General features: G+C 42.6%; 2 protein-coding genes and 1 pseudogene across 2 annotated transcripts; 1 reads left to right on the top strand and 2 right to left on the bottom strand.

Annotated features, from left to right (window-relative positions):
• The first annotated feature begins 27,730 nt into the window (after positions 1 to 27,730).
• On the top strand, positions 27,731 to 62,495 carry LOC115647547 (solute carrier family 22 member 2-like). Its single transcript, XM_030554263.1, has 11 exons — positions 27,731 to 28,159; positions 39,728 to 39,831; positions 41,974 to 42,128; positions 43,672 to 43,840; positions 47,376 to 47,490; positions 48,045 to 48,151; positions 48,330 to 48,544; positions 49,532 to 49,640; positions 51,799 to 51,911; positions 53,704 to 53,803; positions 61,923 to 62,495. The coding sequence occupies exons 1-11, from the start codon at positions 27,743 to 27,745 to the stop codon at positions 61,987 to 61,989; spliced, it is 1,671 nt and encodes a 556-aa protein (XP_030410123.1). The 5' UTR covers positions 27,731 to 27,742; the 3' UTR covers positions 61,990 to 62,495.
• A 14,989-nt stretch (positions 62,496 to 77,484) lies between these two features.
• LOC115648700 lies at positions 77,485 to 114,382 on the bottom strand (annotated as a pseudogene).
• A 1,560-nt stretch (positions 114,383 to 115,942) lies between these two features.
• Positions 115,943 to 211,370, bottom strand: IGF2R (insulin like growth factor 2 receptor). The gene is given in 54 exon segments (XM_030556692.1): positions 115,943 to 117,593; positions 117,596 to 117,633; positions 117,635 to 117,695; positions 117,698 to 117,950; positions 118,475 to 118,544; positions 125,644 to 125,731; positions 125,734 to 125,789; positions 126,906 to 126,916; positions 127,056 to 127,127; positions 127,129 to 127,241; positions 128,302 to 128,486; positions 130,206 to 130,352; positions 132,721 to 132,835; positions 133,817 to 133,953; positions 135,118 to 135,352; positions 135,926 to 136,072; positions 136,570 to 136,777; positions 137,457 to 137,618; positions 141,055 to 141,198; positions 142,294 to 142,503; positions 144,201 to 144,463; positions 147,567 to 147,692; positions 147,931 to 148,057; positions 148,837 to 149,027; positions 149,823 to 149,959; positions 151,147 to 151,244; positions 152,749 to 152,879; positions 153,801 to 154,010; positions 155,567 to 155,654; positions 156,108 to 156,286; positions 157,542 to 157,685; positions 159,154 to 159,321; positions 161,062 to 161,239; positions 161,845 to 161,946; positions 162,869 to 162,970; positions 164,184 to 164,363; positions 167,137 to 167,299; positions 167,970 to 168,085; positions 168,834 to 169,011; positions 169,807 to 169,957; positions 170,535 to 170,669; positions 171,894 to 172,037; positions 172,478 to 172,615; positions 172,970 to 173,134; positions 173,632 to 173,735; positions 175,050 to 175,230; positions 175,467 to 175,629; positions 178,399 to 178,513; positions 180,859 to 180,979; positions 182,068 to 182,194; positions 182,787 to 182,885; positions 185,041 to 185,165; positions 197,653 to 197,786; positions 211,207 to 211,370. Coding segments are annotated over 54 exon segments (7,443 nt in total). The 5' UTR covers positions 211,356 to 211,370; the 3' UTR covers positions 115,943 to 117,534.
• Between the last annotated feature and the right edge of the window lie 10,437 nt (positions 211,371 to 221,807).

The following is a 221,807-nucleotide window of genomic DNA, read 5'->3' as shown; positions in this document are numbered from 1 at the left end:
TTCATTTGGAAAATATCAAAACAAAACATTTCCATTTTGGGATTTTTGTAAGTGACATTGACATTAATTTGTAATATGCTTTGATGTCTCTGAATCTAAAACTTCTCTGGGAAAAAGTTTCAGCTGAAAAATTTCACCCAGCCCTACACTAGACCCACCAATAAAGGGAGTTTGCCTCACTCCTGTACAGAGGGATGACCAGCAGTGTATTTTCTAAAATGAGGCTTTGTGCTGTGAAATTTAGTAGCCATTTTGTCTCAGCTCATAATAACCAAGAATAATGGGAACAATGGGAATAGCAGCACCAATGGGTCAAATTATTATATGAGACAAATAGGCTTAATTTATATTACAATAATACTGCAGATAAAGGGGACACCTGGAAATTAGCCATATTGGGGCAGATCTTCAGCTGGTGAAAATCACTGGAATTAGGAACATAAGACCAAAAGAATTGCCATACTGGATCAGACCAACAGTCCATCTAGTCCAGTGACCTGTCTCTGACAATGGGCAGCACCAGACACTTCAGAGGAGGGTGTAAGCACCTCACGGTAGTTAGATGTGGGGTTATTTCCTGAAGACATTATATTTCCTTCTGATCTTTGTTAGAGATTGGCTTATGGCCTGAAGCATGAGGTTTAATATCCCTTCTGTAGTATACAGGAATAGGGTAACATCCCTTTAAATAGTTTGTGAGCCAAGTAGTGGCCCTCACCATCCCCAATATTCCACCAGAACTCTGCCAGAGCAGCAGCATGTGTGTGTAGCCAGGTGGTACAGGTTATATATGATTAGTAAACATGGCTATTTGGACCTCACCTTGCCCACATGGTTCCTTTATATTGCATATGTTGTATAGAGAGCACAACGCACATCACCTTCTAAAACCTTTGTTCCCATCAACTATAACAGCTGACTATTCTTGTTAACCTTATCCCTTTTTGATTCTTGCTACGTTTTTGACTTTGACGACTTCAAGTTGCAATGAGTTTGGGGCTCTAGTCTAATCATGTATTATCTGAAAAAATATTTCCTTTGATCAGTTTTAATTTGCCATCTTTTAATTGGTCAGTGGAGATAGCTGAGGATCCAGCCCATTAACTCAAAAAACCTTCTTGAATTGGAGCTATGTGGTGAGAGCAAAGGGAGAAAATGCAGTCTAGTGGTTGGGGTACAGGCCTGGGAGTCAAAACTCATGGGTCTGTCCTATTAATCACTCATTATGGTCTTGTTTATACTAGAGAAATTTACCATGCAAGTGACATTTGTTTCCCCTCGAACAATTGTGAAACATCTCTCTTCTGCAAATGAAAGTGCTCCAAATTGGAACATCAGGTCTTCCAGCCTTCAACATTTTAGTGCCCTAGTGCAATCTCCCAGAATGCACTTCCATGAACTGTTGGATAAGAACCTGGAGGACACTGTGGCTGAAAAGGTTTAGTGGTAGCGTGGACACAGGACAAACCTGCAGGTGTTCTTAACATGTTTCAGTGAGAATGCACTGAACCATTTGTTCTTTACCTGGTTAAATATAGCCAGTTCAATACTCTAGTGTAGATGAGGCCCAAGAGATCACAATTCCTTAATCTCTCTCTAGACTTCCATTTAGCCATATAAAAATGACATATTAATACTTGCTTACACCACTGATTGAGTGTTGATAAAGGAATTTAAAATAATCAAATTACAGATGCAGGCAGTGTGCATTAGTATTATTCTAGAACAAGTGATTCTTAGATTAACCTCAGGTTTTCCTGGAACTCCAACGTTAGTTTGTATAGCAAAGCTTCAAATTGACATTTGATTTCTGGGAGATTGTTTTGGAAGAATTTATTGTCTAGTAATGCTGGTGTTGAGGAGTGCATTTGCTGCTGGAACAGTCATCACTGTATGAAGTACAAAGCGGATCTAACTGGTCCAGAGAAAGAGGGAAATGCTCGCTGTGCCAAGTAAAGGAAGGGAACAGGGATGCAGCCAGAGGGGAAAATAAGGCCACTTGAACTAGCTTCATATAGTAATGGAGATGCATGTAGTCAAAGAGCCCCTCTCCAAAGACACAGCCAATGGGTAAATATGAGGTCTGGGTCCCTCTGTCAGTGGTTTAAAGACAGGACTGGGAATCAGGATCACTGGATTTTATTCCTAGCTCTGCCACTGATTGACTAATTCAAACGGCTCAATCCAGGTGTGCCATGATTTCCTTTCCCATCAAATAAAGCCGAGAGATGTTCAGCTGCAAAGTTCACACCTAGATGCAAAGTTTGGGAGGTGTACGGATCCACGGTTTTGGTTGGACCATTTTCTAAAACCAGGGATAATAATCCTTCCCCTCAGCTGGTGCTCAGAACTTCTAAAAAAGGGGTGAAGAAACAAAGCTCTGAAATATCATTTACAGCTCTGAAGAGCTCCGATTTAAAACCAGAAACATATATGTTATTTTTGTTTAGGTGAAAGTGGGGGAAGAAAAGCACTGGCTAGAATGAATCAAAGGCTACAGCTACATTTGGAGCTAGGGGCCCGAGTCCCAGCTTTCATGGATATACTCACACTAGTGCACTAAAAACAATAACACAGCAGCGGTGGCACAGGCAGGGTCAGCAGCTAACTGCCCCATGTATGTGCCCACGGGCTTCAGGCAGGTTGTACTGGGGGCAGCTACTCCATGCTGCCGCCATAGCTACACACTACTATTTTTAGTGTGCTAGCTCACATGCATATGTCTACATGAACTGGACATTGTCCCCCTGCCCCCAGGGTAGACATAGCCATAGCAATGGCAGGCACTGGGCAAGCTCCCTGGCACAACTCTGCTTTTCCAGTTCAACACTGAACCTGCCCATTCTAATTCAGGCCTGGAATGCTCCTGTGTTTTTATAATTATAATGGAGATATACCTATCTTCTAGAACTGGAAGGGACCTTGAAAGATCATTGAGCCCAGCCCCCTGCCTTCACTAGCAGGACCAAGTACTGATTTTTGCCCAGATCCCTAAGTGGCCCCCTCAAGGACTGAGCTCACAACCCTGGGTTTAGCAGGCCAATGCTCAAACCACTGAGGTATCCCTCTCCCCTAGTGTTGTGCTTGTGAGACCTCAAAACTCATTTTAAGTTGAGATTTGTTAGAGGTTTTGAACTGTATTCAGAACTATAAGACTAATTCATGCCATATCTGGTGTCCCTGGAAAACTTATTTGCCTAATATGTATGAACAGAACACTTCCCAGAACCAGAAAATCATGGCCATTTATAGTTACCATATATTTTCCAGCTCTCTGAAATTGTCTTATGGCCAGTGCCAGTCCTGAGTCAAACCAGTATTTCAGGAAATTAATCGCATGCACACAGCACAAACTGATGCTCTTTGAGGTCCGGAAGGACATAGAGGAGGTGAGAGATGAGAGAGAGATGGACAGATAAAAAATGGGCTGAGGTGTAAACAAAGTGAGAGAATAACTAAATACGTGGGTAAGGGAAACTAAAGGGTGAGGGGAAGCAGTAGTATGGCAGCAGTAGGAGGGGAGGAACAGTGACAGCAGCAGTGATGGAAGGGGGTATATTCAGAATTACAGATTAATTCATTACAAACATGAGTATTGCCGGGTTTGGAACTCTCTTTAGGAACCCAAATGTCACAGTCAGTTAAGAGGCAGGATGAAAACTATATTGTTCCAGCAAACTGTCTGTGGGAGCAATTCATGCAAAGATCAAATACATTGTGCCATCTCATGCCACCATGCAGTTGATTACACAAACAATCAGTTTAGATTTACAACCATTCTTCTTGTATCCTGGACTTTTTTGCAGCCCCATTGTTACATCCCAGCAAGATTATAATGGTCTGTACAGTCCAGACTAGCACAGGAATGAGGGAGGGTTGCACTGTTCAGTTCCCAGAAGCCTATGGGCATCACCAAATCTGTATAATCATTTATATTGTGAAACTGTCTGGCCGGAATAAATACAATTATCATTTAGATTGTAAATTCCTCCTGACCAAAACTGTGGGCCTGAGGCTCCGTTGCTCTGTACTCTGGGTTGCTATTTACACCTCTGCCGAGATCTACTACTAATGTAACAAATGGAGAATTCTGACTTGCCAGCACTTTGCACGTTTAAATGATAAGACAAGTTTCAGGCCCCTTGTTTCCTATAGGCCTGTTAAGCACTGAACTCACTTTCAATACTATATAAACAATAAATAATAATATAATATTAGTCCACATTTTCTGCATTAAATGTGTTGCGTTAAAATATCATTTATGATTATTTGGTTCTCCTTTCAGTTTCTCTGCTGCCACCAAAATATTTAAAAACCAGGAACATGACTGCAGCTCACCTTGACATGTTGCACTCATCTTGATGCTGGTCCTAGGGACTCTAGACATTTACAAAGCGTTTACCAATGAGGGTATGTGAAGTTATGATTGTTAATGCCAACAAAACAGTTTTGAAGAGATATAAAACCTCATGCATCAGTGTTAAACCAGTATCTTATTATTAGGGGTGAGGATGAGGTGTATGGATCCAGATTATCCCACATCTGTCTATTGCAGGATTTCTTACACCTTCCCCTGAAGCACCTGGTCTGGCCAGTCTCAGAGACAGGATAATGGCCTTGAAGGGTCTCTGTCTAACCCAGTTTGGCAAGTATCATGTTCTCTTTCTGCTTTCCTCTACTTTTTTGTTCATTTTTCTTCCTTCCATCTTCCACTTTCAGTTTTTCCTTTATCTCTTTTCATTTTTCTTCCTGCCTTTTTCTCTCCTTTCCAAAAGGTGGCAATACCACTCAATGAAATCGCACATTTCCCATGCCTCAGGGTCAATCTAACAAATTGTAGCTAACTCTGAGACATGGGAAATGTTCCTTTCCATCCCCAGGGTTTCCACCTTTTGGCCACAAGAAAACCCACCACACTGCACTATATTTTCCTCTATAACTTTTCCATAGTCATTAGGCTATTTTTATCTCCCTGTTTCCAAGTACAGACATAAATAAATGTGAATACTAGGAACCTCTGAGTCCAAGGATTGAGGGGGTGAGATCTGTGCTTGTTGCTAAGACAGCGGCTGAAAACAGGAGTGGAGCAGCAGAGAAGAAAAAGGAAAAGAAAAACAGAAGGGAGTAAAGAAGCAGAACCTAGAGGAGGGAAAAAGAAGAGAACAGTAACCATGCCCTATAGGATGAAATTTGCTTCCCATGCATAAAACCCTATAACCTAGGCTTGATGCAAGTGAAATGCATGAGGTATGGAGTGGAATCCATCTTCCATCTCAGGGCTAGGGTTGAGATACAGCTAGACTCCATCCCCAGGGCTGCTCCTCCAGCTAATTTACTGCCCGTTCCCAGTGGGTGGTCATAGACACAGACTGTCAGTGCCACTTCCCTCTCACTGTCATTTTACTTAACTCAGTTGGTGCAGAACTTTGTTTATCCCAGAGTCTTAGGGACACCTGAAAGCTATAGGTAATCAGGGTTTCGGTTAAACATGGGAGTCAGTTAGTTGACACAGGAACAGGAATTGCCTGAGCTTGCTAGATTCCCAAGGCCAGTGACTGAAGAGGACCAGGAAGGGGAGAAGAGGACCTGTATTTTGACCTCCTCTCTTAACTCTCCCCTTTAACTTACCAGCTTTGAAGAAACCAAATGAGAGGCAGCCCTGCTCCCAACCTTCCTCTTCAGACAGCTGAGCAGCAAACCGAAGGCACATGATCTGAGGTTGGCTAAGCAGGAGTTTTGGTCATCTGGAGTTGGGATAATCACGATTCAACCGTATATTCTAGAACATTGCTCATAATGGCATGACTAGGGTTGTTTCTAGGAAGAGGTGAACCAGTTTCCATAAAACAAGAATGGCAACTTCCTCAGTCAGATGTGAATCAACACCCCCCCACCCCCCAAGAGGCTTGAAAAGTTTGGTTAGCATTTTCGTTCATTGATTTTTCTATTTCTGCGCTTGTACTTGCATGCCTCATTTCCACTGGATTGGAAGCAAAAGTGACAAAGTACCATGAGAGAGGGTGTGGGTGAAAGATTCCAGCCCAATGTTGCAATCACAAAACATATGTACAATAAAGGAATATCTAAACCATACCAGAGTGGAAACTTTTGAAGCTTACTCATATGTAGTTGTTTGTTTCCCTAACTATTTAGAGCTTTACATATTGTAAACATGTTTGCGGAAAGTCTAGTATGTCTTTTCTATTTAATACTGTACCATTTTATTGCTTATGTAGTGCCTATTGAGTTATTTAGTATTTCCATCAAGCCTCCTTTATGGGCTCTCTCTAGAGTATTTCCTGATTTCTAGTTTTGAGACATCTTGAAATTTCTGGAGATTACAATAATTAATGGAACAAAAATGACAAAATCACAGGATTTCATACGTCAGTCACACACATATAACAATGTGATTCACTCGTATCACCACTGTCCTACTAACATCAAATAGCTTCCTTCTTTGCTAAAGATCTAAGCTAAAAGAAGGAAAGAAGATGTTTCAATAAATAAAATTTGATGTCTAAAATAGCCTCAGGAATCCAGATGTAATGAGACCTAGTCAATCAATTTCAAACCAGGGGAAACGCCACACTGTATATTTGGCCTCCACAAAGTCCTGTTTCTGGTAACTGGAAAAGAATAAAGAAATGGCTATACATAACCTGGCATAGAGACAGAGAGCTGGAACAATCTTAGTATAACAGCAGAAGCCTGAAGGATTTTTTAGTGCAACAGCAAAAGTCCAGATCATACTGGATGGATGGGAACTAGTCAGTCAGTCTTTATCTCCATACTCTAGTTTTGGAAGCTCTATTTACAGCAAACCTTGTTTTTGTCTTTTCTCTCTGTCATTACATTGTGTTCTTTGCTCCAATCACATTGTACTAATCTAGAGATTTTTTTAACCTCTCAGTTACTCACTCCTTTCTTGACTAGCATGACTTATTAATAGATGTGGAGGCCTATTCACTTCTACCAGGTCATTCTGCTAGCTGTCCATGTTATCTGTTCATGAATCAAGCATCTAATCTGCTTTGTTTCTCATCAACCTGTTTAATTGGGTGGAGATTTTTTCCTTTAAAAATATTACTGATTTTACAAAAAAATTCAAAGATCTAAGTCTGTGCACATGGATTAAACATGAAAAGGTGGTGGAGATGGGGGCCAGAAGAATTATCCATCTATAAATATTTGGATTTTGGAGCATGTAAAATCCAAGGAGGGAAAAGAACTGTTTAAATTGGTGCAAGAGAGTGAGATTATGAACAATTGGATGAACTTGAACAAAGGACAATGTATGCTGAATATTTATTTAAATAGCCTACCATTCAAGTCTAATGTATTATGAAATAATCACACTAGTGAATACATGGAAATCCTAATGTTATTTGAAACTGACCGGGCCAAAATAAATATACCACAGGGGACAATCCTATATTGTTAGTGCATTTTCAGTGTTTTTGTTCTTTAGCATCTACAGGCTAGATCTCCCCTTGACAGAGAAGCTAATGGAAGGAGAGCATAGAAACCAGAACCCTCTGTGAAGTGAAGTGAAGTGAAGTGGTTGGCTTCCTGGCATTTGCCATGTGAGGTGTAAGAGGTTAGGAGAGGCTCAACGAAGGGATGGAGTGCAGCTTCCTAACTTGGTAGATCCTGATAATCAGTGGAGAAGGAAACCCATAGATGCCTGGAATCAAAAAGCACCAGGTCAAGGGACTGCCCTTCCATGCACTGTTAGTCAGGCACCAACTTCCCCTGGGACCAGTAGGAGTTGTGGAATCACTGGCTAAGTCTTTGCAGCTGTGCAGTAGCATCCATGGCAGAGACTCTCTGGGAATTAATGCTGCCTGATCCATGTGGATTATGGGGTCAGATAGGGATTGGTGTCATGGAGAATGGCTGATCCCACAAATCTCCATGGAGCCCAATCTCTGAAATGTCAAGGCATTTCTGCAAGGTCATGGGAAGCTTGGGACAATGCCTCAGAGATGTCACTTCACTTTCTGTGCCCTTCCCACCGGTCCACCAACTTTTCATCCCATCCACCCCCCTGGAAGGGAAGAACTGGTTCCATGTGTCTTTTGTTTTAAGGTCGTATATTTAAATCCCCAATCTTGGATTTAAAAATGGAGTGGACCACTTTCTGAGAACAAGTAGACACTAGACTCACAGTCAGCCTCCTGGAAGAATGAGCCATCTCCCTGTCTCAAAGAAGAGGACTATTAAAGGGGCATTTGAGGGATTAGTTCATGCTTTATTTTAATTAAAGGATGATTGAAGAAAAGAAAAATGCATTCATTTTGGCATATTTAATAATATATAGTTATTGTATAACTTCTGCATGAGCACTAGCACTACACATTAATGTTGGCACCAGTGTAACCCTTCAAATAACTATCCCCACAGCTTTTCCTATTGTGGGCTGGATTGTCACTGGTCTCAAGTACACAAAAAGGTAGATGGAACAAAGAATTTCCCCTTCTTTGTGCCCTCGCACCAGGACTAGGCACAATCAACACCCCTGTGCTCTGCATATTAAAGGCCTGCTGGAGTCCAGGGCTGCTGGCCTTGCACACTTCTCAAAGGGGTTTGTGGTCAAGGCTATGCTGGCCTGCCTAGCCCAACAATGGGGATGCACAGGTGTCAGAGCCCTTGGTGTGTGCTCCCAAGTTCCCCCCCAGAAGAATTCTGTCTGTCACACTCCCATTGCTGCACAGCTGTTGCTCACCATTTCATGCTAATCCTCTCCCCAACATAGGTCATAGCTTAAGGATACAACGTAGCCCTGTAAATCTAATACCTCTTTACAGATTTTTATTTCATTTAATTTATCTATTTATTGAAAATATAACTTGGAAAATATTGCTGGTAACCCACATTCTGATGAGTCAGGGAAGGAACAGCCCACAACAAATGTGAATGGTGCACAGGATAGAATCGTTCTTTCTTTAAACTCGAATGTTAAAATGAGCAATTTGTTCCAAAACAGTCACTACACTACATTACCTTTTCTTTGGTGGAAGCCACCAAAACACTATGCCTTTGCATTGTGACACTCGGTTATTAATATTTAATCCATTAAATATTTAGTTTAATCTTCTTAAAGCCTGTACACTTCCCAGTTGACCCTCTTGTCTATACTTCCATATCAGAGGAGATTTTTTCCTTGGTTTCCCCCACCCCATAAGGCCCATCACACCATGACACATTCTCAGTTTACCCTAATCTGCCCCAATTTATCTCCTCTTAGGACAACCCTTTCAATCTACTTTCTGCTGTAAAAATCCACACTTTTAAAAAATATTATGCACAATATTGAGAAATTCTTCGTCTATTACTCCCCTAGTCCAAAAAGCCATCAATCCAGCCATGTTGACCTTGTGATCTACATAATGAGGGGTAGGAATGAATAGGCAGCAGGTTTAAAACAAACAAAAGAAAGTATTTTTTCCACACAACACACAGTCAACCCGTGGAACTCCTTGCCAGAGGATGTTGTGAAGGCCAAGACTATAACAGGGTTCAAAAAAGAACTAGGTAAGTTCATGGAGGATAGGTCCAACAATGGCTATTAGCCAAGATGGGCAGGGATGGTGTTTCTAGCCTTTGTTTGCCAGAAGCTGGGAATGAGCAACAGAGGATGAATCAGCTGATATTTACCTGTTCTGTTCATTCCCTCTGAAGCACCTGGTACTGGCCACTGTTGGAAGACAGGATACTGGGCTAGATGAATCTTTGGTCTGACCCAATATGGCCATTCTTACGTTAGAAGCTTGCAGTCAGACTGCTGTAGCTGAGAGTCGTGATAGCCTACAGTGCCAAGATCTGAAGAAAAGTTTAGAAAGAATCTACAGTATTGTGTTCTCTCTTCAATTGTTTGTTTTCTGGCATGTCGAACCATTGTCCAGGTAAATTATCAATATTACTTCACAAAGAATAAGGTTAGTTTTTAAAGCAAGGCTGGATGGCTCAGGAATTTGGAATCGTTCACCTATAAATCACTAGGTTAAACTGATGATTGGTAGTGACCACATCTGATGGTTGTTTAGTGATCTCAATCCAGTCCTAGTAAGCAGGTGTCCACTATACCCAAACCACCACCAAAACTGTCACTAGTTGCCAGATCTATCAAGAGAGGATGAGCAAGCATGTACATACTGCAGTCTGTGCTATAGGTATTCTGTAGAGAAAGAGAGAGGCCCTCAGTCATCACCAGTCTCAATTTGGCACCATTCACAAGTGCTAAATTCTAGAACTGATTGAAAGATGGGCACTTTTTTTTTTATAATTTTCAGTCTTTTTTTAATCCAACTTTGAAATGCTGTTGAAATTTTTTTATTGTGAAATCAAAATTTGGAAAATTTCAACCAGCTCTACTAAATACATAGAAATGAAAAAGGATATTTCAAAAAGTCTCAGTTAGCAACGAAAAGAACATGGGACAAAAGAGTGTTGAGTTAATCTGAAAGGGGGGAATTCATATTAAGGAAGTATGTGCATGTTCAACAGTTTTTTTTTTTCCATGTATTACACTGCTCTACAGCCAAAGTGCTACTGAAATAAATGTAGTCCAACTTTACTAATTCTGGGTCACTGAGAACGAAAATGATGCTTAAAATTGTTGATTGGCTCTAGTTTTCAAGATATGCTATTGAGTCAGTATATACGACCCTTGACTTGGGAATGTCGGAGGATAAGTGAGTTATAAAGGGAAGGGATCTCAACTTAAACCAGAAATGACTAAAATACATCTTCGACTGGATCTATGAATAAATCTATGACTGGGTTTGGACAGTACTTGCTTTTTAGGCAAAACAATGAATGATGCAATCTGAAGCTGGTATTGCATCATACATGATATGAATTGCATCATGTTATTCCTAGAAGTCACGGATGATGTAATCATAACGAAACTTACATCACTCTGCTGAACAAATTGCCCTATATCAGCTCTAGAAATCATACAGTGTCGTGCTCTCTTATTTGTCAGTGTCTGATTTTGCAAAGGGACACATTTCTGTTTAGCCAAAGTGAGCAGAGATGCCTCGTACTTGTGTGAACAGTGCAGATAACTTCTGCTATGTTTGTGGTGAAGTGACTTTTGCATCACAAAAGCGCAGTATAACCACTATGGTTAACAAAGCCTATCACCTTTATTTTGGCTGCAAAATTGGAGATCAGGACAAGAGGTGGGGCCCCACACATATGCTGCAACACTTGTGCAACAAATCTTCGCCAGTAGTTGAACAGGAAAAGGAAATCTATGCCTTTTGCAGTGCCAATGATTTGGAGAGAGCCAACAGATCATACCAGCAATTGTTACTTCTGCATGGTGCCTCCAGTTGGGAAACGGGTGTCAAAGAAGAAAAAGTGGACTGTACATTATCCAAACGTTCCATCAGCTGTACGCCCAGTACCCCACGGAGAAGGACTGATGGTTCCTGATGCACCAGAATCATTCTCACTTGAGTCAGACAAGGAAGAGGAAGAGGATGAAACTTCTGGTCCTGAACCATCAATGTCACAGGACCCACATTTTCTCCCATCCTCCTCCTCTCAACCACACCTCATAACACAAGGTGAACTGAATGACCTTGTCAGGGATTTGGAACTACCCAAGAATAAGACAGAGCTGTTGGGCTCCAGACTACAGCAGTGGAATCTCCTGGCAGGCTATTAGGGCAAATGGAGCCCATCAATGCTTGCAGACTATTGCTGGACAGTGATAAGAGATGCTCCATTTAATGAATACAAGAGACAAGCCAAGAAGCGCCGAGTAGACACTGAATAGGACTAAACTATGTACATAATAGTTTTTGCCTTTTGTTTCATAATAAATGTTATTTATATAACTCTTTATGTAACACTTTAAAAATCAGCAAAATAGGACAGGTGGAATATTATCATGTAAAGCAACCATAAACACATGAAAAGACCTAGGTTTACAATTTATGATGAAAACTCTACTATCTACACAATATACATAGACATAAAATGTAAAAACTTAAATATCTTAGAAACAGTAGCCAATCAGTTGTTTTAATTGTCATATTTGAATTCAGCACATCAAAATACATAATAAATATCACATTTTATCTCTGAAGCAGACGACTTCTCAAAAATTGTAGACCAGTGTTATCTCTTATATTCCAGTTGGAGTTCATGCCCCTAATGTCCTGGAATAATACAATCCTAAAGGCTTGCTTTTAAACCTGCCTACTCTAGAGACTCGAGGTTTGTTTACTCATTCAGGCATGGCCGGTGCAAGGATGTTTCGCGCCCTAGGAGAAACTTCCACATTGCGCCCCCTGTGGCAGCTCCCCCCCTCCACCCTGAGGCACCCCCCCTTGTGGCAGCTTTCCACCTCCCACCCTCTGCCCTGAGGCACCCCCCCGCCCCAGCTCACCGCTGCTCCACGCACGAGCACTAGCACCATGAGCACACCGTGGCTGCTTCACTTCTCCTGCCTCCCAGGCTTGCGGCACCAATCAGCTTAGGCTGACAACCCAGAGGTTGCTGTAGAGAAGCCACTGCTGGAGTGAGCACCTGACGGAGCAGTGCCAATGGTGGAGCGAGCAGATAGACAAGTGGCAGCTGAGGCATTGCTTGGTGATTTTCTTCCCTCCCACCCCCAAAGTGGATTGTGAACTCACGTGAAAGCACCTCTGAATTCTGGGTCTTTGCTGACCAAGGACAGCAACTGTGAGTGGAGTGCAGTGGAGGAAGAGGGGAGGAAATAACTTTTATAAGAAGGAACTTATTGGTTGGACTTTCTAATCACAAGTTGAGAACTTGAGGCAAAGGACATTACCCAACATGCTTGGGGTGGGGGGTGTTTTGCTCATGATCGTATGCTTCTGAATTATGCTTGTGGTATTTTCCCAAATTAATGTTGGGATACTTCCCCCTTTTTACTAAGTTTTTTTTCTACACAGACTCTGTGCTTGCGAGAGGGCAAGTATTGCCTCTTGGAGATGCCTGGGGAGTAGTGTGTAATTTTCCTAGGTCACTGGGTGGGGGCTTGAACCAGTTCTGTGTTGTATTGTTAAAAAGAAATCCTAGTTATTGAACCCTGCCCTCATCACTGCTGTGTCCACCTGGCAGAAGGGTTACATCTTTATAAGGCCGAAACCAAAACCCTGGATCTTGAATGCCTTGGGTTTGTAAACTGAGTTTCAACTGGATTCTACCCAAAAAGCATAAATCCTTCCTTGCACCCAAACCACAGCCCTGGGCCAAGTTTCTGGTTGATAACAAAATGCAACACCAGGCAATTTTAATTTGTTGCAAAAGACACATATTCTGCATATAACTGAGTTATGGAATATATGGGCCTGAAGGTGCTAATATAACTCTGTCACTGTTCAACATTATATGGTTCGGGGTTTGGTATACAGAGACTTCAGCCTGCTTAGTACCATGACAAACACATCATTCAAATCTTTTTATCCTTTCATTAAAGATACAGAAAAACAGTTAAAACTTTTGAAATATAAAGTAGTAAGGAAGTCTCTCTTTTTAACAACAGCCTTGTTCCCTTTCCCTTTAACTAGAGGAAGATTTTAGAAGGACCCTCCACCTCATCTGACAGTCTTTTAGATGGTATTACAGATGGTCATTACTGCCCTTTTGGGGGCAAAGAGAAGAATTGCTGAGCTAGGCTGGAACTGTCATTGTTGCTCCCGTTAAAGTCTGGACCCATTTCCTAAGAGAAAAAACAAGACAAACATATGCAAGAGGGGAAAGAAGAGACCAAAGATAGAAAATGCAGCTTCTGTCTCTGAGAAGACAAGATCCTCCGCTGCAGGGTGAGTTGCTCTGCAACAGTCTCTCCTGTCTCTGCTCCCCATCCCTGGGGTCAGCATCTTTCCTGCTTTAGCTACTGGGACTGTTGGGAGATATACTGTTGGAGAAACAAACACAAAAACGGCCATACTGGATCAGTCCAAAAGTCCATCTAGCCCAGTATCCTGTCTTCCGACAGTGGCCAGTGCCAAGTGCCCCAGAGGGAATGACCAGAACAGGTAATTATCAAGTGATCCATTCCCTGTCATCCATTCCCAGCTTCTGGCAAACAGAGGCTAAGGACACCATTAATGGACCTATCCTTCATAAATATATCTAGTTATTTTTTGAACCCTGTTATAGTCTTGGCTTTCACAATATCCTCTGGCAAAGATTTCCACAGGTTGACTGTGTGTATTAATCTCTCCTCATAAGGCAGCCGTTCCATACCCCTAATCATTTTTGTTGCCCTTTCTAAACCTTTTCCAAGACCAATATATCTTTTTTGAGATTGGACAACCACATCTGCATGCAGTATTCAAGATGTCGGCATACCATGGATTTACATAGAGCCAATATGATACTTTCTGTCTTATTATCTATCCCCGTCTTAATGATTCCCAACATTTTGTTTGCTTTTTTGACTGCCGCTGCACATTGAGTGGATGCAGCAAAGAGTCCTGTGGCACCTTATAGAGTAACAGACATATTGGAGCATGAGTTTTCGTGGGTGAATACCCACTTGGTCGGATGCCTGGATGTTTGAGTGGATGTTTTCAGAGAACAATCCACAATGACTCCAAGATCTCATTCTTGAATGGTAACAGCTAATTTAGACCCCATCATTTTATATGTATAGTTGGGATTTTTTTCCAATGTGTATTACTTTGCATTTATTGACACTGAATTTCATCTGCCATTTTGTTGTCTAGCTTTGAAAGCTTTTGCAACTCTTCGCTGTCTGCCTGGGACTTAACTATCTTGAGTAGTTTTGTATCATCTGCAAATTTTGCCATCTCACAGTTTACCCCTTTTTCCCGATCATGTTTGAACATGTTGAATAGGACTGGGCCCAGTACCAGCTCTTGGGGGAACACCACTATTTATTTCTCTCCATTCTGAAAACTCACCATTTATTCCTACCCTTTGTTTGCTATCTTTAACCAGTTACCAATCCATGAGAGAACCTTCCCTCTTATCCCATGACAGCTTATTTTGCTTAAGAGCCTCTGGTGAGGGACCTTTTGGTTTTCGTTTCTGATTCTCTGCTACACCTTCCGACTGCGACTCCAGTTAATCCTCTGGCTCTGGTTTCTGACACCTGGCTACAATCCTTGGCTTAACTCCTGGACCTCCCTGTCTGAATTCAGCTCTAACTTGTAGGCTGGACTCTTGCTCCAGCCTCTGGGTCAGGTTGCCCATGACTCAGTTGCTGAGAGAGACAAAGTTAAGGCATTCACAAATTGGCCATCACATTCATGTACAGATTATGGGATGCTATGAATTAGCACTGATACCTGTTTACTAGAGCAGAGGGCAATATAGTAGTTTTAAAGTTACTGACTGGTCAGACTTGAACAGGAATCATCTGGCATTTTAATTGTCTAGATATCCTCATTTCCCCTTCCAGCTTCTCATTCAGATCAGTTCCCAAACTGTACATTTAGCTTCCAGAGTTACTGCCTAGTGCCCACAGAGCCTTCTATTGCAGTCCAACATGGTTAACAGTAATCTCTCAACATTTAGTTCAATAGGGACCTTTCTCAGCAATACAAGCCATGTAGCTAATGGAATTTGTGTGTTTCCAGAAGAGTTACAGAGACTAACAGAAGGCCTGGTACAGGAAATTTTCTGTCTTCTACAACCTTTTTACACAGCCTTCTACTTCAACATCTGTGAGCATGTTTGTTTTGCTATGTGGCTGGTTTATTGGGTAGATCTGGGGTCATTATTTTCCCTTTTAATTTTAAACATCATTTCCCTCTCTTCTCTGAAGGAAATAGCCGATCAGATCGTTCTTTGCTGTACCTGAAATCCAAAAGCCAACGCAAATCAAAGAAAAAAGAGGGAAGTTTAGAAGAAGTTTTATTTTATTAAGTTTATCATCTGACAAGATTTCTTTGCACTTTATATCGGCTCCTAAGAATGGCCCAGTCAAATTTATCTTAATTTTTATCCCTTGAAATTATCTGGGAACACACACAATTGTTACTTTACATGCTTGCTAAGATCAGAGTCCTGGGAAAGAATAATATTTTCTCTGCATTGTGAGTGACAGATTTGTTTAGATTTGCACACAGCATTATCGTCAGATTTTTCAGCTGGACTGCACACTCCGTTATCTGAAACATAATAGAGTAGATCTGACTAGATAATGGTGCAGGGAGAAAACCCTGGCTAGACTCTAACATGAATCTCGCTGTCTCGACCCTGTCTAAACTCAGTGCAACAGATGTTTTCTCCCACTTGATATCCCTCTTACCAGATGTTTCCTCTCTTTGTTATTCCTCCTATGTGTCTAGGTTCCAATAAAGTTTGGTTCTCATGAAACCAGGCTTAAAATATAGTTATTGTAGAAAAAACAACAGGCCTTATACAAATACTTGTTATAACAAACCTCGTAGGTTATAAACACAAAAATACATTAAAATAGCATTAAGGTTATGACTCAAATCAACAAGTCAAGAGATTCAAAATTATGGCATGAGAAATTATAAAGATGCATGGACAAACACATTCCAGGCAGCACACTCAGCAGAGAAACTGCATATAGAAGACGTATTATCAGGATTAGAGCTCATGATTTTGTACTCTAAAATATAAGCCTTTGCTGTCTGAGAACCTCCATCAGCTACCAGTAGCTGTAAATGTTAGAGAAGAAGCCATTAGAATTTCAGTATTTGCCGACTAGATATCTCCGATTCTAAGCCTGGGGGGAAATATTCTCATAATGTCTGGTAAGTATTGACAAATACTGAGTTGTTAATGATGATCGGTCTCAGTATTCCTGTTGCCACCTCCTTCCCTATTGTGAAAGCCCCTGAGCCCAGCTAAAGTATTCAAAGATGCTGGTCCACTCCCATCATGAAAATAATTTCCTCACTATTGGTATCATACCAGTACAAAGCACAAAGGCCTTGTTCCTCCCACCCATGCTCTCACAATCAGCCAGGCTTACCTCTTACTCTTCCATTTCAAAAACTCAGACTTCAAAGAGACTAGTTCAAAGAGTTAAAAAAAAGCTGTACATCCAGACACTGAGGACACTACCCTCTTTCCTTTTGTACTTCATGGAATGTCTTCTCAACAGTTCTGAAATAAAATAGGTCACAATGGTTCATATAACAACAGAGGATGTCCCAGACAGAACATGTTTGCCATTATCTTTTGGATCATATGCCACCCCTCATATATCTGTCTTTTGCGCGGCAGAAACTGATTGAGAAGTTTTCATGCTTGCCCATCCACAGGCTTTTGCAAGGGAAAAATCATTGACCCACAATGCCTTTTTAAAATGGGATGGGGAGGGAATGTACAAATGTATCAGAACAAAATCTAATCTACTCACTTTATCCACATTCTCAGAATTGTTTTCCTTGGCTTTGAAAATTAAAGGCAGAATCCTGAAAACTGTTACTCACCTGAGTAGTCCCATTGAAGTCAATGGGATTAAACGGAGAAAGGACTACATGTGTGAGTAAGGGGTTTGCAGGATGTGGTCCAAAATTACCACGGCAATAGTATTTTTGTTTAAAAATGTAAAGCCCATCTTTTCCCTCTTGTTTCATCATTCCCTGAACTATCATGCTGTAACTATACCAGCCATCAAAAATTAAGGTACTGCTCGCTTGATATTTAAGTTCCCGCGGCATCTCTTTTAAGAGCTGGGGTGTTAACCCCAAGGTCCTTGCTGAGATTACATCCTCAATATCCCTCTCCCTTTGCAGGTTCAGTTGGCTTTATGGCATAATCTGTCAGTGGTGACAGACATGAATACAGGATTATGGCCCCAGGCCTGCAAGCCCTATCCCAGATGAGTATTCCTTATTCACCCAAGTAGCTCCATAAGGGTCAATGGATACTTCTCATAGGAATACAGGTTTGTAGGCTCAGACTCTGGTTTCTCTATAGGTTGTGAAGAAAGCCCTCCTTGCGGCACAGCTATCTGATATAGTAATAGTAAAGAGAATGTTGAAAAACACTGACAAAATACAGCTCTTTTTTATTTCAAAGTCACTCCAATATACAAGTCCCCCTTTAAATGTCACTCAGATGGTTATGCAGAGTAAATATGTAATTTTTAAGCATCACTAAAATGTATTTTATTAACATAAACCCTCACACTTTGGCATTACACTTCTTGTATTGGCAGGGCTACCCACACAAGCTGCTGAGGGTAAATAAAGGTTGGAAGACAGTTGATGAGTGGGAAAAACACAGAACAAATCACTGAAAAGAAAAGATAATGCTACAGAGGAGCAAACAAAAACAAGTTCCGAGAGATGTTCAAAGGTAGCATTGAAAGTTTGTTCTTTCTCATCCGCCTGATATTTATTACCTTTTCAAAGCAAACCCTCAACTGAAAGCAAAAAATTTGGCCTGCTGCTAGCTTTCCAATTAAGCTAATTGCAGAAGGAAATTCTAATTGGATTTAGGTACCAGCAAGCAATTCATCTTGGCAAATGTATACAGAATCTGTGCTGCAAGGGCAAAACTACACAGAGTTCACAGATGGTTTTGCTTAGTGTGTTGCAAGGGGTTTGATCATACTACCTTTGAAGTTACTGGAAAAACTCCTGTTGACTTCAACAGGAATCAGAGCAGGCCTTAAGGCCCAGCAGACAGCTGTGTACTTCACTGAGTGTCAAGGACCAAGGACAAAGTTACTGTGACAACAAAAAGAAATCTTGGCTGACCCAAATCCCTTTGAAATCCATGCAAGTCTTCCCTGGACTTTAATGAGAGTTGAACCAGGAGTATAAAAGGCAGTTCCATCATGAGAGCTCAGGTCCCCCTTAGCCCTTCACAGACCGTTTTTGCCAAAAATCCTTGAATGTCAATTTACTGAAGGTGGGTCATCTGATTGCTTCTCTGCTGCAGCATTGCAGTGCAATGACCCTTTGTAACGAGAGCCCGAGTCACGGTCAAACAAAAGCCGGTATCCTCACAGGTGCACTATTGCTACTAACTTGCCCAACAATAAAAATGAATGGACCATACTGAATCGGTTTCTTCAAATTCTTTTGAGTCCTGAAAAATCATACCAGAAACTTGGAGGGAGGACAGATTTTTTCTGAATTTTCCACAGGGATTCATTACTAGTTACTACTCACAAGGCCAGATTTTACCTGCTTCACAATGTCTTTTATTTAGGGAAAAAAATGATGGGCTACTGCTTCTCAGACGCGTAAACAAAGCTATCTCTGCCTGCCAAATAAAAACAATTTAAGATTTATGAAAAAATAAAAAGAGTTGGGTACTTTACTACTTCTACAGTAGTGCAAAAATGATTCTTACCCTAGAAGCCAAAAGAACTTGTCCGAATCGTCTGAGTAAAGACATTCAACGTGAATTCTCTCTCATTATCGTCAAATGCCATAATGTTAAATAACCTTTTATGAGACTCTGGGAAATCTGTGCTTGCCCCTAACATCTCTGACAGAGACCCTGATTCACTAAGCCATCCTTATTTAGCAAAGTGCTTAAACATGTGATTAACTTTAAGCATGTGATTAAATACCACCAACTTTAATATAGTTTATGCACATGCTCAATGTTCAGTATGTTGTGACAGAATATAGCCTTGTGTTCACTCCCTGCCCACTAATGTAATAATGTTTGTACAGGATATGCCTTATGAAGTACCATTTAAAAACTCATAATTTGTTGATCAATAATGGCATGGCAAAATGCACATAACAGCATTATATGTGAAGTTATAAACATAATGAGATCATGACTAAAAGTATGTTTTCCAGATAAACCTGGGGACTGGCCAAACCAGCTCCTCAGAGACAAAGGGCAAGCTGATACCTCAGCCAGGTGTAAACACAGCTGATGGACCATTACCTGCTAAATGGCCATTCCTTGGCAGGAAAGGGGGCCGGGGCAAAAATCTACATCAGGTGGAGTTCCCTTCCACACAGACTGCTTGTGCCTTGGTCCCAGCTGGAAATGCTTCTAAAAGGTGGGACAGGACTATAAAAAGAAGGGGCAGACACCCCAAAGCATCCTCCTCTCTCTCCCTGCCCATTGCATTCCCTGTGCTGGAAAAGCTAAAGGATGTAGCTATTGGACTTTGGGGCCGGGGACCTGACATAAAGAGTTTGGTCAGTATGATTGCTGAAAGCATACGGTGAGAAAACTTTGCTCTGAACCTAATACAGTTCATTAAATTAGGCACAAATACTGTTTTATGTTTTTTTTCCTTGTGATCATTTCTGACTTTTATGCCTCACCAATTATACTCAGTTAAAACCTCTTTGTAGCTAATAAAGTTGTTTTACTGTTTTATCTAATCCACTGTATTTAAATTGGAATGTCTGGATTCTCTGTTTAAAATAATAAAATGGCATATTATTCCCTTAAAGGAATAATGGATTTAAAATATTTATATTGTCCAGGAAAAGGCTGGGCAGTACAGAACATACATTTCTGAGGGATGATCTTGGACTGGAGGTGTGTTGGGGTCACCCTGCAGTATAACCCAGGCTGGCAAAAGCCAAGGTGCAACTGTCTGGCTGAAGCACACACAGACATAGCTGAGAGTGACTCACATGCTGGAGGCTGTTTGTGAGCAGTCCAGGTTGCTAGAGCAGCAAGGCATTGTAAAGGACACCCCCATCTTACAGGTCAGGGGTGACAGCCCCCACTAATCTGGCTTTTGCCCGTGGCACGTCACAGTGTGCTTACCAGTGTTGCTGAAAAGGGATGGACTTAGGTAGCACTTAGACTCAGACTCATAGACTTTAAGGTCAGAAGGGACCATTATGATCATTTAGTCTGACCTCCTGCACAGCGCAGGCCACACAATCCCACCCTTCCACTTCTATAACAAATCCCTAACCTATGTCTGAGTCATTGAAATCCTCAAATTGTGGTTTGAAGACCTCAAGCTGCAGAGAATCCTCCAGCAAGTGACCCGTGCACCACGCTGCAGAGGAAGGCGAAAAACCTCCAGGGCCTTTGCCAATCTGCCCTGGAGGAAAATTCCCTCTCGATCCCAAATATGGCGATCAGTTAAACCCTGAGCATGTGGACAAGACTCACCAGCCAGCACCCACGAAAGAATTCTCTGTAGTAACTCAGATCCCATCCCATCACAGACCAGTGGGAATACTTACCTGCTGATGATCAAAGATCAATTGCCAAATTAATTGCCAAAATTAGGCTATCCCATCATACCATCCCCCCATAAATTTATCAAGCTTAGTCTTAAAGTCAGATATGTTTTTTGCCCCCACTACTCCCCTTGAAAGGCTGTTCCAGAACTTCACTCCTCTAATGGTTAGAAACCTTCGTCTAATATCAAGTCTAAACTTCCTAGTGTCCAGTTTATATCCATTTGTTCTTGTGTCCACATTGGTACTGAGCTTAAATAATTCCTCTCCCTCCCTAATATTAATCCCTCTGATATATTTATAAAGAGCAATCATATCCCCTCTCAACCTTCTTTTGGTTAAGCTAAACAAGCCAAGCTCTTTGAGTCTCCTTTCATATGACAGGTTTTTCATTCCTCGGATCATCCCAGCAGCCCGTCTCTGAACCTGTTCCAGCTTGAATTCATCCTTCTTAAACATGGGAGACCAGAAATGCACACAGTATTCCAGATGAGGTCTCACCAGTGTCTTGTATAACAGTACTAACACCTCCTTATCTTTGCTGGAAATACCTCGCCTGATGCATCCCAAAACTGCATTAGCTTTTTTAACTGCCACATCACATTGGTGGCTCATAGTCATCCTGTAATCAACCAACACTCTGAGGTCCTTTTTCTCCTCCTGTTACTTCCAACTGATGTGTCCCCAATTTATAACTAAAATTCTTGTTATTAATCCCTAAATGCTGAATCAGGGCCAGAGTGTCTTTTTGCATTCCCCTCACCAGTCCTCTGTGCTGTACCAGTTATGTCAGCCTTTATATCCCTTGTGGCTTTTCTTCTCATTAACATTTCTGTGCCTTCTTCCATGTGGTCTCTTGTTTTTAGTCTGCCAGTAATCTGTTTAACAATCCTCTACCCTCTTCTCTTTCAAAACATACATAAATGCCCTGCATCTGCAGCATCATCTATGCAAGAAGAGCATCTTTACCCTTATGTCAAAAATAAATACATACATTTGAACCATCAAGGTGTAGCTGTGCCTAAACTGAGGACCCATGTAACATAGCTTCACCCCATTGCCTACCTTGCCCCTCAATGTCCTGCTATTCATTATATTCTCACTTGCCTATCAAATCAAACTTCTCAGTCCCAGGCCTGTAACTACTCCTGGGTGGGTGACCTGCTCCCCCCCGCAGATTGCCATTGACGTTAATGGACTTTGGAACAGGTATAGTAGTTTGCCCATGCACATGAAGTTGCAGGATTGGCCTGGGACATATCTTCTGTGAAGCACCTAGGACACTGTTGACACTATAAAATAACAGTTGATTATAGCTGATCTCTTTTTCTATCTTCTTCCCACAACAATTAATCATCAACACTCCTTGACAATAACTGATATGCAAACACTTGGATGTTACCAATCCTACTTCAGGACAGATCCAATTTCCCTTTCTTCTAATATCCCATATTGTTTTTTTCCCTTACAATATCACACAGTAATTACAGTACATATTCATAAATATACAGCTAAAGGTACACAGAAACGTTTATTGGTCAATCATAAGAGCTATATTTTTGTAAAGTCCCAATTATTCTCTCTTCTGGGCTTCCCAGTATATTCCAGTCACCTATACATCTCATGTTTTAACTGTAAGATCTTCACAGCAGGGACAGTGTATTGTGACTTTTATAGTACTGGAGAACTTGTTATACTTATGCATTACAATTTTTGCATTACACAAAGCCATAGTGTGTTTATTATTTAATACCAAGATGAGCTCAAGCTGCACAGATCCAGGGATTTTGGTTCCAGTTCATCTTCAGTTTAAGATAACTATTTTATTTTTATTTTGCAGGGAGTGAAAAAATCTCCTGCAGAGTTACTGTTTATTCTCTTAGATCACATTCTATTAATTAATTTTCATAACTGCAAAATTTACTTTCTTCTGCTATAAAATGCTGTAAATAAATATTGAGTGGACAGTAAAAGAACAAATTGATAAAAAGGCAACTTCTGAGCCTGAACAATTTGTTCAGAGATTGGCAAATGGAAAACTCTGCATAGTGTCATTCTTTGAAAGCAGTGTTCACCTTCAGGCATGCTAAAAGATCCAATGGGGTTTTAAGTGGCATTGTATGAGTGAGATGAGGTCTTAACCAACCACCCTGTGCCCAGAACTCTGTTATTGATAGCAACAGCAGCGTTATTCTTGCAAGCATGAAGATAAAGTAGGGTTTCTGCATATGGAACAAAAAGAACAGGAGTACTTGTGGCACCTTAAAGACTAACAAATTTGAGTATAAACTTTTGTGGATTACAGCTCACTTCATCAGCTGCATAGAATGGAACATACAGTGAAAAGATATATATACACATACAGAGAACCTGAAAAGGTGGAAGTTGCCCAACCAACTCTAAGAGGCTAATTAATTAAGATGAGCTATTATCAGCAGGAGGAAAAAAAGTTTTGTAGTGATAATCAAGATGACCCATTTCAGACAATTGACAAAAAGGTGTGAGGATGCTTTAACACAGGGAAATAGATTCAGTTTGTGTAATGACTCAGGCACTCCCAGTCTCTATTCAAGCCAAAGTTAAATGGTATCTAGTTTGCATAAGCAGCAAAGAGTCCTGTGGCACCTTATAGACTAACAGACGTTTTGGAGCATGAGCTTTCATGGGTGAATACCCTCTTCGTCAGATGCATGTAGCGGAAATTTCCAGGGGCAGGTGTATATGCGCAAGCAAGCTAGTGATAACAAGGTTAGTTCAATCACGGAGGATGAGGCAGGGCAGCTCATGCTCCAAAACATCTGTTAGTCTATAAGGTGCCACAGGACTCTTTGCTCCTTTTACAGATCCAGACTAACATGTCTACCCCTCTGATACTAGTTTGCATATTAATTCGAGTTCAGCAGTTTCTTGTTGGAGTCTGTTTTTGAAGCTTTTCTGTTGCAAAATTGCCACCTTCAAGTCTTTTGGAACCAGGGGACTGGCCCCTGGGTCTCCCATAGGAGTGTGCTAACCACCAGGCTGCAGTGCCAGTCTCGTGCTCGCTTGCTGTCTGGCCCAATGACTTTCAATTAGTCACAGTGGAACAGTTTTGACTGAAGAGACTCAGAGAGCACCCAGATCGGAATTTGCCATAGCCCAGTGGTTAGTGCACTCATGTGAGAGATCCTTGTTCAGATCCCTTTCCTCTCCCTCCCCCTAGGTGGAATGGGGACTTGAACAAGAGATCTCCCACATCCCAGGTGAGTGCCCTAATAACCACTGGCCTAAAAGTTATAAGGGAGATCCCTCTCCCCACCTTGCCTGGCCTTTTTATATCAGTTTGTTTAGAGGGCCTCAATTCAGTAGGTAAGCTCTCAGCATGCTGACCAGATCAGGCCCCCTAAGCACATTAGGCAGAGGAATGGCTATCTGCCCCCGATTCATGTCTTGTCCTGGGACGGTTAGGTGGGTAAGTCCTTTGGTGAATCTAGCCCCTGGGGTTTCTATTCCCATCTGAGACACTTTGGGCAAGTCACTTAAGCTCTTTTTTATTCAGATTCCCTATCCTGGAAAATGAGGAGCACTATACTCACCCACTTTTAGAAAACACTCTGAGATTTATGGATAAAAAGTGCCGCTGTTTAAGCACAAAACATTATTGGCTTGGATCTGTATTGTGAACTACAATCAATTTTCTAGAGCAAGTTGTTAGTTTTAACTTTAAGTATTAAATGAAGAGCCCTTAAAAAGACTATAAACATATATCAGAGGCTCCAGGAGTTCAGCGTACAGGAACGCTTAACTCAGCTTTTGAAGTGTTGACATACTTCATAGCAGGCGTGATAATACATAACTTTCTACAAACTAAAGAGATTACTGATTATACACAGTAAAAGTGTCTCAATAGACAACTGCTTTAATTAACCTACTGCAGTAGGGCAATATAGTCTTCTGGTAAGAGAGATAGTGACTTTCCATTCAAATGGGTGTTGCTGATTCTTTCACCTTCTCCTTATATCCCCTCAGTAAGCATCAGCGGGAACACAGACCTTGGATCTGCACTGGGGGGAGGACAGGCTAGAGTTATGGGTCAGTGATGGAACTGAAAAAACCCAGCTGAAGTACAAGTTACACCACAAGGAGACAGAACTGACCTGGCAGATGGGAGCCTGATCAGACTGGGCCAGAACACACAGGGGGCACAGCCAGACCAGACCCACAGAAGGGCTTTGTAACAGACTAGTCCCAGGTGTGGATGGGAACCATGGCTTACAGGAGAACTAAGCAAGGGCTAATGCAATGCAGCTTCACAATGATTAAAGTGACAGCATTTTCCTTCTCTAACACATGCTTTTGAGTCTATGGCTAGATGGTCAACAAATAGCTGACTTTCACATGACTCCAAATCTGCCTGTTTAATCTTTTAAGCCCAGATTCTGGGCTTCCCTGTGGGCCAGTCTGCCAGCAGACAGGGACCACAAATCCTGCTGATCTATCCCTAGGGGATACACCTGGCACAGGGACGGGGCAGTGGAACAGTCTTATATTGCTCCCCCACTTGCAGTTCCCGGCATGCAAGGTGACCAGACAGCTAGTGTGAAAAATCGGGACTGAGGGTAGGGGGGTAATAGGAGCCTATATAAGAAAAGGCCCCAAATATTGGGACTGTCCCTATAAATCAGGGCATCTTGTCACCCTACCGGCATGGGGTCATGCTGGGACATACCCAGAGGAGAAAAGGAGGACAGAGTGTATTTCCAAGATGCATTTATGCACCTGCCCTTATATTTATTTTGGTTTGCTTCAGTATTGGCTTTAAATATAAATAAGTGTGTAACAGGTGTAAACTTAAAAGGAGGTTTTCTGGTGGACACAGTTACTGAAAAGTGCATGCATATAGCACTTAAGGTCATCTCTCACTCTTACAAGTGGCATCACTCATCTCTTGACTTTGAGATGCAATAGTCTGGGCTATAAATAGTTTAAAAGCTCCTCGTGAATAGGAAAAAATCTCATCTTTTATTATGCCATGTAGAAATTGTTAATTTCAAAATAGTGCCCATATTTGTGACTTGTCAGGTAGTGTCCATGGATGGCGAATGGTTATAGGATTAGAAAACATGTTTTATAGTGATAGTCTCAAGAAGCTCAATCTACTTACCTTAACAAAAGGGAAGATTAAGGGCTGACTTGATTGCAATTATAAGTATCTACTTGGGAAACAAATATTTAATAGACTCTTCAATCTATCGGAGAATGGTATAAGGTGACCCAATGGGTGGAATCTGAACCTAAACAAATTTGGACTTGAAATAAGGGATACATTTTTAACAATGAGAGTAATTAACGAATGGAACAATTTACCAAAGGGTCATGGTGGATTCTCCATCACTGACAATTTTTAAACCAAGACTGGATGGTTTTCTAAAAGACCGGCACTAGGAATTATTTGGGAGAAGTTCAACAGCCTGTGTTATTCAGGAGATTAGACTAGATCACCACAATGGTCCCTTCTGGCCTTAGAATCTCAGCATAGAACAGGAGCACAACATGAATGATCTCAAAAGACAGAAGAGACTGAAGGGAACATTGAGATTTCTTTATAGCTTTAGCATAAGCCCGAATGTTAGCATTGTTAGGTTAGGTTCCATGACAAACAGAATGTATACACAAGAGTAGAACATGGTTTAGGGCTAATCTCTGAGCTAAGCCTCCCAGAAGGTGCAGGAAACAAAGCACAGCGCAGGAGGAAGGAGAGGAAAAGGAGGTTAAGGCCAACATTGCATGCCCCAAATTCTGTTCGCTCTGGAGATTAGTACAGCCCCCAGCATATGTTAGAACAGCCAGAGGTGTTGCTCTAATTTATGGACCTTTGGCCCCTATGGGCTGCTCTGCAGTCCAGAGTAGCTACTTTATTCTGTGGCCATTTCTCTGCCATCTCTCCCACCATCAGCACACCCTGTACTGGAGGCTTGAGGAAGTTTCCCTGGTGCCGTTGGGCCAGATTTGTGAAGATATTTAGCCACCTAAAGATGCAGATAGGTGCCTAGTGGGATTTTCCAAAGCACCTAGGCACAACACTCCCAGTGGTCGGGTACCTAGGTGCTTTGGAAAACCCCACTAGGCATCTATATGCATCTTTAGCTGGCTAAATACCTTTAAAAATCTGGAAATGTGTCTGTATACACTGCCAGCGCAGCACATACGGGCTAGAATCTGTTATACTTGAGGCTATAAAATCTCAGGCCCCTATGAACAATGAAGAACACAATGTGCACTTATAATGCTTATGGACTCAGATAACAGAGGAAAAATTGTCTAGCCTATATCATATACTAACAAAGCAACAGATGCTATGTAAAACACCAAGCGTAATCCTCCAAGCCCATCACACACAAAACAAGCTAACAACCAACAGCAGAGTTTGCGTCACGCAAGAATCAAAGCTTGATTTGAAACAACGCTTGAGAAATAAAGGTTGCAACGCATGGTTTGTCAATTTACAAGGTGAATTAACTATTTGACTTTTGGTCAAGTATCCTGCAGTTATTTAAACAGCTCTGCTTCCAGCTACATGCAGAGCAATGCTGTGAAGAGCAGCCCAGTTACTTATTTTAAGCGAGTTGCTATATGCAAAAATGCCAACCTTGGATGACATTCTAGAGCATATTGGGGAATTTGACTTGTTCCAGAAGCGAGCCTTCTTTGTCTTATGCCTGCTATCTGCCTCCTTCACCCCTATTTACGTGGGTGTTGTCTTCCTGGGGTTCACTCCTGAACACCGCTGTCTCAGTCCTGGAGTTGCTGAGTTGAGCAGCCGATGTGGATGGAGTCTAGAAGAGGAGCTGAATTACACCGTTCCAGAGCAGGGTAGACATGGGGAGTCTCTCTCTAGTCAGTGCAGGAGATATGACGTGGACTGGAACACAACTGGCCTCAGCTGCACAAACCCCTTAGAAAACTTCACCGGTTATGGCAACAGGAGCAATATCCTGCTCACCCCCTGTCAAGGTGGCTGGGTTTATGATTCTTCAGGATCATCCATCGTGACTGAGGTAAGACAAACTTAAACAAGGAGCAACGGCCGATGATTACCCAGGTATTTGTAAACTGAAAAAATCCCAAATAGTAATTTTCTGAAGGAGGAAACATGTATGCCAGCTAATAGTCTCACCTCAGCATGTACATAGACTGAGTAGAATTCCCAGTAACAATGCTAACACTAGATCTGGTTGAAGAGTACAAAAAGTGATCTATGAATATATTTGTGAGGAAAAATAGTAAGTACACTGTGCTATTATTTGCAGAGTCATGTTACTAGTTTTTCAGGAATAGTCAGAAGACTGGAAGTTTATTCATAAAAATGTTCACAAATCCTCAAAGTTTCATTCATTTCCATACAAATGATTATGCACATTTCCATCATTTGCTATTCTCTTGTTTAAATGTTTCAGTCATCCATGTACGGGCCTGCTTTACAGATAGTGTGAAAAGTTAGCAGCATTTAAAGCAAATACAAGTTAGTGAACTGCTTTTCATGCTAAAATAGATTAAAACAAAAAGCTGTGTCTGACTACATTTCAGAACAAAATGGGTTTTTAAAGTTTTTTTTTTAATAAACGGGGAAAGAGATATTTAACCACAATATTTACTCAGAAAACTGCAAAGCTAGTTTTTTGCACCAATTTTACCCATTTTTTTCAACACTAATAAATTCCCAGGACATTTTAAGCAAAATAAAAGCTGAAAATGAATGGCTTTACATGTGACCTAGCTGACTGATCTTGCACATGAATAATAAACAACGTCAAAAGACACAATGAAGAAAAAATTGGAAATTTGGTCAAATTGGAAAATATTTGCATATAACAAACACAGTAATAGATAATGGGGACAAGGTAAAAAAGATCTGCAAACAGAGAAAAAGGCTACATTTGTCACATAACTAATTTGCAATGGGTAATTTAACTGGCTCTAGTTAACATAGATGCTTCCCCTGCTCCATTCTTCAAGATGAGAATCCAGCCTGTAAGTGAGCATGTGTGGTGAGCAGTTTCCAAAGTGAGCAAGTTGTAAGGGGGAAGGAGCTGTGAAGACCTTTTAAGGTGAACCCAGGGGTATCCTCCTCCAGGAAAAATTTTTAACCTACAGTACTGTCCATTTGCTGCAATCTAGTATATTTCAAAGGCAACAAAAATGTTCTTCAGAAGATTCTACAAACCAGAGATAAAAGTAATCACTGGAAAAGATGGTTTAGCAGTATCCAGAGAGAGGCAAGGAATGTTCATCAAATGCAAGGAAACCCCTTCACCAACCATGCTGTCTGTGACGGGTTGGATCCCCCTTTCCAGAGTGCCACCTGATGTGCTGAGGTCCCACTGAGCCCACCTGTCCCACTAGCCTGGGTCTCCCACACATACCTTGTGCTCCTGTGTCAGGCTCTCAAGCCCCCTTCCAGCACACACACACACACAGGGAAACACCTAGCTGTAGAATCTCACAGAGTCTGTGACCAGCTCTCTGTGGGAGATCCAGCTAGGGGATTGCCCAGTGCTCCTGTGGATACATCCTCTAGAGTGTAAACTCAATGACCTTGCACTGTACAGAGATCTATATAGAATTAAGCTCATGAAAATCACCCCCTCCGTCAATGTGGAGGAAGATATGCACAGCTTTTGCCCACCCCTGCCCCCCCAGTTATAAATTACATAAACAGAGTTTTGAATAAACAAGAAACAAGTTTATTAACCACACCAGGGTAAATTATAAGTGTTTATAAAGGAACAGCAAACAGATCAAAGCAGATTATTGAGCAAATAAAACAAAACACCCAACTAAGCTTAATACACTAAGGAATACTGGCCACAAATAATAATTTAATCACTCTATATGTTGTTTCAAGCAGGTTACAGAGTTTCTTGATGGTAAACGGCACTGCTTGCAGCTTAAATCTTCTGGGATTCCTTTTACAGGCTGTCCTTTCTTGCCTGGACTCAGCCCCCGTCTCCCCCAGCTTAGTTCCTTTGTTTCTTCAGGTGTTTTCAGCAGTCTTCCTTCTTGAGTGGGGAAGGAGTGAAGAAGAGCCCTGATTACCTCACTCCCCAGCCTTAAATATGTTTTACATATGGCAGGAATCTTTTGTTTCCTATCCCATCCCCTTCCAGTGGAAAAATACCAACTCAAGGTGGAACGCTGTACCAGGTAACTTGATCACATGACATTGTAGCGTCAAAGCAGCATCCCAGGAAGCTTCTCAGGAAGGTGGAAGATTAGAACTTTGAAGATACTATTGTCCTTCTTAATGACCCATCCAGGCTAATTGCTTACTGTCTGGTGAGCGTTCCCCTAAGCACACGCACAGTAGTAATTGTTACATAGTCAATATTCCTAGAAATAAAAGTGAAACCGATGGAAAGGAATGCAAAAATAAACCAATAGCATGAGTGTCGAAAAGTAAATTGAATATTTTTAAATGCTTTGTGAGGTGTTAGCAACATAAGAAAGGAATTTGGTTTAAATATTATTTTACCTGATTGTCCTGTTAGCCTTGTTTATACACAGTGCTGGATTGTGATGAGTTGAAATTGCTCTACAATATGATGTAGGCATTAGTGTATTAGAAGGCAGTATTTCCCAGTGGGTAGAACGCTGGACTGGGAACAGTAGATCTGGGTTCTATTCCCAGCTCAGCCACTGGCCTGGCGTGTGACAGTGGACAAGTCACTTTCCCCTCACAGTGCATCAGTTTCCCCAGCTGTAAGCTGGAGGATATACTTTATCTCCTGTGTAAAACATTTCGAGATCTAATGATGAAAAATGCTACATAAGAGCTTGCTATTGTCACTATCAATGCAGACAAATACGTTGAAGGTATATGCTGAGAGTTGAATTTGTGCTGTGAACTCCAGAAAGCCAATAAGACAGCAAGTAGTATAAAGAAGGAGACTAACAATAGTCCACACACTATTATAATACCAGCTTGATCTGCATTGATGCTGCGTTCCCTTTAGGTAATCCTGCCTTGAAAGAGGCAAAGATCCAGAGAAATGATTCGGAGCATGTGGGGAGGGTGTATATCACAGGGGGAGAGGCTAAAGAGATTACAATGGATAATTTGGATGGCAGATGAGAAAAAGCAGATGTGATGGATGCTATAAAGCAATGGGAAATGGTAAGAAGTCTTAGTGCATGCTTTTCCCCTTCTCTTAAATGAGAATGAGAAAATACTATTGAATTAAACACCGACACATAGAAACAAAAGGAAATGAGTTAAACATTGGATAAAGTGGAATCTGTGGAACTCATGGTCATAGGATGTTATTGAGGCAAAGAGCCTAAGAACTTAAGAAAAGGTTAGACATGGGCAAGAAAGTTATATGGACTAAGTGTTCTAAGGTGGGGAGCAGAAAATAAGGACATCCCCCACCTAATACCTGGTCCTTTTTCTGTTTTGTCATTGACTTGAATGAGAGTAAAATTGTGCCTGTAATACAGTATTAAACATTCAGTATTCAATATTAAATGCTTTCCAGAGAGACCACTGATGGGAGACCAGTCTTGGCCACAACTTAAAAGCTCGGTCTACATACAGCGATTTTTGGGGCACTAGCACGAGTCCCGCTGTCCAGGTGTGGGATGCTGTGGGCTGTGTAGACATACCCTATGTTTCTGTTGCTCAGTGAGTCACAGCGAAGTTACAGAGTACGTGTTTGCTGTGAATAAAAGTGAAGTAAACTCTGCTGCTGGGCTTTGTGCCAGCGCTAATTAGAAGCTGGAGAGCAGATTGCTCTGCTTCGCTCTGGCAGGGCCCATTGTATCACACCTAAAGACTCTATTAAGCAGCAAATATGAACCCATAGCCAGTGGCTCATGGATGCCCCCACAGACATTACTCTCTTCACAGCTGCCGGGTTAAAGCTCAGTTCAGGAGCTCAGAGTTTGAAAATATCTTTACCTGCTGCTGAAAGCTGCATTGGGCAATCCTCCTAGCATCCAGCAGCCATGCAAACCCCCATGGTGCTGCCAAGCCCTATAAGCCAATCTAAAGCTAATGAAAGGCATCCGGGTGATACCACAGATTATATGGCTGCAGCCAGAAAATGTAATGCACTCCTACATCAAAGCCATAAATGCCTAACTTCAAGCCAGAACTAATGGACACTTCCTCCACGCAGAGTCACTACATATAGACAAGAATGAATCCGAGTAACATCTCTGCAGCATCACAGAGTTTCAGTTGCTAGATAAATTGCGGTGAACAAACCACAAAGTCTAGAGGTTTGGCAAGATAAACTGATAAAGATTCAAGCGTTTTTCCAAATTTATCCAAAATTACAGGCAGATTAATTTTTTTAAGATTCCCTCCTCTTTCCCCCTACACCCTCACCCCGGGAAGCAATTATGTGATATTCAGAGATATAATAGAAATCACAGAAATTTCGGGCTGAAAGGGACCTTGAGAAGTCATCAAGTCCAGCCCACTGTGGTAAGGCAAGACCAAGTGAACCTAGGCCACCCCTGAGAAATGTTTGTCTAATCTGTTCTTAAAAACCTACAATGATGGGAATGCCACAATCTCCTTTGAAAGCCTATTCCAGAGCTTAACTATCCATATAGTTTGAAAGTTTTTCCTAATATCTAACCTAAATCTCCCTTGCTGCAGATTAAGCTCATTACCTCCTGTCCTACCTTCAGTGGATACAGAAAACAAATTGAGACAGTCTTCTTTATAACCGCCAGTAACAAATTTGAAGACTTATGTCCTTCTGCCTCTGTTTTCTTTTCTCAAAACTAAACATGATCAATTTCTTTAACCTTTTCCCCTTAGGTCAGGTTTTCTAAACCTTTTATCATTTGTGTAGCTCTCCTCTGGACTCTCTCTAATTTATCCATATCTTTCCTCTCCCCCTCTTTCCCAGAACTGGACACAGGACTCCAGCTTAGGCCTCACCAGTGCCAAGTAGAGCAGGACAGTTACCTCTGGAGTCTCACATGAAACACTCCTCTTAATACACCCTCAAAACATATTAGCCTTTTTCACATTGTTGACTCATTCAATTTGTGATCCATTATAACTCACAGATCCTTTTCTGCAGTATTACCCCTTAGCTAGTTATTCCCTATTTTGTACTTGTGCACTCGAGTTTTCCTTCATAAGTGAAGTACATTGCATTTTCTTTATTGAATTTCATCTTGTTGATTTCTGATCAATTCTATAATTTGCCAAGGTTGTTTTGAATTCTAATCCTGTCCTCCAAAGTACTTGATACCCCTCCCAGCTTGATGTCATCTGCAAATTTTATAAGTGTACGTTTCCATTATCTAAGTCATTAATGAAAATATTGAATAGTACATGACCCAGGACTGATTCCCTATGCTGGACCCAACTAGATACACCTTCCCAGTTTGACAGCAAACCATTGACAACTATTCTTTAAATATGGTCTTTCAACCAGTTGTGCACTGACCTTACCATAATTCCATCTAGACCACATTTCCCTAGTTTGCATATAGAATGTCATGTGTGGCTGTCAAAAGCCTTACTAAAATCAAGATATAGCACATGTACTGCTTCCCCCCATCCACTAAGCCAGTAACCCTATCAAGGAAAGAAATTAGGTTGTTTTTACATGATTTGTTCTTAACAAACCCATTCTGACTATTCCTTATAACCCTATTATCATAGACTCAGACTCATAGGTCAGAAGGGACCAATCTGATCATCTAGTCTGACCTCCTGCACAAGGCAGGCCACAGAACCCCACCCATCCAATTTTATAACAACCCCTATCCCAGGACCGAGTTATTGAAATCCTCAAAATTGGTTTGAAGACCTCAAGCTGCAGAGAAACCACCAGCAAGCGACCCGTGCCCCACGCTGCAGGGGAAGGCGAAAAACCTCCAGGGCCCCTGCCAATCCGCCCTGGAGGAAAATTCCTTCCCGACCCCAAATATGGCGATCAGCAAAACCCTGAGCATGTGGGCAAGAGTCACCAGCCAGCACCCAAGAAGGAATTCTCTGCAGTAACTCAGTTCCCATTCCATCCAACATCTCCCCGCAGACCATTGAGCAGACCTATCTGGTGGTAATCCAAGATCAATTGCCCAAATTAACGATCCTATCATAACATCCCCTCCATATACTTATCAAGCTTTGTCTTAAAGCCAGGAAAGTCTTTTGCCCCCACTACTTCCCTCGGAAGGCTGTTCCAGAACTTCACTCCCCTAATGGTTAGAAACCTTCGTCTAATTTCAAGTCTAAACTTCCTAATATCCAGTTTATACCCATTTGTCCTCATGCCTACATTAGTACTAAACTTAAATAATTCCTCTCCCTCCCTAACATTAACCCCCTTGATATATTTATATAGAGCAAGCATATCCCCCCGCAGCCTTCTTTTGGCCAGGCTAAACAAGCCAAGCTCTTTGAGTCTCCTTTCATAAGGCAGTTTTTCCATTCCTCGGATCATCCTTGTAGCCCGTCTCTGAACCTGTTCCAGTTTGAATTCATCCTTCTTGAACATGGGACACCAGAACTGCACACAGTATTCCAGATGGGGTCTCACCAACGCCTTGTATAACGGTACTAACACCTCCTTATCCTTGCAGGAAATACCCCGCCTGATGCATCCCAAAATCGCATTTGCTTTTTTAACAGCCGTATCACATTGGCGACTCATAGTCATCCTGCTATCAACCAGTACCCCAAGGTCCTTCTCCTCCTCCGTCGCTTCCAACTGATGCGCCCCCAACGTATATCCAAAATTCTTATTATTAATTCCTAAATGCATAACCTTGCACTTTTCACTATTGTATTTCATCCTATTTCTATTACTCCAGTTTACAAGGTGGTTCAGATCTTCCTGAATAGTATCCCTGTCCTTCTCCGTGTTAGCAATACCCCCCAGCTTCGTGTCATCCGCAAACTTTATTAGCACATTCCCGCTCTTTGTGCCAAGGTCAGTAATAAAAAGGTTAAATAAGATCGGTCCCAAAACCGATCCTTGAGGGACTCCACTAGTGACCTCCTTCCAGCCTGACAGTTCACCTTTCAATACGACCCTCTGGAGTCTCCCCTTTAACCAGTTCCTTATCCACCTTACAACTTTCATATTCATTCCCATCTTTTCCAATTTGACTAACAGTTCCCCGTGCGGAACCGTGTCGAACGCCTTACTGAAATCTAGGTAAATTATATCTACCGCATTTCCTGTATCTAAGTAATCCGTCACCTTCTCAAAGAAGGAGATCAGATTGGTTTGACACGATCTACCTTTACTAAATCCGTGTTGCCATTCGTCCCAATTACCATTGACCTCTATGTCCTTAACTACTCTCTCCCTTAAAATTTTTTCCAAGACCTTACATACTACAGACGTCAAGCTAACAGGCCTATAATTACCCGGATCACTTTTATTCCCTTTCTTAAAAATAGGAACTACGTTAGCAATCCTCCAGTCATACGGCACAACCCCCGAGTTTATCGATTGCTTAAAAATTCTCGCTAACTGGCTCGCAATTTCACGCGCCAGTTCCTTTAATATCCTCGGATGGAGATTGTCCGGGCCCTCCGACTTCGTCCCATCGAGCTGTTCAAGTACGGCCTCTACCTCAGTTGCGGTAATATCCACTTCCATATCCACATTCCCGTTTATCATCCCTCCATCATCGCAAGGTTCCTCACTAGTCTTATTAAAAACTGAGGCAAAGTACTTGTTTAGATGTTGGGCCATGCCTAGGTTATCCTTAACCTCCATTCCATCCTCAGTGTATAGCGGCCCCACTTCTTCTTTCTTTGTTTTCTTCTTATTTATGTGGCTGTAGAACCTTTTACTATTGGTTTTGATTCCCTTTGCAAGGTCCAGTTCAATGCGGCTTTTAGCCTTCCTCACTTTATCCCTACATGTTCTGACCTCACCAAGGTAGCTTTCATTACTGATCCTGCCTTTCTTCCACTCCCTGTAAGCTTTCTGCTTTTGTCTAATCCCTCTCTGAGTTGCTTGCTCATCCAGTTTGGCCTACAACTCCTGCCCATGGTTTTTTTCCCCTTTCTTGGGATGCAGGCTTCTGACAGTCTCTGCAGCTGCGACTTAAAGTTACTCCAGGCCTCCTCCGCATTTAAATCCACTAATTCCTCCGTCCAATCCACTTCCCTAACTAATTTCCTTAACTCTTTAAAATTAGCCCTCGATAAGTCAAAAACCCTAATCCCAGATCTACATTTGTTTATCCTTCCATCTAGTTTGAACTGAATCAGCTCATGATCACTCGAACCAAGGTTGTCCCCTACCACCATTTCTTCTACGAGGTCCTCACTGCTCACCAACACCAAATCTAAAATGGCATCTCCTCTCGTAGGTACTTCAACTACTTGATGAAGAAATCCATCCGCTATCACATCCAGAAAAATCTGACCCCTATTATTCTTGCAAGTACTCGTCCTCGTCTATATCCGGGAAGTTGAAATCCCCCATAATCACACATTTCCCCTTTGTGTTTACTTCATTAAAGACATTAAAGAGGTCTCTATCCATATCCCAATCAGATCCCGGCGGTCTGTAGCACACGCCAAGCACTATCTCAGGGGAAGCTCTAGTTGCTTTTTTACCCAGCGTGATTTTTACCCAGACAGACTCTGTCTTATCCATTCCATCGCTTCTTATTTCGCTACAGTTAATTTCATCATTGATGTACAAGGCTACTCCACCACCTTTGCCTTTCTTCCTGTCTTTTCTAAACAGCACATAGCCTTCAATACCCGTGCTCCAGTCATGAGTACTATCCCACCAGGTTTCAGTTATCCCTATAATAATAATATAATTGATTGTTTAATAATTGTTCTGGTATCTTTCTAGATACCCAAATTCGGATGACTGGTTGTCAAGGTTCCTTTCCCACTCTGAACTTTAGGGTACAGATGTGGGGACCTGCATGGACATTTTAAGCTTAATTACCAGCTTAGATCTGGTATCGCTGCCACCATCCAGATCCTCCATCTGGAACACGCCCTTTCCTCCCAAAACCTTCCCCTTCCAGGGTAGCCTTGAGAGACTTTTTCACCAAGTTCCTGGTGAACACCGATCCAACCCCTTGGATCTTAAAAAAAGGAGAATAACCATCCCCCCTCCTTTCCCCCACCAATTCCTGGTGAGTCCAGATCCAATCCCCTTGGATCTAAAAAACAAGGAAAAATCACTCAAGTATTAAGAAAAAGGCTTCTAATTAAAGAAAAGAAAGGTAAAAGAAAATCCTCTGGGAGAGATTAGCGTACCAGCTACTCTCACAGACAACAGATTCAAAACACAGAGGAGGTTCCCCGGGCACAAATTTAGTTACACAAAAAATACCCAAATACCCAATTTTAATAATTCCCTTAATGGTACCAAGACAAGTTACAAAGAAAATAAACATAAACCTGTTTATCCCTTTCTAAAACTTACTACTCTGATAAGAGGCTGGTTCCTTGACCTTTTTCACTCCGTCTGAAACTGAAAACTAACAAAGGAAAAACTTCCCTTCTTCCTTTTGAAACATCTTGTTCCCCCATTGGTTCCTCTGGTCAGGTGTCAGCTAGGCTAGGTGAACTTCTTAGCCCTTTACAGGTAAAAGAGGCATTAAACCTTAACTATCTGTTTATGACACTGGTCTACAATTCCTCAGGTCCCCTTTGTTCCCTTTTTTGAAGATAGGTACAATGTTTGTCCTTCTCCATCCTCCTGGAGTTCTCAAAGAAAATTGCCAACGGTTCTGATATTGCTTCAGCTAGTTCCGGAAATACCCTAGGATGAATTTGCATCAGACCGTGCTGACTTGAATATATCTAACTTATCTAAATACTCCTTAACCTGTTCTTTCCCTATTTTGGCTTGCACTCCTTCCTCACATAATTAATATTAATTGTGCTGAGTATCTGGTCACCATTAGTGAAGACTGAAGTAAAATAGGCATTGAACACCTCAGCTTTCTTGATGTCATCAGTTATTAGCTCTCCTTTCCCACTAAGTAGAGCATCTACACTGTCCTTTGCCTTTGTCTTACTCATAGTATATTTAAAGAACCTTTCTTATTGCCTTTTATGTCCCTTGCTAGACTTAACTCATTTTTTGCTTTAGCCTTTTCTGACTTTGTCCCAACACATTTGTGCTGTTCTTTTGTATTTCTTCTTAGAAATTCATCCGTTTCCACTTTTTGTAAGATTCCTTTTTGATTTTCAGGTCACTAAAGAGCTCCTGTAGAAGCGATATTAGCCTCTTACTGTTATGCCAATCTTTCCTTTGCATCAGGATAGATCACACTGAAGTTGTGCCTTTGATATTGTCTCCTTGAGAAACTGCCAGCTCTCCTGAATGACTTTATCCCTTAGATTTTCTTTCTATGGGACCTTACCTACCAGTTTTCTGAGTTTGTTAGACTCTGCTGCTCTCACTCCTTCCTTTCTTAGAATACTGAAATCTATAATTTCACAGTCACCTTCCACCTTCAGATTTCCACCAATTCCTCCCAGTTAGTCAGAATCAAATCTAAAATGGCTGTCCCACTGGTTACATCCTCAGCTTTCTGAAACAGAATGTTGTCTCCAATACATTTCAAGAACTTATTAGAAATTTTGCATTTTGCAAGATTACTTTTCCAACAGATATCTGCGTAGTTAAAGTCCCTGATTACTACCAGATCTTCTGGTTTGGATTTTTCTGTTTGTTCTAGAAAATACCTCATCCACCTCCTTTTCCTGATTCAGTGGTCTCTAGTAGACTCCTACCATGACATCACCCCTCTTTTTTCTCTTTTTATCCTTACCCAGAGATTTTCAACTGGTCTGGCTGTCACTTCCTTCTGGACCTCAGAGCAAGTGTATATATTCTTGATGTATAATGCAACAGCTTCTCCCTTTTCTCCTACCAGAACTTCCAGAACAAGCTATATCACTCTACAAGACCAATATTCCAGTCACAAGGTTTATCCCACCAAGCCTCTGTGATGCTAGTTGTCATTATTTAGCAAATGTACGAATATTTCCAGTTTGTCCTATGTATTCCCCATGTTCCTTGCATTTGTGTATAGATATGTAAGATGTTGAGCAGATTTTCCCCACTGATTTCTCTTGTTGCTCTTACGACCCAATACTAACTTTGTCCTCCCAAACCACTAGCCCTCTGTTAAGATCACTTTTTTTATATACTTACCTGTAGGCCTTTGTCATCTCTCCCCTTTAAACCTAGATTAAAGCTCTCCTCACTAGGTTGGTGAGATAGTTTGCAAAGATGCTCTTCCTCTTCTTAGTGAGGTGGAGTCCGTCTCTCCCCAGCAGACCTCCTCCTTGGAACAGCCTCCCAAGGGTGCAGGATGCCAAGCCCTCCTGTTGACACTGTCTGCACAGCCATGCATTCATCTCCAGTATGCACGTGTCCCTGCTTGGACCCTCACCCTTCACTAGGGTAGTATTTTTCTGGAAATTGAGTCAAATTGGGCAAAATGTATTTCAGTGATGTTGGTCAAAAGAATTAGGTCATTTCATTTCTGGAAAATTTTCAGTGTGTGTTTCATCATATCTCAAAACAGTTGGGCCATGCCTAATGTTGTGGAGTGTCTGTTCTCCCTGTTCTAACACTGATGTGCCTCTGCAGTTTAACCTGGTTTGTGAGGACTCCTGGAAGCTGGATCTCTTTCAGTCTTGTGTGAACATTGGATTTTTTATTGGCTCCATAAGCATTGGCTACATAGCAGACAGGTATGTGAGGGATGAAACATTCACTTTGGGTATTTAACATTCATATTTTTAAACACCACATATGATTGAAGGGTAAATGTACACACTGAAAAACTAATTCAAAAGATCACTCAGTCACTTAAAATGGAGTAGTTCCTGGTGGCTGAAATATCTTATTTCCTAAAATATATGGTTCTGATCAGTGGCTCTGTAAAAATGTCATATCCCAGAAGCCAGGACTGGAAGAGCAGGTGGATCACTGCAACTGCCATTTAGAAGCTTCGGTTAGTGCAAAATAAGACTTCTTAGAGGTGTTAGTTCGAAGGAGTATATTAGACCTATTCATAGACTCAGCTGGTTTCTGGGCAAAATCCAAGGTGCTCATTTTGATCTGTAAAGTCTTATGTGTTTTGTACCCTGGCTACCATAAAGACCACCTCCCCTCTTATGCAATGTTTGAGATCAGCTATAGTACTCCTAGTTTGCCCCTGCAGTTTAGATCTGGAACTGCTGAAGGCCACTAGGGCATTCTTAGAAGATGGACCTTCAGTCTGGAATTTTCTGTTGGCTTTGCAACGCCCTTTGGCTGACCCTTAGGACATAATTCAAAATGGCCTGTTTATGTGGGATATGATGGAAGGGGGTATCTGAGTGACTTGAGCTGCTGCTGTTATTGAGCGGAAAGAAGAAATTGACTTTGGCTGTCATTTGTCACTCTGCTATTTTTGTTAGTGTACATTCATTGTACTGGGTTGCAGAGTTTTGACTGGTGGTGCATTTTTATAAATCAAATAACTAAATAAATGGTTCTCCATTAAACCAAACCAAAATGTCTTTCCAGCATTGTAATAAGCCTGTTTCTTTTGGAAACATTTGCTTTTGAATATCAGTGGAGCCACTATACCACCAATGGAAAGACAACTGCGGATCCAATATGAAATTTCTGAGCACTATAGCTGGGGAAGAATGACTGGAATGAGGCAAAAATTAGGGTCACTGCATAGGTCAATGGAGAAACTACTGTAGCATAGAAGAAGAACTACAGATCAATGTAGCGCAAGTCAGACAGCCACCACAGGATGTTTCCAGAGCACATTAACCAGGTCAGTAATTGTTCGTGCTAAGAAAATGTGCAAACACATAGGTGAAAGGAGTTTGTAAGAACTCACCACTGTCACTGTAAATGGAAAATCTTGGTGGAGGAAATCACAAAGCAATTCCTGTCTTCATTAAAAGCGGGGGGGAAAATCATATGAGAAAAGGAGATATAAGGACAGAGACTCTATGCCTGCTGGGAATCCCCAGCAGGCCTAGAGTTGGAATAGCTGGCTCCTCTGTGAAACTCCCCTGGCTGCAGCTCTCAGTTTTGAGGGCAAGTTGTGGGTGAGGGGAAGCATGGACGGAGCATTCTGTGCTCTGGCTATGCCAATTGACAGCTGGACCACTGAAGGCCATAGCCAGCCAGTGTAAACTAGAACAGCACCCGGCCCCAGCAGACAAACCAGCCCCAGGATTAGGATGTCACATCTGGCTGCTTGGCATTTTCTCATCCAGCTGAGACCAGCTGTGAAGGCAGCGGAGTTAAACAATGACTGCAGCACGTACTTTCCTCCTTTTAAAATCCAAGTCAACATGTACCCCAGAAAAGAGCCATCACTTCTCCAAAATTCTTGCTTCTTCTGTGCAACCCAGGGAACTACAGCTGCTGTCCACTATACATCACATGACTTGGACTTTGAGAATATCTAAAAATGCACAGCAGTGGCTTGACTTTCTCCCCTCTTGATTATTATGCACATATATGGGCACAGGAGGGGGTACCCCTATAAAATGAGTGGGAAATTAATCAAAATGCTGTAGGTGGTACAGGAACAATCCAGAAGCATTTCTCAGTATTCTTTCCCTAGCAAAATAGATGGTTCTATCAGCAATTCTCTCTTTAGAGGAGGACTACAGGTGTTACAGTACAAGGTTAGACTGTATGTACATGAGAAACTGCTCTGAACAAAACTTGGGAGAAGAAAACAGATCTTTCAATAAAATGAATTCAAAAAGTATTGCTTTGCAACCAGCATGACTCAGCCACATGAAAATGTGCTCTTCAGTTATGTTTTGCACAATGTAATGCATGTCATGATCACAGATACATTTGTTTCTCTGCAGGTTTGGTCGTAAATTATGCCTGTTAATTACAATCCTTGTCAATTCCATTTCTGGAGTTCTCATGGCCTTTGCACCAAGCTACACATGGATGCTGATCTATCGTTTCATACAAGGACTGGTCAGCAAGGGGGGCTGGTTAACAGGCTACATATTGAGTAAGACAGATTGCAATTACCACTCGGGGTGAATAAAGCCCCGGGTGTAGAAGTAGGGCTGAACAGATTTGTTCCAATACAGCTGAATGTAAGGAATTATTAGCTCACTGGGTAACACACAGAAAAATGAAGCTCATTTCAGTCATTGAAAAACTGCATTCTACACTCAAAACCAAGATTTATGTCAAAATCACATTTTCTTTTCAGATGAGACAGTATCAGGGTTTTTATATCCAAGTCTTTGAGAAGTTACACATGTTGGAAGAAGATAATTTGGGAAAATACTGTGCCTTCCCACATTAACAAGCATATGTTCAAATAAACACCCATATAAGGACATGGATTAATTGGAAAAGCTGTCAAAGGCAGGTTAAATTTTAAGGGTATGCCTACAGCCGGGAGTGAGCCCAGGAAGATCCAGGGCTAGTCACCATAGTATGGACTGCAGGAGTTGGGTGGGCTTCTATTTAGGTGCCTCACCTGCGTCACTGGCCATGTCATAACGTCCACACTACTATTTTTAGAACGCTAGCTCAAGCACGTCTGTCTACCCGGGCTGGGAGGCACGCTCCCAGCTGCAGTGAACACACAGAGAACAGAGTGAGTGGGGCTGGCCTCGAAGGGTAGTGAGTAATGTCATATCCAAATTGAAGTTTTTGTTCCCCAGACTTTTTGTGGTTCCATGACTTGAGACCTTATAAAAAAACCTTACTTCCAGACAAGGTAAGGTTACCGCATGACAATATTAGACTTCCTTTTTACATTTAGAAAACCAAAGCACTTAAATGCAGGAACCAAATAGGTAAACACATCCCCTGTCCTCATAATATGTTAATGGGTGAAATCCTGGCCCTACTGATGTCAATGGCAAAACTCCCCTTCACTTCAGTGAAGTACACCAAGTACAAAGAAATGCATATTTCATCACAACTCAACGCCCTTAACTCTGACACAATAAATACTCTTCTTTCATATGAAATCTCAAATTGAGAACATACCACTAAGCCCTTTCTGAAAAAAAGAAATCTAAAAATTAAATATGCATACAGTAATGATACTGAACAGCTTCTAACAGAAGTCCACATAAACATACATCAACAATGTTTTATAATTTATTAAACTACATACACAACATTCTCAAGAAACATTATAAGTTCTCTACCTCCTCCCCTGTCCTCTCCCCACCAGATCTAGTGCCATTTTCCACTTAGCGGTATTCATGTAAAAAAATAAATATTTAGATACCAAAATCACTGTTAGAAATTTACTGTGGCTTAGTAACATCCAAATTTTTCAAAAAGTCTACGCATTTCTGTTCATGAAACATGACAAATTTGAAGAATTTGGTTTTTAAATAGTTACTCTACATCACTGAAGAGAACTCAGTTTAAAGGCTTCTAGATAGGACAGAAGTTTTACAAGATCATAAATTCTAGAATCTATAAAAAAAATTATGGTTTTAAATTAGGGGATCTAGGTTCTCCAATGTCTAAATTGATTTATCACTGATTATTTTCTACCTTGATTTGTGTTATCTTTTTAGTCACAGAATTTGTTGGCTTAAGCTATAGAAGGACAGTAGGAATTGTTTACCAAGTAGCCTTTACTGTTGGACTCCTCGTACTCTCTGCTATTGCTTATATGATTCCTCACTGGAGATGGCTGCAGCTCACTGTTACTCTGCCAAACTTTTTCTTCTTGCTCTATTACTGGTAAGCAAATTTATATTTCACCTAAGAACAAAAATACAAAATGGAGATTTTAGTTCACAGTTTGAGCTCCTTTTGACAATGTTAGTTTACTGTTAGGGCTAGTCAAAAGGTTTCAGCTGCAACATTTAACCATTAAAAATGGTGTTTCACCAGAACTGAAAATTTTCCACAGGAAAGGATCAATTTCTGCAGAACTTTCCATTAGAAAAACCTAAATGAAACCTTCTATTTCATGTCAGGTCAACATTAACTTCTGTGTCTACCAAAGCCACTGCGCTGATTCATGGGATTTGTAGTTTAAGGCCTTTCATGCCCTGGTCCTCCAACTGGACTATATCTCCCTTGGTGCATGGCATGCTTTCTCTGCTGCTGAGCCATTGCAGTATGTCATGGGAGTCCCATAAGAATCAATCACAGGAAAAGACCACCTTGCATCATAGCTGATGTAGTTCAACCAGGGTGCATGGCCTATAGGAGATAATGGGGCAGTAAGGACCCAGAACAACTCACATAAGGTATTCCAGTGTCTGAAGCAGACATACACACTAATGTCAACCTGATCCAAAACAGAATGTGTCGACTTTTCTGGATTTAAATTTTTTTGGAACTTGTTCTGCAAAAAGTTTTGATATTTTGACTTTTCTTCCTGATTCAGGATGAAAAGAAATGTTGAGATATTGGAGTTCCCAGGGGATGGAAATTCCATTTTTCCATTAGCTCTACTTTGCACTCGATTACACAGCTAACCTGAAATTTTAGAATATTCCGCACAAAAAATCTACCACATCTTGAATGCAGTGTTATGGTCAATCTAGCACTCAGTGTTGTTAATGAGTGAAGAGGTTGTTACCTAACAATGTAAGATGCTCTATTCCATTCTATCATCCATAGCAAGGGTGCTGCATCTCCAGCACCTCCTCTGTACATTTAGCCCCAGAATGGCAATAACAAAACATTAGACACTAGGTCACTATTCTAGCCTTATTTAGTGATGGGGTTGGGATTCAAATCCAGGTCTGAATTTTGCATTTCATCTCACTTCTTCCAGGCTTGTCTTTTTTTTTTAATCTGGAGGCTTCAGTTTGATCCATTAGAGAGCTAGGGGCCAGCTGTAAAATTCAATAGTACATCTGGGCTTGAACTCCCCACCACCCACTATTACCCCATGCACAGAGTTCCAGGGGCTGTCTCTAGACCCATCTCTAGCAGTGAGATTTAACATTTGAAACGTGGGTGTCTTTAAGCAGTGGGAAAGATGAGGACAGTGATTTGTAACTTTTTAAAAGTTACTCATTTAATTTAAGAGCATATTTATTAGTACTATTCAATATTTTAATTAACAACTTGGATAATGGAGTGGAGAGTATACTTATAAAATTGGAAGATGACATCAAGCTGGGGGAGGAGGGGTGCTATTAATTTGAAGGACAGGATTAGAACTGAAGACAACCTTAATAAATTGGAGAATTTGTCTGAAATCAACAAGATGAAATTCAGTAAAGACAAGTGCAAAGTACTCCACTCAGGAGGGGAAAATCAAATGCACAACTACAAAATGGGGAATCCCTGGCTATGCAGTAGTAGTACTGAAAAGGATCTGGGGGTTATAGTGGATCACAAATTGAATATATGTCAACAATGTGATGCAGATGAGAAAAAGGCGAATACAATTTGGCGGAGTTATTAACAGGAATGTCATATATAAGACACGAGAGGTCATTGTTCCACTCTGTGCAGCACTGTTGAGGCCTCAGTGGAGTACTGTGTCCAGTTTGGGGCGGAACTTTAGGAAAGATGTGGACAAACTCAGGAAAGTACAGAGTAGAGCTACATAAATGAGAAAAGGTTTAGAAAACCTAACCTATGAGAAAAGACTAAAAAACTGGTCATGTTTAGTCTTGAGAAAAGAAGAGTGACAGGGATGGGTAATCTGATAGCTTCCTTCAAAGCGAATCATAGAAATGTAGGGCTGGAAGGGATCTCTAGAGGTCATCAAGTCCAGCCCCTTTTGCTGGAGTAAGATCAAGTAAACCTAGAGCAGCGGCTCTCAAACTTTTGTGCTGGGGACCCCTTTCACATAGCAAACCTCTGAGTGTGACTCCCCCTTATAAATTAAAAATATATAAAAATGTTTTTAACACCATTATAAATGCTGGAGGAAAAGCGGGATTTGGGGTGGCGGTTGACAGCTCGTGACCCCCCCATGTAATAACCTCACGGCCCCCTGAGGGGTCCCGACCCCCAGTTTAAGAACCCCTGACCTAGACCATCCCTGCCATGTGTTTGTCCAACCAGTTCTTAAACAAATATAAGTAGGACGATGATCAGTTCTTGTCCATGTCCACTGAAGGTAGGGCAAGAAGTCATGGGTTTAATCTGCAGCAAGGGAGATTTAGATCAGATTTAGGAAAAACTTTCTAACTATAAGGGTAGTTAAGCACTGGAATAGCCTTCCAAGGGAGGTTGTTGAATCCTCATCACTGAAGGTTTTTAAGAACAGATTAGATATACACCTGTCTAAGATGGAGTAGGTACACTTGGTCCTGTCTCAGTTCAGGGTTTCATTAGATGACCTGCCGAGGTCCCTTCCAGCCCAACATTTTTATGATTCTATTGGTTTAAAATGGCAAACAAAGATAACAAATCTGTAAACATTTTGTCAGAATTTCAGCAAAAAGTTTCATCACAATTTCACAATCTAGAAAAATGTCAACCCCTTCTCATATTTTATGGACAGAATTTTTTTACATTTCAAAATATACCAAACTGGGTTTTTTCCCTAAAAGCCAAATGATGTCATCATAAACAGAAGACTTAAGTAAGAATAGAAAGTTTATTTTACCTCCATATTTGGCACTGGCCTGACCACTGATGGAATATGTGTCTAGTTCTGATGTCCACAAACTGCAAGGATGTTGATAAATTGGAGAGGGTTCAGAGAAGAGCCATGGGAAAGGTTTAGAAAACCTGCTTTATACTGATTGAGCTCCTTGAGTGTCTCTGTTTAGCTTAGCCTTCTCTTTGTTAAAGAGTGACTAGCACAGTTTATAAGTACCTATGTGGGGAACAAATATTTAACAATAGGCTCTTCAATCTACACAGATCCAATGGCAGGAAGTTAAAACTAGAAAAATTCAGACTGGAAAAGAAATGAAATTTTTTTTTAAACAGTGAGATAATTAATCACAGGAACAATTTACCAAGGGTTGTGAGGGATTCTCCATCACTAGTAATTTTTAAATCAAGATTGAACATTTTTCTAAAAGATATGCTCTCGGAATTATTTTGGAGGAGTTCTCTGGCTTGTGTTATACAAGAGGATAGAGTAGATGATCACAATGATCTCTTGTGGCCTTGGAAATGATGAACCTGAGAGTAGCTAAGCATCCTCACCCCCCCATGACTTCAGCTGGAGTTATGGGTGTCCTGTACCCCTTAATGTCCTATCAACAGAAACTCAATTTAGTTTGAATACACAGTGTTACAGTGACATATTTTGTTTCCACATACCTGTGCCTGGTTGCTTGTGTTGCAGGTGTCTGCCAGAGTCACCAAGGTGGCTGATAGCTCAACAGAAAAATGACAAAGCCATGAAAATTATTAACCGTATTGCCAAGGGAAATGGGAAAAAGGTGCCTCCCTCTTTACAGGTGATCATGTATTTTTTCCTGGGTGTGTAATTACAAGCAAACAATGCTATATATTTAGGATTGCTCTGAATCCAGAACAGGGAGCAAACTGACAAGCCAAAGTGCTGCAAATCTGCAAAGTGGAGTTGAGTGGTTTTCTTCTGTGAAAGCCTTGGATATTAAAACACACTCATATGAATGAAGACTCCTATAAATATTCCGATAGCCAAAATGAGTTCTTCCTCTTATGAAGTATCAAGCAGTATTCAACCAACCAGATCACATCTGACTGAAAATTCCAAAGTATCTTTTATTTATTTATTGCTTTTAAAAAGAAATGTTGCTTCATTTAATGAGGTGGCTTTGGTACAGACAGACAGCTGGGGGAAAGGGTGGGCTGTTTAAGTGTCCACACTTCCCCTCAGTTTTTGATAACTTTACAGACAACTCTTAATTGGTAAATGAAAAATTCCAGAAATGATGCTTATGTTGATCCAATGAAAATAAACAAGGCCAAACTCCCCAGACTCTCACCCCCTAACCTCTTCCTTAATGTCCCTCTGGTTCTTTCCTAGAGTCTCAACCCTGAAGAGGAAGATGGGGAAAAGCTGAGCCCTTCATTTCTAGACTTGGTCAGAACACCTCAGATAAGGAAACATACACTCATTTTGATGTACACTTGGTAAGGGAGGGTAACGTGGTTTTCATTTCAAAGCATTAAACCACCCCCCATCATCCCCCACATAGTTACTTTTGCTCTGTTTTCCTCAAATGGCCCTTGACTGGCAGTGATTCTTAATTCTTTGAATAATCTATCCCTTTGCAAACTTGGCTTGAATTGGGCTCTGCTCTCTGCCTAGGTTCACAAGCTCTGTTCTGTACCAGGGGCTCATCATGCACATGGGGATTGCTGGTGGGAACATTTATCTGGATTTCTTCTATTCTGCACTGGTTGAATTTCCAGCCGCCCTCATACTCATACTCACAATTGATCGCATTGGCCGTCGCTATCCCTGGGCTACAGCAAATCTGGTGGCAGGGGCTGCTTGCCTTATTACAGCTTTCATCCCAGACGGTGAGTTACTCAAGCTTTTGTTAGTCTGTGTCACCGTTACCCCTGAGAGAGTGTGAGTGTTCTGGAGAACTGAAAAGACCACTTTTGCTATTATAGTCCACATCAGTGTTGCAATTCAATGGGAACAAATTATAGGTATTTTTCCACAAGCATTGGTGAAGATAAAAATTACCAATCATTTCCCCCCTCTCTAAGAGCTTTTTATAAAGCAAGTGCTGAAAAAAGGGGCACATAATGGGCTAAATTTCCCAAATGGCTTCAACTCAGCCTGCAAATTTACACATGCAAGTTCACAAGCACACCGTTTTGGCCAGACATGTCTTTGTACATCCCAAATTTTGTATTTGCACACACACAAAACTGGTACAAACCTAACCTGATGGACAATCCCAGTGACAGACCCCAGGATCTTACTAATTTTAATATGCTCTTTTACATGTATAGTCTCAGGTGCACCAGTCACTTAAGATTTAATACATAATATATCTTCCCCAAACTTTTACATACAGCCCAAAAACTGAGCTCAGCTGACAGAACAAACTCATTTTAAAACAGTGATCGGACACTTCCTGGTTTATACAAGGAGGTGATGTACTCTAATCAATTAGATTTGTGGCTAGAGCTAGGAAATCCTGAGTTCTAATCTTAGTTCTGTGTGTATGTGGCCCTTGGGCAAGTGACTTTGTCTTTGTTGCTTTCATTTTACAAATAGGGAAACGAAGAGATCACTGCTTACCCTATCACCCACGAGAGTTGTGGGGGTCAGTTACTTTATGACTGTACAGCACACTGACAAATCTAAAATGCTTAAAAAACTCTGAAGTATTAGTATTGCAAACTGATATGGGGTGAAAGGAGAACCCATTCGTAGCTCCCCCGTGGGATTCCTGTGCTGTATGGTATTTACTAAATGCAATCTTTCACACTCTTATGACATGATCAGAAGAAACCAGCCACCTTTGTAACTAACATGTGACTTCCTTCCAGATATCTATTGGTTAAAAATTACTGCAGCTTGCTTAGGCAGAATGGGAATTACCATGTGCTATGAAATGGTTTGCCTAGTGAATGCAGAATTGTACCCAACATTTCTCAGGTGGGTGCACCGTCTTCTGTTAATCCAGTATAAAATGTAATGGATAAGAGTGCAGAGTGTCTCTATTTACTGATTCAAGGGTATCACAGAAACATGTTAGAGCCACACACTGCACATCAGAAAAAACACAACAGCATGTCTATCAAATGACAGAAGTTTGTTTAAAAACTAAACAGCACAGTGGGCCACCTGTAACCTATCCAAATACATTGCCTGGCCCAATGGAGCAGAACTTGATGCAGAACATTCACTGCAAAAGTTATTTCAGATACCACAAAACACAGGACTGGATTTGACAATCATCACTCTATAGGTGGATATTTAGCATCTCGGCCAGGGACAGCCAGGGCCGGCTCTGGCTTTTTTGCCACCCCAAGCAAAAATAAGGGGGGGGCAGGTCCACTGGATCAGCAAAGCAGGGGGAATAAAAGGAACGGCTGGTGCGGCAAAGCTGGTAGGGAGGGGAACAACACAAAAATGGTGGGGCTGGAGCAGGTAAGTGGGTGGGCGGGGGAGAAACAACGACACGACCGGCTAAGCAGGGGAAAAATAAAACAAAAAATCCCTACAGGGCGACTGGAGCCAGGGGTCTCCTTGTGCTGCAGTGTGCGCGCCTGATCTAATGGGGGGGGAAGGGTGGAGAGAGAGAAGGACAGTGGCCAGTGCTTCAGCGGGGCGCTCGCCACATGGCCCCGACTGCAGCGCCGCCTGCTGGGAGGGCTCCACTCCGGTTGGCAGAGAGGGAAGGACGTGGGCTGCCCTGCCCAGTTTGCTGCAGGGCGCTCCCCTGCTCCGCACTGCCGCCCCCTACAGGGCAGCCACAGCAACAAACAAAAAAAAAAAGAAAGAAAGAAAAAAGCTGCAGTGCCGCCCTAGGATTGGGTGGAATGCCGCCCCTGAGACTCTGCCACCCCAAGCATGAGCTTGCACAGCTGGTGCCTGGAGCCGGCCCTAGGGACAGTGAAACACACTTGGTGCTGGCTGATTTTAAGACTGATTCAGGCTTGTAGCTGTGGTGATACTGAAAGGCTTCCCCCAGAAGCTGATGAAAAAGGAGCCAATAAAGAATGAAAAAGCTGCAGCAACAGAGATCTAGTGGAAGCAAGCCAGGAGAAAGTGATTAGGGCCTGGGGATTGCCAATGGAGGCTGGCTGGAGACTGTTGCTACAGTAGGGGAAGCTGTTGGCCATGTAGTGCCTGAACAAAGTGCTTTTGTATTTACAAAATACACCTAAAAACAAATTTCAAGCAATGTGAACAGCAGCCCAGATAACCTGCACCTGGCATGTCATGGTGCCATAAGAGACCCAGGCTCTGTTCTCTGCTCTCGCCTCTTTCTCTCTCAGCTTACACTACAATGGACGACAGAGCCACAGACTAACCATAGCAGGTTGCTGAAGCGTATGTTACAAATCATTTAAATGCCTCCTCTGGCCTCATCCTTTTCCCCTTCCCTCCAAAAAAAAAAAACCTGACTAAATGAAAGTATTATACAATGAAGAAAGAAAACCTACAGGACATTTTTGTCCATCTCTTTACCAACACAGGATTATTCCTTATAGTGCTTTTTCTAGTGCTTTATCCAGTCTAGATTTATATCTCCAAAACAATGGGGCTTCCATTGCACCACCAAAGGAACACTTGCATTTCTAGTACATCTCACTGGAAGATATGCCTGACATTTCACCCGTTTTTTTTAATCAAATGCCTCCTATTATTCTTGGTGGTTATTAGCCCAGTCAGAAGTGGATTTTTTAAAGTTCCTTTTTATTGTTTTTATTTCCTCACCAATGTTTGCAACTTTTCCCAATTTATATTATCTGTGAATTTCATTAACAAGATATTTATCCCCTCTTCCCAGATCATTAATGAAGATGTTAAATAAGACCATGTTTCAGACCAATGCCTAGTGCACAGACCAATTCCTAGGTTCTTCTGGACATCTCTGTAGTACCTACTGTTGTTCTCATTATAGCCCAGTTGGGACATTTCCATCGCAATATGCAACAGATTAGACACATCCCTCCTAGCATTGTTAATAGGAATGGTTTGCCTATTCTTCTGTATGCATTGCTAAAAATGTTTAAGTGAATAACTGCAGAATTCTTTTTAAACAAATTAATAATGGGGGAACATTTCACATACATGTATTTTCTAGGAACCTGGGAGTACTTGTCTGTTCTTCCATGTGTGATATTGGTGGGATCATAACTCCATTTGTTGTCTACAGACTGGCAGAGATCTGGCATGAACTGCCACTTGTAGTTTTTGGTAAGAGTTCTGTATTGTAGAGTGACTGTATTTACTATATGCAGGGTTGTTGTAGTCACATTGGTCCCACCATATTAAAGAGACAAGGTAGGTGAGATATCTTTTATTGGACCAACTTCTGTTGGTGAGAAAGACAAGCTTTCAAGCTTACACAGAGCTCTTCTTCAGGTCTGAGAAATGTATTCAGTTACAGATGCACAATCTGTTCAACCTTTTACATAACAGTGACAGCTCTGTGTAAGCTCAAAAGTTTCTCTCTCACCCACAGAAGCTGTCTAACAAACAATATTACCTCACCCACCTTGTTTCTGTATTTACCATGTCCTAGATAAATTGTTCCCATGGTTAATTGCCCTCAACCTAATATTTTTTAATCTTATTCCTAGTCTGAATTTTTCTAGCTTCAGCTTCCATCCACTGGATCATGGCATGCTTTTGACTGATAAAGAGCACACTACCATCAGAAATCTCTTCTCCATATAGGTACTTGGAGACCATGAACTAATGAGTCATCTCTTAACCTTTTCCATTAGACTAAAAGGAGCTGAGTTTATTCAGTGTAGCTCAGAGGACAGATGTTTCCAGACCTCAAATAATGCTCGCAGCCCTTTTTAGAACCCACTCCAATTTAACAACATCCTTTTAGAAGTGTGGACAGAAAGGGACACTTCCCCAAGTGATTTATGCAAGGTAGAAAGTCTGTGGCAGAGTAAGGAATTGAATCTTGGTCTCCTGCATCCCAGGTTAGCATCCTAACCATTCAACCATGCTTCCTTACCTCTTGGCTTACTGGGCTGTCCATGAATACTGGCCAGTTGCTTCCATGAGTCCTTGGATGAGGGAAACAGCCAACTCACCACAGCCTACTCCCCACAGAAGCCAGTGATGATTCTCTAAAGGACTCCAACTCCTTGATACAGCTATGGAAAATGCTATATTTCCCTAGTACCCAAGCAACAATGTAGGAGGTTTATCCAGCTCATGGAACATTTAACACATAGTGTCTGCAGCAACAGATGAGACTCTGCAATATTTCACGGAAAGTGGATGGTTTGAAGGATTTAGGATGCGTGGTTGTGGGACGGAGGGAACAGATTGCCCAGGCAAAGGGATAGAGTTGGAGTGAAATCTCCTCATTCACTAATTTTGTAAGAGAACTATCCTAGTAGACAATACTGTGCACTAGGAGATACACCATATTTTTCCCTGTTGTTCTCATGACAGAAAGATTCATTAAAATGTCATGGCTTAGAAATGACCTGTATTACTTAATATTCTTTCACTGTGGACTCAGTGTTGGAATTTTGTTTGAGATGACAGCAATATGTTAGATACACCAGCTAAATTAGGTTAGGCCTTCACCACAGGCATATGGTCCCAAAGCGGTCAGGCCCCAGTGGAGGACTGATGTAGCAGAGTGCCATCCCTTCCCTTTCCAAGTTCACATCCTCTGCCAACAAGTGGGGAAGAGGCAGCCAGTAGCACAGGAGCTTCACCAGGGGAAGTCTCAGTTGGCATGTTGGAGCCAGAATCTAGCTCCTTTGTGCCCTCTGAGTGGTGCAAGGGCTAAGCCACACCTGAGAGATGTGTAGCCCAGCCTTTCTCGTCTCATCTCAAAAGGGCCTCAGTAATAAGAGCAGAGCCTACTGAAAAAATGGAACAACTTATTCATTCAGCAGAGGCAGCTTTGCCCCAAATTCATAATCATTGCTGCAAATGAATATTAAACCATGTCATGCTCACTATGTATTTTGTATCAAATTTAACCCTTTTGCGTGATCTTTGTTCCAAGCTGTTGTTGGTTTAATTGATGGTGGACTGGTTCTGCTCCTACCTGAGACCAAAGGGAAAACTTTGCCTGAGACCATAGAAGATGCTGAAAACATGCACAGGTACAGTACCATGCAGCCTAAGAGAAATTTGTGTCAAACCTTATTAACAAAATCTCCCTCAGAATCCCATTTTATTGTACATCCCTGGAAGGATCTGTTATTAGTCTACTTTGCAGGCACAGAAATGCAGAACACTAAAGTCACGGTGTAATACCTGAAAAGACTATGCACAGTTTTTCTACAGTGGTGGCAAGATAGCAGATTATAAATTATACCATTTTATTTAATCCAGGCTCTAAATGTCATTGCTATTCTTGGACTTGTTTTAACAAAATGTGAAGAGGGTGGAATCCTTATTCCTAAGTATTCCAGTAAATTCGTAGTGGTTTGGCTGGTTTGTGTGTTAAATGTAACATGTCATACTAAACCCACATCAGGAGTCACAATGATACAGTATTTCACAACTACAAAATAATGGCATCTGTTTTTGTTTTCCCCAACAGTCCAATTTATGGTTCAGATCATTTTGCATTGCCATCCCCTTCTCTCTACCAAGCATCGTATTAGTTTCAGAATGTTTGTTGGTGCAGTCGCAAAGCACTACCATACTTCCTGCCTACCAGGAATCCAAGAACAAATAACAGAGGTCGTGAGCTGGCCTTTGGATAGCAGTATCACGGCTATACTGCATGAGCTAATCAAGCTGTACACAAGTATATAGCTGAAAGGAAGTTTGTTTTACATGGAATTTGAAAAGCTGCGACCTTGATGTTGGCTGTTCAATACAGGCCCGTGCATTACATACTGAGAGGCAGCAAACTTTCATCTGTAGGTATGTGGAATGAAGTCTTCACTGTGACAGCAATAGCAGCTGTCATGAATAAAAGGGAACAGCAAAGAACTAAAGGTGACTTTTGAACCCACGGCTTAATTCAGTGCAGGGTCTTTGTAGTAGGAAAGAGCCTTGGCAGTGAGTTTTGGCAGCTGATTCACCTTTTCTCCCAATAGGAAAAAAAGTTACATAAAAGATGCAAAGGCAGCATTCCTAGGAAAAAAAATCTAGGCTATTGTAAAATAGATTGGCTGGGTTCAGAGTTTACATCTCATTTTGTTCAGTGACAGGGAAACTACCCTCAAGCTGAGGTAATAGCTGTGCAAGGTAAAGTCAGGTTCTAGTTTGGCTTATTTAATTGCCCTCATGCAAGGCAAGGAGTTTTGGGAAAACTGTCCCTAATTATATTGGATACAGCTTAGACACTGCTTGACATATCCTTTCCAGTCAGAATACCAATAGATACCAACTTAAAATGTGTCATCAGTGTAGTAGAGAAGGTTTACAATGTGTTTTCCACTTTTTAGATGCTTTTGTGCAAATAAAATAGTTGCTCAAATGCTCACGGACAGCTCCCATTAAAAAAAGAACAAGCAGACCTGAAGCCAAAGTGAGCAAATAAATACAGTGTGGTATTCACCCAGCACATGTGCATGCGCTCTCTCTTTTTAAATCCCTACGGGCCAGCTTCTTAGCTGCTGTAAACTGGCATAGCTCTATTGACATCAGCTGAGAATGTGGTGTGATACACTTCAGTTTAGGCACAGCTGTGGCTGATGGGGAAAGAGAAGAGAATAAGGAGAAAGAACAAGGGGACAGTGGTGAATTTGACCCTCCAAGAAGCCATTCATGCACCATGATGATTAAATGGCAACATCAGCACATCTCTGAAGTAGGAAACTGGGATGGTTAGGGCTGACTATTATTGGGGTTTCCAGACTCTAGTTTTAGTTGTTTTTAACTTGGCCAAATTTTAACAGTGCAGACTTTAATTTTCCATGCCTCAGGCTAAACTTTGGGGAGAAATGGTTCAGCCATTTCCAAGAATGAAGCTGGGGGAAACATTATTTTGCCCCAATCAAAAATTCTTGTGCCCTCTCTTTAAAAAGCTCTATCATCCCCATGCTTTGGAGCAAGGAATTGGGTAGTGGCCTTTGTGTCAGGGACAGACCGTGTGCTATTCCTAGGCAAATCTACCCAAATTTGCCCAATTTATAAGTCTGAAGAACTGCAGTTTGCACATGCTCTCTTGAGACTCTCAAGTAAATGCCCCAAAGATTCGGATTTCACTGGGCATGCTCCAGCCTAGGGCTGAGCAGGACTTTCCCTGCACTTGCAGCTCTGAGCTGCTGTGGGCTGCACCAAGCCCAAGCACCTGAACTGAGAGTAAGGAGCCTGACTTTCCTGTGCTCTCAGTGACCCACTGCTCAAGGTGGTGTCTGATTCAAATGCAGAGGGGAGAAAAGCCAGATAAAAACAGATTGACGGGATAGAAGCAGGAGCTGTAGATTAGGACAAGGAACCTTGGCAGGGGAGACTGGCTGCGCAAGGAGACAGGCTGGAAGTGGAGTCTAGAGGGACTGGGAGCCAGTAAATGGGTGGAAGAGACTGGCTGGGCAGGGTGACTGAGACTGAGAAACAGCAGGGGTGAAGAGAAGGTGGTCAGGAGAGAGATCTGATGAGGAGTCAGAGGAAACCTGGGCCTGGCTGGGCAAAGAGACTGGGACAAGGAATCAGGGGCAGGACACGAGATTAGACAAGGAGCCCAAGAGTAGGGAAATAGGGAGTGGGAGTCAGTGTGGATGGAGAATATGTGGAGGGCTATTGGAGCCAGTATGGGGTAGAGAGGCATATTGGTTTAGAAGTTGGGTGGGGAGACTGGGATTGGCTGGGCAAGGGGGGGCAGGTCAGGAGAGGTGAAACTAGGATGTACTGGACACACAGACTGAAACTTGAATGAGAAGCCTAAAGAACGTAAACTCAGATTAGCTAGGTGAGGAGAATGGAACTGGAGCAAGAAGTCAAGGGTGGGAAACATGGGACTGGCATGGGGCAGGCTAGAGCATAGAAGGCTGAAGGGATCACATGGGAAGGGAGGGGGGAATTGGCAGAAAAGTCTGTGCCTTCCGGAGGCTGGAATGGAACCCAAGATTCACAAGTCTCACCATTCCTTCGCTACCAGCAAATATCTGTAAAACCAGCTGGCAAAGCGTGAGACTCATCACTTTCTAGTGATTGTCCACATAAAGGATAACAACATCTCTAAACAAATTAGTATGTGATCATGTAATTAAAGAATCTCATAATGCATAGGCACAAGAGACCAAATTAAGGTTCCACAGGCAAATTTAAGCCTAGCATTTCCTAAATTTTGAGTGGTTAACTTTGCAACCTGAATGCTCTTTTACCTCATATGTGTGTGTGTATTTGTGTGTGTGTATATATATATATAAAATCAGAAAGAGAGAGTGCATGCACTCTCTATATATACATATTATGGTAAATTGCCGGCACTATTATGATGGGTCTTGCGCTTTCTCTTCTTTGGGGGGGGAGTTCAAGGTGCCATTTCTTGCCCCTAAATTGGAGTATTAATTGCCCCATTAGTGTCCTAGAGGAGGGAAGTGGAGAGGGAGGGACCTGGGCCTGCCCTCTACTCCAGGTCCCAGCCCAGGGGCCCTGAGGATAGTGGTGAACCACTTGAACTGACGGTTCCTTCCCCTGGGCTATTTCCCTCTCTTGCCCTTCAGCTTGTGAGGGGCTTCCTGCCCTCCCTCTGCACAAGCCAGGTGCCCATTACCTAGCGTCTAGGACTTCTTAGCCCATCGCAGCACTTCTCCAAACTGTTCTCTGCTCCAACACCAATCCTTTCTGCTCCTACTCCAACACTGTCTGAAGCATGGGTTTTTATCATGTGACTGCAGGTGCTCTAGTTAATCTATAGCTAACTTTCTTCCCCTTACAGGGAATAAGGCTCCCTTCTAACCCTCTCCTGCTGCCCTCTGGCCATGCTGTATCACAGTACAGAGAGAGAGAGAGCGCGCACACGCTATATATGTGAAAACAAAGTTAGCAGTTTCTCAGTAGCTGGAGCCAGGGCCGTCCTTAGGCATAGGCAGAATAGGCAACGGCGTAGGGCCTCACTCTCCCTGGGGGCACCACTCTGCAGGCAGCCCAGACAGTGTAGAAGCAGGGCTGCTGGGTCCTAGAGAGAGCCGAATGCAGCACAGTCTGAGGGACGGGATTGGCTGCTGGGGTCTCTGGGAAGGGGAGGGGGTGGGGGTTGGGAAAGGAGCTCACCTGTGAGTGTGACTCTTTCCCCCCGGCTGAGGTCAGGTGAGGCTGTGGCTCTGGAACCAGTATCCTTTGTTGTCTCCCATAACATCCATTCTTCTCCCCCCTGCCTCAGGGAGCACCCCCTCCTTTCTCCCTCCTCCCCAGGAGCACCCCTCTCTCTCTTCTCCCTCCCCTCCATCAGGGCTGGGTTGGGTGAGGTGCTGGGGGTAGGTGGGGGGAGGGGAGGCTGGCTGCCTGCTGAGGAATGAAAGTGAAAGTAACTCACTTCCTGGGCAGGCAGCCAGAAATGGAATGTCACACAGGGTTTGGATGGGGTTAGCCAGATGTGTGACAAATCGGGATTGGGGTAGAGTGAGCAGATATCCCTATTTTATAGGGACAGTCCCAATTTTGGGGTCTTTTTCTTATATAGGCTCCTTTTACCCCACCCCCCCATCCCTGTCCTGATTTTACACACTTTCTGTCTGGTCACTCTAGGTGGGGGTAATTGGTGCCTATATAAGACAAAGCCCCAAATATCGGGACTGGCCCTATAAAATCAGGACATCTGGATCTGGCCACCCTAGCTGGGGAGCGCCTCTCCCCTGGGCTGGCAGCTGCCAGCTATCCATCTCATCCGGGGGGAGCTGCATAGGGCAGGATGAGCTGCTGTGGCTCCATGAGTGCCCTGTCCCTGAGATCAGATGCTGTGCTAACTTCACCATGGTCCATAAGGCTGGTGGTGGTGCCCATTGGCGTGTGATTAGACCTGAGGGTTTGCTGCTGCTGTTGCCACTCTGCACCCCAAGAGGTGGATTTTGGGGTCCTGCAGTTTTCCACCTATCTCCTCCTCTACTGCAGCTATTGGACCAGCGGGCTGGGGGGTGAGCCAAGCATGAAAGCAGTACTGTGTTGCCATTTAGATTGTCATTTAACAACTTTGTTTGCCAAAGATTCTTGCTAACAATCCTGAATCCAATTTCAATATTTAAAAAAAAAATCAATATCTTAGACAAAAACAGAAAATTAAGTTGTTGACAATTATTAGTGACAGGTTTGGTTTGAGGCAGGGAGTGGGCCAGTTTTCATCAGAGAAACAAAAAACATTGACTGACTTTCCTATAGCCTGTTACTCCTGATAAGAGCCCTCCAACAACTGTAATATGCTCATCTCCTTACTAGTGTATAAAGCAGGGGTCGGCAACCTACGGCACATGTGTCAAAAGGTGGCAGGTGAGTTGATTTTTGATGGTATGCAGCAGCAGGCTGAGTGGCTCAGCCCATCACTGCTCTGGGGTTCCAGCTGCTGCCCTATTGCCAGCTGGGATACCAGCCATCGGCCCCATTCAGCACCTGCTGCTGGCCTGGGGACTCCCAAGGAACCCCAGGCTGGCAGTGGGCTGAGCAGGCCAGCTGAACCACTCAACCTGCTGTCAGCCTGGGGTTCCATTCACTCAGCCGGCAGTGGGCTGAGTGGGCTGGTGGCGGGCTGAGCAGGGCCGATGGGGGGTTGAGTGGCTCAGTCTGCTGCCAGTCTGGGGTACCAGCAGCACTCAGCCTACTGCTACTCCAGGGTTCTGGCTGCCGGCCCCTTGCCAGTCAGGAGCTCAGCCGCCAGCCCCACTCTGCCTCCTGCCAGCCTGGGTGAGCAGAATCCCAGGCTGGTAGTGGGCTGAGGGGGGGGATTGGCGGCCGGGATCCTGGCTGGCAGGAGTTGGTGGTCAGAACCCCAGACCAGCAGCAGGCTGAGCAGGGCCTGGGATCCTTGTCTAGGGTTCCAGCCAGCAGCCCGCTGCCGGTTTGGGGTTTCATTTACTCAGCTAGCAGTGGCCTGAGCAGGACCGGTGGCCAAGACCTCAGATAATAACAATAGTTTATTTATATAATATAGACAGAGAGAAAACTTCTACAAACATTAAAATGTATTACTGGCACGAGAAACCTTAAATTACAGTGAACTTGGCACACCACGTCTGAAAGGTTCCCGATCCGACCCCTGGTATAGAGTGACCATATGTTGTACTAAGATTCTTCTGCTTTTTTTTTTCCCCTGTGAGTCAGTATAACTTTTGCCAGCCCAGAAGTTGGGCAGCCAATGTTTTATGTTTTCACAATGTTTTCTCCAACTTTCATAAAGTAAATACATAATTAATATGAGTTAAAAAGGCCAGGGACACTTCTTTGTGAAGAATCTGTACAGCAGATCATGCCCATAGACGATCCAGAAAAGAAATTTGAGGTTGAATTTTTTAATGTTGTGATGGATAAAGCAGTATCTGTTGTTGATGAAAGGTTTAATACCTTGCAAGTACACCATGAACAGTTTGGATTTTTGTATGACATAACTAAATTCAACGAAATAGGAAAACAAGAGCAACTAATGACAAAGTGCAAGAACCTAGAGAGCCTCCTGAAGCACAGTGATAGTTTTGATTTAAATGGACTTGAACTGTACAAAGAATTGAGTACACTGTCATCAATGTTGCCACATGCAAAATCGGTGATGGACATTGTACAGTTTATTCATACCCGCAAACTTGTTGACATATATCCTAATGTGTACATTGCCACTCGTATTCTACTGACAATTCCTCTAACAGCAGCGTCAGGAGAACGGAGTTTCTCAAAACTAAAGCTCATTAAAAACTATCTCCGCTCTACGAGTCAGGAACGCTTAACTGGTCTTGCTATTCTTGCAATCGAACAAGACACGACTTTGTCTTTGTCATATGATGACATTATTACTGATTTTGCAGCCAAAAAAGCCAGAAAGATTGCTTTTAATTAAAAACAAATCTTTGTTTCAATACCTCTTCATATAAATTTCCAATAAAATTTTGATAAATTAAAAAAAAAATTGCATCATTCTGTCATCAGAATTTTTTCTATAGTGCTGCTTCTTTAGTGCTAGTCCATCAGCATTACAGTGTGCTTAATTAAGTTAAACTGGTTTTAATAACGTGAATGTGGCAATTTTTCCAATACTGTAAGCTTATGTTTGTGTTGCTAAGAGCAGATCAGGCACAGGGGCACCAGTTTAATAATCTCGCCTAGGGCACCATAAATCCTAAGGCTGGCCCTGGCTGGAGCTACTTTTTATCATGATTTTTCATAAATTTCACGACAAGACAGGACCATTAGATCATTAAGTCTGAGGCCCTGTGTATCAGAGGCCATGGAATTTCATCCAATTACTTCTCTATTGAGCCCAGTAACTTGTGTTTGGCTAAAGCAGATCTTCCAGAAAAGGCATCTAGTCTTGACGGCCTCAAGAGATGAAGACTCCACTACAACCTTTGTCTGCTTGTTCCAATGTTAAATCACCCTGTTAAAAAAAACTTTGTGCCATATAACAGACAAAACAAAAAATCTGTTCTACTTGCATATATTTTTGCTCAGACAGAACTCTAGATAAAAATCTATGCTTTATAAAAATGTCCTAGGGAATTATTTTTCTCAAACACAAAATACTGCTTAAAATAAATAAAAGTTTGGTGGTAACACCAGCAAAATGGAGGAAAACCAGAAAGTAAAGGCCAACACGCTATTGATAACTCTGGCATTTATGCTGCATGTCAGTCCTCAGTTGGCATTTCCTGCATTTTGTTGTCTTGTATCACAAATCACTGTTAAAACACTTTTCTCCACCAATCCATATTTAATTGCATACAATATGTACTCCAAAGCAGTCACAGCAGAGCTTGGAAAAAGATGTACTAGCATAGCTGGGTAGTTTGAACACATTCTTTACAACTTGGTGCAAACTTACAGTCCTTTAAATGACTAGCCCTTGGTTGTTTCTTATAAAAACAGATCAGTATTTTGCTATGAAATAGAGAATGCAATGGGGCCTTAGAGCAACCTGATTCCTTTGCAGGTTAGTTCTTCTGTTTGGAAAAGAATTCAAAGATTCATTTTTTTAAATTTGCCAGCCACAAACTAGTTTTTCATTTAATCTAATCAGAGTAGAAGATACGCATCTTTTTAGCTGGTTATTCTTTTTGTTCCTTGGGGTAGCACCTGTTCTTTTCCTTATTCCTCCCAATTGCCTTTTCTGTTTTGTTTCCACAGACAAAGAAAGCACAAAAAAGAAGTGATTTACCTGCATGTTTTAACAACAGAAGTTGCACCAAATTAAGTTAAAGAGCTGCTTCTCCCATGGCCTGCTTTTGATGGTGCATTAATAGACTGAGGACAGAACATTTATATGATATAAACCATCTACTGTCATCATTTCTTTATTCTGCTTTAATACTTGCTACACGTCCTTAGGACAACAGACCACTGGTTATCATTCTCAGAGCTGCATCTGTGACACATCTGCCTTCCACCACTGATCATTACTACTAGCTCTAGCTCAATCCAGGACACTTAGACCGTGGCTTCACTACCACTTACACTGGCAATATCTATGTCGTTCAGGGGTGTGAAAAAAATACAGCCCTCCCCCGAGTGACATACATTTCACCAGCATAAGCGGCAGCATGCAATCTCCTGCTGCCACGGCTACTGCTGCTCATAGAGGTGGTTGTATTACAGCGGCAGGAGAGCTCTCTCCCCTCGGCATAGAGCGGCTATGTGATGAACTAGAAATGTTCTTAATGTTTTCTATGAATACTAGGTTGGTGCCTCAGTGTCCCCTAGGCAGTTCTTAAGTATCTGGCAGAGCAAAGGGCCAGTGCACCTAAATACCTGGCACTCTGTCTCCTAGCAACTAATGGCCTGGGCCCCTCCCCTGCAAAGGTGCCAACTGAAGGTGTTGGAGACAAAGTGATCAGGTGACCTTGTGGCCCAGGAAAGGAGCTAAGCAGACAGGAGGGACTGGAGGGGGTTGTTAGTCTGGAGCTGGCTGAGGGCAGATGTGGGGGTCTGGTTCACTGCCCCCAGAATGGACCCAGCTGAGGGGTCCGGTTTGCTGTATCTACAAGCTCTGTTTTAGACCCTGTTCCTGTCATCGAATAAACCTCTGTTTTACTGGCTGGCTGAGAGTCATGTCTGACTGCAAAGTGGGGGTGCAGGACCCTGTGGCTTCCCCAGGACCCCGCCTGGGTGGGCCCGCTGTGAGAAGCGCACTTAGGGGCAGAGGATGCTGAATGCTCCAAGGAGAGACCCAGGAGGTGAAGACGTGTGAGCTTCTTGCCCTGAACAAGTCTGCTCCAAGGGAGAGGAGGCTCCCCAAAGTCCTGACTGGCTTTGTGGGGAGCTGTTCCAGAGCATCGCCCGGGGACTCCGTGACAGGCTACAGGAGTGATCTTACAGCAGTGCAGCTGCACCAGTACTGCGGTAAGCTCCCTAGTGTAGACATGGCCTTAGAGTTTCCAGAGGCTATTTGTAGGCCAACTATTACAAAAATAAACAGCTCTCCAATCCTGCATGGTATCCTCAAGCCTTTATTGCCTAGAAATCCCACCAGGATCAACTATGCAGAGAACACAAAAATTGGAGGACAAACAGGAATACACAGAGCCAAAGTGTAAAGTGGAGAGAACAGAGCAGAGAAGAGGCTGCAGGAAAACTGGCGAGTCATTACTGACCAATGTAAAGGCATCCGGTTGAGGAGAGGAGACAGACACCAGATGGAGATGGGTTTACGGTACCAAGAAGCTGTTCCCATTGCATTAAAGAAAGTTCATGCTCATCTAACCTCATTATTTTCCTAATATTACTGTTGCACATAATCCTGCATTATAGGTACCACAGGAGAGCTGTGAGATCAGGACTACGAGAGAGATGGGCCACAAAAGATCTCTAGTTGGAAAATCATGGCACTAGGGCTTCTGAGTCTGAAGGATCCCCCATACACCCTGGTACTGTAAACCCAAGCATTGCTCTCCTTCTGTACATGATTCTGATCACATCCATCATCTCACATGGGTGTTTCCCTTCTGATCACTCCCAACTCTGAGCCACAATTTAGGCCCGACGGGATGTGTGACTCAGACCAAAAAAACAAACAACCAAACAAAAAAACCAGCATTGTTCTTCATTCACACTGTGTGCGAGAACTTACTGTTCTTCAGGAAAAGGGCTATTCAAGAAATCCCTCTTCATCAAAAAAAAGTTTGAGCAAATGAGGCCCCCACCCAGCACATCCATGTTAAAAGGATTTAAAACATCCCCTGTAGACAACAAGTAGAAAGTTTAAACAAAAGGCAAAGAGAGTCTTTAGAAGCCATCTAATGTTTGCACTGGTACCTGCCCTAGGACTGGAGTATACATGCTGCTAGTGTTCACTTAGGGTATGGCTACACTTACAGCTGTACAGCACCGGGAATTACAGCTGTCTTCGTACAGCCGTGTAGAGAAAGCGCTGCAGTGTGGCCACACTGACGGCTACCAGCGCTGTTGGGAGTGGTGCATTATGGGCAGCTATCCCACAGAGCACTTGTCCCATTTTGGCACCGTGGGTTGTGGGAAGGGTACGGAAGGGTGCAGGTCATTCCGCTTCCAGTTCCAACGCCCCATGATGCATCGCTTCACATCCCAGCAGTCAGTTTTTTTCCATCCACGTTTGGCGCCATTGTGAGTCTCCCAACGGTTTCTGTGCAGCGCGATTTCTGTGGGAAATGGAGCCCGAGCTGCTGAGGACTTTGCTGATGAGTGTCGCCAGCACATCACGTTTGGCAGTTGAACTATTTCTTCAGCTCCAAAGTGACAGTGAGGAGTCCGACGACGATATAGAGTCGCCTGACGCGTCTGACACTAAATTGCTTGTGGCATTCACCGAAATGCTCAGCACCGTGGAACGCCTCTTTTGGGCTCGGGAAACAAGCACTGAGTGGTGAGATCACATCGTTATGGAAGTCTGGGATGACAATCAGTGGCTGCAGAACTTTCGGATGAGAAAAGCCACTTTCATGAGACTGTGTGCTGAGCTCGCCCCCACCCTGCGGCGAAAGGACACGAGATTGAGAGCTGCCCTGCCAGTGGAGAAGTGGGTGGCTATTGCAATCTGGAAGCTGGCAACTCCAGACAGCTACCAATCGGTCGCGAACCAGTTTGGAGTGGGAAAGTCGACCGTTGGAATCATGTTGATGCAAGTTTGCAGGGCCATTAATCGCATCCTGCTAAGAAGAACCGTGACTCTGGGGAACGTGCAGGACATTGTGGATGGCTTTGCACAAATGGGTTTCCCTAACTGTGGAGGAGCGATAAATGGGACGCATATTCCTATTCTGGCACCACCCCACCTAGCATCCGAGTACGTTAATCGGAAGGGGTATTTCTCTATGGTTCTCCAGGAACTTGTGGATTACTGTGGGCGTTTCATTGACATTAACACAGGCTGGCCTGGAAAGGTGCATGATGCACGCATCTTTTGGAACAGTGGCCTGTTCAGGAAGATGCAGGCTGGAACTTTTTTCCCCCAGACCGGAAAATCACAGTAGGGGATGTTGAAATGCCCATTGTGATCCTTGGAGACCCCGCTTACCCCTTAATGCCATGGCTCATGAAACCGTATACAGGGAAGCTTGACAGGAGCAAGGACCGGTTCAACTACAGGCTGAGCCGGTGCTGAATGACTGTGGAATGTGCTTTTGGCCATTTAAAAGGGTGCTGGCCATCTCTGTATGGGAAGCTAGACTTGGGGGAAAGCAGCATCCCTGCGGTTATATCTGCGTGCTGTACCCTCCATAATATTTGTGAAGGGAAGGGTGAAACATTCAGTCAGGAATGTATCTCCAAGGTTCAATGCCTGGAGGCTGAATTTGCACAGCCAGAGAGCAGGGCTACCAGAGAGGCCCAGCACAGGGCTTCAAGGATTAGGGATGCCTTGAGGGAGGAATTTGAGGCTGAAAACCAACAGTAATGTTTGGTGCCTTGCACGGGAGTGAAGTGCAGTGGTTACAATGTTAGTAGGAATCTGTTTTTCCTAAAATGATTTGCAGTGCCTGTTTCTTTCCTGGGCTAAGGTATCTTTCACTTTCTGCAATAATAAAGACTGTTTTCAAAGCCAAGAATTCATTTATTGAAAAGAAAATAACTTTGACAGACACAACATTTTGGGAACCTAAAATAGCAGGGGAGTGGGATGGTGAACTGTACAGTCACAGGTTTGAATATGTCCTGTCTGGAGTGCTGTGCAATGACTGCTGCACTTCAGGATGAAAATACTGCATGGTGATGGGGGTTGAGTGCAGAGGGTAAGGATTGTAGTTCTCAGGGCTGGTTGGTGAACGTACAGGTGTTGGGGGCAGCTGGTGGTGGTAAGAACCTGGATGCTGGGGAAGGGGGTTTGGAGCTGACATTGGGGCACAAGGGAAAGAGCTTTGGGACGGTGGGGGGCCTGCACTGTAGTGCTCTGCCTGCATGGCTACGAGTGACTGGATAGAGTCCACTTGGTGCGCCAGGATGCTTATCAGCTGTTTTGTGCTTTTCTTCTTAGCCACTGAGTTTCTCTGGCAGAGCCTGCTTTCCCTTTCCCTCCAGTCCTGCAGTTTTTTACTCTCTCTGGCAGAGTGATCCATAACTGCTTTCAGCATGTCTGCTTTGCTTTTTCGAGGCTTCTTCCTGAGGTTTTGTAGCCTCTGAGCAGTGGATGATATGGGCAGTCGAGTAGTCAAGGACACTTTTCAAAAGGCAAAAATAGCAACAGTTAACAGAGGCTGCATTGTTTATAATCTCACCCAGACAGTTATTCCCACACAGTAAAGGAGTTTACAGTCTTCACTTTAGCATATTTTTCCCATACCAAAGAGTGCACATAACCCACAGGAGCCCCGAAATGGTGAGTAAGGGGGACTGATTGCCTCAGGGATGTGTAAGGGTTTCTGTGCGTTGGGGAAAGCAAACTGCTGCAGGGGGCATCTACACTGAACAGCCTCCCAACTGCGGGAAGGAAACAGACGCAGACAGCTTGTGTGTTCAGGAGAGAGCGCCGCCGTGAGGCGTGGCAACCTTTTTATTCTTTCAGTTACAGCGTCATGCATAGCTTACAGCCTTGTTTACTTGTTTCGCATTGGTGGAGGACTCTTTCTTCCCCCTTTCCCCTCACCCGCTGCATGTGGGCAGAGCGTGCTGTACTTTCCTAATCTTGTGATAATATGGAGTCAGCATTCTGAGGCAAATCAGCATTCTGTGGCAAAAGGGGGTTTTGCAGGAAGCGGTTTCTGGTGGCCTGCCAGCCAGGACCGATCCCTACATCTCCCCCTTTTCTTTAAAAGGAGAGGGCAGACGTTTGTTTGGACCATGGGCACCCTTGGGTGCATAACGAAATTAAGGAGGGGATGCACTGAATGCCACAGCAGGCGAGTACGAGGAATAAAAGGCAGAGTCCTCCATAGGTTATTAACTGATGTAACCAACCCCATCCTGGCAGCCAGCTAGATAGCCAGTCCCACCAGGAGGAAAATGGGTCACTGTTAATTTGAATTTGAGCAGTAAGATTCTTAATAATGGCTAATTGATTTTCAATAGCATGAGAATGATCAGAAATATTAAAACAGCACATATCATTAACTTTTTCACAACCATAATGATGCAGAAGCAAAAGATAATCAATAGCAGCTCTATTTTGCAAAATGCCATGGCGTAATTGCGTTTGTTCCTCATTAAGCAATGCCACTGCAATGGACGTGGCATTAACAGCTTTAGCTGCTGAACAGGCTAACCGATTAAGATTTTTACTATTCATAATTGTTAAGCCAGGTATACCAACCAAGGAGGCAGCCAGGGCCACATATTCGGTTTTGGACAGGAGATCGACTTTGGAGTCGCAATCAGCTGACAACTGAGTGTACGAGCGCTTTGCTCGTGGTCTATGTTCAGACCGGGGAAGAAGAATAAGGGACAGGCGGCTGATGCAGCAATAGGTGCCATCAGTAAGATTAGCTGGGATGTAATTAAAGGTTCGGTCAGTGCATGTCCAGAACCACCCAGGGGGCAATTTTATGTGCTTGTAGAGATAAGAAATATTATATGGCCTGGAACAATTAAGGGGGGTGGCAGGGAGAGTGACACAGGTGTGTGCTGTGCAATTGGTCATACGTGCACAGCTAGCATTTAAATCAGCAACATAAGGGGTAAGCAACTGAACAGCCCCATCTGGAAGGCGTTGGGACTGGGGTCCCCAATTATGATAGGCTGAGAAGCTCAAATTCTTAATTGTGGTGTTGCTTTCTAAGCTGGAGTAAAACCAGGTACTATTTTCTATTTCATTGGCATCATGGCAAACTGGGATAAGGCATGTACCAAGTAATTGTCCTACTGCTGTTTGCTGGGAAAGGCAAAAATCAGTACGATTAATAGAAAGAGCCAGAACCTCCCATACATTGGTAGCTGGGGAATAGGGGGGATGCATTGCTGCCTCAGACCCCAAGGGCAGACAAACAACAAATATTATGCTCAGTAAGACACAAGAATTAGCATGCAAACAAGTAATAAGGGCAAGCAACAAATTTTCTGGGGACTTCTCCTTATCTTGTTGTTCTAGCAGGTGTTCAGCTTGCCGGGAGAGAGACTTTATTTGCCCCCACGTCACTGGAGCATTGGGTGGACCACGGCGTCGCTCGTGAGACAGAGTCACTGTTGTGGTCACTAACGAATTAAAGTTGGGAATAGGGTTGTTAAGGCCCTGGTGCCACGCCATGCTGTGGGTCGCTGGTGGGGTCCTCCTTCCACGGACGTATGTAACGAGCTGGGACCCACACCGGTCCTTGTGGTGTGCTGACAGCCGCGTATCCCCGCCCCCAGGTTATCAGCGGAACTGGGGCACTCCACGTAGTGCCGGGGAGTTGCCGATACGTCACTTTCGGGGCGGGGAGTTCCTCCTTGCACCTAAAATGCTTTTGTAAGCGGGAAACATAATGGGTACCATCAAAAACAAGATTTAAATGATTGATTGTGTATAAAACGTGTGCTAACCACTCCTCCTTGTCTGGCAAGGTGGGCGGAATTCCCTCTTTTGTTTTTTGTTGGAGGAGGGCTGTTTTTAAGGTGCGGTTAGCACGCTCTACAATGGCCTGGCCCTGTGAATTGTAGGGGATGCCAAAGGTGTGCACAACGCCCCAACGGGAGCAAAATGCAGCGAATTGTTGAGAACAATATGCAGGCCCATTATCTGTTTTGAGCTTGGCTGGGATGCCCATAACAGAAAAGCAACGAACAAAATGGTTGATAACGTGTCGAACACGTTCTCCTTTGTGGGGTGTGGCCCAAAGGTAACCTGAGTAAGTGTCAACAGTAACATGAAGAAAATTCCAAGGGGAAAAAGGGGGAAAACGGGTGACATCCATTTGCCAGAGCTGATTGGCGCCGAGGCCGCGGGGATTAACGCCAGTGGGAGGGTAGGAATGAAGGGAGGAACACTGCGGGCATTGTTGGACAACAGCCTTAGCTTCATCCAATGGAATGGAAAATTGTTGCGCAAGCGCTTTAGCATTTTGATGATGAAAGGCGTGGCTGGAGGTAGGGGAGTGAACCCAGGAAATGCGCACTTGTGCATCAGCATAAGCGTTGCCTTCAGATAACGTTCCGGGGAGGGGAAGGTGGCTACGGATATGTGCAATGAAGAATGGATGGGTCCGGGCACGTAACAATTGCTGGAGGGTAAGGAAAAGGGCAAGGAGTGACCGCTCCATGAGTGGAGTAACATAACTTCCGGCTATAGCAGTACCAACATTTGCAACATAAAGACTGTCTGTAATAACATTGAGTGGAATATTGGGGAACTGAGAAAAGGCTAAGCAGAGAGCAGCAAGTTCCGCTCGCTGAGGGCTGGTTTGGGGAGTAGTAAATTTTGAATGCCATTGTGCGTCAGAACGCCAGGAAACCACACCACGGGTGGGGCAGCCATCAGTAAAAACTGTAAGTGCGTTAGTTATAGGGGTATGTTGGCAAAGGTTACGAAACACAGTGGGAAGGTGACGAATGGCATGTAAGCGGGGGTCCTTGCTAGTGTGATAGGAAAGAGAACCCACAAAACCTGCTAAAGCCAGTTGGAGGGCATCAGAAAAAGCAAGGGCTGATTCAGTGCTGCGCAATGGGAGAGGAAGGACAATTTCCACAGGATCTAATGCAAAAAGGGCACGACAACGGTGTCGGCCTTTGGTAATGAGCTGAGCAATCATGAGCTCCAAGGGGGACAAGGTATTAGGAGGAGAATGTGGGAGGTAGAGCCATTCAAGAATATGTAGCGGGGCAGCAGCAGGCTCCTGAGCCACAATGGCGCAGGGCTGCAGGGTGTCACAGAGACAGATTAACTTTGGTGGCACATTCTCGCAGGCACGATCCACCCAGCGTTGGGCTAAAAGCTGATTTAATGCAGTTAAAACAGCCAATTGTTCAGTAGAAAGGGTAATAAGATCTGAGGGATGTTTACCTTGAGTGAGGGCCATAAAGAGGGGACGCAGTGTTTGAGTGGTAATTTGATAATAGGGGCGGAGCCAATTAATAGCTCCCAAAAGTTGTTGTAAAACCACATAAGTGACAGGGTTGGGAAGGTGAAGAGAAGGAAGGATTGGTACGGAGTAGGTGGCATGAAGCTTATGGCCCAAATATTGAAAGGGTTCATGAAGCTGAACCTTTTCAGGGGCAATCTGTAGCCCATAACTTTGCAGAGAAGAGGTTAATTGACTAAGCCACTCCTTTGGGAGGACAGGGGCGGCGACCAAGATGTCATCCATATAATGGTAAACAAGGAGAGAGGGGAACTTTTGCCGAAAGGGGGTTAGGGCAGTGTTTACATAATGCTGGCACAAGGTGGGGCTATTAAGCATGCCTTGAGGGAGAACAGTCCACTGATAACGTTGGGTTGGGCAAGAATTATTAAGGACAGGAACTGTAAAAGCAAAATACTTTTTATCTTGGTCTTGGAGCGGGATGGAGAAGAAGCAATCCTTTAAATCGATTACAGCCAATTGGAAACCTTGGGGGATAAGATTTGGATTTGGGGAGCCGCATTGCAGGGGGCCCATGGGCTCTAGGATTTTATTAATGGCTCGCAAATCATGTAATAGCCGCCATTTTCCTGATTTCTTTTTTATTACGAAAACAGGAGTATTATAGGGACTGGTGGTGGGTTCAAGGTGTCGGGCTGTACATTGTTCCTGAACTAAGGCATTGAGTGCAGCCAGCTTTTCGGCGGGAAGGGGCCACTGTTCCACCCAAACAGGGGAATGAGGTTTCCATGAGAGGGCTAAGGCGGTGGAAGCAGCTGCCATATGAAGGCAGAGAAAATTACCTTAACTAAAGGGGTGGATAGAAAAAGAATTCACGATAAAGGTGGTCCAACTGTTCCCAGTCGGGAGGTAGGGCACTTAAGGCTAGGCACCAGTCACGGTCCTCGCCATACTCCTCCTCATAAAACGCCGCAGGCGGCTGGCTGGGGTTGGTGAGTATAAAATATACTTCAAAGTGGCCTCCTATTTGTCGAATATACAGAAATGGGCGAAGGGCCGCAGGGCAGGAAGTTTGTGAATAAGAGCGTCGGACAAACAACCGGTTACGGTAAGAGGGGTCACATATTACTCTATAGGCATTTTGTGCAGCTGGATTGGAGTTGTCGCAGTGTATGCCAGTGTTGAGGAGGGGGCTAACAAGAGCCGTATAAATGTCGGTTGGAGGCCAGCTTTCGTTGTAATAATGATTGTGATACGGGTGCATAAGTTTAAGGAAGTACAAGCGTAGCTCCTAACTGAGAAAGGAGATCTCGGCCCCACAGGTTAAACCCAATGGGAAGGATACAGGGTTTAATTTGAGCCACTGTTAGTTGTGTGGCAGGGTCCACCACTGGTAGCCAGTTGCTACTTCGTTTGGAGGCTTGGCTACCTCCAACACCCCACACCGAAGGGGCCACTTCGGAGGGCCAGGAAGGGTCCCACTCCTTGTCTGCTATCACTGAGACGTCAGCCCCAGTGTCTAAGAGCCCCGTCAAAACCTTACCGTGGATCTGATAAGAACAGGTAGGCTTACGACTGTGTATGTGCTGGAGCACGGCGGCGACCTGAGGGTGGTAAATTGGGTCAGGTGTTACCTTTCCGTCGGTGGTGGGTTGCAGGGGGTCAGCGCGTGTGGAGCCAAATCCCCCTGTACGTTCCTGTAGGGAAACTGCGGGACAATGGTAAGGAAGCAACAACAATTGGGACCAGGACTCCCCTTTCTTAAGGGACAGCGGAAGCTGCCCCCAATATTGGGCATAGATGGTGCCAGTATAATCAGCATCAATGACCCCTGGGACAGTCATAATGTCTTTATAGTGAGCGGAAGAACGGGGGAGCACAAGCCCCACCGTTCCAGGAGGGAGGGGGCCCCGAAGTTGAGTGGGCATTAGGAGTACCTCCCCGGGGAGCTGAGAATTCATGTCTTGTGCGTTTTCCAGATCGATACCCGCACTGCCAGAGGTGGCAGGGGGAGGGAAACCGCTCTCTCCCTCGGTTAGACCGGGGCCCGAGGGGAGCCCGACTGGGAGTTTCCCGAGGGGGTAGAGCGGCACTGATTAGCCCAATGGAAGCCTTTGTTACACTTGGGGCATTTTTTGTTCGGGCGGGTTCCACCCCCTCCTCCTGGTGGTTGTCCCCGCTCGCGGCTAGCTCCTCCCCCCGGCGCCCGGCACTCCCGGCGAAAATGGCCCAGCTTGTTGCAATTAAAACAATTGCCCAGAGGTTTGCTGCTGGCGCGCAAGGCTCCGGCAAGCAACGCCATGGCGTGGGTCTGTGTCCCCACCTCGGCACAAGCCTGGATCATGTCCGCCAAAGAGTACTGCGCGCGGTGAATGACTGCTTGGAGAATGCGGCGACAATCGGCATTAGCTTGCTCTGCCGACAGCCGACGAATGAGTTCTTCTTGGGCTTCTGGGTTATCAATTTGTCGGGCAATGGCTTCTTTTAATCTATCTACAAACTGATGGAATGGCTCAGAAGACCCTTGTCTAATACTGGTAAATGACGACAAGGGCTTGCCAGTCGCGGGAACGCGACGAAACGCTCGCATGACGGAGAGTGCGGTGCGTTTGAAGGATTCTGTCGGGAGCTGCAGTTGCGCATCCACCTCCGCGAACTGTCCTGACCCATAAATTTGGTCAGGAATGTTTTCCGCAGAGGAGCAGGCCAATGCTGCAGCCTGAAACTCACTGTCCCACACACAATACTGGGCGGGAGATAAAATCATTCGGAACAGGTGTTTCCAGTCTGTCGGTATCATAGTATAAATTGTGCCTAGCGCCTCAACGAGACCCTCCACATAAGTGGACTTAAGGCCGGATTGGCGAATCCCGTTATTCAGTTCGCTAATAACCTTGAACGGCAATGGGCTATGTGCAGCAAGTGTTTCTCCGGCCGCGTTCAAGCTATATTTAACTGGATAAAGGGCTGGGAATTCTCCCTCCCACTCCTCCAACAAGGGGGAAGCTTCTGTCGCTATCGCCTGCTGGAAAGCGGCTTGCACCGCGCTCTGAGTCGGCGAGGGCGAAGGGGAAGGAGAAAGAGGCGACGGTAATGGGGGATTAAAAAGGGTAGGACTGGGAGCCGTCGCCCTAAGGGGAGGATAAGGGGATGTAGGTTCCGTGACCTGGGATGAAGTTGGGGTAGGGGTGGGAGAGGCAAGCGGGGGCGCCTCCTTCCACAAGTGCCCGATTGCCTCTGCGCAGCGTTGCCACAGCAAGATGTGTTGGATGGGCGCTCATGGCTCTTTTCGAAGCCGTTCGCCTATCTTTTGCCAGTCAGAAACCTCGAGAGACCCTCTCTCGGGGTACCAAGGGCACTTAACCTCTATAACATGGAGTAAATCCTCCACATGTTGCTGTGCTGCTGTTATGCGACCAGTTACCTTGAGTAACTTAACCAGCTCTTTCGCATGAGCCTTCTGTTGCACGGACAAGTCCCCCCCCATACTCACGAGGGAGTGCGCAAAGACGCACTGTGGTGCACCACGGCTCGACCGGCCGGTGGGTACGGAGGGCTGGAATCACGTCGGGGTCACCAGATGCGGGAAGGAAACAGACGCAGACAGCTTGTGTGTTCAGGAGAGAGCGCCGCCGTGAGGCGTGGCAACCTTTTTATTCTTTCAGTTACAGCGTCATGCATAGCTTACAGCCTTGTTTACTTGTTTCGCATTGGTGGAGGACTCTTTCTTCCCCCTTTCCCCTCACCCGCTGCATGTGGGCAGAGCGTGCTGTACTTTCCTAATCTTGTGATAATATGGAGTCAGCATTCTGAGGCAAATCAGCATTCTGTGGCAAAAGGGGGTTTTGCAGGAAGCGGTTTCTGGTGGCCTGCCAGCCAGGACCGATCCCTACACCCAACATTTTCCACAGGAGTTAATCCTAGAAGATCTCGCTGCTGTGGGTCACCTGGGAAGAGCGGGAGGGTCTTCTACAGCAATGTGGATTCCGCCCTGGTCCCTATGCAGCTTGCCTGTGTGCAGCAATGGTCCCCCCACCCCTCACGGCACAGTGGCGTGGACGCGTTAGCCTGACTGGGACAAGGACCACAGTGGCTTTCCCTATAAACTTGTGCAAGGGCATTGCCCATGCTCTGGCTGAAACTTTTGAAGAGATTACCGAGGCCGATTACCGCAATGTGATAGACCACACCAATGGGCTATTTCACATCTAGGCATGCATGCATGCAGCCCTAACGCTCCCTCCTCTCCTGAAACATTTCCATCCTGAAAATAAAAGCCGCTTACCGGGAACCCGCTCCTCTGCTTGTCCTTCACCAAGTACCAGCTGCTGTGACTGGCTACCTTCCTCCTGGCTTGAGAAGAGCTCCAGGTTGCATGCCTCCTGGGACTCCGGGGTGTCTACCCCCACCCCAGTACCCTCACTCTGTTTCCTCCCCTTCCTGCTCCCCCTCCCCTCCTGCTCTGAAGTGTCCATCGTGGTCGTCGGATCGGCAGTGGAGTCACCCCCAAGTATCGAGTCCAGCTCCTTGTAAAAACCGCAAGTTGTGGGGGCAGCACCGGAGCAGCAGTTTCCCTCAAGGGCTTCGCAATAGGCACTCCGCAGCTCTTTCACTTTAACCCTGCACTGCACTGTGTCCCGGTCATGGCCCCTTTCCGGCATGGCCCTTGAGATCTGCCCATAGGTATCGTAATTCCTACGGCTGGAGCGCAGCTGTGACTGCACAGCTTCCTCACCCCAAACACTGATGAGGTCCAGCAACTCGCCATTGCTCCATGCTGGGGCTCATTTGGCACGTGGCGGCATGGTCACCTGGAAAGATTCTGATTGCACTCCACACCTGGCTGAGCAAAACAGGAAGGGGATTTTTAAAATTCCCACGGCATTTAAAGGGTGGGTCACCTTAGGCCAAGGCAGTAGAGTGCGAACTGATGAGCAGAGTGGCTGATCAGGCATTCTGGGATACTTCCAAATACTCTGGAGGCCAATTACAGCGCTTTTGGTGGCCACACTGGCGGAGCAGCGCTGCATCACCAGCGCTGCAATCGTTATTCCCCAGGCAGGAGTACAGCCAGCGCTGCAACCAGGGAGATGCAGCGCTGTATGTGCCTTGCAAGTGTGGACAGTGAATAAGTTGCAGCGCTGTAAACCCACCACCAGCACTGCAACTCTCCAGTGTAGCCATACCCTTAGTAACATAACTGCTGCTAGACCTGAAGATTCCCCATATTGTAACAGAGCGTCCCTGTCTGCATGGGAGATAACTGTTTTTAAGCCTATCATCCATGCCACACCCGTCAATCAAACCCTGCTTCTCCTGACAGTGAGTTCATATCCACATACATCACTAGACAAATGTCTCCAGCCTTTAGTTCCAGGATAATCACCAGCTCTCTGCAGAGGTAGAGTACTTGGGCTCTTTGCAGGGGCTGGCCCACAGGTGCAATCACACAGCCTTACAGCGATTCTGCATTACACCAGGATTGCACAATCAGGTTTATTTTGTTTCCAGGATTTCCCTACAATACAGCTCAGGTGCAGCAATGTGACACACAGGTGGGCAAGGTTTGCTTGCCTTCCCTTATGGGTAAGTGTGATGAAACGGTCCATTATCTTGGAGTTGGGGGTCCCATCAAGAGAATTCCAACTCCCAAGCCTGCAGTGAATTGAGTCTGAACTTCCCCCTTGCATTAGGTCAAGAGAGGGAATCCAGAGGAGTCTGGAACTAGCTTATTCCCTGCTTCTAGAAGAGACCCAGGGAAGGTTTCTAGCACTTCTTCATTCTCCACAGTACCCAGAGGGCAACATGAAAACCTAGACAGAAAAATTGTTCTGCCGCCTTCTTTAGAAGGGGAACTGAAGAAGCCTGGCCTCTGCTGCCACCTAGTGCTAGGAGACCAGAGAAGACTTCACACCAGAGCCAGCAGCTGGGGAGGAGATTACAGAGATTCGAACATCCTCCTCCTTGTTCTTGCACCCAGTTTTCCCAAATCCTGGGACTGGCAATGATAAAAGTGCAGGATTCGGATACTGGGGGCAGAGGGGAATACCTGGATTTTAGCCATTGCCTTCCTAGTACAGCTGAAGGGCTGCTTCAACTCACAATATGCAGCATGAAGAAATTTACCAGTATAGATTCAAATGCTTCCTGAGCGTATCTAGTTTTCAGTTAGTTTAGCTGAACAACAACAAAAAAATGGGCTTGTAACTGGAGGTAGGAAGAGCTGAATGAGGCAGCACACATTTATTCTGCTCTCTTCTTTGCCCATCTCCATGCCTCTGACCTTCTGCCATTTCCACTTTCCTCCAGGTCTGCCCACATTCACTGTTCACTCCAATATTCTCCTACTCCACATTACTTTCTTCTGCAGTTTAGGGCTTTTGATTACCCCTGTTCCTTCTCACATTCCAGGTCTATCTCCAGCCCTTTGAACATACTCCTTTCAAAATATTATAAACATGTTGGAGGCGAGGGGCTTTAAAAGGATTATTAAACTCTTATATTTAGCAAAACAGTCTGACCAAGTGCAATTAGAAGAGCAGTTATTAAACACTGTTAAACTCCCCCTCTACAAATGGAATCTCTCATCCATAAAGGGTCATTAAAATTCCTTTTCCTGGCTGAAAAACACCAGACACCTTGTAATGTATATGAACTAAGGGGCATGAAATAGTCACTCCAGGTTTTAAACTACTTATATAGACAGGAATTGCCAGACTGGATCAGGTGGTGATCCATCTTGTCCAATAGCCTCTCTCTGACATTGGCTGGCACCAGATGTTGCAAAGGGAAGTGGAAGGAACCATGCAGTAGCAGTTATGGAATAACTGGCCTACAGAAGCAGTTTCTTCCTAACTCCCATTTATTAGAGGCTGCTTATGCCCGGAAACATGAGGACTTTTATCTCCCTCTCCCTGCTATCCTTATGTAGTGTCTGAGAAGGAGATAAAGGTCTTTATGTAGTAGTCCTTACGTAGTGGTTTTGACTGGATAGGGGGTTATGAAAAGTCTCTTTTCATTTCCATTAACTGCTGATAACATGAAGACACCAGTAATTACAAGATGTCTTCCTGTTGACTTTAGCCAATGGATTGGTTGTGATACCATGACATGGAAAGATAAGGTGAGTGAGGTAATATCTTTGATTGGACCAACTTCCGTTGGTGAGAGAGACAAGCTTTCAAGCTTACACAGAGCTCTTCTTTGGGTCTCTCAGAACTTTGTGTGGTTCGAAAGCTTGTCTCTCTCACCACAGAAGCTGGTCCAATCAAAGATATTATCTCAATCACCTTGTGTCTTTAATATCATGGGACCAACATGGCTACGACTACACTATATATCCTGACATACACACTTCATAGTTCTGCACACTGATGGCCCAGTTCTGCTCAAAGTACCAATGCAATCAGCATATCTGCAACAGGATCCTAGTTCCAAGTATAACTAAAAAAGAAGGTGTTGAATTCATTGTTCACTTAAAGGGGAAATTCATATGGTTTAAGTCACATTCCAAAACGCCACAAAAGAAAACCTCTGAATTCTTAGTGAGAACTGTCATTTTGTCACAATCCAGCCTGGACCGGAAAGGCTTGCTGGATACCAGGAAAGCAATGCTGCAGATAAAGCCACTTGTAACTGGGACAGGTTTTGTATTGCATACAATTATAGATATTGACTTTCCACATTCCAAGGGGAGATATATTATTTGAGTGGGTGCAAGCACAGAACTACAGAAAATGCTTTTGCCTTCACACTCATGAAATTGTGACTGGAAGTAAATATTCTTAGAACTGCTAGGTGACCCCCAAGAAGTTACATATGCTGAACCTGTACTATGCAGTTTTTATTACAATACAGCTGTATTTATAGACATTCAAATCCAAGAAGGAATTTTTACATTTGGTCTTCGCACTCTGATTTATTCCTCTCAGACTCAACTGTTCTCATTGCATGTCTTTCATTTTATTTGCCACACATAGCTTTTCTACGTGTGCTCATTAGATAAATTAATAAACTAGAAAACTTCTAGGTTACCAGGTTTGTTAGGTTGGTGGCATGATTTCTCCTACATGGACTCATAACACATCTCAAAATTAATTGCAGTCCAGTCAAATCTAAACCAAGAACAAGCTCATTGTACTTCATCAATTGCCAACTCCTCTGGGACGAGGTTACACTACAAATTCCACCAGGCCCAGAAGGAGTTTAGCAGGAATCTTCAGGCTCAACTGCAACCTCTTCTCACCTGGCTTGTTGTTATTAACTGTTTAGTGCCAGCAGTGTGCTTGGCTCACTACAAGACTCAGAATGAAAACCACCCCTGCCCCAAAGTGCTTGGAATCTAAGACAGACACTGATGATGGGGCACTCTGGAGAGGTGTCTGAACCGTTCACTTCTAGCGACTCTCAGTCTTATGGAGAAGGTGGTTGCTGTGCAGATGGAATGAGCAGGACACTCAGTAAGGAGTAACCAACAGGGAGACTAGAATGGGAAAAGGAAATGAATGGGGCTTCCAAAGGGATGTACTGAGAGTTGAGACCAGAAATGTAAACTGGACTGGGATTGGGGGTGGGAGTCTTAGATAACGGTTAGTCAATGGCCTCAGTGCAGTTAGGAACCTCCATTCTCTCAAAGCCAGCAATTACCTCAGGATTATATTTAGTTTCCGCCACCTTGGGGCAAACCACACACCTGACTGGTGATGGTGGTTCCTGAGGCACTTTACTCACAGTCATCTTTCCAACACCAAACTGGTTGGCAACAGATCTGTAGCAGTCTGGGGTAGCCAGCTTCCAGATGGTTATAGCAACCTGTTTCTGGACCAGCAAGGGTGCCGTCATCTACACTGGAGGGTAGGAGCAAGCCAGATCCACTGCTGGCCATTCCAGGTCTGCATAACGATGTGATCCCACCAGGCTATGCCAGAAGCACCAGTGTACATAGGGAGCATCAACAAATATGCCGATTATACTAAGGAGCATTTGCCACTGCAGGTCTGCCAAGACAGGGTACTCTTCTTCCTCTGCCGCCTCTTGCTCCATCACGAAATCCATCATCCATCAGGTACCTTTGGTGAGTCAGAAAACACCACTGAAATATCCACCAGCACTTCATGAAAGCTCTGCCCCTTTCCTGACACAGGAGCGAAGGCAAAAGGAGAAGCTCGTCAAAAGGCACCTCCTCCATCTTGCTGGCTCCAGTAGCTGGGAGCTCAAAGATCAAAATGACTGCTCGGCAGGTTGCATTGGTGAGCTGTTCAAACTTTCAGTAGCATACAGAGTGGTCAATAAAGTTTGCCCACAGTGCACCACAGTCAAAGGGCTAGAGTGGCCACATTTCAGGAGGACAGTAGGGACTTTGGGATATGGTTGGTTTGACTTGGGTCAGTGTGCTGCAGTGTGGATGCCAGGGCCCAGGTTCAACCCCAGAAAAATCTTAATGTAGGATTACTAATCAACCAGTGTAGACTTTCAAGTCCAGAGTTCTCTAACATGGGTCAGCTGACTCAAGTTCTACTAACCCTGGGATTTCATTGCAGTGTAGACATACAGAGATTACTTTACTTTAGGGTATTAATAAGTACTCAGATACTACAGAGATGATGGCAATGCAATTATCTGAATAGATGCGTGTGTTGTCTACGTGACTGGCAACCAAAAGTTTCAAAACTACTGTCCTAAAATGTAAATACATTATAAAACGGTAAGAGGGAAGAAGGTACTTGGTAGCTTGCTGTGCCTTTTGGACAATGAAGTAGAAAAAAAAACCTTAAGTATGTGGAACCAGGGATCAGAGGTGCATGAAAGGAATTAAGGTTCTACGGTGCGTGTTATTTAAAAACTCTTTGTATTATTGTGCCAAAGACAGATCACATTTGGAGTGTGCAATTTCTTGCGTTTGCACGTGGAGGTAGATAATTTTCCCCCTAGGATTTTCTTGCCTGCAAAGATGAAGCAAAAGCAAAAAGGGAATCAGGACAATGATGAAGTGAGAAAAGAGCATGCAATACCCAGGAACATAGAACACGAGTGATCAGCTAAATAAAATGGCAACATTTTCAGAAGTGTTTTAGTCTCATTTTCAGAAAGTGATTTAGGCAGTTTGGAGTAAGAGACTAATTGGAATTTGGCTCTTAAGTGCTTAAGTCACTTTTGAAAATGGTCTTATGCTCCTAAATCACTTAGACACTTGAACTAGCATATTTGCTGTTGGGTAAAATTTTCAACTTCAGCATCACTGTTTGTAATTCACTTGAGATGAATATCCTGCAGTTTTTTTGTTCTCGTTGGATGATCAAGCACATACTACCAACTGTTGACTTAATGCTTTATCTAAGGTACACAAGCATAAGCCAAACTTTTAGCCTGTGTGTAGCCCCGTCGATTGCAATGGGACCACTCATGTACTTAGGTACTTTGCCTAGATGAAGGGACACATTCAGCAATAGCATAGTACATTGCATAGCTTACAGGCTAAACTGCACATATTAGTTTTACCACATACTGTTTGCTACTTCATATAGGTGCCTTGTATAGTAAATTTAATTTGATTCTTAAGATGTCACCATGGGTTCAATGGTCATCTAACCTCATATGCACTTCTGGTCACTGACTTCTGATGTTGTGAAAATGAGCTGTCTATTCCTCTTGACATTTGCTACCCCTCTCAACAAACATTGCTGCCTGACATCACTGCACTCAGTGGCTGATAACAAGGACTCATCTTTTTCTATTCTATAGGGTGGGGAAAAAGCCTCCCCCGACCTGCCCAAACAGCATTTGTTCAGTCAAGTCATGCAATGAGTTTGAGAGACTGATGTTACTATCCAAAGTCCAACCAATGGCCCATGTTTGCTGTTCTCAGATTCCTGGCAAGTAGAGTTTTCCCAGTGCAACAAACCGAAGTCGAAGGTTCCTAAATTAACACGCTGTGCTCTGGAGATGGAGCAGATAGTCAGCCAACCCCAAAATAGCTCCGGGCGGGAAAAGGTTTTAAGTAAGATGATCAGTGTTACAACCTGCCTACCCTCTTCCCCAACTATACTTTGTGCCAGACCCATACCTGGCACAAAATCCTTCCCCTGGCATGCCAGCAGAACTACACCCGTCAGCAAATTCGAGGGCTAGAGCCCTGGCTCCTACTCCCTAACTCCATCCTGTCCCCTTACACCAGGTTGGGATGCAACAGCCCCATGGAGATTGCTCTCCTTCCTGTGCTGCTACCCATGATCAGCGTAGCCATTGCAAGGGAGTGAGAGGGTACATAATGCAAATTCCAGGTCACAATCTTGCCATCAGTCATATGTAAATAGATCACACTATTTTAATATTTACAGTATTTATAAACATTAAATATGGGTAAAACTATTTGTTATAAGCTTTAATAAGGAATTACTAGAAGCAGCATGGTGTTTTGTTTTGTTTTAAGAACACGATGTCCATCTACCTGTTTTTCTCCCCAGTCCTAGGAAGAATCACCATTGGAATAAAAGCGCAAAAAAAAAATTTTTTTTCACATGATTTTGTGGTGTGTTGGGACGAGGGACAGGATGGATGCACCTGCTGGAGATGTCAAAATTGAACATTTTTCATAAGGCCATTAAACACCAGGAATACAGTGGTCACCATTATACACTACAGTTACCTTCTGAATGCAAAATGAGCTTTGCCACCATCTACACAGCATTCGTATACCTAGAACTCAGAAGTATACTGCAGTAACTACACCACCAATGCCATGATAATTTCAATGACAGCCACTGGATGTACATTTACACTGTAGCTTTTTCTTTTAGTCTTTTGAAAAAGAAAAATGAACAGCTTGAACAATCTGAATGTGCCGCCTGACTCACCTATGCAAGTTTTCTACATCTTCAATAGTCTCAGGCAATGTTTTCCCTTTGGTTTCAGGCAGCAGCAACACCAAACCACCAGCAATGAAACCAACCACAGCTGCAAATTAAACACAGGCGAAGACCAAGTTAGAACCCAACACACATCATCATGTGAGATATTTGATGCCATCTGGCTGCAATAATAATTGCTGAATTTAATTAAAACAACAAAGTTTGTAGAAGAGACAAAGGGCCAAAATTTGGTCTATATAATAGATACAGAATTTTTGCACACACGGTAGGTTCACAGCTTTTCAGGGGTCTCATTGCAGCATTGCTGAGATAATTATAGGTAGTAACATTTAATTATAAGCTACAGACTATAATGGTATCTATCAGGTTGGAAAGGCATATTTGACAAATGGCAGTCGGTATATCTGTATGAGATGAAATGTACTGGATTTATCGTCACCATGAGAACAAGATATTCAAAATTACAGTTCCTCTTTCACTCATTAAGTTCCTGGTTACCAACTTCATAAGCCCCAGTCTAAAATGTATGTATTATGAAGTCCCTTGTAAATAATATAAATATGCTCTTTATTTTTAATAATGTATTGCCTTCAAAGATAGTCTTCTAGCAATAATGCACTAGCCCAAAGACTGGAATTTTGCAGTATCTGGCCTAAAGTTTAGATTGACTAATCTCCAGGAAGTTTCAGCCTGTTTTGAAGAAGGCTGCTTACTAGTCTATAGCCTTTTTAAAAGATGATTACATGGTTGTCTGGCCAAAAAAGAGAATAATTGACAAGACTGAACTCTGCAACATCCTTAATAATCCATAAAATATACCTGACGGGCACTGTCTGAAGTTACAATATCTTGTCTCAAGACAGAGACCAAACCACATAAGAAAGAAAATGACTCGCATGAATCTTGTCAACAAACTGAAATGTGATCTGAATTTTGGTAAATTTCACAATCCTCTTAAATTTGTCAAAGCAACATTTGCTAGTTTGCAGCTTTTTTTAAAAAAGCACATAAACCATAAATATAATATGGAAGCAGACTGACTACATACACAACTCAGAAGTGAACTACTGGTTTGTTGTGAGTTGAAGGTTTTGTGAAGGGAAAAATATTTTCTCTCCTAGATTTGAAATCAGTTTCTCAGATTTGTTTGTCATGATAATTGAGGCATGGTTAATACACCTGAGGAACACTCCACAAGAAGGTAAGAAAATACTTACCAAAAACTATAAGTGGCAGCTCATGCCAGATCTCTGCCAGCCTGTAGACAATGAACGGGGCTAGTATCCCACCAACATCACACAAGGAAGAGCAGACCATTACACCAAGGTTCCTGATTTAACAGCAAAACAATTATAGCATTATATTGATCTGAGAAAGTTCTGTAGCTGGAGCAGAGTTGATCAAAATATTGAGCTGGTACAGAATACATCCTGCCATAAAATTGTGATGATTAACTATTTGCATTACTGCAGTGCCTCAAAGCCCAGGCATGAACCTGGACTCCATTGCACTAGACACTGTATAAACAGAACAAACATCCCTGCCCGAAAGAGTTTACATTCTAAGCATGAGACACGAGACAACAGATGGGGGGAGTACAAGGAAACAATGAGACTATTGGTCAGCACAATAGGCTGCGGTCTCAGCAGTCTAACCATAATAAAATACCAGAATAGAATCACAAGTCCTGAGTCTCTCCTGCCTTGCTCCTCATGAAGTCATTCACACCTGTGTAGCATGAGACTATAACCCTACCAAGAGCCAAGGGAAGGTTTACTCCTAATTTGCATAAGTGTGAGTATGTGATTCCCTGAGATTCAGAGAACTTTCTACAGTTTCGTGTGGGCTCTCTGCCTTGTGCTGATTGGCTGTCTACACCAACCCTCCCCATCCCTCACTGTCTGTCTCAGTTTCACTTAGCACCTGCCCCTCCTTACTTTCCTCTCATCTGTGCTGCCCTCCCTCCCCCACTTCCCTTCCCATTTAGCTGACTCCCCCTCAACATAAAAATATCATGAAATTACCCCTCTCACCCACTGTTTCTATCCTCTCTGTTTAGATCATAAACTTTTCAGGACAGGGACCATCTACTACTCCATGTTTGTAGAGTGCCTAGCACACTGGGGCTCTACTCTTGATTGGCCCTTAAGCACTACTGTAATAAACCTCAATGTAGCAGAGAATCAGGCTCAGAGTGTCCAATTAGAAGCTCCCATCAGATACAACAGAACTTTGAAAATATTAGCTTCATTATTTTAAATAACTGTCCATGCAGGGAAATGTTCAAAGGTCCGCCTAATGTATATGCCCATAAAAAACAAAACAAACAAACAAGCCTTCAGTAGCTTCCTAAGTAGAGCTTATAGGCAGAATGATCTTCATACAGGTTTCAAATGAGTGTATGGGAATCTAGCAGTTTCTAGATAATATGGGCTAAATTTAGATTCTTTCAGGGTCTTATTTTATTTTTTAAGTGATGAATGCATGCACCTAAAATCCTCTTATAAAACTGCTAGACAAAGCCAGCGTTTAGGCGTAGATTAATAGTTTCATAGATTTTAAGACAAGACCATTAGATCATCTACTTTGTATATCACTAACTCTTACATTTCATCCAGTTACCGCTGTGTTGAGCCCAGTAACTTGTGTTTGGCTAAAGAATATCTCCAGAAATGCATCCAGTCTTGATTTGAAGACTTCAAGGGACGGAGAATTCATCACTTGCCTTTAATACCAAAAGGTGCCCCAATCCACCAACACATTGGGGCTTCCAAAATTTCAACCAGCCCAGATACTTCCCAGTCCTCCTCAATACTGCTCCCCTCCTCAAACACACTTATGCTACTCCTATCTTCCTGCTCTCCCAGACACCCGACAGACTCTCCATTTCTCACTGATTCACTATTGTCTCTAGCCCCTTTTGACCTCTGGATTTGAAGAACAAGAATCTTGCTTTAATCCAGCTCTGCACATTCCATTTGCAGTATAATGTAAAAGGAGAAGTTGTAAAGGAATGGTCTGTTCCTGTATTAACTTGTCTTTTATTCAATTTTCTAAGTAATCCATTTGCATAATGTTCTTTTGATATCAATAGGTCTATAATTCTGGAGCATTTCTGTACTAATCGTTAAGTCAATATAAAATGCAACATATCTATCAGTTTCAACAGCTGCCTTTCACTTCGTGCTAGCCCCAGACAACGCACTCACCTCAAAAATGTTGGATACAGTTCAGTGTTTACAAAGCAAACCATTTCGAAAGACATTGTAATTCCCATTCTCCCAATGCAACCTACAGTCACTTTTAGCCAGTGGATATCTGCAGAGGAAACCGTAATTTCACTTACAATGTTTTCTGGAGGTTTTTGGGGCCAGTGGTGATTGGGTGGGCTGGGGTTATCTAATGAAACAATGTTATTTTTAGTAGAATCCAATAATCCTGTAGTACTTGAATTGTATTAGTTCGAAGGAACTGCTATTGTTTAATTGCACAAAACAGCAGATTAAAACAAATCAGCAACACGTGGGTTATTGTTAAATGTGATTCGCAAAGTTACGTTCAGTACCCTATTTCCCCAAGATATTTCCTATTAATTCTGATGTCTGCAAAAATGTAGACTTTCATTTACTCCATCTCACTTTTGAGAGCGGGAGCCAGGAGTTCAAGGAAAATCTCCAGCACCTGTCAGGGTCACAGGCTGCAATCACAGATGTGCTTTTGCAAACGTTCAAACCTAGACTATAGCGAGAGATTAATGGAGGTCCCCAGGAGGAAACACTGAGAAGAAAACTACTGAAACCTCTCACAACTCACCCTCAGGGATTAAAGCCATAATGAGACAGGCAGCCCCTGCCACCAGAGTTGCCACAGCCCAAGGATAGCGACGGCCAATGCGATTGATTGTGAGAAGGATAATGAAGGCAGCTGGAAATTCAACAAGGGCAGAATAGAAGAAATCCAGATACATGTTCCCACCAGCCATTGCCATATGCATGATGAGCCCCTGGTACAGAAGAGAGCTGGCCAACCTAGGCAGAGAACAGAGCCCATTCTTCTTAAGAAATTTGGTCAAAGAACAGAGCCCCATTTCCTCTTGGAACGCATATAAACAAACCTTCTGAACCACAATTAGGTCAATGAAATCAACTTCAGCTCTAATTTACTCAACAGTGTAGATGAAAGCCTGAGAGAAGAACAGTAGCAATTAATGCTAGCAAGCAGAAACTAGAGATAGAGTGTACAGCCCATAAAATAATGTGGTAGTTCAGGAACTAAGTGTTGAATATAAATCGGGTAGGCAATATTAATGGTATCATACACTAAGGCTAAAAAAGCTTTCGGCCTACTCATACTTCTAGCTCTGAGTTAGAATTATGGGCTTATGATCACTGAAGGAATAGTCCTTTGGCAAGAGCCCATTCTGCCCTCTGCATCCTCACCATCAGACATAATGGAGACTCAGATGGGCAGTTGGATGAGCAATTAGTTTTCTAAATAACTCCTCTTAACAGCTTGTATGGTTGAAAAGAGTTCAGTTGAGAATAAATTGACCATGCATCTGGGGAGTGAGTTCAGAAGGTAGGCAAATTCTCTTGGTCAAATGCCTGTATTACCATTCTCATCTTGCCTCAAAAGATAAATTTACCAACAACTGTTTCACATAAGGAAGATGTTAAGAGCTTGTCCGCATGGCAAGTTACTGTGTGGAGACCCAGGGTGTGAATCTACAACACTTCAGCTTACCATGCAGTAACATCCCACGGGGAACTACTACAGTGCGCTGAAAGGCCAGGAGCTTGGCATAGTGCAAGTCTTTCACTGCACTGCAGCAGTGTCCATGTGGCGAGTTACTGCATGGAGAGCTGGTGCACCGTACTGTCACACTCTGGCTTGCTGCACAGTAGCACACCACATAAACAAGCTCTAAGACTAGGAAATTCTGTCATGGCAACATGGATTTGTCTGTGTTGGGGGTCAGCACCAGCAGATCTACAGAGATTCCTAGAAGCTGATTGGTGACTAAGGGCTGCAGACAAAGCCAATGGAGTAACTTTGGCTTTGTCTATACCACTTTGGCTTTACATCAATAGTTCCGCCACCAGGGACAGCTCAGTGGTTTGAGCATTGGCCTGCTTAAGCCAAGGTTGGGAGTTCAATCCTTGAGAGGGCCACTTAGGCAGGGGAAGCTCTAGGTATTCTGCCACCCCAAGCACGGCAGGCAGGCTGCCTTCAGCAGCTTGCCTGTGGGAGGTCCCCGGTCCCGCGAATTCAGTGGCATGCCTGCTGGAGGTCTGCTGAAGCCACGGGACCAGCGGATCCTCTGCAGGCATGCCACTGAAGGCAATCTGCCTGCTGCCTTTGCAGCGACGGGCAGAGCGTTCCCCCGTGGCTTGCTGCCGCAGGCACGCGCTTGGCATGCTGATGCCTGGAGCCGCCCCTGCACTTAGGGATCTCGGGCAAAATCAGTACTTGGTCCTGCTAGTGAAAGCAGGGGGCTGGACTCGATGACCCTTCGGAGTCCCTTTCAGTTCTAGGAGATAAGTATATCTCTATTATAAAAAAAAAACTGAATGTGTCCACACCACGGCTGCTTTACATTGATTCAGGTGAGATGGTTCCTTCAGCCAGTGAACCTCAGTCCTCAGATGAGGGACCCCTCCCTCACGGTATTCCTTAGTTACCTCCCACTTCACAGCAACTCCCTCCACCACACTTTCCCCAATAGCTCCCCATCCCCTGGGGCTAAAGTCAGGCCTGGGATAGAGAGACATTTCTGGGTATGGCAGATACCATGGGGGGAGGGGTGTCACACTGGGGACATAGGGTGCAACTATCAGACCTGACATTGAGCCAGTCGAGCCAGTGCATTGCAGTCAACCGTTACCCTGATTGAGCCTGCACCAATTTAGGCCACCCTAGTTCTTACCCCTATCCAATTTGGGGGTAATTGATACCAGTTTTTGTCTCTTTACAGTTGACTGAAGCACTTGTCTATATATACATAATGTGCTCTTAAACTGATGGAGTGGGGACCAAGTGTAACATCTCTGTGTGTAGAGAAGTCCTCTTGTGGCCCCATAATTCATCCAGTGGTGACCAGACACATGAGGTCATCATGGCAATGGAGCTAAACTAAAACCACAGTTAAGAATGCTAGCTTGTACTGTTCCAGTGATCTCCCCTGACAGGACTGAGAGTAACCGAGAAATTTTCCCCAGCAGTACAGGAAGACAAAGGAGGAAGAAAGAAAGTCTGCAGCATGAAAAAACTGAGTTCTGAGTGCAGAAAATGGGGTAAGACAAAACTGGAACTTTAATGCTTTGTAATAAAAAAATTAAAGTTGTCTTTAAGACTTACCAGTTATACATCAAAATGAACGTGTGTTTCCGCATCTGAGGTGTCCTGACAAGGTCCATGAATGAAGGACTCAGATTTTCCCCATCTTCCTCTTCAAGGTTAATATTCTACAGAAGAACCAGTGCATTGTTAATTAAGGGCTAAACTGGGTGATAGAAATTGATTATGTTAAAGCAAACAGGAAGGGAGGGGCTTGTGTAAATCATATTAGATATGTTACTTAATACAATACATAAAAGCTTCCTTGGAAATGCACATTGCATTGTGATTCTTCCATGGGATAAGGAGGAGAAGGATCACAATGATAATGAGGGAATTCTTTAACTTCACTTCAACAGTTTTAGCTGTTCCTTAACTATTTGATTTGGTGTTTCCTAAGCAATTTCTCCAGGATTCTAAATACATTTCCTTTTTCTTTAGTCTTAGCTGAACAGGTCATGAATCAGCAGCATTGCAGTGCAAAATGTTTCAGCTCTGGAATACACAAAAACCTTGGCACAGTACTGACACCTGGGGTATATTCCTAGCCTTGTTTCAAACCTCCTGCATGACATGGGGCAAGCGTCTGAATCTCTCCTTGCACCAGCTTCCTTATATGTGCAATGAGGAATAATAGTTATCCAGCTGGGACTGAGAGGTTAACTTTGATATTTACCAGCATGTAGAACTCCTCAGGTGGAAAGCATCATAGAAAAAACCTCTATAATGTTCACCTACAAGCATAAAACCTCAAGCACACCTGAAAACGGGCAGGCAGCTTTTTCCCATTCTTTTTGGCAATATAGTCCACAATCTTCATGGCCTTGTCATTTTGCTTCTGAGATATCAGCCACCTTGGGGACTCAGGCAGACACCTGTAATTCAAGCAAGCAGATGCTGCCAAACAGAAAACAAAATGGTGCATCCACAATGAACCCAAGCTATGGAGACAGTACTTCTGTTGAACAGTGACACTATTTTCAGCTTTTCAAGAAAAGAACAGTTTGCCGTGCTGCAAGATGAAGTTGGAGGAGCAGCCTTGACAGGAGCTCAGTTTTACTGGAGATGAACACACTCATGATAAAACAATAAATAATATGAAAACTTTGCTATAAGAACCACTCATACCACTCGGTCAACCAATTTACCCATCTGATGACTCCTCTTGAGGAGCCATTTTCCAACTATACCATCACCAGATGAGAGAGAGAGAGAGAGAGAGACACACACACACACACACACACACTCTAAAAGCACTGGAACTCTCATTCTATCTACTCATGTCAAATAAAACTCACACAAATAGATATAGGAAGAAAACAAAACTATTCCCCATAATCCCCACTCTGGGCAGACGACTCTTCACGACCCAAGTGCTCATAAAAAGAAAAGGGTGAAAGTGAAATGACACAAGTTAATTCTTTTAAACAATACATCAAAATGATCTACTAAAGAGCAACCTATTACTTTTGGTTGTGCTGCAAAATAGTGTAATTTTTTAAAAATTCTGTGCAACAAACCACTTTAAATAAAAATACTTAGCCATTGGACAATGACCACTAATTAACCACCATTTCAAGGTGATGTCAGTCAAATTATGGCCTTAAATTTTTTAATAAATTTCCCTTTAAACAAATGTTCAGTTGATGCATATATAAAATTCAATTTCTTCTGTCAAATTATTTTACATCCAATTTTCTTTAAAATAATCCACTAACAGCATAAGATAACAGAAGTTTGATTCCTAAGAATACATTAGACAAGATGTGCATGCTATAATACAACCAAGGACTGAACATTAAAGGAGACTATTCCCACTCTTTGTTGGTGTAGATCTGCTGTTTGCATTAACCAGAGTAATGTGCACGCAATCAGTATATGACATTCTCCCACAGCTCTTGATCCTCTCTCTTAGCTGAAGGGAAATACCACTGTAAATCTTCTGTTGAGGTAAATGAAAGTGCTTACCAGTAATAGAGCAAGAAGAGGAAGCATGGTAGAGTAACAGTAAGCTGCAACCATCTCCAGTGAGGAATAGCATAAGCAACACCATCGAGCAGAAGTAGTCCAACTGAAAAGGCCGCTTGATAGAGAATTCCCACTGTCTTCCTATGACTTGGGCCAACAATTTCTGTGACTGAAATGTATATAATATAAGTGACAGTTCAAAACAAGAAGGAAAACTGATGGAAGAACCAAGAAACCCTATTCCAGAAACAAGGAGTTTCAAGCATTTCAGGAGATATAGATTCTTTTCAGGGAGTCTGGAGGCAAACACTAATTCCCTGAAGAACATTGCTTAAAAATTCTAGATTGGGGTAGGCAACCTATGGCCCGTGTGCTGAAGGCGGCATGCAAGCTGATTTTCAGTGGCATTCACACTGCCCGGGTCCTGGTCATTGGTCAGGGGCTCTGCATTTTAATTTAATTTTAAATGAAGCTTCTTAAACACTTTTAAAAAGTCTTTTTTACTTTATATACAACAATAGTTTAGTTATATATTACAGACTTATATAAAGACACCTTCTAAAAAACATTTAAAAGTATTACTGGCATGCAAAAACCTAAATTAGAGTGAATAAATGAAGACTCAGCACACCACTGCTAAAACGTTGCCAAACCCTGTTCTAGATTTTTGCATAAAGTCTTAATACAAATCCTTTGATATTTGTAGACCAAGCTTAATTTGCTTAAGAAATTTTATTTTTATTAGATCATTGAGGTCAGTAATTATGTTCTTCCTGACTGTACTGTGATTAAATCTTATTTTCTGTTATAGCATTCCATGCTTAAGTGAAACACGATCACCAAAATTTACATGGGATATTTTACTGTACAGTACAACACTATCCTAAATAAAGTTCCCATAATGTATAACTGAAGGATCATATTGTGCAAGGAGGTAATAATCCTTCATTGTATGACTTATGTGAAGTGGGGGGGAGCTGTTCCACTCATGGATTTAATACTCAAATCACTAGAATGATTTTTTTTTTTTAATATATACATATACACACACACACACACACACAGGACTGGTTGATACATCAAGTTTTCTTCATCTCAAACTTCTGGATAACTGCATTAGCTCGATGTTTCTGCTACAATGTTTAGCGTATAATAGTTTAAAAGGTTGGCATTTCAGTTTGTCACCCTCAGAGTTAACACTCCACTGATGTGAACGAGGCAGTTCACACCACTCAGAGCTATTGTTTAAGAACTGTCCATTTTACAGATTCAGGAAGACAGAATGCTTAAGCCATGTAGCATTTGAAAGATTTTCCTTGCAACTGGAAAGGAGAAAAGTTGATATTTTAAAAAGAAAACCTAAATTCTGCAACACCTAAGGGATCCCTAATGGCACCTTTAGCACCTTGGGCAACAGCGAACTATATTTAACAGACCATATAAAACCAGTGGTCCCCAACCTTTTTGTGGCCAGTAGCATATTCATGTTTTCAGAAGAGTGTGGTGGGCGCCAACAATTTTTCAAGGCTTATTTTGTATTTGTACATTAGATAATACAAAAATCATCATATTTACTATTACATAATATATGAATTCATAAGCTAAAAGGGTAATTTTACATGCAAAAGGTATTAAATTATTCAGCAATTGCTCTTTTTTATCTACCTGTAAGAAAAATTAAGGAGTTTTTACAAAATAAATATCAAAACAGTTTTCATCTTATTTATTTTTAATAAAGTAAAACATTGTTGAACTGCTGATCCAAATATATTTATTATTCTTACTTTAACATAGAATGAAGCCTGCAGCCCTGGAGTTCTCTGTCCCCAGCAGGCATGGAGCCGTGGCTTCTCTCAGCTTAAGCCGCGGCCCCGTGCCTGCCATGGACCGAGAACACTGGCACCTGCAGCCCCGGAGTTTGCTGTCCCCAGCAGGGGCAGGGCCGCAGCTTTGCGCTGGAGAGAAGCCATGGCCTGGCACCTGCTGGGGACAGAACACCGGCACCTGCAGCCCCGGAGAAGTAAAAAAGAAACCGCAACCCTGCGCCTGCCAGGGACAGAGAACACCGGCGCCCGCAGTCTGCAGCCCCGGAGTTCTCTGTCCCTGGCAGGCGCGGGGCTGCAGCTTCTCTCCCCTGCTGGGCACTAGGTGGGCGCACAAATTCCCCGGCAGGTGCCATGGCGCCCATGGGCACTGCACTGGGGGCCACTGATATAAACAAGCAAACAAAAAAACAAACTAATACTGGATCAGTGTAGAGTGATATAATCAGAGTGACACCATCACTATTTGAGCAGGGCTGGATTAACACATAGGCAAATGAGGCATATGCCCAGAACCCAAACTTGGGGAGGAGGTGGTGATGAGGTTTTTTTTTTTTTTTAAAAACCAATGCAGATTTTTGCACAAATGGAAAAAAATTCATTGGGCAAGTCTACACTACCTCTAAAGTCAATCTAATTTACGTCACTCAGGAGTGTGTGAAAGATTCTCCCGCCCCCCCCGGAGCAATGCAAGTTAGATCGACCTAAGCACTGTGTGCACTGGCGCTATGTTGGCAGGAGACACTCTCCCACTGACAGCTTCCACCTCTCACAGAAGTGGAGTAATTATGCTGCCAGGAGAATGCTCTCCTGTCGGAATATAGTGTCTTCCCTAGATGCGCTACTGCTGCACTGATGCAGCTGCGCCAATGTAGCTCTTCTAATGTAGACCTGCCCACTGATTTGAGTGGGTGGCATTGCAACCTGATGCATGGGGTTGCAGCACTGCTCAGATTTGGCCCATCCATCCCCGTACTGGTGAGTAGTGCCACAAGCAGCAGCAGGACAAGCAGCCGGTCCAGCAGATCCACAGCTTGGCCATGGTGAGTGTACCTTACGACTGTTTGCTGTGATTCACGTTAGAAGTTGGGGCCCAGAAGTGTGTGTTTGCCTAGGACCCAGCGATGGGTTAATCTGGCTCTGCATGTGACCTCTATTACCTTCCCATCCTCGGATACATTTTCCATTCAAATGAGCATGCACTATCAAAGAGCACCAAAACAACTTCTGCCTTTTTCTTGGTAGGTATCTACTGTACTTGAGTTATTGTTTAAGATGTAAAGCCTGGGTTTGCCATTTATACAGAAAGGAGCAGTAAAGATTCCTCAAAGTTATTTGTTTCCTCACAGTCCTCCTTTACCACTCCCTCCTTTCACTCTGTTTAGAGAGCACTGGAGCCTGAATAGGGATGTCACACCAAGCTGCTGCACCCTTCCCTCTCTTGCTACTGGGGACTGGGAACTGCATCTCAGGTAACAGCCTCATTTGACATCACTATTCTGATCTGCCAAAGATGTTAGGATCTGAGGAGAGAAAGAAACGGATCTCTCTAATGTAAGCTAATAAGTAGGGGGAAAAATCTCTGAGCAAGTCATATATACTTTCAAAAAGCAGCAAAGGGCCCTTTGCTGCTTTCCAGTTCACATTTAGTCCAATGAATTGCCAGGTTTTCCCTTCATCTACCATCACCAATATTACTCCAGGGAAAGCACTAGTCTTACTCAGGATGTAGCCTGCTGCCCAGCTGCCCTTGCTGACCAGTCCTTGTACGAAGCGAAAGATCACCATCCAAAGGTAGCTTGGTGCGAAAGCCACAAGAACTCCAGAGGTGGCATTTACAAGGATTGTCACTATAAGGCAAAGTTTACGGCCAAACCTGAATGGGAAAAGAATTACAAGTACAAGATCAAAATACAGACAGACACACACCAAAGTAAACTGTTAAAAGCTCCATGGAGCATTTAGAAAATCCAATCATTTGTCTATTAGAAGAAATCGACCCACATTAATATTACAGAAATACATTTATATGGTGTTAATGGGGGCCTAGTCCTCACCTACCATTTGGGTTAACTTCTCCATTGCTTTGTAATTCCATAAATGCTTTTGAGCAGTTTGGTTGAAACCAAGTATCCCAAATGATAGGTGAGCAATAGGCCCACATTAATACGTATAGCTGATAAAGGTATCCCTTCTTGTCTATTTTTGGAATTAGAGTCTGTGTTATTAAATATGAAGGAAAGATACCTGCAGATGAATATAATTACACTGCAGTTTCTTTTGAAGTGCCTATGTAGTGAGAGGATTAGGAGTAACTAATTTACATACAAAGGGCCCGATCCTGCAAACCATGAATGTTCAAATCTTCCATTGACATGAATTGAAGTTTCACATGTAGAGAACTCACATGATGAGGCCAGCAGAGCTTGCAATGCAAAGCAATTTGGAGGGGGAGCGGAGGCATAGGTGGAGGGGAATACATTGTTAGGAATGTGGGCACATCTTTTTCCGGTGACTGGAAAAATGGTTCTAATGGTTTATAACACGACGTGCCCTTCCTGTACCCAGAGCCAGTGATATATCCTTAATCTCAATGGGAGTCTACAATGACTTCATACCCTAGTTCTGAACACAGTGCTGTGGTTATGAAAATCACTCATGTCTCGTATTTGCATTGATATTGTATCTATTTGGCAATCTCCGGCTATTATTTCTTGATAAGCAAACCTTTAACAAAAGGAAACAGGATGTTTTCATATCAAAATTGCAATTCATACCACAGAAAGACAAAATGACAACTCCAGCTCAGAGTTTCCTGGATTTTGTTAACAATCAATATGTTTATAAACTGTGTCTGGGTTTTTTGCACGTTATCACTGTGAAATATACTGAAGAGCACATGAGCACTGCAGGGAGGAAGCTTGAGGGATCAGGAAAGATCCGCAGCTACAAAAACCCATAGAAATCTCAGAGTCTTTGATATGTTTTTTTAAGACTGCGAGACTTAGGAGTGGTTTGTTCATTGAAAAGCACATGAGCATGCTGTTACTCAGATGGATTTGCCACTACATTTGTTTATTTTTAACTGCTAAACATTGATTAGGAATATCAGCTATGTTTTAATATCCCACACATACCTGTCTGCTATGTAGCCAACGTATACCGAGCCCAAAAGAAAGCCAGCATTCACGCAGGACTGAAAGAGATCCACCTTCCAGGAGTCCTCACACACCAGGTTAAACTGAAAAGGCACATCACAGTTAGACGGGAAACTAAGTGAATATATCCACTCCTTAAAACTAGAAACTGGTTGATACCAACAATCACTTTAGCCTTATTAAAACAACATTCTATTCCAGGGTTGATCCTGCATTTTAAGCATCCCAGAGTCCCCGAAGTGGTTAGAGACATAGGCATGCAAGACCAGGCCCCTGGATAATTCTACTGATATCACCTGTATTTCCCATGCATCTAATCTTGTATGACTAGAGAGATATGGATGGGGGGGCGGGGGAGAACCACACCTGTTGCTCAGTATTAGAATATCACCCAAAATCCCCAACCAAGATTAGGACTCTCTTGTGCTAGGCATTGTATAACCATAGTTAATCACTATGTACTTGAACATCCTTGGACATAGACATGCAGACAATTCTGGTCCCTTTGGCAGCTTCCACTAGGGGCTGGCAGCTATGGTCCCAGCCACGATTCAGCTACTCTTACAGGGTGTAGAATTTTCTTTGCAATGAAGATTCTAGATGCCTATAAAAAGCAGCAAACACCACGTGACCTCTGCTGGGCCACAGTTTGAGAGCAACTGCCTTAAAATACTATGCACTCTGAGCAGGAACAGTTGGAATTTGCTGTAAGAAGCTGTGACATTGCGGTTCTGGAGGGACCCAACTGAGAGTGCCAATTCAGGACCAATTGCTCAAACAGGGCAGTCACAGCCCAAGGCTGGGGTTTTTCCACCTCTAAGGCAAACCAAACCAGCCAGACAAAAAGGACTTCGGTTTTACCCCACTGGCTAACCACAAGTCACACAAGCAATTTCCTTAGACACACCAGTCTCCCAGTATCACCACCAGTGCCACCCGTCCTGGGATGAATGGTTATGAAAACCAACACCCCAGTAAAAGAAAAAGGTTCTCTCGATCCCAAAGGACCAACCCCCAGACCCAGGTCAATATACACATTAGATCTTACCCACAAATCACACTGTTGCCAATCCTTTAGAATCTAAAATCTAAAGGTTTATTCATAAAGGGAAAAAGATAGAGATGAGAGCTAGAATTGGTTAAATGGAATCAATTACATACAGTAATGGCAAAGTTCTTAGTTCAGGCTTGTAGCAGTGATGGAGTAAACTGCAGGTTTAAATCAAGTCTCTGGAGAACATCCCCCACTGGGATGGGTCATTCAGTCCTTTGTGCAGAGCTTCAGTTTGTAGCAAAGTCCCTCCAGAGATAAGAAGCAGGATTGAAGACAAAATGGAGATGAGGCCTCCGCCTTATATAGGCTTTTCCAGGTGTAAGAACACTCCTCTGTTCCTGCTGTGGAAAGTTACAGCAAAATGGAGTTTGCACTCACATGGGCCAGTTTCTGTACACCCTGCTGAGTCACAGGGCGTAACTGCCTTCTCTCGATGGGACAATTGTGTAGGTGATGGTCCTTAATGGACCATCAAGCAGGCTAAACAGAGCTGACACCAACTTGTCTGGGACCTTTCCCAGTAACACAACACAAGTTTGAAATACGGACAGCATACAGCCAATATTCATAACTTCAACTACCAAAATGATACAGACATATAGACAGCATAAGCATAACCAGCAACCCATAACCTGGTCTTAGACACCTTATATGACCCCCTTTACATACAATTCGGTGCCACTACAGGACCTTGGTTGCAACCCATGTTCTATACGGTCCCAGTTTATATCAATAATGTCACAGAAGCACAAGAAGAAAGGTCCCCAGTGCTTGCTAAGCCTGAACACAGTCTTCAAGACACTGGGGGGCTTTGGAAATCCAAAGCAGGATTGTCCCTATCTGAGTGCTATGCAGAATCAACCCTGTTAGATATTGGTTACTCATTCTTGGGTTTTGAGCATAGTTTTAGATAATGTTTCATAAAGAAATATTGGTTAAGTTGGGGGGGAGGGGCACGTACAGTTAAAGGATGTATATCTGGCTGTATATCCCTTTCCTTCCTGCTGGGGTTAGGTTAGTTAAAGCTATGTATTTTTAATTCACGCACCAAGATGTGTTTACTCCTGTGCTACTGTATTTCTGGTTATAGGGATTAGCATAGGACAAAGCGTGGTGCTGCTCCTGTGTTACCTGTGACCTTTTTCCAGATCCATTGCTGGACAGCCAAGCGAGGGCTGAAAGGAAGGAGCTAGGACCCTTGTTGCAACCACGCTGGAAGTTGTGGACAGCAATGGGGATCCTTATGCAAACCCTCTAAAAAACTTCAGACTGAGGTGCCCATTCTGACTCCAAAGCAGGGAGGCTCTCCCAGTCTGATTGGCAGCAGGACAGTTGCTGAGAATCTACTGTTCTTTTCAAAGATATTTAAATACAAGAAATGTTTAAGGTGAAGAAAGTTACTATTGGCAGGTTTTTAAACAAAAAATTTGTCTGTTTCTCCTTCTATGAAGAAGTGTTGGACTCAGCGCTGCAGGAGGCAATTAATCTAGTTCTTGCCAGTAGAGGCTATTCCAAAGGAAAAAAGCAAATATTGACAGCGCACCTTCACCGGGACCTCACTTCGCTTTAAAATTGACAGAACTCCTATGTGATGATGCAAGAGAGCTGACTCTCCAATAAAACTGAGGCACCTGACTGCTCCAAATGCCAAACAGATACATAAGTAATCTGGAAGCAAAGTCTAACAGACCTATAATAATGATTGACAAGGAGTACAGGATTTTTAACTGAATTTTTGTTTACTTTAAAAAAAAAGTCTAAAAGTAAGGACTATAGTTCTATCTGTAGAAATCTTTTATAATGCAAATTTACACTGTTATAGAAATGTTTTGACAGGCTCTGAAAAGCTATTCAATGTAAGATCTTTAACAAATTTAATGCAAGTAGAAAAAAGTGTTCCTACTTTGGTCAAGATTTCCAAAAGTGATTGATCGTGACGTCTCAGTTTTTGAGTCCCAACTTGAGATGCCTCAGAAGACCCCAATTTTCAAACAGTTGTGAGCACCTACTTTGACCTGTAAAGGGGTCATTGAGACACCCAGGATCACAGTCACTTTTAGAAACCTTGGCTCACTGGACCTACGTTTTTCCTTTGTCCTTCAGCTGATGCTATAGAGACAACACAAATAATTACAAGTTAACAAAAAGTCTGTTGCAGATGATAATAAATATGAAGGTAAAATGCTCAGAAATTATTATTCATAAGGGAAAGTGAGGCAACAGAGAGAACCTGTCTGTGTGTACAGAGCTCTTCAACACAAGGTACATTTGGGGCAAAATGTTCAGAATTGACTGTTGAACTTTACACACCCAAATCCACATTTAGACACTTAAAGTGGCTTGATTTTCAGAAAAGCCAAACACCTGCAATGCCTGTTGACTTCACACTAGTCATGCTAAGAGGCTTAACATGGGTCATTCCCTCACCAACATTACCTCCTGTCATTTGGATACTTGCATCCATCTCAATAGAAAGATTTATCCTTAGACACACTTTTTAAAATAAAATAATGGAAAACTTTTAGTTTAGATGCTTTTAAAAAAAACACAAGATGTTTTGGGCTAAATTTAATCTGATAAGGTCCCTTAAGACAATTTTCTTATTCACTAAACATTAGTACAACTGTTATCACTTAGCATATACCTATGAATGGGTATTTCCACAAAGCACATAATATTGCCCAATATGCACCTGTTATTTCTAAGCCTGTCAAGTGATTAAAAATTAATCGCATTGTTAAACAAGAGAATACCACCATTTATTTAAATATTTTGGATGTTTTCCACATTTTCAAATATATTGATTTCAATTACAACACAGAATAAAGTGTACACTGCTCACTTTATATTTATTTTCATTACAAGTATTTGCACCATAAAAAAAAAAGAAATAGCATTTTTCAATTCACCTAATACCAGTACTGTAGTGCAATCTCTATCATGGAAGTTGAACTTACAAATGTAGAATTCTGTATCAAGAAAGCCTGCATTCAAAAATAAAACAATGTAAAATTTTACAGCCAAATCCACTCAGTTCTACTTCTTGTTCAGCCAATCACTCAGACACACAAATTTGTTTACATTTGCAGGAGATAATGCTGCCTGCTTCTTTTTTTTACAATGTCACCTGAAAGTGAGAACAGGCATTCACATGGCACTGTTGTAGCTGGCATCGCAAGATATTTAAGTACCAGATGCCTTAAAGATTCGTATGTCCCTTCATGCTTCAACCACCATTCCAGGGGACATATGTCCATGCTGAAGATGGGTTCTGCTCAATAACAATCCAAACAGTGCAGACCAACGCATGTTCCTTTTCATCATCTGAGTCAATAGTCACCAGCAGAAGGTTGGTTTTCTTTTTTGGTGGTTTGAGTGCTGTAATTTCTGCATCAGAGTGTTGCTCTTTTAAGACAGCCAAAAGCATGTTCCACACCTCGTCCCTCTCTGATTTTGGATGGCACTTCTGTTATAACCTTAGTCCCAGATTTGGACCTTAGCGTCCAAAATATGGGGGTTAGCATGAAAACCTCCAAGCTTAGTTACCAGCTTGGACCTGGTACTTGCTGCCACCACCCAAAAAATTAGAGTGTTTTGGGGCACTCTGGTCCCCCTGAAAAAACCTTCCCTGGGGACCCCAAGACCCAAATCCCTTGAGTCTCACAACAAAGGGAAATAATCCTTTTTCCCTTCCCCCCTCCAGGTGCTCCTGGAGAGATACACAGACACAAGCTCTGTGAATCCAAACAGAGTGACTCCCCCTCTCCGTTCCCGGTCCTGGAACAAAAAGGACTTTCCTATTCCCCCAGAGGGAATGCAAAATCAGGCTAGCCAATTCAACACACACACACAGATCTCCCCGATCTCTTCCTCCCACCAATTCCCTGGTGAGTACAGACTCAATTTCCCTGAAGTAAAGAAAAACTCCAACAGGTCTTAAAAGAAAGCTTTATATAAAAAAGAAAGAAAAATACAAATGTTCTCTCTGTATAAAGATGACACAATACAGGGCAATTTCTTAAAGAATATTGAATAAACAGCCTTATTCAAAAAGAATACAATTTAAAGCACTCCAGCACTTATATTCATGCAAATACCCAAAGAAAAGAAACCATATAACTTACTATCTGATCTCTTTGTCCTTACACTTAGAAACAGAAGACTAGAAAGTAGAAACTACTTCTCCAAAGCTCAGAGACAGCAGGCAGACAGAAAACAAAGACCCCAGACACACAATTCCCTCCACCCAAAGTTGAAAAAATCCGGTTTCCTGATTGGTTCTCTGGTCAGGAGTTTCAGATGAAAGAGACATTAACCCTTAGCTATCTGTTTATGACACGCCCCCCAAATTGCAGACAGGGGGAATCTCACTGGCGGCAATTTCCTTCTAGAACTTGAAAATAAACAGATTAATACAACACATGCACCTTTACATATACTACTAAGTATATAACTAACAGACTTTTACATTTTAAGAACACTTTTTAACTACTGGATTCTGGGAAACTCTCATGGGAGAGTGCATCAGCAACTTTGTTAGAAGCTCCTGTGATGTGCTGAATTTCAAAATCAAAATGTTGGAGAGCTAAACTCCAACGAAGAAGTTTCTTGTTGCTCCCCTTGGCAGTATGAAGCCACTTTAGTGCAGCATGGTCAGTTTGTAGTTTGAACCGCCGTTCCCAAACATATGGGCATAGCTTTTCCAGGGCGTACACAATGGCATAGCATTTCTTTTCACTGACTGACCAGTGACTTTCCCTCTCAGAGAGTTTCTTGCTGAGAAACACTACAGGATGGAAGTTGTGATCTGTTGCTTCCTGCATGAGCACTGCTCCTATACCACGCTCAGATGCATCTGTGGTTACTAGGAATGGCTTGTCAAAGTCCGGGGCCCTGAGCACAGGGTCAGACATGAGCATCGCCTTAAGCTGGGTAAAGGCCTTTTGACACTCATCAGTCCACTTAACGGCATTTGGCTGGGTCTTTTTGGTCAGGTCGGTCAATGGGGCAGCGATTAGGCTGTAGTGTGGTACAAATCGCCTGTAGTATCCGGCCAAGCCTAAGAAGGATTGGACCTGTTTCTTTGACCTTGGGACAGGCCACTTTTGGATAGCATCCACCTTGGCCTGTAGGGGGTTTATGGTTCCTCGACCCACCTGGTGCCCCAGGTAAGTCACTCTGTTTTGGCCTATTTGACACTTTTTGGCCTTAACAGTTAGTCCTGCCTGCCTGATGCGCTCAAAGACCTTTTGCAGGTGTAGTAGGTGTTCGGGCCAGGAGTCTGAAAAAATGGTCACATCATCGAGGTAGGCAACTGCAAATTCTCCCAGTCCAGCTAGTAGACCATCCACCAGCCTCTGGAAGGTGGCGGGTGCATTTCGAAGGCCGAAAGGAAGGACATTGAATTCATACACCCCCACATGGGTGACGAATGCTGACCTCTCCTTGGCAGGTTCATCTAGCGGTACTTGCCAGTACCCCTTGGTTAAGTCTATTGTAGAGATGAACTGGGCACGTCCCAACTTCTCCAATAGCTCATCAGTGCGTGGCATTGGATAGTTGTCCGGACGAGTTACCGCATTTAGCTTACGGTAGTCCACGCAAAAGCGTATTTCCCCATCTGGTTTGGGTACCAGAACCACTGGAGATGCCCATGCACTGGTAGATGAGCGGATTATACCCATCTGTAGCATGCTCTGGATCTCCCGTTTTATAGCAGCTTGGGCATGAGGAGACACCCGGTAGGGTGGGGTTCTGATTGGGTGAGCATTACCTGTATCAATGGAGTGGTATGCCCATTCAGTCCGTCCTGGGGTGGCTGAGAACAATGGGGCGAAGCTAGTGCACAGCTCCTTGATTTGTTGCCACTGCAGACGTTCCAGGGTGGTTGAGAGGTTCACCTCTTCCACGCCACCGTCTTTTTTTCCGTCGTAGTAGACACCGTCAGGCCACTCAGCATCATCTCCCTGAACTGTAAACTGACAAACCTGTAAGTCTCTGGAATAGAAAGGCTTGAGAGAATTAACATGGTACACTTTAGGCTTTAGTGAGGAATTGGGAAATGCTATTAGGTAGTTTACAGCTCCCAGGCGCTCTTGGACCGTGAATGGCCCTTCCCATGATGCTTCCATCTTATGGGCCTGTTGCGCCTTCAAGACCATAACCTGGTATCCTACCTTGAAGGAACGTTCTCTGGCATGTCTGTCATACCAGGCCTTTTGCTCTTCTTGAGCATCCTTTAGGTTCTCTTTAGCAAGGGCTAAAGAGTGTCGGAGGGTGCTTTGTAGGTTGCTTACAAAGTCCAGAATGTTAGTTCCTGGAGAAGGCGTAAACCCCTCCCATTGCTGCTTCACTAACTGTAATGGCCCCTTAACCTCGTGACCATACACAAGTTCAAATGGTGAAAACCCTAAACTGGGATGTGGTACAGCCCTGTAGGCAAACAGCAACTGCTGCAACACTAGGTCCCAATTATTGGAGAATTCGTTGATGAATTTTCGTATCATGGCCCCCAAAATTCCATTGAACCTTTCCACCAGGCCATTGGTTTGATGGTGGTACGGGGTGGCAACCAAGTGATTCACCCCATGAGTTTCCCACAGTTTTTCCATGGTCCCTGCCAGGAAATTAGACCCTGAATCTGTAAGGATGTCAGAGGGCCAACCTACCCTGGCAAAGATGTCTGTTAGGGCCAGGCACACAGTGTTAGCCCTGGTGTTGCCTAGAGCTACTGCTTCTGGCCATCGGGTAGCAAAGTCCACTAAAGTCAGTACGTACTGCTTTCCTCTGGGCGTCTTTTTTGGGAAAGGGCCCAGAATATCCACAGCTACTCGCTGAAATGGGACCTCAATTATGGGGAGTGGCTGGAGAGGGGCCTTGACCTGGTCTTGAGGCTTTCCCACTCTTTGGCATACCTCACAAGACCGGACATACTTGGCAACATCCTTGCCCATCCCCTCCCAGTGGAAGGACTTCCCCAACCGGTCCTTGGTTCTGTTCACCCCAGCATGCCCACTGGGATGATCATGGGCTAAGCTTAAGAGCTTGCCCCGGTACTTAGTTGGAACCACCAACTGTTTTTGCGGCTGCCATTCTTCCCGGTGTCCACCAGAAAGAATTTCCTTGTATAAAAGTCCTTGGTCTATAACAAACCGGGATCGATTAGAAGAGCTGAGAGGCGGTGGGGTGCTCTGTGCCGCCGCCCACGCTTTCTGAAGGCTGTCATCTGCTTCCTGCTCAGTCTGGAACTGTTCCCTTGAGGCTGGGGTCACCAGTTCTTCCTCAGACTGTGGACTTGGGCTTGGTCCCTCTGGAAGCGATGTAGGTGATGGGGTTGTTTCCGTTGCTGGTGAACCGCTCTCCGCTGGTGCACCTGAGGGTATTTCAGGCTCTGGCTGAGCCTTTTGGGTATGGCTGTCTTTTGCTTCTGCCAGTTCTGGCTCGCTGGCGCCCTCTGGCGTTGAGTTTGAAGATGTGGTTGCACTTGCTGGTTGCTGTTCCAGTTCTGGGCCTGGGACTGGAGATGCTGTGGCTGTTTCAGTGGTTGGCATGGAATCTGGATCCACTACCTCTGTCTGGGTCTCTGGTAACACAGACGGGGCGTCTGTGGACGGCTCAGGAACAGGAATGGGTCTGGAAGCTTGCCTGGTTTGGCTACGGGTAACCATTCCCACTCTCTTGGCCCGCCTCACCTGGTTGGCCAAGTCTTCCCCCAGTAGCATGGGGATAGGATAATTGTCATAGACTGCAAAAGTCCACATTCCTGACCAGCCTTTGTACTGGACAGGCAGTTGAGCTGTAGGCAAGTCTACAGCTTGTGACATGAAGGGGTAAATTGTAACTTTGGCCTTTGGGTTGATGAATTTGGGGTCAACGAAGGATTGGTGGATAGCTGACACTTGTGCCCCCGTGTCTCTCCACGCAGTAACCTTCTTTCCGCCCACTCTCAAATTTTCCCTTCGCTCCAAGGGTATTTGAGAGGCATCCGGGCCTGGGGATCTTTGGTGTGATGGTGGTGTAATGAATTGCACTCGCATGGTGTTCTTGGGACAGTTGGCCTTGATATGTCCCAGTTCATTACACTTAAAGCATCTTCCATCTGATGGGTCACTGGGCCGAGGTGAGTTACTGGAGACTGGTGAGGTTGAAGGGTAGGGTATCTGTGGCTTTACTTGGGTGGTATGTAGGGTCTTTGGCTGTCCTCGGTTGTAGGGTTTATGGTCTGTGTGCCCCCTGTGGTAATCGTTCCCCTTGACAGTAGCTTTTTTGCTTTCTGCCAGTTCCATCCATTTGGCTCCAATCTCCCCCGCCTCAGCGATATCTTTGGGTTTTCCATCTTGTATGTACCATGTGATGTCTTCAGGAACACCATCCAAGAACTGCTCCATTTGTATGAGGAGGTTCAGTTCTTCCAAGGTTTGAATGTTGTTTCCTGTTAGCCAGGCCTCATAGTTTTTTGCAATGTAGTAGGCGTGTTTGGGAAATGACACCTCTGGTTTCCACTTTTGGGTTCTGAAGCGCTGACGGGCATGATCTGGGGTTATCCCCATCCTGTATCTGGCCTTGGTTTGAAAAAGTTTATAGTCATTCATTTGCTGCTTAGGCATTTCAGCTGCCACCTCTGCTAAAAGGTCCACTGAGGTGTGGCCTTAATTCTACCATGTACTGGTCTTCGGGGATGCTGTACCCAAGACAGGCTCTTTCAGAAGGCCTCGGTGTCATCACCTGCCTTGTAGGTGGGAAATTTCCTGTGCTGTGGAGCAATAGTTGGCGCCGGGTTGTTAGGGTTGGCTGGCACATGCAGCCCAGCTTTTGCCAAGTCCAGTTCATGTTTTCTCTGTTTTTCCTTCTCTTCAGTTTCTTTTTGTTGTTTTTCCATGTCTCGGCGGTGGGCCGCCTCTTCTTCTTCGTGCTTCCTTCTGTGGGCCAACTCTTCTTCTGCTTGTTTCCTTCGGTAGGCCACCTCTTCTTCTTCTAGTTTTCTTTTGTGTGCTGCCTCTTGGGCTGCCTGTTCTCTTTGGAAGGCTGCCAGTTGATGTTTTCTTCCTTTTCTTTCATCTCCATCTCTTTTTGTTTTATTTCTAGTTCCTGTTTGTGTTTTTCCATCTCTCGCCTGTGTTCAGCTTCTCTGAATTGGTCTTCGGCCTCAATTTTTGCCTTGGTAGACATGGTTCCTGTTTTCTTGTGTTGGGGTGCTCTCCGGTGTTTCTCTTCTGAACTGCAGGCTCTCTGTTGCCTCCTGAAGTCTGCCTAGCAACAGTGCCTTTAGCTAATCTTTAATGTTAAATAAACCTGAAAAACCACTTTATTTGCATTCATATAGTGCTGGTATGACTCTCAATGGGAGTGCTATTGTGTGACAAAAGACTGTTAATAGTCTTTAACGACTTCTTGCTTAACATGCAAGCCACAAACTGCCAGAGAGAGCAGAAAAAAAAAAATCTCTCTGGTTCCCTTTTAAAACCAACTGTTTCTCTCTGCTAAAAAGCCCTTAGCAGAGAAAAGAAAAATATAATATTCCTACTGGCTTCTGGATTCTGTCTATATCCCACCGGCTGCCACCATGTTATAACCTTAGTCCCAGATTTGGACCTTAGCGTCCAAAATATGGGGGTTAGCATGAAAACCTCCAAGCTTAGTTACCAGCTTGGACCTGGTATTTGCTGCCACCACCCAAAAAATTAGAGTGTTTTGGGGCACTCTGGTCCCCCTGAAAAAACCTTCCCTGGGGACTCCAAGACCCAAATCCCTTGAGTCTCACAACAAAGGGAAATAATCCTTTTTCCCTTCCCCCCTCCAGGTGCTCCTGGAGAGATACACAGACACAAGCTCTGTGAATCCAAACAGAGTGACTCCCCCTCTCCGTTCCCGGTCCTGGAACAAAAAGGACTTTCCTATTCCCCCAGAGGGAATGCAAAATCAGGCTAGCCAATTCAACACACACACACAGATCTCCCCGATCTCTTCCTCCCACCAATTCCCTGGTGAGTACAGACTCAATTTCCCTGAAGTAAAGAAAAACTCCAACAGGTCTTAAAAGAAAGCTTTATATAAAAAAGAAAGAAAAATACAAATGTTCTCTCTGTATAAGATGACACAATACAGGGCAATTTCTTAAAAGAATATTGAATAAACAGCCTTATTCAAAAAGAATACAATTTAAAGCACTCCAGCACTTATATTCATGCAAATACCCAAAGAAAAGAAACCATATAACTTACTATCTGATCTCTTTGTCCTTACACTTAGAAACAGAAGACTAGAAAGTAGAAACCACTTCTCCAAAGCTCAGAGACAGCAGGCAGACAGAAAACAAAGACCCCAGACACAATTCCCTCTACCCAAAGTTGAAAAAATCCGGTTTCCTGATTGGTTCTCTGGTCAGGTGTTTCAGGTGAAAGAGACATTAACCCTTAGCTATCTGTTTATGACAACTTCAGATTCTGAAACTTTGGGTCAAGTGCTGTAGCTATTTTTAGAAATCCCATATTGGTAACTTTTGTGTTTTGTGAAATCTGCAGTGAACATGTTCTTAAAATGAAGAACATGTGCTGGGTCATCTTCCGAGACGACTGCTATAACATGAAATATATGCAGGGGCGGCTCCAGGCACCAGCAAAGCAAGCACGTGGGGGCGGCGTGGCAGTCACCGTGAGGGCGGGAGTCAGGTGGCCTTCAGCGGCATTTCTGCAGGAGGTCCACCTCTGCTTCGGCGGCAATTCGGTGGAAGGTGCTGAAGGAGTGGGACCATCATATCATCCACAGAAAGTCTGCCGAATCTGCGTGCCGCCAAAGACTGCCTGACTGACGTGCTTGGGGCAGCAAAAAACAGAGCTGCCTCTGAATATATTGCAGAATGTGGGTAAAATAGAGTAAGGGACATAACTCCTTGGGGGAGAATTGTCAGTCACAAATTTAATTAACACATTTTAAATACATAAATACCTTGTAATGCCGGCTACAAAAGTGCCATGCAAATGCCTGCTCTCACTTTCTGGTGACATTGTAAACAAGAAGAGGGCAGCAGTATCTCCTATAAATGTAAACCAACTTGTTTCTCTTAGCGACTGGCTGAACAAGAAATAAGTCTGAGTGTACTTTTAGGCTCTGAAGTTTTACGTTGTTTTGGTTTTGAGTGCAGTTATGTAACAAAAAAATCTACATTTGTAAGTTGCACTTTAATGACAAAGATTGCACTACAATACTTGTATGAGGTGAATTGAAAAATATTATTTTTTATAATTTTTACAGTGCAAATATTTGTAATAAAAATATAAACTGATTTCAATTATAACAGAGAATACAGTATATATGAAAATGTAGAAAAACATCCAAAATAAATTTCAATTGGTATTCTATTGTTTAACAGTGCAATTAAAACCACAAATCCCAATTAACTTTTACAAATCACGATTAATTTTTTTTTTAGTTAATCACGTCAGTTCACTGCAATTAATCGACAGCCATAGTTATTTCAGATACACTGGACTTCAGCAGTTTAGCCCCCACACATTTTATAACTGAACTGTTATAGGGCATTAAGTACCCATTTCCCATTTTAGACTTTGTCAACACAACTTTTAACACGCGTATAACCTGTTAGCGTAACATGGTGTATGTCTACACAGTGTTGTGAACATTGTTAGAAACTGTGGCAGTTGCCCTGTTTCGCCCTTGAGATAGGTCTAGACTGGCACGTGATTGTCTTCCTATTATTTTGCTATGGAGATAGCACCCTCATGGCCATGCGCGTGTAACTGCTTTAGCTGGCCCTCTTTCTTTCCAGCTCTCTGTGGGTATGTCTACTCTGCAGTTAGATGCCTGTGGCAGGCCTGTGCCAGCTGACTCAGGCTCCTGGCGCTTGGGCTGCAAAGCTGTTTAACTGCAGTGTAGACTTCTGGGCTCAGCCTGGAGCCTGGGCTTTCGAACCCTGCAAAGTGGGAAGTCCCAGAGCTCAGGCTGCAATCCAAGCACAGAGGTCTACACTGCAATTAAACAGCCTCGCAGCCTGAGCCCCGGGAGCCTGAGTCAGCTGGGATGGGACAGCTGCAGGTTTTTATTTGCAGTGTAGACATACCCTGTGTGGTTGGTCAGACCAGTCCCTACATCTATAGGTTCTCTAGGTGCTCAATCTCCTGCAGAGATGCTATGGGAAAGCCAGGTTTTCCCAGAATGCACCAATGTGAACACAGTTAGACAGTGTGGATACGCTACCCTTGTCTGGCATGTGGTTATGTTGTGCCAAGACTTTGTGTGGATACAACTCAGCCATGTTTGTTGTTGGATGAGAATGGCACAAACTGGTTACTAAACACGGTTGCATCTGTGTGTGCAGAGCCTTAAATAAAGGATCCCCTTTAGGAATGGTTTCTATATGGGCCCTTGAGTTTGCTACCAGGAACAGGAATGTGGGGAACTACCAGGGCAGTGTGGCTTGACGTGGGTCCCTGGGCCTGGCACCCAGTCAATGGGAATGTACAACAGCACTATCGCTCACTAAAATCATCATCAGCAATTGGGCTGGTTGGTGCCTGCTCCAGAGGAGGAGCGTACAGATGGTCACTTCTGAGGGAAGCATCATGGAAAAAGCATGAGGAGCCCTGTGCAGCACTAGCCACACAAACCCTGAACCTGGAAATGAGGGGAGCAGCAAAAGCAGGAGGAGGAGAGAAAGGGGGATGGAAAGAAAACAGGACAGCACCAGGATGCTAATGAGAAAGACAAGGGAAGGAGAAGGTCAGAGACTACGAGAAGTGCTGGATTGTGGGTGAAATGTTAAGATGAGATTGATTCTGCCTGTCCTCAGTGCAAGGGGTGGAATGTTTCATAGGAAACAGCCATCTGGATCAAGTTGCTAGTTTTTGTCAAATTAAAAGCAGTTCCAATGTCCAAGCTGAACTGACATATTGTACAGCAGTTAAAGTTTGTCTTGGCTGTAATAAGTGACTAGAGTTGTTTTTTACTGGCAACTGCCACAAACCAAAACCTTCAATGAACAAGGTTTCAGAACAATTTTACAAGTAGAAAATGGAAACAATGTTTTTCGTCAGTAGATTTACAAAAATTGTCGTCAATTTGCTGGAATCTGAAGAATACACACACTTGCGTAGTGTTCATATGAAGAGAATTCCTTTAAGCACGGGAAAATTAGTGTCAGAAATTCAAAAAGTCTCCACAGTTAAGATGTGGAGATTTTCTGAATATCTAAAGGGAAGGAAGTTTCCAATTTTAAAAAACACACACACACACACACACACACACACACACACACACACACACAACCCTTTGTTTCCCCTCTTATGGTTTCATATGTTGTTTTGTTGCTACAAAAAAATTGTATTTTTAAAACATTTTATCCCACTAAATCCAATTCTCTTCAAGTAGCTCAATCATTAGTCTAATCCAGGCAGTAAATCCTTCTATTTCTTTTAGTTCGTTCATTCTTATCAACTGCACTTCAACAGGTGACATTTGTCTTTGTAGCAATGTGCCCTCATCCCACCATCTGATCCCTGCACAGAGTCCCACTGCAGTCAGAGGCATGGAAGCCCACTCATATAGATTCAGTTTGTCCTGCAGTTACAAGGATTCTAAAGTACAACCTCTTCAATTTCAGCAAAGTAGGACATTTCCCTAATGGCAGTGATTACATCTTCACCTGCCTTCCTGACGTAATGGGAATAGATGGCACAGCATTACAATAGCTTCAATTATTCCCCTCCAGCACAGCTCAGAGAGTGATGATGGGTAACTATTTCTCTTCCTCAAGAGCTCTCCTCCTGGGACCCCACAATTCCAGCTTCTACATGAGACCACTTAGAGAGATGGCCATGGAGCCCTAACAATATGCCGATAACTCTCCACTGTCTTTCTACTGACATGAACAATACCACACTACCAAGAGGTCAAAATGCCTATGAGGACAGTTGCCTCAAACTCAGCCTGGACAAGACCCAAGTGTTGCTACTTGGAATGATGAAATGCCCAGAAGAACCAAGGCCTTGATTCTGACCCACTCAGTGGTCAAAGCAGCAAAGAATCCTGTGGCACCTTATAGACTAATAGACGTTTTGGAGCATGAGCTTTTGTGGGTAAATACTAGAGTATTGCATGCATGCATCTGACGAAGTGGGTATTCACCCACGAAAGCTCATGCTCCAAAACGTTAGTCTATAAGGTGCCACAGGATTCTTTGCTGCTTTTACAGATCCAGACTAACACGGCTACCTCTCTGATCAATGATCAAAGTGGCACAAAGCCTTGGGGTTCCATCTGACTTATTGTGTGGCTATGACCAGATAGCATCAGTGACAAAAGCAGCCTTCTTCCACTTCCAGTTCACAAGGACACTCCCACCCTCTTTCTCCTGGACAAGGACCTGGCCACAATGATCCAACCATTTGTCGCCTATAAATGTCATCACTGTATATGATGTTGAACAGGGAAACAATGCACAGGCCAAATTCAGCTGCCTGCCTCCTCCGCAGCTTAATGTGCTCATAGTACCTAAACATGTGCTCCAGTCCCTCCACTGACTCTGTCAAGGCTGATTCCCCACTCTAGCACTTCGAATGCAGAAGGTGGGGGCCCACATGGATTCTAAAAATTAATACTGGCCACTCCAAGCTTGTATTAATCTTAAGATTACAGCTTTTCTCTGACCTTGATGTGTAGATGCTGCCACCACCCAAGTGCAAAAACCCCCTTTGAGAGACCAGGAAGGCACACTTGGGAATTCCTTCCTGTGGGGTACCCTCAAGCCCTCTCCCCCCCACCCGGGAAGAGCTGAGAAAGAACAAGGAAATTAGCTGGTGGCAACAGCTGATTAAACATGTGCACAAAACTGTTAGGACACAAAATCCAATCCTGTTCTTAAAAAAGGTAAATTTATTACAACAAAAAAGAAAGAAAATACATTTAAAAGCTGAAATTGCTAGATTTAAAAAACCCTCTTATAAAAATTAAACATCAAGAATAACTTTCTTGAAGTCCATCTTAAAGATTACAAGAAAAACAAAAGCATTTGGGGTTAGCACAGAAGTTCACAAGCCATAACGAAATAAACAAAGATAAACCTAATAGCGTCTTCAGACACTTCCCAATCTACTTACCGTACATATCAGGGGTTTTAAATGAGTAGTTTCTAGGTGTGATTTGATTTGATGATTTTTCATACTTGGTCCAAGCTTTTACAGCATAGCTACTTTGTCCCTCTCTCCTGGACAACCGCTAGAGACTATGGGCAAGTTTTTTCCCCAATTTTAAAAAGCTCAAGCCTTTCCATTGGCTTTTTGGCCAGGTGCCCACTCAGAGTCACAGACTTTAAGGTCACAAGGGGCCATTATGATAGTCTAGTCTGACCTCCTTGGAAGTAGTGGTTATTTTATATACATGCTTACATTTTCTGTGATTTACTTCCAATTTGGTTGACTAATAAATGGCGTCTTTTAGAGGGATTGTGCATTATCTTTTTCCTATACGTAGCCATTTAATCTCATCATCTTTGATCCAATCTAATGAACTTAAAAGGTGTTTTCACATTGTCAAGGATAGATCTTAAATTTTTTTCCTCTCAGAAACTATAAGATTTAGGCCCCGATCCTACAGTGAGCACTGTGTGGTTGTAGGAATCCACTTGTGTGGAACTCATTGCACACATGACATCTTATGTGGTACTCTTGGTTTCCATTTCAAGTTTGAGAAGCATGTATGCACTCTTCCATGGGAGTGCTCATGCAATTAAAAGCTTTGCATAAGATTGAGCTCAACTTACATAAGGATCCATTTACCTCTTTGTGAAGTGTGGGTAGCTCCCTGGTTGAACACAAGAGCCTATCAACAGCACAAAATTCTATACAGCACTTCAGAACAAAACACGAAATACAGGTTATGCAATCAAACAGACTGGAGTAGTCAATATATTCATTATGAGGAGTCTCCTCTTTAATAAATCACTCCTCTTGAATTTAAACCTTTGTCTGCCCTCAACTAGTTGGTAACCTGGTGAATGGGAAGAAAGAGGAAAATATTCATTTTTACCTCAGTCACGATGGATGATCCTGAAGAATCGTAAACCCAGCCATCCTGACAGCGGGTAAGAGGATACTACTCCTGTTGCCATAACCGGGAAGTTTTCTAAGGGGTTTATGCAGCTGAGGCCAGTTGTGGTTCCAGTCCACGTCGTATCTCCTGCACTGACTAGAGAGAGACTCCCCATGTCTCCCCTGCTCTGGAACGGTGTAATTCAGCTCCTCTTCTAGACTCCAGCCACATTGGCTGCTCAACTCAGCAACTCCAGGACTGAGACAGCGGTGTTCGGAGTGAACCCCAGGAAGACAACACCTACGTAAATAGGCTGAAGGCAGCAGACACCAAGCATAAGACAAAAAAGACTTGTTTCTGGAACAAGTCAAAATCCCCAATATGCTCTAGAATGTCATCCAAGGTGGCATTTTTGCCTATGGCAACTCACTTTAGTAACTAACCTGGTTTCTCTTCCCAACACTGCTATGTATTTTGCTGGCAGCAAAGCTGCTTAAGCAGCAATAAAACATTTGACCAAAAGTCAAAGAGTTACTTTATAAATTATTAAGCTGTGTATTGCAAGCTTTATTTTTAAGTTAAATTTGAAATCAAGCCTAGGCTCACCCGTGAAGCATGGGGAATTGCTATTTGACCCCCACCAGATCCCCCTAAACTAGATTCTTCTTGGGGTGGACAGCAAGTGCGGTAGGAGGGACAAGTTGTTTGCTCACAAAAAAATTAACAGGGCTAATAAAAAAAGTCATTTGTCATTAATTACCCAGATCCTTATTAAGATAATTTGAAAGGTATCCTTCCCTTGCTTGTGCCTTATTACCTTGATTTAGGTGGGGTACTCAACAATATTTTTAAACTTAATACTTTTATTAGCATGGGTGTGAAAATGAAAATTTAAAGGTTGCCATTGCTAGGCAGCAGACTCCTGAATAGTGCCTGTCAGGAACAGGCTTTGCAAGGAATATTTAAAATGTGGTTCAATAGAGAAAAAGGAAAAAACAGCTCCACCTCTAAAGCTGAGCTTTGTAGTGGGCTCTAAAAAGGCTTGTAGGCGGATGCCTGTTTTTTATATTTACCTCGTCAGGGGTTTCCCATTATTTTCTCACCACTTCCTCACAGGATGGGTGCAGGGGCATTGCTGTCACAGGTGACGATTTAGAGACAGGTATTTGCCTTTGGGCTTGTCCTCCAGCACCTGCTCAGGGTCGATCTAGATTGTTGATACAACTTTTTGCACAAAGCTTTAAAAGATATCAGGAAAAACCTTTGTAGCATTTTTTTCCTCCATGTACTTCTCAAAGCCTGAAGCTGAGAGCGCCCCTTCCTCAGTTGAAAAGTTGTCAGAAGACAGAGGTCTTAAGGTTTTTGTCCCTATTCCCCTCCCCCCGCTCCAGCTTCTCTTTTTGGGGGGTTGGCCTATTTTACAAGCATTGCTGCCCAGCTATTGTCAAGGGCGGGTCTTTTGCAGTCTGCTTATGTAGGGCCTTGAGCCCTCTGGATAGGTCTCCTCAGGATGGTCCCCTTCAGGTCCACTCCCCTGCCCAGGGCTCATTGCTGGAACTCCTTGATTCAAACTAGGAAAGAGAGTTTGATATAAGCTCTGCTCTCTCCCCAGGAACTGGGACCCATTTTAGGGCTTTGTGGGGCCCTGAGATGCCTTAGGGATATGGTCTTCCTAATTCCTGTTTCTGCCCTAGGACTAATCCCGGGGGCTGGATTAAGTTTTCTATTTGTGGAGTCTTTCCCCAATCTGCTTTGGGATCTCCTGATCAGGCTTTTCTGTTGGTGTCACAACTTCTCGGGGAGCAATGGGACACCGAACATGCCTGTCCAACTTAGAGACCCACGCCCTAGCAGTGCAATGGTTGGCAGACTCAGGCCACGTCCGCACTACAGAGTAAAATCGAAATTAATAAAATCGATTTTATAAAACAGGTTTTATAAAATCGATTTTATGCATCCACACTAGGGCACATTACTTCGGTGGTGTGCGTCCATGGTCCCCAGGCTACCATCAATTTCCGGAGCGGTGCACTCTGGGTAGCTCAGTAAAAGAATGGGACCAATAACTTCGATTTCCGTCCACACTAACCCTAAATCGATAAAGTAATATCAATTTTAGGGTTACTCCTCTCGTTGAGCAAGAGTACAGAAATCGATTTTAAGACCCCTTAAAATCGATTTTAAGTGCCTTGTAGTGTGGACGGGTACAGCGTTAAATCGATTTAACGCAGTTTAAATCGATTTAGCGCTGTAGTGTGGACCAGGCCTAAGGACAGGGCACATTCAGCCTCTGAAGAACCTGTAAAAAGCTACCTCACAGAACACTGCTTGGATTTAGCTCAGTATTTGTGAAGTTGCTCTGCCATGCCTGCAGGGGTCAGCGGAGTCTCAGGGAGGAGCTGCAACATTGGCTCCAGGTAGCTGAAACCACCCCATTGCTCTTTACCAGAGCCAGGAGAGGGAGAGGAGGAATAAAGGAAAGCTGCTTGCTACTGCCCAAAAACACACAAAAATAAGGCGGACAAGGATGAGCCAGGAGCAAAGTGAACTGTGCTTGACTGTTGCGGTGGAGGCATACGATCCTGGAGCAAGCTGAACAAGAGGGTGTGGCTATGCAACAGCTTTCAACTGCCTCCAAAACTGCAGACAGCAGGGGAACAGACCACATGGATCAGAATTGTGGAAAATGCTGAGCTGCAGCATTTTAAGTCTACTCTTGAAAAAACCAAATCCACACCCAATACTCCCTACCCAGCTACAGTTATCTCCAAAGGGAGAAGAGATTGCAAGATATGCACCATTGATTTGCATGGAAGGCGCCCAAACTAAGGAGACAGGCATCAGTGTAAAATCCTAAAAACAGAAATGCTCAATCAATCCAGACCAAAAAATAAAAAAGGCTCTCTTCATTAACTCCACTTCTCCAAGAGGTGGGTTTTGAAGTGACACACAAGATCGAAGACCAATCACTGCACAGTTTAGGAACTGTGCAGGGAGGCGCAGCAGCTTCTGGATTAGTCATTTAAACCAAAACCCTTAACTCTGCTTTACCTATGTGTTTAACAGTGTATTTCTAGAATTTACAGCTTAGAGTCTGAGGGCCTATTTACTGATGCAGCTTTAAATAGGACTCCCTTAATATTCACAAGTGAACTCTGATTAGTAGATTACGGTCAGGTGGAATCATTAAAATGATTTAGTCTGACTTCCTGCATAACAGGCCATCCAATAATTCATGCAGTCCAGCCCAACATGTGTGGAACTAGAGAATACATCTTTTAGAAATATCCAGTCTTGAAGATGAATAATGGAGAATCCACTATATCCCCTTGGTAAAATGTTCGAATAGACTAACTACCCTTGCTGTTAACAGTGTGCATCTCATTTCCAGAATCTATTTTCCTCCCAAGAATTGGCCTTACACCAATTTTTCTTTCTAGATATAAAAAAGTGTTAAGGTTTGGAATGCTGACACTTCCTTACATTTAACACAGCTTTATAGAATACAGCTTTGTTATGGTTTTATTGGTTATGCACAGATATGCGTACAGAATCTAGGGGACAACCCGAAGTCTGAAAAAGAAAATCCATTATTGGAAATCTGCTTATAAATTCAAATGTCTGTGGTGAGACATCTTGAGTTTCATCTTTAGCTTTGCAATCAGAAATATTAACTGTTTCCAGCCAGAAATTTGGAAAAAAGTGACTTTCAGGTTGTCAAACACTTAAAAAAAAAATTGTAAGCAAGAAAAATTTCAGGCACTTATTTTAATACATATGGAAATCATTTGGAACGTCCATTTAATTTATCTTTTATTGAATTGCTGAATCGTGTATAGTACACTAATTTGATTCAAAATGGAAAACGTTTTATAAAATGAAGAAACCAGTGTTGAAACAAATAAGCCAACCAAAAAGTTACAAGGAAGAGTTTCAAAAATTCTGACCAACAAGTACCTGTACACATATATGAAACCATATTATCGCCCATAAGATAATTCAGAAAACACAGAGGAGCAGACTGCTACAGAAAGATTGCTATCACCTCCATTAAGTTCTGGCAACATTGTAATTCAGTGACCATTGGCCTCAGTATATAACAAGACCTGGTTCTGATACATTACTGAAAGACGTCGGCCCACCATATTTTAATGCAATTAATATCAAAACCAATACCTGCTTTGCAAATTAAGGCTTCTCTAGGTCTTGGGCTTTTTAAGATGACAGATATAACAGGACTGTGAATATGGCATTCTAGGAATTCTGCACCCATGACCTTGAACCATCCAGTTAAGTCTGGGCATGCACAAATTATAGTCCCGTCTGCACTTAAGGGAAAGCTTTGGATGCCTGTCAGCTGTTTAAGCAAATACTGATGAAATCAGTCATGTGACCAGTATCAAAAATGTCATGCAAAGAATCACCACCATTTCAGACTTAAGCTAACAGAGTTGTACCTTTCAGTAAATGGCTTTAAATCAGTTAAACTGTTTAAATTAGACTGGAGTATTCAATTTACAGGATAAATTAGACCAGTTCCAACATTTACATCAAACCACCCCAACAAAAAGTTACTTTTATTTCCTCTCATATGATGTGTGAATCTATAGAATAATACCCTGCCGGCAGGAAGGAACATGTTGCTATTATTCAGCAAACCTGAGTAGTGAGAGTCAATAAATACAAGGAGAGAGAGTTTAAAATGCTAGTAGTCAAATATCTTGAATCTCAAGTGAGAGGGGCATAATTCAGATTTAATCCTGTCCTTTGAAACAATTTTGTATATGTTGTGCCTGTGCTGAGGTTTAAAAGAGGAAAATCCTGGCGGGGGGGAGGGAGGGAGGGAAGAGAGAGAGAGAGCGAAAAAAAGAAAGAGAACCAACATAACTCAGCCAACTGGATGCTGGAAGTCCAATCACTACTGAACAGATCATTGTAAACAACCAGGATTGATCCTTTTTTCTTCCCTTTTGAAAGTTTTTTTGTCAAAAGGCAAATTCAGACAGAAATCTCAGGCCTAAAGTCTTCATATTTGGTTGGAAGTGTTTTGTGTCCCACATATATATATCTATATTTATTTAATCAGGCACAAGAGGGGCTATTTAACATTCAACAAGTCCTCATCACTATCATCGTGGAATGATAGGGTATTAGTGAATTCTGTGTCTTCTGTTGGCTTGGGTTAGGTTTTGTTTTCTATCTTCCCTCCATTCAGCAAGTTGGTCTTGGCATCACTTCCAAGGCTAAATGGCTTCTTTGCTGGTGCCTGTTCTGGTCCGACCCTCTGGATTGCACCCCTCTAGTTGAATGAATCTTCACATCTGGGACAGTTAGAACTTCATCCTCACTGTCCAGGTCATCCACATGGAGAGATGTCAAGGCTTCTGATTTAACAGATGTGGTAGTGATGTGACCATTTTCTTGTCCTCCTTTTCCTGGTCTCTGATTTGATGCTGCAATTTCCTCCATAAGCCACTCAGTTTCATTCTCATTAGCTTCTTCTTCAGTGTTTATCTATAGTATGAAGATGGTAAAGTTACTGAATAGTATTTGATAGGCTCTCACAAGCACCCTTTACGGTCTCCCGAAATCCATCACCTGAGAACCACCAACAGCCCCATCCTGCACTTTGATTTACCATCTTCCACTGATAAGCAGATAGCACAAAATATCGCGTTAGTAAACTAATACTTTGATCTCTCTATGCTGCCTTTTACATTCCGAGCACTATTCCACATTAGTTTAATCTTCTCTGGCTCTGTGCTTTCCCAGTTTGCCTCCCTACTTGTTGATCACTCCTCAGCATTTCCCTTATCCTCCGTCTCCTTTCCTCCTATCTGTGAGGACTGGAACTGTTCTGTTCTTTCCCTCCATCTACTTCCAGATTTAGTCTCAGCCAGTCAACCAGCTCCCTGATAGTCAGAGTTAGTTTAAATTCATTTAAAGTAATTGTTGAGTAGAAGCAGCTATGTTTTACTAATTTGGAAAAATCATTTAAAAAAACAGAACCTCAGAGGTCATCACAACTATAATAGTACCTTTGTATATTTATAGGAACAATTTGATGATCTTCTGCAGCAGTTGGTTATCTTGTGTATCACAGTTTCTCTAAAACAAAAAATTTAGAAATTTAATCTTACAGTATTAGATCCCTATTTATCCTTCTAGAGAAAAAACAGTGATCAGCAATACCAAAACCCCTTAATTTTCACTCTTCTGCCAGTCTGTGGGAAATCTGCTCAGTTTCCAGTCAAGAGAAGAGATCCAATACCCTTCTCACATGCACCCTTTCCAAGTCCATTAACTGAATGGGTTACACTGGTATATCAGAGGGTATGTCTACACTACGGGATTATTCGATTTTACAGAAACCAGTTTTGTAAAACAGATTGTATAAAAGTTGAGTGCACACGGCCACACTAAGCACATTAATTCGGCAGCGTGCGTCCATGTACCGAGGCGAGCATCAATTTCTGGAGCGGTTGCACTGTGGGTAGCTATCCCGTAGCTAACCCATAGGTCCCGCAGTCTCCCTCGCCCATTGGAATTCTGGGTTGAGAGCCAATGCAAAAACAGTGTTGCAGGTGATTCTGGGTAAATGTCACCACTCAATCCTTCCTCCATGAAAGCAATGGCAGACAATCATTTCACGCCCTTTTTCCCTGGATTGCCCTGGCAGATGCCATAGCATGGCAACCGTTTTGCCTTTTGTCACTGTATGTGTACTGGATGCTGCTGACAGAGGCGGTCCACAGTGCTACACAGCAGCATTCATTTGCCTTTGCAAGGTAGCAAGACAGTTACCAGCCCTACTGCACCGTCTGCCATGCTATCGTAAATTGGAGATGAGATGACTTATCAGTCGTTCTGTACTGTCTGCTGCTGTCATGGGTGCTCCTGGCTGGCCTTGCTGAGGTTGGCTGGGGGTGCAAAGACAAAAATGGGAATGACTCCCCAGGTCATTCCCTTATGTTTTGTCTAAAAATAGAGTCAGTCCTGCCTAGAATCTGGGGCAAGTGTACTAGAGAACCAGAGAGCACAGCCGTCTGTGTCAGAGCCCCAGAGATCCCACAGAAATGATGAGCTGCATGCCATTCTAGGGGGTGCCCCTGCAACAACCCCACTCGTTGCTACTTCCTCCTCCAACCCTCCTGAGCTACCATGGCAGCGTCCCCCCATTTGTGTGATGAAATAATAAAGAATGCAGGAATAAGAAACACTGACTTTTTAGTGAGATAAAATGAGGGAGAGGAAGCCTCCAGCTGCTATGATAGTCCAGGCAGTACAGAATCTTTTCTTTAGCCATGAAAGGGGAGGGCTGATAGGAGCTCAGCCTCCATTTGCTATGATGAAGATGGTTATCAGCCGTTCTGTACCATCTGCCGGGAATGACCGGGAGTCATTCCCATTTTTCCCCAGGTGCCCCCAGCCGACCTCACCGAGGCCAGCCAGGAGCACTCACAGGCTGATGACAATGGATACCAGTCATATTGTACCGTCTGCCACTGGAAGCGGATGCTGGTGTTCAGCACTGCAGAACCCCGTCTACCAGCAGCATGCAGTAGACATAGGGTGACATTGAAAAAAGGCGAGAAACTGTTTTTTTTCCCTTTTTTCTTTTGGAGGGGGAGGGGGAAGGATGTAAATTGACGACATATACCTTAAACACCCGGGAAATGTTTTTGACCCTTCAGGCACTGGGAGCTCAGCCAAGAATGCAAATGCTTTTTGGTGACTGCGGGGATAGCTGGAGTCCTCAGGATCCCCTCTCTCCCTCCATAAGTGTCCATTTCATTCTTTGGCTTTCCAGTTACGCTTGTCACACAGCACTGTACTGTGGCCTCTGTCTAACAGAGCCTGGAGATTTTTTTCAAATGCTTTGTCATTTCGTCTTCTGTAACGGAGCTCTGATAGAACAGATTTGTCTCCCCATACAGCGATCAGATCCAGTATCTCCCGTACAGTCCATGCTGGAGCTCTTTTTGGATTTGGGACTGCATCGTCACCCGTGCTGATCAGAGCTCCACGCTGGGCAAACAGGAAAATCAAATTCAAAAGTTCACGGGGCTTTTCCTGTCTACCTGGCCAGTGCATCTGAGTTCAGATCGCTTTCCAGAGCGGTCACATGGTGCACTGTGGATACTGCCCGGAGGCCAATACCGTCGATTTGTGGCCCACTAACCCTAAGCTGACATGGCAATACCAATTTCAGTGCTACTCCTCGTCAGGGAGGAGTAAGAAATCTGTTTAAAGAGCCATTTATATTGATATAAAGGGCCTCGCTGTGTGGATGGGTGCAGCGTTAAACCGGTTTAATGCTGCTAAATTCAGTTTAAATGCGTAGTGTAGACCAGGCCAAAAAAAAAAGATTTGGTTCAAGCTATTCTAATTGCTAGCACTGAAGACTCAATTCTAGTATCTGGAGGTAGTCAATCACACGACTCCCTCTCTACCTTGTCACCAACAAATGTTCTGGAACTCCTCTGCCTTCTCAAATCTGTAACAAAAAATTGCTAGCAGAGCTGACAGGGGGCTGCTGACAGGGGAGTTTGAGAGGGAGAGCAAGAGACCCCGCTGCTGAACAGACTACCAGGTGAGAGTACTAGCTGTTGGTGTGAGTGAGTGTGCTTGACTGTTTGAATTTTAATTGTGATTCTGATTTCAGGTGACTTCAGTTTCAGTTACAGCTGCTGTGACAGTTGGGACTGAGTGCCTGACCTTGTTCCTTTAATTGGCCTTCCCCAGTGTGACTCACGAGGGGGGAGGGACTGACCAAGGCAAGCAGGCTTTAAAGCCAGAGGCAGAGCAACCAGGGGAGTCTGAAAGGGAGTTTGACACAGGGAGGCCTACGATGGTTAGGAGACCTGCAACACCTGTGGCAGCACTGCTTCTGTCTCCTCCACCTGCGCCAGTAGCCAGACAGAGCACCTGAGCATGGATGCTTCTATCCAGATCCTGGTGTGGTTTTGCAGGGGACCGTAACTTGCAATTTCCACTTACTGATATCCAGGCTGGGGGTGGGGTATCCAATGTGAAAGGTGCCTACCGGTGGAATCTCTTGAGCAGCAGGTGGGAGAGCTACAGGAGCAGGTGGCTAGGTTGAGGAACATCCGAATCCACAAGCAATTCCTGGACAGTGTCCATGTGGAGACAGCTGAAGTAGCTATCCCAGTACACAGGACTGCTGACACACCACTGCTGGAGGAGGAGATGGCTCAGGGTGGACACTGGCAGCTGGTTACTTCTGGCAGTGCTCCACCCCTGCTCCGAACCCTCCTGCCGTATTAATAGGTAACCATTATGCTCTTGATACAGGAGAAGAAGGAATCACCGCCTACAGTAAAGGAGAAGCCTCGTACCCCCAAGGCTGGGAGGTCTTGCTGCCACCACTGCAAATAGGCAACGTAGGGTAGTGGTGGTCAGAGACTTTCTGCTGAGGGGGACGGAGGTGCCCATCTGTCGCCCTGACATTTCATCTCAGGAGGTATGCTGCCTGCTGGGGTCCCGTAACCAAAACGTTAGAGGCATTGTCGAGGATTATCCAGCCCTCTGACTACTAACCCATGCTACTCATCCATGTGGGCACAAAGGATACTGCGAGGTGTGACACTGAGCAGATCAATAGTGACTACAGGACTCTGGGAGTACGGGTTAAGGAGTTTGGAGCGCAGGTGGTATTCTCATTGATTCTTCCTGTCAAAGGTAGGGGCCCGGGCAGAGACAGATGCATCATGGAGGTGAATGCCTGGCTGCGAAGATGGTGTCGCCAGGAGAGCTTTGGCTTCCTCGACCATGGGATGCTATTTGAGGAATGACTGCTAGGCAGAGATGGCGTCCATCTTTCGAGGAGGGAAAGACCCTGTTTGGACACAGACTGGCTAACCTAGTGAGGAGGCTTTAAAACTAGGTTTGACGGGGACAGGCGAGCAAAGCCCACAGGTAAGTGGGGAACATGGAGACCTGGGAGATGGGTCAGAAATAGAGAGTGTGGGCTATAATGGCAGAGAGAAAGGAGGGTCAGGGCAAAAAACTGGGAGGCAATATCAAACTAGTATCTTAGATGCCTATATACAAATGTGAGAAGTATGGGTAATAAGCAGGAACTGGAAGTGCTAATAAATAATACACTATGACATTGTTGGCATCACTGAAACTTGGTGGGATAATACACATGATTGGAATGTTGGTGTGGATGGGTATAGTTTTGCTCAGGAAGGATGGACAGGGGAAAAAGGGAGGAGGTGTTGCCTTATTAAAATGTACACACTTGGACTGAGGTGGAGATGGACATAGGAGACGGAAGTGTTGAGAGTCTCTGGATTAGGCTAAAAGGGGTAAAAAACAAGGGCACCTAACCAGATGGAAGAGGTGGATGAGGCTTTTTTTAAAAACTATCAATCATCCAAAGCCCAAAATTTGGTGGTGAAGGGGACTTCAGTTATCCAGATATATGATGGGAAAATAACACCGCAGGGCACAGACTATCCAATAAGTTTTTGGACTGCATTGCAGACAACTTTTATTGTTAGAAGGTTGAAAAAGCTACTGGGGGAAGCCGTTCTAGACTTAATTTTAACAAAATAGGGAGGAACTCATTGAGAATTTGAAGTAGAAGGCAGCTTGGGTGAAAGTGATCGTGAAATCAGAGTTCGCAATTCTAAGGAAGGGTAGAAGGGAGTACAGCAAAATAGAGGACAATGGATTTCCGGAAGGTGGATTTGGGTAAGCTCAGAGAGCTGATAGGTAAGGTCCCAGGGGAAAGGTCCCTGGGGAATCAAGACCTGAGGGGAAAACCAATTGAGGAGAGTTGGCTGTTTTTCAAAGGAACACTATTAAGGGCCCAAAAGCAAGCTATTCCGCTGGGTAGGAAAGATACAAAATGTGGCTGAAGACCACCTTGGCTTAACCACGAGATCTTGCATGATCTAAAAAATAAAAAGGAGTCATATTAAAATGGAAACTAGGACAAAGAATGAAAATAGGCAAACAACACAGGAATGCAGGGGCAAGATTAGAAAGGCAAAGGCACAAATATTCTCACAGCTAGTTTGAGCTCAAAGGGAAACAAGACGACTTTTTATCAATACATTAGAAGCAAGAGGAAGACCAAGGATAGGGTAGGCCCACTGCTCAGTGAGGAGGGAGAGAAACAGTAACAGAAAACTTGGAAATGGCAGAGATGCTTAATGACTTCGGTTGTCTCGGTCTTCACCGAGAAGTCTGAAGGAATGCCTAACACAGTGAGTGCTTACGGGAAGGAGGTAGGTTTAGAAGATAAAATAAAAAAAAGAACAAGTTAAGAATCACTTAGAAAAGTTAAAGGCCTGCAAGTCACCAGGGCCTGATGAAATGCATCCGAGAATATTCAAGGAGCTAATAGAGGAGGTATCTGAGCCTCTAGCTTTTATCTTTGGAAAACCTTGGGGAGATGGGAGAGATTCCAGAAGACTGGAAAAGGGTAAATATAGTGCCCATCTATAAAAAGGGAAATAAGAACAACCCAGGAAACTACAGACCAGTTAGTTTTAACTTCCGTGCCAGGGAAGATAAGGGAGCAAGTAATTAAGGAAATCATCTGCAAACACTTGGAAGGTGGTAAGGTGATAGGGAATAGCCAGCATGGATTGTAAAGAACAAATCATGTCAAACCAGTGGTATATCTAGGCTTTAGTAAGGCATTTGATACGGTCTCCCATGATATCCTTATCGATAAGTTAGGCAAATACATTTTAGATGGGGCTACTATAAAGGTGGGTGCATAACTGGCTGGATAACCATACTCAGAGAATAGTTATTAACGGTTCCTAATCCTGCTGGAAAATTATAACAAGTGGGTTCTACAGGGGTCTGTTCTGGGACTGGGTTCTGTTCAATATCTTCATCAACGACTTAGATATTGGCATAGAAAGTATGCTTAAGTTTGCAGATGATACCGAACTGGGAGGGATTGCAACTGCTTTGGAGGACAGGGTCATAATTCAAAAATAACCTGGACAAATTGGAGAAATAGTCTGAAGGTAAACAGGATGAAGTTAATAAAGACAAATGCAGAGTGCTCCACTTAGGAAGGAACAATCAGTTTCACACATGCAGAATGTTAAGAGACTGTCTAGGAAGGAGTATGGCAGAAAGGGATCTAGGGGTTATAGTGGACCACAAGCTAAATATGAGTCAGTGTGATGCTGTTGCAAAAAAAGCAAAGGTGATTCTGGGATGCAACAACAGGTGTGTTGTGAGCAAGACATGAGAAGTCATTCTTCCGCTCTACTCTGCACTGGTTAGGCCTGCACTGGAGTATTGTGTCCATTCTGGGCACCGCATTTCAAGAAAGATATGGAGAAATTGGAGAGGGTCCAGAGAAGAGCACACAGAAAGATTAAAGGTCTAGAGAACATGACCTATGAAGGAAGGCTGAAAGAATTGGGTTTGTTCAGTTTGGAAAAGAGAAGACTGAGAGGGAACATGATAGCAGTTTTCAGGTATCTAAAAGGATGTCATAAGGAGGAGGGAGGAAACTTGTTTACCTTAGCCTCTAAGGATAGAGCAAGAAGCAATGGGCTTAAACTGCAGCAAGGGAGGTTTAGGTTAGACATTAGGAAAAGTTCCTAACTGTCAGGGTGGTTAAACACTGGAATAAATTGCCTAGGGAGGTTGTGGAATCTCCATCTCTGGAGATATTAAGAGTAGGTTTAGATAAATGTCTATCGCAATGTCCAGACAGTACTGATCTTGCCATGAGGGCAGGACTGGACTTGACCTCTCAAGGTCCCTTTCAGTTCTAGAATCTATGGAACTCCTCTGCCTTCTCAAATCTAAATTGCTAGCAGAACATTCACCCGGGGAAGAGCAAATAACATTTACTCCACAGTGCTGAACATAGTGTTAATCATGATAGCATTAGCTCATGTATTTGTTCTCTGCTGTATCAAGTTGACCCAGGGAAACTCTTGAGTTATGCTTAACAACCATCAACTTAAAAAAAGTCAATTGCCTGAGTACCCCACTACCCCGTTATTGTTACATGTAACACTAAGAGTACAATAACTGAACAGATTAGTCAGCCAGTTTCTCCCTTTGTGTACCTGTAAATACTTATTAACGCATTCTGAGAACTGACTAGATTTCAAGTGGTCACCATCCCACTTTAACTGAATCACCTTACACAACACAAGGAATCATTTTCCCATTAGCCTCCCCTAGCCCTTACCTCCTCTCTTTTTTGTAAAACAACAAGATCAACAGACACGCTGTGAGAACTACCAGGAGGACACTCAGCACAGCCCCAACAGCTTGGCTCTTCCCGAAAGACCTTCGAAAATTTGCGCTCCCTCGTCAGACTGGGCCCTCTTTGATCTCAGAACTTCTGTAGGCACAAAGAAGACATGGTTAAGGGGACACTGCCTGGTTATCTATAACAGTCTTAGGAAGTGTTGATTAGAAACAGTGGGATCAATTCAGTAGACGATGTAATGCCAGCTCTGGTCAGACTCTTATATAGAAGCTGCTTCAAAGAGAGAAGGTTTAGTGCATTTCGGTTTAATACACAAGTGATCTAGTTTATTCTAAACCAAAGAAATAGGAGAAGAGGGTCATTTGAGTCTGCAACCAATACAGAATTATTACTTAAAAGGACAGTTCTGTAAAAAAACATTACCTATTTATTAGCACATAGTTATTAACAAGTAGAATTCAAGGCAACAGTTTAATATTTAAAGAAACAAAAAAGCTGAACCCAAAACCAATGTAGAACCCAGCTATGAATCCACAGCACCCTAGCCTTGCACCATAGCAAGTTATAGCGAGGCGAACACATTTGTCTTTCAACAAGCTGTAATAGCACCCAGATGCAGCTACACACATATCTTACCTTCGAGACCACAACCTATTGTGCCAATCAGTATTGTCTTATGTTACCTTGTGCTCTCCCAACTGTCTGTATCCACTTGTTGGATCTGTCTTATACTTAGGTTGTAAGCTCTGAGGCAGGAAACCATCTTTTGTTGTGTTTGTACAATGTTCTGCATAACTGGGCACTAGCCTGTGACTGGGATGCCTAGGCACTACCACAATACAAATAATAATCGTCCACCTCCAGCAGAGAAAGTTCTGGCATAAAGAAGTGGGGCCGGTAAAGGTGACAATCATTTGCAGTGTGGAAGAAACCTAGTTATTCATTTCCACACACTGGATACATGACTACGGAGAGCTCTCTTTTTAAGTTAAGACCATTTCTTAATGGGAGATATACCTTAGGCTACTCCTCTCAGTAACCAGAGAAGCAGTTGTTGGCTGGAAACAAACTGAGTGAATGGGGGAGAAGTATATTTAATTGATGTCTCTTCTTTTCAATTTGTTTCAGTGCAAATATTAAACAACCTAGACCTGAAATAATCTTAGTACAAGATGATCATTTAGCTAGCAAGTGGAATCAATGTTCCTCCATTTATTAAGCCTTCAAATTGTATCCACTCACTCCTCTCCTAAGCAGTAGATGCTCCTTTTACTAGATTCTTAGCTGTCTTCTCCTTGCCACAACTACGGTAGATAATGCTGGAAGAACAGATAACTGCTAACAAGAACTGCATGTTACTTTGGGAGAATAAAGAAGTTACTTACAACTAATGGACAGACTGCAGATGTGTACCAGGTAAACAAATATTGGCAGTCTGCTGTCTCGTGAAGGAACTCAGGGGATGCCTTCCTTTGCCTGTAAATTGCAGTGGAATAAAATCGTTGAGGAGACGAATTTTGATTTATCTTTACCACAGGCTGAATCAGATGAAAACACAACATCCAAGTCATCATCTACAAAGAAGAAAAGTGAAAAGATTTCATAAAAACACATTGCACAGGCACTAGATCCTTACAAATGGTCTATTAAATGTGCTACATTTTACTGAGGAGAGGCAAGAAAAAAAAAAGTGTGTTACTTCAGAATGTCTGTCTAAATTTACTTCTGCAATGTTTAGGTTATGATTACTCATTCACTTGAAAAAAAGTGTTATACTTGGGCCATCAGGCAGGAATATATATATTATAGAGCCCTTCTAGAATGACCTAATATTTTGCCTACTTTTCACAAAAAACTCTTTACTAGGTGGTTAAAAGTTCATTTAGTGTATACTCATGTTTCATCAAAAATATTAAATCCAATATGCAGTTTGATAATGTTTTTCTGAATTCTGGAGAACATGAAACAGTTTGCAGCAATGACATTCACTGAATGCCATCTGCTATTCGAGGTACTGGGAAAGCAATACACAACATAAAGAGAGTTAGTAAGCAGTGATACCAATAACCATCTCCATGAAAACAGAGAGTGTGTGTGTCTTGGTATTTTGTCCTGTGTGTCATAGCCTGTTTGGCAGAATTGACTAACAAAGGAGGTCTTGTAGCCAGAGGGGGGGCGGGAGGGGGGGAGAAGAGAGAGACATTCACTTTAATACTGTTCAGGCAAGTTTTGTATTTGCAGGGGATGTGAAAGGTCCTGCCATAACTAACATTAAGTCTTGTATGTGATGTTTTACGCTGAAGAGCCCATCTGAGCTTTATTAAACCCTTTCTGGGATCGCAGACAGTACAATTACTTATAGAGCATACATGCAAATGGGGATGGTGAGAAGAAGAGAAGGTCTTGTTTTCCCCATCACTCCACCGGAAAGTCAGTCATTTCTGCCTCCGTTATGCCACTCCTGCATTCAAACCGACAAGTAAGAGTGGAAAACACTGAAGCTAGGGAGATAATTCCAGCAGCCTTAACAGGAATATACTAGTACAAACAATAGTAAAAGCAGAAGTCTCACATTCTAGGAAGTAACTCACAGAAAGGTTCCAAGTGTAGACAATTCTAGTCAGTGAGGACTACCTTGAACATAATAATTAGCTTTATCGGAAGAGCCAACTTTCCTAATGTAGGTACTAGTAGTTTTAATCTGGCATACTTTGGCTCCAGAGCACTGTGGGTGCGCAGAGTCTGTTATAGCAGAAAGCTGGATTTCGTACACATATGTGTCACCGTTTGTCCGTATATCACCAGATGCTTGGTATAATCTGAAAGCAAAAGCAAGTCTGTAGTAAAGTCCCATATTTCTGATAATTATGGGCAAGAACAAATACTGCAACATCAGCAGCAACCTGATTTTAGCAGATTCCAAGCACATTCTATATTCTACAGTCAGAAAGGACAGATATGGGGAAAAAAAGTTCAATCCTTGGTACCTACAAGTTAGCTCCCAAATCCACAAGGAGGTACCAAAAGGTAAGTGGCCTGATCTTCAAAAGATACTGAACACCTGCAGCTGCCATTGGCTTCAGTAGGATTTATGGGTGATCAGCCCACTTATTTTGAGGCCTAACTATGGATTTAGGATCATAAGTGGCCTGGGCTGAAGTGTTAGTCATAAAATCCTGCATTTCGCCTCATCAGTAACTGTGGAAATATCCTGGCACTGCTGACACCAATCCAGCAGGGCCAAGAGTAATGGCTATCAACACCTTGCAATGCGTACATTTTATAATTGTCTCTATTAACATTACTGGAGAGAGAGTCAAAGTTCTGATGTTTTTAAAAAAGGATGTTTGTTCCAGTACTCCTCTTCGGCCTCGAGACTGATTTTTGAACAAACCCATGCCCAGTTACCTTTCCAAGTCTGTTTTGGAATAAAGAACTATTTCCTACCTATCTGTTTCCCTGCCCTGCCTCATTCAATGCCATTAGAGAGTAGAATAACTGAACATGGCAGGGTTGCCATGTGAATAGACATACCAGTGCTTTTGCATGGCTATGCCACTCCTATTCTCTTTAGTGTGTGTTTGCTGGTCTGTGACTTGGAGAAGCAATGCTTCTTCATTGCTTTGCTTTCCCAACACACCCTTGAATTACGAGGCTATATACCATGCCACACACTCTGCATTGTTTACTTCATTGCCTTTTTGAGCATGTTATAAACCTGCTCTAAGCAGTTGCTTCTAAGCAGTTGCTTCTGTAGTTTTACTGGTTGCGTACACACACGTCAGTCTTGAGGTCCAACATTCCTCCCTTCCCTGAGCCTCTTGTTTTTAAGATTTCCCATTTCAGCCAGTGACTCAATGTTATGCCTCTCCACAGTTTAAAGCTTGCACCATGGTCACCAAACTTCTTTCCTCAGAACTTGCAAGCAATTCTACCTTATTGGCAAGTTTGGATGTCTTTGAAGGTCTTTTTTAAAAAGATCCACTCTAGGAATTATTTTGGGGAAGTTCTATGGCCTGTGTCCTGCAGGAGGTCAGACTATCATCAGCAGAATGGTCTTTTGGGGCCTGGGAAGCTCTGAATGTATCATTACTGGAGTACAAAAAGGGTGCTACATAAAAACCGAAGTCACCATAATGGTGTAGTAAGAGTCTATAACACAGTGGCTGAGGGAACAAACACTGGGCAAGATCAGGGGGTTGCTGTCCCTTTTTATCATTTTGAGAGAGAGTTTTGCACACCACAGATGAACTCTTGATATTTGGTTTTAAAAACAGCCTGACTCTGAGGGATGCTGAATACATTGAGATACACAGAACATCCTCAACACCGATTGACTTCAACAGGAAGAGAAAACACTCAGCATGTTCCAGGATCAGCCCCAGAGTCAGTAGTTTGCACACAGCTAGTGAGTTACAGAAAGTTCCTTAGCATGTGTGCTCCAAAGCTGGGCACATCTAAGACAGCCCATAGTAGTCAAAGTGGTTTGGTTTTAGTAGCCAAATTCAGCACCCTACAGGAACATGCTTTTAACTTACTTGTAATAAATGTCACCCAGGCTGAAATTTTTCCCAGTTGTAGGATTAATAACCATCCCATTCACTATCTCCACTTCTTGTGGCTTCACAGCACAAGCTGCTCGAGTTCCCCATGTGATATAGTATGTACAGTTTTCTTCATCAATCCTACCAAATACACAGGAAAGCAGTAACAAGTCATATTTGAGTGACATGCTTGCTAGTCTGAAAAGAATATAACTTATCAGGGGAAAGACGGAGGGGAAGATACTCATGACTTTCAACATGGTGTAGCCTATTGATTCAGCAGGTAAAAGCTTAATATCTGTGCTTATTTCTTGCATAAACTGATGACCTAGATCAAGATCACTGTTCTACCAGCCTTACTGAACTGCTTCCTAGGTCAATGGATTCAGAAGTCCAACAACAGGTAATTTCTGAAACCACAAAGTTAAAAAGTAAAAAAAAAAAAATCAGAAAAACAGCTGCTTAAAGTTCCCAATGGCACATGCTGCATTTGAGATTTAAATGCAAAGTAAAACCAACCAACAGTCTGATTTGCTTCAGAAGGTTTACATTTTGCATTTCACTGATCTTGGACAACAAACATGGCTGGTCAAGTTCCAGACCCTGGCTCTTGTGCTTAGTTTTCCTATTGCTCCAGTGGGACATTTGATTCCAGACAGAGCTAAACAATGAAGTTTGGCTCCAAACATTCAGTGCTCAGGGGAGGTGTTCAGAGATCATGGCTCATTAAATGAGAACTTTTATACATAGAGTTTGCCAGCCTTTACTATTGCGCACGCGCGCGGCACACACACACACACACACAGTGTACGTCTACACTACAGGATAAATTCGAATTAGCTTAAACGATTTATAAAACAGATATAAAGTCGATTGTGCACGTCCACACTAGGCACATTAATTCGGTGGTGTGCGTCCGTGGTCCGAGGCTAGCATCGATTTCTGGAGCGGTGCACTGTGGGTAGCTACTGTAAAAGAATGAGGCCAATAATGTCGATTTGCATCCACACTAACCCTAAATCGATATAGTAATATCAATTTTAGCGTTACTCCTCTTGTTCTGTAGGAGTACAGAAATCTATTTAAAGAGCCCTTTAAATCGATATAAAGAGCAGTGTAGTGTGGATGGGTGCAGCATTAAATCGATTTAACGCTGTTAAAATCGGTTTAACAGCGTAGTGTGGACCAAGGAACACACACACTTAAAGTAACAGATTAAAGAAACCTGCAGTTAGGCAACACATTCTCTCCAAAACCTTGTTGGTAATGACAACTGATAGTTTTAAAACTTGAAACTGATATAATTTGATAAATCGAGAGAACAAACATCTAAAAGATAATGGATATACTGTAGCCACACCCACTTCAACAACAACTGATTCTTTCCTGTTATGCTATCACATCTTTATCAGTTTGAAGGGAATACTAACATTTTAGCCCATACAATCTAAAATAGATACTGAATGGAATTGCTGTTTATGAAATTGAACAAGTGGAAAGAGTCCAAAAGCCTCCAATCTGTTAAACACAGATTGAAAATGTGTTGTGTGATGACACACATTGAAGTCTGTGTGAATTTTAAATGGCTTTCTAGAGACTAGGGTAAAATCAGGCTATACATTTGCTCTTCCAGGGCAACCATCCAGTTCCTTTACTTGGAATTTACAGATAGCTGACAAGTAGCACAAAGTGCACATTTATTCAGAACTTCCTGCATTTACTTTTAAGAACATGTTAGTACAGCAGGCAGCTGTTTGTCCCACTGCCAGCATTTTTAATTCTAGCATCCTCATGTGACCGTTGTTTTGGCTCTCCACAAGGTGCTAACGCCAGAGAACAACGTGGAGGATCAGGACAATAAGAGGGATGCCAACTAATCTTTTCAAGCAGAAGAGAAAATGTATAGTTACAGATTGGGAGAGAGGTTGGGTAATTAGGCTGAAAATTGATTTAACTGGCAAAATTTCGAAACTTGGCACCTAGATAAATTTTTTTATTTAACAGTAACTGACTCCGTTTTGAGGTCTGAGCAGAAACTGCAAGTTAGAACCTATGGCTCCGATCCCCAGCACTACCATCGACTCACTGTATTACCTTGCTCAGATAACCTAGGCCCAGATTTTTAAAGGTGTCTATGCACTGTTCCACCTCAATTAAACATCGCCAACACTAAGTCACTTTTGAAAATGAGACATAGGCATTGAAACATTGAGTGAAATAATACCTGTAAAAATCTGGGTCTTAACCCCTCCAGAAAATGGGCATAGTACCAACCTCACAAAAAAGTGAGGGAGACCATGTTCCTAAAGCACTGAGATTCTTGGATGAGAGGTGCTATAGCAGAGCAAAGTTAACATTCTAAGTTCTTAAGCCAAGAGTTTGGTTTTTGTGCATTTAGTACTGCATCCTTACAGCAGAACAAAGCTGTTTCCGCAATCCCTCTATCTTTCTGGTTGACTGAACCAAGAAGGTCTGGTTAACATAATCAAAAAAAAGTCTTATTACTCACCTATGTAGTCTGGGCTCACCAATTGTTTTTGCACACTTCAGTTCTATAATAGATGTTGCTTTCTTGTTTTTTCTACATTCATGTCCACCTGAGTAACTAACAAGGACTTTATCATCTGAAAAACAATCAATCAATCATTGAGAGACTCAGTTCTGTGTGTTCTGTAATCCTTTAAATACAACTTTGCTTGTGACTATGGTTAAACTACTACTGCCATTTTAGATAATCTAAATACCTAATCCCAATGTTTTGATGGGCCCAGAGGTCAAATTGCATCTTGTTACATCGGTACAAAAGCTAAAATTTAAATCATTCCAACCATCCTTACCATACAGTTTCCGCCATGCCTCCCACAAGAAACACTGCAGTTAAAAATGTGTTGTCTCCTTTAAAGAGATGGCTAATTTGCCTAGCTAGTTCCATTTTACAATTTTAATAAAGCCCATACATTGTCAAATAATGAATGAAAAACCGATTTTTGCAAGTAAGGCAATGGGTATAAGTGCTTTTTTTCCCCCTCTACTGGTTAGATTTCTTTCCAATCTTTACAAACACAAGAGATTTAAAAGTTAGCTGCAGGTGCACTTTTGGAAGACAAGAGGAAAGATTCTTTAAACCAAAACATTGCAGCAGAATAATTTTTCTTGCAATTTCTAAAACTGTCACTATCTACTTTCCTGTAACTAGGATTTTAAACAAGAATCCTTATTTTAAAAAAGCAATACGTTCAAACATTCTATTAAAGTGAGAAGAACACCTGGACATGTCCCAGTGCTGGGTTCTTGATAGCAAAGTTGAGATTTTTCCTAAAAAATGGCCTCTGAGAAGCTCAGCTATAACTAATTTTACTTCCTTTGGCCACTATCACAGCCTAAATGTTACTCTGTTTTAGACGGAATATTGGAAGAGTTTTTAAAAGCATGTGTCATTAATAAACTATTACTGCCATTTAAGATAAAAAGCTTGATTAACATGCAACAGATGTATTTACTGAAGTCTTTATATGCAAGAGAGTTTCAGCATGACCACTAGATCCTCTCAATAAAAATACTGATTTTGCAGCTATTGAAATCAGGATTCAAAAGGATTACTGAACCTGTCACATTCAGCTTCTGCGTATGCACGACTCCCAGAACCCGAACAGCCCCATTTCGACTTTTGCTGCAAATAGCGGCTCTTTCAGGGCAGTTTGTGGGTCCATTGGTTATTCTCTGACACAGGTTCATGTAATACCTATCATAGGAGAAGAGAAAAGTATTTATGCCAAATGAAAAGGAACAAGGAAAGGATTAAGCATCATGAAGTATTCTGTATTCAGAAATGTTTATTGTTGCTTCGTTTACATAATCACTGAGTGCTCATTTTTACATGCCTCATTATATAAGAGCTCTCTCAATCTGTTTGGGCAAACACAGAATGAGTCAAACCAGATTTTTTTGATTGCATTTCCAAATCTACTGATCTGATTCTTATTTTAAGATGTGTGTATATGCGTCACTCACTGTTCTCTAACATTAATTTACTAGATCAATTTTTTACTCATGTCAAGCTACATTTGGAAGTAAATTGGAGTTCAATTAAAAACACAGAGAGAAAGCATTATGAAATTGTTAGTTAAAAACAGTATCTTAGAAGTGCTAGATTCATAAAGTCACATTTATAAAAATGTGTTTTGCATTATAATTAATTTCTTTATTAAACAAAACGAATTAACTGTAGTTAATCGAAGAGATTGTTTCTGGTAACAATGTTTTTCAACTTTCTGGAACTAGTACATCTCATCTCTCCACTTTTACTTTATTCATAGAATGGAAAAGAAAAACAAAGTTCCAACTTTCTCAACTCCATTTGGAAAAGTAAACACTGGCATTCATTCCACTGTCAAGACTGAAAGCAGCAGATATATTTAGGGCAGGCCATGTGTCATATTTATAAAACTTGATTTAACCTCAAAAAGATAAACCGATTAAGATAAAAAGATATTCCCTTTAACTAATTAAAGTGAATATTCATGGACGCTATATTATAAAAAATCTGATGTTTGTTTTAAAATGCCATCGTTTTTAATCCACCCTGTGCAAAGGTACCCATTTGCGAAGAGTGACTTTCCCCAGTTAGTTGGATGAGCAGGCTCCTTTCTTTACAGCTTTCAATTTCTAAAATGCACAGAGTTACAGTTTCAGTGAAGTCACAAGTTCCCTAAACTTCATGAAAAGCTGCGATCTGGAGAAAAAAAAATTAATTCAAACCAACTACTAAATGTGGACTATCAAATACTGAAAAAACAATATACACCCCTCCATATACCCACCACGTAGCTCAATCTCAATCCATTGACGCACAAACTGCTGTGTAAAAAGGATTAAAGTTGTCGGGGGGGGGGGGGGAACCACTCACGCGATCCCATGATAGTTAAAGAGCCACGATCCTGTCAGTGAGGACAGCACTCTTAAATCATAGGTTTTGTGCTTTCGTATGAACTTGCACTCCATCTTCTTTGGAGGACAAACAAACTGTGTTTTCCATTCAAAGGTGACGGCACAGCCAAGTGTCTCACTCAGGAGCTGAGGGTTCCCATTCCCAGCATTGTCATCACACTTGAAAATAATAGTAGCTTCTCGATTCCCAGTTGCTATGCGGAGATACATTAATGGAGAGGAAAAAAAAACAGAGGTTGTAATGTACGTGTGGACTGTGCACCATAATTATTATGACTCTAGCCAGTAGTGGAGAACCGTTCTAAAAATCAAGCATAGCTTCTCATTAAAGAAATATGAATTTTTGTTTCTAGCCCAGCTACATTAGTTAGATTCATGGAATAGGCAGAACACAATCACTTCGATGTACCATTACTTTACTACATTAGGCTGATTAAATTCAAGTCTTAAGGTTTTGGGTTTTTTTGGTTTTTTTTTTAATCTCCAGCTTAATGGGAAGATCAACTTTTAGTAGGTAAAATAGTTTTCACCATTTTATGACATCAGAAAACAGCATGCGATTTAAAAAAACCCTAATGTTATAGTTTCTCCTCATAAAGGACTTTTACCCACACAACAGCAGTATTGGAGGAGAGGAGGGAAAACCACACACTATCATCCTTATCATGCAAGAGCCATGTAAAAAGAGCCTTGGTTTAACCGAGAATCAGGCCCAAGGACATGCACATCATCATTTCATCTCTGTGATAAGTGAAGCTATTACTAACCATTTCCACAAAATCCCCGTTTTCCATCTTTGTCATAGTCATTAGTCGTGGCACACCAGCGCCGTTTTTCTTCGTCCACAATACAATCCTCATAGCGCTTGCCTTTGTATTTGAAGGGGAATACACAAAGCTCACCTTTTTCAGTCACTGCAAATGGAGGTGACACCCCTTGAAACATATGCTCTGTAGTTACCATGTATAATGACAGGCAATAAATCAAAAGCAGTTTATAATTCTCCTATATATTACTCTCTGTTCTGTTTTAAAAATCCATCAGCCCAGCATTCAGGCACAAATGCAGAAACATCAAGTCTAAATGCAATCAAATATGACACTGCAAAGAGACACAGTTTAACTTTCTGGGCAAACAGCTAGGCCTTCATTGAGCCACTTCGAACTGACATATGCTCAATACAGCCTTTGCTGCATTGAGCATAGGTAAATAACTTCTTTGCAGAGGTCAGCAGTAGATCAAATATAAATCAACATCATGTTTTTAAAGCTATTAATTATACAAGAGCTAGGATTACATCTTCCTATTGCTAAAAACTGTTTTTTCCTGGTAGTTTTTTGGCTGCTCTGTGTCCTAATGGGACCAGACGATTTTTATATAAAATTACCTATAGCTAGTTACAGGATCTCACCTGGAGGGCACCGATCACCCCCAGTATACTGCAGAATGACAGTTTCATCCTGATGCCTATAATCCATTTTCATTCCCTTTATGATTCCAAATGAAGCAGCACTGTTTTCAGAAACCAGGCACACTGCCCCATCTATGCATTTTCCCTGGGGCACATCTGCTACTTCAGCACACACCCCAATGTGATAACTGTTGGATCCAGAAGATATCTGTAGAGGCATCCAAAAGGGAATCGTACATCACAAAGACAAAAACACTCTAGAGCTAACAGTCAATACTCTATGATAACTACCCAAGTCCTTTATGTACTTGAAGTCTTGTAAAAAGTTTAGATGACAGGGATTGGACATTATTTTACAGAAAGTCATTTAAAGACCATAGGGAAGAAATATATCCTACAGTTTAAAGTTTTAAAGTTTTATTGTACTGAGCCATATTAATAGGTCAGCCTTGCAAAACTCTATTATATTACTGTAGCACCCAGGAGCTTTTATGAATATTGATTGGCCTGAGCACAAGTATCCATTTTTTAAAATTACAATGCCTAATAACGGAAAAGTTAACGATGCTTCCTCACTGGGGGGGGTGGGGGAGGAATACCCCTGAGAAGCAGAACTTTGCAAGTCTAGTATGAAGCATTTTATGAGAGAAGGACTAGAGCTACTAGTACGTAGCTGTGCCTCCGCCATAGGGCTGCAGTCTGGAAGAGTACCACAACTTCATGCCAGTGGCTCTTGGAGATGGCACAGAAATGTAATGCACATGCCTCTTCATCTTGATTTCCTCAGCTTGCCTGGCTTATTCAAATGACTATTACTGCTTTGGTTTCAAAGCATGCTATTCCCCCACTACTGAGAACAACAGTAGCCCCAACACTGTTAACGTTACCTTATACGAGCTTCCAGAAAGGCTGGACAAGTTAAAAGTGTAGTTTAACAGCTCATCAGTCACAGAGCAGCCCAGCATGTTCACTTTATCGGGACACACTAGAGGAGTGGCCCACTCAAACACGAAACTGCAGTCAGATTTTCGTATCATCTTTGGATTGCCCTGTTACAGAACATAGCAAAAGCATTACAATGAACTCTGTGTGGGTTTGATTATTTCTAGTTATCAGGGGGAGGAAGAGGTAAAAAGGAGACTCCTGCTGGCAGGGTTGTTTTTACTAACTCTTTGGCTCAGGACTACAACTAGTACAAAATGCTAAGATGTCACAGTCACAAATTATTCCATCATATCACCCATTTTCATGCCTTTCTAGAGCTGTGTGGAAGACAGAAATGCTGTTTTGCAAAGTATTTTGAGATTCCAAATTTTGGCTTCGTTTCATATCAGAACAAAAATGGAAAATTTGAAAATTCTCCAAAGGAAAATTCAGGGTGTTTTTTTTAAGTTTAAGTTTTGTTTAGAGATTTTGACCTGTTTTATAGTCTTCAAATCCTACCTGTCACCTCAACAGCAACAATAGGGCTGAATGAAGTCTTTCACCACTTTGTCACGTACTAGCTTCACAACTTCGTTCAGAACCTCTCTATTCTACACCATTCTTCGCTGTACCTATCCAGTGCCTTCTTGGTTCCTTGCACTCTGGTGTGGATAGCAGTGCACTGCATCCTTTCCAGGTCTATTCTTGATTTGTGTCCAAATCATGTTAGTTGTTTTTCTTGACTCATCTGTAACAGCGTTATTTCTTGCCCTAATTTCCCCCAGCCACTGCCTTGAACCTCTCAGTATTTCCCTCAGCCAGTTCATTTCTGCAGTCAAAATCTTTCATTCATCAGCTTTCCTCATACTCCAGCATTTTGATCTGTACAGTAGTATCGGCATGATAGTTCTCACATACACTGATTTTCATATTTATTGAAATATTTTTAGCCTTGCAGAGTTTTCTGAATGCTGTAGTGGCAAGTCTGATTCTTCATTTTATGGCATCTTCACAACTCCCATTCTTCAATACTAGTGCTCCAAGGCGCACACATTCCCATTTGTTCTTGTTCTTTGTCAGAGTTTGATCTTTACCATTTCCTCGTCTAATTGCCAAAATTTGTTTTATATTCTAATAAACTCTTTATTTATTAATAGAATGTAAGAGAAAGTTTCAAAACAAAAAATTGAAGTGTTCTGATAATGCTGAAATGTCTCATTTTGACATTTTTGGAACTTTTCACTTTTGCTCCTAAACAAAATTTTGGAGAAAGAGACAGTTTCAAAAAAGCATTTTGACAGAAAAATCTCCATCAATGTTTTTCTGACCAGCTTTAGTCTTTTAGTGCTATCAAGCGATTTAAAAAATTGTGATTAATTGTGCTGTTAAACAATTGAATACCATTTATTTTAAATTTTTGAATGTTTATTACATTTTCAAACATTGTATTCTGTGCCGTAAGTGAAATTAATGTGTACAGTGCTCATTTAATATTAATTTTTGGTTACAAATATTTGCACTGTAAAAAACAAATAGACTCTCAATTCACCTCACAAGTACTGTAGTGCCATCTCGATCATGAAAGTTGAACTTTTAAATATAATTCTACATTTGAAAAACCTACATTCAAAAATAGAACAATGTAAAACTTTAGAGCCTACAAGTCCACTCAACTCTACTTCTTGGCCAGCCAATCACTCAGGCAAACAAGGTTGGTTATAATTTGCAGGAGGTAATGCTGCCTGCTTCTTGTTTACAACGTTACCTGAAAGTGAGAACAGGCATTTGCATGCCACTGTTGTAGCTGGCATCACAAGATATTTACGTGTCAGATGCACTAAAGATTCATATGTCCCTTCATGCTTCATCTGCCATTCCAGAGGACAAGCTTCCATGCTGATGATGGGTTCTGCAGATAACGATCCAAAGCAGTGCAGACTGATTCATGTTCTTTTCTTCATCTGAGTCAGATGCCACCAGCAGAAGGCCGATTTTCTTTTTTGGTGGTTTGTGCTGCTCTTTTAAGACTTCTGAAAGCATGTTCCACATCTCATCCCTCTCAGATTTTGGAAGGCACTTCAGATTCTTAAACCTTGGGTCCAGTGCTGTAGCTATTTTTAGAAATCTCACATTGGTATCTTCTTTGCATTTTGTCAAATCTGCTGTGAAAATGTTTTTAAAACAAACATGCTGGGTCATCATCCGAGACTGCTATAACGTGCAATATATGCAGAATGTGGATAAAAGAACAAGAGACAATTCTCCCGACAAAGGAGTACAGTCACAAATTTAACTGATGCATTTATTTATTTATTTTTAAACAGCAACATTAGCATAGACGCATGTCCTCTGGAATGGTGGCTGAAGCATGAAGGGGCATACAAATGTTTAGCATAGATATCTGGCATGTAAACACCTTGCAACACCGGCTACAAAAGTGCCATGCAAACGGCTGTTCTCACTTTCAGGTGACACTGTAAATAAGAAGCAGGAAGCAGTATCTCCCGTCAATGTAAACAAACTTTGTCTTAGTGATTGGCAGAAGGAGGAGGACTGAGTGGACTTGTAGGCGCTAAAGCTTTAAACTTGAGTTTTTGAGTGCAGTTATGTAAACCAAAAAAAAAAATCTGCATTTGTAAGTTACACTTTCACGATAAAGAGATTGCATTTCAGTACTTGTATGAGGTGAATTGAAAAATACTATTTTTATCATTTTTATAGTGCATATTTGCAATCAAATAGAATATGAAAGTGTGCCCGGTGTACTTGGTATTGTGTGTTGTAATTGAAATAAATATTGAAAATGTACAAAACATCCAAAAACATGTAATAAATTTCAAATTAGTATTCTATTGTTCTAAGTGTGAGTAATTGCAATTATTTTTTTTGAGTTAATCGCAGTTAACTCGTGCAATTGACAGCCCTGGTATTTATATAAAATATGTATTTTTAAATGTAATCAAACACCTACATTAGAAGAACATTTAAGATTTATTACATTTCCTGTCTTGAGTGCTTAACCAGGCAGCTTTAACATTTTGTAACAAGATATCTTTGGTCTTTAAATCAGGGAAAATGGCACACTGGGTACGAAGGAAACATTCAAATAAATTCTAATGTTTTCCCCCACGAGCCAAAAAAATTCCACTCCTTCCTTTTGGTACAGGGCTAAGGCTGATCAGAGACAGTATTAAGAGGAAGTTTAATGTTAACAATAAGCTACCACTAAACTAATTAACTCAAAGTCTCAGATAGCTTGCAATTTGCGTAAATTTGCCGCCTGCCTAAAAATATGTATCTTAAAATAACTGAACAAAGGACTAATTTTCTTTCAGGACATAAAATGGAAACCATCTTCTGCAGCTTGCTGTCTTTCCATGAACTACTCAATTTTTTCTTGACTAGTTTTGGTTAGAGTTTAAAATAGAAATTCACTAGGGACGTGCAAAGTTTACACTCTCTCACTGGTTACTTCCCATTTTGCAATACATTTACTATTGTTCCTTTTCCTACACTAAAATCTGTATTTTCACTGTAAAATGTTAAACAAAGGTTTCTTACCAGACTTGTTCCTCTTTTACAATGGAATACAATAAGAGAGCTGAATGTTTTGTCTGCTTCACAAGCAGTTGTACTGTTAAAAGTGATATAAACTTCATTTACTGCGGGATTTATTTTTGGAGGTCCAGTGATGCGACCAATATCCTGAAAGAGCAAAAACACTGATTAGTAACGGCATATTAAATACTACAGCCCAGTTTTCAGATAAGTCAATGGAAGATACAGCTACTTGGCTTAAGTGAGAACAGAGGTATTGAACAGCTCTGAAAAATCATGCCCTATAACAACTGCTCTCCTTAGATGTACTCTGATAAGATCTTAAAATAGAAGATGACCACTCACTATGATAAATGATGGGTAAGCTTGAAAAAACAGCACACAATAAACCAACAAAATTTCACATCTTGTGTGCAAGATGTGTCATTAGCCCAAGAAAGAGTGCTGTTTTCAAGTAACAAATGGATTTCTTCTTAGCCAACACGGAAGCATCCAAAGTCTCAAGTATAAAGAAATTGCGTCACTTAAAATACTAGTTTCACTTGCGCACAGCATTTACTGACTCTTGATGCACATTTTTGGAAGTTAATCTTCACTAAGATTCAGCAAGAGAAAACGTCAACATCCCTAGCAACCTTCCTTATGATGGTGAGTTACCATCACCTTCAAATCCAATTTCACCTTCAACTGTTGCTTTGCAAGCCAAGATATCTGGTAGTCAAATGTTCACATAAGGTTTTGGAGATAATTCACCTGTAATTACATTTCACTACACACTGGGACACATACAGCTTCATATTTAGGACACTGTATTAATTTTATGGCTAGCATCTTTTCTCCACCATATATAAGCGACTACTTAAAAGCTTCTACTCACCAATCCAAACACCTAGTAGGTACTGCTAAATATAAACCAAAAATGAGACATATTTGACTAATGTTTTGGATCTATCCTGGTGTGAGCTGCCGGTATATATCACAGAAGACTGAAGTCTGCAATGCCAGTGGGTCTTTCCAACTCAGAGGATAGCCATGGTGATACAAGACATGGAAACAGTTTGAGGAGAAGTGACAAATGGTGTGATGGGGCAGGATTTTGCAGATGTAGTTTTAATCAACCTTTCCCCCAAAAACTCATAATCAGACCAGTTTCACTGGGGTAAGAGGTGTTATTCGAAGAAGGAGTTGTTAGAGTTACAGGATCTCAAAATATTTCAGTGCTAATAGTTCCACCATACTTACTATGGGGGGTCCATTAACAGGATCCATGCAGACAGCCGCTCCAGGTGGGCAGTTGACATCTGCGACTGGATTCAGAGGCTCACAGATGTTAATATAGAAATCTGGAGTGCTGTCAGTTAACTCATCAACAAATGCCTCATAATAACCAGTTCGATGGATCAGAGGGGAGAGGTCAATAACTGAGCTGCCATTCAGCACTGAGCATTTCACCTGTTAGAAAACAAATGTGATGCCTTTATGGAAACTGTCTATTATACAATGATACTTCCCTTTCTCCCTCTGGCCAGAGAATTAATTTCAAGTGGAATTAAATTTCAAATTCAATTTGGAGAGCCTTTAAGTAAAACTGCATTTGTTGCTCTTTGCTTAGCTACTGACAGTAATCTACATAATTTATATTTGTTAGAGGAAATGGGATTTTCTTATTTAATGTTTATGACTTTGGGCCCAGATTCGCCACTAAGGGAGAGAGAAATTAAGAATTGGTGTGTAATTTCTTTGTCACACTACACTAAGTTCCTCCTCTACCTTGGTGGGTCCTGCGCTTATTGGTGGATTTTCTCACCTCAGTGATCTTCCCCTCTGGTGGAACCCACAGTCTGGGTCAACTCCTCCTGTGTTTGATCAGGAGTTGGGAGGTTTGGGGGGAACCCGGGCCTGCCCTCTACTCCAGGTTCCAGCCCAGGGCCCTGTGGATTGCAGCTGTCTATAGTGCCTCCTGTAACAGCGGCATGACAGCTACAACTCCTGGGGCTACTTCCCCATGGCCTCCTCCAAACACCTTCTTTATCCTCACCACAAGACCTTCCTCGTGGTGTCTGATAATGCTTGTACTCCTCAATCCTCCAGCAGCACACCCTCTCACTCTCAGCTCCCTGCTCCTCTTGCTCCCAGCTCCTCACATGCCCCCATCACTAACTGGGAGGCTTTTAACTAGTTCCAGCCAGCCCTTGATTGGCTTCAGGTGTCCCAATCAATGTAGCTATCTTAATTGGCCCCAGGTGTCTTGATTAACCTGGAGCAACCGCCACTTGGTTACCATGGTACCAGGGATTTGTTTAGCCTGGGGCTAACATACCTGTTCCTTACTACTTTACTGTAACCATCTGGCCTTGCCCCATCACAGTAGGCAGCCATAAAAATGTCTCAAAAGGTCAGCAAACTCAGTAGCAATCTCGAAATCAGTCATGGGCGTATACTCCAAGTACAGCATTTAAGCCATTTAATTACAATCCAGTAAATTTTTTTTCCATTGTACAATCATGTTTCTCAGATTTTCTTGGTGCCAGAAAGTATAGTGTCTACGTTTCTCATAAATCATATGAAAGTTTTGGGGTTTTGAATGGTAGCTAGGAGGAAAGCAACTGCAAAATACGTCATAGACTTCTAAGGACAGAAGGAACCATTATGATCACGTAACCTTATCTGCGTAACAGGCCACAGAGCCCCACCGTGCAATTTCTGCATCAGGTCCATAATTTCTGTTTCAGCTACAGTATATCTTTCAAGGTACTCAATGAAATGAGTTCTTACAAGCTATCAAAAGCGTGTCACATTAACTCAGAGGTTAACATCTAAAAACGCCCTCTCTGTTCTTGTTAAGAGTACTCTCAGATTGGTCAATAAGTACCGAAACTAGAAATCCTTTGATTACAAGTACTACCTGGTAGCAGACTTGTACCTTTTACTGTAACACAAAATTATACTCACTGCTAAAAGAGACACTTCTGCTATGAACTTCTTTATAAGTTATGGTACAATATGAGATGAGACCTTTCCCTTGAAATGTAGAATTTAAAGAACACCACTTTTGCCACATCAAGATGACGTTAACAAGAAGCAGAATGTTTTTTCCACTGTACTGTGTCTGTGGTTTCTGTTTCAGAAAGACTTGTTGATTCTCTTACCTCCTCCTCACAGGCTAAAGTAGTATGCCAAGAAAAGTAATGGGTGCACGTCTGCTCATCAAAGGACAAAAGCACAGGTTGGCTACCAGCTCCAGCATCAGACTTGCACACAAAGCTAAAAAAGCTTGTGTGTTTCAATTCAGCATTTGCAGGACAGGGATCTCCCCCTGAGTAGACAAGCTTCAACAGCTGATCCTCATAAATCAACATTTTACTCAGCCTTCCAGCATTAATTGGCTTCTGACCACCAATAATGCAGGCACCTAAATTAAAGTCAAATGGGGACAAAAGTTATTGGCTAGGAAAGAAAATGAATAATCTGATTGTACTGTGTAATTGTGTGGTAAATTACGGTTGTTCCTTAAATCCTACAGTGGTCTTGAACTAGGACTAAAAGCATTCTGAATTATTACCTTTTCCCCCCAAACAAGGTTTAAAATTTTTTAATTTTTCCAAATTAAAAAAAACCCTCTCAATAGTGGTGCAAGTAGTTGATACCACATGTTTAAATATCAACATTTTACCAACATCAAAAGGGCATGGTGCCTGTAGAACATTCAGTCAAGATGAAAGGTAACAGGCAAAGTTTTACTATAGCCACTCCTAGTCCTGGCCCCCCATTCCTCATCTCCCCGCAAACATTCGGAACTAGACATTTGCTTCTTTTAAATTATAAGGATGCAAAGAACATTAGCCCCTGAAAAACTAGAAATGGACTTTTTGTCTAAGATGAAATAAGGTAGGTTACTTGCCTATTTGATGGGTGTTAAGCCCTTTGGGTATTAATATCTCTTTATATTAGAGAGAGATCAGTATAAATTACTCAAAGCAGTTACAGGCAGACAACATTTGAAGTGATGATAACTGTCATCCTTTGTGGAATTACATATTTATCTGGTAGACTGTAAGAACTCTGACAGGGGTACTACTGCAGCCACTATGGGTCAGAATATGGGGCCACACAGAGTAGCAAAGGACATTATACCTGACATGCTGTGATACTTAGCCATAAATGGATCAGTGAAGTGTGGACCATCAGTGTTGATTCTCTTTTCAATTCTAAAAGTGCAGTTTGCGTGTCATCAACTAAAGATTGTTTAAGAGAGAGGAGAGTTCTAATTCCTTCACCCCAGCTAGAATCCCACAGCTTTGTTGCATCAATGCAAGTGTTTCTACACTAAATCTTAAACGTTGCCTGCCATAGGCTTCCAAGGCCTGTTAGGTTCAGTTTTACTACATGGCAGATAACACCTTACCTACTACTGTAGTGGACACTTAATATGGGAGAACACGACTGTGTCAGTCTTCTAGACCAGATTAGTCTGCTACATAAAGATTTATTAAACATCCTCTTAACAGGTCACCACTGGAAGTCTGATTTAGGGATGGGATTAGTACCTAGTGTAGACTACATTTATACTAAATTACTCCTGAGGGAAATCTGCATTACCGTGCATGTTTTTATTTAATGAACCCTGTAGATTTTTTTTTTCCATGTAGAAAAAAAAGCTTCTGTCAAAATGTTGAAGCAGTCCTGCCTTTTTCCCCACTAGAGGGCATCGTAGCAACAGACCAAATTTGCAGCTCCCAGCAGCAAGAGAAGAGAGCTGCCTTCCCAGCGCTTGTCAGGCCAGGAGACAGGGTCTGTTGGGTGCTGGAGAGGGGTGTCAGACAGGTGCTCATAAGGGGTAATGGGGGGGAGGACAGACTGGGGCAGGGGCTGAATGAGAGTGGAGGGAGGTGCAGAGACACATAGCGATGGGGGAGGGGAGGAGCTACATAGGGTCGGGGAGTGGTTGAGTGAGGGCACAGACACACAAGTGGACAGGGGCAGGTGTACCTGACTGAATGGGAGAGTCTAGGGGCCAGCCAGGGTCTGCATGGGGGAAGCTCGCTAACAGTCTCTCCCTGTCTTCCCCCCCACCCCCCCAAAAAATAAAAAACCTGTTCCATACTTTTCCCCATACTAAACAACCCTTGAAGTTCACACCCAGGCTCCTTCCCAGCCATTTACTTCACTCTCCCTCAGCCACCCCGTTACCTGACGCCCCCAAACCTTTGCACTGCTTCTGAGGGGGTGTGGAAAATACGGTTCTGTATTGTCATATAAATCAATTACTCAGAGTTCTGTATTAATACGCCTAGCAAGGAATCTATTTGGCAAAAAATATTTCCTGAATCTCTTTTGTTGTCTGTATTGTTACAGACATACTTGCTGACAGGTATGTTGAAATAAATGAGCAAAAATAATTGAAACTGGTGTGATTATATTGTGTTATTTTGACAAAAATATGCTGAATTTTGTAGAATTTGAAAATATTGTGCGCAGAATTAATTTTGGCACAGAATTCCCCCAGGTATAACTAAATGCACTAGCAGAAGTGCTCTTCTGTCTCATGATAGCCACTATGCCTTGTAAGTGGTTTCCTAACATACAGGTCTGAATTCACATTTATTTCCTTAAATTTGAGTGCAGTTTGAGGTTGTTGGAAGAAGGGTCACAATACATATCCAAGGGGTGTCTCTCTTACAATTTGGCAGCACTTGTATAACTTGTCATGTTAATAAAGTCTCACTGAACTGAAATGGAGTCACAGCTGTTCCTTAAATAGTTTGGCTGAAAAAACTTAAATTATATTGGTGACTGTCACATGTCACTCCACAACCTAAAACAGTTTAATGGAGTTTCTGCTGCTTGTTATTTGCAGTGTTTCTGGTCAGTTTTGCAATCAGCTGTTTACAAGTGATGGTGGAGGGGGGAGTTTAGTTTTCTTGAAAAGAGGCAGATTTCCATCTTCTGGGAACCATACCTTTCCCTGATTTTTGTTCCAAGTGCCAAGTGTTTTGTTTTTTTGTTCTTTTAAGACAGAGGGCTCAACACAAATTCCCAAGTCTTGTCCCAAAGCAGAGACCCATAGCATGCTGCCTGAACATGCCCAGAGGCTGAGAACTCTGAAGAATTCAACAAAGAACTAGCCCTATTCCCTGCTTGCAGCCAGAGCTACGGGCCTGTCTCCATGGTCCAGAGAGAAGGGCTTCTGTTCAGACATGGACTGAGCAACATTCACTTCTCCATGAAAAATGTTGTCCATTTCTAACTCCATTGCTAACATGTTACATTTCTTATGATTTTAAAGTATTTTGCACCACTGAGTCCCAACCAGACTACCTCTATCTCCCCACGTATCAGTGCATTATATTCCATTATCTCTTGCCCACTTGTATGTTTTAGTGTTTAATACTGTAAGGAAAAACAGGTTTTTCTTTAGGCAGAGTGTTTCACTGACTGATCTATTGTTAGTGTTGTGGCTTACTATTTACAAGCACAGAAGGCAAATTCAGAAAAAGCAAACAAAACAAACTTACCAACCCCACTACCACATGGGCTTTTAGCTTCATTACAAACATTCAGCTGAAGCGTTCTTCTTTTCTTGCTGTCATAGAGTCTGTAGCCAGACTCTCTCTTTAAAGAATTCAGGTCAAAGAGATGGCCTGCAGGGAGAACAAGGAAGAATTTATTCCTTTTGCAGAATCAAAATAAATAAAATTGAGTCAAACAAGCAATGGCTTTTTAAAGAGATGCTTAAGAATCACAGCCCAGCGCTCCTGACTCCACAGGATGCCCTAAAGGCACTAACCAGTTTTGACAATTATTTGCCTTTTAAGCTACTTCAGAGGAATCCAACGCTGGAATTTTCTGAGGCAACAATCCGTTCAGGGTCTGCCTTACCTGTAGCAGGGTTGGTTACTCTGCAGTCATTTTGAACATTTCTTTTCAGAGGACATGCAGCAGCAGTGAACCATAAGAAAGTATATTCACATTCTTCAATAGTAGTTACTAATTCTGGTTTAGACTCCTGAAAAACACAGAAGATTTGAGAGAGATAAATCAAAGTATCTTCACACAGGTACGGCAAACATTTAAATGTAACAGACTGTCCTTACTGCATTTACCACTTAGGCCAAATCTATCTAGGTGCTTTCCCACCAGAGTGGGACTAGACTCCTATATTCTGTTCTGGTCATTTCATACTGACAAGGCAGAAGAAGATCAGAGTAACAGCAACAGAAGTGATGATGGGCAGGAGAGATGGCATGAGGAGAGTTAAAGAACTCAGCTTGTGAGAGTGGGCTGTGATGACTAAAAAGGTGAGAGCCAGGTAACAATCTGTAAATAAATATTTTCAGGGTGTGAACACAGAGGGTGGCATATATAATTGTGCAACAAGATAAATTAAAAAGGAACATTTAGCCCATATATCAGGGCAGGAGGAACAGGATTCTTCAAGACGTAAGGTTATTTCAGCTGTGTAATACTTTCCCACAGCAAGTAATGGAAACTCCACTGCTGGGTATATCTGAAAGCTAGAGAAAATGTTGGACTATGTACTAGAGAGAAAAAACTCTGCACTAGCAGGCATATTAGACATGAAAAAGACCTTTCTGGTCAGTCGCTCAAATTCTAAGAGTCTCAGATCTGGAGCTCAACTCCTTCCTTACATCGCACAGCTAGTTCCAATCCAATTGCACCAAAAGTGTTTTTGCCTCACCCCAAAATAGCAGCGAGCATTTTTCCTTCGCAGAAAAGTGGATACGTCACAGCAAGATAAAACCCTACTGGCAGTACCATACTTACAACTCTGCTTTCATCACACTTGAGGCGTATTATTGTTGTCCTTTTGCGAATTTTGTCTGGACATGGCTCCCCATTTACATACTTTAGAACAGAAATGCCATTTTCCCATCGTGGTCCATCAGCAACCTCACCTAGATTTATATATTTGGAACCATCCACTAAGCAGGCAGCTGCATCTGATGGGCAAGACCCTAGACAAGAGACGAATGCAAAATGTGATGTTTGCTCTCTGTGACTCCATCACCAGTTGTCCTAACAGTTTAGGATGCATGTTTATGAAACAAGGGATTCTTCCACATATATCCTAGCAGCAAAGTGCTAATGCTACTCATCAACATCACTTTAAAAGAAATGCTTAGCTTGACCATCACTTTAAATGGGTGACCTCAGTCTTGAAAAGAACGGATTATGTTAATTTTGGACACTTAGTCACTTGGGACACTCATCCTCAAGGGCTCTTTGCTTCCTTTATACAGCTTCACCTCCCACTCACAAGGTCATGCAGCAGCTGGAGGAACCAGCCACAGCTGTGGCTGCTAGAAGGGAGGTCTGCTACTGCACAGATCAGCTGCCAGAATACCTGCCCCTAGACACCTGGCAAAGAATCTAGGATAAGTTCCATGGGGCTAGAGAGAAGCAACCTCCTCAAAAGGTCACCCTCCTCCAGTGATGCTCTTCTGTGCCATCTTGCCCACCTCCAAGATCTATGGCAGATTTAGAATAAAGGGGGAAGAGCTAGAGAGTAGTGAAGACAGACTGAGGTGGTGGAGGTAAAGAAAAGAGCTGCGGGGGAACTCCACCATTGGTTACAATGAAACTGACCCTAAGCACTGGCCTTCACTCTGCTGCCCACAAGCCACAGCTGTGCCTGGTGATCTTTTGTTTTGCTGTTGGCACAGTGGGGAGAGGAGACAGGGCTGTCTCTCCTCCTGTTTTGATCCCATAACTACCAATGACATTTAAATATGTATTTCTCTTGCTCTTACCTGCCCCTGCATGTAGCACTAAGGACTGGCAGACATTAATATAGTACTTTTGTGTTGAGCCAGACATTGGAATAGCTTCCCAGTTTTCTCTATGCCGTGTCAGAGGTGAAAGATCAAATGAGTTTCCTTTGTTGTCTCTGCATTAAACAAAACAGTTTTACATTTAGATGAATCAAAGCCACCTCCAAAAGCAGACCACCATGCTGGATCAACAATTCTGCACTGATTCATGGGAAAATGCTACATGCAGGAAGTGTCTGGAACTCCTACACCAACAGTAGGTTATTAGCAGCATCTCAGCCAGGTCTCACCTCGTAGGTTTGCCAAGAGCAGCCATTAGATAGAGGATTCTCTGTAACATCGGTCCACCCTATCTAGGTCCCTAGCTGGCGCGTCTTACTCAAAGCAAAGTGATTGCCAGATTTGGGGTCAAGAAGGAGTTATCCCCCAGGTCAGATGGGCTGGGCACTGGGGATTTTTTTCCTCCCTTCCTCTGAAGCACAGGGTATGGTTAACATGCTAGAACCAGCTAGGTGTCTCTCACCTAAATCAATTCCCTGGCACTGCAGAGACCTCTGGCACTTGGGGACCTCAGTCTCCCCTGATCCCTGCCTGTGGCACACAGTTTAATCTTCTGAGGATTAAATGCTTTAGTCTAATTAAAGTCTCGGGGCTTACTCTAGGTGTATCTGGGCAGAACTTCATGAACCCTGATATACATTATTAGATCCTCTAGTCTGAATTCTGGTCTCGTCTGACCTTAATAGCTCTGTGAAACTGACCTAGAGAACTATTCAAAAATGTTTTACTGGGAAAGCCTCACAAGTTATCTTGCTTCTAGGAGGATCAGAGAGAGCGCACGTGCTGGTTGTCAGCTACATTTCAACACATACAGACAAATTCAAACATTAGGTTCCAATTTCCATCATACATACCTCTCCTTTTCAATGGTTCAAAACCTCAACACCAACAGCTTCATATTATCTCTGGCCTCTCTTTCTGCTCCTTCTCCCGCCCCGTCTAACAATGTTTGTTTTGACACTAAACTGTCAAACCTTCCTGACTTCCCAAAAGCACTCTATTCCCATATACAACATTAGTTCATAAGCTTAAGTTTGTTTTCCCCATCCCAGAGAATTACATTTGCACTTGTCCATTGGTGATACACGTTACAATTTAACCCATTGCAAATTCACATTGGATCACATTATCAACGAGAGAAAATAATGGCTGTGATCATAGCTGCTCATGCTGAATACAATGTCTCCTGAATGGGCACACGTCACAGTATCAGCAGTTTAGGTCAGAGTGAGGCACAGCTTACTTGTAGGAGCATTCTATGGATCGAAAGGGTGGACAGGCATATTGGGTATGCCATTCAAACAGGTAGGTACAATCGGGAGTTTCTTTTAGAAACACTGGCTGAAAAAAAAAAAAGGAAGCAGAGAAGTTTATATTTCACATCTCTAAATACAGCAGTGAACAAAATTTCCCCTACTTCCTCATTTGGCTTTCAAACATTAGTGCAGTTAGACAAGACACCAATCAATCAGAGATCTAACATTATACAGCTGAATGCAGAGGATACCTTCACATGTTACCAGTCCTAAAGTTGTGTATACACAACCAGAGCTCAGAAAAGTGCCATTCATCAAGGGCATGTAAAAATGTTACCCACAGGAAAGGGTCAAGAACCAGTGGCTCTTCTAGAGGACTGTAGGAAGGGAGGAGTAGCAGAGCAGTGTAAGGGCCACTGTTTCTTTAACCAGGAAGGAAAAGGGAAAAGAGAGGAAACAGAGTGGTTAGAACTGTTAGCTTCTGCCCAGTTCCTCCAAAATGGGAGTAGGCAAGCAGAGCAACCCCATAGCCACTGGTCCTTTCAGAATATGGGCTAGGGAAAAGGAGCAGAGGGATCAGGAGGAGGAGGGCCACCTTCACCTTCAAGGTGATACTGAGGGCTACAGAAATAGCCCTGTGAATATGTAAATTAATTGCATTTATGAAGGGACAGATTTGGTTCATTGGGGGGTGGCAGAACTGGAAGTGTCAATATGGCCATAAAAAAATAAAGCAGTCCTGGCTTTGGAAAGTTGGGGCTTTTGGGAACATGGCAGTGCAGCAATATATTTCTTCCAAACTAAGAGGTCTAATCCTCAGACGAGTATATTCCAGGAATTTAGTCATGCTCTGCAATGCAGCTCTTCTGGAAGTGTGTGTTTCAACTTGGCATAAAGCACACTCTTACTAAGCATCAGGCAGACTTAAAAAGGTGGAATCTACCACTGTCTGTAGGGGCAAGATTAGCATGATCAAGATGAACATATTTCCTAGAATTCTGTACCTTCTAATAATTCATTTACAAGGTATGTTTCTTATAAAAAAATATAATCTCGGTTAACGTGTAACAAAAGAATGTCCTGTTCTTCTGTAGGACAAGCTACTCATTCTCATGCCATGCGTTTTACACTTAAAATCAAATTATTCCCTTATAAAGAAAGATCCTTTTCCAATCTCCTTTAAAAGCCAGTTGAGGGCTCATGATTCAGCTTCTGTAGTCATAGTAATTCTCCAGTAAGAGGAATGGTGCTGGAGATTTCCCTGAGGTCCCCATATCATGCCAGGCAGACATCCAGATGTCACCTCAGGGTGCCATTCATTTAGCTGCTGATGCATTTTCTATCTAGCCACATTATCCCACAACTAAGGAGGACAACAAAATAATTTAACTCAGTCAGGAATGGGGGGAGGGAGGCAGTGAGAAGTGTTGTTTCAAGAAAAAAGTGCAATCCTTCTTTAACAAGAAGATACATAGTTTCCCTCACACTTGTCTCCCCAGCCCTCCCAGTATGGTAACTCATATGAATAATTTCAGAAACTATTCTTTCTGCAGCTCCCAAAGACTTCAGTGTACAAAAGATATACTAACCTCCAGAGTGTTGTGATCACAGTAAAAAAATATGGCAGTTGAGCGCTCATATATTTTGTGGCATCTCTCCCCACTGGTATAGTTGATTTTTATTAATCCATGTTCAAAGGTCAGCTTCTCAGTATATAAACCTTTTAAATTATATAGAAAAAAGTTGAAATAGAATCAAATTACTATTTGAATCTAAATATAGAAAGCTAATCCAGTACATTTGCATAGTTCTAGTCAATACTTCTGCCAGCAGGGCCACAAGGACTAGGTAAGGGACAGTAAGTATACATTTCTGCCCATACTGTCTCAGATCATGACAGAGAAGTTACAGGTTTCTGGTGATGATAGGTTTTTTAGCTACATCGAATAACTCAATCTTAGCTGTGAAAAAGAATTTCTATGCAGAAAGACTGCCATACAGTCAGAGGCCTCGTGTGCTCTTCTGCAACATCTTTACCATCATTGCCAGTTAGATCACAGAATGTGTACAGTTCTTCTCTCTACTCTGAAATCATCCTGACATTTTCGCTGAAGCCACAGTCCTTCATTTGCCAGCCAATGTAGCCACCTCATCTGCCCCTTAACTCCCTTCAAAGCACTATGTTATAAACAGCCTCCAGTAAGAGAAGGGACTCTGCTCCCCCACAGCCTGTCATTGACACTTGTGCATTAGCCAGTGAAGATTCATAGAAAGTCGCGTCAGCAGATGCAGTGCTCTCAGTCGCTCCCAACCTGAGCTTCTGATTCACTGTGGTCTGTACCCTATAGTTGAGTGGCAGTATAGGACTTATTCAAAGCTGATAACTGGATATGGGGCATGATTGACTAGAGTCAGAAAGAGATGGTAAGGACAGCGTCTAGTTATACAGAAGCCATTTTAGGAACACAGAAGTAGGAGCTGCTCCTTAAATGATGTTTTACTAATTTATATTAAGATCTGCTTGGCAGTGGTTCTGTACTTCCCAGAGATGCACAGTGGCACTGAAAGCTGCACTCTCACTTCCAGAGTGACACAGCAACCCCCTCCCAACTCCTCTCAATAAACCCAACAACTACTATACCTGCTACTTTAACAGAGTGGTCTTGCTTCTTTACTTGGCATGACGACACATTGCTCAGACGATTCACCTGAGGGCACGCTTCTGTTATTCTCTCACAGACTCTGAAATAGTAGTCGTATTCATCTGTACTCACTGCCTTCTCCTTCTCAGAAAGGGGCCTCAGATCATACACAAAACCGTACCTTGGATCTTTCACTTGACAGTTATCTCCTTTAAATCAAAGTTAACAGAAGGCTTAAATTGCAAATACATTAACAGCTAAACACAAGCTATGCAAGAGAGAGACAGACAGACAGACAGACACACAGACCTGCAGAGTCAAACCTGCACAAAATGACAGTCCTTACTAGGCAGCCTCCTGCTGATCACTCGTAAGAACCCTAGAGTAAAATTTTGCTCCAAACTTTATTGGAAGGCCACTTCAGTTAAAGCAACTCATTTCTGTTCATGTGAGAAGCCACTTAAGAGTTTCACTCTTTTATTTAGCTTTTAGTGACAATTAAGAGAAAAGCTCAATTTAATAACCTCTTAAAATTGTTAGATTAAAAACTTAAAATATTCACTGTTTTAAAGCAGTATTCAAAAATAAACTCATGAGACAAAATATGGCCACAGATCAAAAACTGTCTAGGAAGCAGGACAGAGCAGGATTAGTCAACTTTCATCATGCCAAAAGGTTAAAAGTGGAGGAGTGCCAGGTCCAGGACCTTTATTTATTAATCATCTGCAAATAGAGAATGAGTAGTGAGGTAGCAAGGAGGAGAGCAGTTTTGGATGGGCAGCTTATCCCACTTCTGTCTAGTGCAGCACTCTTACACCTTTCTCTAAGCATCGGGTGACAACAGTGGACAAAGACGACTCAGGAATTGCCACTGCAGATCAGACCTATGTTCAGACATCATAATGTATACTTATGTAACTTTATTTATATATCACAGCTTTACTTAAACGTAAGAACTAGAGTAGTTGTGGATTAAACTGCAACTTGAGGCAAACCCTAAGCTGGTGTAAGTCAGGACAGCTTCACTGCCTTCAGTGGATGGAACTACACTGATTTACACCAGCGAAGGTTCTTGCGCCACGTTTTTAAAACACAGATTTTAATCAAACCAAGACACCTGTGTGTTGAGAATCATCACCGTATATTTAGAGCTATTCCCTCCACATGCCACCAAGCTTACTAGGGCCCAAAGAAAGGTAATCTTAATAGGATTGGCCTTTGCAGCAGTACTGATCCTACAGCATTATCAAGAGTAATAATAATGGTTCAGAGTACTTTTATAACAAAACTTCTGATTTTTGCTTATACATCATTGACAATTTAAACAGAGAAAAACTAGGTTCAGGATCACAATGGCACACAGAAGTTACCAGAAGGCTTCTTTGGAATTCATGACATTTTAACATTAGAGCTTGAAATAAAAATGTACCCAGCCCCAACCAGCATGACGGCTAAGTTTATGAGCCTGAGTCGGACACCTGTGCTGCCACACCCTACCCACGGGTTACACTTTGTAACTTTCGTGAAGCACAGCATACCATAAAAGTACACAACTTGTTTTTGTCACCATCACAGGTCAGTGGATTTTTCAGATACTAAAAGCTCTCTCTTCATAACCAAGATGAGCCTTTAGTGCTCTGAGATTGTGTATGAAAGAGCAATTACATAAGTATTTCCACAAAAGCATGGTGAACAAAAACTGTTGTAATATTAAGGAATAAGATCACATTTCATATTTAATTCCAGTTTAGAGACTTGTTTTTACCTTCTGCTCTATGGACAGGACAGGCTGCCAGGGTTCTCCAGATAAACACAAATTCACAACCATCCTCATGCTGAAACATAGGTGAGCCCTACAATACAAACACATGGGGAATAATCACCAATTCTAATATTTAAAGGTTTGTCTTTCTGGGTAAGCAGTGATGGGGGAGAAGATAAATGCATTTTATAAAACAAACAAAATCAAAGTGTATGTTTAACTCATGAAGATTAGATGCAAGTCTGCTCGAATTCAATGTCTGTACTTTTAACCCTATCAGTCAGGTCCCTGAACAAAGCCACCTTCATTGCGTAATAATGGGAAGTCTAGTATCGCACAGCATAAAACTTTATTCAATAAAAGCCAATGAAAATGTTATTTTCCCTTTTCTGGTTATTAGAGTACACTGAAAAAACGTTAAGCAAAATTTAGAGGCCCCAATTATGTTTTTTTTCTGGAATGCAGAAAAATACATTTTGTTACATGCCATAACACTGACCTATTACTAGGATTTGAATTTTATATAAAATCAACACACACTTACAAGGGTCTGATCACACTCAAAGAGGATACGTGTAGAATAGCGCTGTTTATCTTTGCATGTGTCACCGTTCAAGTAAATAATACTAAGAGACCCATCAGTAGCAGCTTGAGGACTTATCTGAATAACACCAAGGTTCTGGCCTTTATCAGCAGATTTCACACAGGAGCCTATTGCACCACCTGCAGGAATAGGAAATTTTATGTCAGCATGTTGCATTTTCATTACAGAAAACTCCACTTATGTAGACATACCGTATGTACTTGTTCATAAGCTGAATTTTTTTTTAGTAAAAAAAGGGAACCACCAGAGATGGGGGTCAGCTTATGAATGGGTATAGAAAGGTAGAGGTGGGACACAGCCCCTCCCCCCAGCAGAGGGAGCAAGGAGAGGCAGTACTGCCAGCTGAGCCAGAAGGGAAGAGGTGGGGCCAGAGTCTCTCAATTTCTTGCCATGCTGCTCTCCCCCTAGTGTCCGAAGCAGCTGCGCTGCCCGGCCTGGCCCGCTGGAGCGGGCTGCGGCCACACTGCCCGGCCTGGCCCGCTGGAGCGGGCTGCGGCCAGGTCAGAGACATCCTCCTGGGAAGGGATAGGATGAGATAGGGAGTGTATGGGGAAGTCTCTGGCTAGGGGTGGGGTCATGTGGGAGGTGGTCACAGGGGTTATTCCCCTGACTCCCAGCTTCTCTCCCCCAAAAGATTTCCCCACCAGTTTCTGTTCCAGTCCATCAGGGTAAGCAGCTGGCGCGCCGAGACACTTTATTTACTTCGGTTTACCTCCATGCCTGTGGACGCTCAAAGTAAACAAACCACCTCTGCCCACCAGCAGCTTATCCTGATAGCCCAGGAGCCAAAGTTTGGTGACCCCTGATTTACAGGGTCGGCTTACCAACGAGATATAAAAAAAAATCCATTTTTACTTATCCGTCTTGGGGGGTTGGGGGGGTTGGCTTATAAACAAACCAGCTTATGATCGAGTACATATGGTAATTTATAAAAAAAGAAAAAAAAGAAGGAGTTGGTCAAAAAATGCAGTAGCTCATAAAGAGTGAACTGGTCAGGGATCAACTATATAAGAAGTGTCACCAGTTCATCTGAAGCTGACAGCACATTTTATTTAGAACTTTACTTTGGTTTTGTTAGACAACAGACTGAAAATGCACCTTTCTAAGTTTATTTATTCATGATTGTGTTTCCAGCAAGTTGTCTTACCACATTAAGATAAATAGAAGGGGCTTTTTTTTAAAAAAATGTATTTATGGCTACCACCTTTGCTATAGCATGTACTAACAGCAACTAGTTCAATCCTAAAATAAACACAACACAGAAAGAGATAAATATCAATTCTTTACTTCATAAAAAATTAATCAAAAATCGGTACTTAAGTCATAAACCACAAGCTAGGAAGAGAGCATTTTAATGCACCACTGTCAGCTTACCAGGACATCCAGGCACATAAGGTAGAGGCTTGCAAACATTCAAATAGAAAGTTCTTGTTTTTGCATCTTTTGAAGTATCTACAGCAATCCAGGGCTCACCCTCTTTGCTCAAGTCACTTAGATCATACTCGTTTCCAGCTGCATCTGAAATGTATTTGGGATGTACAATAAATTGAGGGGATATATATGGTATTGTATATTAAAAAAACCTGACCTTTGCCATGTTCTTAGTACAAGGTTAGATGGCTCCTCAATACATACTAAGAGTCTCGTTACCAATATGAATTTATTAAGGCAGCAGTTCCCAAACTGATCCATAGAACCCTGCAGAAGATTTATGAAAAACTAACTGGCCAGCCAAAGAGACTGGCTCTGTTATACCAAACTGCATGCAGTGTTGCTGTAGCCATGTTGGTCCCAGGAGGAGAGACGAAGTGGGTGAGGTAGTATTTTAGTGGACCAAACTTCTGTTGGCGAGACACACAAACTTTCCAGCTTAAACAGAGTTCTTCTTCAGATCATCTTTGTGTAATCTGGAACGCTTGTCTCTCACCAACAAAAGTTGGTCCAATAGATTATCTCACCCACTTCATCTCTCTAATACATGTATTGACAGCTAGAAAATGTATTAATTTCCCTTAGTTTTCCATGCAAGCATTGAAGTAATTGTCAGAGGAATGTTACTTCTGGACCTTTCCTCTCCCATTTGTTGTTAACGTAGTACATTATGAAAGAGACAAGAACCCACTCCTAAATTAAGTACACTTAGTGGAGCATGTTTTTAAGCTATCTAAACTGAGGTGGCACCCAAACAGGATCAGGATCTCACTGAGCTCAAATGTTGTACATACAGTTCTCAATGAAATGTTTTGGCATTTTTCCCCAAGCAAATTTTTTTCCCCCATGGCATGGCCGCCTTCCAAATGAACAGTATATAGACCTAATACTTCCACATGTGGTCACTTAATCACTGAATCTGGAAGTGCCATAGAATCTGTCTACAGACAAATCAAAAGGGCATAATGCTGTTCTCATACCTCTATGGGTATAAGGATTAATGCTCTACGGGTGTGAAACATGGACCTATTATGAACAGTATATTAAAAAAAATCTTGACAGTTTCTATTTGCAACACCTACAAATGACAGCTGGGCATCAAATGGTAGGTCCAGGCATCCAATATGGAAGTCTTGTCAAAAGCTGGTTTAGTTGGTATCAAGAGTTATTTGCTTTGCATCCAACTGATATGGACACTCTGATGGACTGGTTATATAAGTTGTATGCCTGAGACCCATCAATCAAAACAAATTCGGTATTCTGAATTAAGCTCTGATAACTAAGTGGAGGGTACCCACGTGTTTTTACATACTTATTTATAAACTGTAATCATTACATTTGAGTTCATTTTTACAAAGAATCAAAACTAGTGCTAACAAACAAGGGTTAGAAGAGTTCATCTAGATGCTTATCCTGAAGACAATGACATTTTTGACTCTACCTCAAACTTTCACCCAACTCCACAGAAAGCTTTACCTTTCGTTCAGTTACCCTCACCTCTCTGATATGTATTTCATGGACCACTCTCCCCCCCCCCCCCCCCCAGTGTACTTACCAGTAACCTGGCAGTCTACTGGAGCAGGGGAACAGGCTAAGGCTGTATGAAACTCAAAGAAAGTATTATGGATGCCCGCTGCACTGTTTATTTCTTCATCCACAAATTTAAGTTCTCCAGGGTACGAGTCATTGCAGATGAAAGTCACTGTAAAAGTGTCGGATGCTCCTGTGTGAAAATACAGGCCATGATCTATTGTTGGGTGCAAATGAGATTTGTTTTCTAATCTCAGAATAAAGAAAAAAGTGAGCACTCTAAGAATAACAGTCAGTCACTCTACTAACTCAACATATCCATTTGTGGCATTAAATCAAACTGTAAACCTTAACAGCAGTCAGAAAAATTCTACCTTGTTGTCTGCAGTGTTTAGAATTACAAAAACAAAACTCTCGAACAGGGAGCGTTTAGATGATCTGGGCCAGAATTATTCAACTACCAATTAGAGTAAAAAAAAAACAAAACAAAAAACACCCCAGTTTAAACCAACTTGTCATAGTAACAAATCACGGGCCGCTGAGGCTGATTTCAGAAATGAGAATGCCCAGTAAGAACTGTGCCCTTGAACCCTTGACCACAAAAAAAAAAAAAAAAAAAAAGCGCAGCAGCCCATACATATACACGCCCCATCACTGTTCAGGCATCAGATATTGTTGCCATGGTTGCTGACAGGTTATCCATGAAAAAGTGAGCTCTGATTTCTAAGCAAAGTCAAGGATCTTGCCTCAGACATAAAGGAAACAATTATAGCATCAGAAACTGCAGTACTCTTTTGGCCTATCCCAATGGAATAGCTTCCAAGCAAAAACAGAACAAAGAGTCTCAAGACTGGTATTGCTGAGTGCAGTAGGTTGGGCATGAAGGGAGACCAGAAAACACACTAAATCAGACAAAGAGAACTTAAGTTACATAGGGCCTTAAGAAGCAGTGTCAAGAAGCTTGAGCTTTACTTAGTATTTCTGACATTATGATGTTAGATATCAACTTTCCAGTTACTCTTCATAATTGCAGGTTGTCCATTTTCTATGGCACCCAGCAACAATATGTTTGGTGCTAACTGTCATGGTGACAGATCTTCAATCTATGGAGTATCATTTAAGCATTATGCTTAGTTTTAAGACTGCACATCAACCCTTCCGGCCCAGTGCTCCATTCTCAAACAGCCACATTCCCTTCCCAATAAACTCCATGTCTCCCAGCTTGGAACCCAGAAACTGAGTACATTCAGACATATAAGTGAACAGTTTCCTTAGCATGTTTCAGCTTCACAAAGTGAGTCTTGATAAGAAATAGGAGCAGTCATTCAAGTCAGTATGCCACCTGGAGCTAATTAAAAGTTACTGATCAAAGTGTTTGAAAAGCTGTTTGTCAAAACAAATTGAAAACTTGTGGATAATTGAATTCAGCCACTGTTCTGCCAAAAAAAAAAAAAACACAAAAGCCCAAAGTGATCATAACTTGATTTTAGTTTCAAATTGAAACTATTTCATTTTGGTTTTTCCCCATCCCCCTTCCCACTCTTTCAGTGGGGGGGGGGGTAAGGAGGGGGGTCGCGCAGAGAGGAGGGGATGTTTCCTCTGATTTGTATTAAGTTAAAAACACTGAGAAAAAGAAAGTAAACTTAAACCCAAAACATTTGGTTTCAATAAACTACGAAAATTTTGACACATTCATTTCACAGAAAAATTGAGAAAAAGAGTCTTAACTCAGCTTTTCTGCAGAACGAAAAATTCCCATTTCCTTTGAACTTTTTGTAGAAATTAAATTTGGGTTTTTCAGACAGCTTTAAACACTGAATTTATCAGATAGATTTTGTGCACAAATAGCAGGGCCTGGGAATGAAATCACCACCACAGAGCTAAAGCAAATGCCAATTCACTGAAAAACTGTAGCACAGGATTTTGAACTCACCTGATTTTACCTCAAAATTTCCTCTATAAGTAAGAGTAAGAAATCCTTCTGAGGACAGAGAGAGGGTTTTGTCCAATCCCACTATCCTCACTGATTTTAGACCTTCTACTTCACATCCACCAGCTGGTTTTCCGTCACTACCATCACCACAATCTGGTGCTGGTCCACAAATATTTAACTAAAAAAATTAAAATGTGAATAATATTCATTTTCCTGAAGAATTAATGTTGACAATCATTCCCACATAAAAAGCAACATGAGAACATATTCCTCCTGTGGGCCAAAAGCAGCAGACGCTTTCTAGACAGGACAATTAAATTCCCCATTTCTGCACTCACCCTGACTCTTGCTTACTTCCTTTTTTATGTATGTTGACATCAGTACAAAGAGGGTAGTTTCTTCATTTATGACTCCCCACCACAATCCAAAAGAAAATGCAGCACACAGTGTAGTATAGCCAGAAATATAGCAAAAACTACACCTGTTTTATAATTTTGTCAGCATCAGAAAGATGACTAAAGTTACTTTTGAAGTGTACTAGTTGTCAGTTTAACTTTCCTCAAAATTTCTTCTCACCAGCCACTGAAAAAACTACTTACCTGCCTTTAACTCCTCTCCCAAAGTAGGGCATTGCCTGGCTAACCCATAAGGATACTAGCACAAAGGATAGGATCAGTAGTCAAACTTTCCACTTTACCAACTAAGACCAGAAGGCATGAACGCAGTTTTGGCTAGCTGCAGTTTGTACACTTAAAACATAAAATTAAAAAATTAAAAAAGTACCATAAATGTCTTCCCAATTCCGCTGGTTATATAGCCTTTTTCTGAAGCTAGTGGTTGCATGTTGAACAAAAAGCCACTGTTTGGATCTCTCACAGAGCAGGACTGAAAAAAAGTAGGTGGGGTTGAGAGGGGAAGGAAGAGGTTAATTATTTTAAGAAGGGACCTGCAGATAAACGTGGAATTATTATTTTTTTAAAGAGAAGTTACATACTTGTAGCTTTTAAAAAATTCAACTTTTACAAATATGCTTAATGACCAAGATAGGTACAACGTAATTTGGGAAAGGGCTAACTGAGATTTAATTTAGACTGACTAATAGCAGTAACACCATCTTTGTATTCTTTAGCGTAGCGCAAGAACAGCTGCCCATTTACTGTTTGTGAAGCTACCCAAGAAAGTACGCACCACTGGTATATTGGTACAACTGAACATAATGCTCTATAAAGCAAGTCTGAAAAGTCAACTAAGGAGAACTAAATGAAGGAGAAGAGAATGCATCAATGAAATTATAGAAGGACATGCAGATTTTTTGCAATATGGCCACTAATTTAGATCCAATCCAGGATGTACATAAAAATCTGAGGTTTATGTGAAATCAGTCTGATCTCCCTACAGGTATTTACAAATCCAGATGCAGCTGTGATGAGCTGAGCATAAATCTCTAGACAGATATAATACAGTTGGTGGTCTCCGCGGGGGAGCAAACAATTCAATGATCATAGCAAGTAAGTTACCCTATCTCCAGAAGTGGTATTTCTAGGTCAACATTCTAGTATATTAAGGCAATTTTCCCAAATGGCCCTACTACTGCTTCTCATGATGTACCTGTTCTATTGATCACCTAACAGAGGACTTCACTTGTGAGTATTCCAAGTCTGTTCCCTTTCAGCAGCTCTGGATTAACTTTAAAAATTACTTTGATAAAACTAGTTTTGCAGGAGACAATGTGAGGAAAAAAGGGACAACAAGGAACAGAGCATGAAGAACAATTTTTAATGGCTACGAAATAGCCCTCCACACTCACCTGAGTTTCATCTTTTGTTGTTGTGACTGGACAAGCAGCTTCCGTTTCCCACAGAAAAGTGACAACACATTCTCGATTATCAAGAAACCTGGGGCTGCTATTCTGAAAATTCAAATTGCAAAGAGAACAAAATAAAATTAAAAAGACTAATTTCAAGTGCCTCGGTGTTTCACCTTATGTCATAACTACTAATTCTTGGCAATTTGCTATTTTAATAAGAGTTCAGGGGCAAATTCTCAGTTGACTGAAAATCTGGCTCAAAAAAAAAAAACAAAAAAAAACAAAAAAACCACCATGTTACTGCACATGCTCTTTTTGGTACTTTCCTCAGCCAAGAGTTCAAGACTTTCACTATGTAAGGTGCCTACACTTTAGGCTGAATAGTTAATTGTATTAAAGACCTGTATTAACAAACAAACAAACAAAAACAAAGTCCTACTTATACACTTATCTAATCCAATTAATTGTATTTTTCATAAGTTTCAGGACTTGGCATATAGTCCATTATGGTAAGCAAGCAGTTATTACTGTTATGGAATATTGGGCAAATACAGCCATGAAGCATTAGAGGGTTAGTTTAACATTTCAGATAAGAAATATCCAGAAGTTTACTGTGATCAAATGTTATAGGTCCATCTTACCCACAAAAGCAAAGCAGTGCGGAGTAAGTGCTAAAATCCACACAAATATAATCCTATGTTCTTTGTATTAAGATTCAGAGCATGATGTTATGCACTGATCTCAGAGTCATGCAACATTTCAGCAGCAACAATTATTATTCCAGGCTTTCCACCTTAAATCTGAATTCCCTTATGTGGAGTTAGGTAACTGTAGTTTTGATATAAACAAATGGGAAACAGTTATGCATACCATAACAAAGCATAGAAACAATGAAACTGTTAATTCTGGTTGCCTTATAAAGTACATAGGTTTCCTCATTTTGCATCTATCCTCTCTCTCTATGGTCACATTAGAGAACTTACAATATGTATGTATAATTTAAGACTAGTAGAGTTACACGTGTAAATCCTAATGCGTATCAGGATCAGATGACAGTCACTCTTAAATATGGCCTCCAGATCAGACCATTAACATCTCAATTGTTAGCCAAATTAAAAAAAAAAAAAACCCTAACCAGCAAGACTTAATACAAGTCAACTCTATATACATCACTGAAGCACTAGTGATGGGGGTGGGAAAAATCACTATTCAATCTTCAACATGTCTCCAGTATGACACTGCTTCTGTACCCCAGACAAAGCCTCAGAAAACATTAATACAATGAGGAGACTACTAAAAGCATTTCCATCCTTACAAGAGTGCCCTTGGAGCAGGTAAAATGGATTATGGTTGTATAGGACGTCCTCTTCCCATCAGCACTGATGCACACAGAACCATTTGTATAGGTTAGAAGGACTCGACCACGTCCTTCAATTACTAGGCCTTTGCTAGCAATCCCCAGGTTACTAATGGAAGTGGTTTCAGAAAAGGAATCCTAGAATGAAGGGGAAAAAAAGGATGTCAATGAAACAGCACTTGCTTCTCAAAAGTAAATAAACTAAAATCAAGCTTCCTCTTTTCAGCTATACCCAGAGTTCTTTGCTGTGCCAAAGTGACATTCCGCAATATCCTTGTTTTAAAGATGCAGTTAATTGCAAAACAGCAACTGAGAGGTTAAGAAATCTACCTTCCCCCCATCCCTCAAATTATCTTGACATTCAACAGTCCCATTAATCTATTAAGTATTGGTTTACAGGAAGGTGTCTAAGAGGTTACCCAAAGGCAACAATCTGTTTGTCAGCTAACTACAGCTCAGCAAAAAGATTTAGAGCAGGGGGGTTCCCAAACTGTGGTACGTGTACCATTTGTCACATGTGAACTTGATGTGGTAAATTAAATAGACTGAACAAGCTTTTAAGAAGGATTGCATGTGACTCAGAATTTGGGTGCCACTGATTTAGAGAGGGTTTGTAAAAGCTTTCATCTTACATTTGATGCTTCTGCAGTTTGTACTGCTTTTGTGAGAGACCAAGCAGTCATGGACTTAAGGGCATTTCCAATAAGTGACATGCTAGGTTTCCACAGGATAGAGCCAAAGTAGATTTTTGGATATGCAATGTGTCATCAGGGCCAACAATAACAATCCTCTGCAGTTCTGATGTCCAGGGAAGTGAATGGCCGATAATGGACTACTCTACAGGTTTCCTTACTGTAACTCCATCTTGATGCAAAGCAGCAAGGGTGTTTCTACTAACCAACTCAAACTGCACAGAGATTGCCAATTGTGTATGACAGATGGGTACATCCACCCACCAACCAGGGGGCAGTAACTACCAAACTCATTTCCATTTGCGAACCAAGACAAATCCAAATGTGAGGCTCTGGAAATGGATAGATTACTGATTTAGCCAACAGTGTCCATTTCTTACTCTTAGAACTGCAGAGAACTAATGCTCTTCACAAAAGGAATGCCACCTGTCTCCATCAGTCATAGACATGGTCTTGCAGAGAAACACTGCTGAAACAATTTTTCCAGATATATAGCTATGCAAGATCTTTTCCCACTCAATCTAGGTACTTGTATTGCCCTCATCACCATCAAATTTGAGCACCTCACAATCAGTCATGGATTTTATTGTCTACACCCCTGTGATTTAGGAAGTTCACCCTATTCCCAGGTGGGGAACTCAGGCACAGAGAGACTAAGGCAGTGGTCCCCAATCTTTCTGCGGCCAGAAGCACATTTATGTTTTCAGAAAAGTGTGGCGGGCGCCAACAATTTTTCAAGGCTTATTTTGTATTTGTACATTAAATACAAAAATCATCATATTTAATATAACGTAATATATGAATCCAGAGAGAAGAAAGAAGCTGGAGAGAAGCTGCGAGGACAGAGATCACCAGCGCCCACAGCCCGGAGTTTTCTATCCCCAGCAGGCAAGGGGCTGCGGTTTGTCACCCCTGCCGGGCACTAGGCAGGCCCCGCGCCTGCTGGGAACAGAGAACACCATGCTCACAGTCTGAGTTCTCTGTCCCCGCTAGGTGCCGGGCCACAGCTTCTCTCCCCTGTTGGGTACTAGGTGGGCACACATAAATGCTCCAGTGGGCGCCATGGCGCCCATGGGCACCACGTTGAGAACCACTAGACTAAGGGTATGTCTACCCAGGAAAAAGCTAACAAAACAAAACAGCAGTATCAGAGCCCAGGTCACCAGGAAACAGCTCAGAAGGAGAGGCTGCGGTTTGCTTTTAGTCTCACACCCCTTCTCTACCACAGTTCACTCTAATGTAGAATGTAAGACCAAACAAAGGCTGTGAATGAGTGAACAGCATGTTAAAGTATTTTAAGAGGCTCTCAGTTTGTGTAGGATCTGGCCTGAGAACTTGAACCAGAGTGGGTACAAGCTCCGTGGCATGTTAATTGCTTCATGATGCAGATGTAAAGCAGAAATCTGTTAAAATGTGACAGTTTAATAGGAAGCAGGAGAGTGATTGACAAATTTGTGGATGGGGACCTCTCCTCGCTCTTCCTGGTATGTTCCTGCTGCTGCTGCTGTTTGTTCCTGCAGTGGACTGCAGATACACATGCTCCAGAGACTCTCCTGCGATACTGGCTGCACTGTCACCACACCAACACCAGGCTCCCCAACCTTTTTCTTTTTACTATTATTTTTTGGTTAAATAAACTGAAGAGTTTAAGAGTGGACCAAAATCTCACAGGCATCTACTTACAAAAGCCCATGAGATTTAGATTGGGGGGGGGGGGGGCGAATCTTGAGATTCTGCTCCCATGGAAGAGGAAGAAAGAGGCCAGAGTTTCTTGACCTACCTGTTTATGCCCTTTAAGGCATAAGACTATCCACCCTCACAATATGCATTGTAGATTTTGGCTGCAAATCAATAAGGTGCACAAAGGAAAGATAAGTGACTGAGGAGCGACAGGAATGGGAGACTGATAGTTATAGTATGGCCAGCCCTCAGGTGACTGTGTGGTTTTAAAAGCAGGCAGAATTTTGCTCTTGAGAAAATCTGGCATTACTCCAGATTTACAGGCTTGTGAGGGCAAGTTTGACCCTTAACTACTAGAGCTACTAAACTACACAGTACAGTCCTACTGAAAGATCTGCTAGTGATTGTGCCAATGCTTATGGTCCCATAGGCCATTATTTTTACCCTCCTATAGTCAGAAGGCACTTAAAATGGATCTTTGATCTATACATAATATTTGATGCACTAACTTTTGGTGCTGGGGTGGAAGGGATACTCACATTATCTTTTTCAAACTTCATCTGACAGCCTGAAGCATATCGATCACACCCAGCAACAGGAACCAGAGGGCGGCAGACATTTATGTAATACTTTCTGCGCTCATTTGGTTCAGAGTTGTCCATGGCATACCAGTTTTCACCTCTATCTTCGGATTTTGATAAACTGAATTGCCAAAGTGAAATATTTATATTCTTAAATTACAATACACATTCCTCTTAGAAATGGAGAGAACTAGAGAGATTAATTAGTGAAGTGGCAAGAGGCAAGCTAAAACAATTCTTCAAAAAAAAGTATGCAACAACAACTAGTTCAGAAGCAGCAAATACAGTGTCTCCCTTATTTGCTATTATCATTGCAACAATCAGAAGTAAACAAAGGTACTAGAGTTATAAATTTTTGGCTGCAGAATGTTTCTTAAAAGTTAACTGCACTTTCTGTTCTTGTATGCAGATACAAAACAAAGAGACAAAGTTCTGATTGCACAACCATTTTTGCTATCAAAGCCAGCCCCAAAAAAACACAAAAACAAAAAACAAACAAACAAACAAAAACAACAACTCACTCACCCACACCACAATACAATGCAGGACACTAATCAATTTACAACTATGACAGGCACAGCAGTGTGCCTCCTCAAAATAGAGATATGCTTTTTCCTTCATTTTTGCTAGTCCTTTACAATTCAAGATTATAAAGGATGATCACTGGTTTCTAATGTTGTCTAAGTAGCAGACACCAAATTAATTTACAGTGAGACTTTGCTAGATAGGACATTTGTTTTTACATGCAGGTTTTGTTCTTCAGGTTACAAGTCTATTTACTTCTCCCTTACCTTGATAAATCGTACTGTTCCATGGTGTTGGGATCAGTCACAACACATTCCAACGGCATCTCAGGACAGGCATATTTAGTGTACCATTTAAAGTTGTATGTGTAATTGTCTTCTACCTAAGTTACCAGAATCATAGGAAGACAGTCACAAATAGACTGTAGAATAGGTCAGAACGGTATGGCTTCTAAGAATATTATGAGCTGATATGTCTTAAGTTCGGTAAAATGGGCCTGTTCCCTTATACATGGGGAATATCCAACCTATGCTCTCTTAGGTTGCAAAAACTCAGGATCCACAGCTTGCTGATTTCTGTAGCTCTCCTGTCTGTTGTCATCCTCTTCATTGTGTATTTTCCCCCAGCTCAGTTATCAAAACTTAATCTCTTCATTAATTTAGCATCTTTCATGCCACCGGATTCCACCACACTTTAACAAGTTACTCCTGCATATAGCTTCAGTCACAGATGCAGCCTCCTCAGATCCACAATGGCCAACTCTACTTTTATCCAAAGAAAACTACAGAAGAATATAAGGTATGGGTGCAGTGCCAATAACCACAGTTGTTTGGCGCAGAAGCAGAACGTAATTATTCAAGCTGGAAATCAGCCAGATCAGGGCAAACACCCTGCTGTTGCTCAGAATGCCAGACAAAACTTTGCAGCTCTCAAGATTATGACTGTAGCTAGAGGCAGATGCTCTGCAATAATTCAAAATGCCTTTTATCAGAATCCCCACTGCAGCTGCTGGGAGTTGGACTCTTTCTTTTACACAGGTTTCACACAGACACAAATGCAGCTGAGAATCACAGATCCTTGAAATCTAGGCGTTTCCACCCATGACCTCTTGGTTATTTGGAAGTTCTTACCTGGTATTCAGGCTGACCTATTCCAGCTTCATAATCACAAAGGAAAGTTATAAGGGTAGATCGCTCTGTTTTCTCCTCATTGTTGTAAGTCGTACCGTTTTTGTAGGTCAACTGAATCATTCCATCGTAATAGGAAAGTTTGGAACTGGGTTCTCCTAGACTCCAGGTATGTTCCTTGCTAAAAAGGCAAAAACATACACCTTGAAAAGAATTTATTTAAAATCAAATGCAAACTGAACTCTTAAGACACAACTTAAAAGCTAGGGTGTGTGCACCCACACAGAGTAAGTAACTGACGTAAATCTAACAAGCCTTGGAGGGAAACCAAGTTTTCAAAATGCTAGTTCTGAGCCCCATTAGTATATGGAGAGTAATACCCTTATTCTTTGAAGTGGAGGTCTTCTTTGAAAGTGACTATATGTGGCATGGGGGGAGGGGATCCAGGTTTATTGTATCTTTATGGCTTCCAGAGCAATTCCCCTCTACTTGTAAATAGGGAGGATGATTATATCCAACTTTTAGTCCTGCACGCTGAACCTAGAGTCTAACAGCATAACTGGGCTCACAAAACACTCAACCACTCTACAAGCCAAATTCTGGTCTCGGTCACACCTATCCAACCTAGTCATTTTCAGTGAGGACAAAATTTGGTTCATCAAAACATTTATTGAATAATAAAGTGCTATTTTTACAATCACTTTGCAGAACAGAACTGCTCTTTAAGTGAAATTAAAGTATAACTCTCATCACTAAAAGTCTTCAAGGGTTTCCCCTGCCTCCATTGAGTGGGAGCTGTGAAGTGAGATGTTTTTACATATTGCTTAGCGCTTCTTTACCAGTAAGTTTGAAAGAATTACAGGACTTCATAATTAACTTCAGCAAGCTAGTTACTGCATGACCACATCTAGAGACAGCCACCTAATGCACTATGTACAACAACTGACCAAGATTATATGAGACTGAAGATACTTGCTTTTTTGCCACTTGACATGCTGCTGCTGATTTTAGCAGACAGTGTTCCTCTGGCACACTGCTACAAATATTTATGTAGAAGTCATAATCTGTTGTGTTAATGACATAGCTGCCACTTCTCTTGGTTAATGGTGACAAGTCAAAAGAAAATCCTAGTGAGAAGCAAATGAAAAACCAATCACTTGTTCAGTATATTCAGATTTGTTTTCAGTTTTTTTCCTTCATCTTTCTGAGCACTCTTGGCCTACAGTCAAGACAACTATACTTTATTTTCTAAACCAAGTAGATAAATACAGGTGTAATTTGACTAAAGCAGATGCTCTTTTACATTTTACAGGTTTTTTCATCTAATCTGAATGCTCTGTTAAGAACTCTTGTTATTTCTTTTGCACAACTGTCAAGTACATTTTACTACCGTCAAGAATGACTGGGGTTTGATTTTCAAAGTCAGATGCCTGGCTAAATTAAATGTGTGATTGCAAAAGCAAGTGGAGTATTTGCAGATGCATATAGCAAGTCATGCACCTAACAGCCATTTCCACACGCCTAGTTTCGTAGCTCAAGCATCAAATGCAAGAGTGACTATACATAGCATAATCATTTTATGCATCTTAAAAACATACGATTAAATGTAGAATAGGCTGTCAAATACGAAAGCCCACATAAGCTTGAGATTTCTCCACTAACAAAACCCTCAAAATCCAACCTCTGTAGGAGTTGGGTACATACCTGCCTGAGCATCAGAGACTCTGCAGTTGTCTCCTTCAGTCTTAGACAAGACACAGGCAGCAGCTGTATACCACTCAAACACATATAAACACTCATCATTCTCCAAGTTAAAGACAGGAGCACTTTCTAGGTCACCTGGCATTATTAAAAAAAAAAAAAAAAAAGAGGGGCAGTATGGAGCTCAATTGTCATTTGTTTTCAAGTCACTTCTGCTAAGCTTAGTAGCAAATAGCCTGAAACAGACAAACCTTTCAGATGGCTGAGCTATCAGTTCCCTATTCCCACTGAATGCAGAAGCTGGCAAATTAAGAAGGGTACTTTTTTTTGACAATATATCCCCATGACTTACAACATCTCTTCAAAAAACACTGGACGAAAGATTCTCCCCCACATAATTTGTTTTAAACTGTAATCCTATTTCTCCTTTGCTAAATCTAGGATACATGGACATGATACAGGTCTCTTATAGTGAAAAGTAGTAAGAGTCAAAGCTGTGTCGCTCTGCAACCCCTCTGCCTGGGCCTTATAACTTCTGGGGTCTGGAGGACCCCCCTTACACCCCAGAGTTCAGACCCTGCTCAGCCTCTCTCTCTCCTTTGACTCTCACTAGGCACCTTTCAGCCAGCCTGAGCCCCTCACACCAGGATCTGCCCCTCCAGATACAGAAAACCCCTGAGTGGGGAGGGTAAGAGCTGCACTGCACAGCCCATCCTGGACAAATGCCCTGCAGCCAAGCTCTTGAAGGCCAGCTGCCAGGAGCAGCCCAGCACTGCCTCCCCACCAGAAGAGCCACACAGATCCCCTTTGAAGGACTGGGAACCCTTCAGCCAACCTGCACAGAGCCCACTTGCCTGCTGTCCAGGCTCCCTCCACGGCTGCTCCTCCTGCTGACCATAACTCCCTGAGCCCTCTCCACCACCAGTTACAGAGCCATCTATTCTACCTTGACAATCAATATCCCCGCGCACTCAGGCCCAGTCTCCACCATGGCCCTAGCCCCAATATCCCTCTGCCCTCATCCCCAAAGTCTCCCCTACTCTCTCTCTACTTCAACACCCACTTGTTCTCTCCCTTGCCAAGGGGAACTGGGGTTAAGCAGGGAGGAGGGCATCTTCCTCATTCCCACAGTTAATCCTATTCCTTCACCACCCCTGAAGCTCTCACCTCCTCATTTCTGCCTTCCATCCAGTGTTGCCAATTTAGCAGTTCTGTCACTAGATCTAGCAGGTTGCCAGATTTCATTAGAAGTTGCATTTTAGAAAAGGTTTTGCCAAAGGGTTTTAATGGTTTTTAAACCATTTCCATTTTTATCTTTCATTATAAAAAGCTTAGAAAACAAATGGGTGTCAACATTCTCACCTGGCTTGCACACAAGGGTTATGACAGTTTTGATCATATTGTTATTCCCACAGCTGTCTCCATTTGAATAAGTAAGCTGAATCCTCTCTCCAACTTTGAGAGCAGACATGACCGTTCCTAAATTTTTAGGCTTGTTGTTTTTATCTGGGAGTAGGAGGGAGAGAAGAGAAAACAGAAGGAAGCTTACTTTATGACTACTTTGTGATTTCCCCGAGCTGGAAAAAAGCTGAAGCCAGTATCTAAATATTACAGGGGGATGGAGGGGAGTAAAAACAGCTCTGAGAAACTTCTGTTTTGCATGATTATGGCAGTTTTGCTGTTTTACACCTTAAAAGCATTGTCACAAGGCCAAGAAACAAAGTGAAATGTACAATATTAGCGAAGAAGGATTTCTCGTTAACGAGAAATCCAAGTACATATATGCTGTTTTTCCTAGGCCTTCTTTTAGGCACAAGGCACCACTTAATCCCCATTCTCTCCTCCAGCCCCATGCACACCCATTTTTTGTGACCCTGAGTTGTTATAAAATCAATCTTTATAAGCCATATTTCACACCCACACTTGTTTCAAAATTGTGTACTCACCAACAGAGCAAACAGCTGCATCATCTGAGCAGACAACAGCTGCTCCTTTCTTAAGTACTTTATGACAGACATTGATGAAAAAGTGTTTATCTGCTTCAACAGGACTGCTGTTCACAGCTTCCCAATTCTGTGCTGACTCTGGGAACAAGAGATTTTATTTTGGATATAACACACAGTCTTGTCTAACAACCTGAGATCTCAAAACACATCCACAATATTAAGAGCTGTTTAAAAAACACAGCTGCAAATAAAGTGACCTCGAGTGGAAACACAGAGAGGCTGCACCTTTAGAAGGCATTCAAATTCTTTGAGATTTTTTTTCATAAAAAGGAAATTGAACACTAATATCACACTCAAACAAGAAGATTAAGAACCTATGAAAAAGCTAAGAAGAGGCTCACAATGGAGAAGTAGCAAGAAAATAGCACCTGGTTTCAAGATAAAAATAAAACTAGTTCGTAGAAAAACTGTCATTTATTTCTGCTGCTGTACCTGAACTGCGAATCAGAGGTGACAAATCATATCGTTTCTTCTTATCAGCTACTCTGCAAAGGAGATCTTCCTTCTCCTGAACACAGGCGTATTTAGTATCCCAGGTGAAGAAATATGTGCAGTCCACCTCCCCAGTGAACACTGGGGCCCCTTTTCCTTCGTTACCTTATAGGATTAGAAAGCCAGGAAGACAATTAGGTTAAGAGGAAGTCTGGTAATGGCATTTGTGCCTTTCACATCCATGTCACAGCAGAAACATTACAAAGCTGTAATTCCAGGGCAGCAAGGTGTACTACAGCACCAGCCACAGAATTAACTGCAGACCATGAAAACAATAATGAAGAAACAGACCCTTTGGTGGCTGAACATTAAAAATAAAGTTAGTGCTTTAAAACCAAAAGGTAAATGCTCTCTAGCTGTTTGAAAATTTCTTTAGTATCTACCATAGTAGTCAAGAACAGTGCAATTATTCTCAACAGAAGCTAGTCTATGATGCCGAAGTACTTAAACTAGAGAATGACCCCTAACCAACAGATAATTAAGATGCAACCACGCTGACTCATAACCAGCTGGCTCCTGGACACAAGGGAGTAGTTCCACTAGTTCAAAAGCACATACAAGGGCTACAAAAGCCCTGTAAATTAACTAATCCATATGCTCACCTGCAGTCTCATTGCACTCAAAATTTATGACAGTCATTCGTTGAAAGCCAGAGCTACATTCATCTCCATCTGGGTATATTAGCGTGAGATCCCCATCAGAGTACCTGATAAAAAAATCCCAATACGTTAAATTAACCTTTGAAAAAACACTACTACCAGGCATGACCATGTTATTTGTCCCACCTAATGGAGGCCCAATTCATGTAACTGACAACTGCTTCATTCTTTCCAGGGGAAGAAACTGTTACTCAGCATAGCAACTGAGTTTTCCCATCAAATCGAGAATATTCCAATTGCTTTTTCCCTGGGATTTGTCAACCATAATTGAGAAATTCTGTTGTAACATCTTCCCAATTAAGATTAACACTAAGGCCCAGTTTGCCACCTTATGCAGTTACTGTTCTGATCTGTAGTGTTTTACAACCAGTTTGCACGGGTATAAATGACTACATGAAGCGCACGTAAGTGGAGACTCAGGCCCTAACTTTTCTCTCCATCAATCTACATAGCATGGGATTTCATCTTGAATTATTTATACATTTTCTGAACAAAATCTGGATGTTTCTACCAGAAATTAAATTAATTTTTTTCTAAGATGACCATGGTTTTCATTTAGGATCTCCCGTGTGTCCAATACTCCGTTTATTGGAAGAACATAGCTTCACTTTTTAATCTAGCTGGCATGAAAATATTTTCATGCAAAAGTTAATTTGCATTTCTATTCTTGAATGGGGAGAAAGTCATGTCTCAGAGTGTCCCACCCAGAAAAAAAAGTCAAAAAGCTATGAGGGTATGTTCTGGACGACGAGGCTAAGAGGCACCCCTGTATATCGAATCATCCAAAGCGGCTGTTTTGCAAATACTAGCATCCAGACTAGCTTAGAGGTGCTTCAGTAAGGAATATGCTGATGTAGAGATCTTGCTTCACTGTATAGGTTTGCAGTTCTAAACAATGCAAATTGTACATCACAGAAGTACAAGATATGTTTAACTTGGCAAAAGCATGCAATACAGTAAGAAACCCTAGCAGGTTCATTACTCTGTATAGCCTGGCTCCAACAGGATTCTGATGTGAAGTAATGTTACCAGTAAAACTCAGTGAGGCAACTCAAGAGCAGCAGCTAGAAAGTCTAGACAACAGGAGAGAAGTACTTTTTAGTACTCCTGCCTCTTGCGGCCATCTTAGTGCCCCTGGTGCTTCACGGCTGCCGTGGTGCTTGCAAGCACGGCTCTGCCAAAGCATTACCATGCTTTTTAACCTCACAAAATCCAAATGGATGTGTTAGGGATTGCTTTATTTATTCATCCTCCTACTGTATTCTGTATCTTTTACAAAATAGAAAACAGTTTCTATCAAATGTTTACCCCTTCTCTTTCAGTGACCTATCTGAAGATGTAGTTCAGATGCCTTTACAAACCTGAGGGTTTGGTTCTTAAATTTTCCTGCCACTTTTTCCTGCTGACCCCGAGTCTTTACTTGGCAAGATGAAACAGATTCAGTGTCATCCTTGCAGTTGCCTGCACTGGTTTTCCCACAAATATTTAAGTAATAGTAATACTCTTCTTTTTCATCTTTAGCCACGTATGGTGTGACATAGCCTAAGGAAACAGGGAAAGAAAATGAGTAAGGTGGCAGCTTTTTTTCTTTAAAAGGGTTCCAAGAAAAGAAACAACCCTGAACAGGTACTGGAATAAAAAAAAAAAAAAAAAAGACTGGAAGCATGTGTGTCACCGAATTTCAGTCCCAAACGCTCTATACTGGATGCTATCCCAAGCTTCAGTTTTGGTCTATGGAATTCACTTTCTTCTCTGTTAAAGAAAAATAAGGTACTTACTTGGTTGTTGAGTGAGCGGTGTCAAGTCAATGGAGACATCATGCTGTTCACTGGTCAGACTACAGTTTCTACTTTCCAAGTAATCCCTGTGACAGGCATATTCAGTGACCCATTCAATTTCATACCGGCATTTGAGCTTGGCAGTGAGTTTGGGACCTGTGCGCTGATATGGAAATGAACATGATTAAAGTTGTAAATAAAAATAAGACCAAAGTTTTGTTGGGGTTTTTTTTGTTTGTTTTAATAAAAACAAAGATTTGACACAAAAACTTCAGATGGAAGATGGGTATACCTAACACCCCTTCTTACCATTCCACCCCTCATCTATTAGGTGAAAGTCACATTTCCAGCAAAGCGAGACCATGCTTCTGGAAATTTAAGAGAAAAATTTTTTTAAAGGAAGACTAAAGAAAAAATTAAAGAATAAAGACTCCTGCATATTACACAAGTTCTTCATCTTGATTTGTATATTTAATCTATATAAAATTTGTGTGCAGTATCTTTGTTCTTCACCCCCAAAAAAGTGACCAACCTTTTCAAATCTAGTGCTTACAATAGGGTAAATATGGATCTAGTTGCTTATTTAGATGCCTAAAGAGGATTCTTGGTACTAGATTCCAAAATGCTGGTCTTTTTTGTGTCTAAAATAAAGCTACCGCATAAGACTAATCTCCTGAAAGGTTATAATAGTACAGCAAATTTACAAGAATCAGTGAATAAACCATCACTATTAAGAGTTGACTTAATGCAGCTAACGTTGGTAAAAGACTTTCTACCTCTTTAAAAACACTTCGCAAGTTTTCTTCAAAGCACTTTAGAAGCACTAATCACCACCCTTGAGAGACTGGTAAAGCAATTCCAGCTGATAGACTATGGCTTGCCCAACATGAGATTGTATCAGAGCCAGGATTATAATTGTAAATCATATGCTCAGACCACAAAATGGGGACACTACTCTGAATAAGATACTGAGTTACACAGGATTCACCCTCTCTCCTCCCCCCAAAAGTACTTTGGTAAATGATTTTTACTATGGAGTTCTCTCCTCTTGCCTCCCTCCCACAACTTGCCCTCTCGTTAAAACTTCTGGGAAACCTATTTGCTGTATCAGAATATCAGTATCTCCTGATGAAGTTAATTCAATAATTAGACTTAAATCCTTATAATGACTTAATAATCGGAAGGAAAATGTGGTTAGAATAGACCATTTTAAATTCTGAATGTGTTTTAGTGGAAAGAAAGCATGAATGAAAATCTCTTACAAAAGTCTGCATTTAATATTTTTGCTTCCCAATTAAGATTTAAGCGTACAAACATACTGGTCAGGCATGGGAAGATTGGGAAGGCAAAGGTGGAATTAGTAAGTCTGCCTGTATCATGGCTGCTACGTAAATGCAGAGAATTTTAAAATGAATGGGGAAAAAAGTCTTTATTCAAATCAGTTTTAAAAGAGTGATCTGGCTGAAGAAGTGTAGACAGCCACCTAGGTCAGGAACAGGACAATAGGGTCAGTCCAAAACATGTAAACGCGACAGGTTATGCAGAGAAAGAGAGTGTCAGCAATGTTAATTTCAGCCTGGTTTTAAAAGAGTCTTGCTGCCAAGATCACATGCAGGACCGGTGCAACCATTTAGGTGACCTAGGCGATTGCCTAGGGCACTGGGATTTGGGAGGCGCCATTTTCTTTGGCAGCGACCATGGTGGCCAGATCTTCAGCCACCCCAGTCACCTCTGGCATTTAGGTGGAGGGAGCTGAGGCAGGGGAGCACGGGGAGGGCCGCCTACAGCAAGCAAGGGGGCGGGGGGGCGGCACGCAGGGGAACTCCCTGCCCCAGCTCACCCCGGCCCTGCCTCCTCCCTGAGCACGCCATGGCTGCTTCACTTCTCCTGCCTCCAGGCTTGCGGCGCCTAAGCTGATTGGCGCGGCAAGCCTGGGAGGCTGGAGAAGTGAAGCAACCATGGTGTGCTTGGGGTGCTCGTGCTCAGAGGAGGGGTGAGTTGGGGAGGGGAGGGTGCCTCAGGGAGGGGGCACAAGGTGGAAGTTTCGCCTAGGGTGTGAAACATCTTTGCACTGGCCTTGATCACATGCCATTATGTGAGCTGGAACAAGTGGATGTTGCTAGACGTTAAAGTTCTCAGTTCTTGCATAACATTTGATTATGCCAGATAGGATATATAACGCACAAGGATGATTCTGCTTTAAAAACTAATCAGACATCATTTAAAGAAAGTACACGACACTTGTGGATTAAAGGCATGGTGCAATAGCAGAAGTAAGACAAATGGTCAGATTTAAATGGAACCAACTTTCACAGAACAAAGACTTGAAGCATGTCAAACATATCAGGTTGGAGAACAGCACTTATTAGCAAGCAGAACTTCTTGCCTAGGAATAATGATCTACTCTAGAGAGGGCTATCCATTTCTACCCCAATGCTAGGGTCTAACAATCCCCCAGCAATTTGAAATTCAGAAGAGAGCAGTTGTCACCCAAAGTAAAAAGACTCTTTAAGAGATAGCCTTAAGACATTTGTATTCCTAGGATTTTTTTTGCAGTGTTATTGTAGCCATATTACTCCCAAGATATCAAAGAGAGAAGGCAGGTGAGGTAATATCTTTTACTGGACCAACTTCTGTTGGTGAGAGATAAGCTTTCAAGCTACACAGAGCTGGGAGCTCACCAACCTTTTCTCTAATTTGTATTCCTAGTTAGTTGTTTTATCTCTGAAAATATTTAGTTCTATTAAAAAACACAACCACTAATACTGAAGCAAGTATTAATACTTTGCACCTGAGGATGTCAAACATTAAATAAGCTTCATGACCCCAACAGGAAAGCACATACTAAGTTTCTGCTCTCAGCAAAGTAGAGGCTGAAGCAGAGAGGTTAACTGAGAATAAACTTTTTTAGACTGCATTAATGATCAATTACCTCTTCTCTTCTCTTTGATGGGCACACAAAAGTAATAGTCACTGCTGGATTATGACCTTGACAGAAATTTGGCTTCTCTTCTTCACTGTATGTTTTCTCATAATTCAGTACAAGCCTAACAAAAAAATCAAACACAATAAATCGGAAGCCGGAAAAAAATTCCAACTATAAAATAAATACGAAGTGTACTACATGGGAAAGCTAGCTAGCAAATACCAAGGGTGGGACACTTGCAATTTACCCAGAGACCCTGGGAGAAGCATTTTAAAAATATTAAATTTTATCTTTAAAAGAGGACTTACGGGGGTGGTGGGAGGGGAGAGAAGATTCTGCCTTTTTGCTTACTTACAAGAAGAATCTTCAGCCTTATTCTCCCCCTTGTCCTAAAACTATGACAGGCAGAGTTGACAGCATTACTTAAGTAGGTTGACACTTCCCATTGTACTCCCCATTTTCCCAGCAGGCAGCAGTGTGCCATTAAAAAATTTGGCTCGCGTGCAGTCTTTGGCACAAGTGCCATCGGATGCCAACCCCTGAACTAGGGAAATGGTGGAATTACAAGTGCCAGGACAGTGAAAGGGAATGGATAAAAGGAATGGGTTTTAGAACAGATGAAAGGAATGAATTTTAGTCAGTTTAAAACTCTGTATTGTGTGTGTCTTTAGACAAGTCATTGATGTTAATTAGATAATCTTTTGAATCACAGAATATCGGGTTGGAAGAGACCTCAGGAGGTCATCTAGTCCAACCTCCTGCTCAAAGCAGGACCAAGCCCCAGACAGATTTTTGCCCCAGATCCCTAAATGACTCCTTCAAGGATTGAACTCACAACCTGTGTTTAGAAGGCCAATGCTCAAATCACTGAGAGGAAGGCTTCACTAAAAATTCAATAGTGCTGTTCCCAGGTCCTTGATTTAAGGTGCAAGTGCGAATACAACTCCCAAAGACTCAACAAGTCCTCCAACAAAAGCAGGGAAAGCCACCTTTTAGGCATTCTGTATACACCACAAGACAAAGGGTCATGAGCCCAGCTTTTAAGAAAAAAATCTTTTGTAGGTCACCGTATTCTTTCAGCTATGTGGATATATTTGTACTTGTAACACGCACAAGCTTACAATCAGACAGACAAGAAGACTGTTTTCTTTCCTGTATTTCAATCTTGTGGCAGGAACTTTCCAGTTAACAGGAGAACTAGTACAGGCAGACGTTCTTAATTCTCAGTTTAAGAGGCCTATGTTAATATTTTTGGCAATAATATTTTGAATTGTCACTCTGTGCAGAAAAGCCAAAACAAATTTATTCAAGCTAGTCAATAAGGCCAATCAATATCACCAACTGACTTATTTTAACTGGATTCCATATAATCCGGTTCCCAGCCCCTGGTCTCAAATCACGGTAACCTGGTTTGCTCTGTAAACCCACTGGCAACATGCATTTGGCAGGGTATCAATCAAGGAGCTAGAGTTGCAAGAATGGATGGGTAAGCAGTGCTCCCCATAGGCAACAAGAGAAGAATAAGTTCAAAAAAAACGGGGCCATAAAAGAAGCTAGTGCTCAAAAACAAAATGTCACCCTTGTGTTGCCACAAAAAAATCAATACCACCCCATCCAAATAAAAATCTATACACATCTGAATCTCCCCACCACCAAAATTGGGCCATTTCAGACCAATCCAATTAATTCCAAAGTTGAGAGGCCCCCTTGGAGAACGTCCTCCTGGGACTTCTCTACTGAATACCAAGGAAGTTTAGAGCCTCTACTGATTCAGCTGTGACAGTCTCACACAAGGAGAGAAGGGGGTCTCAGGCTCGCAGACACTAGACAACATAGTGTCACGGCCAATACCTTCTACTATACCCAGAAGCCAAGAGGCAGCTAACGCAAATGCATAAGGGCAGCATTCAACAATAACCCTTGTTACACCGGTATGAGATAAAGTTTTGTTTTTAAACAGATAAGTAAAAGTGAGACAGAGGGCAAATGATTTTCCCAGGGACATGCAGCAGGTCACTGGAACAGTGGAATTAGAACTCAGTCCTTTGTTTGGGGCATCCTGTCCAATGCCATCAGACTGTGACACCAATAATTTCAGCTTATTCTTAAAAACTAGGTAGTTGCCTCACCCTCCAGAACTTTTCATAACGTAAAGTGTGCCGATGCGGTTTTTAAAAAAAAAAATTACAAATTTAAACTAAGGCAATGATTAACAGATTAAAAACCTAGTCTCCTCATGCCTGTCTACAAAAAAAGATGCCACTTTCCAATCCTCTCTCTTTTGGTAATTCAATATATTGAAATATATACAATACTCATTATCATGAAACGCGGGGGGGAGGGCGAGAAGGGTGCGCACCTGCATGCATGCCAAATAATGAACAATGTTTTGTTCAGAAACACAAAAGGGAGCCCTTATAAATATATACATGAGATTTTCAGACATAAAGGTATCACCAGAAGTACCTGTCTTTGTCACGCAGTTTCAGCTGTTCTTGAGGACTGCCAACATCAAAAGCATGGCCTTCACTTAACAAGCATGCAGCACTACCCACAGGGCAACTTCTGGTTTCACTACTTGAGCTTCCTGTTAAGAGAACACCAGATACATCACCCAAATTAAGTTTTTGTTGGAGCGCTAAGAAAAAGTATCATCTATGGTCAGATTAGGTACAATTTAGTTACATTAGACTGAAACAGCTTTCTTTCTAAATCCCTTTACAGCTCTTAAGTTTGAGGAAGGGTTTAAAAGTCTTGCACTAAAGTTTTCAAAAGTGTAGTTTGAATTCAAATGATTTTATTTTTGGCAAGCTAAAATTAGCAAAAAAAGATTGAAGCATTTGAAGCCATGAAAGAGATAAAATGCACACTTCCATTATTTCTAGCTGAAAAGAGGTCATCTAACTTAAAACAAAAAACCCTCTGACACTAGAAACGCCCAATTCTCATTCGAACAGCTTTTTCTTTCCACCACTGAGTAGTATTCTAGATGTGAAGAAAATCCAGTTATGGAATTTTAAACAGTATGTTCACCTAGCCTATTTTATAGATTACTTCAAAGCAACTGGGGTTAGAACATTAGCTGTAGTTTCCATCCCCAAAGAACCACAGGGACGTGGTGCCTGCCACTTCCGGGAGCAGCACGGGGCCCGCGATGCTACATGTGTGGTAATACCACGAGCCAACAGTTTGCTCACCCCTGCTTTAGGCACATTATTTCAATCGGACTACTCATGCTTAAAGTTAAGTATAGTCAAGTGCTTGGCTGAACTGGAGCTCGCATTGAGCTATAATCGCTAGCTATCACTCTGGCATAAGAAACATGAATCCCACTGGACAGATGACAGCAACAAGAGACCAACTACAACTGATACCTTTGTTGCCAGTCTCAGCACAGGAGCCTCAGATTGGATTGTACTATTTTAAGACAACCATTTTGCCATCCAAAATGACAATGTTCTTTAAATAGCTCAACAGTTCTGGAAGACTGCTCTAGGGAAGCTGCCTTCAAAGCCACATTTGAAATCAAAGATGGATTAAAACAGTAGAGTTATAAACTTCTAAAAGCAGGATTTAAATGGGAAATAAATCCAGGCAGCCTTTACTAGAGGCATTAGTAAGTACTGCCATAATTCATACAATTTAGACATATATACTGTACACAGAGGTTCAGACCTATGTCTCTACAGACGTTGATATACAAGGAATCCTCTTCCGAGTCATCCACCAAGTAGCCTCCTGAAGTCTTGATCAGTGGATTCAAGTCATGTTTCTTTAAATCATCAAAAACATAGCATGGTACCTAGAAAGTTACACGCTAGTTAGTTCCATGTAAAGTTTATACCATGCTAGTTAGAGATATCATAGGACATGAAATACTTTTTCCAAAGACAACAACTGATTTTTATAAAATCTAGTAGTGGAAAGTTTTGCCCAGAAGTCAAAATAATTCCATAAAACACACTGGGCTCCCCACTGAAGGCAAAAACATTGATAGTGTTGGCTACTGCACAAGCAACAGTGAAAACCCTCCACTGTAGTTCTGCTGTGCAGAGGTGCCGAAAGCAAAAGTCACAGGCACAAGTGCTGAAGAGTTACTTCAAATTCTCATCTTTGTTAACTAAAGCTATTAACAACGAATTTGTTCTAACAGGATATTCATAATTTTTGAGAGGTGGATTTTCATTTCAAAAAAGTTGACAATGCTTTTTGTGAAGTATAAATTGCTACTTGTGCCAAAGTTGTTATATTTTAAGACTGAACAATGGTTTTCCAACTGAAGGTATGCTGTAAAAAAACCAAGAGTACTATCTGACCTACTATTCCATTCCTTCTAACTGAAGAGTGGAAAATTGGTGATGCCACTTTACGCATGCATGGTCTAGGACTATTACCTCTTTCTTGGCTTTAAATGAGCCTTTCTTGCAAGCAATAAAAGTCCTCCATTCGAAATAGTGCACACATTCAGTTGCAGTAACAAGTTCTGGGGTTCCCTATTTAAAAAAGATCAGAAATCAATAGTTAGCTTTCAGTTTGTAACTATCAAATAAAAAATAAAAGTTCAGAAGTCAGTACCAACAAAACTGAAGTGATTTTTTTTTTTAAAGAGACAATCATCCAAATTCTCTCTTGACAATAAGAATAGCATGGATAGCACTCAGAAACGATGACCTGCCCAATAAAAGAATGGCAAGTGTAGTGATTACTAAGGAAAGCTGTTAGAAAGCACAGAGGCACACTGCCAAAAACCACACACCAGGAAAGCCCTAGATGTCCCTTCAGACATGACATATACCACACTGTGTGCATGAGCCCTCAAAAGTAACACCTCATTTTCAATGTGTACAATTTGTGCTACATTTTACAGGCCAAAACTAGGGACTTTATTTTCAGAAAGGCTGAGTGCCCACAACTTCAGCTGAAGTCAGTAGGGACAGCAGGTGCTCAGCAATTGTGAAAAGCAGGTCTCTGGTCCCCATGATTTATGTTTTAGCAAGACAAGGCATTTTTAATGCAGACTCCATATCTTAGCATCCATAGGTAAGTACTTTTGCCTGCCATTTATCCCACAAGCCAATTACCAATTAAGGCCAAAGAAACTAATCTCATCTCCAACCATATACCAACAAGGGATCTTTCTTGTAAAGGAAAAACTAGTTTTGATAGGCCTGGTTCAGATTCAAGCTTTTCATGCCCAGACACACAGTTTAACAGTGCAATAACCATAACTTATTGTTAAGTCAGTCTAGTACTTTAAGGAGTGCTTAACAGACAGGGCTGGACAGCCCCGGAAACTAAATCTATTTACCTATGAATATCACAGGCAGAGCAAGCTTTCCATTTCTAGATGAAGGATAGAAGGAAGTAGTAAAAGATCTCTAAGCCCTGCCTACATTAGTCCCCACCACACTCTAGTACATACACACATCCTTGTCAAGAAATTTTTTTTTAAAAAGTTGTGCCAGCCAATATCAATAGAAGATAGTTTTGTTAAAGATGGAGACGAGTTGGTGGTGTCCTAATCATGCAAACTGTCTAACTAGTTCTAGCAAAGTCATGAGCTGACCATACTGGCTCTTACAGTTTACAAATAACAGTTTGTAGAAGATTTTCTTGTCACTAGGAAACTCATGTAGAAAGGGCACCCTCTGCACCCTCTCTTCAAATTTGTCACAGGTGGAGGGTGAAACTTTAAAAAAAAACTTTGATGTACTGGCACTTCACATAATGATTTAAGTTACCCTGCTTTCCAAAAAGGTGTGTAATAATATCATCATTGCCAACGGGATCACTTCCTGAAGTATTTGGGTCCCAGGTATAAGTATTTACAGAACTCCAAGCTCTGATCGCTTCAGCTAGTACGAGTTTGGGAGGTGAGAGTCTGGAGACCTCAAGTATCAGAAACTAAAACCTTTCAGACTAGAATTTTACATTTGTACTGAAGTTTTAAAAACCTGCACTGTATTGAAGCTGTCCCAAAGAGGGATTAGTCAGAGGCCTAGGTTTGTTTTCTGACCAATGCACTATTTCTGATTTCTAGCAATTATCAGAAGACACAACATTAAAATAAAAGGACTTTACAAACCTAAACACTGGTTTGAAAGACATATTAGCTCATAAGAATAGAAGTTGGTCACATTCTATTCTATTAGATCTATTTAAGTCCACAGTTTACTCAAGCTGACAGTTAAATAAGAGCTTTCAGGTGCTCTGTACACTGCTGACTTTTATACATGTATTTTATTACACAGTGTGAAAATACTATACTGAAATCCATTTGAAAGCATTAAAGAATCAGAAAAAAGTCATTGACTAGACCTAGCAAAACACATGACTCAAGATAGCTGTTCGTTTAATATCACCACCACACATGGCTTTCATGTCCCACTATCTGACATCAATTCATATTCTTGGAGCGTATGGGCTGTCACGGGAGTGTCAAAGAACTGGTGTAATCACATCTGCAGTGTCACAAACTGAGATATTTCAGATTTCTCCAAAAGCAAGTTTAGAAAAATCACAAGCCTTGCTGACTAAATGGGAGTTAGAGACTAGGTGGTGAGAGAAGCTTTTGAGCTTACAGAGTTCTTCTTAGGTCCCTGGAAGTTACTTACACAAAGGCAAAAAGGAAAAGAATGGCAGACTAACCAGAGTCTTCCCACAAAGGAAGTTAATGTTGCTTTGCACAACATGTTGGGCGCCTTGCTGCAAACAGGGTTTTGTAGTGTTGAACTCAAGAAGTGATTTAGAACTTCTTTTCAAAGATGAGTCACCTAAACAAGGAGATAAGAGCTGCAATAATACAGTATTTTAAAAAAACCAAATTATTTGGTACATTTGTTTTTAAGCTAACGTACTATGCAAGACAACAAACAAATCCATTTAGTGGCAATTTTAACACAAAGTAATAAATTAAGTCATTAAGACAGACCCCGGGTAAAAACTTTTGAAAGTGCTTAAGTGACTACAACTTAGGTCTCTTTTTCAAGAGCAACTTAGGCACTTTTGAAAGTTTTACCCTCATGCTTTTCAAACTGAAATTCATCCTCGTTTTTCCGGCTGGAGCAATTTGAGTAGTATTTATTAATGCAATATTGCTGCAGTGTATTCAGTCTGTTTAAAGGCAGTATGCATTCTGATTAGGAGCGTTCTTTTGTTATACACCTACAACCTTTTGGCCAAGAATTGTACTTACAGCTAATCAGTGCTAAACCATCTTATTAGTTAGCCATCCTCCCTTCTCCCTATCCCCATCCCCTTGTTTGCATTTTAGACCTTTCGGGAAAGGACTGTTATTTACTCTGTTTGTACAGGTGTCCAGCACAAGGAAGCCGTGGCTTAACCGAGACCTCTAGGCACTGCATCAGTATAACTTAGCACCTCACTACCAGCCAAGACCCAGATCCTCAAAGGTATTTGGGAGTTAGGCACTTCAATACCTTTGAAGATCCGGGCTCAAGTGCCTATAATGAATGTGCATGGGGACATGCCATCAGAAGGTGGGCGGGTGTGGAATCTATCAATGATCCAGTCCATCTGTCCATGCAGCTTTGCTCAGGATGCTAATTTTAAAGCACCTCATGTGCCTGAGCTTCCATCATGCCTCCTGGGAGACTACTCCAGAGTCTTCTCTCCCTGCAGCTACTTCCTGATATTAAGTCTAAACTCACCCTCTTAATTTTACTCTAACATCTCAGGTTGTGCTTCTGTACCACCAATAAATAATTCTTCTCCTCCTTTGATGTTTGCACCCCTCAAATATTTTAACATTTACATTTCTCCTCCCCCTAAGCAGCTGCTTAAGAGAGCTTGGCTCAGTCCCCATATCAATCTGTGCCCCACATGACCATATTTGCAGTCCTTAAACCAGCCCCCAGGATGTGTTAGCATGGCAATGCCATGCTCAAAACTGAACATGATGCTCCACGTGCAGATGCACCACAGCCACACAGAAAGGCCTCTCCTGCTACACCATGCCTCAGTGGCTGCAAAAAGGGCCAATGCATAAGTGTCATACAGCAATCCTAGCTAACTGGTTGTCCACCTCAAGGTCTTTCAGCCTTACAGCCTCCAGAGTTTCTCCCATCCACTGAGTGTGGACATCTTGGATTATTTTCCCCACAGAGTCTATTAACATGAGTTTTCCTCCCTCAAGCTGCATCTCACTTTGTTATTTTCTGTCCACATTTCTAATCTACGTTCTTTTGTATTATTTCTCCAACCAAAGTACTGTTTGTAATTCAGCCCAGTATGAAAGATTTATTCACTATGTTCTTTGCTCTCCTCTTCCAGATTAAGGATGATATTAACATCTGACCCAACCCAGATCCACATCATACCCCACTAGACACCTCTTCATTAGCGGTCTACACAGTTGTTTATCATTACTCCTCAATTATCTTGGTGCCAGTTTTCAGTCCACACAAATGTCCTGACGCAGACCTATTTTAATATTTGTTAATTTTAAGAAAAGAATAAAATGTTACACTAAAATCCACATCTACTACACTGACTGCATATCCTCCTGCTCCCGTCCAACTCTAGTTTTGTACAGCTAGGAAACAAAGCCTGCCTAGCACAATTTTGTAACACTGGAGCAAGTGCTCTTTAAATGCCAGCATGATACTTCCTCTTCCATTTCCATTTCCCTCTGCTTCTAGGCCCTGTCAGAACTAGGAAAACAGGTGATGTTTGAACACATGCCAGTCAATGATTTTTCATCTCAGAGATGTAGTTCGATACCTTTAAAAACAGGCTACGTGGTTGTGGTTCAAGTTAGCTAGGCTTCCCCTAATGTATTTCCCCTACTCCAGACCTACCTGTGGGCAAGCAGTGAGGACACTCAAATAGGAATGTATTTTGGGAGCAAGGGGAACCTTCTGAATGTTTGTAGATGACTTGGACAAGATGGAGAAAGAGAAAAGAGGGTTAATATTGATAAAGGGAACCGTGACACTACAGGAACACCAGGTATAAGAATTTGAGACAGTGTTCACTGCCAATGCTCTCCCCTACTCCCCTCTGTTAAATCCTAGTGCCAGCAGGAAGGCATTACCACCAGGCTTGCTAAAATTCTGCTCTTTTGTCCAGGCCTGCAAATAAGCTGGAATGGGTGGAATTTGTGATGCACATCCCAGCAAGTTCTATTATGGTGAGCTGTACAGTCAGCCCACTTGACAACTCTGAAGAGGAAACCTACGTTAGTTACAAAGCTTACAGATGGAAAGTAATGGGTGAGAGTCACAATGGAAACTTACCAGCTAACACATTACAGTCACTCTATTTCAGGGCCTCTCTTTTCCTTACTTCTATTACAAGAAGAGCTAAATGTTTATGTTAATTTAACTACAGGGACAAATTTTAGGACATTAATGCCCTAAAAGCTATTCAGAGAACCCACATACTGTGGTGAGGAGCAACCTACAGAAGCACTCAATCACCTGTAACCTGCTAGAGGCAGGGTTACAATGCACAGTTACGGTTGATATGAGAGGAAAGCCAACAAAAATAGAGTGACAGGATACACAGAGGATACACAGTATGACCGTCACTCCAATTTAGAAGTAACTCTACTTCTATAACCATTTTTATTACTGCCGCTGTAGTTTCCTCAGCTGACATACTGCATATACAGCCTGAGTTCTCGGACAGAATGCCAGCTCTGGATGAGTCAGCATGTGCTACACAATGAGGCAGGCACAGCAACACCATTTTTATCAAGGCCATATACAGGTTTTGTTTAAGACGTGCAATTTCTACACAATTCTGCAACGTTACAGATGTGCTGGAGCGCACATGAAAACTTGGTCAAGTTGTGTTGAGAATGCTCGGTTTTCTTCATCATAAGAATCACATTTTTATTCGGTGCTTGGAAAAAACCTTCTCACACATGCAGTAAGAAGCTTTCATGGTTGAATGCCAGCAATGGTTGAGATCCGTTTCTAAGTTTTTCTCCTTCACTGCCCTGATGCTGTGCTATCACATACAATGGTGCAAAGCGACAGAAGTCAGAAAAAGCACCTTTTCACACTCACTCCTCAAAAAACACTATGAGCTGGGCATGGCAGCACAGAATTACACCCAAACATTCTAATCCTCACTGAGAAGAGAACAGAAGTACTTGTGACTAACAAATTTATTTCAGCATGACCTTTCGTGGGCTACAGCTCACTTCTTCGGATGCATAGAGTGGACACACGGACAGAAGATATTTATACATACAGAGAAATGAAAAGGTGGAAGTACCCATACCAACTGTAAGAGTCCAATCAATTGAGATGAACTATCAGTAGGAGGAAAACACCCTTTGAAGTGATAATCGAGATGACCCATAGAAGGTGTGAGGAGAACTTAACATGGGGAAATAGATTCAATTAGTGTAATGACCCATCCATTCCCAGTCTGTTTAAACTCGAATTAATATGCAAATTAGATACAATTAACTTGAGTTCAGCAATCTCTTTGGAGTCTGTTTTTGAAGTTTTTTTGTTGCAAAATTGCCACCTTCAAGTCTGTCACTGAGTGGCTTGAGTGGTTGAAGTGTTCTCCCACTGGTTTTTTAATGTTATGATTCCTGATGTCAGATTTGTGTCCATTTATTCTTTTGCGTAGACACTGTCTGGTTTGGCCAATGTACATGGCAGAGGGGCATTGCTGGCACATATCACATTGGCAGATGTGCAAGTGAACGAGCCCCTGATGGTGTGGCTGATGTGACTGGGTCCTATGATGGTGTCACTTGACTAGATATGTGGACAGAGCTGGCATTGGGCTTTGTTGCAAGGAGAGATTTCTCAAAGCAGATGCCAATGCCGTGAAGCGCATTTCAGGTCTCTTTACGAGGAAACTCGGGAGGTGCTGAAGGTAGGTTTGGAGAACATGTCCAAGATGCCATTACTTACCCTGAGCATGCGAAGTGGAAGACTGACTACCATGCTGTTTATGCATTGAAGCGCCAGGGTCGTACTCTGTACGGATTTGGAGGCTAACCTATGCCAGTAATTCTCTCTACTCATATCTGCAGACATGTATCAGAGGGGTAGCCATGTTAGTCTGGATGTGTAAAAGCAGCAAAGAATCCTGTGGCGCCTTATAGACTAACAGACGTTTTGGAGCACGAGCCTTTGCGGGTAAATACCCACTTCGTCGGATGCATGTAGTGGAAATTTCATGGGGCAGGTATATATATGCAAGCAAGAAGCAAGCTAGAGATAACGAGGTTAGTTCAGTCAGGGAGGATGAGGTCCTGTTCTAGCAGTTGAGGTGTGAAAACCAAGGGAGGAGAAACTGGTTTTGTAGTTGGCAAGCCATTCACACAGTCTTTGTTTACTCCTGAGCTGATGGTGTCAAATTTGCAGATGATGAACTGAAGCTCAGCAGTTTCTCTTTGAAGTCTGGTCCTGAAGTTTTTTTTGCTGCAGTATAGCCACCTTAAGATCTGCTATTGTGTGGCCAGGGAGGCTGAAATGTTCTCCTACAGGTTTTTATATATTGCCATTCCTAATATCCGATTTGTGTCCATTTATCCTTTTCCGCAGAGACTGTCTAGTTTGGCCGCTGTACATAGCAGAGGGGCATTGCTGGCATATATATTGCTGGCTCAATGGTCTGCGGGGAGATGTTGGATGGGATGGGAACTGAGTTACTGCAGAGAATTCCTTCTTGGGTGCTGGCTGGTGAGTCTTGCCCGCATGCTCAGGGTTTAGCTGATCGCCATATTTGAGGTCGGAAGGAATTTTCCTCCAGGGCGGATTGGCAGGGGCCCTGGAGGTTTTTCGCCTTCCCCTGCAGCGTGGGGCACGGGTCGCTTGCTGGTGGTTTCTCTGCAGCTTGAGGTCTTCAAACCAATTTTGAGGATTTCAATAACTCGGTCCTGGGATACGGGTTGTTATAAAATTGGATGGGTGGGGTTCTGTGGCCTGCCTTGTGCAGGAGGTCAGACTAGATGATCATATTGATCCCTTCTGACCTATGAGTCTATGAGTCTATATATTACATTGGTGGACATGCAGGTGAATGAACCAGTGATGGTGTGGCTAATCTGGTTAGGTCCTGTGATGGTGTCGCTGGCGTAGATATGTGGGCAGAGCTGGCATCGAGGTTTGTTGCATGGATTCATTCCTGAGCTAGAGTTACTATGGTGCAGTTATGGTGAGAATATGCTTCAGGTTGGCAGGTTGTCTGTGGGCAAGGACTGGCCTGCCACCCAAGGCCTGTGAAAGTGTGGGATCGTTGTCCAGGATGGGTTGTAGATCCCTGATGACGCGTTGGAGGGGGTTTAGCTGGGGACTGTATGTGATGGCCAGTGGAGTCCTGTTGGTTTCTTTCTTGGGTTTGTCTTGCAGTAGGAGGCTTCTGGGTACACATCTGGCTCTGTTGATCTGTTTCCTTATTTCCTTGTGCGGGTATTGTAGTTTTGAGAATGCTTGGTGGAGATTTTGTAGGTGTTGGTCTCTGTCTGAGGGGTTAGAGCAGATGCTGTTGTACCTCAGTGCTTGGCTGTAGACAATGGATCGTGTGGTGTGCCCAGGATGGAAGCTGGAGGCATGAAGGTAGGCATAGTGGTCGGTAGGTTTTCGGTATAGGGTGGTGTTAATGTGACCATCACTTATTTGCACCATGGTGTCTAGGAAGTGGACCTCTCATGTAGATTAGTCTAGGCTGAGGTTGATGGTGAGGTGGAAGCTGTTGAAATCGTGGTGAAATTTTTCCAGAGTCTCCTTCCCATGGGTCCAGATGATGAAGATGTCATCAATGTAGAGTAGGTAGAGAAGGGGAGTGAGTGGACGAGAGCCGAGGTTGTTCCAGGTCAGCCATAAAATGTTGGCATATTGTGGGGCCATGCGGGTGCCCATAGCGGTGCCACTGATCTGGAGATATATAGTCACCAAATTTGAAATAGTTGTGTGTGAGGATAAAGGCACAGAGCTCAGCAACCAGTTGTGCTGTGGCATCATCAGGGATAGTGTTCCTGACAGCTTGGATTCCATCTGTGTGGGGGATGTTTGTGTAAAGAGCCTCTACATCCATGGTGGCTAGGATGGTGTTTTCTGGAAGGTCACCAATGCATTGTAGTTTCCTCAGGAAATCAGTGGTGTCACGGAGATAGCTGGGAGTGCTGGTGGCATAGGGTCTGAGTAGAGAGTCCACATATCCAGACAGTCCTTCAGTGAGAGTGCCAATGCCCAAGATGGTGGGGCGTCCAGGATTTCCGGGTTTGTGGATCTTGGGTAGTAGATAGAATAGCCCTGGTCGGGGCTCTAAGGGTATGTTGATTTGTTCCAGTGTTAGTGTTGGGAGTGTCCTGAGTAGATGGTGCAGTTTTAGTGTATTCCTCAGTGGGATCTGAGGGAAGTGGCCTGCAGAGTTTGGTATTGGAGAGTTGTCTGGCAGCCTCCTTTTGGTAGTCAGACCTGTTCATGACGACAACCAGCACCTCCTTTTATCAGCCTCTTTGATTATAATGTCAGGGTGGTTTCTGAGGCTGTGGATGGCATTGCGTTCTGCACGACTTAGGTTATGAGGCGAGCGATGTTTTTCCACAATTTTTGCGTGCGCACATCGGCAGAAGCATTCAAAGTTTAGGTCCAGACTGTCATTTCAACCCTCAGGAGGAGTCCATATGGAGTTGTTCTTCTTGTGCTGTTGGTGGGAGGGTAATTGTGTATCAGTGCCCTGTTCAGCGTTGTCCTGAAAGTATTCTTTGAGTCAGAGATGGCAAAAGTAGGCTTCCAGATAGCTGCAGAACTGTATCATGTTGGTGGGGGTGGCAGGGCAGAGAGTGTCCCTGAGGCAGCCCAGAAGAAAAACTCTGTCCTGAGCGTGTGATTGGATAAATTGACGATATTGCTGGGTGGGTTGGGGTACCACAGCTGTGGCCCCATGTACCAAAAGTGAAGTCAGAAAGAAAGGATAGTGTAGCAAGACAAGGCAGAAACAAATAAACTAATACAGTTTGAAAGGAAAAAGTTATATATATTTCATTCTTTTGACTTGCTAGTGAGATGTGGCAGTACAGTATTTCTTTACCCTGGCTACTATACCTACTTCTCAAGCTAACAGTTGTCAGATAAAGTTTCACAACCTCCTTATATGTTTGTTTTCACTTAAATCTCAAAACGGGTTTGGATGCAAATTCATTTTAATTCAGGAATATAGGCTTGTACACACTAGCGCTTACTTCAGCATAAAATTGATGTCACTACAGGGCGTGGAAAAGCCATCACCCTGCATGACGTAAGTTACACCAATCTAAGCATCAATGTGGATAGTGCTAAGTCAGCAGGAAAAGCTACCGCGGCTTGGGGAGGTGGAGTAATGACACTTGCTGATGCAAGAGACCTCTGTCAGCATGCGGCATCTGCACTAGCAGCACTACAGAGGTGCAGCTACATTGGTACAGCTGCACCGCTGTAGGGCTAGTCTACACTAGAATTGCCAAATATATAGATTAAACCAATTTTCTTCAACAAGTCAGCTATATGCTAGAGCAGTGGTCCTCACCCTTTTTGTAAATGTTTACAGCAGGGGTAGTCAGACGCAGGCCAAATCCAGAATGCCAGATGCTTTCGAATGGACCCTGACACCCCCCACTCCACCCACCCCAGAGTCTGGACCTTGACTAAGACATTTGGATTTTGACAAAAAAATAATAAATAATAATAATAATAATAATAATGGACTACCCCTGGTTTATGGCCTGCTGAGACACAGTAAATAGTCTAGGGGTGGAGGTTCTGGGGAAGAGCCATAATTAGGTATTTTAGCAGTTGTTGTGAGCAAATATATTTGTACCCCTACCAGAGGTAAGGTATCTGGGGGGGGGGGGAATGTGGGGTAATGTCCACACACACACACAGATTTTTTTGGTTGCACTCCCCCGACTCTGACAGGCTGGAGGGCCTGAGATGAATCAAGAGGTGGCACTCCCTCTCGAGCGCTGTTGTCCCAAGCCACCCCCATACTTTGCACCCTGGGCAGCTACCCTTCTCACCCTGCCTTGGTACAGCCCTGCCCTAAGGTTGTTTCGGTCGGATCCTGCCAGGCATTCACCCCATGGTAGCGGCTCCTGTGTTGTGGGGCTGGCTGGGCTGGGTCTGGCTCTCTGCTTAGGACATAGCTACCTCTGGGGTTGCAGCACCTGTCAGGTTTGCCCCACCCCCTTTATCAGGCCAAATTTGTGGGCGTGGAGTTGTGACCTGGTTCATGAGACTGCAGTGCCATTTACTCAAATTTGGCCTACCCAGACTCCAGTCATCAGGATGGCTGGGCCAAACCTGAGTGGTGCTGGGACCCCGGAGGTTACAGAGCTTGGAGCAGGGAGCCCAACCAGCACTGTGGGACAGGAGCTGCCACACAACCCTTAAACATTCTGGTGACCCAGTTTTGGGACCCAACCCACAGGTTGAGAAATCCTGTGCTAGAGTTAGTGTTTTGTATTTCCTTCTTGTGCGTCATTTCCCAAGAGCCTATACATAATACAGAAGTTAACATCTTTAGTAGCTTTCCCTCAGCTTAAAACCTTGGCACAACTCCACATCAGCTTATATCATCGCCAAGTGCCTCCTATGCACCTTCCTTTTCCTCGCACTGCAAAATTCAGTCAGCCAACTTTATCCACAATTAAGGGTGGGCGGGGGGAAGAGATCACATACATGCCTTGAACAGGATCCTCATCAGTGGACACAAACTCCTTCTCCCCCTTCCCCTCTCCCCCCTCACCGTCTTCTCAAAAGAACATCCAAATTTCTCCCTAGGTTCATATATGCATCTCCTCTAGAAGAACAGAGGCCTATTAGGGTCTCATTAAACTGTGCTGTGCATAGCTCATGCCCTTAGAGTAGCAGCCTTCCAGGACAGGCACCTACTTTATTCAGATAAATTGTACCCCTCTACTGTATACTTAGCGCAATGTAGTAGACTAGTCATGCCTACATATTGATACAAAACATGCCCAATATCCCATTGCACATTTTTCCTTTTATGTTCTGTAGAAGAAACTCCAGTTTAATATTAATATTCTGCTTGAAACCCACCATGAGAGAGAAGTTCAGAATTAAGGCTGAAACTGTGTCTTCAATCCTACTGCACCTGGCTAGCACTGAACAGCCCCGGTGCTCAAACAATGCACACACAGAGCATGTTTGAGCACTCAGGTCAAGCAGGCCAAGTTATGATGAAGTTTCAGCCTTATCTGATTTCTTCCTTTTTATTCACTGAAAGCCTACAGACTTCTAATGCTACTCCAACTAATTTGTATGTTACTGCTGAATGTGTAAGCATATGGTGCTCACAAAACCAAGAGTAAAGTTTTCAAGGTTTTGAAATTCAAGGATTGTATATTCAACCTATACTTTGCAAGCATCTGATCAAAGTCAAATTAAACCACGCAATACATTAAAAAAAATGATTTACTGAAATTAGAATCCACAGATAGACCTAGTCCTGGGCCTGTGCGATAGAGACGATAGCTATCAATTAACTGAAAGGAATAATTTGCTTTCAAAGCTCTGTGTATCTATTCTAACTAATCACTGTACAAGTGATTTGATGAACACTATACAAAGCTTCTCATTTTGCAGAACTTGTGTAGCAGAATTCTGGCTCTGATTCAACAGTGTACTTAAACCATAAAAGTAACTTTAAGCATGTGAGTATTCCTGCTGAAATGGGCCTACTCACAAGCTTAAAGATAGGCACATGGCTTAAACACCTTGATGAATCACATTTTTACTTAAGCCCCATTTAACCCAACTAGGAGTGGGGTTCAGACACCCAATGAAACAAAATCTGTATTTTGTTTCCAAACACTTATAGGCACCATTTTTAAACAAGTCATAGTAGAGGCAAAATAACTTGTTATCTTGACATTTTTCTTAACATATTCTTAAGAGTCACAAGTAATCAGGAAATTCAGAAGTTCAAGTTCCTTTACTCAGCCACATTGCACATCCTGTTTTTTATTGCGTGCCTTTGACAATTATCTTAAGCCACACAATAAAAGAGGAATAAGAGTATGAGCCATGTGGAACTTGGTCAAGTTAGCATTGACAATGAAACCTTTGCTTCTACATTCCTTGGATTTTTAACTAGGCAACCTTGATTTTGCATATGGAGAGTTTAACTGCATTACCTGAATTACAAAATTTACACCTTAGTCATAAAGTGATGTTTTAAAAGATATAGTTCAGAATCACAAAACAAGGCTTTAAGAGGGAATTTTTAATTGGTTCAACTTGTTGTGTAATTCCTTTACCCAGCTAACATCAAGTCAATGAAAAAGACACTTGAAGCTTTGCATCAAGTGGGATATTAATGTCATTTGTCAAGATCCAGATGGTATCCTTCCTAAACCCCAAGAAGTTAAATGCTTGTCAGACTTTTAGTAGTTATGTCTCTAGAACCTAGGCTTCACCAGTAGGAATATAAAGGGCAGGGACTCTCAAGTCCATTTTAACAAATTCTGCACAGCAGTCTTACTACTAAAAAGCAATTCTTCACTGTAAGAGGGAAAGGTGTTAGAACTGAGGGTCAGACACTGCCCATTTTTGAGATCCTCCCTCAAGTGCGAAATTTTGACACATCTGTAGGACAAGTTTATCTGGCCTGCTGCCTGGGCTTTATACAAAATTCAGTTTGCTATCAGATTACATGGGATATTACAGTTATATAAAGTGTTCAGATAAAGCAGATCTGAATCTGTATGGAGTCAAAAAATTATTGTATTCCTTGACTACTGGCAATTTACAGTAAGCAATGTACAAGCCGCCATTCCAGAGAACTGGACATTTCAGATGGTGTTTGCATTTTATGCACAGACACAAAATCATGAATTAAGGCCTAGAATTTCCATCTGAAAGCCAGATCCTTTATGGTAGGACAAGCTGGTCACTTAAAAAAAAAAAGGCTCACTACTAAACACTTTTGAAAGTGTAAGTGTGTTTGCAGTTTATATATTCTCCCCTACCCCATGGAGATTAAATCTTGAATCTAACTGAGCTCTCTGGTCCAGTAGGCCAAGACCAGCAATTGAACTGAAGATTTATCACTTCTCCTAGAACCCTTCCATGCACTGAAGCAGGCAGGCAGGCAGGCTACATGTAGCCTAATTTAGACGCAAATTTCACAGTTATTAAGTGGTCTGAAAAGATGCATGAATTTTTTTTTTTTTAAAAGCTGGATATTCTTTATCTTATTTTAAAGATCTTGGAAAAATGTGCTACAAATAATTACATACAAGTCAGTGTCATCAGTTAAAGAACTAAAACCCTGAAGAAAAGGAGTAGCCACTGAACTCTTGAGAATAGAGTAGTCAGAAGCACACAGTTCTGCTTTGGTTTTTACAGGTGCAGATAGCAGATCTAAGCATGAACTGCCAAGGCCCAAATATGGGACTTTATTAACTTTAGGTTTTATAAAACCTATCCATCCCAGCTTTCTGATCACCCTCAACACTTTTTAAAAGGGACACACACACTGCACCAAACAGATCTGTCAGTTTCCCAAGATCAAAATCAAATGCACGGTGGTGACAAATATAAATGAGAAATAATCAAACCACCATCACTACCCAATGTGCAACAAAGAACCAAATAAGGGAGCCGAGGGAGGGAGGGATTACTGTGGGACTACTACTTCACAGTAAATAATTTTCAGCAATAGAAGTAGTGAGGAGACACCATGTTTGCGTGGGACATAGGTAACAATGGGCCTATAATAAGGGACATTTCTCCAGTGAGGTATTTTTGATAGATCTAATCCAAGCATTAGTCTTCTACATAAAAACCACACTTCAAACAACAAGCATGTATGCAACGTACGTTGTGCTATAAGTAGATATACTAACAACTACAGTGTAATACATACTGTTACTACTCCTGTTTAGAGGATTAAGAGGACTATGATTGGATTTCAATTTTTTTTATATTATATTATAGAGAGAGGGCACAAAAGGAATTTTAGAAAAAAGTTCTATGACCTGTATCATACAGGAGGACAGACTAGATGATGACAGGGATCCTTTCTGACCTTGGAAGCTATGATTAGCTGCTACAGACTTTTGTACACTGGGTAAAAATTAACCAGCACAAGAAAAAGAATTTAGTAGGCGGGTTAGAAATCAGATTAAAATTTTATCCTGTAATTTAAGAAACGTTATGGCTAACATACATTAGGAAACCAGGAGAGAAGCTGCAGCACACATGCCAGAAGTTCTCTATATTTTGGAACGTTGACACAGTAAGAAACAAAACATTAACTTACCTACTGACAGATAGACCTTTTTATTCAGGTCATATGCACAGATTGCACTTGATCCATCACAGTCTTCAATGCCACCACAGGGATTTATTTTATAACGCACATGTTTATCTACATCAATTGCTTCCCATGTATAACTGAAAGAAAAACAAAAAAGGTAGCCTGTAAGTTAATACATACCTTCACAACCATTTACTCAAGCCCAAAAATCCATCCATGAAATATCAGATCTAACCAACGCTAAGCAGAAAATAATGCCACAATCTCTGTAACATTGGAATCCCAATTCTGAAGTTTCTCTCTGATGCAGTACAATAATTCCTTCATGTTATTTAGGTGGATGGGCTGGGGGAGAGGGGAAAAAAAACAAACACACACACACACACACACGGGAAGAAATTTAGCCACTTTACCACTGACTGAATATGTTTCCAACTCAGCAGCTGTCTTTGTGATAACAGAGTCCCACCTGTACAGAGCTCTTGTGAATATTCCTTCAAAAATCTGGCCACTCAATACTATGGAGGTGTTGACAGAGATATTTTTCTGGGTCACATTTGAATTGACAGGTTTCAGAGTAGCAGATGTGTTAGTCTGTATCTGCAAAGAGAACAGGAGTACTTGTGGCACCTTAGAGACCAACAAATGTATTTGAGCATGAGCTTTCGTGGGCTACAGCCCACTGCTCAGATAAATTGGTTAGTCTCTAAGGGTATGGCTACACTTACAGTTTTGCAGCGCTGGTAGGTACAGCTGTGTTCGTACAGCTGTGTAGGGCCAGCGCTGCAGTGTGGCCACACTGACAGCTACCAGCGCTGCAGTGTGGCCACATTTACAGCACTTGCAGCGCTGTTGGGAGTGGTGCATTGTGGGCAGCTATCCCACAGAGCACCTCGTCCCATTTTGGCGCTGTGGCTTGTGGGAAGGGGAAGGAAGTGTGCGGGTCTTCCCGCTTCCTGTTCCAACATCCCGTGGTGCTTTGCTACACATTCCGAGCAGTTTGGCAGCATTGTGAGTCTGCAGCGCGATTTATGCGGTTTTTGTTACAAATGGAGCCTGAGCTGCTGAGGACCTTGCTAATGAATGTTGCCAGCACATCACGCATGGCAGTGGAGCTATTCCTTCAGGTGCAAAGTGACAGTGAGGAGTCAGACGATTTTGAAATGCCTGACACTCAAGACACTCAATTGCTTGTGGCAGTAACAGACGTGCTTAGCACTGTGGAACGGTGCCTTTGGGCTCGGGAAACCAGCACTCAGTGGTGGGATCACATCGTCCTGCAAGCCTGGGATGATGAGCAGTGGCTGCAGAACTTTCGGATGAGAAAAGCCACTTTCATGGCACTGTGTGCTGAGCTCGCCCCTACCCTGTGGCGCAGGGACACGAGATTGAGAGCTGCCCTGCCAGTGGAGAAGCGGGTGGCTATTGCAATCTGGAAGCTGGCAACTCCAGACAACTACCGATTGGTGGCGAACCAGTTTGGAGTGGGAAAGTCCACCGTTGGAATGATGCTGATGCAAGTTTGCACGGCCATTAATCGCATCCTGCTAAGAAGAACTGTGACTCTGGGGAACGTGCAGGACATTGTGGATGGCTTTGCAGAAATGGGTTTCCCTAACTGTGGAGGGGAAATAGATTGGACGCATATTCCTATTCTGTCACCACCCCACCTGGCATCAGAGTACGTTAATCGCAAGGGGTATTTCTCCATGGTTCTGCAAGTGCTTGTGGATCACCGTGGGCGTTTCACTGACATTTATTCAGGATGGCCTGGAAAGGTGCACGATGCACACATCTTTCGGAACAGTTCCCTGTTCAGGAGGCTGAGGGCCGGGACTTTTTTCCCAGACCGCAAGATCACAGTAGGGGACGTCGAAATGCCTACTGTGATCCTTGGAGACCCCACTTACCCCTTAATGCCGTGGCTCATGAAACCGTATACAGGGAAGCTTGACAGGATCAAGGACCGGTTCGACTACAGGCTGAGCCGGTGCAGAATGACTATGGAGTGTGCTTTTGGCCGTTTGAAAGCCCGCTGGAGGTGTCTTTATGGGAAGCTAGATTTGGGGGAAAGCAGCATCTCCGCTGTTATATCCGCGTGCTGTACCCTCCATAATATTTGTGAAGGGAAGGGTGAAAGATTCAGTGAGGAATGGACCTCCGAGGTTTGATGCCTAGAGGATGAATTTGCACAGCCAGAGAGCAGGGCTACTAGGGAGGCCCAGGAAAGGGCTTCAAGGATTAGGGATGCCTTAAGGGAGCAATTTGATGCTGAGAGCCAACAGTAATGTTTGGTGCCTTTGCTGTGCTCCTTTCTACCTTGGGGTACAATATTTACCACTTCCTGCAATAATAAAACGTATTGTAAAAGCCATAAAATCCTTTATTCAAAGTACAGTACATAAAAGGCCAGGGGGGTTAGGGTGGTGGATTGTACATTCAGAGGTTTGAATATGTCCTGTTTGGATTACTGTTCAATGTCTGCTGCACTTCACGATTACTATGCTGCAGGGTAATGGGGGTGGAGTGCACAGGGTAAGAATTATAGTTATCAGGGCTGGTAGGTGATCGTACAGGTGCTGGGGGAAGCTGGGGGTAATAAGAAACTGGCTGCTGGAGAAAGGTGTTTTGTGCAAATACTGGGGAACAAGAAAGAGAGCTTTGGGAGGGGTGTGGGTTACCACAGTACATATCTGCCTGCATGGCTACAGGAGACTCAAAAGACTCAGTTTGGCGAGCCAGGAGGCTTATCTGCTTTGAGGTTTTTTTGATAGTCAATTCCTTTCTCCTGCTTTCTGTTTGCCTCCAGTCATACATTTTCTCTCTCCATTCCTGCGTCTTCCTACTTTCTCTGTTGTAGTGAATCATAACTGCTTTGATCAATTCTTCTTTTGATTTTCTGGGATTTCTTCTCAAGTTCTACAAGCGACGTGAGACCGGTGATCCGGCTGCATTAGTCAAGGTCACTAAACAAAAACATAGATAGAAACATGTAATACACAGAGGCTACATTGTTTATCATCACACAGTGAAGGAGTTTGTAGACTTTTTGTAGCATCCTTCCCACATACCTCACATAACACAGAGAGGCCAGGGAAGCTAAGTCATGGCGAGCAATGGGGTGAGTGTTTCTGCCCCGGAGTGCACCTGGGAGGGGGAATTGACCGATGGGTCACTGGGGTTTATCTGCACTGGGTACAGGAGGTAGCTGGTGTCCTGCACAGGGGACAGTAGTGAACAGGAAGGTGGCGAGCTGCTGGTGGGGGGGAGGGGGTCCACGTAACTGCCGGCCTGCTGGTGAGGGGAGGGAAACGCACAGCTGTGCTGGCTGCCTGCTGGGAAGGGTGGGGGAACACCGGAGCGCACTGCGGGGCTGGCTGCCTGCTGGGGGGGGGGGAGGGGGAGACCGGAATGCACCGCGGGGCTGGGGGGGGGGGGGAACGCAAACCTGGCGCCCTGCACTCAAGTATCCCTAAATTCTCAACGGGGTTTCCTACTGCCAAATATATCACTGCTGCGTGTTACCTGGGAAGAGAGGGTGGGCCTTCTACAGCAATGTGGATTCCGCCCTGGCCCCTATGCAGCTTGCCTGTGTGCAGCCATGGTCCCCCCACCCCTCGCTGCACAGTGGATCGGACGAGTTAGCCTGACCGGGACAAGGACCACGGTGGCTCTCCCGATAAACTTGAGAAAGCACATTGCACACGCTCTGGCTGCAACTTTTCAAGAGATTACCGAGGCCGATTACAGAGACGTGATAGAGCAAATCAATGGGCTATTCCACGTTTAGGCATGCATGCAGGCAGCCATAACCCAAACCCTCCTCTCCCAAAACATAAAAATCTGCTTACCCCAAGCACGCTCCTCAGTTTCTTCCTCACCAGCAACTTCCAGCTGCAGCGACTGGCTAGCCTCCTCCTGGCTTGAGAAGAGCTCCTGGCTGCATGCCTCCTGGGACTCCGGGGTGTCTCCCTCCACGCCAGTAGCCTCACTGTCTGCTTCCTCTACACCCTCCCCACTTCTCCCTGCTCTGAACTCTCCATGGTGCTCCTAGGATTGGCAGTGGGGTCACACCCAAGTATGGCATCCAGCTCCTTGTAAAAACAGCAGGTTGTGGGAGCAGCTCCTGAGCGGCGATTTCCCTCACGGGCTTTGCAGTAAGCACTCCTCAGCTCTTTTATTTTGACCCTGCACTGCAACGCGTCCCGTTCATGGCCCCTTCTCAGCAAGGACTGCGATATCTGCCCATAGGTATCATAATTTCTCCTTCTGGAGCGCAGCTGTGCTTGCACAGCTTCCTCACCCCAAACACTGATGAAGTCCTGTAGCTCGGAATTGTTCCATGCTGGGGCTCGTTTGGGGCGTGGAGGCATGGTCGCTGATTGATTGAATGATTGATTGCACTCCACACCTGGCTGAGCAAACAGGAAGGGGATTTTTAAAATTCCCGGGGCATTTAAAAGGAGGGGTCAGCTGAGCCCAGGGCAATGGAGTGTGCATGATTACCAGAGAGGCTTCTAAGGTATGCTGGGATACCTCCTTATACCCCGGAGGTCAATAAAAGCGCTGGTGGGTGTCCACACTTGCTCACCAGCGCTGGAATCCCTACACCCGAGGCTCGACCGGGTGTACAGCCAGCGCTGCAACCAGGGAGTTGCAGCGCTGGCTGTGCTTTGCAAGTGTGGCCACATCCTAAGTTGCAGCGCTGTAACTCCCTCACCAGCGCTGCAACTCTCTAGTGTAGCCAAGCCCTTAGGTGCTACAAGTACTCCTGTTCTTTTTGAGAAAAATGACAGGGGCTTGAGAGAGAGATGCTTCTGAAGGAAAGACTGAGTACTAATACGTATGGTTAGACCAAAAGAACAACTGAAAGAGGCACAGAGTTTCATACTCATCTTTAAAGTAAGTAAATACAGTGAATGGAGAGCCATTTAGCTAAGTACAATGGAGGGATGCTATGAAAAAAAATGAAGTAAAATTAGGAGGACAATGTAAACAGAACAAGAAAAATTTTCCCTAGAGATGTCAGTTTGTGGCTTCATCGGCCAAGAAAAATGGAGGCACTTTCTTCACTTGGGGCTTTTAAATTTAGAGTGGACAAAACACTAAGATAAACATTCAAAAGAATGGCCAGCACTTGAAGATTGATCTGTCACAGATATTTCTAATGCATGATCATGGTGGTATTAAAGCACTTGTGTGACCTATTAGCTCTTTCCCACACTTACCCCCTTTTCCAGTTTCTACAGTTTTACAATTCCAGTATTGTTTGAGACATTTATCCAACAGCTGTTAGATCTACCAATGAAATTCAGGGTCAATGCCACAAGAAGCCCAGCAACCTGGTCCAGCTACTGGGATTTCGCCAGGGTACAATCCAAGGACTCTGCTTGAGGGCCTCATCTTCTGTACCAATCTCTAGCTGGCAGGAGTTTTGATCATTTGAAGCCATCATTCCCCAACCCACAAAACAGATAGAACGCAAAGATGCTCTCCTGGTCCACACTGCAGGCTGACTGTTGATACCAGGAAGAGAGAAGAGGAGCAGTTCTGCTACTCTGTCCCACTCTCAGGCTCGTTTGAGTCATTTTTGTCTATGAAGATCTCCAGTGCCTGGTTGCATTACTGTTTGAAACAGCAGGTCAAAGTTTACTAGGGAATTTTCAGTGCACCACAGCAGCATCCACTGACTGTTAAGGCATGGCATGGAGAAGCACTCTAGATTTACACCTAGCTTGCAGTGCACTAGCTTGCTATATAGACATGCCCTGAGTTCTCACTTTCCCCAGAGGCAGCAACACAAAGAAACTTGATAAGCAGTGTGTCAGTTTCACCACTGCCCACAAGGTCTGTACAGCAGGAAAGAAGTTGACCAGTTTTCTTAATTTCACTCTGTTGCTTGGAAAAAAAGGTTATAGGTTGGTGTAGAGGCATCAGAGCCATCTGCAAACTCAAGAGTGTTAGACAACTTTCCAAACATGACCTGTTTTCTTCCCCCCAAGCCTTACAGTAGATCACTTTTTAGTTACTAAATACCAGGTAGGAAAAGTTGGTGTCATTAGCAAACCAATGGAAGATGGGTAAAAGGAATCAATATCTACTCCACAGGAATCTCCCCTTTCGTCTATACAGTCTAATCTTTAGCCCCTACATAGAGGTACATTTCACAAATTAGTTATCACTGAGGTGGAGAAAGCGCTCCAAGCAAAAGCAGCAAAGAACAGAAGTTAACGTAAAAATACAAGAAATGGAGGAAGGGAAAGGAGTTAGACAATGCCAGAGCAAAACTAAGTGGTAGTAAAAAAAACCTGAAGAAATTGACTTAACCCTCAGTTATCATGGGGGCAGGAAAAGAAAAGACTACAGGCTGGGGGGGGGGGGGAGGAAAAAACAAACACACAAAATTTAGAACAGTTTTCCATCAGAAAACGCAGTTCCATTGAAATAAAAAGTGTGTTAACAAAATTTTATCACTCTCACCTAGTGTAGATAAATGATTTTTTTCCTAAAAAGGTCATTTAAATCAGATTTCTAAGTTAAATTTAATACTTTTATTAAAAAACATGTACATCTATGTCATAAACAGAGTGTTAAGGGTTAATGTCTCTTATACCTGTAAAGGGTTACAAGTAGGAAACTGGACACCTGACCAGAAGACCAATCAGAAGACAAGATACTTTTAAATTCGGGTGGAGGGAAGTTTGGGTGTGAGTTCTTTGTTCTTCTCTCGGAGGGTCTGAGAGAAACCAGACATTACTACAGGCTCTAAGTTTCTTTTCATATAGTAAGTAAAACAGGCGGTTTAGGCTTTAATTGTTTACACTATTTGCATTTGTGGATCTGGCTGCTTAACTTTTATATGTGTAGTTGCTGGGAATATTTTGATTTGTATCGGGACTGGGGGGGAAGGTCTCTTTCCGGTGTCTGTAAGCTACAGGACCCTGTAATAGTTATATCTTGAAGTTAAAAGAAAGGAAAAAGTAAAGAATTATCTCTATTAAAAGATTTCTTTTTAGAGAACCTGATTGTTTTTTCCTCTGTTTCCCTTGTTTTATCCCAGGGGATTGGGATAACTCACCAGGACGGGTGTGGAGACGGGAGGGGGAGAGAAAATCTCTGTTTTCCTTGAATCTGTTTGCCTCTTTGTGGAAGGGAAGGAGAGATGCTTCTCTGTATGGTGATTTAAGAGGTTAGATCAGTATCTCAGGATAGCCCAGGGAGGGAAGTTCTGAGAGGGGGAAGGTGGGGGAAATGGTTTATTTCTCCTTGTTTTAAGAACCCAAGGAATCTAGGTTCTTGGGGTCCCCTGGGAAGGTTGGGGAGATCAGAGTGCCCCCAAAACACTATATTTTTGGGTGGTGGCAACCTATCAGACCTAAGCTGGTAATTAAGCTTAGGGAAATTCATGCTAGTATCTCATTCCTGGACTCCAAGGTTCAGATTTGAGAAAGAATGCTATGACAACCTAATTTCCAGTTACATTTGAAACTGACATCCTAAGCCAAGACTTATAAGCCTGTTAAATCATTCCATGTGTCAAGCTTTTCATACAGTAAGTAACATGCATTGACAGAAAGTCACTAATCCTGAGTTAAGCAGGAGGAGAGCACACTCTTTATAGGCCAGGTTTACACTACAAACTTGCATCGGTATATCTATGTCACTCAGGGGTGTGAAAAACCCACACCCCTGAGCCATGTAGTTATACCAACCTAACCACTGGTATAGACAGTGCCATGTCAACAGGTGGACCAGTGGGGTTACAAGAAGGTGAAAGTCAGTGCAGGATCTGTCTTCTCACGTTTAGGCAGTAAGCCACCTAATAATAATAATAAAGCTTGAAAATGCCAGTCACCAGTTCTGGTAAAGCAGAAGGAACCTAGTTGGTCAATATTCTGTGTGAGTTTGCTCTGAACAACATGACCTACTGGTTCTCTACAGCTCAGTGGTAACAGAGGACTACTGGAAAGTCAGACACACATCTACGTAGTCCCATGCAATTGTAGAGGCCCATCACAAGTGGTATTCATTGCCTTGCTAGCTACCAAACCACACCAGCCTCTCCTTTTTGATGTGGTCATGAGGCTCTATTCTCTGTGTGCTCAAAATTCTGCAAGAGTTCCACATCAGTAAGCTTTAAAAAGAATTGTAAAGTTAAGCCACAAGTGTCTATGTAGTCAACAGTAAAGACTACAAGACTGAAGTTTTGTTTTCATGGTTTGTGAAGAACCCATTCAGTTGTTAAACATGTCTTACAAGAATCAGGTTTTTTTAAAAAACTTTTAAAAGTTGTCTTTAAATTGAAAGACTTAAAGATGAACCAACCCTGACAAAAACCTTAGAGATGTGTTTGTATCATAAATACAAATCAAAGAGCAACAAAAATTAATCTCTACATCTAGCCAAAGCCTTCTAAGAAGCATAAAAATCTGAACAGCAGGAAATGCAATGTTACGGTCAAATTTTAAAAAGCCACACTGGAAAGAATGCAGTTAATGTACCCCAATCAATCAATCTCACCCTCTGCTCTTGTATGCCAGTCACTTTGTTCAAACAAACAAACATTGATGGTAAGTATGTTCTTACGACAAATCCAGAAGCTATGTCGTATGTCAAAGCTATATAACTTACTGAGTTGGCCAGGAAATCTTAACCCTCACCCCCATGGTTTGACATTTCTCTTGAGGCTACATATGTCTTATGACACATCCACTGGCTTATGGAGCAGAATACATGCTAGCCAATTACAAGGATGAACCAATTTTAAAGTGCCCGCAGCTGAATGAAGCTCAATTACTGCAAACAGAAAAGGGTTAAAGCAACAGTAAAAAGGGATCTGATATGAGGGAAGCATGTTATTAAGAAAGCAAGATGGGATTGGGATCAGTCTGGTTTGCATATGTAGAATACCACCTTGCATTCATGTGGCACCTCCTACTTAAATATTTCAGCACACTTTAGAAACCTGCTAATTTATCTGAATTTGCCCAAGGTCACAAGGCACGGTTGTGAAAGAGCCAGGAACATCAGGTTTCCTCATTCCCAGCATGCATCTCCTCGAAAGAGGGTGAACTGGAGGCCGTTCTCTGGTTCTGTCAGTGGCACACGTGTTGGGAATGGCCCTGACACACGTCAATTATGGTACACTGTACTGTGATTAAGAGACTGAAAGAATAGTATAGAGTTATGATTGGAAGAGCCTGGGCGATGAGATGAGGAGAGAGATAAGGCTGTTGGAGATGGAGTTAAGCTGCAACACTTTTGAATTTCCTAATTTTAAAACAAAATTATAAAGTATTTGAAACACCGCAACATTCTATTAATATTCTATTAAATTTTCCCCCCCTCTAAAGCTAGTGACACTGCAATGGGTTTACAACTTTTGCTCCGTCTTAGTGAATCTTTGCCTGAGGTTTATTTTAAATATATGCAAGAGCAGCTGCCCAGCAACACCTCTGCACGTTAACACAATACTGGTTGAGCTAGCGCATGAAAACTACATGGACTCATCCTACGGCTGCAGAAGAAGCCACTTGCTCTTCATCAAGCCACACTCCTTTTGTCTAGGCAAGGTCCATCAGAAAGGAGGAAGGCAGAGGGGAAAATATAAAGGTGGAAAGGGGCTAGAACATATAACAGTGCAGAAACAATTTTAAAAGTCCAGGAAGAAGCCGTTTTGCAATGGGGGGGGGCAGGGGAAGAGGGAGGGATAGTTTTCCTTCAAGATTGCCCTGAAAGTATTTGCTGTATAGAAACATCATTTTGAAATTCAATAAATTTGTAGACATGACTTAGAAGTAGTTTTCAATACTAAATCTGTCCCCAGGTTATTTTGTGACTTCACAATAATTTTCCTTAAAAAGGATTTGTCTCTCCTCTACTGCTGTGTGAAAGATGCAAACAAACTGGGGAAGAGTTTGAACTGTATCCAGAGCGCAATCAGCTACACAAGACAGTCTCTCCATACCTTCAGTTTTTCTTTCCTCTACTTGTCCTAATTATAGTATCCTTAACAGTTTAACTGGTAAGTCTTGTGACAAATCACACAGATTTAAGTTGACTGGCTTAAAGGGACACTCTCTGAAAGCAAGATTTTTACCTTGCACAGTTATGGCTAAACATGTGAAGAAAAACAGCAGGTAGAAATCATGAAATTAGTTTTATAAAGCCAGAGAACATGATTTAGAAAGGAAGACTGTTTCTCCATAAGAAGCTGCCTTTCACTCCTAGATTCCACAAGCAAGAGGACCAGGAACAAGCAGAGAACCTCAGAGTGTGTTTGTGGTGCCTGTGAAGACTTGGAGGCGGGCTGTCCTACATACTACTTTTCTATCTTGAAAAATTTCCCTCTAGTTTGCCCAGCTTTGAACACTGAACAGGGTGTGATAAGACCAGTGAGAAGGAGACATGGTTCCAGTGTTTCAGCAAAAGAGACTGGCCAAAAGTTAAACTGATTGAGAGACCTGCTATACCCAGGCCCTTATCATGGGATCAGTTAGCAATCGAGACATTTACAAGTTATGTTTGTAGCATTAGTATTGTACTAGCAGTTTTTCCGCAGCATATAATAATTGAGACAGAAGTAAATTAAACTTACAATTAGATGCTATTTTTCACTGCAAGTTACCACAGCAAGATTTTCATAACTGTTAAGTTGCAACAACAAAAATTATATGATTTATCACCCAGCCGCTTCAGATTATTGGATAAGAGTAAGCTATATAAACAAGGAAAGTCAATACGTTTGTGATGAGCATGTTAATATTCTGAGAAAAAAAGGAAACACATAAGATATGAAAATGTCTAGAATCTGGTTTCTTATTTCTGCTTTTGTTTCCTTGGACAGCTCCTTCCAATTCAAACCGTGATAGGAGAAGTAGTAGATGTTGCCAAGGGATGTGCCAAGTGAAGGAATGGTGGTCTGATTTCCAAGATGTCATGTGAAAGGCAAGTCCGTTGAATATTGTTTGGAGCTCTAACCTAGCTGAGTCCTGGGAATGGGCAGTCTGGAGCAGTGTGTTCTTGGAATAATGGTGGGAAGCATTATGGCATAACAGCAATGGAAACCGTAATAAATGACAACAATTATAGGTAGGACTGAGCCCAGTAAGAGGAAGTGTCAGTGGCATCTTACAATCAGTTGCCTTTAAATAATCAGTCTGTTGTCATGACATCCCTGATTTGAGAGGGAGGTGCAGAAGAGTGATGAAGAGACTAGTACTTACTCAGACAAGACTAAAAAGTAAGAGCTAAAATGTGGCTCTCTCACCAGCAGATGGCAGAGTAGCCTGGAGGAGCAGAGCTGGGGTAAGGGGCTCCTTTCTTACAAAAGGATAGAGCCCAGAGGTGGCCTTGTTCCTGGTGGTGGTTACTGACTTAAGAGAGGAGCCATGGCCTCACTTTCACCATTTAAAAATTGAAAGAATCTGAAAAATGAAAAGTGACCAAAAGTCCCACTGGGAGGAAGCAGGAAAGTGGCTGGAGCAGCAGGGCCCCAGACCCTTTAAAGGCTCTTAGGATCCCCTGCTGTTTTCACTGGTGCCAGGTGCACGTAGGACCAGCTGGACCTTGCTCCTGCTGATAGATGCAACCCCAATGGGGAAGACAGGAGCACTGGATAACTCCTCCAATGCTGAAGAAAACATTTAGCTTTTACTGGAGATCTTACATAAATGAAGATGTGCATGTGTGCTTTGAGAGAATGATGTGTATTCATTTTCTGAGTGTTCTGTTTTGTGAGTGATGGTAGTTGAATTATTCAGAGCTGAAACAACATGAAAACCAAGCAATCCTGGACTATATTCCTCCTAGAAATATAGCTTTGAAAAGGTACTTTTGTAGTTAGACTGTAAGCTCTTTGGAGCAGGGCTTGTCTGTGTTATGTCTTTGTACAGTATCTAGTGTTACTCAAACTCCTGTTATGATTGAGAACCCTGGGAACTACTGTAATGCAAGAAAATAATCTAATAAAATGCATTACTGACTAGAGCAGAAGCAAGGCCCATAGAACTTTTGAACACATATAGTAATCACCTGAGAAGAAGAAATCCATTGTATATATGCCCATAGTAGGTAAGCTTGTGCAGAGTTTGTGTAGTTGCTGACCATCTTAGAAAAGTCATATCTATAACATATTTTAATTCATTCCTACAGTTATTTTTTTGTGCAACTCTTATATTAAGCCATAGAATTCATCAGTACTAAAAAAGTTAAATGCCAACAATATTTATAAACTGGATGGAGCAGAATCACACTTTAAGGATCTAAAGACTTACTCCAGAAACAGTGGGTTCCGTGTTTATGATGTCTCAATATCAGAACAAATGCTTACTTCAAACCAAAACGTGCTGCCATACTTCCAGTGCTCCTAGTTCCAGCATTCCTGGTACCTGGAAAGCATCTGTGACTCAAAGACACCTATAAATTTTAACTTCTGAATTTCTAACCCAGAGGGGAAAAAAGCTAGCTCACAAGCAGCTGCTACAAACTAAGTTACAGCCAGTATAAGTTTTATTTTTTCTCACCCTTGTTTAGCCTGACACCCACTTAAATTGGCAACTGGAACAACTTGCTTGTGTTGACTCAGAGACACTTTATGCATGCAGAAGTCATATTATATTAACACAGTTCCTTTGATCCCAAACGTTCCAAACACACTTAAATGAATTTAGATATATTTGACACTAGTAGAAAGCAGTCACCTCCAGGGAAGAGGGCAGCAGCCAGGCTATGGCCCAGGCACTGGAGGAGGAAAACTAATCAAATATACCAGTACAAAACCAAACTTAATAAGCACAATGGGATCACTGACACAAAAGCAGAGCTAACTACTCATATTTAAGGTTCTCCTCTGAGAGGACACAAACCCTAACAATTTGTGTGAAAATTTCAAGTGTCCAAGTCACTTTTGAAAATGGGACTTAGGAACCTAAGTCACTTAATGACTTGGGCACACCCCCCTTTCCCTACTTCAACAGGACATAAACAAAGGGTAATAAAAGGAGACCAAGTACCTTGCAGCCTCAAACATTACCCACTCTTTCTTCACAGATATACACCATAGCGGCAGTCTCCTTAGAAACCAATTAGGGAGGATCCCGAAGCACTCTACTAGCAGAGTCACAAACTGCACATAAGGGTCAAGCCCCCCCTCACGCAACCACCGCAGCTGAAACACAGAGCTGTTTCATGGCCCAACACAAGGCAGATGGTGAAGGCAATAAAGGCCGTGGCCCCTGAGGACTGCGCCTAAGGAAGCAAGAGGCAATTGCACAAGAAAGAGTTTGGCCACACCACCACAAATGGTGCAGGTGGCGTGGCACACAAATAACCGAGCATGAGAGGCAAGGACCTCATCTGACAGGCAGGGAGCCAGCAGCTCCGGGCACCCGTTCGCCCCCCAGTTCGCTGCCACATTTTTAGAGATGTCTGCAGCTCAGTGAGGGGTGGGGTGCGGTGGGGGGAGGGTCTCTTCAGAGACTCTCCCTTTAACGCCACGGGCCTGGCTGCGGGCTCCAGCCCCCTCCCCGCGCGGCAGCTCCGGCGGAGGGAACCCACCTGCACAGAGGATCCAAGTCCAGGCTCTGGGCCTCGCCGCCTCCCCGCAGCCCCGCGAGCAGGAGCAGGAGCAGGAGCGGCCAGGCCGGGAGGCGGGGCGCGGGGAGACACCGCGGGGCAGGGCCCGAGCCGCGGGCGGCGCGTCTCATGGGTGCAGCGCGAGGGCCTCAGAGCGGAGCCGGAACTGGCGGGCGCCGCTGCCCCTGGGACATGATAGAGAGGAAGGGTGGGTCATGTGATCCCCACCCCCGGCCGCTCATGTGACTCCCGGGTCATGTGACCTGTCATGTGAGTGACAGGCTCTGCCGCGGCAGGGCTGGTGCCCGGCGAAGGGGGGTGTGAAAGGGCTTGTGTCTGACCCCGCCCCCACGCACCAGCTTCTACCCACCCCGCCCCGACACCTCCCCTCCCCCAGGCAGGCGCCCCCCCCCCCCCCGCAGCCCCGTGACATCTCTTCTGGGCCCGCACTCTTTGACACACACACACACACACACACACACACACACACACACACCCAGGCACTCACCTCCTCCCCCCGTAGGGTGACCAGACAGCAAATGTGAAAAATCCGGACAGTGGGTGGGGGTAATAGGAGCCTATATAAGAAAAAGACCCAAAAATCGGGACTATCCCTATAAAATCGGGACATCTGGTCACCCTACCCCCCCAGGCACTCATCCCCCCACAACCTTTGACACCTCCCTTGGGCACTCACCCCACACACATACACAACTGACACCTCCCCAGGCACTCACCCCCCACACACACCCCACTGACACCTCCCCTGGTCACTCACCTCCCACACACCCCAATAACACCTCTGCCGGGCACTCACCCCCCACACACCCCACTGACACCTCACCTGGGCACTCAACCCCCCCCATGCACCGCGCTCACCCAAGCACTTACCCTTCCAGCCCAATGACACTTCACCCCCCATACACCCCACTGACACTTCACCCGGGCACTCAGGCCCCATGTACCCCTCTGACACTTCATCTCCCCATGCACCCCAGTGACATCTCACCAGGGCACTCAGCCCCCATACACCCTAATAACACCTCACACCCAGCTCCCACACGTCAGTAACACACTCAACCTCTACACTGCCCTACATGCCCCCAATCACATATCCTCAGTCCCCACACGCGCGCGCGCTCACACACACACACAGAGCATCTCTCAATCCTACACATACACCTCACCTATTGTGCCACCACAGGGCTACCCATACACCCCAACACCCCCTGACATACATACTCAGTCCCTCACACACATGCACACACCATAACACCCTTGCCTTTACTCACACTCTGTTCTTTAAACATCCCACATACTCATCTGCTACTTACAACACCCCAACAACCAACTACACATATAAACTCATCCCACAATCCCCCAACACCTCCCCTTACAAAATCCATGACAAACCCACATCATATCTATACACAAACACATGTGCATTCCCTCATATACACAACCCAAACAGTATGCATAGACATACTAAACACATTGAGATCAGCTATGAGAAGTTGAATGGCGGAAATTTTTTTAAAATGTTACGTGAGATTTTTAATGACTCATTTATTCCTGTATAATGTTTCTGTAAACAAAAGCTCACTGTTGTCATGATTATCATTTTGATTTTTATATTTAAATGGCAACGGTTTGCAAACTTTTAGAACTTCCAAAATAAATAAAGAAAAAGATTAAAAACAATTCACACATAGCAAAATTCTTCAGCACTGGGAGAGACTGAAAGCTAATACCATATGGGTGAGACCTGCCAGCAAGTCTGTGATTAAATGACAGCTGCAACGATTATTACTACAGCAGGAAAGCCAAGATGATGTAGAAACAATACCTTGTTTCAAACTTTGGAAGGGAGTGGAGGCTTGCACACTGTGGCATTTTTCTCACAGGGAAGTAGAAGAGACATCCCCTATTGCCATCTCCACTCAGTTTATCTCAGCAGAGCCAGTAGACTCTGAACTTGCACAATCGGTTACTACCAGGCATCAGGGCTGGTACAACTATTTAGGTGACCTAGGCGGTCGCCTAGGGCGCTAGGATTTGGGGGGCGCCATTTTCTTCAGCAGTGACTGTGGCGGCTGGATCTTCGGCCGCCCCAGTTGCCGCTGGCATTTAGGTGGAGGGAGCTGGGTCAGGGGAGCGCGGGGAGGGCCGCCTGCAGCAAGTAAGGTGGGGGAGTGGCATGCAGGGGAACTCCCCGCCCCAGCTCACTCCTGCCCTGCCTCCACCCCGAGCATGCTGTGGCTGCTTCACTTCTCCTGCCTCCCAGGCTTGCGGTGCCAATCAGCTTAGCTGCCGCAAGCCTGGGAGGTGAGAGAAGTGAAGCAGCGACAGCGTGCTCTGGGAGGAGACGGAGTAGGGGTGAGCTGGGGCTGGGGGGGGTGCCTCAGGGCGAAGGATGGGGAGCAGCCGCAGGGGGGGAACCTCAGGGCAGGGGCATGGGTGCGGAGGTGCAAGATGGAAGTATCACCTAGGGTGCGAAACATCCTTGCACTGGTCCTGCCAGGCATATGTTATAAATAGGGACACAAGAAAAAAAAATAGGGACATACCTTATAACTCTATTGAACTACACTTTAGATGGAGAGCATTCTGGAGTGACAGCTAGAAAATGGAAACAAACATTTAAAGACTTATCCCTCCCAAAGAGTGACAGCTGGCATTTATGGAAAGAAATTCTGCCCAGTAGTTATCAGTACTCTCTAGTAGGAATTTAAACAAACAGAAATATAAAATGTATAAGACACATCACTGAAAGTGTTTTCTCTTTTCCCCCCACCCTACTGCCTCGCATCCTGCATCATTTTGACCAGTGGGACTCCAAACCAGGGGCAAGATTATAATAACCTAGTTCATATTGAATAATACAATACTCCACAAGCAGTCCTACTGGGACTACTCATGGTATAAGGCACTATTCAATGCGAGAAAGAATATCACAATCTAGCCCAAGAGCAGAGTCCTAAACTGATGAAGACAGGATTCGGAGATTAAAGGCACCTACCTCTGGTCCCACTACTGGAGGGAGAAACTGAGACATGAAACAGCATTCTACGTATACCTGGTCAAGATCTGTGATAAAGGGGCATAGTAAAAGCTGTCAGACTTTATATGTTATCTTCCATGACAGTTTTCTCTTACTATAAGATTCAGAGTTAATAACTCTCATGATTTTATTGTGAATCTTGTGATTTTTGGTGTTTTTGTTAAAGCCCCAGTTCTGACGCTTTGTGATTATATGGGAATATCAGATGGTTGGCTGGGTGTTTTTGTTTGTTTGATGGATTTTGTTTGTTTTTATTTGTTTTGTTTTGTTTTTAAACAAGTTTGCAGCCAGCATGGTTGTGGAGAAAAGATTGGAAACATGAACCCAAAGGCATACAAGAAAAATAAACAAAAATCCAGAATCTTTTATTTTTAAGCCAATCTCATGGGGGTGGGGAGGTTCTGGCTCATGATTTTTGAATGATTAGGTAATACTGAGTTTTACTTTAATATTTTCCAGCAAAGTTAAGTACCTGCTATGCTGAATTCACCACAACAGAAAATAAATAAATAAATAAATAAAATAAAAAAGCCACTTTTACTACTACATCTCGCACTCTAAACAAAGCAGTGAAGACTTGTTATCACCTCTCAATAAATTCTGCGTTTATTTACCAAAACAAATAGTCATGCCAGAATTAATAGCAGTGCAGACAGACATACTGTAACTTCTAATTTGAATGATCAGATTAACTATTTAAATTATAAAGTTGAGTAGGGTCTTGTACCTGAAAAGACTTACGCATATGCTTAACTGACTTCAGTGGAGCTAGTCACGTGCTTAACATTAAGCATGTGACTAACTCCATTGAAATCAATGTGACTATTCACTTAGTTAACTTTTAAGCACATGTGTAAATCTTTGGAGGCTCAGGGTCTAGGAATTTATCACAATTCAGTTAGGTTATGTTATCTGAAAAGGACAAACCCAAAACTGTTTTCCGATAAAGGAATTAAGAAGTTTATCCTTATCTAGTTCCCAATTCTGCAAGCTGTTTCACATACACCAACCCCTGCACTTGCACGAAGCCCTAAAGGTGTCAGTGGTGTTTCTGGCAAACACAGAAGTCCATGAAGAGCAGCTTGCAAGATCTGGCCCTCCCTGGAAAAACAAAAAAATTGTGCGTGTATGTGCAGTGCAGTCATGAGCATCATCAGCCTACCAGCAAAATCCAGGTTAAAATATAGCAAGGTAGTTATAAAATTACATAAGTATTTAAATATACATTGAAATTGCTGATACCTTTAAGATCAAATTAAAAGGTATAACTGACTTCAGCTGCCTGGAATCCTATGGATATAGGCACTGAGCCTGCAAACAAAATACACATATGCTTAATTTTAAGCACATGGATCATTCAATACTCCCATTGAAATCTATCTATGTTAAATAATTTTGGGATACTCTATTAAATGGAATAATTCATTATAAATACATTTGTATAAATAATGATTAAAGCATTTACCTCATGAAATTGGCATGTCAGCAGTCTCTCAGTAAGTCAGAAACTATAGAAATGGTAACACATTAAAAATATTCCATAAACTTAATCCAATAGTTGCCTTTTCCTCTTCAGCAGCTGAGACATGGCATGCATGGGTTAAGTTTAGTTTTAGTCTGTCTCTAGCATCTTGGGCTCAGGTTCAAAACCTCGGGTTGTGGCTGATTCCTAGGAGGCAGGATATCATAGATTATGGATGGACAAGTCCTTTGGGGTCCTTCCTCAGGGCTGGTCTGGTCTGGTCTCAGAAGTTATGGCCAATATCAGAATCATCATGCTTCATAAGTCTTTGTGTGAAGGTGCTCTCAGGTATAGTTTGCATTCTAAGTGTTTTCTTCCAAAGTGGTGTCTCAGTTCCCCATGACAGTTACATCTGGTCTGTGGCCTTTCAAAAATCAGGAAGCAAAATCTCTCTCTGTCTCAAGGGGCATTTTTACTGTAAATCCTCCGTGGCTCAGGAAAGTTTCTTCTCAGGTGAGGTTAGGACACTTTTAGTCACTAATTTTCTCAACACTTTACAATAGTAAAATAATTATTTCCAGCCTTTCTAAGGCACATAACTCTCCATAGGATTCCTCTCCATTGCTCACTGTCACCGTTCACAGAACCTCACGCTCTCTACCTACCTATTGTCACTGTTACAGTATCTCTCACTTTCTTTTGCTCACTTACTCTCTCCTTTCTCTATAGCCTCTTTCTCCCTTTAGTCTTATCTTATTTTTACTTTTCCCGTGACTTTGTTTCTCCTTCTTTGCTTTTCTATTGCTCCTGGTAATAGTATTTTTCAAAGGCTAAACCTCTGATAAGGGTACCTCCCCAGTCATGCCCACTTAGCCTACTTTATACTAGTTTAAAACAAGATTATTACAAGAATGCAAACAGGGTCTGATGACCTTGTTTCACAGGCTTTGGTTTAGGTCTCTCAATGCCTTTACAAGGATAACATGACGTTTCCAAATCCAGCTGGTATTGCTCAATGAAACTCTAATGTAAAATCAACTTTTTCTAAATTTGCTGAATTTAACCCCATGCCCTGATGCAGGGCAAATTCTTACATAGTGCACTTTGCATACATTACTGACAAGGGTGCTGTTTTGCCAGGAGATAGCACTAGGTATTATTGATATCCTGAGACTCATTCTCTAAGCTTTGGATCATCGTAGAAATGATTCTTCTAGATGCCCACCAACGCCAAAAGGCCTCCAAGTTCTTTGTGGCAGCTGTTGCAGGAATGTCTCCTCTTTCCTCTGCATGAGTTGTCAGAAATTAGTTCTCCAGGCATCTCTTCAAGACTATCTGCCACAATGTACCCAGCTTTTCAACACAGGGAGTTGGGTATAACTGGGCCACAAAATAAGAAAAGCGTGGAGACCAAAAGGAATCTCTGTATAAGAAGATTATTATTGTCATTTGTCTGTGGCTCATTCTGAAGCCTAAAACATCTGCTGAGTCAGTGTGAAGCCATGGAAACAACTACAAACATGTCTATGTCTGGGAGTTCTTTTTGTTCAGAAAATCACTGGGATCAATCATCACTGAGACTCATGATCTGTTACTATCCAGTTTTTAAGAACTTAGACATTCTGACTCTATGCATTACACCCACGTGATCTATTTATGCCTTGCCAAGACTCCTAGATCATTGTGATAGTGGAAGTAACCCAACCAATCACCATCCTTACTCTGCAGCTTCTTTGCATTCCTTTGGTTGTATGAGGGAGACTACATGGATGGTAGATTACCTGGTCAACTGCCATATCCGTGAAACAGCACAGGCTCTCAGCTATGAGTACAGCATTACTAAGTGAAATCTTGGACCCCTGGAAGTCAATAGAAGTTTTTTTGGGGGGTTTCACCTTTCACCCCATTCTATATGTTATTCCTTTTAGTCACTGAATCCCATAGAATGAATGATGCTAGGGTTTGAAGGAAGAGGTTCACTTTTCTAATTTTTCATTTGTTTTAACTACTGTGTAACTTTTCAAAACGCTCTGGACTTTGGAAAAAATGAAGAAAAAGAAAGAAGAAGACGACTTTTCCAAACATGTTGATGTTGTGAAAAGTTACCACATGGCAGAGTTAAAGTGTACTTTTTCCATTTACTACTCAGTAACTGTTCTAAAGTTGGAGATGGTCTGAAGGATGTGAAAGGAAAAAAATTTAAAAAATGAATGACAAGACAAAAACCTGACCATCATTCATTTTATTGCACTCAGCAGCAAAAGGAGGAGAAAGGAGGGAGAAAGAGGTGAAAGAGGGACAACTGAAAACATAAAATTAAAAAAATTGAGGGAAAAATATTTAACAAAAATGTTTAAAAATATTTTTTTCCATTTTGAACCTTGCAAAACAGAAACAACTTCAAATTTTCTATCTCTTTTGCAACAGTTTTTCCACTCTTCATTCAGCTCTAATTATCTCCAACATTCTCCATCTTCTTCTGAATTTGTGACAACTGCTTATACTACAGATCCTGACTGCACAAGTATCCTGGGAATTAATGCCATGTTAGCCCCTACACTGTCCTCCTCCTAAAGCAGGCGCTATAGATCAGAATTACTCATCTCATCTGAGAGATTGATATCCCTTTCTGAATCCTCTCCTCGATTTGACTGGATAGATAAGACATATCCTCAAGACTCCTTCCCCAAAGCAACCAGCTTCAGCTACAGTTAAGAGTCAAAGCTATAAATCAAAGCCTTCTAGCTTCCTGTATACTCACCTGGACACAGACAAACCACACTGGCCCCAGCAAGACCAATTTAGATTAATTTGTTGTTACCAGTTACTCAGAAAATTGTTTTCCTGGTGACCAAGCAAAAATAAAAGAAAGCAAAACAACACAATGTAACAGTAGCAACCAAACAAAAAACAAACCCCAAACCAATTAGGCGCATCTGTGGTCTGTAACTTGTTCTGTGACTCGTCATTTAAGACTGCCTAGCTCTTCTCAAAGACCAAGGGCTCCTTTGTGGAGTATCCTATCAAAGTTTCTCAAACTTAATTGTACCGCAATCCTGACAACAAAAATTGCTACGTGATCTTGGGAGTGGGGGCCAAAGCCGAAGCCCAAGGCCTTCAGCCCCAGGCGGGATGACTGTAACCTGAAGCCCACCTGCCACCCAGGGCTGAAGCCCAAGGACTCAGGCTTTGGCACTTGGTGGTGGGGCTCGGGGTTCAGCCCCAGACGGTGGGAGTCGGGCTTCAGCCTGGGGCCCCTGCAGCAAGTCTAACACCAGCCCTGGCGACCCCAGGGGTCCTACTTTGGGGTCGTGACTCACAGTTTGAGAACAACTGCTATAAGCAAAGCTATGTAGACATAGCACAAATCTGATATCATGGTATTGCCACAAGATGACAGTATTACATCTGTAATCAGAGTCAGGATGAGCTCTACCCTGACATCTGCAAGTGAATTATGGGGAGTGTGGAAAGAATCTCAAGGAGTGTGGAAAGGAATTCCAGATATTTGCATTAGCACACCTTCCCCACCTAGCATAAGCCCACAGCAGCCTGGGATGGTTATTTTGACAGCTGGGATCCCCAATTTCTTTGTTATTGGGGCAGGAGAAAAAAAAAGTGCTGTCACCCTAATTATGTGAATGAGGAACTATGAGACTGCTTTATGACAGAAATGGCTCAACCTAAATTAAGTAGTACTTGCTAGACAAGGGACATGGGTTCCAAAATGCAGTGAATTGAGAGAGGCTGGGGACTGGTGTGTGTACTTGTTGGTATGGGCCCCTTTTGAGGGCCTGGAACACCAATTACACATCCTCCTCTCTCCACTCTTAAAGAATAGAGCTAATTTTGATTCCATTAGGAGTCCATCTAAAGGCTGCTGAGCTGAATTCATGTTGGGCCAATGGTGCACCAGCACCAGGGCTCCCCTACTATGAGCTGACAATCACTAAAGAGCTGGAATTATTGAGCTGAGAGCACTGAGTGCTGTGCTAACTAGTGGCGGAGCCTGAAGACCTATCGCTAAGCAGCTGGCAGAGCGGAGCAGTTTGCAGCATGTTGGAGCAGCCCATGGAACAGTGAGCGGAGTGGAGCGGTTTGTGGGGATGGCTGGAGTGGATTGTGGGTTGGCTGGAGGAGTGGCACAGCTGGTGAAGTGGAGCTGGTCGTGGTGAAGGCTGCAGCAGAACTCCACAGAGAGGCAGAGCAGTGGGCCTTGGCCCACGTAAGGTGCCCCTTACCACTCTGTGTGGGCCCCACCACCCTGTGTGCCCCCCCCCATTTCCACCCAGGCTGAGGTGGGGTAAAACTCTGCAGATAAACTTTTGAACTCTGGGGTGGCACTGACCAGAGATTTTTGGGTTGTTGGACTTTGGGGTGATTGGACTTAAGACCCTAAGGGGGAAAGGACATTGCCAAACATACTTGGAGGTGGGTTTTTGCTTGTGGTTTGTGTTATAATCCTGTTTGTGGTGTTTCTCGAATGTGATGCTGCATTGTTTCCCTCCTTTATTAAAAGGATTTTGCTACACTCAGACTCCGTGCTTGCGAGAGGGGAAGTATTGCCTCCTAGAGGGCGGTGGTATGTAATTGTCCCAGGTCACTGGTTGGGGACTCGAGCCGGTTATGCATTGTGTTATTGAAATGGAACCCCTGGATACTGAAGCGGCCCTTGTTGCTGCCAACTCAGAGGGGCAGAAGGGTTACACATCAAATCTATGAAGACAGTATGTTTTATTTTTCTGATTCTCCTCTGCATACTGTATACCAGAAATAAAGGGAGAGTATTTTGACTGCAATTGGTATTTCATTGTTTATTAATCTCTGGGGGATGGAAATTGTCTAGGTCCAATTTTTTGTACAGTTTTACTCATGAGCATTTGTTTTCAATTGCACCACCCTGTGTGCCTTGAAAATACATTCTTGTCTAATAATTTCTCTCATGTTTATGGGTGCCCATCACTATAATATCTGTTATTTACACAGTGCTTCAATAAGTCCATGTAACACAAATCCCCCTAGCATCCTTAGCAGAACTAACAGTGTAGCTTAATGTATAAAAATAAACAAATTGCTAATGGACTGAAAATATCTTCATTGCCAGTATTCATTTTCTTCTTTATTGTTATTTTCGCTGGGGAAAGATTTTTGTAGCTCTGACACAATTTTTAAAATACTGGCATTTTTCTCTGTACCTTGTTATCTGAATACTTTTTCTGTTATACTTCAACAGTTTTAGATTAGCTGATGGTGTGCTAAGGTATTTCTAAAGAGAACTGCTATAAGATTTTAAATTAAACATATCTTTAAAATGAAAACGTTATATCCTTTAATAACTCCAAACTGCTGGCCACAAACAGCATTCCTTGGTATTGATTAAAAATACCTATTTAATGAATGACTCCTTCTTGCTAAATGTATTTGCTAATTGTCAGCAGTGGTCAGCAGTGAAGTTACTGATATTCCCTCAGTTTTCATTAATACATTAATAATAATAAGTTTTTTACTATTAAAGGGCATTTTAACTTTTTTTTTCCATGACACCCAAACCACCTATCTTTTTTCTAATGTAATTTCCACTTCCCATAATTTTTGCATTGTTTCAACAAATTTGAGAAATTAAAAAGTTGTAATACCCAAACATAATAATTTGTTAATTTAAAAAAACTGTGCCATATACTGACAAAATAGATATTACATTATACGAATATATATTTCATAAGTTCATGTTCTACCAATATAAAAGTAATATTTTGTACTAGAAATATGTATTCATTGCATATTTCCCAGTATTTTATAAATCTTATTATTGCTGTGACTTACCTTTGGAAGTTTGTTGTCACAATCCGATGTCTGGAAACAATTATTTTAAAGGTATCTTAGATATGATAGAAAATGTTATGCTCCTCAGAAAACAGCTTTATAATCTTCTTGGGAGTCATAAGCACATGTGTGAGAATACTTAGCCTTTCGTATGGTCACTTTATAGGAATCAATCAATCCTTTGATCTGGTCTTAATAAGAAAAAAAAAAAGCTCATTTGCTGTTATTGGAGTGATT

This window comes from Gopherus evgoodei, chromosome 3 (genome assembly GCF_007399415.2).
Source record: "Gopherus evgoodei ecotype Sinaloan lineage chromosome 3, rGopEvg1_v1.p, whole genome shotgun sequence".
Taxonomy (NCBI): domain Eukaryota; kingdom Metazoa; phylum Chordata; order Testudines; family Testudinidae; genus Gopherus; species Gopherus evgoodei.
The sequence above is the reverse complement of the archived record's forward strand: the minus strand, read 5'-3'. Positions and strand labels throughout refer to the sequence as shown.

Excerpts from the sequence above, each read along its gene's own strand:
- LOC115647547 (XM_030554263.1), top strand. The coding sequence starts at position 27,743 with ATGCCAACCTTGGATGACATTCTAGAGCATATTGGGGAATTTGACTTG. Across the intron at positions 43,841-47,375 it reads TTCTTCTTGCTCTATTACTG|GTGTCTGCCAGAGTCACCAA; the intron begins GTAAGCAAATTT and ends CTTGTGTTGCAG. Across the intron at positions 51,912-53,703 it reads ACTGCCACTTGTAGTTTTTG|CTGTTGTTGGTTTAATTGAT; the intron begins GTAAGAGTTCTG and ends CTTTGTTCCAAG.